The sequence below is a fragment of the Salmo salar genome, chromosome 16 (genome assembly GCF_965601325.2).
Source record: "Salmo salar chromosome 16, fSalSal1, whole genome shotgun sequence".
NCBI lineage: Eukaryota > Metazoa > Chordata > Actinopteri > Salmoniformes > Salmonidae > Salmo > Salmo salar.
Window position 1 is genome coordinate 31,480,633 of NC_138306.1, and position 256,238 is coordinate 31,736,870.

General features: G+C 42.6%; 2 protein-coding genes across 2 annotated transcripts; both read right to left on the bottom strand.

Moving 5' to 3' along the window:
- Window positions 1-37,992: 37,992 nt before the first annotated feature.
- LOC106573765 (synemin) lies at window positions 37,993-53,115 on the bottom strand. The gene is made up of 4 exons (XM_014149107.3): window positions 52,191-53,115; window positions 49,865-49,989; window positions 47,895-47,950; window positions 37,993-46,739 (listed from the first exon to the last, which is right to left on the bottom strand). The coding sequence occupies exons 1-4, from the start codon at window positions 52,980-52,982 to the stop codon at window positions 44,614-44,616; spliced, it is 3,099 nt and encodes a 1,032-aa protein (XP_014004582.1). The 5' UTR covers window positions 52,983-53,115; the 3' UTR covers window positions 37,993-44,613.
- Window positions 53,116-54,818: 1,703 nt separating this feature from the next.
- LOC106573762 (insulin-like growth factor 1 receptor) lies at window positions 54,819-227,556 on the bottom strand. The gene is made up of 21 exons (XM_014149105.3): window positions 226,513-227,556; window positions 207,541-208,104; window positions 105,027-105,333; window positions 101,181-101,317; window positions 100,560-100,704; window positions 97,545-97,753; window positions 94,387-94,513; window positions 93,792-94,027; window positions 91,955-92,122; window positions 91,091-91,298; window positions 85,771-86,042; window positions 85,453-85,595; window positions 85,053-85,218; window positions 84,812-84,914; window positions 84,516-84,586; window positions 84,167-84,396; window positions 83,397-83,501; window positions 82,994-83,153; window positions 82,613-82,742; window positions 72,500-72,634; window positions 54,819-62,999 (listed from the first exon to the last, which is right to left on the bottom strand). The coding sequence occupies exons 1-21, from the start codon at window positions 226,604-226,606 to the stop codon at window positions 62,465-62,467; spliced, it is 4,245 nt and encodes a 1,414-aa protein (XP_014004580.1). The 5' UTR covers window positions 226,607-227,556; the 3' UTR covers window positions 54,819-62,464.
- Window positions 227,557-256,238: the final 28,682 nt, after the last annotated feature.

Sequence of the window (256,238 nt, forward strand, 5' to 3'; positions counted from 1 at the left end):
GAATTGTTGACATGCATGAAGCTGGAAAGGGTTACAAAAGTATCTCTAAAAGCCTTGTGGTTCATCAGTCCACGGTAAGACAAAATGTCTATAAATGGAAAAAGTTCTGCACTGTTGCTACTGTCCCTAGGAGTGGCCGTTCTGCAAAGATGACTACAAGAGCACAGCGCAGAATGCTCAATGAGGTTAAGAAGAATCCTAGACTGTCAGCTAAGAACTTACAGAAATCTATGGAACATGCTAACATCTTTGTTGACGAGTCTACGATACACTAAATAAGAATGGTGTTAATGGTAGGACACCACTAAAGAAGCCACTGCTGTTAAAAAAAACATTGCTGCACGTCTGAAGTTCGCTAAAGAGCACCTGGATTTCCACAGCGCTTCTGGCAAAATACTCTGTGGACAGATTAAACTTAAGTTGAGTTGCTTGGAAGGAACACACAACACTACGTGTGGAGAAAAAAAGGCACAGCACAACAACGTCAAAACCTCATCCCAACTGCGAAGTATGGTGGAGGGAGCATCATGGTTTGGGCCTGCTTTGCTGCCTCAGGGCCTGGACAGCTTGCTATCATCAATGGAAAAATGAATTCCCCAAGTTTAGCCTTACATTCTCCTGCAAAATGTCTTTATCTGTCCGCCAATTTAAGCTCAACAGAAGTTGGGTGATGCAACAGAACAACGACGCAAAACACAGAAGTAAATCAACAGAATGGCTTCAACAGAAGAAAATACGCCTTCTAGAGTGGCCAAGTCAAAGACCTGACCTCAACCTGATTAAGATGCTGTGGCATGACCTCACGCGGTTCACACCAGACATCCCAAGAATATTGCTGAACTGAAACAGTTTGTAAAGAGGAATGGTCCAAAATTCCTCCTGACCGTTGTGCAGGTCTGATCCGCAACAACAGAAAACATTTGGTTGAGGTTATTGCTGCCAAAGAAGGGTCAACCAGTTATTAAATCTAAGGGTTCATATACTTTTTCCACCCTGCACTGTGAATGTTTACACAATGTGTTCAATAAAGACATGAAAATGTATAATTGTTTGTGTGTTATTAGTTTAAGCAGACTGTGTTTGTCTATTGTTGTTACTTAGATGAAGCTCAGATCAAATGTCATGACCAACTTATCCAGGTAATTCCAAAGGGTTCACATACCTTTTCTTGCCACTGTCTCGGGATGATACAACGGTCTGTCGACGTGTCAATTAGCCTCGGTGTTAGCTTCCATACAAATCAACACCTACATGGTTGTTGGCACTCGGACTTCTTCAGATTGTTGAGGGATATGGAACAAAATGTTTCTAACTTTGTTATGTGGGCTTGTGTGACAGCACCTTGTCTTGAATTTCTCCAAACAACTAAAACCTTAACAGAAAACCATACCACAGAATGGAGCATCCCTCACTAGGGGGATTTCCAGTATAGGAGACATGTCTCTTACAAGTGCTGATTAGGGTTTGTAACACACATGGCTTGGACAGCAGACAAACAAGGCCTGCTGTGTGAACATAAACTAGAGGACTGATGGATGGTCTGTGTGTCAGACTGTTGCTGTGTGATTCAGCTGAGGAGATTTCCCACTGTGTCCACACACACCCAGCTCTTCTCTCTTTCAGATCCCATCACACAGTTCTCTCCATGGTCAAACCCAGACACACCACAGATGGTCAGACATATGCATAATGGGACATTGTGGCTCATAGATATTGATGCATGATACAATATTGACAGAATTCAGCTTAAATTCTGGTGCAGTTCGGGGGTTACATGTATGGTTCGTACAGTGGATGTAAATGTAAAGTCTCAAGTCGCCTTAAGACTCCCTGGAGACTGGCTCACTTCTGGCAGTCCCAAAGACGGCCAGTCTACCTCACATCCAGTCTACTACACAGCCCCCTCCCATCCACTACACTCCAGACATCCACTAATGTGTCATTTGACGACGGGAGGGAGACAAAAGAGAATAAAGCAAACAGAACGAGCATCTTTCCAGGAAGGCCCTGAAGGGGTTCGGGTCCCTGAAAAACAAGTCTATTTTGAAGGTCGTTTAAAAAGCGTCAGACTGTGCTGCTCAGTGTGGGGGCTGTGAGTGCGCGCAGGGGGAGAGGCTGGGGCCGCACGGCGCTGAGGCGGGCATTCAGGAGCTCTCCCCGGTGCTCTTCATCAATCTCCCCATCCGCCGAGAGCCTCCTCTGACCCACATAGCAAGCAGCTGCAGGGGGGTGCCTTTACTCCATTATTGATACCACTGCGTTACACGATCACCACTTGCCTCAACCAACACAGCAGAGGAGTCACAAAGGTCAGAGGACCACAGGCAGACATTTAGCCTCTCACTGACATTCACAGAGTGTATTTTATTTGTGTATTTTAGTGTATTTTATTTTATTCCTCTTGTGTTACTATTTTTAAACTCTGCATTATTGGGAAAGGCTCGTAAGCAAGTATTTAACGATAAAGTCTACACCAGTTGTATTCGGAGCATGTGAGAAATAACATTTGATTTGATTTGATTTAACAAAACGCCCTCTGAGATCACTAGTACCGTTTGTGGTTTCAATACACACCAGGTACAGATATGGTTCTGTTGAAAACTTCATGGCTTAAATTTTTTACAAAAAAAGGTTTTACACAACTAATGATGGTGCAGATACATAGTTTAAGTAGTTAACACAAGGTCAAAACAACAGGAACTAAAAAATACAGTTGCTATTTGTGTTCAGTATCTTCAACAAAGTGAACTGATTGTGTATTGATGTACAAGAATACTTGTGAGTACTCAGAAGAGCCTCTATCTAAGCACAGCGGAAAGTCTTATTTCCTTGGCAACAATGCCTGCAGCCATGCAGCTTGTGAGAGATTGGAGGTCTATCATCTCAGATGTTGTTATATAAACTAAGTGAGGAGATAAACCTGCAAAAAAACTGGGGGATATTATAACATTTTGGAAGAAAAGAGTATTAGTTTTCACCTGGATAACTCCTACCCATTTGCACAACTCTGGTTAAACAAACAGGTGAAATGTGGCCGCAATATGATGTTTTGACACTGGACCTCTCAGTGGCATTAGCATAATAAACTGTGAATTCCTGCTCCCCCAGTGAGCGAACAAGCATCTCTCACATTTTCCTGTGGTTAACACCAGGATGACAGAGGGCTGTGGTTGTAGCAGGGTGTTCCAGGGACACAGCGGGATACTAGACCCCCTCTCTACCTGGAGCACTGACCTCTGCTAGACAGTTCAGGGGAGCCTCACCAAGCAGACAAATTCCTGAGCACACTCCTGGAGCAGCATGCTGTGCGTTTACTAAATAGACTGTGTCTGAGCAAAGTTAAGCCTGGGTACGCTACATAGCCATCGCTCACTGACAAAACTCTCCAGTACATGTATCTCCCTGTCACAACACTGCTAAAACTGCAATTACAAAGGAATTTACAAACTGTCAGCAAACAAAACATGCATGGTTATTGGTTTACTGCGCCATTGTCCAAACAAAGGCAGACAATATCACCTCCAAAGCTTTCTATAATCTTAGATTTTGACACTGAATAGGAGTGTGAGTGGAGGCTTTAGCTCTGAAACAATGGGATATTTGTTCTCGGCATACGCCTCAAATTTAGGCCAAGGTTTGAGAGGATAAACAGCAGTCTAAGCCATTCTAAGACTTGGCCATAGCATAGAACAATTCAAATGTTCCCAAATGCAGGCATGGAATGATGTCCTGCTGGATGGAAATACAGCTTATCTTATCATAACTGTATCATGCTATTGCTATGGACAGCCTCACTCCGATTCAAAACTAGGGACGCCTGACTTAAGGGGTTGGCTTTGTTTCTTCTTCTTAACTGCTGCATTTCTTGCACAAACACTTTGATTAAAATACTGGGACACATTACTCCCTCTGCACGTGAATAGTGGGCTTTATCTTAAGTGCAGCAGCTGTGAACACATTAGCATATGTTCTGTGAGTCAGAATAAGACACCTTTGTTAAAGTGTTAAACTACTTATGCAATTTTACAGCCAAGAATGTGCTCCAGCTTTTTCCGAAAAAGTAGTTTCAGTTCATTATAAATAATCATAAGATGGAGATAAACTCGGAGCAGAGCATTGTAAAAGCAATGAAATAGGACACAATATGAGAAAGTTGGAAATCTTTCCTTCTCTCTGGCAGACAGTACTATGTTGTTCCATTTGAACATTGTTTTACCTCAAGGTTAGGAAAACAGTTGGCTCCTTAGATGAGTTTTTACCTGGTAGTGAACTGTATTTCAAAGCCTTGGCTATCCAAGCAAAATGACAGTACAGTATCATGTAACAATACAAACACATAGTCTAAGCACTCAACACAAATACAACTTTAAATAATATGTTAAATGATATGTTAAACTATCCCTTTTCTTGGAAGGGTGACTTCAATGTTTAACACAGTACTCAAAGTTCTGTATTCTATTCAAAAAGCACATGTAAAGTTTCATGATTGGAGAAACCCTAGAGAATGTGGGTTGAACCATGCAGGGGATGAAGTGCTGAGGGGTGAATGTTTGTGGGTAAACTAACACAGGAAGCAGGGACATCTGTATGACTGAAAGTGAGGTGTTAGTTTGTGGCTCTGTCAAACAACCGTGACTTCCTTGTCAAACATGAGTATATGATAAGTCACTCATTGAAAATTATTAGACAAATTACTAAAATATGTAAATTAGTGAAATTGTAAGATCTTACTGTCATGCTGCTTTCCATTCCTTATGTTTTTACTTATAAACATAAGGGTTATGCTCATGCTTGCAGCGTTTAAAAATTACAAATGAATTTACAAACTCCATGCCACATGATGCCAGAATTGTGAAACAATTAAACAGAGATATCTGAGGTTAAATCAAAAACAAATTACCCTCCTTGATGAGATGTAAACGGGTTCAAATCTGTAAATGGTGCATGGCAATTGGATTAATTAAAAAATAAAACTCTTAATGGCGTGTAAGGTCTTTTCATCTTCGAGTCAGACCAATAAAGAGAATGTTGTTGTGGAAGCTGTCTCCATTACGTGACTCACACTGCTAGTCTACAGGGATTTCTGTGTGCTGTTAAGCACATACTGGGCACAGTGAGGTCATGTGGCTTGTCAGCTTGGTGTCTGTGTGGCAGAGAGCTCAGTGCACCACACCAGGTGGGGGGTGGCAAAGGGGCTGTTGAGAAGCAGAAAGAGTGGTTTGACAACATCACAAACACAGATGTGCTGCCTTATACCTACAGTGCAGCCCAGGGGAAATCACCAGCAGTCCATGTTCACTTCTTTATTCTCCACAAAGGTATAGCACAGGTTGGTTTAAGACACTAATAATCTCTTATTGAGTCACTCAATGAGCTACGTTTCCAAGAACTGAATGCTACATGATGATCACACTGCCTTCAAATGCAACATTAGAAAAATACTGTCTATCTGTGTGGTATTGCAACCTTTAATCACATGCTAGGAGTTTTCTGATTTCATTTGCAGCTGGGGGGTGTGCAAGTCAACAAGGTTGCCATGAGCCCCTTTAACTGTGAACCGGAAGAGTAAGTGCTTGCAGGAGATTGCAATGACAATGTCTAAAGGTGAGGATGAATTAATTACAAGCAGAGAAAAACTATGGAACTTACATAACTTTTCATATCAGCCTAATTGATCATTGACATACATGAAAACATTAATATTAAAAAAAACTCTAAAGGATTGGCCCCTTTTTTTCAATTTTCGCATAAAATGACATACCCAAATCTAACTGCCTGTAGCTCAGGACCTGAAGCAAGGATATGCATATTCTTGATACAATTTGAAAGGAAACACTTTGAAATGTGAAAGGAATGTAGGAGAATATAACACAATATATCTGGTAAAAGATAATACAAAGAAAAAAGCAACTGTTCATCTTTGAAATGCAAGAGAAATGATGCAGAAAAATTTATCCATGCTTTTGTCACTTCTAGGTTAGACTACTGCAATGCTCTACTTTCTGGCTAAAGCACTAAATAAACTTCAGTTAGTGCTAAATACAGCTGCTAGAATCCTGACAAGAACCAAAAATTCCTGTTAAGGCAAGGGCTGATTTCAAGGTTTTACTGCTAACCTACAAAACATTACAAGGGCTTGCTCCTACCTTTCTTTCCGATTTGGTCCTGCCGTACATACCTACACGTACGCTACAGTCACAAGACACATAACCTCCTAATTGTCCCTAGAATTTCTAAGCAAACAGCTGGAGGTAGAGCTTTCTCCTATAGAGCTACATTTTTATGGAATGGTCTGCCTACCCATGTGAGAGACGCAGACTTGGTCTCAACCTTTAAGTCTTTATTGAAGACTCATCTCTTCAGTAGGTCCTATGATTGAGTGTAGTCTGGCCCAGGAGTGTGAAGGTGAACGAAAAGGCACTGGAGCAACGAACCGCCCTTGCTGTCTCTGCCTGGCCAGTTCCCCTCTCTCCACTGGGATTCTCTGCCTCTAACCCTATTACAGGGGCTGAGTCACTGGCTTACTGGTGCTCTTCCATGCCGTCCCTAGGAGGGGTGCGTCACTTGAGTGGGTTGAGTCACTGACGTGGTCTTCCTGTCTGGGTTGGCGCCCCCCCTTGGGTTGTGATGATGCGGAGATCTTTGTGGGCTATACTCGGCCTTGTCTTAGGACGGTAAGTTGGTGGTTGGAGACATCCCTCTAGTGGTGTGGGGGCTGTGCTTTGGCAAAGTGGGTGGGGTTATATCCTGCCTGTTTGGCCCTGTCCGGGGGTATCATCGGATGGGGCCACAGTGTCTCCTGACCCCTCCTGTCTCAGCCTCCAGTATTTATGCTGCAGTAGTTTATGTGTCGGGGGGCTAGGGTCAGTCTGTTATATCTGGAGTATTTCTCCTGTCTTCTCCGGTGTCCTGTGTGAATTTAAGTATGCTCTCTCTAATTCTCTCTTTCTCTCTTTCTTTTTTTCTCTCTCTCGGAGGACCTGAGCCCTAGGACCATGCCTTAGGACTACCTGGCATGATGACTCCTTGCTGTCCCCAGTCCACATGGCCGTGCTGCTGCTCCAGTTTCAACTGTTCTGCCTGCGGCTATGGAACCCTGACCTGTTCACCGGACATGCTACCTGTCCCCGACCTGCTGTTTTGAACTCTCTAGAGAGAGCAGGAGCGGTAAAGATACTCTCAATGATCGGCTATGAAAAGCCAACTGAAATTTACTCCTGAGATGCTGACCTGTTGCACCCTCGACAACTACTGTGATTATTATTATTTGACCATGCTGGTCATTTATGAACATTTGAACATCTTGGCCATGTTCTGTTATAATCTCCACCCGGCACAGCCAGAAGAGGACTGGCCACCCCTCATAGCCTGGTTCCTCTCTAGGTTTCTTCCTAGGTTTTGGCCTTTCTAGTGAGTTTTTCCTAGCCACCGTGCTTCTACACCTACATTGCTGCTGTTTGGGGTTTTAGGCTGGGTTTCTGTACAGCACTTTGAGATATCAGCTGATGTAAGAAGGGCTATATAAATACATTTGATTTGATTTGAAGAGAAAGGCCATAATGTATTACTCCAGCCCAGGTGCAATTTAGATTTTGGCCACTAGATGGCAGTAGTGTATGTGCAAAGTTTTAGACTGATCCAATGAACCATTGTATTTTTGTTCAAAATTTGGACTGCCCAAATGTGCCTAATCTGTTTATTAATTACTTTTCATGTTCAAAACTGTGCACTCTCCTCAAACAATAGCATGGCATTATTTCACTGTAATAGCTACTGTAAATTGGACAGTGCAGTTAGATTAACAAGAATTTAAACTTTCTGACAATATCAGATACGTCTATGTCCTGGGAAACTTACTTACAACCTCATGCTAATTGCATTAGCCTACGTTTGCTCAACCGTCCCGCAGGGGACCCACCAATCCTGAAGAAGTTTTAAAATAATCAAACCGCAGTTCCCCTTTAGAATTCCCTATGATGCCCTGGAAAGACCCAGAGAGGCCAGAGACCGCCCAGCATCTTCACACAAGACCTTTTTATGAATACAGCCTGGAGGCCAAACTCATTTTAGACTCACTGTAACATTGGCACTCACTGTGAAGCTACTAACGGTGGGATTTGAAGGTAAAGGGGGGAGAGAGAGATCTGGAATGGTGTTTGGCTGGGGGAAGAAATTCAGAGCACACATACAGATGTAGAAGTCTGTGTCGTGGCTTCACTCCTCTGTCACTGGGTTCTGCTGTGAAAACAACGCCCCCCTCTGTCTCTCTTTCTCTCTCTCACTTCCCCTCTCTGTCTCCACTGGACACCAGCCTGACATACCAGACCTTGTTCGTTAGTGCTTATTTTGACCCGCCGTTGCTAAATTAGGAATCCAGAGAGAGCAAACGGAGGGTGTCTGCCAAGGCAGAAGAAAAAGGGTCTGCTCAGGCCTGGGTTTGCTGAGGGCCCGTGCCAGCCCTGCCAGGTTCATTAAGACTCACTTGGGTTTCAGAAATAGAAGGCCAACAGGGACCCAAGCCAAACAGGACCCAGGACACCCCGGCCAAATACTCACAGGATAAACAAACAAATAAACTGCTTTTCTTATGCATTGCCAGAGTCAACCGGCAGCAGCCACCCTAAGGAGCTATAATAAGTTATCTGCAAACAAGGTGAGCACTGCCGCAGGTTTAAACCTGGTGACAGAGCACACACTGCCTACCTGATAGAGAATTCATTAAAATACAGACTCTCTCTAGAGACCAATTTCTTAAAGCAGCCACAGAGACATAACTTCTTGTTAGTTTGGCATGGTTTAAGGCAGAAATGTTCAGATGGATATTTATGAAAGGAAATGTACATTTCCTTTAAGTACGGAATAGGACATGGATTTCTATTTAGAAACATATTTCTAAAACGCCACACTGGAGATCAGTATGCTGAAGCAGAATGCCAACTACAGGTTGACGTTTATTTTCATGAATCTTGCCCTGGAGGCTGAACTGAGATGTGCCAGCTGCAAAGTAATATTTGCTATATCATACAAATTAGCGTTTTGGTCTTAATTTAAGGTTAGAGTTAGACATTAGGGTTTGCAGTGTAGTTACTGTTAGGGTAAAGGTTCGTGTTAGTTATAAAATCAGATTTTATGACTTTGTGGCTGTGCCAGCTCTGCAGAACTGCCTCCAGGGCAAGATTCATGACAGTAGATTTTATTTAACCTTTATTTAAGCAGGGAGTCTTGCTGAGACCACAGTCTCTTTCTCAGATGAACCCTGCACGAACACATCAATAAACAGCAATTACACTATACATATACAGTGCCTTCAGAAAGTATTCACACCCCTTGACTTTTTCCACATTTTGTTGTGTTACAGCCTGCATTTAATATTCATTACATTTAGATGTTTTGTCACTGGCTTACACAATACACCATAATGTCAAAGTGGAATAATGTTTATCAATATTATTACACATTCATTAAAAATGAAAAGTTGAAATGTCTTGAGTCAATAAGTATTCAACCCGTTTGCTATGGCAAGCCTAAACAAGTGCAGGAGTAAATATTTGCTTAACAAGTCATATAATAAGTTTCATTCACTCACTCTGTGTGCCATAATAGTGTTTAACATGATTTGTTAATGACTACCACATATCTGTACCCCACACATACAATTATTTGTAAGGTCCCTCAGTCGAGCAGGGATTTTCAAACACAGATTCAACCACAAAGACCATGGAGAGTTTCCAACGCCTCGCAAGGGCACCTATTGGTAGATGGGTAAAAAAAAGCAGACATTGAATATCCCTTTGAGCATGGTGAAGTTATTAATTGCACTTTGGATGGTGTATCAATACACCCAGTCACTACAAAGATACAGGCGTCCTTCCTAACTCAGTTGCTGGAGAGGAAGGAAACAACTCAAGGATTTCACCATGAGGCCAAAGGTGACTTCAAACAGTTACAGAGTTGAATGGCAGTGATAGGAGACAACTGAGGAATACTTAATACTGCAAAACAATGTGGCAAAGCAATTAACCTTTTGTCCTGAATACAAAGTGTTATGTTTGGGGCAAATCCAATACCACTCTCCATTTTTTTAAACATAGTGATGGTTGCATCATGTTATGGGTATGCTTGTAAACATTAAGGACTGGGGACTTTTTCAGGATAAAAAAAGAAATGGAATGGAGCTAAGCACAGGCAAAATCCTAGAGGAAAGCCTCATTTAGTCTGCTTTCCCCCAGTTACTGGGAGATGAATTCACCTTTCAGCAGGACAATAACCTAAAACACAAAGCCAAATATACATTGAAGTTGCTTACCAAGAAGACAGTTAATGTTCCTGAGTGGCTGAGTTACAGTTTTGACTTAAATCTACTTGAAAATCTATGGCAAGACCTGAAAATGGTTGTCTAGTAATGATCAACATCCAATTTGACAGAGCTTGAAGAATTTTGAAAATAATAGAGACTTACCCAGAAAGACTCACAGCTGTAATCACTGCCAAAGGTGCTTCCACAAAGTATTGACTCAGGGGTGGGAACACTTATGTAAATTAGATATTTCTGTATTTCATTTTCAATAAATTTGCTATAATTTCTAAAAGCATGTTTTCACTTTGTCATGGGGTATTATGTGTCGATGGGTACATTTTTTAAATATTTAATCCATTTTGAATTCAGGCTGTAACACAACAAAATGTGGAATAAGTCAAGAGACCGCTGCTCCCGAAGGCACTGCATCTCTGTGCTAGAGGCATCACTACAGACCCTGGTTTGATTCCAGGCTGTATCACAACTGGCCATGATTAGGAGTCCCATAGGGCGGCGCACAATTGGCCCAGCGTCGTCCGGCTTTGGCCAGGGTAGGCCGTCATTGTAAATAAGAATTTGTTCTTAACTGACTTGCCTAGTTAAATAAAGGTTAAATATTTTGTTTTTACAAAAATTTATACTTTCTGAAGGCACTGTATATACACATTAATTACACATACATGAAAAGCAAACACAAAACACGAAAAGCAAAACACAATCATATGAGACAAACACATTCTTCAGTAAAAAGGCCTCTAACAGCTGCTTAAATTAGAGGCACCAACCTTCATGAACAGGACGTCTCAAGCCATTAACTGACCTGTCTGACCTGCAGGACATCACGCTCAGACAGAACTTGATACAGTTTACATCCGAGGGGCTTGTCCAGTACAGACATTTAATGAACATCCATAGATGTCAAATATTTTCTTCTTTAGTAACCTTTAATAAGATTTTAATTACTGATAGAAACAGAGTTGACTTAGGTAAAGCACTGACTCAATCCCCAAGATAAAATAAACGTTTCAATCCATAATCTATCAGTGTCTAAAGTCAGTAGGCTGTATCCCTTAAAAATATTGTTGAATTATCAGAACACACACCATATTCAAGGAGGCCACAGTGAAAATGGAAGTTATGTCTGGTACTTTACTGACATCTATTGGATCATTAGAGAACTTATCCAGCTCTCCAATACAGTCTATGGTCCAGAAGCCCCTATCATCAGGGAAGGAATAATGATAGCATGTGTAGATTATTACAGGAATTTGAGAAAGAGGATGGTCATTGATTTAATCTGTCTTGGTACAGTCAAACTCAGAATAAATTCAACACCTTGAGACTGTTGTGACAGCATGGACTAAAACACGGACAGCAGGTAGAGTGTTGGGCTAGTAACTGAAAGGTCGCAAGTTTGAATCCCCCAAGCCAACAGGTTGAAAAACCTGTTGATGAGCACTTAACCCGAATTGCTCCAGAGTCGCCGTTGATAGTGGCATGCCGTGATCCCATTCTCCGAGCCTGTCTCAGGGAAAGTGGGATATGCAAGAAAACACGTTTCCTATTAATACATGTGTAAAATAGGACAAATAAGCACCCACATTATTATTATAACACGTTATCAGAATGAAACTGTATACTGAAACACCTATCTGAAGTGCCCTTATTATAAGTAACTTCTATTGCAAAGCTGGCAATCCAAACTCTAGTAATGTTAAAGTTTTTGGGTGACCTGAACAAATTCACATAGAAACTTGAGTTATAGATCAGTCATTCTCATTGAAAGCAAGTCTAAGAAGTGGTAGATCTGTTCTATGTGCGCTATTTCTATGCTTCCCGTTTTTGCGTCATTTAATTTTGGTTTTGTACACCAGCCTAAAACAGCTGAAAATACAAGATTTTTGGTTATCGAAAATATATTTCAAATCAGTTTACACGGTACTGTCACGTCCTGACCAGTAAAGGGCTTATTTGTTATTGTAGTTTGGTCAGGACGTGGCAGGGGGTATTTGTTTAGAGTGTTTAGGGGTTTGTTATATTATGTGTTTATGTAGAAGGGGTATTTGTTTAGAGTGTTTCGGGGTTTTTTGGGCTATGTGTTGATGTAGAGGGGTGTTGGTTTAGAGTGTACCGGGGTTTTAGGTTTAGGTTCTAGGTTAGTGTATTCTATGTTAGTTCTAGGTTGTTTACGTCTATGTTCAGTTTATTGATTTGACCTTCAATTGGAGGTAGCTGTTTCTCGTTGCCTCTGATTGAAGGTCCTATGTATAGGGGTTGTTTTGTATGGGGTATTATGGGTAGTTATGGTTGCATAGCTTTGTGTTTAGCCTGCATCCTGTTCGTTTGTACGTTTTCTTGTTTTGGTGTTCAATAAAAGTGAAATATGAGCACTCAACCCGCTGCGCCTTGGTCCAATACCTACGAAAGACGTGACAGAACTACCCACCACAAACGGACCAAGCAGCGGAGGAAGGAGCAGCAGCAGAGCTTCATGGAATCATGGACATAGGAGGAAATTCTGGACGGGGCTGGACCATGGCACCAGGCTGGGGAATACCGTCGCCCACCGGAGGAGATAGAGGCAGCGAAGGCGGAGCGACGCCGGTATGAGGCTTTGTACGCGCCGATGGGGAAGCACGAGAGGCACCCCCAATATTTTTTTTTGGGGGGGGGCACACGCGTAGTTTGGCTGGGCCAAGGGTGAGTCCTAAGCCATCTCCCTGTGCTTATTATGGGAAGCATTTGGAGTGGAGAGCGCCGGAGTATGCGGTAGTGCGCACGATCTCGCCCATGTGCACACACAGTCCGGTGCGAGCGATCCCAGCCCCTCGCAAGTGCCATGCTAGAGTAGGCATCCAGCCTTTTAGGAGGATGCCTGCACAACGCATCTGGCCACCAGTGCGCCTCCTAGGCCCAGGCTACCCTACGCCTGCTCTACGCATGGCAACCATCAGGCCTCTGCACAGCCCAGTTCGCCCTGTACCAGCACGCTTCTCGTGCTAGCCCTGAGGTGCGTGTCCCTAGTCTGGCGTCTCCTAAGCCAGCACCACGCACTTGGCTTCCAGTGCATCAGCCCAGTCCAGTACGTCCTGTTCCTGCTCCTCGCACTAGCCCTGTGGTGCGTGAGCTTAGTCTGGCGCGCCCTAAGCCAGCCCCACACACCAGGCCTCCAGTGCGTCAGCCCAGTCCCGAGATTCCGGCAACAGTGCCTCGTCCAGAACTTCCGGCAACATTGCCTCGTCCAGAACTTCCGGCAAGAGTGCCTCGTCCAGAACTTCTGGCAAGAGTGCCTCGTCCAGAACTTCCGGCAACAGTGCCTCGTCCAGAGCCGCCGGCGACAGTTCCCCGTAGAGAGACGGCCCACTGTCCGGAACCAAGCATGACGGCCCACTGTCCGGAACCAAGAGAAACGGCCCACTGTCCGGAACCAAGAGAGTCGGCCCTACAGTCCGGAGGTCCCAGAGTCGGCCCTACAGTCCGGAGGTCCCAGAGTCGGCCCTACAGTCCGGAGGTCCCAGAGTCGGCCCTACAGTCCGGAGGTCCCAGAGTCGGCCCTACAGTCCGGAGGTCCCAGAGTCGGCCCTACAGTCCGGAGGTCCCAGAGTCCAGTCCAGGGTCTACAGTAACAGGCTTCAGGCCGAGGTATTCAGTGGGGGTGGACTGGTCAGGTAGGGGACTAAGGCCTAAGCCTAAGCCACCTCCACTGTAGGAGGTTTGGGGAGGGGGGTGTAGCACGGGAGCCGTCGATGACGGCAGCCACCCTCCCTTCCCTCCCTTTATTTTGGGGGTTTATTTTTTGTAGATATTTTTTGTTGGTTTTGTGAGGTGCATCCGGGGTCTGCACCTTTGGGTGGGGGGGGGGTACTGTCACGTCCTGACCAGTAAAGGGCTTATTTGTTATTGTAGTTTGGTCAGGACGTGGCAGGGGGTATTTGTTTAGAGTGTTTAGGGGTTTGTTATATTATGTGTTTATTTAGAAGGGGTATTTGTTTAGAGTGTTTCGGGGTTTTTTGGGCTATGTGTTTATGTAGAGGGGTTTTGGTTTAGAGTGTACCGGGGTTTTAGGTTTAGGTTCTAGGTTAGTGTATTCTATGTTAGTTCTAGGTTGTTTACGTCTATGTTCTGTTTATTGATTTGACCTTCAATTAGAGTCAGCTGTTTCTCGTTGCCTCTGATTGAAGGTCCTATGTATAGGGGTTGTTTTGTATGGGGTATTGTGGGTAGTTGTAGTTGCATAGCTTTGTATTTAGCCTGCATCCTGTTCGTTCATACGTTTTCTTGTTTTGGTGTTCAATAAAAGTGAAATATGAGCACTCAACCCGCTGCGCCTTGGTCCAATACCTACGAAAGACGTGACCGGTACAATGATTCACTACACTTGTTAGTTTTGTCACACTAATTGAAAATAGGCAAACTATTATAATTTTTGTAACCAAGAACTGGAGGAGTGATTTCTGCATAGTGCACCTTTAAAACCCTTATTAATATAGGCTTACTGATATTGTGGCACTATTTTGTGTATTGTTCACTGCTTTAAAAGCAACCCTAATAAAATAACATATTAGTTTGAATTCAGTCAAGTTGCCTTTCTTTACATCTTCAGACAGCAAAAGAAAGGGATTTGGCATAGCCCATGGAAACATTTACAAATACACAGACCCAAAGACACTGGGGAACGATAATGGATAGGGATTCTTCTAACTGGATTTCCACTTGGCTGGAGCAAGATTTTATTAAATGTCTCGATTGGAAAATGATTACCCCATCCCATGTGGGACCACAGCAAGGTGGTCTGTAAATCCTTACACTCCGGGACAATTGACTATAAACCCACAAAGATCAATCACATTAGAAATTGTTGGAGTAGTCAAAGGATCAATTTCCTCCTTCCCTAGTGTTCTTCAACGATCCTAACCAAAATAAGGATTTTTATGAATCAAACAATAGAAAGCATATTATTTATACGCTCCCAAGAGTGGTTTTGACAAACTGATGGAAAGTTTTGGATTGCTTTTTGTCTGGAAGCTCCCCCTCTTGGGAGCTTCTCCACCACGACAAGGTGGTGTCCACGGATAATATATTTTTTAAGTTGATTTGTCAGTGAGTGGACTGTGCCTGGCTGCCTTAGATTCCCCGAAGATCAAAGGTTGGGTCTAACCCGTCATTGGCTAAGCAACTTTCATGTCTGTATTTTGGCAGATTTTTAGGTTGACACTTAAAAGTCCTGAAACCCAGACCATTAGTCTTGCCAAAACCCAATATATTGTGGTTGTTTGGGGTATCTTGGAGTTGTTTAAAACAATGAGGGACAGTCACTTGGCACACATTTTACAATCAGCACACGGTCCACCTTTGGCTAATGGGTTATGGTCAAATAAGACCATAATGTTTTAGATATTTCTGAAATGTAATACATGAAAAAGTCCTTTGGAGCAAGGATGTTTGGTACATATTTGAAATGTGTATGTATTGTTGAGAAATAATTAATTGAATTTTGGCCTTACCCAGGATAATGTTTCATCCGTAAGTACTACAAAGCAAGAATTTGTGTAATATGACGCTTTACTACATGCTCTGTAATAAAAAAAATGTAACGTTGGTTTGGTGTTTGTGGTTTAAACGGATCAAGAGTGACGAATCCAAAATTTGCTTTTGAACTTTATGGAGTTCAAAAAGTATACATAGGCCTACTATCAAAAAGTATACTTTGACATAATCTATGTTGAAGCAGTGAAGGCCTACTGGTGAACAAAATTAACGCACCCAGCACAACAACAAAAATGTGCCCCAGCACATAGCCTCCTTCATCCAATTACAGAACACAGGCAATCAGCGCATTCCTAAATTCAGTCTGGATTTTGCGGTGTGTGCCGTTTGGAAATTAGTGGTGGGAAGTTTCAAGTAATGGTGACTGCATAATTAGAGTGTGTCTGAAAGTGATCGTTGTGAAACAAATGGGAGGACCAACACAAGAGGTTGTGTCAAAACCTAACAGTTAATTGGGCAGATTGGTTGCCACTCAATGCTGTTTTGTGTAGCTGCTTCCTGCTTTCTTGTAGAGCTTATTTCAAAGAGTGCTCTGTAAGCTATGCATGTTGGACTGGACATGTTTTCATATGGAGAAAAGCCTTAATGGGTCCACTATGGTTCTGTGTAGCCTAGTTACGCTAATATATTTGAGACCAGTGTATTTCAGTTTTTATAAACTTTCAGCCTGGTCTCATAGACTAGATGTAACATAGGAAATGTAAATCTGGGACACTGACATTAGTTTGGTATGTTACATTTAGTATGGTTACATAAGACAGAAGGTTACAAACCCAAAAGTTGCGTGTTCGAATCTCATCATGGAAAACTTTAGCATTTTAGCAACTTTTCAACTACTTACAAATGTTTTGCTACTTCGCTACTACTTAGCATGTTAGCTAACCCTTCCCCTAACCTTAACCTTAACCCTTTTAGCCAACCCTTTAACCTAACTCCAAAGCTTAACCCTAACCTTAACCTTAAGCTCTAGCCTAGCTAAAGTTAGCTAGCTGGCAAAAATTTGTGTTAGTCACAACAAATTTGAATTCGTAACATATCATACGTTTAGCAAATTTGTAACATATTGTATGTTATTACGATTTTGTAACATATTGTACATTTAGCAAATTCGTAACATATCATACGAATTGTAATTTGTAACATATCATGTGAAATGGATGATGGACAACCACAAATTAACACAAACATACAAAATGTAACATATCATACTAAATAGAGTGTCTTGGCTTTACGTACAAAATCATATGAAATGCTCTGAAACCAGGTTGCAGCTGTCTTTGACTTAATAAGTAAAATATATTTGAGTAAGTAGTAAGTCCCAAACAGTTTGCAATAGAGCATACCAGAGGGGGGCATCGTTTACTACCTAAATTATTGACATCATCAGGTTACCACCAGTGTTTGGAATACATTGAGTTTGTCGACAAAAAAGAACATGGGATGCCTTTTCACACAGAGATTTATTTGTCAAAGATCTGTGGTGGATCTGTGTAAACTATGTGATTATATCGGAGACAGGTTTATAGCAGTGAATGTCATCTATTATTATAGTATTTATAAGTAGCAGCCAGGGAAACTAAATGTTCTCACTTTGATAGAACATTCCTATTTTTCTGCCTGCTTGTGGCACTCTTTACCTGAATTGTTAGAATTTTCTTGTGATCACAAAAAAATATATATATATTTTGCTCAAATACTGATAGAAGGAAATTGTGTTTTCTTTGAAAAGATGGGCCTGGCTGAGAATAGAACATTCAGTTTTCTGCCTGAGTGTGACACTGTTTACCGCAATTTTCTAGATTATTTTGTGACCAAAACAAAACTACTTATTTTACTCAACTAGAGATTGAAATAAACGCAGTGGCATATATTCATGGATGCCAAGAGAAGCCAGGCTTCCCAAAACAATTGACCAAGAAAAAAAAAGGAGTCTTTCGTATGTGTTTCATAATTTTCTTTCAATTCAAAAGAGGCTGAATGTATCTCACCAGAGAAAGCATCCGAGCGAGCGTAACAGCACCCCTCTGTCTCTTTATGTGTAGACCATCTATCTGATGCTGTCTGTTAAAAAAATAATATTATATTGTTGCCTCCCGTAGCATTGAATGCAAGGGAAGCCAGCAAGCATTTGGCCTCCCTTGATACATTTTTTAATAAAATAATAACCAATCAACATTGAGCTAAACTGAGCGAGCTCAACTGTGAATGGTCCTGGCGCACCAAAAAAAAGTCTCAAGGGGAATTCAGTTTGTATTTGGCTTCAAACCAATCACAACACAACAAAAAACAAACGTCATTGACAAAAAAACTTGAATTGTTGCATCTTGTTGTGTTGCTCTCCTCCAGTGGCTAGCTAGCTAGCAAAAATGGTCTCTTTCCTAAATTAGCCGTGAATGGAGATAGAGATTTGGACTTGTGGTTTTACTTAATTCTCTGTACTGGCCAATGAATATAATTGTTCCCCTGGCCTGAGAGGATGGAAGTTCAATATGTAGCTAGACGTAGTAGGCTAATGTCAACTAGTTGGCTCATCATTGCCCATGAAAGGAAATTAGGCTAGCAGGGAAATATTTTAGCCAGGAAAACAAAAGCTAAAAGTGTGTACCCTACTCTATGAAAGACATAGACCATTTCGGCGACATGAAAGAGTGGAGGATGGCATTGGTGAGTCAAAATGTTTTTTCTACTTTCATGCACACACACACACACACACACACACACACACACACACACACACACACACACACACACACACACACACACACACACACACACACACACACACACACACACACACACACACACACACACACATAAATCAGTCCCATGGACTATATTGTTTTTGGTGTCTTTTAATTGTCACTGTATTAGACTAAGCATAGGTGATTTGATGATGTTGAAATGCTGAAGTTGAAATGGTACTGGAATGGCGGAGAAAGCTATTGTTTTCCTTGCGACTTGCAGTAACACTCCTTGGTTCTAAATCAGTAGTTGTTTACCCTGGGTCCAGGGTGTCTCAGATTGATGTGAGCCATGATCAGCTTTTCAAGGGTACAGATGTGAGTGCTACGGGGTGGCAGGTGGCCTAGCGGTTAGTGCGTTGGGCCAGTAACCGAAAGGTTGCTGGTTTGATTATCCGAGCGGACAAGGTGAAAAATCTTTCTGTATACCCTTGAGCAAAGCACTTAACCCTAATTTCCTGCAGTGGTGCCATACTACTATGGCTGACACAGTAAAACAACACATTTCACTGCACCTATCTGGTGTACAGTTGAAGTCGGAAGTTTACATAGACTTAGGTTGGAGTCATTAAAACTTGTATTTCAACCACTCCACAAATTTCTTGTTAGCAAACTATAGTTTTGGCAAGTCGGTTAGGACATCTACTTTGTGCGTGACACAAGTAATTTTTCCAACAATTGTTTACAGACAGATTATTTCACTTACAATGCACTGTATCACAATTCCACTGGGTCAGAAGTTTACATACACTAAGTTGACTGTGCCTTTAAACAGCTTGGAAAATTCCAAAAAATTATGTCATGGCTTTAGGCTAATTGACATAATTTGAGTCAATTAGAGGTTTACCTGTGGATGTATTTCAAGGCCTACCTTCAAACTCAGGTCCTCTTTGCTTGACATCATGGGAAAATCAAAAGAAATCAGCCAAGACCTCAGAAAAGAATTGTAGACCTCCACAAGTCTGGTTCGTCCCTGGGAGAATTTCCAAATGCCTGAAGAAATCACGCATATCTGTACAAACAATAGTACGTGAGTATGAACACCATGGGACCACGCAGCCGTCATACCGCTCAGGAAGGAGACGCGTTATGTCTCCTAGAGATGAACGTACATCGGTGCGAAAAGTGCAAATCAATCCCAGAACAACAGCAAAGGACCCTGTGAAGATGCTGGAGGAATCAGGTACAAAAGTATCTATATCCACAGTAAAACGAGTCCTATATCGCTCAGCAAGGAAGAAGCCACTGCTCTAAAACTGCCATAAAAAAGCCAGACTACGGTTTGCAACTGCACATGGGGACAAAGATCGTACTTTTTGGAGAAATGTCCTCTGGGCTGATGAAACAAAAATAGAACTGTTCGGCTATAATGACCATCCTTATGTTTGGAGGAAAAATGGGGAGCCTTGCAAGCCGAAGAACACCATCCCAACCGTGAGGCACGGGGGTGGCAGCATCATGTTGTGGGGGTGCTTTGCTGCAGGAAGGACTGGTGCACTTCACAAAATAGATGGCATCATGAGGCAGGAAAATTATGTGGATATTTTGAAGCAACATCTCAAGACATCAGTCAGGAAGTTAAAGCTTGGTCGCAAATGGGTCTTCCAAATGGACAATGACCCGAAGCATACTTCCAAAGTTGTGGGAAAATGGCTTAAGGACAACAAAGTCAAGGTATCGGAGTGACCATCACAAAGCCCTGACCTCAATCCTATAGAAAACTTGTGGGCAGAACTGAGTAAGCGTGTGCGAGCAAGGAGGCCTACACATCTGACTCAGTTACACCAGCTCTGTCAGGAGGAATGGGCCAAAATTTAGCCAACTTGTGGCAGCTTGTGGAAGGCTACCCGAACCGTTTGACCCAAGTTAAACAATTTAAAGGCAATGTACTAATTGAGTGTATGTAAACTTCTGACCCACTGGGAATGTGATGAAATAAATAAAAGCTGAAATAAATCATTCTCTCTACTATTATTCTGACATTTCACATTCTTAAAATAAAGTGGTGATCCTAACTTACCTAAGACAGGAACTTTTTACTAGGATTAAATGTCAGCAATTGTGAAAAACTGTTTAAATGTGTTTGGTAAGGTGTATGTAAACTTCTGACTTCAACTGTATGTGACAATTAAATTTTTTATTTATTGTATTTTTTGTCATTTCGACAGGTTACCTTGGCGTTCTTGGGCACAGGGACTATGGTGGTCTGCTTGAAACATGTAGGTATTACAGACTGGGTCAGGGAGAGGTTGAAAATGTCAGTGAAGACACTTTCCAGCTGGTCAGCGCATGCCCTGAGTGTGTGGTCAGGTAATACGTCTGACTCTGCGGCCTTATGCATGTTAACCTGGTCTTCCTATGGAGAGCGAAATCACACAGTGGTGCTCTCATGCATGGCTCAGTGTTCCTTGCCTCATTACTTTAAGACATGAAGATCAGTCAATATGGAACATTTCAAGAACTTTTAAAGATTCTTCAAGTGAAGTCGCAAAAACCATCAAGCGCTATGATGAAACTAGCTCTCATGAGGACTACCACAGGAATGGAAGACCCAGAGTTACCTCTGCTGCAGAGGATAAGTTTAGTAGAGTTACCAGCCTCAGAAATTGCAGCCCAAATTAATGATTTACAGAGTTCAAGTAACAGACACATCTCAACATCAACTGTTCAGAGGAGACTGTGTGAATCAGGCCTTCATGGTCAAATTGCTTCAAAAAGCTTCAATGAAACCACTACTAAGGACACCAATAAGAAGAAGAGACTTGCTTGGGCCAAGAAACACGAGCAATGGACATTAGACTGGTGGAAATCTGTCCATTGCTCTGATGAGTACAAATTTGTGATTTTTGGTTCTAACCGCCGTGTCTTTGTGAGACACAGAGTAGATGAAAGGATGATCTCCGCATGTGTGGTTCCCACCGTGAAGCATGGAGGAGGAGGTGTGATGGGGTGAGGGTGCTTTGCTGGTGACACTGTCTGTGATTTATTTAGAATTCAAGGCACACTTAACCAGCATGGCTACCACAGCATTCTGCAGTGATAGGCCATCCCATCTGGTTTGGGCTTAGTGGGACTATCATTTGTTTTTCAACAGGACGATGACCAGAACAATGACCCAACACACCTCCAGGGTTTATTTTTTTATACAGTTTGTATCTCTGTATTCCAGCAATTCAAATAAAGATGAGTGCAAATTGGAAGTGTGACTTCTTTCCCCAATGATTTCCTAAGGCTGAGGTATTTTGTCAGTCATCAGTTATTCCATACCAAGGCTAGATGGGGCAACACCACACACAACTGCAATGCAACTAATTAATTTCATTGGTACATGACTGTTCAGTCTATTGAATATTCCATCAATGAAAATATGGATTTTTTGGCTGAATAAAGGTTTTACTAAACCTTTGAAAATGGACACAAACCTACACAAAAAAAGGAAGTTTGTCAAATAAAGTCATTGACAGGAAAAGTACTTTACTTCATAAATTATAGTTATAGCCTCTCCCCTTAACTTCTTAAAGGGTAGGGGGCAGTATTTTGCTCTGTGCAGGCCAGTCAAGTTCTTCCACACCGATCTCGACAAACCATTTCTGTATGGACCTCGCTTTGTGCACGGGGGCATTGTCATGCTGAAACAGGAAAGGGCCTTCCCAAAACTGTTGCCACAAAGTTGGAAGCACAGAAGCATCTAGAATGTCATTGTATGCTGTAGCATTAAGATTTTCCTTCACTGGAACTAACGGGCCTAGCCCGAACCATGAAAAACAGCCTTAGACCATTATTCCTCCTCCACCAAACTTTACAGTTGGCACTATGCATTCGGGCAGGTAGCGTTCTCCTGGCATCCGTCAAACCCAGACTCATCTCTCCAGAGAACGCATTTCCACTGCTCCAGAGTCCAATGGCAACAAGCTTTACACCACTACAGCCAACGCTTGGCAATGCACATGATGATCTTAGGCTTTTGTGTGGCTGCTTGGCCATGGAAACCCATTTCATGATGCTCCCTACAAACAATTATTGTGCTGACGTTGCTTCCAGAGGGAGCTTGGAACTCGGTAGTGAGTGTTGCAACCGAGGACAGATGATTTTTACACGTTATGCACTTCAGCACTCCGGTGGTCCCATTCAGTGAGCTTGTGTGGCCTACCACACTGCGGCTGAGCCATTGTTGCTCTTAGATGTTTCCACTTCACAATAGCAGCACTTACAGTTGACCGGGGCAGCTCTAGCAGGGCAGAAATGTGACTAACTGACTTGTTAGTAAAGTGGCATCCTATTCAGTAAGGCCATTCTACTACTAATGTTTGTCTATGGAGATTGCATGGCGGTGTGCTCGATTTTATACACCTGTCAGCAACGGGTGTGGCTGAAATAGCCGAATCCACTAATTTGAAGGGTTGTCCACATACTTTTGAATATATAGTGTACTTTACACCGTTGTTAAATCCCTGGCATGAGAAAAAATGTGTTGGTGCTGTATATATTTCTTTTGGGACATAAAAGATTGTAAATCAGCTCCAAATCATTTTAACATAGGACATCTGTTACAAAGTATTCCGACACATAGTAGAGATATACAGCTCATTCAGAAAGTATTCAGACCCCTTGACTTTTTCCACATTTTGTTACGTTACAACCTTATTCTAAAATAGATTAAATAGTTATTTTTCCTCATCAATCCACACACAATACCCCATAATGACAAAGCAAAAACTGTTTTTTGGATGTATGGACATTCAGAGACTTGTCCCAAAGCCACTCCTGCGTTGTCATGGCTGTGTGCTTAGAGTCGTTGTCCTGTCGGAAGGTTGAATCTTCGCCTCAGTTGGAAGTCCTGAGCGCTCTGAAGAAGGTTTTCACCAAGGATATCTCTGTACTTTTTCTCTGTACTCAATCCCGACTTGTCTCTAAGTCCCTGTCACTGAAAAACATCCTAACAGCATGATGCTGCCACCACCATGCTTCACCGTAGGGATGGTGCCAAGTTTCCTCCAGAAGTGATGCTTGGCATTCAGGCCAACGAGTTCAATCTTGGTTTCACCAGACCAGGGAATCTTGTTTCATGATCTGAGAGTCCTTTAGGTGCCTTGAGGCAAACTCCCAGCTCTCCACCTGATTTATTAGTAAAAATAAAGAAAAACCCTGGAAGGAGTGGGTGTGTCCAAACGTTTGAGTGGTACTGTATATAATTCTGATTGATGTAGTGCTGCAGAGATGGTTGTCCTCTGGAAGGTTCTCCCATCTCCACAAAGGAACTCGGAGCTCTGTCGGCATGACCATCAGGTTCTTGGTCACCTCCCTGACCAAGGCCCTTCTCCCCAGATTGCTCAGTTTGGCCTTGCAGCCAGCTCTAGGAAGAGTCTAGGCGGTTCCAAACTTCTTTCATTTCAGAATGATGGAGGCCACTGGGTTCTTGGGGACCTTCAATGCTGCAGAATTTTTTTTGTACCCTTCCCCATATCTGTGCCTCGACACAATCCTGTCTCGGAGCTCTATGGACAATTCCTTTGACCTCATGGCTTGGTTTTTGCTCTGACAAGCACTGTCAACTGTGGGACCTTATATAGACAGATGTGTGCCTTTCTAAATCATGTCCAATCAACTGAATTTACCACAGGTGGACTCGCAGAAACATCTCAAGGATGATCAATGGAAACAGGATGCGCCTGAGGTCATTTTCAAGTCTCATAGCAAAGGGTCTGAATATTTATGTAAATAAGGTATTTCTGTTTTTTATCTTTAATACATTTGCAAAAAAAATTAAAAACCTGCTTTTGCTTTGCCATTATGGGGTATTGTGTGTAGATTGGCGAGGAAAAAAAACACATTTGATCAATTCCATAATAAGACTGTAGTGTAAATAAATTGGAAAACGGGAAGAGGTCTGAATACTTTAAGAATGCACAAATGATGTGATCGTATGGAAATGTAAGCAAGGTTTGAAATGATTATGTTTAAGAGAAATATTTTATCGGTTTGGGCTTCTTGCTCTCAATTTGCAGCCTACAAATTATTTCTAATTAAGTTCCGGCCCACAGCTGAATCTTGTTGATGATCCCTGAGATCAATTGTAATGGTTCAGTTAGCTCAGACAATATGGTCTTTTCTGCTCTAGTTTAGGCCTGTAGTGTCATGTAAAGTCTTCACATTAGAAGTGAATTTAGTACACTTAAAGTTGCAATTTTTTATGTCAACATCAAGCTTTCTCCCAGGCCTGTTGTCAAGTACAAAACTGGTGAGAGCGTGCGCAGCTGCAGGCCAGCTTTGGGTGGGGTTACTGCCCGTCCCACTCGTTCAGTGTCTGCTGGAGCAGTGGAGCAGGGGCATGGAGGACAACACATCCCCATACCCTGAATAAATGATTCATGATTCCCCTCAATGCTCTGGCTCGAAGAGCTAACCCTTGTGTACTGGGGATGCTTTTTGCACAAAACTGCACTGATCAGCCACTCCTAGAGGCTGGTGATTTTAATGCAGGAAAACTGAAATCTGTTTTACCTCATTTCTACCAGCACCTGTGCAACTAGAGGCAAAATAACTCAAGATCACCTTTAACCCACACACATACTGTACAAAGCTTTCATTCGCCCTCCATTTCGCAAATCTGACAATAACTCTATCCTCCAGATTCCTGCTTACAAGCAAAAATTCAAAAAGGAAGTACCAGTGATTCACTCAGTACAGAAGTGGTCAGACGAAGCAGATGCTAAGCTACAGGTCTGTTTCGCTAGTACAGACTGAAATATGTTCCGGGACTCATCTGATGGCATTGAGGAGTTTACCACATCAGTCACCGGCTTCATTTATAAGTGCATCGAAGTCGTCCCCACATTTACCTTACATACATATCCCAACCAGAAGCCATGGATTACAGGCAACATCCACATTGAGCTAAGGGATAGAGCTGCCGCTTTCAAGGAGCGTGACACTAACCCAGACACTTATAAGAAATCCCACCCTCTGACGAACCATCAAACAGGGAAGCGTCAATACAGGACTAAGATCAAATCCTACTACTCCGGATCTGACGCTCGTCAGATGTGGCAGGGCTTGCAAACTGCCACGGATTACAAAGGGTGCGTACTCAGAGCATGCACTGACCAACTGACAAGTGTCTACAATGACATTTTCAATCTCTCCCTGACAGTGTGTAATACCTACATGTTTCAAGCAGACCACCATCAGTCCCTGTGCCCAAGAATGCCAAGGTAACCTGACTAAATGACGAACGCCCCGTAGCACTCACATCTGTAACCATGAAATGCGTTGAAAGTCTGGTCATGGCTCACATCAACACCATCTCATACATCCTGGACCCACTCCAATTCACATACAGCCACAACAAGGCCACAGATGATACAATCTCCATTGCACTCCACACTGCCCTCCCCCACCTGGACAAGAGGAACAGCTACATGAGAATGCTGTTCATTGACTATAGTTCAGCGTTCAACACCGTAGTGCCCTCCAAGCTCATCACTAAGCTAAGGAACCTGGGACTGACTACCTCACTCTGCAACTGGATCCTGGACATCCTGACGGGATGCCCCCAGGTGGTGAGGGAAGGCAACAACACAACCGCCACGCTGACCCTGAACATGGGGCCCTTCAGGGGTGTGTGCTCCCCTCCTATACTCCCTGTTCACCCACGACTGCACAACTCCAACACCATCATTAAGTTTGGCGATGACACAACAGTGGTAGGCCTGATCACCGACAACAATGAGACAGCTTATAAGGAGGAGGTCAGAGACCTGGCAGTGTGGTGGCATGACAACAACCTCTCCCTCAACGTCAGCAAGACAAAGAGCTGACCGTGATCTACAGGAAATGGGTCTGAGCATGACCCCATTCACTTCAACAGAGCTCTAGTGGAGTGGGTAGAGAGCTTCAAGTTCCTCGGTGTCCACATCACTAGGATCTATCATGGTCCAAACACACAAACATAATCATGAAGAGGGCACTACAACACCTCTTCCCCAACAGTTGGCTAAAAAGATTTTGCATGGGTCCTCAGATCCTCAAAAAAGTTATACAGCTGCAGAGCACTGCTTGACATCCAACCACAAGGCGCTACAGGCAACATTGTTTTAGACACAATAGATTAATGCCTTCCCACCCTTCTACACTCAAGAAGATGTGTTGTTACAACCAGCATGGTATTGACAGGGTTTGGGAGCTCTCACAGGAGACATTGGCTCAGGGAAAGATAGAGGTTGAGGTTTGGATACCTTCAACACAAACACAAGCACTACATGAACATCTGATAGCCCTGTCTGGGAGTTGTATTGACTTCAATGTTATGGATTTGTCCAAACATACTTTGAGTAGTTAATGAATGCCTAACATTTGCTGTACAAGTCAATATTAATTACAAGACATGGCTGATGCAAATGTGGTACCAATATATAGAATTGAATATAATGATCATGGTAATTCTGAATATACACTCAGCTTGGAATAGTAGCATTAGTGTTTCAACTTGCAGGGAGCTGAGGTAGAAAGTGTTTGGGGGTGAGGTCATCCTTTTAAGGTTTTTATGACTGACAGTATGTTTACGCGATTTGTGAAATTGGAAAAATGTGCAGACTCTTGCTGGTGTAAGCTTGCTAAATCTCTTTTGTTGGATGATGACTCTGAACTTGGCCGGCTTCTATAGCATCATAGTCAATAGGACTGTAGTGTTGTGACCAGTGTGAATGTACCCACAAAAGCCTTGAACAATGAAACAAGCTTTTACACAGTTTTGGGTCCAGGTGGAGATTTTCTATTTAACTCATTGTAGAGGTACAAGGTGGGAGTGTGATGAGCACAATATTAAATACTGATCATAGTCACAGTATAATACCGTTTATTTTGCCACCTGTACCTTGACATTGGACGTTCACATCTGAGGCGGCGATTATGGTTCTCATCGCCCACTGACTGTTGCATTCCTATGGCTACATGTTATGTTTTGCTCTCATATCTAGGTGATGTAACAGTGAAAGAAAATGACAAAACGATTGTGTTATGTTCCAATGAGGCATCCTCAGCCTACCAAAGCACCATAGTCTAACAGAGCAGGTTTTCTGTATTCATTTTGCTGTATTTTCACCTGAATGGTTACTTTGCTGGCTTTGTGAACACTATAATTTTCCCTGTTTAAAGCGCAAGCCTTCATAGGACAATTTACGTCAGCATTGGTCTGGTAAACATGATTAAACAGAGGGCCGTGTGGGCTGCTTGGAAGGTCATGGCAAAATCTCTAATTACATTATTACTCCGCTCTGTGGACAGTGAATTCGATTTCAGCTGCAGATGACATACTGCCTCCTGCGCCAGGAAGCCTGTGAGGATGTCATCAGCTGCTAGATGAGGGGATACAGTGGCATTGTCCACAGGTCTGTATATGTGGGCAGGAAGGCATTACACTGGCCTGGGCAGTACACACACAAAGCTGCTCCTGCAGCCAACCATCCCAGCTGCCCTAAAAGGCTGTGCCGTTCTCTGGAATTTCTGCTGCACAGCAGATGGGTGGAAAAGTCCCACTCCCATGTAGTCCAGCTCCTATCAAGGCTTGTTTGAATAATCTGGCATGCATGGGAAAACTCAGAAAGAGATGGATTTAGTACTACCCTCTACCACATCTATTCTACTGCAGTAACTATACACACTGATATTTGATTTGTAGTAATTTATACCAGTATTTATGGGGTAAATAATAGACAATTACTGTCGACACCAGTTCCCTGCTTTACTGTGCAATGTCCATGTAGAGGGATTGATGAACAATGGGGAATTTTCCTGCTGCAGTGGCGGTAATGTAGCGTGGTATTGATACTGTACGTGTAAGATGCCTTCTGACGGCGGAGCTGAATTGAATTTAGACTCCATTAGAGCTTCTGAATCTTGTGGGGGAGTTGAGGCTGTTAGATTGCTAGATTGATGGAGTCTGACTATTGTCCTTGCTGAGGATGATGCAAGTCTCCTTTCTGCTTTAGCCCACCTGCTGGCATCCCCCACCTCACCCGTAGTATTGTGAGGGAGGGTGTAAGACTGGAGGCCTATTGTACAGAGATTTAGAGCTGGTATTGTGTGCTGGTACTGAATGGCATAATATTAACCACCTACAGTACATGCTGCTCATATCAACGACACATGTACATATTCTTGTATTTTTAACAATATTTTAGAATAGGGGAATTTTGACCGTTATCTTGATGTTTCATCATATTTCTGTTCACATCCACACAGCCTCTATAAGGGACTGTCTCTGGATTTGTTGCTGTTGCAGATGGATCACTGTGTTGCGACTACCAGGACAAACCTAATTTAGACATCCCGGTGTGGAGTTCTAGTGGAGTTCTAGTGGAGTGTGGTTGCTCAGCAAGGTGCTGGAGTTGTTTGGCAGTGTCTGTAAGTCTATTTATAAAGTGGCTCTGAGTGCATCACACTCCTCAGTCTGCCCAGAGGAGAGACCAATAGAGACCTTCAACTAGTGACAAAGTAAACAGTGCTTTGTATGCGAATTCCCTATTATAGTCTGCACTCACTGCATCAGACTTCAGAGGCACCAGTCCGCTAGACACAGCCAGACCTAGCTCGACATTCCTCTTTAGGCCCCACGCTTGGCCCAGCATCAGGCAGTAGCTCCGACTAATACACTGGGCCAAGCTCTCAACACTGCAACAGGCCTACAGAAAGGGCCAGGCTGCTAATGTTCTGCTTTACTCTTTCTCAGTGTGAGAGGTGTGAGGGACTGCTGGAGGGTTGGGAGAGGTCAGGCCTGCTCTGTCTATAAGGACATGGCTGCTATAGCACAGGCCCAAGGAAGGCTGGACAGAGCCATAGAGCACCTCCAAGGTAAGGGACATATGAAATCTGGACACAGGCTTAAGAGGGCACAAACAGCAACACACACAGCATTACTATATTAAAATTAATACAACAACCTCTCCCTCAATGTGAACCACACAAAAGTGTTGATTGTGGACTACAGGAAACGAGGGTCGAGCATGACCCCATTCACATAGACAGGGCTGTAGTGGAGCGGGTCGAGAGCTTCATGTTCCTTGGTGTCCACTTCACTAACAAACTATCATGGTCCAAACACACCAAGACAGTTGTGAAGAGGGCACGACAACACCTATTCCCCCTCAGCAGACAGAAAAGATGGGTCCTCAGATACTCAAAAAGTTCTACAGCGGCACCATTGAGAGTATCCTGACTGGTTGAATCACTGCCTGATATGGCAACTGCTTGGCATCTGACCACAAGGCACTACAGCGTATGGCCCAGTACATCACTGGGGCCAAGCTTCCTGCCATCCAGGATCTCTATACCAGGCTGTGTGAGAGGAATGCCCTAAAAATTGTCCAAGACTCCAGCCACCCTTGTCATAGACCATTCACTCTGCTACTGCACGGCAAGCGGTACCAGAGTGCCAAGTTTAGGTCCAAAAAGGCTCCTTAACAGCTTCTACCCCTGAGCCATAAGACTGCTAAACACTTAATCAAATGGCTACCCCAACTATTTGCATTGACCCCCTTTTTTACACTGCTGCTACTGTTCGTCTATGCAGACACTTTACCCCTACCTACATAAACTCAGCAAAAAAACAAAGGTCTCACTGTCAACTGCGTTTATTTTCAGCAAACTTAACATGTGTAAATATTTGTATGAACATAAGATTCAACAACTGAGACATAAACGGAACAAGTTCCACAGACATGTGACTAACAGAAATGGAATAATGTGTCCCTGAACAAAGGGGGGGGGGACAATTTAAAGGAACAGTCAGTATCTGGTGTGGCCACCAGCTGCATTAAGTACTGCAGTGCATCTCCTCCTCATGGACTGCACCAGATTTGCCAGTTCTTGCTGTGAGATGTTACCCCACTCTTCCACCAAGGCACCTGCAAGTTCCCGGACATTTCTGGGGTGAATGGCCCTAGCCCTTACCCTTCGATCCAACAGGTTCCAGACCTGCTCAATGGGATTGAGATCCGGGCTCTTCGCTGGCCATGGCAGAACACTGACATTCCTGTCTTGCAGGAAATCATGCACATAACAAGCAGTATGGCTGGTGGCATTGTCATGCTGGAGGGTCATGTCAGGATGAGCCTGCAGGAAGGGTACCACATGAGGGAGGAGGATGCGTTGAGATTGCCTGCAATGACATCAAGCTCTGTCCGATGATGCTGTGACACACTGCCCCAGATCCCGCTCCAGGGTACAGGCCTCGGTGTAAAGCTCATTCCTTCGACGATAAACGCGAATCCCGACAATCACCCCTGGTGAGACAAAACCGCGACCCGTCAGTGAAGAGCACTTTTTGCAAGTCCTGTCTGGTCCAGCGACGGCAGGTTTGTGACCATAGGCAACGTTGTTGCCGGTGATATCTGGTGAGGACCTGCCTTACAACAGGCCTACAAGCCCGCAGTCCAGCCTCTCTCAGCCTATTGCGGACAGTCTGAGCACTGATGGAGGGATTTTGCGTTTCTGGTGTAACTCGGGCAGTTGTTGTTGCCATTCTGTGTCTGTACCGCAGGTGTGATGTTCGGATGTACCGATCCTGTGCAGATGTTGTTACACGTGGTCTGCCACTGCGAGGACGATCAGCTGTCCGTCCTGTCTCCCTGTAGCGCTGTCTCATGCGTCTCACAGTAGAGACATTGCAATTTATTGCCCTGGCCACATCTGCAGTCCTCATGCCTCCTTGCAGCATGCCTAAGGCACGTTCACGCAGATGAGCAGAGACACTGGGCATCTTTCTTTTGGTGTTTTTCCAGTCAGTAGAAAGGCCTCTTTAGGGTCCTCAGTTTTCATAACTGTGACCTTAATTGCCTACTGTTTGTAAGCTGTTAGTGTCTTAATGACCGTTTCACAAGTGCATGTTCATTAATTGTTTGTGGTTCATTGAACAAGCATGGGAAACAGTGTTTAAACTCTTTATAAGGAAGATCTGTGAAGTTATTGGATTTTTATGAATTATCTATGAAAGACAGGGTCCTGAAAAAGGGCCGTTTCTTTTTTTGCTGAGTTTATTACTTTGTCTAAGCACATTGACTCTACTGGTACATAGCCTTATTATAGTGTTACTTTTTTTGTTACTTTATTTATGCAAATATTTTCTCACTTGAAAAAATAATTGCGGCCTCCCGAGTGGCGCAGTGGTCTAAGGCAGTGCTAGCTGTGCCACTAGAGATCCTGGTTCCAATCCAGTGGTCTAAAGCAGTGCTAGCTGTGCCACTAGCGATCCTGGTTCCAATCCAGTGGCCTAAGGCAGTGCTAGCTGTGCCACTAGAGATCCTGGTTCCAATCCAGTCGTCTAAGGCAGTGCTAGCTGTGCCACTAGATATCCTGGTTCCAATCCAGTGGTCTAGGTCAGTGCTAGCTGTGCCACTAGAGATCCTGGTTCCAATCCAGTGCTAGCTGTGCCACTAGAGATCCTGGTTCCAATCCAGTGGTCTAAGTCAGTGCTAGCTGTGCCACTAGAGATCCTGGTTCCAATCCAGTGGTCTAAGGCAGTGCTAGCTGTGCCACTAGAGATCCTGGTTCCAATCCAGTGCTAGCTGTGCCACTAGAGATCCTGGTTCCAATCCAGTGGTCTGAGTGCTAGCTGTGCCACTAGAGATCCTGGTTCCAATCCAATGGTCTAAGGCAGTGCTAGCTGTGCCACTAGCGATCCTGGTTCCAATCCAGTGGTCTGAGTGCTAGCTGTGCCACTAGCGATCCTGGTTCCAATCCAGTGGTCTGAGTGCTAGCTGTGCCACTAGAGATCCTGGATCCAATCCAGTGGTCTAAGGCAGTGCTAGCTGTGCCACTAGAGATCCTGGATCCAATCCAGTGGTCTAAGGCAGTGCTAACTGTGCCACTAGAGATCCTGGTTCCAATCCAATGGTCTAAGGCAGTGCTAGCTGTGCCACTAGAGATCCTGGTTCCAATCCAGTGCTTGCTGTGCCACTAGAGATCCTGGTTCCAATCTAGTGGTCTAAGGCAGTGCTAACTGTGCCGCTAAAGATCCTCGTTCCAATCCAGTGGTCTAAGGCAGTGCTTGCTGTGCCACTAGAGATCCTGGTTCCAATCCAGTGCTAGCTGTGCCACTATAGATTCTGGTTCCAATCCAGTCGTTTAAGGCAGTGCTAGCTGTGCCACTAGAGATCCTGGTTCCAATCCAGTGCTAGCTGTGCCACTAGAGATCCTGGTTCCAATCCAATGGTCTAAGGCAGTGCTAGCTGTGCCGCTAGAGATCCTGGTTCCAATCCAGTGGTCTAAGGCAGTGCTAGCTGTGCCACTAGAGATCCTGGTTCCAATCCAGTGCTTGCTGTGCCACTATAGATTCTGGTTCCAATCCAGTCGTCTAAGGCAGTGCTAGCTGTGCCACTAGAGATCCTGGTTCCAATCCAGTGGTCTAAGGCAGTGCTAGCTGTGCCACTAGAGATCCTGGTTCCAATCCAGTGCTTGCTGTGCCACTATAGATTCTGGTTCCAATCCAGTGGTCTAAGGCAGTGGTAGCTGTGCCACTAGAGATCCTGGTTCCAATCCAGTGGTCTAAGGCAGTGCTAGCTGTGCCACTAGAGATCCTGGTTCCAATCTAGTGCTAGCTGTGCCACTAGAGATCCTGGTTCCAATCCAGTGGTCTAAGGCAGTGCTAGCTGTGCCACTAGAGATCCTGGTTCCAATCCAGTGCTAGCTGTGCCACTATAGATTCTGGTTCCAATCCAGTCGTCTAAGGCAGTGCTAGCTGTGCCACTAGAGATCCTGGTTCCAATCCAGTGGTCTAAGGCAGTGCTAGCTGTGCCACTAGCGATCCTGGTTCCAATCCAAGTTCCGGCCGCCACAGGGAGACCCATGGGGCGGCGCACAATTGGCCCAGCTATGCCCGGGTTAGGGGAGGGTTTGGCTGGCCGGGATGTCCTTGTCCCATCGCGCTCTAGCAACTTCTGTGGCGGGCAATGCACACTGACACGGTTGCTAGGTGTACTGTATTTCCTCCGACACATTGGTGCGGCTGGCTTCTGGGTTAAGAGGTCATTGTATCAAGATGCAGTGCGGCTTGGCTGGGTCATGTTTCGGAGGACGCACGGCTCTCGACCTTCGCCTCTCCCGAGTCTGTACTGGAGTTGCAGCGATGGGACAAGACTAACTACCAATTGGATACCACGAAATTGATGAGAAAAAGGGATAAAAAATATATTTTTTATAATCTGCATTATTGGTTAAGGGCTTGTAAGTAAACATTTCACAGTAAGGTCTACACTTGTTGTATTCAGGGCATGTGACAAATACAATTATTTGATTATATGAGCAACAGTATATGAACAACCACTACCAGGAGTTATCAGAAATGGGCATGTAGTGGAGGGTTGGACAAACTACTTAACACAAGTGTATGCAGACCGAACCAACAAGCAAACAAACAATACACACAGTATGTTGGTTGAAGATCATAAGTGATTGTGATCCTCCATCTGTGAGTACATATAGAGCTCCCTGAGCCCACAGGATGCAGTCACTCAACGTTCAGGATGACTACCATCACTGACTCCTCCTCCTTACAGGGAAGCAAGAGGTCAGTCTCGCATACACACACACACACACACACACACACACACACACACACACACACACACACACACACACACACACACAAATAGACCCAACACCACTGGTCTAACCCCCTTAACAGCATGTGTTACATTCCCCAGCAAGAAAACCAAATCATCTTTCTCAAACAGAAGGGGAAACCAATAAAGTCACCAACAATCAAAACGAAACAGGTGGGTTTTTAGGAGAGGTTCTGAAAGACACTCATGGGGGTGTCCACTGAAAGTTGACTAGCAACAACAACTGGGACCTAAAAGACACCCACCATGAGACCCACTAAATTTGTGCAAGAAGATGCAAACAGAAAAACCAAAACCAAACTTAAAGACAGAAAGGAAACCAAAAGGTTAAGGCAAAACAAAAACAGGGAAGATCAGATAAAGGATTGTTTGTCTAGACATCACACTAGGGCACACCAACTAAAGGTGTTAACCCTACACATCTCTCAAGACAACTGGAGCACAGGGCCAGCCAATCTTAAATAGCACCTGTGCCAGCACAGGCGAAACAAATTCCCACTAATGAGACAGCAACCAGCACAGGTGTAACACATACTGACTAATGAGGTGACACCAATCGGCATGCCCTATGTGCTAATGAGCTTACATGCTAAAGTACAACCTCAAAACATAAATGGAAAAACCAAAACCTGTAACACATGTCTTCCAGGTGTTTACAGCCTCACAGACTCTGTTCTGCTGCTCTGAGAAGTTTGACGTTCTTAACTGGAATGTACTATGTTAGATGTGTGTAGAGATCCAGAGGGAGTCACTGCCCCCTGAGCAGAGAGACTTTTTGTGACCTGAGTCCTGAGGTGGCTGACACCCTGCAGCTGATTGGAGGGGTGAAGATGACACAGGTTAACACTGGCAACATACACCCCATTCACTTCTGTTGCCCAACACTGATTTAAGGTGGTTTGAGGATTTCTGGGCAATATTCTGTCAATTATGTAGTAGGGCAGGCACAGTTATATTTAATACTTTGCCATCAATTCTGTATTACTGTTCAGTTGGATAGACTATATTTTCCGCTTGGGAAAAATGTGTATGTTGTGTTTAAGTGGGGTTCTCTCTCTCTCTCTCTCACCCACGTATAGAATATTGACCTTTCTTATTGCCAAGCTATTTGAGAGGGCTCTGCTAAAGGTCAGGAGTCACAGGGAGTGGCACCCTAACATGAATACACCACTGAGAGTATGTTTATGAAGCTCACTTATTTATTTACACACACACAGAGTCCCTGTCATTGTGAGAGCAGCTATTTACACCAAGGTCTCTGAGGCTCAGTGCCCTGAGAGTAACATACGCTAATCCAGGCTCAGCCAGTCAATCTCTGGTGTAAAATGTCATACAGAAGGACATTGTGCTGCTTTTTCTTTGGACACAGCCAGACAGAGAGATGGGCCTGGTGAGGGTGGATGGAGAGTAGAACTTTTCTGACTGCTGTCAATTAAAGGACCACTGGCCCCAATTAGGATGGCAATCCATTACGTCCTTCTAAGCCAAAAGTGAAATTCCTAAATATGTCTCTGTATATGGATGGAATGTGAGAAGTACTGTATATGATGACATTCACTCAGTTAGCAAACAAGTGACAAAAAGTTGCATTACAAAGTTCCTTGTCAACACCATTGTTATTATATTCCAATTATGTTTGATTTATAAAAGACACAGTTAATGCTTATAGCAAATACCCATCATCAATATTTATATACAAAGTATGATGCACATACACATTGACACACTTTCTTCGTCCTGGCCTTGCGACCACAGTCTCTCCGTCCTCAGAAAGACACTGAAATAGCTTAGTTCAGGGGGATTTCAGAGTACTAGTAATAACATGGCTGTAAATTAAGGAGCCTCGTTGCTATGTTGCCTTGTTATTGCATCCAAGTGCGAAGGGGGTCCAAGTATCCCAGAGTGAATCAGAGCTCTCACACTCTGCTGCTCGTCGTAAGGACGGGACTTATAACCTTTCTGAATTACCCCTGACAGATAACATGCAGTGATATCATGTTCTTCCTCCAGTAAATCATGACAACAGCTGCTCTATGGAGCCATGATGTTCAATTTAGGATTCTGGATGGGATCAAAGATGATTTGACAGAGGGAAAAATACATGAAAGCTGACAGTGAGAGTTGTTCTTATCCTAAACCTTTTCCTCTATAGGGGCTACCAAGGAAACCTGACTCCAACATGACATGTTGATGAAAGGGGAAAGCAATGGCTTACACACACACACACTTGGAGTTTTCCTCCATGTTGTAGTTCTTCCATTAAATAATGCAGCAGGGACAACTGATAAAAACATTAATCAAGGCCATCTGTAAAACGTTCCCTGAGTCCATTACTCTGACTCTTCCATCGCTAGGTAGGAAACATTGAGCACTCACATTCCTTGCTTTCACAAAGTTCTGTTCACATCCTGTGATTTATGTTGATTGTGGAAACGATGAATAATCTTTGTTGTTGCTTCATCAAATGTATGTGTGTGACAACAACAACATAGTGTTTTGGGTACATGGCTACTGTACATTCAGCAAATATGCTCTGACAACATAAATAAACAAATAGACGTGGTCATGGCATTCTTATTTTAATTGATTGAAGGCAAGTAATTCTGGAATGGAAGATGCCCATCACTGCTACTTGTGTTAGCAGTGATGGGCCAGTAAACCAGTATAAACCAGAGCAGATGTCAGGGTTATTAATGTTTGGTTCTAGAAATACCCTGCAATGAGCCGGTCTGTGCTGGTCAGTGTCTACTCACTGGGCGGAGTGAGACAGACTAGTGTTAACTGAACCCTGTTTACAGGAGGAGTTATTTCTGGATGGGAAGAGCTCTCTACAGAACTGGACAGGAAGTGTTTTGTTACCCCTCAGCTGTCTGAGTGTAGCTCTAACTTTTCATATCGTTTGTTGACAAGAACAATCCATCAGCCTCCCTACTTTTTGTCATACATTTCACACAAAAGCACTGTATTCACTGAGTGCTTTGAACTTTAATGAACTTTAATCTCACATTGTGCCAAATTATTCAAAAGCATGTCTTATCTTCTATTGTAAACCACATCTTACCCCACAGTGAACCTAGCCCATCCTTGTTCTTGTTCCAGTGTCTGGACATTCATAGTGTCCTGTATGGTCCTCCGCATAAAACAAGAGCCGCGCAGAAGACAGTGGACACGCTGGCCCTGTAAGCAACTCATAGTGTCTTAGCGCGATGATAAAGTATATTCCCAACACTGTCTACTCTGTTAAATGCATTTTAGTCATATAATTGTTTACAGTACTGTATTTTTTTCCAGGGCACCCAAGGTTGCTGGGAGACGGAGGGAAGGCAACCTGAAAACAAGGTCTCCTATCTGTGCAGTCCTACCTTCCTATAGCAAGGCAGGAGGAAATGCCAAAATGTCTGACTCCTAACATGCCATCAGAGCTGAGCTGGATGAATGGGCTTGGGCCCACTAAGAAAATAGATACCCTCCCTTTGTCGCAAGTAGAAATTAGATACAATTGAAACAAGAAGACCCCTGACAATCATCTCTGTTTTCATTGTCCATTTTCTGAGAAATTGGTGTCAGGCTGTTGTTAAGACCACACAGACAGAACTCTTCAGAATGAAGTGGCAGAGGGTTCTATTGCTCAGAGAAGAGCTACAGCAGATCACTATCTGTCTCTTCCATTCCTCTTTGTGTATACAATGAAGAGATTCCATGTTATGTTTGCTGTACTTAACTGTACCAATGTTGTTGATTTTGTAAAATAAATGACCCGAGGCTTATTAATAAAGACTCAAACTCAGTAAAACACACTCGAGTAGTAATTTAATTGTTTTTGCATTATGAACTGGTGTTTAAACAATGGTTCAAAAGATTCTGACAATTCACCCATCTTCCATAAAAGAACAATGTAGGCTAATTCATGAAGCAATTACTTTCAATATGTGAATTACACCTATCAGTCTATGAGGGTAGCGCACCCCTTTATAAACATAAAACATGGAGGCATAAAAGGCTCTTGGGCACCGCAGTGTGTTTAAATCAAATCATATTATATTGGTCACATACACATGGTTAGCAGATGTTATTGCGAGTGTAACGAAATGCAACACGGCACATTGGATAGTTTGGAGATTTAATTTAACCTACAATGATTTGTATCAAAAAGATTGCCTTTTTGACAATGTTCTTAAGCCCAAAATTAACCTACAATATATGTGTATTGATCAAACAGTGTTTATGTTATATTCACACACTAAAGAGATTTTTAAGCACTGTGAAAGGCCACCTGTTTTCTAATGTATCTGGGCACTTAAGTGCAAGTGCAACCAGGGGCGTCATGCACCCCAAAAATCTGAAAGGGCACAAAGTATGTGAGGATGGCTTTATTTCTTCAGCTTCATCAAGAGCCATAATCATTATGCTTAATTCTATGTAAAATAATCGTATGCCTTGAGCTGTCTGTATCCTCCTGACTGATTATTTTTTTAAAGAAACTTAATATGCTTCTCTGAAAAAATCTGGGTAAAAGCTTGAAAGGAATGTGAGTCTTATTCAGTACATTTAGTTATTGTTTGATTTTCTAAAGTCTACCAACCTTGCCAGCAGGCATGCCAGCTAAGATAGTTAGACAAGCTAGCTACTCTAACTTGATTGATAGCCTGAAATGTCTTATTGGTAGCTAGTTAGGAGGTTGGAAACCTATCTGGGCTAGCTAAAGCCAACTTCCTAAAATTGTATTAATATTACAGAGAAAAAAACAAGGGGGCACGTGCCCCTGTGCCTCCTATGGGCATGATGCCTCTGAGTGCAACAAACTATTATCAGTTATAAATCGTTCAACTCTAAAATGCTCTACTTTACCTAATTTGCATTTAGCTTAGTCGCAATAGCATTTGTAAAGCAATGATATTGTAATTCCATGCTCTTTATAATCTGTTATAGCAAGACAGTGCCAAGGAAGCATAATGTGAATGACCTGTGTTCGGTGTTTCTGCACTGTTGCATAGGAGAACTCTAAAGCACATTACTGAGAAAAAAGAAAGGGGCTTGTGGGGTGAATCCATATTGGAGGTATTTTTATTTTGCACACGTAGTCACACACACACACACACACTCAAACTCTCACACACACACATGCAAACTCACACATACACAAAGGCAGTGATACTAAGCTGGTACTCTGTTCCTAAAATAGCCATAGTTGTGCATATACAAACATGCTGTCTAGACCGGACACGCGTGTGCGTCCGTGTGTGCCATCGCACACATGTTGATTTTGTACATCCACACCAGACGCGATCCAAGACACGCAGGATGAAATATAGAAACAAACTCTGAACCAAATATATTAATTTGGGGCAGGTCAAAAAAACATGAAACACTCATGGGCATTTAGCTAGCTAGCTTGCTGTTGCTAGCGAATTTGTCCTGGGATATAAACATTGGGTTGTTATTTCACCTGAAATGCACAAGGTCCTTGTTTTCTGGATCTGTATAGATTTTTGACTAATTTGAGTCACACAAAATGATGTGTTCTCTACTCCAACATTTAATCCACAGACAAAACGGGAAACCTAGTTAGTTTCTAGTAATCTCTCCTCCTTCAGTAGTAGTAGTAGTAGTAGTAGTAGTAGTAGTAGTAGTAGTAGTAGTAGTAGTAGTAGTAGCTAGTAGTAGTATTCTTCTTCTTCTGTATACTTTATTTGTCAATTGGCAACCAACTTTAAGGTGCATTACCACAACCAACTGGGCTGGAGTGTGGACCTCAGTTCATCTTTCAAACACCCAAGTGGGTTTATGCTCCTAAAAACCAATGAGGAGATGGGAGAGGTGGGATTTGCAGCGCGTCAAGCATAAAAAAATAGAACCAACTTCTATTTTAGCGCCTGGCTACGCCGACGCTCTTTGACGCGAGCAAGCAGTTTAGATGAAATGATTGAAAAACATGTTCCGTACCAGTCAAAAGTTTAGACACACCTACTCAATCAAGGGTTTTCATTTATTTTTACTTTTTTCTACATTGTAGAATAATAGTGAAGACATCAAAACTATGAAATAACGCATGGAATAATGTAGTAACCAAAAAAGTATTAAACAAATACAAATATAGTTCAGATTCTTCAAAGTAGCCATCCTTTGCCTTGATGACAGCTTTGCACACTCTTGGCGCTCTCAACCAGCTTCATGAGGTAATCACCTGGAATGCATTTCAATTAACAGTTGTGCCTTGTTAAAAGTTAATTTGTGGAATTTCTTCCCTTCTTAATGCGTTTCAGCCAATCAGTTGTGTTTTGACAAGGTAGGGTGGGTATACAGAAGATAGCCCTATTTGGTAAAAGACCAAGTCCATATTATGTCAAGAACAGCTCAAATAAGCAAAGAGAAACGACAGTACATCATTACTTTAAGACATGAAGATCATGCATGATGGAACATTTCAAGAACTTTTTAAGTTTCTTCAAGTGCAGTCGCAAAAACCATCAAGCGCTATGCTGAAACTGGCTCTCATGAGGACCACCACAGGAAAGGAAGACCCAGAGTTACCTCTGTTGCAGAGGATAAATTCATTAGAGTTAACTGCACCTCAAATTGCAGCCCAAATAAATGCTTCACAGAGTTCAAGTAACAGACTCATCTCAACATCAACTGTTCGGAGGAGACTGTGTGAATCAGGCCTTCATGGTTGAATTGCTGCAAAGAAACCACTATTAAAGGACACCAATAATAAGAAGACACTTGCTTGGGCCAAGAAACACGAGCAATGGACATTAGACCGGTGGAAATCTGTCCAAATTTGAGATTTTTGGTTCCAACCGCCATGTCTTTGTGATACGCAGAGTAGGTGAATGGATGATCTCCCCATGCGGGGTTCCCACCGTGAAGCATGGAGAAGGAGGTGTGAGGATGTGGGGGTGCTTTGCTGGTGACACTGTCTGTGATTTATTTTGAATTCAAGGCACAATGAACCAGCATGGCTACCACAGCATTCTGCAGCGATACGCCATCCGATCTGGCTTGCGCTTAGTGGGACTATCATTTATATGACAATGACCCAACACAGCTCCAGCCTGTGTAAGGTCTATTTAACCAAAAAGGAGAATGATGGAGTGCTGCATCAGATGACCTGGCCTCCACAATCACCCAACCTCAACCCAATTGAGATGGTTTGGACCGCAGAGTGAAGGAAAAGCAGCCAACAAGTGCTCAGCATATGTGGGAACTCCTTCAAGACTGTTGGAAAAGCATTCCTCATGAAGCTGGTTGAGAGAATGCCAAGAGTGTGCAAAGCTGTCATCAAGGCAAGGTTACTACATGATTCTATATGTGTTATTTCATAGTTTTGACGTCTTCACTATTATTTTACAATGTAGACAAAAGTAAATTTAAAGAAAAACCTTGAATGAGTAGGTGTGTCCAAACTTTTGACTGGTACTGTATGTGTACATTTATTTTGCAACGCTCGAGCACGCAACGCAAGCAGTGTGGTCAGCATGTACAGTAAGGTCAGATTCAATCAGATCAAGCATTAACCGATAGCAGACACTCTCACAAAGTGGATGTTTTGAAGGTGTTGGAAGTGGTGTTGGAGGTGGTACTGCATTGGAGTGGTAAAATCAGTGAGCAGCTGCTCTTGCAATCACTGTCTCGAAGCCACACCCCCACTCGTGTTAAGAAGTTCAGAATGAGAAAGTGTAGGCTATATAGAAATAATTGACAATGTCCGCTTTAGGTATAATGCCGGGAACCACTTGTGGATTTGACAGTTCTAATGCAGTTCCACTTCTGACACCTTCAAAACAACCGCTATGTGGATGTCGGCTAAAGCGGATCTGATTGACTAGAGCCCTGACTCACCTCTAAGCCAAGGTGAATCCTGACACTGGTCACCAACACAACATGGCTCAAGCCAAGGGAATTCATATGTACTGTGGTTTACTGAAATTACACTGAACAAAAATATAAACGCAACATGTAAAGTGTTTTATATTTTATGAGCTGAAATAAAAGCTCCCAGAAATGTTCCATACTCACAAAAAGCTTACTTCTCTCAAATATTGTGAACAAATTTGTTTACATCCCTGTTAGTGAGCATTTCTCCTTTGCCAAGACAATCCATCCACCTGACAGGTGTGGCATATCAGGAAGCTGATTAAACAGCATGATCATTACATAGGCGCACCTTGTGCTGGGGACAATAAAAGGCCACTCTAAAATGTGCAGTTTGGTCACACAATGCCACAAATGTCTCAAGTTTTGAGGAAGCTTGCAATTGGCATGCTGACTGCAGGAATATCCACCAGTGCTGTTGCCAGAGAATTGAATGTTAATTTCTCTACAATAAGCTGCCTCCAACATTGTTTTAGAAAATTTGACAATATTTCAAACCGTCCTCACAACCGCAGACCACGTGTAACCTCGCCTGCCCAGGACCTCCACATCCGGGTTCTTCACCTGTGGGATCGTCTGAGACCAGCCACTCGGACAGCTGATGAAACTGTGGGTTTGCATAACTGAAGAATTTCTGCACAAACTATCAGAAATCATCTCAGGGAACCTCATCTGTGTGCTCGTCGTACTCAACGGGGTCTTGACTTGACTGCAGTTCAGCATCGTAACTGACTTCAGTGGGCAAATGCTCACCTTTGATAGTCACTGGCACACTGGAGAAGTGTGCTCTTCACAGATGAATCCTAGTCTCAACTGTACCGCGCAGATGGCAGAGAGCGTGTATGGCGTCGTGCGGGCGAACGGTTTACTGATGTCCATGTTGTGAGGAGACTGCCCCATGGTGGCGGTGGGGTTACGGTATGGGCAGATAAAAGCTACGGACAACGAACACAATTGCATTTTATTGATGGTAATTTGAAAGCACAGATATACAGTGACGAGATCCTGCGGCCCATTGTCTTGCCATTCATCCGCCGCCATCACCTCAGTAGGTTTCAGCATGATAGTGCACGGCCCCATGTCGCAAAGATCTGTACACAATTTCTGGAAGCAGAAAATGGCCCAGTTCTTCCATGGACTGCATACTCACCAGACATGTCACCCATTGAGCATGTTTGGGATGCTCCGGATCGACGAGTACGACAGCGTGTTCCAGTTCCCGCCAATATCCAGCACCTTCGCACAGCCATTGAAGAGGAGTGGGACACCATTCAGAACATGTGTCGCGCTGATTGAGGCAAATGGTGGTCACACCAGATACTGACTGGTTTTCTGATCTACGCCCCTACCTTTTTTTAAGGTATATGTGACCAACAGATGCATATCTGTATTCCCAGTCATGTGAAATCCATAGATTAGGGCCTAATTCATTTATTTAATTTGACTGATTTCCTTATATAAACGGTAACTCAGTAAAATCTTTGAAATTGTTGCATGTTGCGTTTATATTTTGTTCAGTGTAAATGTACAGGTCTTATCTCAGACATTAACCATATGCTTATCTCCATATTCTCTCTAGTTGTCCGTCTCTCCTTTCCTTAAGTTCACTCCACCTTGTTTACAGTCTGTCTGTCTTGCTTCCAGTGCCCCTACAAGCAGAGAAAAACACCTCTCTTTGGAATTCAAGATGTTTGGATTTCTTTTTGCTCCCTCTAAAGCCATTTACAGGTTAAAAGATCATGGTGAGGGAACCGGAAGGATAACCTATAAAACACTTTTGAGGGAACAATATTGTACATTTTGAAACTTAATAGTAATGTCAAACATGCAGAAAATGTTTAGTGGTTTTACTAAGTGGTGATCAGAATCACTCGATTACACCCCATCTGATTTAGAATTGCATTTGATTTTTTTCTTTTTTTCTTTCCAATTCAAATTGTTAATAGCAAGTAGATTTCATTTGACAAGACATGATACACATACTTTTGTGCCCTATCATAAACACATTCAAATATAGCCATCATTAGCATTGTATTGGAGGATTTCCCTTATTAACCACAGGAACTCCCTCAGTAACAAACCACTAGCTTTAAATGTGGTTAAAAATAACATGGCATTACAGGAAACAATAGGTATAATGTTTTTTTTCTAGATACATACTGTAAATGTTGAACATATTTTAAGACTGCAGCATTAACCATAACAATGGAGGATATATTAGCATTGTTCCATATTTGGTTATAGTATCTCAGGCAAAAAGACAGCCCTATTCTGTGATACAGGTTAGTACAAAAATATAGCAGGAAATTAATATAACATATTCTTAAAAAGAAGCAGAGAGACATTTGAAAATGGGTAACAAATGCTATTAAAACTTTTTTATATATATGCAGTGGCTATAGTTTGTACTCTTATCACAATTGTAGGCATAGCAATTTATGAATCACATCGAATAACGTCACCTTACAGTTCGCTGCAACTGATTGACTGGTGTGTGACTTAATATGGGGAGTATTATAATAAAAATATCTAATTTGAATCAGAACTCATCTTCATTAGATTCAAGATAGACTGTGGCAACTCTTTTCTTATGAGTGACCTTCAGTGGGGGATCCTGTCCTTGGCCATTATTTACATCCATCTGGAAGGTGAATGACTTCTCTGATTGCCCCAGCTTGATGTTCTTCTCAGTGACATCAGCTGAGGACTCGCCTCCCTGTCCCTCACTGCTAGTCACCCAGCACATCTCCTTTGTGTCCAAGGTGTATCCTCCCTCTGCTCCAAGGTTGGGGTTGGAGGAGCGTAGAGCTGCCATGATCTGCTCCTCAGATACATCATCCCCCTGCTCCCCCAGCAGCCCAGAGTCCTCTAGAGTTGTTGAGCTCTTGAGCTCTGCCACAATGGTCGTGGTTCCGTTGTCAGAGGACTGGTGTAATTTTTTTATGTCCACAGATATGTTCTCAGGACTATCACTGCCGCCTCTTGTGAGGAGAGCCAGCTCTTCTTTCAGGCTCCCTGACACTGTTCCTTGGAGCTGCTCTAGGGCTCCCCTCAGCTGCTCTTTGGGGCGTAGAGTTTCCTCTCTCAGGTATCCGAGCATTGACTCCTGCACTGTGGGGGAGACACGGATGGTCTCCTCTTCAATGATGCACTCTGAGTAACTCTTTTGGGCCAAGGAGTGGTCATCTTTCATGTACCCGCTGTCCGATGCAGGTCTGTAACTATCGATTTCCTCAACAAAAAATCTGTTCTTTGAGACTTCCCCCTCCTGGTAATACCTTTCATCTGAAAAGTCGTCCACCATTCGTCCACCACTGGAGGGTCGTTCACCATGTCCATATGATGCTATACCACCACCCTCCTCAGGCTCTGACAGATTTCCATCAGGTGTGGAGACGAAATACTCTTGAGACTCTTGGTTGTGGCTGTAGTATGGAGATTCACTATCTCTGAAGTCTTCCTGGACCTTCACAGATCCACCACTACTGCCATAGTTTGCTGCTGTCATGGTGGTTTTCATTACTTCAGCACCACTCTCATGGTATTTGGTGCCGTGAGGGTCATTCTCTAGTTCTTCAATCTGAAAGAACATTGAAGAGGGCTGGGAGAACTTGGGTGTGGACTTCTCCTCAATCTCGTACTCCTCGTCACTGCAACCCTCCACTGGTTCCTCGAAGATTTCCACATTGACAGTCTTGTTTTCCATGTCCTCTCCTCCATGCAGCCCAAGGCTGAGCAGATTCTGAATCATGTTTCCTGTTGCAGTGCCCTTGATATCCTCCAGTGACACGTGTTTCACTCCCTTGCTGAGAAGTTCCTCCAGTGCAAAGTCCTCTGACATATCCAGCTCCTCCTGCACCTTGGACTCCAGGATAATCTGTGTCTTTGTTGACCCGTCCTCCTTCTCCGTTTTCTCCACATGGTAAGTGATCTTGGAGTCTGGAGATGAGCTGCAGACCTTTCGATCCAAACCAGCAGGTTTCATGACCTTCTCAATGAGTTCCTCCATAGACACAGAGTCTAGGACCATCTTATCACTTGTCGTGGTTGCTGTAATGCTGCCATCTTTGGCATGCATCTTGACATTCTGAAGACCAAATGCATCTCCTCTCACCTCTCTTTCAACTTGCCTCTCTGCTTTCTTTTTGCTGTCCTCCTCTGTGTTTCTGCTAAGACTCATCATTGGTGGTGACACTATTCTCACTGATTTGGGGTCAGCAGTGGGTGAGGAAATGGGACTGGACGTGTTTTCTGTGCCTCGAGAATGGTCAAGAGAATCCTTAGCTGAGTGTTGTGACCCCTCTTTGATTCTCACACTCCTCTCCTCCACAACTTTCTTCTGAGCATCTATATTTGTCTTGTCCGTACTCTGGGCCACAGGTTTAACGGTAGTGGAGGAAGAGCTTGAGGATGCAGACTGGGATTTAGTGAATGAGACCATGTCCCTTCTGGCGGAAGGACTCTGATTCATGTTGTAGCTGCTGCCTTTGACTGAGATAGGAATGACCCTGAAAGGACTGGTGCGACCATACTGAGATGGAACAGGTGATCTTCTCAAGCTTGAGGTTGGCTCCATGTATTTCACATCCAGATGTTTCCTTACATCCTGTCTGGTTGATGTGGAAACTCTTGGTTTGTACTGTTGTGGAGGCATCATCTTAATATCTGAGGTGGAGAGTGAAGGACCAAATGAATGTTGTTATAAATTGGGAAATGGCTATCACTGCATATACACTGAGTGTATAAAACATTATGGACACCTTCCTAATATTACGTTGCACCCCCCCTTTTGCCCTCAGAACAGCCTCAATTCATCAGGGCATGGACTCTACAAGGTGCCGAAAGTGTTCAACAGGGATGCTGGCCAATTGTGATGCCAATGCTTTCCACAGTTGTGTCAAATTGGCTGGATGTCCTTTGGGTGGTGGACCATTCTTGATACACACAGGAAAAAACAGTGAAAAGTGTGAAAAACCCAGCAGCATTGCAGTTCTTGAAACAAACCGGTGCACCTAGTTTCTACTATTATACCCCTTTCAAAGGCACTTAAATATTTTGTCTTGCCCATTCACCCTCTGAATGGCACACATACACAATCCATATCTAAATTGCTTCAAGGCTTTGAAATCTTTCTTTAACCTGTCTCCTCCTCTTAATCTACACTGATTGAAGTGGATTTAACAAGTGACATCAATAAGGGATCATAGCTTTCACCTGGATTCAGCTGGTCAGTCTATGTCATGGAAAGATAAGGTGTCCATAATGTTGTGTACACTCAGTGTATATACAGGTAACTGACAAAATCATGGAAATATGAGGAATACCAAGTATATTGAAAGCAAATGCTTCCACACAGATGTGGTTCCTCAGTTAATTAAGCAATTAACATCCTATCATGCTTAGGGTCATGTTTAAAAACTGCAGGGCAGGCCATTATTTTGGCTACCATAGCTATGCCCCTATAGGATGGCAATTCCCCCCATCCACAGGGCACGAGTGGTCACTGAATGGTTTGATAAGCATGAAAACTATATAAACCATATGCCATGGCCGTCTCAGTCCCCAGATATCAACCCAATTTAACACTGTTCTGGGTCGTGGCGGCCCAAAGTCCTATTAAGACACTTTATGTTGATGTTTCCTTTATTTTGGCAATTACCTGTATATACAGTAAGTTTGTAGAATTGAGTAAAACAAATAAATGCTACCAAAAGGATGTAAGCAATAGAAGAAATGTCTAAAGTAAATTTACTCTCAAATGTATAGTAACACAAACGTCCCGGCCGAAAGTATGACTTATTTGAAAGTTATGTACAATACCTATGACTCTTCCTCTTGACTGCAGATTTTGCTGATGCTCTCCTTCAATAAGTGCCCTATAGAGAAACAAAAACACAATGGCATTAAAACCAAGGTTACATACATGGCAATGAAATTATTTGATTTGTATTCTTAGGGCAATATTGCTTCTTCATAATTAAGCAATGGTTTGTTTTCACACAAATACAATCACCTCACAGGAGGATGTTGATCTTTCTGCCCTGCCATCTCAAACCTCAAATAAAACACACAGGTACCAAACGATGAACACAACCCATGGATCTGGCCATATACAAAAAAGAGCAGAGGTCAACATCAACACTTTACCACAACAGACCAAAAGACGTCTAACAACAAACCTACTGTACCAGTAAAGTTGAACAGCTCACCTACCTCGGAAAAGTAATGGCTCCACAAAATAAGAGTTGGAAAACAAAAGCTACCTTATGAGACTTTGCTGAAGCTATAACCCCTGTGAAAGTCGCCGGTGTCTCTCCCAAAAGGCTGACCTAAAAATAACAGCTACAACGTGCTGCTGTCTGCTCTCTACTATGGATTGTAATGTGTACACAGGCACGCACACTAAGAGACAGACCAGCTTTCCCGCTAACTCTTCAAGGAAGACATTTTTTCCAAATATTTTAAACAAAGTGCAGATGTACCAGTCTAAGTAGGCTTACAAGAGAGCTCGATAAAGAGCCTAGGGAGACCAGGGAATATTATGTAAATAATATCCTTTATATGGGCCACAGACCAGATGACACAAAGAGAGACCCTGGAAGAGACCAAAAAGAGACTAGTGTTTGTATTAGATTTCTGAATTAAGCAATAATTCATGAGAAGCCATGTGTTATGACATTTTTATCATGGCTATGATGTGATTGGGAGTCCAATAGGGAGGAGCACAATTGGCCCAGCGTCGCCCAAGTTTGGCCGGTGTAGGCAGTCATTGTAAATAAGAAGTTGTTCTTAACTGACTTAACTAGTTAAATAAAGGTTCAATTGAAAATAAATAAAATAAAATAAAGCAGGATAACAAGTGTGAAGCAAGTGAGTATTGACATGGCTATTTCATCTTAAATGCCATTGCTTGATATAACCATGTGCATGGATTTTACTAGTGTTGTGGGACTAAACTAGCCTCTGTTTTGATAATATTGAAGTGTTCTTGAAGTAATCCAATGTGAATTGTAGTGACATGGTATTAGTCTGGCATTGCCATATCAGGGCTCAACAAGACATCTCACAAATCACTTTAATACTTTTTTTCTAACAGAGATATAAATAGCAAATATTTCCTGTTCACCTAAGACCAAACTGTTTAGGTCTTGGCTGTTTACAAATGAGCAAAATATTCCTACAGATATCACACTGTGGATAACATTAGGAGTTAATATTAGAGAAGGCTGTGTGGAGGAATGCTAAGTGCCCCTGCCAAATGGGAGGGCAGCAGAGCAGTTGCTTTGCAGCTACAGTGAAGGGTGAAATCACTATAAATACATTTCAAGTCCAACAACACTGCAGCATTGAAGGGTCAGTGTTGGGCCTAACATGACAGAATCAAATCAAATCACATTTCTGGTTCGACAGGCAAAACCGATGTATTACTATACTGTAAAGGCTGCTTTGTAATTCTATGGTACTTTTAAGCTGCAATAATAAACTGACTGTATTTACAAAAGCACTACACCACAATTCTCTCAGCATTTCCTCAGAATCAGCATTTTCAGCCACCTCCACTGATTTCCAAAGATACTATAGTAAAAAGGAGCACTACACAAGGTCTAACCCATGAGGCAGAATAATGTAACATGACATTTTTAACTGTGCTTGGATCATGTGGGAAGTAAGGTTGTTAGCACTATGTCTTGGTAACTACTGTTGGTTGCATAACAGAAATCTCTGCTAAAAGTCTCTATAGTGGCCTCTATAGAACTCAGAAAGGACTAGCAGTACAGAAGAAGACCTACCTGTAGTAAGCCACCTCCATGCCCAGATCCATCTTGACCTGCAGGAGCTGCTGGTGGTCTCTGACCTTTTCCGCCATGGTGTTGGCCAACATTTCCCGCTCCCGCTCCAACTGATCAATAATCACCTGCAAAGAGACGATGGAATGTAATTGTGAGCATGTGCATTGTCTTCTATCCTGTCATACATTTTTCTCAAATACTGTTATGAGACTATAATTATAGGGTCGGTCTATATGGATTACATATCAATATATTTATTACATTTCTCATTACATATGGCAATATCAGATGTAGGGAATTCAGATGAGAGGTGGTACCCTGAATACGAATATAAACCCATCTTTCAGGCCACAATTTACTGTCCAGATTTGTCCCTCTAAGGTACCCATATGATCATTTATTGTACTACGTGTCAGTTTCAATAAGGTATTTTGGTTCACCATCTAACCCTCTTCGTTTCTCCCTCAGTAGGTAACCGATCCAATTGTATTGAGTGTGTACAGGTGAATGTGGCACTGCTGTTTGTGTTGTGCACCTGTTTTAAAGGCCCTTGAGACACCTTTCCTAGTCACCTATCATTTAAAGGAAAAGCAGGATGGACTGGCTGAATCATGGGTGATCCCTCAAACGCATCAGACTAAACAGCTAGGTAAACAACTGTCCCTTTAAGTCTAGTCTGATGTCGACATATGGCAGGGCTCCCCAACTGGCAGCCCGCAGGCAGAATTTGGCCCGTGGGTGGTTTTATTTGGTTTTCTGAGCTAAAAATAATAATACAAAAAAAACGTTTGTTGTTGGAAATGAAAAAACACCAGGAAATCCGCTCCAAGTGATGTTATTTTTGGGAATCTTTTCTCAAGTATTTACATGCATAATAAAGAGACGTTATCATATACAAATATAAGCAAGGTTTAAAATGATTATGTTTTAGTCAAATATTATATCTGTTTGGGCTTCTTGCAGTCAATTTGCAGTCTACAAATGATTCGTAATTATGTTCCGCCCCCCTGACCATCCGCTCAAAAGAAATCGTCCCCCGGCTGAATCTAGTTGATGACCCCTGACATATGGCATCCCACTGAATGAGGGTCAGGTTCAATTTTAAACCCATTTCCAGGAATTTGAAGATTATTTTGAACAATTAGACATCACTTAAGAGTTTATGACAACTTTATGCATAATGTACCTTGAAATTATTTTGGAAATGTGCATTGGAGTAAAATGATTGATCTGCTTGGTAGGGCTCCATCGTTAGTAGGATACTGAGGATTAGTCTCTGTGACAGCTAATTGGTTTAAGTGGCTGGTACAGCTAACAACCGTAATATGTTTGGCCAGTCAATCCTTTTAGTCTGGCCTGAAACATTGAACTGGTGCAGAATGCATTTTTCTCTGTAGTTATGAGGGAAGTTATGGGCCTTCCACCACCCTGGGGTTGCCATTTTAATGGCAAGGTCTATAAATCAAAGCTGCTGAGATTATTTTCAATATTTATTGGCTTCAGAACCATCGACCGAGTGTTGATATCATCTATAAGAGGCTGATCCCAGTGGATGGATGGTAGGCAGTGGGTGTGATACAGCCAAATGTCACTCCTCACTGTGGTCCCAACAGGCCTGTCAGGGAACAGGTGCTGGTTGAGAGTTTATATGGAGTAGTTGTGCTCATTTAGAATCGCAAAGTAGTACAAGGCCCCTCCAAGTAGGAAAGTGATACTTCACAAGGAGGTGTGGCTCATATATCAATTTCTCAGTTCCTGCAGTTACTTTGCTCCATTTTTAATTCCTGTGGGCCAATGTGATTGAAGTACATGCACAAATATATGCACATTTTGTGTCGTTTAAACATAACTTTGAAGCATACTGTGAACATTATCGTTGAAGAAATATCTGATCAATAAATTCAGTCATATAGTGACATTTCTTTAGCAGTATAATTTATTATAAGGAGGTAAAGGATCCATCTCACTCATCATAATAATTATGCATCATAGTATAAAATATGATAATGAGAAATAACCAAAAAAAACGAACTAAAAAACGATGTTCGAGTCTGCAGCAATTGAATTTAGTATGGAGTAACAATACAGCTCTTTCTCCTAAAATAGTGGGTGTGGCACCTAGAGGAGGCAGTCATCTCTAATGGAAAGGCTGTGCGATCTGTGCGCAGCACCAATCACGTTGTAGAAATGCATGCATTTCATGATCCATGAACAGAACCAAAAATAACACAAATTTCTGCATTGTTATGACTTTTGTATATATACTGTCAAAAGACAGACACACCGAATGGTGTCTAAACATGGGATGCAAACCCTATTTGCTGACCTGATACTGGGTGATGTCCCCGTGGAAGTTCTCCTGCATGTCTATGAGCTGTTCCTCCAGGTGTATTTGAATCTGACCTTGCTTTTCAGCCTCTTTACGTAATTTGTCAAACTCTGAGGCATACTTCATCTTTTCCCTTTGGAGATCCCCCAGCCTCGTCTGGTCCGCTTTGATCGATTCCTCCATATCTTCGACCTTCCTTCGATACATCTCTGAAGTGTCTGTCCATCCTTCGGACAGGCTGAGGGCATAATGTTGCATCTCTTCCATCGAGACCGCTGGAGGACCATGGTACGTTTGGGTAACAATAGGTCGTGAATGCACCTGGCTCCGGAGCTTGGTCATTTCTTGTCTGTGTGCATCCTCAATGAATTTGTACTCGTTCTCAAGCTGAAACAGACGTTCTTCAAGTTCCCCATTGGTCTGTTGAGCTTTATGAAGCTGCTTCTCGCAAACTTTTAGCTCTCCATCTATGTCTTTGCATACCACCTGCTCCTCACAACACATCAACTGTAACATCTGAAACTCTTGCCAAAGCTTCTCTCGTTCCGTCTCGGCTCGGGACTTCTCGAAAGATAGTTGCCCCACCATTCTCCGCAGGTCCCGTATGTCGACCATACATTGGTTGTCCCATTCCACTATCTTCTCTTGTCTTATCTTGTTTATTTCAGTTATGAGGATTGCATTGTCATGCTCCAACTGCATTGTTCTTGACAGGTACTGGCCCAGTCTGTTGTTGAGCTCCTGTAATTGATGTTTTTCTGCTTCAACGCTTCTCCTGAATTGTAACATCTTGTCATTTACAAATGTTACTCCTTCGCGTCTTTATATTTCAGTACAGAGAAAATGTTGTTCTGGTCTTATTTGCGAGTGCGTCTGGGAGCAGAGCTGTGATGCAACTCAGCATGAGGGCTTGGCTTGTTAAGTGCAGAAGGTGGGCGGAGGCTTAATCATGGCTTCCAGCGGCCCGTTATCCTGGCAGATGTTAGTGGGTTGAAAATCTTCTTTGCTTTTCCTATGGTGGGCTATAGCTCTACCAAGTGGAGAGAAATGTACGATGCAACCGCACACCCGTTCCAACAGAGACAGTTCACTACACCCTACAAATAAAATCAAATGAAAATGTAACAATTTTTTTAAAACAAACTATTCTTGATTACACTTCACAGATATACATGCTATTCATTGGTAGGGATTCTAATTTCTGCACGTACAGAATATGTCTGACTCATCTGCCTGCTTAAAATGGAGAGTATCAGTCGCGCGTAATGGACGCAGATGAAGTCTCCGTGGTATTAACTGGTCTGTGTTACCTTTAAAGTTTTATTTCGAAGTTATATTAGGCTATTGTATGTTTTATCGACAGCTAAGCAAATGTAGGCTTCTGCTATGTAGGCTATTGTTTGGCTACTGGAATGGAAAGCGCTGGTGTTCCCCTTTGTACAGTTCTGTTTTAATTTTGATCAGGGTTCGGGCCTTTCAGAGACTACTTGGTAAATCCTAGCTGGCAGGCAGCTCAGGTAATGTAACATGTTGGATATCTCAATTGAATGTGTACATTTAATTCAATACATTTCATTATTGTGCAAACATCATGTCCTGCATTTGCAATAGGGTTTGGAGAAGGTTGGACTGGGAGAGAACATTAATATCTACATTAAAGAGGTATCAGTGAGCTACTCAAATCACATCAGGTGATAGTTGGCATGTGGGAAACTGTTAACCCAAAGGTAAATATGCATACCATGATGGGAGGGGGGGTTGGGACAAGAGTGCAATCCCCTTCTAACAGTCAAATATCTAAAATATGTTTTGCTTCTTTACCTGTGTCTATACTGCTTTTCAGCCCCATTACTGTACAGTACTCACATGTAAAGGTTGACTTACTGACTTTTGTCTGTGATTCCCAGTTTGCCATACACCTTGGAATAGCCCCGGGCTCTAGAGGCATCTCTCTGGAGCAGACAGGCAAGAACCATGGTTACAGAGATAGAGATGTGTGTGCCTTTTGTCCTGTTAATCATTGCTGCATTGAGGGAGGACCAGATAGACTAGACTCAATCATAGACATGAGGTCCCTCTCCAAGGACCTGAAACAAATGGGTCTGGATGTCATCTACTCAAGGGACGCAGGAAGGTAGGGTTCCATATATCCCAGATATACTGTACATTAATAGTAAAGACAATGATTTGTAAGGCATTCCCTCTTATCCAGGTACCTGTGTGATTTTGTGTATTACTGCTCTCTGCACCATGGCCATGTGAGGGCAGCCTTCATCCATGTGCCAGCTTCAGGCAGCATGGCCACTCCTGACAGACTGGTGCCACTGCTGCAGACTGTCATTCAGGCCATGCTCAAACAGCTGGAGGCCCTACAAACAGCCAAAGACCACATGACAACTGTCTCCAAGACTCCCGAAGACCCAACCATGGCTACCTCAGGCATAGTACACACAGGAGATGATCCATGACCGGTTAGATCATGCCACTCGTATTGTTACTATTCATACTGTTTCAATGTGTTGTAAACAGTAAGTCATTCTGCTAAATATACAAGTATGGAATATAGTCAGGTATGTTGAGATGTGGATAATGTATAACTCATAAGCAATCAGTCATGACAGCAAGTCATCTTTCTCATTCACTTTTTTATTCAAATTTTAAGAAAAAAATACAAGAAATTCTCATAGATACACATTAAGAGAATGGCATGTCAAAAATACACCATCTCAACTATACGTGTGAAAAACCAGGAGGCCTCAGATACAGAACTTGCAAAAAGACAGAGTCTAGCCAAGCTGTTTAACCAAATATATTAGCCAATCATTGAAATGACAGAGACTCAGATTTTGTGAAAGTATAAGTAAATAAAAACGAAGTAAAATCTTCTCAGTAGATCAAGGCCCCTTTTTGAAGTTGTCGGAATGCAAAGCAGAACAACAGTGCCTGAAAAATTATACTGATAAACCTCAAGCTCATTATTGCGATTTGATTGCATGGATGCCTCTTCTATAAACCTGAGGTTTGCATATAGAACATTCTGAAGAAAATAGAATTACAATTATATTAATAATAATTGAAATGCAACCTTTTCAGTCAATCTTATCTCCATGTTTGCAAATTGGCAATGCAAAAAGAAACCATTTATCTACTGTAAACAACTCTTCTTAAAATTCTAGTCATGCTATTTACTCTCTGCCATGACTACCCGTAATCTACTGGACATGTCTGTCCTATTTATGTCCATGTATCTACTTGAGTTGTGGTTATAATAGGTATGTAACCTTATGGTAACTAAGGAACACAGCCAGCATTCCAAGAAAACAAATAATCACTTCGTAACAGGCCAACACTTTAACCAATTTTGATAACTGAAAAAAAGAAGAAATAAATATCACATATCTCTTATCTTTTATCATTACAGACACCAACACTTGAAACACTACATCTAAATGTGAAACACTCCCATCCATTATACTGTACTCAACAACAGAAGCACAGGGCCCTTGTTAAAACGGTGATCTGAATTATTTCTTAAAAATCTGGTAGTATATATATATATATATATATATATATATATATATAGCCATTTGTTTCTGCCAATGTGCCATTCATCCAACCAAGTCTCTTTTGCACCCCCCCCCCCCCATGGATTTACAGCCTACAAAAAGTATAACTTTAGAATATTGAACACGTAAGCCTTCCAGGTTTTGTTGAGCTGTGAACCAAAAACCTTTCTCCATTCCGCTCCATAAATCAGAATCATGTTTATATGCCCTCAACTCCACTTGTCTTTTGCTCTACATAATCTGAGCTTCACCTTTCTATGAACCTTAATGACAAAGACCTTTGATGAGAATTTGAGGTCTAAATCCAACCATGCCATCTCAACAACACTTCCATTGATATTGGCCCAGTCTTAGAGGATTTACACCCACAGATTGAGACACCCTTTTCTGAAGCGGCACCATTATCAGCAGCAGTAGAGTAGAGAAAGCAGGGGTGCAGTCTTAAGACTAATCACAATGAGGAGGATCATGAAGATTACAATGAAGGGACATTAACATCAACTACCTCAACATCTGAGTCTATTCAGAGGTTAAGTCTATTCCAAGCCAATTGGAACGGTTTAAAAAATCTTAACAGGGGACAAAAAAAAAATACTACAATATTTGAATGTGGGAGCTTTGTAGGTGCTATTTAGAAAAGTGAGTCATTAGGAGCAGGTGGATAGGATGGAGAGATTAGATGATGAAGGAGCACAGAGGAACCAACAGTGTCCTGTCTGACAGATGCATGGGGAGATGGAGCAGCAGCAGATGGCTGGAGATGTTCTCTCTACAGTTGGTCTGCTTTGAGACATCCCTCCCAGGACAGAGTATGTGGTGTCTTAACCTGCGTTCGCCTTCATGTACCACAATTACTCCATATTGACCTATTATCTCTCTAATGCCGGTTATTTCCACACTCAACTGCTCCCAGGAACATAAGGGACAAAGCTTATTTTCGTAGTTGTAGCACTGACTTTGAGAACTTGTGGGGCTATTGAGTGTAGGAGTAAGTGAGTATGGTTTATGTTGTCTTCACTAAGAGGGTTTCACAGAAATAAGTGCCGTCAGTTTTACTTTAGGGGAAATCAGTACTTTACATAGGATATTAGCAATGACCATTTTTACAAGAAGAAATGTGTAAGCTGAAACCAGAAGCCAGTGTTGGCAAACATTCTACAGGAGTTGTTTCAATGTCAGTAGTGCTTTAGTTATCCAGAATTCAGGCTAAAGCCAAACATCCTCTGATCTACCTTGTTTTCCAATATACAGTACATTACAATAGCAAAGGATTTCTGCCTTGCAAAATGTCTAGAATGATTAAAGATGATAAATGCAATGTTTCCCATTTTTTGTTTTATAAAAATTGCTTGACTCCAACATACTGATTTGTTTGAAATCTACCTAAATACATAGATACAATTGAAAATAAAGAAGTTATCGTTCAGCTTCACCCTTCTTGGCAGCTGTATGATCTGAGGATTTCTTGTTGTGAAATCCTTGTTTGCGGAGGAGGGGAGATGGGATTTCTGCAGGGTGTAGCTACATATGAGGACACCGAGGTCCAGACCTCAGTAATTATTTTGAATTAAAAAAAGGAATTCTCAACTTACTGTTGAGAGTTAGAATAATAGAATACATAAGGTGCAATTTTGAAACTTGGCTGTGCATTAGCAGTTTCTCTCTTGTTTATATGTCACTGACAGTCACTCAATCAGCCCATGTCAGAAAACATTGTAGATTGGTAAATTAGTCTAGTTAGCTATCTAAACTTGTAGTAATCATGGCCAAATTACTGACCGGGAACGCAGGGCACGTGCCCAGGGGCCCAGACCTCCAAGGGGCCTCCATTGATTTTGTTAGTTACTCTCACTCAGATATCATATTAACATGGCATAAGTCATGTGTAGAATTGCAGGAAATGAACTATAAAACTGCAAAGACAACAACAAAAGGTCTGTATAGCAAATGTATTTGTTCACCTTTTGTTAATAAAATACTTTATCTGCTAAACTCTGTACATTTTCAATTATAGTTTTTAATCTAATTGTATAACTAGTAGGCTATGTATTCGTAGATCGACTGAGGTGAATGAAGCTACAGCAACCAATATGACAATGGTTGTTTTTGCTGTTCTCCAAATAGCATTTTACAGTTTTTAAATTGTATAGAAATGCAGTAAATGAGATTCAACTTTATTAAAATGTCTTGGCTACGGCCCTGGATGTCTGAGGTGGCTGTGTCCTTCTCTACCAATACATACTGTACTGTGACTTTGTGTAGCCTACTGTAAACACTTCCTATCACAATAGTCATTTGATGTTATTGTAAGTTAGCATTATTAGGTTACCAGGTTAGCATGTTAGCGCTCAAACCATGAGAGTCGGACTTAAGCCATTTCCTGAGAAATACAGGCCAGACAATGTCTTTTATTAAATCAAACCCGTAACATAATCTGTACCACATACATTAAAAATCCTCATACTTTCAGTTAACTACCAACATACTTTATTTTCTATTTAAAATCTTTGGACCAGCAGAAAATTGAGTTGATACAGAAATCGTTAAGCATATGGGACTAAATAGAATTAGAACCACCCTAGCTACATCCCATCTCCACTCCAACCTAGGTGTGTGTGTGGTGTGTATTGATAACGAGGTCTACCCGGATCCAGAGGACTGTGAGGTTACCTTATACGGGACTAATGAGAAAAGGTGAGATGTACTTTTGTTTTTCATACACATACATATATTTTAAAAGAGTGAGGTAGATATATACTTGAAGGGAAAAAAAGAAAAACATCCCCAGTCATGACACCAAAGAAAATACATAAAAAAATCCAACTTTATACTGAATCATGGGGCCTTTATACAGTGATTTAAACTGATATCACAAAAGGAAAATAAAAAAATAAATAACAATCCTACAGAGAGAACCTTCAAAGAAGGAAAAAATAATCACCAAGCAACACTTTTTCAAAAGGAGAAGTGCTTCAAAAACATTTTTCATACCGACACCCCCACTAAGACCTATTCCATTCATGACATTGAAATGTGACCACTTCCCTGGACTTTAACCCATCCTTATTTGGTTTACAGATGCCATGTTTAAGGAGAATAACAACAGAAACTGTTTTCACTTTCATCATAAGAGAATGAGTATGACAACAGAAATGAATCGAATGATAAAGGAGAATAAGCAGTAATGCTGCGTTTGAAATCTAAGACACAAAAAGAGAACCATGATTATGGATGAGTCTTCTTTGAGGGGATGGTGAGTGGTTGGGATAATTAAGGCAAACAAGACAACCCAATTAGCCCTATTAATTGAGAGGCAGGAAAATGGATGGGTTAAAACACCAGATGCAGTAGAAAAAAATAAAATCCTGTGTAACTGATCCTGACTTCAAAAGGAGGCACTGGGGGAGGCAGGTATACTGTACATTTCAGTGTGGGGCTGGAGGGGAGGGGAGAGGGCACTATTGGACTCGACAGAGAGGTGAAACAAGCAGAGGACAGTAATGAGAATGTATGGAGAAAGCAAAACCTTTACTTCGACCTGAGATTGAGTTGCACCTAGGGGGGAATAACTAGGCGCAGTGCTAGACAACTGGTACAAGAAGGGTGACAAACGTACACGCTCACACATGGAGCTAAGGTGTCCATTCAAACTAATAATAATAATAACAATAATAATATAGAAATCTACAAAAAAAGAATGCAAAGGAAAACATGTTCATAAAAAAGTTAAAGGCAATGGAGAATATGTGGTGATACAGACAACTTTCTGGGGTAAAGAAGAGAGAAAAGTCATTTTATATCTAAATGATCATTTTCTTTGCTTGGAGAAGTATGACGCATAAGAAATGGACTGTAGTGGAGATCATAAACTATTAAACCTGAAGGATTTCTTTATATATATGTGTATATGTGTATATACATATATGTGTATATACATATACATATATGTGTATATACATATATATATATAACATCTAAAAAAGAAAAATAATAAAATAGCAGCTTCATTCTGTACAGGTGAACATCTGAACAGTACAAAAGTTATAAAAGTGACAAACCAATGATGTGTGTGAAAATGATCCTAAGGTCTAACATACAACTGTAAGACCTTTATATAAATGTTTGAATTGTACAGAGAGACTAATGACGAGTCTAAAAAAGATCTGCTGCGTACAATGCCTCGCATGCTTTTAGCAGACGTATGTAGAGTCACAAGGTGGACTTCTGTTGAGTCCTTTAGTTCTCCTTGTATCAGAACTGATCCAATACCTTCCACTTCAGGTTTGTTTCTGTATGTGTTGCATTTTTGGCGCAAAGTCCTTTTTGCTCAATGTCTCTGTTGGTGATGTTGGTATTTTCATCTCTCAGATGACACATACAATAGAAGAGGAATCCAATAAGGGCTCTGATGTAACTCGGGAAAAAACAAGAGAAAACAGGCAAATTCCTTTTACATTTTGATTGTAATTGTGAAGTAGAAAACAAAATAAACAGCAATTTGGGTTTTTTAGGATGCTTGACTATGTTTCTCTCCATGTCAAATCAAAAGGACAAATGAAGAGCAAGAAGGAGAAAACTACTAACTTTGATTTGGCAAAAAATGTGTCCGATTCACAATTGCCCTCCCTCTATCATATCTACCCACTCCTGAAATCATTCCAGGAATATTTACAGGAAAACCAATTATCCTAGTCCAGAACACAATGTCTGAAATGTGGGAGAAGTATACTGATGAAAATAAGTTTGTAAGAGGAGCTATATTTTGCTGTCGAGAGAATCATGTGTTGGTATAGAAATACAGTGCATTTGGAATGAGTTCTGACCCTTTGGATTTTTCCACATTTTGTTGTTACAGCCTGATTCTAAAATGGATTAAAAAAAATCCTCATCAATCTACACACAATACCTCATAATAACAAAGCAAAAACAGGTTTTTAGACATTTTAGCAAATCTATTAAAAATATATATTTTTAATTACATTTACATAAGTATTCAGATCCTTTACTCAGTACTTTGTTGAAGTACCTTTGGCAGTAATTACAGCCTCAATTCTTCTTGGGTATGACGCTAAAAGCTTGGCACAAATGTATTTGAGGAGTTTCTCCCATTCTTCTCTGCAGATCCTCTCAAGCTCTGTCAGGTTGGATGGGGAGCGTCGCTGCACAGGTATTTTCAGAGATGTTCGATCGGGTTCAAGTCCGGGCTCTGGCTGGGCCACTCAAGGACATTCGGAGACTTGTTCCGAAGCCACTCCTGAGTTGTCTTGGCTGCGTGCTTAGACTTGTCCCGAGCAGGTTTTCATCAAGGATCTCTCTGTGCTTTCCTCTGTTCATCTTTGCCTTGACCCTGACTAGTCTTCCTGCCGCTGAAAAACATCCCCACAGCATGATGCTGCCACCACCATGCTTCACCGCAGGGATGGTACCAGGTTTCCTCCAGACGTGACCCTTGGCATTCAGGCCAAAGAGTTCAATCTTGGTTCATCAGACCAGAGAATCTTGATTATCATGGTCTGAGAGTTCTTTAGGTGCCTTTTGGCAAACTCCAGGCGAGCTGTCATGTGCCTTTTACTAAGGAGTGGCTTCCGTCTGGCCACTCAACCATAAATGTCTGATGGAGTGCTGCAGAGATGATTGTCTCCCTTCTTCACAGAGGAACTTTGGAGCTCTGTCAGAGTGACCATCCGGTTCTTGGTCACCTCCATGACCAAGACCCTTCTCCTCCGATTTCTCAGTTTGGCCGAGCGGCCAGCTCTAGGAAGAGTCTTGGTGGTGCCAAACTTCATCCATTTAAGAATGATGGAGGCCACTGTGTTCTTGGGGACCTTCAATGCTGCAGAATTTTTTTGGTACCCTTTCCTCAGATCTGTGCCTCGACACAACCCTGTCATGGAACTCTACGGACAATTCCTTCGATCTCATGGCTTGGTTTTTGCTCTGATGTGCACTGTCAACTGGGACCTTATATAGACAGGTGTGTGCCTTTCCAAATCACGTCCAATCAATTGAATTTACCACTCATGGACTCCAATCAAGTTGTAGAAACATCTCAAGGATGATCAATGGAAACATTATGCACCGGAGCTCAATTTCGAGTCTCATAACAAAGGGCAGGAATACTTGCAAAATCTATTTTTGCTTTGTCATTATAGGGTAAAAAATATCTTAGAATAAGGCTGTAACCTAACAAAATGTGGAAAAAGTTAAGGGGTCTGAATCCTTCCCGAAGGCAGTATAAACACACTCAGATATACACATTATTCTCTCGGAAATGATCTAAATGGGCTCGTCTGTTGGATTTTCTAGCAGATATGCTTCAAATTCTTTTTTTAAGTTATTGTCTCTCACTTACAATACCTGTCAGTCAGGGAATATTGATGATGTTCTTCTTTAATGATGTTTTTAAAGTAACAAATACTAAACAAGAAGTAAACACTAGAGCTTCCCAGTGTTGTTGTTCGTTTTGAGCCACCATACTCCAAACGCTTTAGCAGGTTTCTGTGCTGTTTCTCAGTCTTGGTATTCAATAATAAATCTTGATAATATTATTTAAAAATGAAAGACTCCTACTGCAGTAGAGTAGTATAATGTGTCAGTTATTCACTCATCCATCACCCCATTATAACTAAAGCAGGGGAGAAGTTTATGTTACCCTGTGTGAGAAGAGGAGGAGTGGGGTGATCTGGCTGAGGGGGGAGGAGGGGATCAGCAGGCTGAAGACTGGGGCAGTGGCAGCGCCCGCTCATTCTTGCGCCCCCCGTTCATGTGAGCGTAGTTCTGTGTGTCCTCAAAGTTGGGCCGCAGCACCACCACTGGCCCGTTGGCCGATATCTGTCCTGAGTGCTTGTCCAAGGCCAGGCCTGGGGAGGCCGAGACAGAGGCAGCCGGGACTGAGGTGGAGGGAGAGCCAGGTCCCTTCAGGGTATTAGAAGGGCATTGCATTGGGGATAACTGCTGGGGAGGAGGGGGCGCTGAGCCCCCTGTGGCCCCCATGGGTCCCTGGGAGGGCAGAGGAACAGCAGTGGGGGGTCTGCTGGGTGCAGGGTCCAGTGGCACGTTCTCCATGTTCTCCACCTCCATGTCCAGCTCCTCAGTGTCTGGGGGCTTGTTCTCCTCGCTGAAGAAGAAGCTCATCTCACTGAACGGAGGCTCCAGCTCCTCCTTGAGGCTGTTGATGATCTCCAGGAAGGAGGGACGCATCTTGGGGTTGTACTGCCAGCACATCCGCATCAGCTCAAACCTAAGGGCACAAACACATGATCTCATTTATTATACATAATATGAAGGATTCAACTAAAATATGATCCAATACAGTGAGGGAAAAAAGTATTTGATCCCCTGCTGATTTTGTACGTTTGCCCACTGACAAAGAAATGATCAGTCTATAATTTTAATGGTAGGTTTATTTGAACAGTGAGAGACAGAATAACAACAACAAAAAATCCAGAAAAACGCATGTCAAAAATGTTATAAATTGATTTGTATTTTAATGAGGGAAATAAGTGTTTGACCCCCTCTCAATCAGAAAGATTTCTGGCTCCCAGGTGTCTTTTATACAGGTAACGAACTGAGATTAGGAGCACACTCTTAAAGGGAGTGCTCCTAATCTCAGCTTGTTACCAGTATAAAAGACACCTGTCCACAAAAGCAATCAATCAGATTCCAAACTCTCCACCATGGCCAAGACCAAAGAGCGCTCCAAGGATGTCAGGAACAAGATTGTAGACCTACACAAGGCTGGAATGGGCTACAAGACCATCGCCAAGCAGCTTGGTGAGAAGATGACAACAGTTGGTGCGATTATTCGCAAATGGAAGAAACACAAAAGAACTGTCAATCTCCCTCGGCCTGGGGCTCCATGCAAGATCTCACCTCGTGGAGTTGCAACGATCATGAGAACGGTGAGGAATCAGACCAGAACTACACGGGAGGATCTTGTCAATGATCTCAAGGCAGCTGGGACCATAGTCACCAAGAAAACAATTGGTAACACACTACGCCGTGAAGGACTGAAATCCTGCAGCGCCCGCAAGATCCCCCTGCTCAAGAAAGGACATATACATGCCCATCTGAAGCTTGCCAATGAACATCTGAATGATTCAGAGGACAACTGGGTGAAAGTGTTGTGGTCAGATGAGACCAAAATGGAGCTCTTTGGCATCAACTCAACTCGCCGTGTTTGGAGGAGGAGGAATGCTGCCTATGACCCCAAGAACGCCAAACATTATGCTTTGGGGGTGTTTTTCTGCTAAGGGGGCAGGACAACTTCACCGCATCAAAGGGACGATGGACGGGGGGCCATGTACCGTCAAATCTTGGGTGAGAACCTCCTTCCCTCAGCCAGGGCATGGAAAATGGGTCGTGGATGCGTATTCCAGCATGACAATGACCCACAACACACGGCCAAGGTAACAAAAGTGTGGCTCAAGAAGAAGCACATTAAGGTCCTGGAGTGGCCTAGCCAGTCTCCAGACCTTAATCCCATAGAAAATCTGTGGAGGGAGCTGAAGGTTCGAGTTGCCAAACGTCAGCCTCGAAACCTTAATGACTTGGAGAAGATTTGCAAAGAGGAGTGGGACAAAATCCCTCCTGAGATGTGTGCAAACCTGGTGGCCAACTACAAGAAACGTCTGACCTCTGTGATTGCCAACAAGGGTTTTGCAACCAAGTACTAAGTCATGTTTGCAGAGGGGTCAAATACTTATTTCCCTCATTAAAATGCTAATCAATTTATAACATTTTTGACATGCGTTTTTCTGGATTGTTTTGTTGTTATTCTGTCTCTCAATGTTCAAATAAACCTACCATTAAAATTATAGACTGATCATTTCTTTGTCAGTGGGCAAACGTACAAAATCAGCAGGGGATCAAATACTTTTTTCCCTCACTGTACATCTATCATTGCATCTTCTCACCATAAGGTGGCAGAGTGCACCAAGCTAGAGCCAATGAAAATGTTTCTGATACTCACTGAAACAAACAACTTCCAGAGGTTTCTATACAAACAGCTACTGCCAACTATGAATAGAATGTCAGTAAGAATCTACCATCATATACCATACTACAGCATGTGTACAACTAGACAGTAAATCATACATGAGCAAACTGTGCTAGGCTAGCGACAGAACACAGAAAACATCAAAATAACACCATAAAAAAAGAATCATTACAGTTTGGTGTGGTGCTCGACCACACACCACATATTACATTATACACAAACAAGCTAAGAATACCTTCTACAGCCTACTGACATAAACCACTTAGTCATCTCCCTCTCTCCCAGCAGCCACCTCTCTATGTCCGATCCCACAACAGCCTGTACAGCTGGGTATCTCAGCCTCTGCGCACCAAAGCTTTCTGGGTAGTTCTCTCTGAAGCAGACACTTAACTTCAAACTAAGTTTCAGCCAGCGGGAGGGAGGGTTGGTCATGGCTTGTTCTTTAGCCTCTCAGTGAGTTAGTCTCTTAAAGTTGACTTTCAGATGGCTAAACTAAACCCCGGCTCCAAGACCTCCGATGAAAATGGCTGTAATGCTTGGAGCTTGGCCCACGCACCAGAGTAACCTGTCTGCTTGACGTTGGCATGCTGAAAATTCTTCCTGGACAATCTGTCGCTGTGTATAACTTTCGCTGATGTGAAATGAGAAAATACGCTACAATAAATCATGTCTGCATGTCAGCACCCAGCTCCTCATCACACACAAACACATTCCAGCACATTTTACTTTTCACATCATTTCACTCACATCACGATATGTAAATCTCGCATCGTTCACAACATTATAAATACCCATACCAATGCAAGCCTCTACCGGAGTAGAGATAGAGAGAGCTACATAAGAGAGCAACCTATGCTATGACAGACCATTAATAAACAGGAATCTGCAGCTGCAGGCCTGACCGTCAACATGTTCCACAATATCACCACTCAGAAAATCAGTTCTTCTCATGCAGCTTTCTAACATTGGACCAAATGTCTAGTCATATTTCACCATAGAACAGTATCTTAGATATTGCCATAATTCTATCTATACTGAACTACAATATGAACCCAACATGCAACAATTTCAAAGATTATACTGAGTTACAGTTCATATATAGAAATCAGTCATTTTAAATCAATTCATTAGGCCCAAATCTATGTATTTCACATGACTGTGATTTCACATGTATTTCACGTTGGTCAAATATACCTTAAAGAAAAGCTAGGGGCATGGATCAGAAAACAAGTCAGTATCTGCTGTGACCACCATTTGCCTCATGCAGTATGATACATCTCCTTCGCATAAAGTTGATCAGGCTGTTGATTGTGGCCTGTGGAATGTTGTTCCAGCCCTTTTCAATGGCTGTGCGAAGTTGCTGGACATTGGCGGGAAGTGGAACATTCTGTCGTACACATTGATCCAGAGAATCCCAAACATGCTCAATGGGTGACATGTCTGGTGAATATCCAGGCCATGGAAGAACTGGGACATTTTCAGGTTCCAGGATATGTGTACAGATCCTTGCGACATGGGGCTGTGCATTATCATGCTGAAACATGAGGCGATGGCAGCGGATGAATGGCATTCAAATTGCCATAGATAAAATGCAATTGTCTTCTTTGTCCGTAGCTTATGTCTGCCCATACAATAACCCCACCGCCACCATGGGCACTCTGTTCACAAAGTTGACATCAGCAAACCGCTCGCTAACACGACACCATACACGCTGTCTGCCATCTGCTCGGTAGAGTGGAAAGCGGTATTCATCCGTGAAGAGCACACTTCTCCAGCATGCCAGCGGCCATTGAAGGTGAGCATTTGCCCACTTAAGTCGGTTACGACATCGAACTGCAGTCAGGTCAAAACCCTGGTGAGGATGACAAGCACGCAGATGAGCTTCCCTGAGAAGGTTTCTGACAATTCTTTGGTTGTGCAAACCCACAATTTCATCAGCTCTCCGGGTGACTGGTCTAAGGTAAAGAAGCCAGATGTGGAGGTCCTGAGCTGGCATGGTTACATGTGGTCTGCGGTTGTAAGGCCGGTTGGAAGTACTGCAAAATTCTTTAAAACGATGTTGGAGGCAGCTTATGGTAGAGAAATTAGCATTCAATTCTCTGGCAACATCTCTGGTGGACATTCCTGCAGTCAGCATGCCAATTACACGCTCCCTCAAAACTTGAGACATCTTTGGCATTGGGTTGTATGACAAAACACATTTTAGAGTGGGCTTTTATTGACCCCAGAACAAGGTGCACCTGTGTAATGATCATGCCTTTGAATCAGCTTCTTGATATGCCACACCTGTCAGGTGGAATAATTATCTTTGCTAAGGAGAAATGATCACCAACATGGATTGTAAACAAATTAGTGCACAAAATTGGAGAGAAATAAGCTTTTTGTGTGTATGGAAAGTTTCGGGGATCTTTGATTTCAGCTCATGAAACATGGGACCAACAGTTTTGTTCAGTGTAGTATAGCCTATGTGTATTTAAAGTTTCACTCATCCCCATAATAATTCAGATTTTACGCTGCTGTTACACGCTGTTTATTATCTATGCACAGTCACTTTACCCCTACCTACATGTACATATTACCTCAATTACCTCGAATAACCTGTATCCCCGCACATTGATGCAGTGCCGGTACCCCCTGTATATAGCCTCGTTATTGTTATTATATTGTTGCTCATTTATTGTATTAACTTTAGTTTATCTAGTAAATATATTTTTTAACTCTTATCTTTCTTTTCCATTGCTGGTTAAGTGCTTGTAACGAAGCATTTCACTGTAAGTTTTTTTTTATTTGACTGATTTGAAACCCATACAGTTGAAGTCAGAAGTTTACATACACCTTAGCCAAATACATTTAAACTCAGTTTTTCACAATTCCTGACATTTAATCCTAGTAAAAATTCCCTGTCTTATGTCAGTTCGGATCACCACTTTATTTTAAGAATGTGAAATGTCAGAATAATAGTAGAGAGAATGATTTATTTCAGCTTTTAATTCTTTCATCACATTCCCAGTGGGTCAGAAGTTTACATACACTCAGTATTTGGTAGAATTAACTTTAAATTGTGTAACTTGGGTCAAATGTTTCGGGTAGCCTTCCACAAGCTTCCCACAATAAGTTGGGTGACTTTTGGCCCATTCCTCCTGACAGAGCTGGAGTAACTGAGTCAGGTTTGTAGGCCTCCTTGCTCGCACACGCATTTTCAGTTCTGCCCACACATTTTCTGTAGGATTGAGGTCAGGGCTTTGTGATAGCCACTCCAATACCTTGACTTTGTTGTCCTTAAGCCATTTTGCCACAACTTTGGAAGTATGCTTGAGGTCATTGTCCATTTGGAAGACCCATTTGTGACCAAGCTTGAACTTCCTGACTGATGTCTTGAGATGTTGCTTCAATATATCCACAGAATTTTCCTCCCTCATGATGCAATCTATTTTGTGAAGTGCACCAGTCCCTCCTGCAGCAAAGCACCCCCACAACATGATGCTGCCACCCCCGTGCTTCATGGTTGGGATGGTGTTCTTTGGCTTGCAAGCCTCCCCATTTTTCCTTATGGCCAAACAGTTCTATTTTTGTTTCATCAGACCAGAGGACATTTCTCCAAAAAGCACAATCTTTGTCCCCATGTGCAGTTGCAAACCGTAGTCTGGCTTTTTTATGGCGGTTTTGGAGCAGTGGCTTCTTCCTTGCTGAGCAGCCTTTCAGGTTATGACGATATAGGACTCGTTTTACTGTGGATATAGATACTTTTGTACCTGTTTCCTCCAGCATCTTCACAAGGTCCTTTGCTGATGTTCTGGGATTGAGTTGCACTTCTCGCACCAAAGTACGTTCATCTCTAGGAGACAGAACGCATCTCCTTCCTGAGAGGTATGACGGCTGCGTGGTCCCATGGTGTTTTTACTTGCGTACTATTGTTTGTACAGATGAACGTGGTACCTTCAGGCGTTTGGAAATTGCTCCCAACGATGAACCAGACTTGTGGAGGTCTACAATTATTTTTCTGAGGCCTTGGCTGATTTCTTTTGATTTTCCCATGATGTCAAGCAAAGAGGCACTGAGTTTGAAGGTAGGCCTTGAAATACATCCACAGGTACACCTCCAATTAACTCAAATGATGTCAATTAGCCTATCAGAAGCTTCTAAAGCCATGAGATAATTTTCAGGAATTTTCCAAGCTGTTTAAAGGCACAGTCAACTTAGTGTATGTAAACTTCTGACCCACTGGAATTGTGATACAGTGAATTATAAGTGAAATAATCTGTCTGTAAACAATTGTTGGAAAAATTACTTGTCATACACAAAGTAGAAAAACTATAGTTTGTTAACAAGAAATTTGTGGAGTGGTTGAAAAACGAGTTGTAATGACTCCAACCTAAGTGTATGTAAACGTCCAACTTCAACTGTATATGGTAAAGATGGGAAAACCTTTCAGATATGACTCATACTTTTTTTATTATGTTATCGTTGTCTTCTTCTCTCTCTTCTCTTCTCTTCTCTCTCGTTGTCTTCTTCTCTCTCATTCCCCCTCTTTCTTCAGACTGACTACAGCATTGTTCTGCAGCCCTTGCTGACTCCTGGCTCTGCAGGTCTCCGTACTGTAACTCTCCACTAACTCACTACAGGAGAGGCTACCAGCAGCGGCAACCTTTCCAGTACAAACCCTCCCCCACCCCACACTCTCCCTCCCCTGCGTAACACAATTCACACTCTCTTGCAATCAGGACACCACTGTGAGGCTGCCATAGAAACCCAAGGTTTGTGTCTGCATAACACCCACCCCTCTCTCCCCTCTCTGTAAGGTGAGAGAAAGAGGGAATGCCTTCGCATTGAGATCAGAGGCAGAGAGGAGAAATGCATGTACGCAGCAGAGCTGCCTGACAGCTAGGGAGGCTGTTCCATTCCACTTTCCCAGAAAGACCAGACCAAGACCAAGACCCAGACAGACCGACAGATAGACAGACAGACAGTCTCTCTCTCTCTCTCTCTCTCTAAGAACAGACATAGCCCTTGGTTTACCCCAGACTTGACTACCCTTGGCCAGCACAAAAACATCCTGTGGCGTTCAGCATTAGCATTGAATAGCCCCGGCGATATGCAACTTTTCATACAGAAATTTGCATCCTGTAGCACTAACTCCAAAAAGTTTTGGGACACTGTAAAGTCCATGGAAAATAAGAGCACCTCCTCCTAGCTGCCCACTGCACTGAGGATAGGAAACACTGTCACCACCGATAAATCTACGATAATTGATCATTTCAATAAGCATTTTTCTTTTCTATGGCTGGCCATGCTTTCCACCTGGCTACCCCTACCCCGGCCAACATCTCAGCACCCCCTGCAGCACCCCTCCCCCACCCCACACACACTTCTCCTTCACCCAAATCCAGACAGCTGATGTTCTGAAAGAGCTGCAACATCTGGATCCCTACAAATCAGCTGGGCTAGACAATCTGGACCCTCTCTTTCTAAAACTATCCACAGAAATTGTTGCAACCCCTATTACTAGCCTATTCAACCTCTCTTTCGTATCGTCTGAGATCCCCAAAGATTGGAAAGCTGCCGTGGTCATCCCCACTCTAGACCCAAACTGTTATAGACCTATATCCATCCTGCCCTGCCTTTCTAAAATCTTCGAAAGCCAAGATAACAAACAGATCACCGACCATTTGGAATCCCACCGTACCTTCTCCACTATGCAATCTGGTTTCCGAGCTGGTCATGGGTGCACCTCAGCCACGCTCAAGTTCCTAAACGATATCATAACCGCCATCAATAAAAGACAGTACTGTGCAGCCGTCTTCATTGACCTGGCCAAGGCTTTCGACTCTGTCAATCACCGCATTCTTATCGGCAGACTCAATAGCCTTGGCTTCTCAAATGACTGCCTCGCCTGGTTCACCAACTACTTCTCAGATAGAGTTCAGTGTGTCAAATCAGAGGGCCGGACCTCTGGCAGTCTCTATGGGGGTGCCACAGGGTTCAATTCTTGGGCCGACTCTCTTCTCTGTATACATCAATGATGTCGCTCTTGCTGCTGGTGATTCTCTGATCCACCTCTACACAGACGACACCATTCTGTATACATCTGGCCCTTCTTTGGACACTGTGCTAACAAACCTCCAAACGAGCTTCAATGCCATACAACACTCCTACCGTGACCTCCAACTGCTTATAAATGCTAGTAAAACTAAGTGCATGCTCTTCAACCGATTGCTGCCTGCACCCTCCCGCCCGACCAGCATCACTACTCTGGACGGTTCTGACTTAGAATATGTGGGCAACTACAAATACCTAGGTGTCTGGTTAGACTGTAAACTCTCCTTCCAGACTCACATTAAGCATCTCCAATCTAAAATTACATCTAGAATCGGTTTCCTATTTTGCAACAAAGCCTCCTTCACTCATACTGCCAAACATACCCTTGTAAAACTGACCATCCTACCAATCCTTTACAAAATAGCCTCCAACACTCCACTCAGCAAACTGGATGTAGTCTATCACAGTGCCATCCGTTTTGTCACCAAAGCCCCATATACCACCCACCACTGCGACCTGTATGCTCTCGTTGGCTGGCCCTCACTACATATTCGTCGCCAAACCCACTGGCTCCAAGTCATCTATGTCTTTGCTAGGTAAAGCCCCGCCTTATCTCAGCTCACTGGTCACCATAGCAACACCCACCCGTAGCACACGCTCCAGCAGGTATATTTCACTGGTCATCCCCAAAGCGAACCCTCCCTTTGGCCGCCTTTCCTTCCAGTTCTCTGCTGCCAATGACAGGAACGAACTGCAAAAATCACTGAAGCTGGAGTCATATCTCCCTCACTAGCTTTAAGCACCAGCTGTCAGAGCAGCTCACAGGTCACTGCACCTGTACACAGCCCATCTGTAACAGCCCATCCAACTACCTCATCCCCATATTGTTATTTATCTTCTTGCTCTTTTGCCCCCCAGTATCTCTACTTGTACATCATCATCTGCACATCTATCACTCCAGTGTTAATGCTAAATTGTAATTATTTAGCCTCTATGGCCTATTTATTGCCTTACCTATCTACTCTTCTACATTTTCACACACTGTTTATAGATTTTTCTATTGTGTTATTGTCTGTACGTTTGTTTATGTGTAACTCTGTGTTGTTGTTTTGGTCGCACTGCTTTGCTTTATCTTGGCCAGGTCGCAGTTGTAAATGAGAACTTGTTCTCAACTGGCCTACCTGGTTAAATAAAGGTGAAAAAAATATATATAAAAAAATGTACAGAACCCTCACTAATCGGGAATGAGCGGCATCTTTCACACACGGGCCGCGGCATCCCTTCTATGGGCCTCGGCTTACTGCTGAGGAGGGAGCTCCCGTAACACCAGCTGAGCATGTGGGCCATGATGTCACTGTGCTCCATTTAACCTGTGATGTAAATGTCACCAGTCAGGCCTTCGCTTGGCTCCCCACTGGCATATGGCTCTCATGATATAGTACGCACATTTTGCCCCTCAACTCTAAATAGTATCTGCAAGAGAACCTTTATTTAATTGAACCTTCATTTAACAATGACAGTGAGATGGTACTAGAGGACAATATCTTCAGAAAATGCACCTAAGGAATAAGCCTAACAGTGGAACAGACAACAGGAAAAACACCACATATTGAAAGGTGTGGCTAATACTGTCATTGAGAAATTCTCCTGCGTCTGACTCAGTCCCAGAGCAAGAGTGACATTGAAAGAAAGAGCAGGGGACTCACAGCATGTCAGGACAGTTGTCAGGCTTGTCCAGGAGTCCTCCCTCCATGACGAAACGCAGCACCTGCTCGTTGGACATGCCCTGATACGGCTGCTCAGACAAGGTAGAAATCTCCCACAGCACCACCCCAAATGACCTGCAGGGGGAGACAGAGAGGAGACAGGTATGTTAGAAACAACACACATTTTAAATTTCAAGTTTTATTAGTCGTATATATAGGATAGACATGGTATACACCGTCCAGTGAAATGCTTACTTGCAGGCTCCTTCTCGACAATACAACAACAATAAGAAATAATACAAGATAAGAATACGAACATAAAGTAAATGGCTCAGTAGAATATATACATATATATATTATATATATATATATATATATATATATACACTGCTCAAAAAAATAAAGGGAACACTTAAACAACACAATGTAACTCCAAGTCAATCACACTTCTGTGAAATCAAACTGTCCACTTAGGAAGCAACACTGATTGACAATACATTTCACATGCTGTTGTGCAAATGGAATAGACAACAGGTGGAAATTATAGGCAATTAGCAAGACACCCCCAATAAAGGAGTGGTTCTGCAGGTGGTAACCACAGACCACTTCTCAGTTCTTATGCTTCCTGGCTGATGTTTTGGTCACTTTTGAATGCTGGCGGTGCTTTCACTCTAGTGGTAGCATGAGACGGAGTCTACAACCCACACAAGTGGCTCAGGTAGTGCAGCTCATCCAGGATGGTACATCAATGCGAGCTGTGGCAAGAAGGTTTGCTGTGTCTGTCAGCGTAGTGTCCAGAGCATGGAGGCGCTACCAGGAGATAGGCCAGTACATCAGGAGACGTGGAGGAGGCCGTAGGAGGGCAACAACCCAGCAGCAGGACAGCTACCTCCGCCTTTGTGCAAGGAGGAGCAGGAGAAGCACTGCCAGAGCCCTGCAAAATGACCTCCAGCAGGCCACAAATGTGCATGTGTCTGCTCAAACGGTCAGAAACAGACTCCATGAGGGTGGTATGAGGGCCCGACGTCCACAGGTGGGTGTTGTGCTTACAGCCCAACACCGTGCAGGACGTTTGGCATTTGCCAGAGAACACCAAGATTGCCAAATTCGCCACTGGCGCCCTGTGCTCTTCACAGATGAAAGCAGGTTCACACTGAGCACATGACAGACGTGACAGAGTCTGGAGACACCGTGGAGAACGTTCTGCTGCCTGCAACATCCTCCAGCATGACCGGTTTGGCGTTGGGTCAGTCATGGTGTGGGTGGCATTTCTTTGGGGGGCCGCACAGACCTCCATGTGCTCGCCAGAGGTAGCCTGACTGCCATTAGGTACCGAGATGAGATCCTCAGACCCCTTGTGAGACCATATGCTGGTGCGGTTGGCCCTGGGTTCCTCCTAATGCAAGACAATGCTAGACCTCATGTGGCTGGAGTGTGTCAGCAGTTCCTGCAAGAGGAAGGCATTGATGCTATGGACTGGCCCGCCCATTCCCCAGACCTGAATCCAATTGAGAACATCTGGGACATCATGTCTCGCTCCATCCACCAACGCCACATTACACCACAGACTGTCCAGGAGTTGGCGGATGCTTTAGTCCAAGTCTGGGAGGAGATCCCTCAGGAGACCATCCGCCACCTCATCAGGAGCATGCCCAGGCGTTGTAGGGAGGTCATACAGGCACGTGGAGGCCACACACACTACTGAGCCTCATTTTGACTTGTTTTAAGGACATTACATCAAAGTTGGATCAGCCTGTAGTGTGGTTTTCCACTTTAATTTTGAGTGTGACTCCAAATCCAGACCTCCATGGGTTGATAAATTGGATTTCCATTGATTATTTTTGTGTGATTTTATTGTCAGCACATTCAACTATGTAAAGAAAAAAGTCTTTAATAAGATAATTTCTTTCATTCAGATCTAGGATGTGTTGTTTAAGTGTTCCCTTTATTTTTTTGAGCAGTATATATATATATATATTTGTATAAGTATAATACAGGAAAGCACAATTTATTGTCCAATATTTACCCGTTTTGGGGATGGGGGGATTGGGGGGCAAGTGTTCAAATTGTGCAGTATTTAGCAATAATAATAAGAGTCTGGTAGCAGCAGATGTGATGTGATGTGACGTGCGTGTGTACATGCATGTGTGTCTGCGTGGGAGTTTGCATGAGTGAGTGCATGTGAGCTAAGCTAAGGTGCGGAGAGTCAGTGCAGGTGGTCAGTCCAGTTCAAGTGTAGCTGGGGTGTGTGGGGTCCTTGATGATGCTGCGGGCCTTCCTCGGGCACAGCTTCAGGTAGATGTCCTGGATGGGTGGGAGCATGGTCCCAGTGATGTACTGGGCCATCTTCACCACCCGCTGGAGGGCCTTGCGGTCATAGACTGAGCAATTCCCATACCAGGCCGTGATGCAACCGGTCAGGACGCTCTCGATTGTGCAGCGGTAGTATTTGGAGAGGACCCGGACTAGCATGCTGAATTTCTTTAGCTGCCCTTAGGAAGTAGGCACGCTGTTTTTATTTTAATTGTTTTATTTAAACTTTAGTTAGCTGTTGCACCCTCTTGACAAAAGTGGTGGTGTTATTGGTCCATCTCAAGTCCTTGGTGATGTGGACGCCGAGGAACTTAAAACTGCTGACTCTCTCTACTGCAGTCCAATTGATTCCCTCTGCTTCCTGAAGTCAACAATCAACATCCTTTGTTTTGCTGATGTTGAGGTAGAAGTTGTTGTCCTGGCAGCACAATGCTAGTTCACTTACCTCCTCCCTATAGGCTGACTCGTCGTTGTTGGTTATCAGGCCTACAACTCTGGTGTCATCAGCAAACTTGATGAAGGAGTTGGAGTCGTGCAAAGCCATGCAGTCGTGGGTGAACAGGGACTACAGCAGAGGGCTGAGTACAAACCCCTGGGGGTCCCCTGTGTTAAGAGCTCAGTGTGGATGAGGTGTTGTTTCCAAACCACACAGCCCGTGCAGAACACCGTCAGGAAGTCCAGGGTCCAGTTGCAGACAGTGGTTTCCAGTCCCAGGGCTCTGAGCTTGGTGTCGACCTTGGAGGGTAACAATATTGTTGAATGCTGAACACTAGTCAATGCACAGCATTTTCACATACTGTAGGTGTTCCTCTTGTCCAGGCCTAGTGAAAAGCGATGGAAACGGCATCTTCCATCATCAGCAGTAGGACCATGCATGGTAATACAGGCAAAAACATCCATACACAGGGCCCAGCAGGGCATGTAAATAGTCTCTGGCAGCGCTTTACAAGGATGGTGCTGCACTGTGTAATGTTGAGTAAGACTGTTCTCTAACAGTGGGAAGCAGATTGTGCAAAGAACAGAAGAAACGTTTATTCATAAATTCATGCTACATATATTAATTAAGGACAAATGTAAATGTTTGTGTAATTTTGCCTTATCCATATTTTATGCATACAATGAGCCTGTATACTACCCAGAGACTAAGGAACTGCAACAGAAAACAAAACTAAAACCTAAGCTTGACACAAAATAACTACGAGTTCATCGTTGCCAATGATTATTTGTTAGCTCTCTTAAGCCATATTTCCCCCGCTGTTGTGGGATCTAAAGGCGGCTAAAAGCTCCACTCTGTTGATCTACGTGCGTGCATGCACGTGGGTGGAGTCGTTTTTTGGGAAGCAGCAGACTGTTTTCGTTGCGTTTCACCCAGAGAGGAAGTCCACCTTGTGTAGTGTAAATCCATTAGGGTCTTGGGAAGCCAGAGTAGCTTACCAAGCAAGAGGGGCCGAGGCACTCTTTTTGACTAGCTAGCGACGACGTTTGAACTTCCGGATCCGGTCTTATGTGCCTGTTTACAAATGCTAGCTACTTGTCAGGCTAGTCTGGTGTTCTATGCTTTATGACACCATTTTTTTGCCACAGAACCAAACATGTCTCTTTGTAACAAGTGCACTGAGAGTCGGGAAGCAAGTACAGGGAGTGAGTGTTTTAATAAATAAACAAAACAATAAACACGAAACACAAACAACACACTGACATGAAACAGAGTCAATAACACCTGAGGAAAGAGCCAAGGGGAGTGACCGATGTAGGGAAGATAATCAAGGAGATGATGGAGTCCTGGTGAGTGTCATGAGGCGCTGGTGCGCTTGACGATGGTGACAGGTGAGGCCGGAGAGGGAGTATACGTGACACTCTTTTTTAATTGAAATTGCTAGAGTTTGAACTGCTACTACTACTAAGGAGGTAAAGAACAAAAAGACGGAGAAAATGTGTCCACTGAACACTATAAGAGGGGACGATGGAGAATGCACGTCTCTTGTCCAACATTGACGAGGAAAGACATTTTCAATACTTTCGGATGTCGGTTGCCAGATTTTACGACTTGCTTCAGCGGCTTGCCCCTCATATCTCGCACGAGAGAACTCACAGCTTGCCCGTAAGTGCTGCAGAAAGGCTGTCTGTGACCCTTTGGTTTTTGGCGAGTGGCAGCACACAGCAAAGGGGACACCAGCTTCCTGGACCCAAGAAACATGTCGGCAGACAGGGCAACCAGAGTGGCTATAGACGTGTTCAACAACCTCAAGGACTACTTCCTCACACCAGCAGGTCAAGTGTCTTTCCAAGATGCTGCTATTACATATGGCACCCTACAGTAAATGTTGGTGTGGTTTGGAAAACATAAGCACACATACATTCTCTTCTTCTGGTTGATGACTGTTTGTTTCATGTTGTGAACTACACAATTTGGTTTTGCTGTTTGGATTTAGGTGTTTTTCTTAGTCACACTTTATAAATCACAATAAAGAGTACTATCACGTCGTCCTTGTTTTCGTTTTACCTAACCTTGTGTTATGTGAAGTGGCCTTTCAATGACAACTTTCCTGCTATGGTAAATGGGTGAGAACGGCCATCCAGCTGGAGATAAAAAGTCTAGGCCTTCCAGACATTAACCTCATCTACATAACACAGGTTTGTACATGGTCATGTGTAGTGGCCTTTCAATGGAGACCTTCCTGCTTTGGTACATGGGTGTGTCCAAATGTGGACAATAAGGACAGACCCCCGCCCCCCAAGACATTAACCTCATCTACATAGCTCATGTACAAAGCAGTGCAAGTTTACTGAGTGACTGATTCAAAACCGTAATATTTTCTGCCACAAGTACAAAGAACCAGACAAATACATTTGCAAGCCTTTTAGATATGCATTTACTATCACAAGAGGAAAATAGTGCAATGTAAAACAATGCAATATACAGGTGAAAAGTGTGATGAAAGGGGAAATAAGACAAAAAAACAAAGTAAACACCTGTAACATGTGAATGAGGAAATACAGTGCATTCAGAATGTATTCAGACCCCATTCCTTATTCCACATTTTGTTACGTTAAACCCTTATTCTAAAATTGATTACATTTCATTTTTTCCTCATCAATCTACACACAATACCCCATAATGACAAAGCAAAAACAGGTTTTTACACATTATTGCAAATGTATTAAAAATAAAAACAGAAATACCTTATTTACATAAGTACTCAGAACCTTTGCTATGAGACTCAAAATTGAGCTCAGGTGCATCCTGTTTCCATTGATCATCCTTGAGATGTTTCTTTAACTTAATTGGTGTCCACCTGTGGTAAATTCAATTGATTGGACATGATTTGGAAAGGCATACACCTGTCTATATAAGGTTCCACAGTTGACAGTGCATGTCAGAGCAAAAACCAAGCCATGAGGTCAAAGGAATTGTCCGTAGTGCCGAGACAGGATTGTGTCAAGGCAGAGATCTGGGGAAGGGTAACAAAACATTTCTGCAGCATTGAAGGTCCCCATGAACACAGTGGCCTTCATCATTCTTAAATGGACGAAGTTTGGAACCACCAAGACTCTTCCTATAGCTGGCCGCCCGGCTAAACTGAGCAATTGGGGGAGACGGGCCTTGGTCAGGGAGGTGATCAAGAACCCGATTGTCACTCTGACAGAGCTCCAGAGTTCCTCTGTGGAGATAGGAGAACTTTCCAGAAGGACCACCATCTATGCAGCACTCCACCAATCAGGCCTTTACGGTGGAATGGCCAGACGGAAGCCACTCCTCAGTAAAAAGGCACATGACAGCTCACTTGGAGTTTACCATAAGGCACCTAAAGGACTCTCAGACCATGAGAAACAAGATTATCTGGTCTGATGAAACCAAGATTGAACTCTTTGAATGCCAAGCATCACATCTGGAAGAAACCTGGCACCATTCCTATGGTGAAGCATGCGGGTGGCGCTTCACGGCGCAAAGTACAGAGAAATCCTTGATGAAAACCTGCTCCAGAGCACTCAGGACCTTAGACTGGGGCGAAGGTTCACCTTCCAACAGGACAACAACCCTAAGCACACAGCCAAGACAATGTAGGAGTGGCTTCGGGACAAGTCTCTGAGTGTCCTTGAGTGGCCCAGCCAGAGGCCAGACTTGAACCCGATCTAACATCTCTGGAGAGACCTGAAAATAGCTGTGCAGCGACACTGCCCATCCAACCTGACAGAGCTGGAGAGGATCTGCAGAGAAGAACGGGAGAATCTTCCCACATACATGTGTGCAAAGCTTGTAGCGTCATACGCAAGAAGAATCAAGGCTGTAATCACTGCCAAAGATGCTTAAACAAAGTACTGAGTAAAGGGTCTGAATACTTATGTAAATGTGATATCATTATTTTTAACAAACTTGCTAAAATGTATAAAAACCTGTTTTTGCTTTGTCATTATGAGGTATTGTGTGTAGATTGATGAGGAGGGAAAAATGATGTAATACATTTTAGAATAAGGCTGTAACATAACAAAATGTGGAAAAAGCCAAGGGGTCTGAACACTTTCCGAAAGCAAGAAACATGCACCAAAAAAATCTAGGAAATGACCTACGACCTTAACATATGAATAAGAAAAAAAAGCCCACAACAACATATTTTTGGGGGTGAGACAAACGGGAGACTGATCAGCAGGAATAGACACCATCCATGGTACCATGACGTTGTAGACAGCCTTTGCTGAACACTGCTGCTGTTTCTGTAACTCCTGCTGCCATTTCTTTAAGTCATCCACCCGCTGCATAATGTCAGTGTCCAAAGGATCCTCAGTTGTCTTCCTCTTCCGGCCACTGGATCTGGGTCGGGGAGATGAGGTAGAGGTTGATGGAGTTACAGGGAAGAGAAAAGGTTGCGCCAGGACGGTGGGTTGGGCGTTGGGGAGAGAGGTCGGAGAGGGGTTGAATGAAGGCATGGTGAACCACCTGTAGATGGGTCCTCAGGGCTCAGCTCCGTCTCTGAACTGTCCAAAACACCACTCCCTCCAACACCAACAAGGAGATGGCCAATGTATTAGAATACAATGTAAGCAATCTTAAAACATCTCCATGGGCTCCTTTGAGTTAAAATGTTTACCCCAAATAACTGATTTCATCAACATCTCAATCTACTTATCACAACACACTGTCTGTTTTCTGATGTTTGAACTAGGCTGCTAAACATTATGATAACACAGGCACTGAATATTTCCCACACGCAATTTCTCCATCCAGAAAATAACTGATTTCACATGTTCTAACTATGTCTGCTAAACATAAGGTCACAAACACACACACTGACTATACAAAAGGACTCGGCTGTATGACGAGTACATACCGTTTCTGGCATATTTGTGTCTGTGTCTGTCTGAAGATGTTTCACGTGAACACGAAGCCAATCCAGTTGTCTGAAAATCGGTGGGGGACACACCAGAGGCAGCCCCAGTCCTCGTCTCCTTCACGCTTTTCGGATTGTGAACATACCGGTCCCAAATCTTTCTCCATGAAAGAGTGCAAAACTCACCTCATACTACCCCTCAGTCTTTGCAAGGAATGATACGTCGGGTCTCAATTTCCAGGTAGGAAAAAACTGTGTTGAATGCTGGAGCGCATTACAAGAGCCGCCCCTTTTGTGATGAAAAACAACATTTCTCCATCTGCCCTGTTTGTGTATTGTGTGTAGACAGCATCATCATGACTTTGTCAGTCAGCTTGTTCTCAATAAATCAAAATCATTGTTAAGTGTTCCTGTATCAATATGGACTTTTAAAAACCCACACATAATTCCGCCTAGTCATTTGATGAATAGGACATTTATTTGAATCTAGGTTTCACTGGAGATGTAATAACAAGTTATCCTTACCAACAGAGGTTAGAGGGGGACCTGTAACAGAGATTTTGACCAGACAGACAGATCATCTGCAGAGATATAGCTCCCCATGTACTAAGTTTGTACTTTTCTATATGACTGTGCACAAAAAGAGAATTACCTTCTTTTTTTGCATATAAAACTCATATAAATACTTGATAGAACTGCAATACAGAACTCAGATACACTCTGAATCTACAGAGAAAAGTCTTTATTTGAATCCAGGATACTCTGGAGACATAATATTAAGTTCTACATATCATCAGAGGGTGAAGGGTGACCTGTATTAGTGATTTTGACCAGATAAACATATCACCTGCAGAGATGGATCACCTTATATACTCACCTATGGTTATTACTGTTTATAATTAGGTATGACTGTGTACAGAATCACAATGACCTTACATATATACATAGTTGCAGTCAAAACATCTCATAAAAAGTCTGTCAGTGGTATGAATACTTGATAGAACTAGAGTAAAGAAATCACCTACCCTCCGAATGTACACATAGTGCTGTATTAGTGTGTATTCTCCGAATAATAGTTATTCTCCAGGAAATGTTACATAAATAGCAGAAATCCTATACTATATGCTATATGTGCAACTTCTGATGGTATTTTGGTTGCTATAACATTTGGTTTAACGTGACATTGAGGATTTGGGCATGCTTTTTGAAGCATCCTGCCATAGGCCTTACCACTGCCTTACCACTCCCATTGTTTCACTAGCAGCGATACTAATGCTATCTGTGAGGTAAATAAATAAAGAAAACTATGCCATATTTTTGTTCATTGTCTCTCAGGATCAATAGATGAATCACTTTTTGTGAATAAAATGTAGAATACTTCAAATTTTGGTGTACCACACCTTTAAATGGCAGTCGATTTTTTACCATATATGACAAAATCAGAATTTACTTCAAAATTCTAAGAACTAAATGATACTACAACCAAATTATGGCAAATCAGCTTTTTAGTACTAATGTGGATTGTACTTCAAAAAAAAGAGCTGCATATCATTTAAGGGAAAATATATATATTGTTGTTTTACAGAATATTAAAATGAACTGTAATTTTGCTAGAATAACAATCTGTTTTGTCAATAAAAAACAAAAAAATCAGATACACATTTACATGCCTGATAATGTTTTAATAAGAAATATGTTGATAGTTTGCTATGATTGTTGCTTTTTCCAATAGTTTCTTCTTAGGGTGAAAATGACCCCAGTTGGTAATCCATGTATGTAAAAGATGTTAGTAGTATGAGGGTTAAAAAAGCCTTTTATAACATTGACTTGTATCTAATTGGCTGAAACAGGAGTGTGTTGAAAGACAAAACCACATTAAGAGACTTTTTTTAGATAAACAAGAAAATACACCTACTGGTAATATCATAGGAGCCCAGAATAAGTTCCCACAATGCTTGTTTTCATCTGCGTGACTTCAAAGAGGAAGATAGGGAGCGGGACGTGGAGGTGAATTTCTGTTGGCACTCTAAACCATCATTTGAAAACATCTGGAGGAGTTTAAGTGTGCTTGTAGGGACAGACCCGTGGGACACTTTCGATTGGGAAACAAAAACTAAGGAGCTAGGAAACAGCTATATTTCTCTAAAGCAACCCATTCCAGAGAGAGAACTGGAAGGAGCCTTGATCTGCTGTTCTAAACTCACTCTATGTTCCTGAAAGCACAGAGGAACTTGACTAAACAGGAACTACTTTTCACTGCCAAAATGTACTGTACCTACTAACTATAATAGCATCCAGATGAATTCCTAACTTCCTTAGGACATGGACTGTGTGTGTGAAGTGATAGGCCTGTTTTCCCCATGCTAGTCCCGGAGAGAGCATGCAATATTCTAGCACACATACAGCTAGTGTACTGCGCAGGTCTGTGTATGCGCGTGTGTATGAGTCAGAGAGGACGGCGAGGAGCTCTTACCAGACATCAGAGTTTGTGGTGAACACTCCGTCTTTCAGCGACTCTGGGGACATCCAGCGGACTGGAAGAAGGCCCTTCCCTCCTTTCCGATAGTAATCCGTCTCGTAGATGTCTCGCGTCATGCCAAAGTCTGAGAAGAAGAGAAGAGAATTTTGAGTGGCCACTAAATATCCCACTAATGTGAGGGAGTGGATGCTCATGAGGCCTAATCCATTCCTCACCTCTCCTTCTCTTCTGTCCATTTACATCTGCAAGCTATTCCTCCCCTTCAAGCACTCAGTGATCTCAAAATACTTACTTTGGAGTACAGCAGAGCAGAGGGAGTTTAGCATTAAACAAACAGGGGGAAGTAGAAGTAATACAGTATTTTAAGGCACTCACCTCCGATCTTGACGGTGAAGTCCTCCGCCACCATGCAGTTCCTGGCAGCCAGGTCTCTGTGGACGAACTTGTTGGCGTTGAGGTATGCCATGCCGTCCGCAATCTCCCCTGCCATCTGGATCATCTTCTTCAGCGGGGGCAGAACCTGGCTGGACGTGTTCTGTGGCAAAGAGGCAAAGAGGCAGAGACGTGAGCACAAGCAGGCCATTCAGTCTCTCCCTCCAACCTCCTTCTCCCTGCTGTCTGCAGCACTGAACCATGGCCAGGCCACACCACACAATGTGAGAGACCAACTGACGGAGGTGTGTGAGTGCCGTATTAATACATGATTAATGCACTGACACATAGACTTGAGTTCTGTGTGAGACTATGTTAGAAAGAGCAGGAGGGGTAATGTACATACCTCTTTACGGAGCGAGCGCAGGTGACTCTTCAGGTCTCCACGGGTCATCAGCTCCATTATCACCAAGGTGGGCTGTCCCTGAGAGACCACGCCCAGCAGACGCACCTACAGCAGACGCACCAATCAGAACACAGCACAGAGAGGGTGTCAGGGTAAATGAGCACAAACAATTCTCGTTGGCGTAGTATTCCTTCTGAAACTTTTGGGCAAGAAACAGATTTCTAAGTGCTAATATTCACTAAGTGACTGAAGTGATGTGAAATGTTCTTGCTTTTGAAACTACTCTGGCTCCTCTTAACTAAAACTACTGTGGAGCTTTGAGCTTTGAAAAAAACTCCTCCTTGCCTCTAAATTATTCAAATTGAGCTTAATAATTAACTGTTTGGCTTTTAATCACCCAGACATGCTAAAAGGTTGTAACAGAGTTTTTCCAAGGGGTAAATCCTTAACATTTCCGTTTAGCTGAATTAATGAGGATTCAGCTGTGATAGAGCACAGAGGTCTCAGATCACACAGTTACAGCTGGCCTCAGGTTATACTGGAATTATACTGCAGCTCCCTGTGCCCTGGGTCGTCTGCTCTGGCTTTGACCTCTGACCTCATCAGCCAGCCAGGTGTCTCCGACCCTATGCAGCGGTCTCTGCCTGGGGCCCTTTGTTTCTAACCTTGAAGTTGTGAACCTTGTGAAATTGAAGCAATAATCTCATCACTCAAAGCTAGTGTTTCTGAGCCAATGTCCCTGATGTTAACTGGTGTTTTGTCTCTCTCACCACGTGGTGACAGTTGAACTCCTTCATGACGGAAGCCTCGTTGAGGAACTCTATCCTCTCCCTCATGCTGGCTGACTCGTTGACCGTCTTGATGGCCACACGCGTCTCTGGGTCGTCTTTAACCACGCCCTTAGCGAGGCCCTCGTACACCATGCCGAAGGAACCCTGGCCCAACTCCTTGTGCATGGTGATCTTTTCCCTGGCCACCTCCCACTCATCTGGAACATACACTGAACACAGGAGGAGAGGACAGTCAGAGACAGACACAAAACACCATCACCCGAGGAGACCTTGACAGTCGGACATTTTGCATTTAAAATGACACTGTAGGTGTTCAGATGGTTCTTACTCTCAGCAGCACTGAAGTACTCAGGGTTGACAGAAGCATAGAGGACACCATTCCCCAGCCTGTCACTGTTCCTGTGGACACAAACACATCTGTGTGAGCCAGTGGAGGCAGCGTCGGCAACAGATAAATGGGATCGTTCATTCAGCAGAAAAGCCGACAATCTTATGAACTGCCTAAGGCAGGAAAATTATCACAATAGCACTATTATATTATTAAACTGATTAATATCGCACTAGTCAAACATTTTGTTACAGAGACACAGTTGTTTGTTATAGTGATCATTCTGCTCCTCTTACCTTTTTTTGTTGATAAAAAAGAGTGCAGTGATGAGGCTGGCGATAAGGATTATCACTATGATGGGGATGATGATGACCAGATAGAACGTGATGTCGTAGTCCCCTGCAACAAGATGATAACAGAACAACTATTCAAATCTGACCAATGAGAAAAGGAGGAATTAACAGAAATATCATTTCTGGGCATGAAAATCATCCATAAAAAGGCATTTTAATGAGGAAATGCACGTGTTCTCCATACGTGCGCGTGGGGTCACGTAGAAGGACACTGGCTCAGTCCAGGACCCGTTTCCTGCCAGGGAGGTGGCACGCACGCGGGCAGAGTAATTCCCAGAGCCCAGGTTGGTCAGACGAGCTCCTTTGTGCACTCTGTAGTGCTGGCGTGACACACACTCATGTTTCTCAGCCTGGAAAACACACACACACACACACACACACACACACACACACACACACACACACACACACACACACACACACACACACACACACACACACACACACACACACACACACACACACACCACACACACACACACAGACAGACAGACAAAGTGTCAACCTGATGTCTGAGGGCCACAGTGGGTTGAGGGGTTGAGGCCCTGCAGAAATCCCAGGGGCCCTGGCCCATACAGACTCACCTCGGTGCCTTGGCGAAACTTAATCTCATACATCAGGATGAGACCGTTGGGGTTGACAGGCTCCGGCCACCTCAGCAGCACCGACCCCTCCACCTTCTCATCCCTCTCCTGGATCACGCTGCCTGGCATGTCATCCGCTTTGTCTGATGGGCAGAGACACAAACACTAAATATCAGATGGCTTCTTACACATAAGCCATTTCCAAAAAGGCACAGTTAGCCTAGAACAATAACGCTATGCAGATGGCCATGGTCAAGCTGTTGTTGTTGAAGCCTTTGTGTCTAACGTTGTCTGTGTCTGTGTGTGTGACTGCCTCACCTGCAGGTTTGGTCCTGGAAAACACGAAGGCTCCAGCACTGCAGCGGTGGACCTCCTGGTTACAGGCGTGGATGTCGATGCGGTAGACAGTGAAGGGCTGTAGGTTGGGGATCTCTATAAACTCTGTCTTGCTCCGGTCCTCCATGAAGGGGAACTCCCTCTCGGGGGATTCTCCGTCCGTCCCATTAACCTCCAGGCCTGTGGTGTTGCCACCCCGCGCCAAGGTGCTGTTAGCCACCCCAAATAGATCCCTACGCCGCCGGTCTGGGGGCCTGAAGGACAAAGGGGGTAGCATAAAGAAATGCTAGAGAGAGAGACCCACTGACTCACTGTAGCAGAAAAGGCATGTGTGGCAAAGAAAGACAAAGGATAAGAGACAAATGTTGAGGAGAAGAAGGAGTGGAGAAGATGTGTGGGCTTTCAGCTTCTCTGGAAGGGAGCGGAGGCACAGTTAAAGAGGAGAGAGGAGAATATCAAGTCAGCTAGCCATACAGTAATATAGTGGGTCTCAACTGGTTTTGCCTCGGGACCCAAATTGAACGAGGTTGTCTCCGTCGCAACCTAATATCCATATTGCGAAAAATACAAAATGGAAAACTATTTTTAATGCTATATTGATAGTAAATGTAGCAATTATATGACAAGGGAACAACATTCCCACCTCTTTCATTGTCAATAATGAAATCATTCCCATGTTCTTGATGAAGAATGTTAATAAACTCATTGGTTTGAGAGCACAAAATCAACCAAAATAGTGCTGCTAATAGCTCTATATTGAAAATTCTGTGATAGAATTGAAAAAATCTGAGATTAAATTATTAAAAATGTAAGTTCATTATCATTTCAACACACTTCTTGCTGTTTTAAAAAAAAAACTCTGCGACCCAATCAAAACCTCCCGGTCGCAACCCACCAGTTGAGAATCGCTGCAGTAATATACTCAGGAACACCATACTGTACATACAGTATACTGTAGCCTTCATACACAACCCACATGATGTCATTGACACGAGTCACACTGAGCAAAAGCATCCCCTTCAACCTCACTGGACAGGGCGGGGTCCTCTACAGGAATATAATATGGGAATAAGAAGTAGTAATAACTACTATCAAGCAGTAAAATGACCATTTCCAGTGGGATACAACTGAACTGAGAGTAGAGTACAGTATGTTGAAGTGGCCTGGTTGTATTTGTTGTTGCAGTGTGTCTGTCCAGCTGCAGTGGTCGGATCCCTGTGGAGCTGTGTGGTGTGATGAGGTCAGAGAGGTGGGACAGAGGTGCAGAGAGAGCACACATCCACACACTGTCAGCACCCTGCCTGTCCATACAGACCCCTACTGACGCTGTTAGCCTGTCCTCATTCACAGGACAAATGCACTTTTCAAGGGAAAGTTATGGGAGAATAATGACCACCTGTTTGATGCATAGAGAGGCGTTTTTTTTGCATGATACTAAAAAAAGGCAAATAAAGCAATAAACACGAAATCAAATGGTACATTCCGTCATAAAGAGCAAACAAGAGAACCTGCAACAGGACTGCAGCCCTCTTTCATGGAGTGATGGAGATGGTTGTAAACACAATGATGAGGATGATGAGGAGAAGATGGGGAGAGCCACAGAAGCTGGAGAGCCGGCCGGCTGTAAGTGGACCCTGGCTGGAGCCACTGACAACATGCAGGCAGCGGTAGCAGTAGCAGATCACCAGACACTACTAGGCGGGGCCACTGGGACTCCACAACACACGGGCGCTGTGCCGATACCGAGAGGAGCAGACCTTACCTAGAGTCACCTTTAGGAGACGTGTAACGACTGGCTCTCTCTGGGTCTCTGAAAGAATTCAACAGTCAGCCACAGGCGGCTGGTGGCACCTTAATTAGGGAGGACGAGATCATAGTAATGGCTGAAACAGAATAAATGGAATGGTATCGAACTAATCAAACACATGGTTCACATGTCTTTGAAACCACTCCGATCTGTCCATTCCAGCCATTATTATGAGCCATCCTCCCCTCAGCAGCCTCTTGTGCAGTCAGCCCACAGTGCAGTCAACTGAGGTAAGGAGAATACAGGACTGTCTGACAGTGGTGGGATGTGCTGTGTATATGTTGGCTTAAACAACAATGAATCCAGAACATATTTAGATTCATAGGGTGTTTACAGTACACATGAACAAGATAAAGTAAATATGTAAAGAGTCTTTAAGGAGAGATAAATTCATTAGTGAATGAAAGTGACTGTGATGGATGAGTGTGTCTGAAATGACTGTGATCTCCTGAGTATCTCTCTCTAACTCCACCTAACAGTACAGGCCAGCAGGGTTCACTCAGGAATACAAGAGAATGTGGTTTCTGATTTATTTTACATTCCAACATCTAGACCTTCAGAAATACTGTACAAAGCCAATGTTCTCTCAGAACTATTCTTCTAAAAAATTACAAATATGAGCGGGTGACAAAAGACCTTGAGACTGACTGGCACCCACGGGGAAAAAGTATTTACGGTGAGTGGAAAAGCACAGACAGGCACACAGATATGTGGGAAGAAAACAGTAGCCATCGCACACCTCTGTTAACATTCCATCCTGAAAGTTTTAACTGCTCCAGCAAAGTCCACGTTGCACAGCGCTCCAAAACGATCAGTTACTATTAACAATACACAACAGCACTGAGGACTGGCAGAGCTTTAATGAACATCTTGTATAAGAGACAAGTGCATGGAAGGGAGCACGAGACAGCCTGCCATTGAAGACTGGGTCGCCCCAAGATGAATGAGAGGGGTGATGGGTAGACGCCCCCATGTGCCAATTTGCCCAGGAGAGGGGACAGATGGCTGGGTTGCCAGAGAGCTACAAGGCAGAGCAGAGCAGAGCAAAGCAGACCTGTCCTCAAATGAACTTTAGACAGAGGACTGATACTGAAGCGTGACCTTCTAACCAGGCGCTGCTGACTGCAGCTGGTGTACTCCCTCCCCAGCTCCCCTCCTAAAAAAATACCTCCCTCTTTCTCACCTTTACGCTGTATGAGGGATCCTAAGAGAGACATGACTGCACCCTCTGTCTGGAGCCAGAACAGCATGATTTAGCGGTACTCTTTTACCACAGCAGCTGAACATAGCAGCCTCTCATGCCAGTGAAAAGAGAGGCCAGAGAAAGGACACTTTTTTCTACTTCATGATCATATACAATATGAAAGCACAGCTGTGATGGCGAGTGCTCTCTGAAGGACATACAGGGTGATAACCAGATGGTAAGGGCAGTGCCAACAACAGGAAAAACACAGGGACCTTCGCTGTACTTCTCAATGTCCTTCTGTGTGTCCTTGTACTTCTCAATGTCCTTGTCCATCATGAGTTAGGTGATGTCATGGTTGCAACAACCCAATCAGCTGATGTCCACTCAGTGAATCTGAAAGGTTGTCACCCGTCCCTGTCCCCTGACTACTCTCGTCTACTTCTCCAGCCAGTCAGTCTGTCTTGCTGAATGGTGTTCACTGGTCTGGCCAGCTTTAAGGGGATCTTCCCTTTCTCTTCTCATTCATTTGAATTCCAGATGGCTTCTCTGTACATTTCCTGGCAGCCGGTCACTCCGAACCATGCCGCGGACAAAGAGAGCATGTGAGGGAAGGAGGAGGGAGAGCAGCGAGGAGGGCGACAGAATGGAAAACATTTCCTCTTCTCCCTGTTTCTGTTTCCCCCTCCCTTTCCCCTTCTCTGTTAACCCTGGACTTTTGAGGGGAAAAAATGCACTCATTCAGAGGCACTTCCCTAGAGTGTTTTGTGATAATGCTGGCTCTGTTGTGGTGGAGTACCTGTGCATACACAAGCACAGTCCTTAGCGGCAGGCCAGAGACCTGGCACTCCTCGGTTTCCTAGACAACTATAACAAATCAACAAGAGAGTGAAAGAAAACAATTAGTAACAGTACTGCCCTACCAAGCAAAAAAGGCAGTAACTGCTCACTTGGACGAAAATGAGTTAGTCATTTTTTTTTACATTAAATATATGCTTAATCATGAGGACAAGTATCCTGCCTCTATTGTATTGTGTTTTGGAGAAAATGTCGGTCATGTTAGCAGTAACTGCACTCGGTTACTGTGAAACCAAGGTAAATAAAAGCAATTTTTCTCAGTTCCACGCTATGAGCAGTTACTGCCTTTTTGCTTGATAGGGCAGAATAGTGGTCTTATTTAATTGTTTGTTTTAATACTGTGAAAGAGAGCATCACAGAGGCGAAGGAAAGGGCATCATAACATTACATAAATGCATGAGCATAGCCTAGCAGGTGATGAAGAGCATACTGTACTAAGCAGGCTGGCGTCAGGGCAAGATATAAACACTGGAATGTATCAAGCACCAGAGAAGTCTATGGAGGTTAACAAGTGCATTAGAATTTGTTTTCCATTCAATTTGTTTTGCGATGAAATTGTACTAATTCAGTGAATACTCAAACCTGTACCCTGAATACACTGAGTACACAAACGCAGTATCACTCATGCACTCATTCACCTCACACACACAGACACACACAGGGCCTGATCTGCCATCTGGTATGGAGAAACAAGTGGCCTGAGTTTACCCTGAAAAATGATCAATTTCAAAACACAATGAGTACATCTGTGTGTGTGTGTGTGTGTGTGTGTCTGTGTGTGTGTGTATGACATAGAGTGAGTGTGTGTGTGTGGAAAGGGGTTGAAACTGTAAAGCATCCGTAGCCATGAGAAGGTAAAATTATAACACAACACAGATGTCGTACCCCATTCTGGCAAACAAAAGGCTAACGGGCTGAAAGGGTGCAGCCAGCCCAGCGAGCAGTGCGCAGCGCAGGCCCTTCAGACTCATTAACCAGATCCCTCTCCCTGGGTTTGTTTGTGCTGCCTAAATTACAGCCTGCTAGGCCTTAATATCCGCTGCCGCCGTCGTCATGGCGATGGAAAAGCCACAAGTGCCGTAAGCAGGCATTGAATTCCTGCTCCCCATGTTTCTCCCTGTCAGGCATGGTCCTCTGACACAGCTACAGCCCAGCAGCCCTACACCCTCCCTCCCTCCAAACCCTCATGATGTTTAGATCTTGTCAGTCCCAGTCTCAGGGCTGGGTAATTACAGTCCCACTGCCTCCTGATCCTGGATATCTCTCTGGGCTATTAAAGCAAACAGGACCCAGACTGTGAGCTCAGCTCTTTGATAATAATCAACAAAGTCTCAAAGAAGGGTTTGGTCAAAAATGCTGTAATCAAATGGGGGAGGTTATAGCCAGCGCTTTACTATCACACTGTTGAATGATCTCTCACCATAGAGAAAGACTGCCTGCTGCCTGGCACATACCTGGGGGTGAAGATGGAGTTGTGTAGGAAGTTCTCAAAGACTTTGCGGTAGGATGCGTCGTCTATCTCTGCCTTCAGGTCCTCCTTGGTCTTGGGGCAGGGGCAGCAGGGGCCCTTGTCCCCCCCAGACAGGTCAGGCTTGGTGGGCTTGGTGTCCTCCTCCATGTCTGCCAACCCCGTGGCTGAAATTCTAATGGGGATCTTCAGCTCTTTTGTTGAGAGTTGGAGGGGAACAGGACTCGTTAGCAAATGACAGCATTCACCAAAAAAAGCAAAAATGAAAAGGGATTAGGTGGTGTTGTGAGGGAAATCTAATGTTTGTGTATCAAATCAATGCTACTTTTCCAATAACTAATTAGCTGGGTTCATGCAGGTAACTGACTGATCGTGTATGGAGGAATTCTCACTATCACTGATAAGCAACTTGGCAGTACACCCAGAATATTGCTATGGGAACAACCAAGGTATCTCAGTTTTAAGGTCTCAACTTGGAGAGCGAAAGCCTCGTGAGGTATTGGTCAGTCACATGTGCGAGCCACCAGTAATGATGAATTAATAATGCTAAATCATGCAAATATAACTTGTCTGTGTATAGCGGTATATAAGACAACTGCTGGGAATGATCCAGCGGAGTTTCTGATAGACCTGTACGGTGTGCAGAGTTTGTTGTAACTTCTCCAACTTGCTGATAATAAAGAGTGATTCATTTAAGATTGACTTCAGGTGTCGCTGGTGTTGAATTTCCACCAGAGTGTGTACAGAGCATTATAATACTAGGGGAGGAGAGATGCCTACAGTTTGGACTCCATAATGCACAAAGATGAAAAGTAGACAAGGGAAGAGAAAGAGGAGTTGGAATGCTGACCTTTGGAGCAGTAGTTGTGTTGGTACAGCTCCCTGTCTTCAGCTTGCTGCTGCCAGCGGACCAGGTAAAAAGTGAGATTGCCGTTAGGGTTGAGGGGAGGCGACCATTTAACCACCAGCTTGGAGGACGAGTTGGAATACGCCCGGGTATCCATTGGCATAGACGGCTCTGTGACAAAAACACACAAATGTTGAAATGCTGTGAGTGGTGTTTACTACACTGAACCAAAATATAAACACAACATGCAACAATTACAAAGATTTTACTGAGTTACAGTTCATATAAGGAAATCAGTCAATTGAAATGAAATCATTAGGCCCTAATCTATGGATTTCACATGACTGGGCACACAGATATGTATCTGTTGGTCACCTTAAAAAAAGGTATGGGTGTGGCTCAGAAAACCAGTCAGTATCTGGTGTGACCACCATTTGCATCATGCAGTGCATCTCCTTCACATAAAGTTGATCAGGCTGTTGATTGTGGCCTGTGGAATGTTGTCCCACTCCTCTTCAATGGCTGTGCGAAGTTTCTGGATATTGGCAGGAACTGGAACACGCTGTCGTACACATTGATCCAGAGCATCCCAAACATGCTCAATGGGTGACATGTCTGGTGAGTATCCAGGCCATGGAAGAACTGGGAGATTTTCAGCTTGCAGCATTATCATGCTGAAACATGAGGTGATGGCGGCGGATGAATGGCATGACAATGGGCCTCAGGATCTGGTAACGGTTTCTCTGTGCATTCAAATTGCCATCGATAAAATGCAATTGTGTTTGTTGTTCATAGCTTATTCCTGCCAATACCATAACACAACTCCACCACCACCATGGGCCACTCTGTTCACAACATTGAAATCAGCAAACCGGTCACCCACACGACGCCATACACGCTGTCTGCCATCTGCCCAGTACAGTGGAAACAGGGATTCATTGGTGAAGGGCACACTTCTCCAGCGTGCCAGTGACTATCAAAGATGAGAATTTGCCCATTGAAGTCAGTTACGATGCTGAACTGCAGTCAAGTCAAGACAATCTGCACGCAGATGAGCTTCCCGGAGATGGTTTCTGACAGTTTGTGCAGAAATTCTTTGGCTGTGCAAACCCACAGTTTCATCAGCTGTCTGGGTAGCTGGTCTCAGACGGTCCCGCAGGTGAAGAAGCCGGATGTGGAGGTCCTGGGCTGGCGTGGTTACACGTGGTCTGTGGTTGTGAGGTCGGTTGGACGCACTGGCAAATTCTCAAAAACGACGTTGGAGGTGGCTTATGGTAGTGAAATGAACATTAAATTCTCTGGCAACAGCTCTGGTGGACATTCCTGCACTCAGCATGCCAATTGCGCGCTCCCTCAAAACTTGCGACATCTGTGACATTGTGTTGTGTGAGAAAACTGCACATTTTAGTGTCCTTTTATTGTCCACAGCACAAGGTGCACCTGTGTAATTATCACGCTGTTTAATCAGCTTCTTGATATTCCACACCTGTCAGTTGGATGGATTATCTTGGCAAAGAAGAAATGTTCACAAACAGGGATATAAACAAAATTGTGCACAACATTTGAAAGAAATAAGCTTTTTGTGCATATAGAACATTTCTGGGATATTTTATTTTACATGTTGTGTTTATATATATTTTTGGTCAGTGTATAAAGTTTTAAATGTGTTGTTTTCATGAAGCTTAAAATAAGAGTGATACATTTCCTTATTGAAAGTTCTGATAAGAAGTGTTTCAGTTTATCTTGGGTGAAAACATGTCCATGGCTGAGGCGACCTGCTGCTGTGTACAGTAGCTGTACTGTAGTTTAGTCTGTGTACTGCAGCTGTACAGTGTCTTACCTGAGGGGCTGGTGCGTATATAGACCACGTCACTCTTGGCTCCTGGGATGTGTTTGTCCTCCACCACCAGGGTGATGGCCTTGACAAAGATGGCGTACTGGGTCCAGGGCTTCAGTGGGGAGAGCAGCACACCAGGGTCTATCTCTTTGTCTTGCGGTAGGTCCACGTCAACCATGTTCCAACTGTTGGAGCCACACCCGTCCTGGCCATCAAACTCTGTGATATTCTGGTGCGGTCTGGATTGCATGGTTAAGACACCTTATGTCAATTTAGTACAGCAACTCTGAATCCACAAATACAGCAGATAATGTCCTGTCTACAAGTATAAGTATTTGGGCCAGTAACCGAAAGGTTGCTAGATTGAATCCCCGAGCTGACAAGGTAAAAATCTGACAAGGTAAAAATCTGTCCCTGAACAAGGCAGTTAACCCACTGTTCCTAGGCTGTCATTGCGAATAAGAATTTGTTCTTAACTGACTTGCCTAGTTAAATAAAGGTTAAATAAAACATTTAAAAAATAAAGGCAGTACAATAGGGAATGCAGTACATTTATGCAGTACAATAGGGAATGGTATATCTCCATGAGAATACTTACGCTTCCTTGTAGTAGACGATGAAGCTGATGAGGTCTCTGTAGTCTGGTGGTCGGTAGCGCTCCCAAGTCAGCTTGATCCGGTTACTCATCGTGCTGTTGGACTTGAACTTCAGGATATGACTCTCACCTACAAACACAAACCACACCTTAGATCAGTAGTTCCCAAACTGTTGTGTGCCCCTGCCAAAAAGGAATTCAGTCCGGCTTTCAACTTACTCTTGAAAGTTGTAGCTAATAGTAGAATACGTAAAATGCAATTCCAAAAATGGGTATTGCATTATCATCATCTTCATCTCAGAGAGCTATTTATAACTTGTCAGAAATGTCCAGATCAACGAGAACATGTCAGCTAACTTTTTTGGGATAGGTTTTTCAGCCCACAGATTTTGTAGTAATGTTCGAGTCACTCAAATATCACATGAATACACATTAGACATGGCAAATTGTGTAGCATTTCAAGAAAATTTGCTTCAAAATTGCAACACTTTCTCTGCACCTCATGACAAAATGTGAATAATAATTTTTAAACCTGCAAAATGTTCTCTCCGCCAACAACAGGAGGTGAACAGTTTGTGTCATGAACAGTGCTTGTGGCCATAGAAATAGACATGGCATGGGATAATCCCCAATGCTGGAAGGGGACTGAGTGAAAAAGTTTGGGGGCCCCTGTCTTTTTTAATTTGTATTATTAAAAAGTATATATTAGGGGTAGATCAGGTTTAATGTTGCAGATAGATTGTAGCTTCCAAAAACACAATTGTCTGCATCATTTCCAATCCCCCATATATATTGTTTGTAAATATACAGTACCAGTCAAACGTTTGGACACACCTACTCATTCAAGGGTTTTCCGTTACATCAAAACTATGAATTAACACATATGGAATCATGTAGTAACCAAAAAAGTGTTAAACAAATCAAAATATATTTTATTTTTGAGAATCTTCAAAGTAGCCACCCTTTGCATTGATGACAGCTTTGCACAATCTTGGCATTCTCTCAACCAGCTTCATGAGGTAGTCACCTGGAATGCATTTCAATTAACAGGTGTGCCTTGTTAAAAGTTAATTTGTGGAATTTCTTTCCTTAATGGGTTTGAGCCAATCAGTTGTGTTGTGACAAGGTAGGGGTGGTATACAGAAGAAGCCATATTTGGTAAAATACCAAGTCGATATTATGGCAAGAATAGCTCAAATAAGCAAAGCGAAACAACAGTCCATCATTACTTTAAGATATGAAGGTCAGTCAATACGGAAAATGTCAGTGCTGTCGCAAAATCCATCAAGCACTGTGATGAAACTGGATCTCATGAGGACCGCCACAGGAAAGGAAGACCCAGAGATTATTTCACTTATAATTCACTGTATCACAATTCCAGTGGGTCAGAAGTTTACATACACTAAGTTGACTGTGCCTTTAGACAGCTTGGAAAATTCCAGAAAATGATATCATGGCTTTAGAAGCTTCTGATAGGCTAATTGACATCAGTTGAGTCAATTGGAGGTGTACCTGTGGATGTATTTCAAGGCCTACCTTCAAACTCTGTGCCTCTTTGCTTGACATAATGGGAAAATCAAAAGAAATCAACCAAGACCTCAGAAAATAAAATTATAGACCTCCACAAGTCTGGTTTATCCTTGGGAGCAATTTCCAAATGCCTGAATGTACCACGTTCATCTGTACAAACAATAGTACGCAAGTATAAACACCATGGGACCACGCAACTGTCATACCGCTCAGGAAGGAGACGCGTTCTGTCTCCTAGAGATGAACGTACTTTCGTTCAAAAAGTGCAAATCAATCCAAGAATGACAGCAAAGGACCTTGTGAAGATGCTGGAGGAAACAGGTACAAAAGTATCTATATCCACAGTAAAACGAGTCCTATATCGCTCAGCAAGGAAGAAGCCACTGCTCTAAAACTGCCATAAAAAAGCCAGACTACGGTTTGCAACTGCACATGGGGACAAAGATCGTACTTTTTGGAGAAATGTCCTCTGGGCTGATGAAACAAAAATATAACTGTTTAGCCATAATGACCATCGTTATGTTTGGAGGAAAAAGGGGGAGGCTTGCAAGCTGAAGAACACCATCCCAACCGTGAAGCACAGGGGTGGCAACATCATGTTGTGGGGGTGCTTTGCTGCAAGAGGGACTGGTGCACTTCACAAAGTAGATGGCATCATGAGGAGGAAAATGATGTGGATATATTGAAGCAACATCTCAAGACATCAGTCAGGAAGTTAAAGCTTGATCGCAAATGGGTCTTCAAATGGACAATGACCCCAAGCATACTTCCAAAGTTGAGGCAAAATGGCTTAAGGACAACAAAGTCAAGGTATTGGAGTGGCCATCACAAAGCCCTGACCTCAATCCTATAGAAAATGTGTGGGCAGAACTGAAAAAGCGTGTGCGAGCAAGGAGGGTTACAAACCTGACTCAGTTACACCAGCTCTGTCAGGAGGAATGGGCCAAAATTCACCCAACTTATTGTGGGAAGCTTGTGGAAGGCAACCCGAAACATTTGACCCAAGTTAAACACTTTAAAGGCAATGCTACCAAATACTGAGGGTATGTAAACTTCTGACCCACTGGGAATGTGATGAAAGAAATAAAAGCTGAAATAAATCATTCTTTCAACTATTATTCTGGCATTTCATATTCTTAAAATAAAGTGGTGATCCTAATTTTCCATAGGATTTAATGTCAGGAATTGTGAAAAACACAGTTTAAATGTATTTGGCTAAGGCGTATGTTAACTTCCAACTTCAACTGTTTATATATATATATATAAAATTGTCCAATTAATCAGTATCTGCTTTTTTTTGGTCCCACAATAATCGGTATCGGCGTTGAAAAATCATAATCGGTCGACCTCTAATACACACTATATATATTTACAGACATAATCTATTTTACAATAGTTATATGTTGTTTGTTTTTAGTCCTGTCCTTCCTCTACACTCAACCTCTCCCATCGATTTCTGATGTCCATTCAGTTTGATTTCTATTTGCCATATATTTTTAACTGTGCTGTTTCACAAAAGTTCTGAACCCCTGTCTTAGATAACCTCCTCACAACACATACAGAAAACTTAGTTGTGATAACAGTGTTGCATTAGATTAAGGCTTCTTATTAAATCACATTGGTGTACTCACAGCTTGCTCTGTCTCCATTGTTGCGGAAATCGCCCTCCTCAAACTTCTCAGTGATGTCCGTCTTCTCCCACATATTGTGGATCTCAGACATGCAGAGTTTGGGGTTGAAGCGGAAGGATAGCCTCCCAGCTCTGATGGTCAGGTTGTGTTGGGTCCAGTCCCACAGGTACTGCAGGCGCTGGTTGTCAATGGCAGAAAAAGCATACATCCTGAGGGGAGACAACAGACAGGTGTTAACTTACTAACACACCTAGCAGCTGTGCTGGCATAGATGGGACCAAACCACTTTTTAATCAGTCAGTTTATTTACTTTAAGCACACAATAGAGCACTGAGGATAAAGTCGTCAAAATGTTGTGGAGTGGTTGGCCTAGTTTTCCATCTGGTGGATATGTAAAGTGTTAAGAGGAGAAGACGTCAGAGCGGATTGTGTTTCAATGTGCGTGGGTGTGTCTGTCTAACACTGAACTGTGCACACAGAGAGGGCCAGAGATGAAACAGAGCGACTCAGAGCCTCTCAGCTACATGGAATACCTTGGGAACGAGCGGAATGCCAGCCCTTCTCTAGAGCATTCCTTGTTCTGTAACTCTAGCCTGGGAGGGATGACAACAAGAGACCTGAGAGGCTTTCCCACGACCCTCCTGGTCATCTCCAGAAACACTCTCCCTATCTCTGACAGGGGATAGGACCCTGGTGATGTCATGCTACAGCCAGATTAAGCTGGGACACCTGGGTTTCCATTCAGATAGAGCCCTCAGGGCACAAACTGGTTGAATCAACGTTGTTTCAACGTAATTTGTCAGCGTATTGTGACGTGGAATCTACGTGGAAAATAATGCACATTGAATTTTTTTTAAGTAATCAATTGCTGTGTTTAGGGTGAAATTTAAACCACAGGATTATGCCATCGTGGTAACCAAATTTCAACATAGACGATGTCAGACCTTCATTGTTATATGCACTGCAGATTAATAATTGATATGTTGGATTCATATCTCCATTTCATCCAAAAATATAAGTTAAGGAATAAGACTAAATAAAATAAAATGTTATTTAAAGTGCATTTGAACTTTTATTTTATTTTATTTAGTCTTTTATTTAACTGAGAAGACGTGAATCTAACATATCTATTACTAATTTATCGACAACTGGAATTAAAGGAGAAGTTTGCTTTTTAATAACAAAATCTCTATTTTTGATGTAAATGGCATGTTATAGAAGGGTCCAAACACTTGTTTTGCATCTTTTACTTGTTTTTGAGAAACTTACCCCAACCAGCAATTCACTTCCTCATCCTCGTTGTGCATTGCTCTGAAAAAACATGAACAAATGCTCCAAAAAGACCCAAATACATCCTTTTAGAAATGGAAATGCTCTAGTTATAGTGATGCGGGACTTTAGATGAAATTGTGTCATTCCGAACTTTATCTTCAACATTATATTACATTTTGTGCGACTCAAGCTGTTTTCCTTATCCAGCTGTTCCAGTCTCTGTGTAGGCTGCTGCTAGAATGGACAGAGGTATCGCTCGAGTCGCAACAAAATGGAATATAACATTGCGGATAAAGTTTGGAATGACGCAATTTCATGTGTACAACATTTAAAGACCTGCATCACTATACTGAGAGCCTTTCCGTCTGTTCATGTTTTTTCAGAGCCCCCGTACTGCACAATGAGGATGAGGTAATGAATCACTGGTTGGGCTAAGTTTCTCAGAAACAAGTCAAATAGCGGGGAGAAAATGTCTGAAATCTTCTATAACATCACATTTACATAGAAAATTAAATTCCAAATTTAAATTCTAAATTCTCCTTTAAAGCTAGACTAAATCAGTGGCACAGATGGAACTATCCAAGCAGAAGATAGATCTCCTTCTAATGTTGATATCTTATTGCGTTGACAACCAAACACAATTCAATATCACTTTTTATATAGAATATATAGCCTATTAACTTGCTGAAAATTATATGTATGAGTCTCCAACTCAACCAAAAATAACAGTTAAATAATAGGATTAAGCCAGTGGCTCAGCTGGAACTATCCAAGCAGTAGATATGCCCCTTTTAAACGTTGATATTTGGTTGTGTTGTCAACAGTAAATAGCCTAAAGTTAAGGCTATCTTAAAAACGAATGTAACATTCAACCTTGAAATGAGTAACACATCAATGGCCACATTTTGAAGTTACTGTAATTACACCTTTCTTATGTAATCATATAAAGTGACCGCGTGCATGTTCAAGATAGCATGCACAATCGCTGTCATATTCTGCGCAGAATCGTGAATAGCATTGATCACTTGCACCATGTGCTTTTAATGTAACTTCAACTGCAATCCAGTTCTTTTGATTCTGCTATTAGATGAAGCACAGTGATATTAATCTGTTGTATAAATAAACAAAATATCTGTCATTGTATTCCCATTGGAACTTTTCTGTGGTTTAAAATGGTTGGAAGCACAGTGATAGACATTTGGGTGACAACTGAATCAAAACTCAGGCTTTGTTTTTCGATTGGAATTTGGTTGTGTTTTTAGATGGTTGAAAGCATAGTGATAACACATTGGAAATTCAACAAACTTTTGGCAGCCTTTTTGAGTGAATATACTGTAGGTTGTAATCTCATTGATCAACATCTCAACCAAATAATACCCAATTATCCACATTGAAATAACATGGTGTGCCCAGTGGGATAGTTCATCCACTTTTTCACTATATAACTTGGAGAGGTGCCTTGTTATGGTGGTTGTGTGAATTCCTTTGTACTGTAAATGTTATGGCTGGTAGCCTCTACTCATAAATAAATAATGAATGAGGCATTCAAAACCTGCTGGGATACATTTGACATGAGATGGATTCCAAAAATCAATTTAAATCATCCATGTGTCATTTTTCCTGGTCGAAAATATGGCTGGACCACGCTGATATTGGAGTGAGAACATCTTTCCTCTCTAGGCTGTGGTTCAAGGCTGACACGTCCCCAAACACATCTCAGACTCAGAGAGCAGCCTGCCGTACCCTTCCATGAGCTCCTCCCCATTGATGTAGCGCAGGCTCTTGAGGAAGGAGAGTGAGCCTAGCGTGTGGGAGTGGCGGATCCTCACATAGCCTGTCACTGTCTGGATCAGCCCCATGAAGCTCTCCAGCTCTGAGGCGATGTTATCTGGGGAGAGGAGAGAGTCAGCAAACACTAGTCAGACACAACAGCCAGTGTGTGAGAACCACAGCTCTGAACACATCAAATCCCACAGGCAACTGTACTGCTATACTGTATGACTATACTATACTATATGACTATACTGTATGACTATACTATACTATATGACTATACTGTATGACTATACTGTATGACTATACTCAATGCTCTAGAGGAGAATTACCCTGGCTCCAGCAAATCCAGAGTTGTACAAACATTTTCATATCTAAAGATAAGCTGTAAGTCACTCTGTCAACTGAGCAAATAAATAGCATAATAGCATAATGTGATAATTGGTTTGGGGCACAGAGCAGGCAGCTGATGTAATGTTGACTCTGTGGCCCACACTAGCTCTCCCAGTGGCCCCGTGCTCTGTGTTCCCCTCCCGGTCTCTGGGGAGACAGACAGACTGAGTGGTCCTGGTTACTGGTACTGGTACTCACTGCCACGGCGGATGTTGATTTGCAGGTTGCCTTTGATGACTGTGCAGCCCATTAGAGACTGAGCAGCATCCACTGAGTCGATGGTCTTGGAGTCACAGATCTTATCACACAAGCCATCACAGGCACTGCAGAACATACTGTGATTGAGGAAGAGAAAGGAGGGGGAGAGAAGAGGGAAATCAGTCAAGGAATGACCTTAACTAAATAAAACTACAAAAAAAGACAATTTCCAAGAAACATAATTAAGACGCCTCACCCCAACTCACCTTAAAAATCTCAAACTTCCAGAAGTAAAAATGTATCTAATTTTAGCTTTCTAAAATACAAGGGCACTTTCTTTGTGAACAATGTATTTTTTATGAGTCCTCATATGAAGCCATGGTTTCATGAGAAAATGACTCACTAAACAGTCCTAAAGACAAAACAAGACTGATATGGTAAAAAAATATAGGAGGTTGTCGTTTTTCGTCATGAATCTTGTTCTGTAGGCAGCTCTGCAGTGGTCACTAGCTGGCACAGCCACAATGTCATAAAATCTTATATAAACCTAACACTAACCTTAACTTTAAACACACTGTTAACCATAATGCCTAACCCTAACCTTAAATTATGACCAAAAAACACATTTTTGTTTTCATGGATTTTTACAATATAGCCAATTTTGATTTTGCAGCTGGCCTATCTAAGGGGAAATCGCTCAGTGCTGCCTCCAGGTCAAGACTCATGACTAGGCCTGTGGCGGTCACGAAATTTCGTCAGCTGGTGATTGTCAAGCAAATAACTGTTGGTCTCACGGTAAGGTAATTGACAGTGAATTAACATAAACACATTTAGCATCTCCTGGCTTCCACAAATAGCCTAGAAGCCACTGATGCAGACTTTTAGAACATCAACATTTTAAAAAGTCTAATAAATCCATGTAATATAGCCTACACCTTCACAATAAATACATTATTTATTTTAGACAGGTCTAAAGAAGTATGATATGAAAAAAATTTAGTCTATTTCAGGAGAAAAGAATAGCATACTCTGAGTTGTCCTGATGTGGCTATGCCAAATGGTTGTGGGCTACACTCGTTTATTTAGCAGACAAAATTTGCTTATAATTCCGTGGCATTATTTTATATTATCTTATGGTATGAAGAATACAATTGAACAAAGCTGAATAAAATATAAATATTTGTGTGCACATTCTATTCTAACCGCTCTGTGTTGAGCGGTTAACAAAGAAATAGGTGCTCTCATTCACAATTTGACAAGCACTTGATAATGCCTCGAAATTTCATGGCGGCATCCCCTTTGTGGCCATTATACACCCTAAAAAAATCCATGCCTTTTGCGGCCCGGAGTGCTGCGTAGTGCCCTTCTCCCTGAGTGCTGCGCAATCCGAAGCGCCTCTCACTCACATGGCTCTCGTCACGTGATCGGTGCTTTCTCATAGGCTACAAGTGAAGACAGACACATTGGGGACGGAACTGTGTGCATCCTTATCCAATTCCCAGGTGCATATTGAAGATATTGGAAGAACTGTCCACATTTACTTTTCGTCAGGCAACAAGATAAGTAGGCCTAACGAACAGCAAAATTACTAGCCTATGTCAATCTTCTATCCCCCATAGTACAAAAGTCAACCTTTTTCATTCTGTGCGAGAAATAAATATTCCAAACATAGTCTGGGACAGTTAATACAACCACTAGCTTAATAAACATATATATTTCACGCAATGTGGCTGACGCAACAGAACAGAACGTTTAGCTTAAAATGTTGATAAACTATTAGGCTATTTCTTCACATTATAAGAGCAGCAATACGCACATGGCAGTAGGCCATTAGCGCAAATGTTCCATTAGTGGGAAAACACCATTATCAAAAGTTACCGCAAATGCAATTATGCATGTAATGCTTTTATTATAAAGGTGCATTTTATGGTGAAAATGATCTTCTCCAAACTTGAAACTCACGCACTGCTTATGTGTGCCAGTAAGGCTCTAAACGCTTTGTAAAGCAGATTAAGGTGATTAATTTTGTCCACTTTAGTTGTGATACAATCCTTATCGAAACATATAGGCCTATGGGCTAGGCTACATGAGGTGTGCGACTATGATTCGAAAAAGTCGCAAAAAAAGGCAGTTTCTTATGCTGGGCATCATTCACAAGTGATAATATTTAATTCACAAGTGACATGCTAATATTGTCACTCATCAGACTATTCGTGATTTAATCTTGTCTTTACATATACAAAATAATATATGTGTGAAATTTCTTTTGATTTGGATTGGACCATTATCATGCACCTGTCTCAAAACGGGCAGAGGGAAAAAATACATACACTTAAATAGCGAATGGAGGACGTTTTTCCTGTGGTTTATTTTCATGTCAGCCAGGTAGGCTATACTCCTGTTGTAAAGATAAACAATGTGATTAATATTAGGAAAGTTGAGAAATAAATATAGTAGGCCTAGTCTATAGAAACCTGATAAGATCCTCCTCTTTTTAGTAGAGGCCATCAATCTGTTTTCTCGCACAATTGTATAGCTATAGAAATGTTGCGCAACGTGAGCTCTCATGAAGTGTTTGATTAGATTTTCGATTACCTTTGCATTGATGTCAGAGTGATTAGAGGGACAATAGAGTGCTGAGTACCAGGCAGTTAGCAAGTTTGGTAGGCTACTAATGACCATCAGCAGCATCAGAGCCTGGAGAAACTAATTACCGGGACTGAACAGTCAGGTGGAAATTGACTGTCTTCATGACTCGTGACCGCCAGTGTGGCGGTAATAACGTCACCGCAACAGCCCTACTCAATATGATGAAACCTGCAACAAAGACTCAACATGGAAAGTTTGGAGAATGAAAAATCTAAATACGGAGATAAGTTACCATGAGACATGAACAAAGACATTCTCTTAATCAAACTTATTAATGTCAAACGGGGAAATGTCAAACAGGGGAAATGTTCTGAGTTACAGCGCTGCTATGATAAATCCCTCCTGAACGCATTCAAGTAATGTTCAGAAAGTCCCTTTTGTATCTGATGTTTACATTTATGCTTGCTACAGTATGACCACACCCTACGGGCCCGGCCGTAATTTACAGAAATTCACCAATGGATGAGTCTTGTGTACTGGGTACTGAGTTGAGCATCTTCCTCTGATTCGGAATTACCTGTAAAGTCCACAGGCTTCAATCAATCATGACGGAACAATACATTCTGCCCGAAGCATGTTTAGCTCTGAAGCTTCTCCTTGGAGAGGTAGCCTAGCGGTTAGAGCAGGGGTGTCAAACTCATTCCACGGAGGGCCGAGTGTCTGCAGGTTTTTGTTTTTTCCTTTCAATTAAAACCTAGACAATCAGGTGAGGGGAGTTCCTTACTAATTAGTTACCTTAATTCATCAATCAAGTACAAGGGTGGAGTGAAAAGCTGGATACACTCAGCCCTCTGTGGAATGAGTTTGACATGTGGGTTAAAGCCTTGGGCCAGTAATTGAAAGGTTTCTGGTTTGAATACCCGAGCCAACACATTTCACTGCACCTATCTGGTGTATGTGACAATAAAACACTTTTTTTTGTTTTTAAGAATGTTATCTTGTAAAGGACCAGGCGGAGGAGGTGTTGAGATAGAGGTGAATTATTCAGAAGACATCTGCATGCAGATTCGTAATGTAACAAAACACACATGGCCAGAAAGTCACCCCACAATCAATATGTCAGAGGACTGTTTACAGTAACAATGACTGGAGTGAACTCATGGTAGTACTTAATATAATACTGTAGACAACCCATAACCAGGACCATGCCTGATACTGGGGAGACCTTGAGGTGAAGTGTGATCTCTACTCTCTTACTTATTGCTCTCATTGCGTGTGAAGCCTGATGGACACTCAGGCATGCACTCCCCTCCGTGGATGACAAAGTGAAAGTCACCGGCCAGGTGCACACGGTCACACAGGTCCATGGTAATGCAGCGCCAGCCCTCAAACTTGTAAGTGTCTGGGGGGCAGTCCTGCATGCAGCGGCCCTCGTGGTAGTAGTGCAGGCAGGCTGCGCAGGCCATGTCGTCGTCCGGCTCCGTACAGCTTCCCAGGCATTGGGCATGGCAACACTCACCACCGTCCGTACATGCCCGCCGCTCACACTTCTTCTCTGGGCACACTGGGCAAAACAGACAGAGAGAAACAGGTTAGTGGGTCAGAGTAAACAGTCTCTATATTACTGTAGGTCTGGATGATAGGGTCTGAGTAAACAGTCACCATATTACTGTAGGTCTGGATGACAGGGTCAGAGTAAACAGTCACCATATTACTGTAGGTCTGGATGACAGGGTCTGAGTAAACAGTCACCATATTACTGTAGGTCAGGATGACAGGGTCAGAGTAAACAGTCACCATATTACTGTAGGTCTGGTTGCCCAGGTCAGAGTAAACAGTCACCATATTACTGTAGGTCTGGACGACAGGGCCAGAGTAAACAGTCACCATATTACTGTAGGTCTGGACGACAGGGTCAGAGTAAACAGTCACCATATTACTGTAGGTCTGGACGACAGGGTCAGAGTAAACAGTCACCATATTACTGTAGGTCTGGATGACAGGGTCAGAGTAAACAGTCACCATATTACTGTAGGTCTGGATGACAGGGTCAGAGTAAACAGTCACCATATTACTGTAGGTCTGGATGACAGGGTCAGAGTAAACAGTCACCATATTACTGTAGGTCTGGACGACAGGGTCAGAGTAAACAGTCACCATATTACTGTAGGTATGGATGACATGGTCAGAGTAAACAGTCACCATAGTCTGAGTAAACAGTCACCATAGTCTGAGTAAACAGTCACCATATTACTGTAGGTCTGGATGACAAGGTCAGAGTAAACAGTCACCATATTACTGTAAGTATGGATGACAGGGTCAGAGTAAACAGTCACCATAGTCTGAGTAAACAGTCACCATATTACTGTAGGTCTGGATGACAGGGTCAGAGTAAACAGTCACCATATTACTGTAGGTCTGGACGACAGGGCCAGAGTAAACAGTCACCATATTACTGTAGGTCTGGACGACAGGGTCAGAGTAAACAGTCACCATATTACTGTAGGTCTGGACGACAGGGTCAGAGTAAACAGTCACCATATTACTGTAGGTCTGGATGACAGGGTCAGAGTAAACAGTCACCATATTACTGTAGGTCAGGATGACAGGGTCAGAGTAAACAGTCACCATATTACTGTAGGTCTGGTTGCCCAGGTCTGAGTAAACAGTCACTATATTACTGTAGGTCTGGATGACAGGGTCAGAGTAAACAGTCACCATATTACTGTAGGTCTGGACGACAGGGTCAGAGTAAACAGTCACCATATTACTGTAGGTATGGATGACATGGTCAGAGTAAACAGTCACCATAGTCTGAGTAAACAGTCACCATGGTCTGAGTAAACAGTCACCATTTTACTGTAGGTCTGGATGACAGGGTCAGAGTAAACAGTCACCATAGTCTGAGTAAACAGTCACCATAGTCTGAGTAAACAGTCACCATATTACTGTAGGTCTGGATGACAGGGTCAGAGTAAACAGTCACCATATTACTGTAGGTATGGATGACATGGTCAGAGTAAACAGTCACCATAGTCTGAGTAAACAGTCACCATAGTCTGAGTAAACAGTCACCATACTGTAGGCGGTGCGGTCGAGCGCCCTCGGTGGATGACAGGGTCAGAGTAAACAGTCACCATAGTCTGAGTAAACAGTCACCATATTACTGTAGGCGGTGCGGGTCGGACGCCCACGAGGCGGCGCAGGGCCAGGTAAACAGTCACCATATTACTGTAGGTCTGGACGACAGGGTCAGAGTAAACAGTCACCATATTAATGTAGGTCTGGACGACAGGGTCAGAGTAAACAGTCACCATATTACTGTAGGTCTGGATGACAGGGTCAGAGTAAACAGTCACCATATTACTGTAGGTCTGGATGACAGGGCCAGAGTAAACAGTCACCATATTACTGTAGGTCAGGATGACAGGGTCAGAGTAAACAGTCACCATATTACTGTAGGTCTGGTTGCCCAGGTCTGAGTAAACAGTCACCATATTACTATAGGTCTGGTTGCCCAGGTCTGAGTAAACAGTCACTATATTACTGTAGGTCTGCATGACAGGGTCAGAGTAAACAGTAACCATATTACTGTAGGTCTGGACGACAGGGTCAGAGTAAACAGTCACCATATTACTGTAGGTATGGATGACATGGTCAGAGTAAACAGTCACCATAGTCTGAGTAAACAGTCACCATGGTCTGAGTAAACAGTCACCATTTTACTGTAGGTCTGGATGACAGGGTCAGAGTAAACAGTCACCATAGTCTGAGTAAACAGTCACCATAGTCTGAGTAAACAGTCACCATATTACTGTAGGTCTGGATGACAGGGTCAGAGTAAACAGTCACCATATTACTGTAGGTCTGGATGACAGGGCCAGAGTAAACAGTCACCATATTACTGTAGGTCTGGATGACAGGGTCAGAGTAAACAGTCACCATATTACTGTAAGTCTGGACGACAGGGTCAGAGTAAACAGTCACCATATTACTGTAGGTCTGGATGACAGGGTCAGAGTAAACAGTCACCATATTATTGTAGGTCTGGATGATAGGGTCTGAGTAAACAGTCACCATATTACTGTAGCTCTGGACGACAGGGTCAGAGTAAACAGTCACCATATTACTGTAGGTCTGGATGACAGGGTCAGAGTAAACAGTCACCATATTACTGTAGGTCTGGACGACAGGGTCAGAGTAAACAGTCACCATATTCCTGTAGGTCTGGATGATAGGGTCTGAGTAAACAGTCACGATATTACTGTAGGTCTGGACGACAGGGTCAGAGTAAACAGTCACCATATTACTGTAGGTCTGGATGACAGGGTCAGAGTAAACAGTCACCATATTACTGTAGGTTTGGATGACAGGGTCAGAGTAAACAGTCACCATATTACTGTAGGTCTGGATGATAGGGTCTGAGTAAACAGTCACCATATTACTGTAGGTCTGGATGACAGGGTCAGAGTAAACAGTCACCATATTACTGTAGGTCTGGATGACAGGGTCAGAGTAAACAGTCACCATATTACTGTAGGTTTGGATGACAGGGTCAGAGTAAACAGTCACCATATTACTGTAGGTCTGGATGACAGGGTCAGAGTAAACAGTCACCATATTACTATAGGTCTGGATGACAGGGTCAGAGAGGAAAGACACTAATGGAGCTAACAGATAAAGCACAGATCACTCTAATTAGCTTATATACAGTGTCAAATTACAATAAATTCAACGGTTTTTAAACTGGAATACATTTATGAGCTTCTTTCCCTGGAGAGGAAAAAGGGTTAAATGGGTTAACTATTATTAGACCTATATCAAGTTCTGAGGACAGGAGTGAGGATGGGTGGCATGATGAGACTCTGATTAAGCTGGATGGTGTGTGTGTGTGTGCATGCCTAGCCTGTACTGTGCTCGTTGGAGGTGGAGGAGAGGCAGGCTTTAGGATTAGTGGGCTGTAAAATGGTAATCGCTGAGCAGAGCTGGGGAGCTGGAGAACGTTCTCAGAGAGGAAGTGGTGTGCCATCAGGGCGTCGAATGTTTGCGCAGGGCCCCACTCTGCTCTATGCCAGCCTTGTTAGTAAACTGCAGAGCTGGCCCCACTACAGATAAATATTATTGCTGTTTGGGACTATTAAGGGAATTCTGGGGAGGGGAAAGAGAGAGGGGGGAGAAATAAAGCAGTTGTATCGCCAGTAGATGGATTGCCGTTGACTCCAGGAGCAGAGGAGGGCTCCAATCAGACTGAGCTTCTCTGATACTACATCTTCATGGCAGTGGGGGAGCAGACCTGAACCAGGTCCCACTGACAAGAACCTACTGATGGACAGCGCACCCTTACCAGATTACAGTGCATCCCTTTATTCAAGTATAGATTTTATTAAAGCAGCTACCACCCAAGACAAGACCAAAAAACTGCAGCAAAGAAAACCCCTCAGCTAATAGATCATTTGCAGTCAATTTCTTGAGAAACAACATTTCATTGGTTTACCAATTCTGTGCCAGAAACGGGACAAAAGTGACGCCACTTACAGAAATCAGAACTCCTAGAGTAGCTTCCAAGACATATGAACTTCCTTCAAGACCGTGAGAAAATCAACAGTAAAACAATTATGTGGAGAACACTGGCATGTTTCAAATTAAGATTTTAGCTTCACGAATAACAATTGTCAGTGTTTACTGAGAATAGCAAAGGGACTAAACCACACAGAAATGTGGTATCAATAACACCAGCATTACCTCTGGTTGAGAAATACACTGACTTTGGTTACAATGGTGGGAAAGACAGGCTTCAAACAGTTCATTTGGAGTTGTTGCCCAATGAACTCTATAAGCGCAATACTATACATTTAATCTGCCTGTAATCAGCTCTGACTATCCGCCCAGGTATTAGGCCTATGCTGTTAGATGTTTAGACCATAGTTATTATGTGTATTATAATCCTTATGTATTATTTGGTGATGTTGTTCCCGGAGGGGAAGAGGAGGTGAGGTGATTCTGTCTAGTGAGGAAACTCAGTAGTTATTTATAATGTATCAAGGGCCACCTGAGTTTGGACAGGAAAGGGGAAAATACTTTATCAGGGGCCCCAGGTATGCATGAGGGAAGGTGAGGCAGCATGTGCCCATGGTAACTGAATGACAGGAGCTCTAATCTGGAGGCCAAGGGAAGTCTACTACACAGAGACAGGCCTGGGTGTGGGCCCAAGTGAGTGGATGTGGAGGAGCTCTTGGTGACCTAGTGCTTTTTACAAATGATTACCCCTGTCTGAAGAGGATCTAACTCCAACTGAGAAGGCCACCGAGCGACACGGTGACACTCCTGGTTCCTAGGCAACGGCCTCTTGGTGCCGAGCCCTGCAGGCTGGTGGGGGGGGGGGGGGGCACAACCAAACACACACGACACGTCTTCATCATTCTGTCTGTTCATTAGCCTCCGCACTAATAAGGAAATCAAAGGTTTTTAAACTGTGTGTTTATTGGGGTAATTCATCTGCATACTGACATATAGAATGATTATTGTATTAAGTCAGAGGAGGCTGGTGGGAGGAGCTATGGGAGGACGGGCTCATTGTAATGGCTGGAATGGAATAAATGGAATGGTATCAAACGGATCAAACATATGGAAACCACATTTGACTCCATTCCATGGATTCCATTCAGCCATTACAATGAGCCCGTCCTCCTATAGCTCCTCCCACCAGCCTCCTCCATATTAGGTGTATACTGGGTGTGGTGCAGAGATAGAACTAGAAAAAGAAAGAGAGAGAGAGTGTGTGTATAGTAGGAGTGTTTCCTTCGAGACGTGTGTTTGGTTGTGTAAGATGTGTCTAGTGTCAGAAGATCAGCGGTGCTTTATGAACCAGGGGAGAGAGGGAGTGGGGCTGCTAAACTAATCTAAACATGAATATTTCATGCTGCTTTAGCAAACATCTGTGTAAGTGAAGAAGAATGTGACAATGCACTACAGCAATGTTGCAAAGCAAACACATCATACTCCCACAGTACCAACTAGCCTAGTGCTTCTCTTTTTCACAAGGGAGGAGACTCATCATTCCCACTCTTAACCATTTCTCAAATAGTTGAGATTCTTTCTCACATTTGGTCAAATCACAAGCTGAACATACAAGAGGTGAAATTAGTCATCAAACATTCCATTAGAGTTTTGTAACCAACAGAAAGATGCAAGTTTTTTCAATAGAAAAAAATTAAATAGAAATCAGCTATTTGGTCAAAAGAACACAGACATGATCCTTCTTATTTCTGCTGATATCTTTAGCCAAGACTTAGGCTAATCACTCTATTTATTGCCATCCATTATGTAATAATTGGTTTATTACTAATCCGCTCATCACCTTTAACACACAGGATTGATTGAAAACCTTTTCTAAACCATAACACAGGATTGGTGGGTTGGAATGAGTATGGGTGGTAAATGAGAACTGCACTTCCTTAAATAGCCATATGGCCCTTTTATAAGCTATATATAGATGGACAGTTACTTGTTCCAATTCCAACTCTCTAACCAGGCTCTAGCTCAATGCTCCATAAATACCTAGCCATTCTGGACCTAGCCCATGAAGACAAAAGCATTATTTTAAGTAACCTATCCAATACCAACACATACTAGGCACTGATCTAGAAGTTGAATCCCATGATGGAGGTGAGCAAAGAGAGAGAAAAGCAGAGAGAGGGAGAAAAAAACTGGAAGCCATTCATTTTTTGGAATTCCACCAAAAGGGGGCAGCCCAGACAAGCTCAAAGGGGCCTCGTTAGGAGAGGTTCCGCATCATTTGAACAGATCCCTCAATGAAGAGAAATTCCAAACATGTACACCTTTCGCTGGGAAGAAGAGGGGGTAGCTGCTGCCTCACAATCCATATAAGTCAAGCCAATTTCCCTGTGTGACCAAACAAAATGTGGTATCAAGAATACAATCCTATATTTATAAATGCTCCAAGTGCAGCCAGCCTATTTCCACACTGCTCTGCTCTACACACAGCTATGCGTGGCATCGTGGGTTTCCACTGCTTCAGAGGAAAGGGACCACTAGAATACCTAACAAGAAATGCACGACTGATCAGAGAGTATGTCTCATCAGTTTAGTTAGTTAGGCCCAATAGTCCTTATCAGGAAGTAATGGTCTATATTGCACAGTATTGTATCTATAGGCAATGTATGTATTTCAATGAATTGAGGATAACATGTAAATAGATACAGTGTAAATAGTGCACTTACAGTTATCTTTAAATGAGTAACTCAAGGGTTGATTATGATACTGGAATAATCAATGCCAAACACTGGGCTCCGATAAGATTGTATGGCCCCATTAAGAAAGCTAAGATAGCGGTATGTTGTGGTTGTGCCCAGTCATGTGTGACTGTCAGTAGAGGAGAGAGGCTTCGTACAGCTGACAACACACTCCTGCTGCAGAGATCCAGAGGGTTGGGGAGTGGGTGTAGGGGTTATGTACCACACTCTCATTTCTGCACAATCTCTCCCTCCTAGAGAAAACTGACAGGTCAGACGCCATAGACACTGCAGCTGCCCAGCCTGCCATGCTGCACGCAGCAAAATTACTGCAATGTAAGGAGCGGCACGGTCCATCTCCTCTGTAGTAAACAACACAATGAACACAGAGAGAGCGACAGAGTGGGCTCCCCACAGAGACTTCCACACATTCCTGTACCCTCAATAAACAGAGAATGAACGAAGAGCTACAGTCACAACAGTGCTGTAACAGACTGGAAAACCTACATGCTGTTTAAAAGCCCATTGACCCACTTGGATGTTTTTCCTGTGACATGTTGTTTGCCTGTGGTCTGAAGTCAGTGGAGTATACAAAGAATATCTATCAGCTCAGTAGTCAAGGAGTAGAATGTAAATCCCTTTGTCCTCTTCACCAACATACAATAACACATTTCAGGAGACTAAGAAGAAATATGAAAGCTTGTTATGACTTGACTCAAATACTGTATATCATCAATCCTGGATATGTTGTAGTGGGCTATGGATGTAGCAGAAGGATTAGAATGCTTGTTTTGCTGCAGGAATGTGACTGCAGGGCCAGGATGCCGATAAGTGATCTGAGACAAACGGAGGTTTGCTGACACGCAGCATCTGCATCAGAGAGAGAGCGTCAGATCCCTGCATCGAGAGGGCTCGCCTTGCTTGGCTGGCGGGGGACATGCGATTGGGAGCTGTTGCGAATCGGCGATCTTGGGTTTAGTAGCCTATGGGAACATCATGTGTCCGCCCGCCCGACGCCCCCCTGCCCTCTCTCTCTGTCTGTCTGTCTGTCTGTCTGTCTGTCTGTCTGTCTGTCTGTCTGTCTGCCTGCCTGCCTGCCTGCCTGCCTGCCTGCCTGCCTGCCTGCCTGCCTGCCTGCCTGCCTGCCTGCCTGCCTGCCTGCCTGCCTGCCTGTCTGTCTGTCTGTCTGTCTGTCTGTCACAATATGCTCTGCTTCGTTCTGATCTGATAAGGAGACAGTGAGGTTTCAATTGATGCCTGTTTTTCTCCCACATGACGCTTCGTTGATCGGGAGAACCACATTTCTCCGTTTGACATTTATAATCCTAATATTTTATCACAGAATTTCAGTTTTTCTTAAAAGACTGATCCTTGCAGAGAGCATTATGCACCAATCCTCCTCTGGGTTATTTGAATGCGTGGCATGTCGCTCTAGCCAAGGTGCTTGCGTCGGCTACTACAGTGTTTACATCTGGGGAGACTAGTGACGCATTTGCAGCCCGCACGCAACGATGCTGCAGTGGAATAGTAGCCTATTCTATGTGCATACCTCTACTGCTGTATTTGCTATCTCACAAAGTCATAAGGTGAAGGTAAAATAATCGAACTGGATACAGATTCAAAGGAATGTAATTTAAAGCCATGAAGATGACAAAATGTGAGGTGATCATATATCTTTTCGATTTCTATTTCAATTGATCTATGCTTTTCAAGGCCAATTTAGATGACCTCTAGAAACAGAAATACATTTATTTTTTAAATATATATATATATATATATATATATATATATATATATATATATATACTCTAGTAATAATAAAAATAACTGTTATTATTATACACATTGGATTATTATTAGTATTAGTATACGTATTATTTTCCATATTTTTCTAATCATAAATATCCAATTTGCCAGTGTCATGAATAGGATGTAGGACAGACTGTTTGGAAATCATTCATTATTAACGGGGGAGGAATTTGAGGGGTGTAACTAGGAGAGATTTCTTGTGGACCAATAGCAGGCTTGCAGGGGCGGTTCTGGATGATTGACATGTTATTGAGTCTGGAGTAGAGATGGTAAACAAGTCCTCTCTGGTGAGGGGAGTGGGAGGGGGAGCTGTAACCATGGTGATTAAACATGCCCTTTTCAGCATGCAGTGTCTTTATACCTTCAGGAAAAGCCTGAAAATATGTTGTTTGATACGATACAATACAATATTACTCTCCTAAACCCAATAGGCCAGTCCCCTTTGTTGTAGAGGATGTTGTTTTGCTTTCGCTGGAACAAAACCAAGATCTTCGTATTTCATCTGACCTGGAAACAAACCCTACATCTGTGGCAAATCAAATGTACCATATGTTCGATCAGATTGGTTATCTCCTTCCTTGCACTATTAACATAGATTCATTAATGGTTCAAGTAATCTGCACAAGCATCCATTTATTGCATTTTCCAGCCTGCACACCAAGGCCATCTATGAAGGTTGAAAATAGTGAGCTCAATGCTGGCCCCAGCAGTCAGGTACGGTAGCCCCTCATTTTGTATACAGTCAAAGCTCTGCGTCTCAGATTACCAGCAGAGGCAGGAGCAGCAGTCTGCATCCGTCTGGCTGTGTAGCTCCCCCCGACCCCCAGCTCCCTGGGCTCCATCAGGCCACATCCTCATCCGGCAACCCGATTCTCCCCTGGAGCCCCCATCGGTTCACTCTAGACACTTGTTTAAACCACATCAGCACAGAGAGCCAGGGAGAGGATGCTTCCTACACTAGCACAGCCGAAAGACAAACCGCACCACCAATCCAATACTACTGTTGCTATTATTTTATTTGATTTATTTAACCTTTATTTAACCTATTACAGCAAAGAGTTTAAGGACTATTTTAAATGGGACAATTTAATCAGATGTTTTGTACACTTAGAGACACAACATCCCCTGCACGTTTATGGAGTTACTGTACATGTTTTGCTTTAAACAGTCTTTTTCATGGTCAAACTCTGTAGAATCTACAATCATTCCAGATCTATTTTTCTCATGCAGACAGCTGCCTTAGGTAAGCCTGAAAAATGTATCTTCAGTGTTTTGCACAAATAGGTGTATGTGAACTCATTCCTCCCAGCCCAGTGTGTTTGGGTCTCTTCCACTCCCATGCACACTAAAGACCAGCACTGTGTTTTTCACTGAGGTATGTGCTGGTCTGTGTGTTCAGGCATGCATGGCATTTCCCATCACCCGCGTTCAGACACAACAACACACACCCTTCCTTCCACCCTCAGGCCTCAACCCACTGCAGCTGCTGTTGTTATTGATGTTGTTGTTGTGTTGTTCATATGTACTTACACATATGCACTACATTATTATATAGAAATCTGTTTTCCAATCAGAGATGAGTGTGAGACCATTTAGTGGAGATCATTTTGAGGCCTATTCTCTAGCAGCTACAGTAAGGAACCACAAACACGGTCTTCTATTATAAACATTTGGAAATATTGTTATTGTACTTTTTTTCAGGATGTCTGTAATATCAAAATGTTTTTAGGAATCAGGGAGTGGACACACATCTCATATTTATCAACTATCAGTACTGAGTGTTACACAAGTACAGTATATACAGGGAGTCTTTCTGGTCATAATCAATAGATAGTGAAAAAATCGAATATCTTTGACCCGGAACCTTCCTGGATCTTAAATGTGTTGTCTAATTATAGCGGTTGTGTGAGGTCGTGGGCTTCACAGATGAAACAGCCCAGTCTCCCAGCTCAGTCTCCCAGCCCAGTCTCTCATCCCAGTCTCCCTGCCCAATCTCCCAGCCCAGTCTCCCAGCCCAGTCTCCCAGCTCAGTCTCCCAGCCCAGTCTCCCAGCTCAGTCTCCCAGCTCAGTCTCCCAGCCCAGTCTCTCAGCTCATCCCCAGATACACACAGACACACAGAGTCTCCCAGCCCAGTCTCCCAGTCTCCCAGCCCTGTCTTGAATTGGCGCATCTGGATCTTATTTTAGGCCAAACAGTGGCTTCAGCAGTCTCCCTTGTTAATTCAGAAAACTCTCCAAGTTCATCTAGGGAGTCCTCACGGTGGTTCTGGCTGTCTTGAATTGGCGTGTTTGTGAAAAACTGTTTGTGTTCGCTGGCATGGAACACTCTTCTTTTGGTCTTGTTTTCTCGTCTGTCATCTCCCAGTGTGACTAACCTGCCCACTATGACATTGCTAAAATTCACAACAGTACAACATTTGATCTCCACTCTGCTCCACTGTAGACCACTTTTAAATCAAGGGGTTTTATTGAGATGCCTGTTTTGTGAACTTCCTTACTAGACAGCCAGCAAAGTGTATCATGAAATAAACTATGGGAATATAGTGCATACTGCATTTCTGTGGTAAACCCATTCACAAAAGAATGTAAAGCCATGTAAAGACTGTCAGCAAGAGCAAATCAAATTACTGTCCATTTTTTTTCTGGTCAGGCATGATGATGATGACATTATTGGTAGAACACAAACATGGGAAGCATTCCGGCACTCAAGGTTTTATCTGGCAGGGCCAAAGCAGCCATGCCTTCTCCATGGCTTAAACCCACATTAGTATGGGAAAAGGCAAACTCGGAGAGAAACCAGGCTTTTTTTCACAGATTCAGAGGTGTTTCCTCTCACTGTAAGTGGCTTCTAAAAATACCTGAGTTCCCAGATCTGCTTCATTAAATGCACTGTGTTTCCTGGCAGCACTGAGTTGGCTGGCTGACTGGCTGGCTAGTTGGCTGGCTGGCTGGCTTACTAGCTGGCTGGCTGGCTAGTTAGCTGGCTAGTTAGCTGGCTGACTGACTGGCAGATTGGCTAGCTGACTGGTTGGGGGTAGAACCACCAGCCACAGCCTCCCTCCAGATATGCCAGCAGTGAAGAGTCCAACCATCACACCTCTAAGCGCTACAGCCACACACTATGTACTTGTACTATTTCCCCATTTCCAAAAGTGAAAAAAAAACTAAGCCCATGATTTCTGGCCACGGGTGTGCATGTTCACCTAAGACATGCCCCATTCTTCTACTCGGCACATTCTATAGCATATCCCATATTTTATTCAGTTGTATAAGACTCCAGTCACAACAATATCACTACACATGGCCTTTGTCCCCTACTACATGACTTGTTTTGACTGAAGGAGGGATGAGTGGCTCTGCACCTCCCTGAGTGTGGCTCTGCACCTCCCTATCCCCAGACTGCAGGAGTCAGAGACTAGGAGCATTATAGGGGAACATTACATCACAACAAAAGCTAATACTAAAACAGGCCAACACCTTGGCTGCAAACCGGTCCTTTTTTCATTAACTGGATTATTACACTGCCTGTAAGTACGCTGTCTGCACGGAACAGAGACTGAGAGTCCACAAGCACAGAGCCAATCAGAGCCTCTGGATTGTGGTGGTTCTGATGCTGCCAAGCCCTATTTTTGTGGATAGCCATCTGCAGATTTGCGGCAGGCTTCAGTACGATTGGCACACAGCACACACACTTCATCCTGGCACTGCGGCCTGCACACACTCTCTCTGCTGGCACAACATCTGGATTTAAAACGACACATCTGTATTTTACATTTAATTCAAGGATGCCCTAATCCTGATTAAGCATACAAACATTTACCCTCATTTAAAAAGTGTATGAAGCTGTGTTCATATTAGGGCTGTCCCCGACTAAAACAAATCTTGGTCCCTCTAGTCATTTGTGTCTTATTTTTTTCATCAAACAGTGCGCTTAAAGCATCAGACAAGCTCAGTGCATATACTGTAGTTGATTTGATTATAACACATAGGATGTGTTTATATATGGAAAAATAGACATTTAAAAAATGTTTATCAATCGATTAGTTGAAAGAATAGACAAGTCTTGGTCCCAAAAAAATGTAAACGTGTATTTTTCCATATATAGACACATCCTATGTTTTAATCAAATCAACTACAGTGTATGCACTGAGCTTGTCTGATGCTTTAAGTGCACTGTTTGATGAAAAAAATAAGACACACAAATGACTAGAGGGAGTCTGACTGCAACTGATGTGATTGTGCTGGGCTCTCCTCCCTGCTGCAGTGATCACCACAGAAGATCAACAGTTTATCACGCTGTACGCGTTGTTGAAGCTGCAATGTAATTATAGCCATTTCTTTTTATTTTTTACCCCTTTTTTCTCCCCAATTTCATGGTATCCACTAGAGGTCGACCGATTATGATTTTTCAACGCCGATACCGATACTGATTATTGGAGGACCAAAAAAAGCCGCTGCCGATTAATCGGCCGATTTTTTTCATTTATTTGTAATAATGACAATTACAACAATACTGAATGAACACTTATTTTAACTTAATATAATACATCAATAAAATCAATTTAGCCTCAAATAAATAATGAAACATGTTCAATTTGGTTTAAATAATGCAAAAACAAAGTGTTGGAGAAGAAAGTAAAAGTGCCATGTAAGAAAGCTAACGTTTAAGTGCCTTGCTCAGAACATGGGAACATATGAAAGCTGGTGGTTCCTTTTAACATGAGTCTTCAATATTCCCAGGTAAGAAGTTTTAGGTTGTAGTTATTATAGGAATTATAGGACTATTTCTCTCTATATGATTTGTATTCCATATACTTTTGACTATTGGATGTTCTTATAGGCACTTTAGTATTGCCAGTGTAACAGTATAGCTTCTGTCCCTCTCCTCGCTCCTACCTGGGCTCGAACCAGGAACACATCGACAACAGCCACCCTCGAAGCAGCGTTACCCATGCAGAGCAAGGGGAACAACCACTCCCAAGTCTCAGAGCGAGTGACGTTTGAAACGCTATTAGCGTGCACCCGCTAACTAGCTAGCCATTTCACATCGGTTATACCAGCCTAATCTTGGGAGTTGACAGGCTTGAAGTCATAAACAGCGCAATGCATTGCGAAGAGCTGCTGGCAAAACGCACGAGAGTGCTGTATGAATGAATGCTTACGAGCCTGCTGGTGCCTACCACCGCTCAGTCAGACTGCTCTTTCAAATCATAGACTTAATTATAAAATAATAAACACACAGAAATACGAGCCTTAGTTTCCGGATTCGACCATATTAATGACCTATCATCTCGAAAACAAAAGTTTTTTTCTTTCAGTGAAATACGGAACCGGTCCGTATTTTATCTAAAGGGTGGCATCCCCAAGTCTAAATATTCCTGTTACATTGCACAACCTTCAATGGTATGTCATAATTACGTAAAATTCTGGAAAATTTGTTCGCAACGAGCCAGGCAATGAACGCAAGAGCAGTGACACAATTTCATGTTAGCAGGCAATATTAACTAAATATGCAGTTTTAAAAATATATACTTGTGTATTGATTTTAAAGTAAGGCATTGATGTTTATGGTTAGGTACATTGGTGCAACGACTGTGCTTTTTTCGCAAATGCGCTTGTTAAATCATCGTTTGTTGAAGTAGGCTGTGATTCGATGAGAAATTAACAGGCACCGCATCGATTATATGCAACGCAGGACACGTTAGATAAACTAGTAATATCATCAACCATGTGTAGTTAACTAGTGATTATGTTAAGATTGATAGTTTTTTATAAGATAAGTTCAATGCTACCTAGCAACTTACCTTGGCTTCTTGCTGCCCTCGTGTAACAGGTAGTCAGCCTGCCATGCAGTTAGACCGTTGGACTAGTAACCAGAAGGTTGCAAAAACGAATCCCCGAATCCCCCCTGAACAAGGCAGTTAACCCCCGTTCCTAGGCCGTCATTGAAAATAAGAATGTGTTCTTAATCTGACTTGCCTAGTTAAATAAAGGTGCAAAAAAATATATTAAAAAAAGGTAAAAAATGTAAATAAAACAATCGGCAAATCGGTGACCAAAAATACCGATTACCGATTGTTATGAAAACTTGAAATCGGCCCTAATTAATCGGCCATTCCGATTAATCGGTCGACCTCTAGTATACACACAGCAACACATGGGACAGCAAATTGGATGTCGAAACGGGGGAATGTTTACTGGTTGCTCAGGAGGTAAATGGGAAGTCAGATGTATGGGATAAATTTGACAAGTTGTGGAAAATACTGGAGATCAAGAAAAATAAGATAAGGAGCAAGAGCTGCGTGCATATGTGTGCCAAACATGTGCTGTTAGATTACAATATCATTTTTCAGACCGTTTGGAATAATGTAAACAACACTAAATAAATGAAGCATACCAGAAAGTCTGTTGTAACGTTTTTGTTTTTTTGTAAAGCCTACATTATAGCAAAGACTAAAAACACAAAACATTTAACAATTTATTTGTTGTTTACACTAATTATTCAAGTTTCACTTTGTTATTTTATTTTAAAACTAAAATCCTTGATAGCATTTAAAATCATGAATGACTCGTATGCTGTGCGATGACTTAAACAAATTGAATTATTTATTTATACAGTAGCCTATATAAGTATTGAAATATAGGCCTAAGTAAGTTACGGTATTAAGACTAAACAGGATGCACTCTTTTTTGGACAATTTGGAACAGTTTGTGAATGTTGTGGTTGCATGAGGTTTGGTGCTCAAGGAATCAGTAAGCTATTAAAAACACTCAAACAGGCAACAGAAGCAGGATCTGTCTTATTTCTGTAGATATATATGGATGATTTATAAAGCCAGGCACATTTAACAGTTAGGATATTGATTATAGACATAATTAAGTTGGGGTGTTCTCTCTCCTCCGTCGCATTGCTGGTTAACTTTGCTATTACGCACATGGTCAAGGACAAGGTGCTAATTCAACAGTGCACTGATGTGTTTCAGAACCGTGGACAGCAACCGCTATCTGATGCGGGAGAAAGCGCATTTGTTATCAAATAATATCATTTTTCATTTGTATATGGTTAAATTACTGTAATATAGCCATATACAATTTCAGTAGCACATGTCTTAGAGTGATGGACTGTGCCATCCCCACAGCCTCCACAATGGATCAGTCCACTCAGACAGGTGTGACTCAGACAGGTGTGACTCAGACAGGTGTAACTCAGACAGGTGTGACTCAGACAGGTGTGACTCAGACAGGTGTAACTCAGACAGGTGTAACTCAGACAGGTGTGACTCAGACAGGTGTGACTCAGACAGGTGTGACTCAGACAGGTGTAACTCAGACAGGTGTGACTCAGACAGGTGTGACTCAGACAGGTGTAACTCAGACAGGTGTGACTCAGACAGGTGTGACTCAGACAGGTGTAACTCAGACAGGTGTGACTCAGACAGGTGTAACTCAGACAGGTGTGACTCAGACAGGTGTAACTCAGACAGGTGTGACTCAGACAGGTGTGACTCAGACAGGTGTGACTCAGACAGGTGTAACTCAGACAGGTGTGACTCAGACAGGTGTGACTCAGACAGGTCTTCAACACCATGACATTTTTTTTCTTTTTTTTGCTACTACTCAACTAAAGAAATCTCAGTCGACTAACAGCCTATCGACCAAACAATCGACCAGTCGACTAAATGGGGTCAGCTCTAGCTCATATTCACTCTGGGCTTCCTCATTTGGATAAAATGGGAGTGCGTTACCAAAACTGATAAGGTCATTAGTGAATTGCTAATCAGACAGCTGATGGATATAAAATCCCAAAATTGTGTCTACTGGTTTTCCTACTTCACCAGGATGCCGGTGTCCTAACAATTCATCCGAATGTCCTGACAAGGTAGGAAAACAAAAACTTTTTTCATGTCCAAATTTGTTCAAATGCTATTTTAAGCTTAAGGGTTAGGTTTAGGGTTTGGGGGTTAAGGTTAGGGTTAGGTTAAAGGTAGGGATATGTTTAGAAAAAATATCATTTTTAATGGTCAAACATTTTTACTCCCCAAAAAGTACAGAAATTTCATGAAAATAAAGCTGCGTGTGTGTTATAACTCAGATGACAGTAATGTTGTCTTGAGCCACTCTTTAACAGAGGTTGTCAGGGGCGATACATCTAACTGCACAGTCTAGGTTGCACAGTACCTCAGACTCTCTGCACTCTTCTCTTTCCTCTCTCTCCCTCTCTCTCTTCTCTCCCTCCCACTTTCTATTTACTCCCTCTTTCTCGTACGAGCGTGGCCAGGCAGCTGGCACACCCAGACCAGCCTGTGGCGAGAGACATTTTGTTTTGCTGCCCATTTCACTGGCTTTCTCGGTTTCATTTTGTTATGGGGATGCCAGCATGCATCTGCCACCTCTCCGGCTGGCATTCCGATCTTCAAGAGAACGCTGGTGGCCACTTAAGATCTGACATCTGGCAGGGAGCCCTGTTTTCCCAGTGTCATTTCATGTTCATATTGTGTTTCTCAGGGACTTATATAGGGGAGGTGTGTGGCTGTTTTCCTTTTAATAAGGACAAGCCCAGGGTCAACAAGTGCAGTTGTGCCTGGTCTTGACATCTGTTCAGATCGGGCAGAAAGACTATTCCAGCAGTCTGCCCAACTTCACTGAGGACTTTGTTTGGGTTTTAGGCCTTAAGTGTAATGGCCTGCTAAGGTTCTACGCAGCCTGACTGTATCAATAGGTAGGACATGATAACATAGACCAAGTATCCAACACAAAGTACCATTAGCTTCATTTCACATGAAAGAGATGGTCTTTCACATCACAGGAATATCAAGGGTTCAATGCTTGTTTTGCTCATTTCATACCTGCCTATCTATATTAAACCCCAGGGCTCCCTGGTCATTCATGGACACTTGAACACACATACAGAGCAGAAAAAGGTCTTTAATACTCCATTTTTGCCATGTTTACACACTGATAACATTATAGAGGTGTAATCATATTAGAAGATATACTCTTTTGTATAGGTTACACAGGAAATGTTTATGAGTATTATAGCCTCCCCTGTTTTCAATTTGATCATGTTGTATCAAAGGGGCACATCAGAATACAAACTGTACAGACGAGATATTAGCACTCTTCTTTATGCTCCTTTGTTAAAGAGGACAATAAAAACAGCCGGTATGGGTTACGGTGAGCATTAAAAGGCTTTGATTACACTAAGAAGCTATTACACTGCCGTAAACAATGAACTCATAATTGCTTGTCCTCATTAAGCATTGGGTAACAACAGCACCAAATAAGGCTCTACAGTTACACATATGCAGTAGAGTATAAAAAATGTCACTGTTTACAGTCTCTGAACAAATTGGGTTACGTCACCTAAGTTTCTCTCCCAGACTGAGTAAACACAGTCGTAGCTTTGCAGTAGAACTGAAGTTATCTAAAGTATTATACCACACCTTTTGCACTACTGGCTTCAGATATAAGGTTGAAGGAACAATATAAAGAGCTAAAAGGAAAAAAAGGATAGGCTGTGTGTAGCCTCTGCTCCTATCTAGTTCATGGAGAGGGTTGCTGGGAAAAACCCAAGTCCTGTTGTTAGTCAGTAAGAGGGGCAAACTGTGAGGTCCCCTGGCTGGCACACGTAGTCTGACACAGGGATCACGGGACTGAGGATAAGGGCCAGGGGCCAGGGCCAGAGAAAGCCTGGCCTAGTCAGCCCTCCAACAGTACAAGCAGGCAGCTGATGTGGATGGAGCAGGACAGCTGACAGCCCTTAAACAGTCTGCAGCCCACACTTCCTATTGGCTGCCAGTGACATCATCATTTTACCTCCTCTTTTCAGTGGGAGGGGATTTTTGCTCTTCCTCTCTCTCTCCACCTCTCTTTTTTTAGTCTCTCCCCCCTTTCAGGGACCTCAGCAGCTCATATGGCCAACCTAGTGCGAGAGGAGAAATAAGAACAAGGGAAAGAACAAGAGAGAAAAAGGAGAGAACGAGAAGTTGTAGGCACTGGTATGAGCATCAGAACTACAAAAGCCCATAATGTAGAAAGGCTTAACTAAACCGTTTTCTCTCTCCGTGCTTCCCCTTGTTTTGATACTGTGCCTCTTGGTGGAGCTGGCTGGTGGTTGAGCTGTGCGAGGCCAGCATTCGTGCGTTGGTGTGGAAAGTGCACGCTGTGTGTGTGTGACACTCACAGGATGTGGCATGTGCGCAGGGCTACAGAGCCCACCCCCAGTGATCACCCTCTGCCACATCACACTCAGTTAACATTAATGTCCATAGTCAGTGTGGGCTCCCAAGAGTCAGTGTGTGGTCAGCTTGGACAGGGCAGGAGTGCGCACGCGCACGCACCCAAACACAGCGCTCCTCAATCTAACAACTAGCCAGTACTCCCCAGCTGAAAGTAGATGTGCTATGGTGTGTTAACTTGCGTCAACACCAGCTGAGTTTCACAAAAATATAGTTAACCCAAGAATGAGACAGAGAAAAAGAGACACAGAGAGACAGACAGAGAGACTGTGCGACATAACAGTGGGGTTTAGGTGTCTCTGAATCACAAGGATTGATCTCTGTACTAGACAGGTGTCTCTTGTCTGGCAGGGCAGGGAGGGAGAGACAAATATGGAGGGATGGATAGGGGGAAGGGGAGGAGTGACTCAGCCAGTCTACTAGGCAGCTCTGCTCTGTTCTGTTCTGATCTGAGGCCTGGCCCAACAACCCACATCCCCCCGTGACAGATTAGCCCTTAGTCGGATTAAGGAGGAGTCAACTTTAGCTCCACGTAGGAGAGGTGAAATGTCGTCAGAGCACTGCAGGAGAAGTCAAAGGGGCTGCACTGCAGTGAGGAGTGCAGCACAGCGGGGGGCTCAGGGAGTAGGCCGCTGGGCCAGGGGCAGACAGCCAAAGTTCTGCTCCCACTCCACAGGCACACCACGGCACGACACAGGCAACAGTCAGTCAGTTAGTCAGTCAGTCCCTACAAACCTCTACTGAGAGAGGAGGAGGAGCAGGGGGCAAAAACAAGAGTCCGAGCCACAGGAAGTGCTTAGCCCCCACCACGTCAAACATTAAGACTTCCAGAAATGATTGAAACGGAATACCCACGCTCTCCCCCCCAAACAAACAATGGAGCCATTGTGGAATGTTGTGGCACACTCACAGCCAGGGGAGACATAAAGACACAGTTTGAAAAAGGCTCTCCCCTCTCCAAACCCTCTCCCTCTCAGATGGGACATTGATGAGGCCAGGCAATGCCCCAGCCCACTCCGGGGCCCCTGCTCTGAAAAATATGCCCTTTGTCTTCTTGTCGCCAGAGACCTCACACAGCTCAACAGCCATGCAGGCCCAGGTTCAGCAGCACTACCGCTGGCAGCCAATGGGGGGCTATGGGGTTGGACTACACCAGATTAGACTTGAGGAGAAAAACAAGCTGCTGCTGCCACTTTGTACTGTTTTACGACAGCGGAATGAGAAGCAGATTAATGTTACCCACATGATTACATGTGAACAACCCAAACAAAAATGTAGGAAGCAACTGTTTCCTAATCATGGGGATTATTACCAATACCAGAGCCCTAGTTCCAGCCCCCAATATTATAATAAAGATTCATGGTGTTTTTAGTTACAGCATATTTGTATATGGTCCCTAGAGTATTTCATCTTAATCTGTTGATGAAAATAAAACAAAATATTTGTTTTCCATACATGATCCCAAAGTGAAAAATGACTCCCAGGTTCTCCAGTCACACTCAAGGTGAGTCACTACCAGCCAATCACGTTACACGATCAGACACAATAACAAACTAACAATTCCTCATTGAGTCAACTTAATGGGCTTGTCTAAGATGGAACAATTGTTGGCCACATCAGACTTCTTCTCATTCAAAGAATACAGTCTATGGCTTAGCTCATTCTGCCTGGGGGCTTTCCCTAACACATTGCTATACTTCTATTTTCCCTTCAATCAAAAGGAAGATATTTTGTTCCACTCAAATGCCAGTGTGAACCTGAAAAAGGAGGCTCCTGCACCTGACCTGGCCTTTCAGCACAAGTCCCAAACCTAGCCTACCACAACCAAGTAACTAATACCCTTTACAGACAGATTTTACGGTATGTTGCCTGTTTTTTTTAACCCAATTCCTACAGTCCCATTTTTACCACATTCTTGCTGGGATAAGCCTTTTATATCTCCAGTGCACATGGCGGCAAGTTTAGGAGTGTAAGTCGACGTGGGCCGATGTGGGTGGACTTCTATTTTAATAAATCCATTGAATATGCACCATCACAAAGAAATCTATTATTCATTTGTTTTAGGCAGGTTCTAAGAAACATTATAAGACTAATAAAATGTATTTTCAAAGGAATAGAATGGCATATTTTGGGTTTAATGATCTGTGCAGCCTATAGGCTACATGGCTGTGGTATGCACAGGACATCAACAGTTATTTTGTTCATTAAACAGACAAGACACACTTAGGGTACCCTGATCACAGTCAACACACATATAGTTAATAGTAGGGTAAGAATACAACGTAAACAAATATATCATAAATAAAAAATAATTCAATACCACACAACTTGCGCCACCACAACGTTTGGAACCGCTGTCATATAAAAAATAGATATGTTGAAACAGAGGCCAAGGCAAGCCCACGCTGGTCTTTATCCATGTTTCATCTCTTTCCTACCCTCACTCCACTTTGTTAGGGAGCAGGCATAGGGTCTTACATTGACAGTATCTTTATCATGATACCCATAGAAAATAGGCCAAGTAGCAATCTATATTTTCAAAAGCATGTGAGTCTCATATTCATATTTGACAACCTCCACAGGCTTTTGGAGTTGGGAGTAAAATAATAGGCCTGCACTTGATTCAGGTTACATTACTGCATGCTAAATGTTTCTGATCAGTGATAGATGAGACAACGAATAGATGAGCTTTACCCCCTCAACTTATTTGCCCAACCAGAGAATTAACCAAATATACAGGCGGAGATTCAATTAAACAAAATCACATTGATTAGTGAAACAAAACCACAATAATTGATTAAGACAAGTCACAGGCTTTTTGTCGGGAGTAGGCCTAAGCTACTAAGCGACTGCGAGTGAAGAGCAACATAATCCACTTGTTAAGCTACATAACATGCTGACTAAATGTTCTGATCAGAGCAAATAAATGAGCCAACCAGACAAGATGATCATGAGCAGCACTCACCTCAACTTAGCTAACATTTCCCCAGCCTAATTGTAGCCCAAGCAATATCCAAAGGGAAAATCAATGAAAAGAAAAATCTGATATTTATATTTTAGTCATTTAGCAGACACTCTTATCCAGAGCAACTTACAGTAGTGAAAACATACATTTCATGCATTTTTTTTTTGTTGTACTGGCCCCCCGTGGGAATCAAACCCACAACCCTGGTGTTGCAAACACCATGCTCTACCAACTGAGCCACAGGGAAGCCTATTAACTGATTTATCAAGGTGAGTCTCAAAGCAGCGTGAAACGGTGCTGATATAGTTGACCACGCGGGCGGGCTATTGTTTCAAATGTATTATAACAATTGGATGACTTTGGGAGTTTCAGTAAGCAACAATTTGATGCCGTCAATTGCACTAGCCTACTTTATTCCAATATTTTCGTCATTCTGTGATATTTATTCCCAAGGTTATTCTTAATGGATCCATCCAGTTGTGGTTAAGAAAACAGTGCATGTGGTGGGCTATAAGAAAAGATTGGTAAAGTGACGTGGCTCGCAAAGTTTAGAACTGCCAGGAGGATTGTAGTAACGGGCGCTGCCTAGCAACCATCAAGAGCTTAAGAGTGTAGTGTGCAGTGCTTGACTTGGGCAGGAGCTCAAGTTGATTCATCAAAAGTCATTTTCTCTCACATGTCAGTTGAGACAGATTTTGTACCAAGTGATATTTCCCCAATGTGTTAAACATTGCCCTGGTTTTGCATTGCTGCTAGTCACATATTATAAATATATTACTGTGTAACAATGGTATAACAGTGTAGAGACTGGGTGAGATGTCAAATCCCACCTGCTAGATCAATTAGTTAGGTCCTCTAACTAACATGTCTCCTCCTAACCTAACAGGCTGTGAGTGCTGGCTGGCTGAGCTGGGTTGCAGACAGGGAGCAGATAGCTGCCTGGCTCAGAGAGGAAGTGGGAGCACGCTGCTCAATCAATGATCCATCAATCACACAGAGAGGGAGAGAAGAGACTGAGAGAGAAGAGACTGAGAGAGAAGGAGAGAAGAGATGGAGAGAGAGGGAGAGAAGAGATGGAGAGGGAGAGAAGAGATGGAGAGAGAGGGAGAGAAGAGACAGAGAGAGGGAGAGAAGAGACTGAGAGAGAGGGAGAGAAGAGATGGAGAGAGAGGGAGAGAAGAGATGGAGAGAGAGGGAGCAAAAACAGGAAACTAGAGACCATATCCTTTAACTAGCACTCAAAAGAAACCCTTCAAAGAGCTGGCTAGGACTTCAGACTTTACCGGCCAAATTTCCAAGCATTGGTTTCACTTGTGGTGATTTGATTAGAACCACTGGTGCTGTGACCCCTCAGAGAAGAGTTCCCTCTGTCCTGCAGCCTGATGTGGTACCTGCTTCTAGGCTATATCCAGCTACTGCCCAGCCCACCACTACACTGTACTGGGCTTCCAGACAAGTAGGGGTTTGCAGCACTTTGTTTTCAGGAAAGTATGGGTTTGGGGAAAGGTTGGGAAGGGGAGGGGTGGGATTGGGATTGATTGTCTGTGTATTCTACAGTGTGGGAGAGAGAGGGGGAACAGGAACACAACCCAGCTGAAGGTTAGGTTAGCACCAGACAGCCTGCAGATCAAAGGCACATTCCAACCTCCCTCTGATGCTCCGGCCCTATTCTGCCTGCAGGAGGACATTCTTACTGACTACATGCAATACAAGGCACATTTTATTACCCGCCCGCCTACCTTCTCTGGAGGGAACTTAGACAGACCAAATAAAACCTTACAACCTGTAAGCTCACACACCTCAGCAGTTGGTGTTTTGATTAATATGGCTTTAACTTTGAATGAGACAATCTCTAAAACAGTGTGCAGAGCATGGTAATGGCGCCAGGGTCTGTTGTTTGTCTCCATGGCCTCAGTGTAAGGTCAGGCTAAAGAGAGGAAGGGCAGCCTCTGTTGAGTAAGTGCAGATGGTGAGTAGAAAACAACACTGGGGACGTCCTACTCATGTCCTGGGCCAGCCGACAACATGTCCTCCTATCTACTGTGCCACTCCGTGTCAGCTCTGATTACTGGCCATTACTGTGTAATGGCACCTGCACTGTCTTTGGGGGGGGGGGGGGGGGGCAGGGATCACCACGACAACTCACAGGCCCTGGAAAAACACAACCTCGTTCACCTCTGAGTTACCAGCTTTCATGGGAAGCTTGCCAAGTCTCAGGTAAATCTAACTCCAGTTCAAATATCCTCCAGTTCATCCACAGTGTATCAAGCATTAGCCTACCCTTCCATGTTTACACTATACCTTCTCATTTCTTAATGAGCTAGGTCATTGCCTTTTTACAGGGTGTGATTTTACGTAAGGAAAAAACAAATGCTAAAATGTTCAGAGACGGAACAAAAGGGAGATAAATACAAATGTGTGTCAGGAGGGGACAGGCTAAATGAAAAAGACTCCCCCAGATGTCTCTTTGCCTGAACAAAATGGCCTTCTGCCTTCATAAAAGCCCTTGTCTGCGTATTTAACAGCAGGCCTGAGTTATCTGGAAATAAAAATAGGGAGTAGTGGTGGGGGGGTGAATGTTGACCCATTTCCCCTGATGTGGGCCCCTGGTCCCATCATGCATCAAACAAAGCTGCACGCCTCTCAGACTTCTCGGGACGGAGTGGTGGCCATGTTAGCAGTGTTGGCGGTTTAAGGATGGATGCAGGTCAACTAGTAATGGGAGCATGGATCGATAACTCTTTGCGATCTGAACACCACGTCAGAGGAAGCCAGGCTTCCCCAAATATCAGACCAATAAAAATATATTAGTTTGTGTTTTCGTAATTTTCCTTCAATTCGCTGAATCTATCGCACTGGAAAAATGATCAGATTGAGGGGAACAGCGCCCATCTGTCTCAATATGTATAGACCATGTATCTGATGCTGTCTGGATCAAAAGAGTATGACATGTTGCCGCCATAGCATTTGATTGATTGATGCCAGCAAGCATTTGGCCTCCCTTGATAAAAAAAGAGAATAATTAGCCAATCAGCATTGAGCTGAGCTCAACAGTGGATCGTCCTGGCGCAGCAAAACAACCCCCTGAGAGAGGCCAGTTTGGATTTGGCTTCACACCAATCAAATCACATCAAAAGCAAAATATCATTGTCAGAAAAATGTGTCTGTTTCTGGTCTGCTTGTGTTTTTGTCCAGCTGTAGCTAGCTAGCTAAATCTGCCCTTTCATAAGTCATGGATAGAGATGGGGATTTTGACTTTTTTTTTTATTCTCCGTACAGGCCAATGATTACAACAGACATTCTGATCGAACCATACATTCATATATTGTGCCACTGGCCTGAGACGATTGAAGTTCAATATGTAGCCTAGATTATACACATGGGAAACTGTTGAGAGTGAAAAACACAGCAGCGTTGCAGTTCTTGACACACTCAAACCAGTGTACCTGGCACATACTACCATGCCCCGTTCAAGGGCACTTAAATATTTTGTCTTGCCCATTCACCCTCTGAATGGCACACATACACAATCCATGTCTCAATTGTCTCAAGGCTTAAAAATCCTTCCTCAACCTGTCTCCTCCCCTTCATTTACACTGATTGAAAGGGATTTAACAGGATCATAACTTTCACCTGGATTCACCTGGTCAGTGATGTCATGGATGTTTTGTACACTCAGTGAATATAGCCTAGTTGATTTAATGATGTTGAAATGGTGATGGAATAGCGGAAACAGTGCTCCTGTTTTCTTTGTGCTGACTTGCGGTAACTCTCAGTGGATTTAAATCTGTGGTTGTTTAGTAAACTGTTGGAAACATTAACTTGCTTGACCATGTTGTAGGTCATGTAACTGTTTGTTAGGTGTAATATTTGCTTTGTGGACTTGGACGGACAGACATTGCTCCCCGGTTTTGTGATGAAACAAACGTATGTGTAGTTGACTTTATTCTGCTACTGTTGTCTCAGTCTTATTGTATATCACGCTGGTGTATGAATTAATGGGATATAGAGCAAACGATGCAATTATCACAACATAGGTTGTAATATGGCTTTTTTACTGGCTTGGCTTCTTCAGTGATCTTACCCACACACTGCGTAATATAAGTTTATTTACCTTTATTTAACTAGGCAAGTCAGTTAAGAACAAATTCTTATTTACAATGACGCCCTACTCCGGACAAACCCGGGCGATGCCGGGCCAATTGTGCGACGCCCTATGGGACTCCAATCTCAGCGTAGATTCGAACCAGGTACTACAGTGACGCCGAGATGCAGTGCCTTAGACTGCCGCGCCACTCAGGAGCCCCTCAGGAGCTCCCATATACTGCCTCCACAAAGGAGAACAGAGGGTTCACCTCGCTGTGACGTTACACTGACAATGTATAAGAAAAATGTGACTAACAATGTTCCCTCAGATTGGGACAAAGAGAGCACTTCCAGTGTTCACAGTTTTTATCGTTCCTTCTATGCCTTCAGGAGACACACTGATATTGATGTCATTCTACTGGGAAAACTGTTGAAAAGAAGCAGGCACCAATCAATTGTAATAGTACATGCAGCTTTTTACTCTCCTTGTGGGTAAACTGAAGATACTGGAGATGCATATGCAAAAAGAGAAACGAATCTTCAGATGGTGATGTATGGGGGACATGATAGGAGAGAAAGGGCTTTGAACAGGCTGAGCCAGACCGTCAACACCTCACACACAAACATGCACAAACAAATACATAAAACCATTCCTGCAAGTCATTGAGGTGTTCACAATGTGAATTAGAGAATGGAAAACGGAGAGCGCTGGAGTGGGCCATTCTTCCTTCAACACCTCAGACGGAGGCAGCTCGGGGCGGAAGGGAAGCTCAGTCCAAACTAGGCCTTTTGTTACACTGCGCTGTGCCTCGGAAAAGGCAGGAACAAAACACAAACGCATAAAGCCTGCGGAGAGGAGAAGCAGAGTGTGTGGGCCGACCCCAGACTCCTCCTCAGCCAGTGAATATACACAAACACACACAACTTCCCCACTAGCGTCTCGCTGAGCCGCGTCAGGCACACCACCTGACCAACTCCACCTCCCTCTCTCTTTTCCTACCTCCTTCCCACCCTCATTCATAAAATGGCCGCTTCACAACTCCAGCTGCTGGCATGGGATGTATGGATGAAGGGTCATCAGCAGTGGCGGAACGGGAGGGAGGAAGTGGTGTTTGTATTTTTCTTCGCTCTGTCGGTCTGTATGTTTGATTCCACACATGCTTTTTTCATTACGCACGATGTAAAGATTTCTCCCACCAGTAGTCAGTTTCTTCTCTATGCGTATGCCAGTCCTAGCCCCCTTCCCTTCCCCACCAAAACAAACCTGATACCCCAAAGGCCTGGGAGGGAAACTGAAGCTCTGTCTCCAGCAAGGAGAGAGGGAGCAGTAGAAGGGGTAAGAGCGGGGACAGGAGTGGGGGTAGGAGTGGGTGGCTCCTCCTCAGAGGCCAGCGAGAGGGGGCAGGGACATTCTCACGTTCCAGCTCAGGAACACAACATTCATGTGTCTGCCATTTTACTACATCACACACTGAGCCTTGAGGCAAGGAAACATAGAACCTACTGTTACTGTATGATGCTCTGCTGTTTCTCTCTACAGAAACACTTTGTTTTTTACTTTTTATTTTATAAACAAACTCAATATATTTTAAAATGACTAAAACCAAATCAAAACTGTGTAGAAATGATAATGGACCTACAGTTATTCTGTTTCTTGATTCTATGGAGAGCCGCACTGAAAATTCCTGCAAAAATTGATAGAGGACTATTTTCTGCACATTTTGACGGCAAGGAAATATAGCCAATTTTCAGTGCGGCCCTCCATACATCCTTGAAGACCAAATGCGGCACCAGAGGCAAAATTTGTTTGACACCCCTGATCTAGATCCAGTGAGAGATTGCATCTGAAAAGAGAAAACAGACAAGGCAAGGAGCACCAATGGACTGTGTCCCTGAGCAGCTCATTCGCTACTGCCACACACCCTTTTGAATTGATCAATCAGAGGGAGAGGGAGTGGGACGGTACCAGGGTTGAGTTCCAGGGGAGATGACTAAGACAGCAGCACCAAAACCATTCAGACAAAGCCACAGGGCGCAGGCAGGCATCCTGCATCAGCCAGTGTGTGTATAGGCGTGTGCGTGTGTATATGAGGTGAATGAGTGCATGAGCAGTACTGCGTCTCCTCCTCCTTTCCACCACACTGCAGTGTCTTCTGCTGTAAGCAGATAAAAATTAAAACTCGCTCAAGCAAGAGGCTTGGCTATACCCCCCTCCCCCACCACCACCCTACCCTCCACTCCCCTTCTCCTCCCTCCTGCTGCTGCAGCCCCCTTGTCAGACAGGGGCAGTGGAGGGGGGGGGGGGGGGGCTCTATGGCAGGACAGGACACAACATGTGCCACACAAAGGGGTATGTGTTTACGGAACATAAGGGGACACACACAGAGCTAGTGACTGACAAGGGCCAGTCTCAAGATGCATGAGGACAAAAACAAACCCTGCTGCCACCTGCTGTCACCCCTCATATCATCACTACTCTCTAATGAGCAAATATGGATATCAACCCCTGTATGACCCATTACTTCATAATGGAATTGAGTCTCCTTTTGAACAGGATAATATACAGTTGAATTCGGAAGTTTACATACACCTTAGCCAAATACATTTAAACTCTGTTATTCACAATTCCTGACATTTAATCCTAGGGAAAATTCCCTGTCTTAGGTCAGTTAGGATCACCACTTTATTTCAAGAATGTGAAATGTCAGAAAAATAGTAGAGAGAATGATGTATTTCAGCTTTTATTTCTTTCATCACATTCCCAGTGGGTAAGAAGTTTACATACACTCAATTAGAATTTGGTAGCATTGCCTTTAAATTGTTTAACTTGGGTCAAATGCTTCGGGTAGCCTTCCACAAGCTTCCCACAATAAGTTGGGTGAATTTTGGCCCATTCCTCCTGACAGAGCTGGTGTAACTGATTCAGGTTTGTAGCCCTCCTTGCTCGCACACGCCTTTTCAGTTCTGCCCACAAATTTTCTATAGGATTGAGGTCAGGGCTTTGTGATGGCCACTCCAATACCTTGACTTTGTTGTCCTTAAGCCATTTTGCCACAACTTTGGAAGTAAGCTTGGGGTCATTGTCCATTTTGAAGACACAAATTGCGACCAAAATGTAACTTTCTGACTGATGTCTTGAGATGTTGCTTCAATATATCCACATAATTTTCCTACCTCATGATGCCATCTATTTTGTGAAGTACACCAGTCCCTCCTGCAGCAAAGCACCCCCATAACATGATGCTGCCACCCCCGTGCTTCACGGTTGGGATGGTGTTCTTCGGCTTGCAAGCGTCCCCCTTTTCCCTCCAAACATAACGATGGTCATTATGGTCATTATGGCCATCTATTTTTGTTTCATCAGACCAGAGGTACGATCTTTGTCCCCATGTGCATTTGCAAACTGTAGTCTGGATTTTTTATGGCGGTTTTAGAGCAGTGGCTTCTTCATTGCTGAGCGGCCTTTCAGGTTATGTCGATATAGGACTCGTTTTGCTGTGGATATAGATACTTTTGTACCTGTTCCCTCCAGCATCTTCACAAGGTCCTTTGCTGTTGTTCTGGGATTGATTTGCACTTCTCGGACCAATGTACATTCATCTCTAGGAGACAGAATGCGTCTCCTTCCTGAGCGGTATGACGGCAGCGTCGTCCCATGGTGTTTATACTTGCGTACTATTGTTTGTACAGATGAACGTGGTACCTTCAGGCGTTTGGAAATTGCTCCCAAGGATGAACCAGACTTGTGGAGGTCTACAATTTTTTTTCTGAGATCTTGGCTGATTTCGTTTGATTTTCCCATGATGTCAAGCAAAGAGACACTGAGTTTAAAGGTAGGTCTTGAAATACATCCACAAGTACACGTTCAATTGACTCAAATGATGTCAATTAGCCTATCAGAAGCTTCTTAAGCCATGACATAATTTTCAGGAATTTTACAAGCTGTTTAAAGGCACAGTCAACTTCTTCTGACCCACTGGAATTGTGATACAGTGAATTATAACTGAAATAATCTGTCTGTAAACAATTGTTGGAAAAATTACTTGTGTCATGCACAAAGTAGATGTCCTAACCGACTTGCCAAAACTAACTATAACAAGACATTTGTGGAGTGGTTGAAAAATGAGTTTTAATGACTCCAACCTACGTGTATGTAAACTTCAGACTTCAACTGTACATCTATAAAGAGTGTCGTTGTGCACATACAGTGCCTTCAGAAAGTATTCATACCCCTCGACTTCCACAGCCTGAATTCAAAATGGATTAAATAGATGTTTTTCAGCACCCATCTACACACAATACCCCATAACGACAAAGTGAAAACATGTTTTTTAAATAAAATAAAAAGTTATTATATAAATATTCACACCCCTGGGTCAATACTTGGGTTTGTCTGTATCTTGGGTTTGTCTGTATCAGCTTTGCACATCTGGACTTGGAGATTTTCTCCCATTTTTCCTTGCAGATCTTCTCAAGCTCTGTTAAATTAGATGGGGAGCAGAGGTTAACAGTAATCTTGAAGTTTTTCCACAGATTTTCAATGGGAATCAAGTCTGGGCTTTGGCTGTGCAACATTCTTGTTCTGAAGCCATTCCAACGTTGCTTTGGCTGTATGCTTGGGGTCCTCCTCCTGTTGGAATGTAAATCTTCGCCCCAGGTTCTCATCAAAGATTTGACTGTATTTAGCTCCATTCATTGTTCCTTCCTTCCCTCAATCCTTACCAGTCTCCCAGTTCCTGCCGCTGAAAAGCATCCCCATAGCATAATGCTGCCACCACCATGCTCACGGAAGGGATGGTGTTAGACGGGTGATGAGCTGTGCCTGGTTTTCTCCAAACAGCACTTTGCATTCAGGCAAAATAGTTATATTTTTGTCTCACGGCACAGAATATTTTGCCTTATGCTCTCAGTCTTTCACATGCCTTTTTGCAAACTTCAGGCTTGCTGTCATGTGCCTTTTTCTCAGGAGTGTCTTCCATCTGGCTACTCTCCCATTAATCCCAGATTGGTGAAGTGCTGTAGAGACTGTTTTCCTTCTGGCAGGTCCTCCCATCTCAGCCAAGGAACTCTGTTGTTCTGTCAGAGTGGTCATTGGGTTCTTGGTCACTTCCCTGATCAAGGTGCTTCTTGCCCGGTTGCTCAGTTTGGACGGACAGCCAGCACTAGGCAGTCTGGGAAGTTCCATTTTTTATATATTTCCCTATGATGGAGACCACTGCTATTGGAAACATTTAAAACTTTAGAAATAGTTTAATACCCTTCCCCAGATACTGTATATACCTCATCACAATTATATCTGAGATGTACAGACAGTTCCTTGGACTTCATGGTATAGTTTCTGCTTAGCCATGCACTGTCAACTGTGGGTTCTTATATAGACAGGTGTGTTTCTTTCTAAATCATGTCCAAACAATTTAATTCGCCACAGGTGGACTCCAATCAAGTTGTAGTGACATCTCAATGATGATCAAAGGAAATTGGATGCACCTGAGCTCAATTTGGAGTGTCATAGCGAAGAGGTGTGAATACGTACAGTACCAGTCAAAAGTTTGGACACACCTCCTCATTCAAGGGTTTTTCTTTATTTTTAATATTTTCTAAATTGTTGAATAATAGTGAAGACATCACAACTATGAAATAACACATATGGCCACAAATAGTAACCAAAGAATTGTTAAACATATCAAAACATTTTATATTTGAGAATCTTCAAAGTAGCCACCCTTTGCTTCGATGACATCTTTGCACAATCTTGGCATTCTCTCAACCAGTTTAATGAGGTAGTCACCTGGAATGCATTTCAAGTAACAGGTTTGCCTTCTTTAAAGTTAATTTGTGGGATTTATTTTAAGCCAATCAGTCGTGTTGTGACAAGGTAGGGGTGGTATACAGAAGATAGCCCTATTTGGTAAAAGACCAAGTCCATATTATGGCAAGAACTGCTCAAATAAGCAAAGAGAAACGACAGTCCATCATTACTTTAAGACATGAAGGCCAGTCAATGCGGGAAATTGTAGCTCAAATAAATGCTTCACAGAGTTATAGTAACAGACACATCTCAACATCAACTGTACGGAGGAGACTGCGTGAATCTGGCCTTCATGGTCGAACTGCTGCAAAGAAACCACTACTAAAGGACACCAATAAGAAGAAGAGACTTGCTTGGGCCAAGAATCACCAACAATGGACATTAGACCGCTGGAAATATGTATTCTGGTCTCAAGATTTTTGGTTCCAACCGCCGTGTCTTTGTGACACGCAGAGTACAGTGGTTCCTCCTTCAAAAAGTTGCGAGCTTACGCCGCGGGTAATTTGTAGTTTAGTACGGTACCCTGCGTCACCACTTCAATGCCCCAGACCAGCGCAAGGGGGAGTTAGAGCACTGATTATGCTTTTGGGTCCTACTGTGTCTCTAACTGACAATGAATGGGCAACATAAACCTAAATAGAAACAGATAATTGTGCATGACTTCAGTATTACTTACTAAAACTGTTGTTACACTAAGGTTTTTATTATTTTATTTTGTTAGGATTATTTTACTCTTGAGATGACTGTAGGTTTTCGGTTTTTCTCCCTCTAAAAACAGAAATAAAAAATTCTAAATAACAAACTGGCTTTATTTTGAAATTAGTAACAATGTCTCACCCATGTTCAAGAATGGCCTTTTCCTCGCTCATACTACGTTATTTGAAAATGAAATAATCTCCAAAATATTTAAGGGGCATTGTACTAATAATGGCGCTGACTAGGGAAACGTTTCCGCTGTTCTGTTCTTAGCGCCAGTCTGCATTTTCAAACTAAAACAATGTAACTAATAATGTCATCTTTATGCTTTCAATAATAAAATAATGAGAAAAATAATCTTTCAAAATACCAATGTTAATTTAGTTATGGATCCATAACGAATTACTATGGGAATAAATATCACTGAATTACAGAAACATCCTCCAATCCTCTATATGTATAATTGGCCCCCATATTATTACTTACCCTCATGCTCTTTTTTACCCCAGTATCTCTAATTGCACATCATCATCTGCACATCCATCACTCCAGTGTTAATGCTAAATTGTAATTATTTCACCTCTATGGCCTATTTATTGCCTACCTCCCTACATTTGTACACACTGTAGACTGATTTTTTTCTATTGTGTTATTTACTGTATGTTTGTTTATGTGTATCTCTGTGTTATTTGATTTTGTTGCACAGCTTTGCTTTATCTTGGCCAGGTCGCAGTTGTAAATGAGAACTTGTTAAATAAAGGTGAAATAAAATAAAAAACATGTCAAGCAGTCATTTGAAAGAATAACAACATTTCAGCGAGACAACTCAAAGGCAAAATCCATTAAAGCAGAGATAATGGAATTCATTGCCCTTGACAATCAATCGTTCTCTGTCGTGGGTGATGTTGGCTTTCGCCGACTGGTCGAGCACCGGTTAACAAGTGCGCTATTTTTCCGATGTTGCCCTCCCGGGTGTTACACAGTAATAGCGTCACTGCTATTATCTTCACGACATACATACTATGTAACGCCGTTTGGGTCTTTGAGTGTCAAAAAAGATACAGTAGCATTGTAAAAGCTGCACTAAAAAAGTCTGCAAACAAGCAAACACCGGTCACGAACGATGTGTTTACAATACCGGTAATAAAGCATAATTTGTTCGACCGCAACTTCTGGAGTAGCTAGCTTTAGCTTGGTACCTAGCTAGCATCAATACAACCAGCCTGAAAACAATGACTGCAGTCATTTTCCTTATTCTTAGCAATGATTTAGAAATCGTTATTAGTAAGTATTAGCTAGGTTGCAACTTGTTGTTCGCCTATTGAACTAAAATAAATCGCTAGCCAGCTACTTAACCCTGTTGCCCAAAGCTAACGTTATAAGCAGCCAGCTAGCTTCATCTGGCTAGTGAGGCTTGACCTGACCGGGTTATGTGTTGTGAAGCTAGCCACAATAAGGATTAGGCACAATAATGGAATTTGCGGTTTGCCTTCAAACTAAAAGTATGTCATTGAAAGTGATGCAAATGAATACATATAGCAGAATCATGCCATACTTTTATTTTGAAGGCTAACCGCAAAGTCCACTATTGTGGTTAATCCTTATTGTAGCTAGCTTCACATAGATGGATCCGACCACCATTAATCAAATTAGAACTGTCTTATCAATTAGGGTTATTTTAGATGATGACCCCCAGCTATATAGTTAGCTAGCTAACTATAGCTACTGAAACAGATGTTGTGTTATTTGACACATCAAATAGTGTTTTTGACACGCAAAGACCCAAACGGCGTTCCATAGAAATCATGGTTGAGATTGAAACGACTGAACAAATGAACAACGAAACAGCACAGCAAGTAAGTGAAAGAAATAGGTTTTGATGTCACGCCCTGACCATAGAGAGCCCTTGGTTCTCTATGGTGTAGTAGGTCAAGGCGTGACTAGGGGGTGATCGAGTGTGTCTATTTCTATGTTGGCGCTAATATGGTTCCCAATTAGAGGCACCTGTTTATCGTTGCCTCTGATTGGGGTTCATATTTAGGTAGCTATTTTCCCACCTGTGTGTTGGTGGGATATTGATTGATTGTTAGTGTGTTTGGGCACTACGTCCACAGTCTTCGTAAGTTGTGTTATTTTGTTTTGTTAGTTTCACTTAAATAAATATGTGGAACTATACTCATGCTGCGCCTTGGTTCGCTCATTTTCAAGAACGTGACATTTTATTATGTTTTACTGGTAATGAGGACATGCGTAAATGCTAACAAAAGAACCTTTTGGTCAGTTTGGTGTGTGTGTGTAACCTTTATTTAACCAGGTAGGCCAGTTGAGAAAAGGTTCTCATTTACAACTGCGACCTGGCCAAGATAAAGCAAAGCAGTGCGACACAAACAACACAGAGTTACACATGGGACAAACAAACGTCCAGTCAATAACACAATAGGAAAATATATATACAGTGTGTGCAAATGTAGTAAGATTAGGGAGGTAAGGCAATTAATAGGCCATAGTGGTGAAATAATTACAATTTAGCAATTAAACACTGGAGTGATAGATGTGCAGAAGATGAATGTGCAAGTAGAGATACTGGGGTGCAAATGAGAAAACAAAAAACAAAAGAAATATGGGGATGAGGTAGTTGGGTGGGCTATTTACAGATGGGCTATGTACAGGTGCAATGATCGGTCAGCTGCTCTGACAGCTGATGCTTAAAGTTAGTGAGGGAGATATAAGACTCAAGCTTCAGTGACTTCTGCAATTTGTTCCATTCATTAGCAGCAGAGAACTGGAAGGAAAGGCGGCCAAAAGAGGAGTTGGCTTTGGGGATGACCAGTGAAATATACCCGCTGGAGCGCGTGCTATGAGTGGGTGCTGCTATGGTGACCAGTGAGCTGAGATAGGCAGGGCTTTACCTAGCAAAGACTTATAGATGACCTGGAGCCAGTGGGATCAGCTATCTGGATTTGGGTGAAGGAGAAATGGGGGAGGCTTGGGCAAGTTGCTGTGGAGGGTGCAGAGCTGTTGACCGGGTTAGGGGTAGCATGGCCAACCGTAGAAAAATGCTTATTGAAACATATATGTGTTTACTGAATATAAGCAAGTGATGTCTGCTAAATAATCAAGTTCGTTTTCTCCAGAAATAAATAATTCTAAATAACAAACTGGCTGTATTTACAAATTAGTGAGAATGTCTCACCCCATGTTCAATAATTGTCTTTTTCTCACTCACTCTAGGTTAAATGAAAACGAAATCTCCAAAATAACATTACTTTTTAAACAAAGTGATAATTATTATTAATTAATTTAGAAGTATATAAAAGTCCCCTAGATATTCTCACAGATCCTAACGGAAAATGCCCCTTAGATATTAATTTTGAATCCTCCAATCCGCTAAATGTAATTATTGGCGGAGAGTCACGTCATTGAAAAAAATATTTGTAGATATACTGCAGGCCTACCATAGGTGAAATGAGTATTAGTTACACTACAATTAGGGTGTGGAAATGTTATGCCCCTTAGATATTCATTTTGAATCCTCCAATCCTCTTAAGCTGTAGCCTACTCCCGACCATCATGTTATACTGCGTTTCGTTTAGTTTTTCTCGGAATAGAAACACCACAATATTAATCAAATTAATTAAGCCAACATTTTTAAAATCAATCCCATTACTATGTTATTACGAAAAAGTGTTTAAATTCTCTAATAATGCCAATATGGGAGACTGTCAAATGCTTCTCAAAGTTGCCCTCTGGTGATCAAACTAGCACTAACTTGCATTAAGATAAAAAAATGGCTGACAATTAATTAACGTGCCATAGAATGCTGCAGCAGCCAGCAAGGTGTGCTGCAGTATGACGCAACTTTTAAAGGAGGAACCACTGTAGGTGAACGGATGATCTCTGCGTGTGTGGTTTCCACACACCTCCAGGGTATGTAAGGGCTATCTGACCAAGAAGGATAATGGAGTGCTGCATCAGATGACCTGACCGCCACAATTACCCGACTACAACCCAATTGAGATGGTTTGGGATTAGTTGGGCCACAGAGTGAAGGAAAAGCACCCAACAAGTGCTTAGCATATGTGGGAACTCCTTTAAGACTATTGGAAAAGCATTCCAGGAGAAGCTGGTTGAGAGAATGCCAAGAGCGTACAAAGCTGTCATCAAGGCAAAGGGTGGCTACTTTGAAGAATCTCAAACATAAAATATATTTTGATTTGTTTAACACTTTTTTGGTTACTACATGATCCATGTGTTATTTCATAGCTGTGATATCTTCACTATTACTCTACAATGTATAACATAGTACAAATAAATAAAAACCCTTGAATGAGAAGGTGTGTCCAAACTTTTGACTGGTACTGTATGTAAATTAGATATTTCTGTATTTCATTCTCAATAAATTAGCAACATTTCTAAAAACATGTTTTCTCTTCATCATTATGGAGTATTGTGTTTAGATGGGTTTAGCTTTTTGGGGGGCTCTCAAGTGGCGCAGCGGTCTAAGGCACTGCATCTCAGTGCTAGAGGCATCACTACAGATCCTGGTTCGATCCTGAGTTCTATCACCACCGACCGTGATCGTGAGACCCATAGGGTGGTGCACAATTGGCGCTGCGTTGTCCTGGTTAGGGGAGGGTTTGGCTGGGGTAGGCCATCATTGTAAAATAAGAATTTGTTCTTAACTGACTTGCATAGTTAAATACATTTTGAATTCACGCTGTAACATAACAAAATGTGGAATAATTCAAGGGGTGTGAATACTTTCTGAAGGCACTGTATGTACTGTACTGTCTAACACTGTTAAAAAGCCTGTATTTTTAGTTTTTGAGTTATTGAGCTACAACCAGGATATTAAATTTCCCTTCCTCAACCCACTACCCACGCAGGATACCGGCAGCCCACCCACCCACCGCCTGCCTGTCTCTCAGCCCTGGCCCAGCTCCACTCAAACTTTCCACAGTTGGGCAAGGGCTCTGTGGCGGTCGGTGCACGCAGCCTGCGTCAGCCACACCACAGCCTGGGGACCAGAGGCTGCCACAGGGGCGGAGCTAGGAGACAACAGCCTGACTCCAGGGGGCGGGCTAAGGCATCAGCATGGCGACGTCACACATATCTGAGGGGCCGACATGGGAGAAGGGCCGGTCTAACACACAGGCCCTGCTGCATAGTGTGGTTACTGCAGCCAGGCTATTTATATGTGTCTCTTCTTCAGAGAAGGAAGCTGGACCTATTGAATCCAGATGTGAGAGGACAGACAGAAGGCACAAGACAGAACAAGAGCTGGAGGAGACAGACTGGGCCAGAGTGGCAGCCTACTGTGTCTGAACAGGGAACACTCAGTCACAAAAAAACAGGTAGGAGATAATACTAAGTTAGAGAGGCCAGAGGAGATCAATGTCACTCTCACACACTCTCACATTCATATATGGGACAAGTACAGATGAACACACTTAAGACAGGAAATATGAACATTCAAACAGTTCACAAGCACATACATTCCTATAACGTTACTGGACAGTACCGTGTGATGTGTAGGGCGGGACAGTGCACATACCAACATCCTAAACATATTTGTTCAAAACATCACCCATCATCAGTCACACACACACATACACTACCGTTCAAAAGTTTGGGGTCACTTAGACATTTCCTTGTTTTGAAGAAAGAAAATGTTATAGCCACTATGCGCTGTTCTGTGAATGGAGTAGTACACAGTGTTGTACGAGATCTTCAGTTTCTTGACAATGTCTCACATGGAATAGCTTTCATTTCTCAGAACAAGAATAGACTGACAAGTTTCAGAAGAAAGTTATTTGTTTCTGGCCATTTTGAGCCTGTAATTGAACCCACAAATGCTGATGCTCCAGATACTCAACTAGTCGAAAGGCCAGTTTTATTGCTTCTTTAATCATAACAACAGTTTTCAGCTGTGCTAACATAATTGCAAGAGGGTTTTCCAATGATCAATTAGCCTTTTAAAATGATAAACTTGGATTAGCTAACATAACGTGCCATTGGAACACAGGAGTGATGGTTGCTGATAATGGTCCTCTGTACGCCTATGTAGATATTCCATAAAAAAATCTGCCGTTTCCAGCTACAACAGACATTTACAACATTAACAATGTCTACACTGTATTTCTGATCAATTTGATGTTATTTTAATGGACAAAAAAGTAGCTTTTCTTTCAAAAACAAGGATATTTCTAAATGACCCCAAACTTTTGAACAGTAGACTACATACAGTACACAAAGAGGAGCGATGTGAAAGTAGGTAATCTAAAAGGGCCACGGTGTCTGAATCGATGTCCAGATTTTTCCATGAACTTTAAAGGAAAAATCCACCCAAAACCACTCATTCCTGTAATTTACAGTGTTAAATTACACTAGTAATTTACAGTGTTAAATTACACTAGTAATTTACAGTGTTAAATTACACTAGTAATTTACAGTGTTAAATTACACTAGTAATTTACAGTGTTAAATTACACTAGTATGTGAGAACAATATTTTTTGTGAACAAATGTTTCATTTTGGCTTCATAATAACGTTGCTAGCAACATGGAAAATTGTTGTGGAAATCTGTTGCGGCTCAAGTCGCCTACAAAATCCACAATGCAATGCTCTCTCTATGGGCTGGCTGGCTAGCTAGCAAATGTAGCTACAAACAAAATAATACCAAAGACAATATCCGCATGTAACGTAGCTAGTTAGCTGTAAAATCCATGTTCAACCTGCAGATTGATGTGCCTCACAGAGTGGAGTCTAACATTCAACATGGCAGATATAGTTTTGAGGAGACTGGAGACATCGCGATGCATTCTGGGTTATTCTGGGACAAGAGCACTCTCCTTCAAGGAGTGAATGGCAGTCGATTGGGCGCTAGCTCAAAAACCTAACATTAGCACGAATTTCATCAACAAGAAGTACAACATTACAAATCTTTTCCGATATGTGAGATAATTAACTTGCTATCTGTAGTATCGTATAGCTTTGGAACATTACATTTTGACATTACTTACTTTAGAGGAAAATAGGCACGTTTTTCGACATATACACTGACTTGACAACGTGAACACGATTGATCGACAGTTATACGTGGGGGGCGTTATACATTCCTTCATTCATTGGATTTCTACCTCCTTTCTATAATATCTATGGCAACTGCACCATGCAATGCACCCTGGACGAAAGAGCCAGACAAATAGGAAAAATATGCTAGACCCTCTGTTAAATTACACATTTCTCGAGGTAGGAATATCACAAAAATATGATCAATGGCTTAATCGAGAGAAGACATCCTCCCGATTTATGAAATCGACCAGTATTGAAATCTGAAATGTATGATAGATGTTTTCGTGATCTAAAAGTCATATTCCTATTAACTTCCAGTTATTGAGAGAGACTATCACAGTGCTGCGTCATACCGGACGATTTCTGCCTACTTGAACGCCAATAACTCAGATACACATCAAAACATTAAATTACCCAGGGAATCGATAGAACATCACTCAGAGATGTACAAAAACAATAAAACATTCAAAATGGGTAAACCTTTCTTTAATATTTAATTGGCCCTGGTCAAGCTGTATTGGACATTTTAAGAAATAGTCAGGGTAAAGTGTGTGCTCATCTGAAGAGCTTAGCCCAGCGTAGTTCTCCCCGCCCCTGCAGGACCACAACATTTGAATGACAATGAGTGCTTGTGAGACCTGGCTAAATGTGTTGTGACCCCTCATGATGAATTGCCAGTGGCCAACCTACCAATGACACATCATCAATCCCTGGACACAGCTCGCAGGGGGTTGGAAGGGCCACATAGGCCAGGAGGTCTTCACTCTGACACTCACTCCTCCTGCAGTGGCCTCTGATGAGAGATGAACCCTACTAAAGTCTCTCTCTCGACCTCGACTGTCATAGACTTACAGGACATGTGATGTCCAGTCAAGAGAGCGGTTTTCAGACTGTAGACAATGGAGAATCTGGTCAACCAGTAATCCAGTCACCTCTGGCTCTATAATCATAGTACAGTACTCCCATGCATTTTCAGACGTGGACAGAAAAGTATTCAGTATAAGTATACTCAGCTCAGTATTCTCAGAAATTACATACTGAACTTTTGATCCAGTGTTGCATCAGATTTGCACCAGCCTGCATTGTGAAAGCAGACGCAAGCACGCACACACAAACATGTGTGGTTGTGGTATCTCAGTCAGTATGAGGTCTGAACAGGAGCCATTGTGGATTGAGATCCCAGCCACACTGCAGCCCACTCTCTCCTCTGATATACCCAGAGATGAACAACGACGTCAGCCCGCAAGCAGCCTGTGTGACGTCAACAGATGTGTGCTTTGACCAGAAGCCTGAAGGACTTGGTTTCAACAGGAGGGAAAAAACTGTCTGGATGTCATGTTGAAAATGTGGCCCACCATAAGAGAGAGTGAGATCAGCTTTGATTAGAGTAGCAAAATAAAACAGCAGTATTTCAATGCAAGCATCACTGTCTGTGTAATGGAATAATTATGTGTCTGCTCTCCTCTCCAATAACGCTGAAGTATTACTGGTGTCCACAGCATGGCCAGAGTTCATAGAAACACTTGCGTCTAGTTGACCTGTGGGTGCTGACTTATATTTACAGAGAAGAGATAAGGATGGCAGAGTGTATAGTAATAAACACAATTCTTTTTAAACAGGGGAAGATACAATGTACATCAAAGTCAAGTCCAATTGGATAAACAGGTCTCTCAAATGAAATCATGTAACTGACTTCTTTAAGTCAACATTCCATGTACTCCAGCTCTGTCCAGTGAGGGATAACAGAATGACAGGGTTGATATTGTATTACGTTAACTAATAAATGGCATCCTGTTGCCGCTCAACTGAGTTGTCTAGATATGACTGGATGAATGAAACAAAGGGGAGTAGCTCTGGGTTGGGAGAAGGGGGTTAGCGAAAGAGAGAGAAAAAAAACACATAAACATACACCTCGGAGTGCATTCCATCCCTCCCTCTGCAGCCTCCCTGTGCCTCAGTCTGGGACTCCTCCCCTAGGGCCACCCGGCATGAGGCATGAGCAGGGTCTGACATTCCACAGGGATACTTGCAACACCACACAACAGCTTACCCAGCTAACAATTCTAGGTAGAGAGAACGTTTTTGTAATGTTACAAAAGTGTCCAGTTTTCCATTAGTTAGGGGAACATTTTATGTTAGCAAAAACTTTCTGAGAACCTTTTTAGCATGTTTTGGCATTAGAGTTCCCTTAATGTGAAACAGAACATAGCCAGAACGTGGTTACCATCAGAACATACAATATGAATTTTCTTGACACTTTTCATGGGAACGTTGCAAGAACATTTATGTGTATCAGTTGTCAGGACGTTGCATGATGGAACCAAAGAAATGTTCTCTACCCCAAAATATTTTATTACACTTCACACCTTGTGACTACAAGGCCCTGATTGGTGAACCACTGATCCATTTATAGCTCTTCGTCTGTTGGCAAGGTCAGGGATACTGAATCACTATGATCAATAAATGTTTTTCTTGAGTACTTTTAACAGAGATGAGATTTACTTCAAAGTGCATTCACCCTATTGCTTACAGCCTTACACCTATTAAGTTGTTTCAAATCTATACAAGTGCCTATGGAGGAGGGGGTCGATTTTCTTCTGTACAGGACAGGGCCTAACTATTCTGGCCCAGTAAGCACATGTACTAGATATATCCCTTATTGGGACAGTGGTTAGGTTGTTCCTCATTGGTGCTGGTGGCCTGGGCTCGAGACCTGCTAAGGGAATCACCCTACTCTAAAATCCTTACCAAAATATGTTACTGACATTATTTGACAACAGTTGCAACACACCTATCTGATCAAATTAAAATGTGTTTTTCATTGAAAGATGGGGATATGTAGGATTTCGAGACTTTGGGAATATACATTTCTATCTGACATTTTGGTAAAAAATGAGATATTCACATAGAGTTGCTCTTTAGGTCCCTCACGTGAGATGTGTCAGATTTGTGAAAAAGTCCATTTACAATGAAAAAAAATGAATAATTAAAGTTCTATCAGCACAAACACCTTTGAACTTGGTTCTATCTGCAATCCAATCACACAATGCTGGGTTGTGAATAATTCTGTGTAATGTGATGTACTTTTTGAGTCATGAAAGAGGAAGACAAAAAAAAAAACAGTTCTGAGATCTGGGACTTGATAAATACTCATTATCCCAAAACCATACATTTAGCAGATAGAACCTTATAGTCCCAAGTCCTTGATTATTCATATCATAGGTTATTGTCCTCTTTTGCAATTACTTTGATTTGTTTCACCACTTTTTCAGAAGAATGGCCATCACTTAAGCTCTTTATGGTAAAAACAAATAAATACAGGTCCCTTAGAGCATGTTTAAGGCCCATTGGGGAGGCATTGCTGATTTTGTCTTGTTCTACAGTATATCAGAGACGGGCAACTCCAGTCCGTGGTGGCCGGAGTGGTGTTACACTTTTTCCCCATCCCTAGCAAACACAGCTGATTAAACTAATTGCATTCTAAACTGAAGATCATGATTAGTTGATTATTGGAGTCCGGTGTGTTAGCTGGGTCTGGGGAAAAAGTGTGACACCACTCCGGCCACCACGGACTGGAGTTGCCCATCCCTGTTCTATATCAATATGAAAACATCCATGGAAGGAGTATTTCACAAAAAATGAAATTGTATTGATAAGAAGTAAGTAGTTTACTGACTTTGAGTGTCAGAGACCAGATTTATCAGTTTGCTCATCCAGAGCTAAGCTTTAGCAATGTTGCTAGTTTTCCATAGAATATTGTGTACTTGTAATTTTAGTGAACTATCGCTTTAACAAATGTGTTATGAACATGAATTAATATATTTAATGATGTAATTAGAAAGAAGCAAGGGTATTCTCTTCATTTAATAATTGAATGTCTGTACTTTTCTATTGAAATGTAAATAATTATAACATTCTGTGCCAGATAGAACCTTATGGCTGAACCCAGATGGACATTTCAGAACCATAATCCTCTATCTGCATTTGCACAACCCTAAAACAGATTATTTACAAATGTTTAAGGATTTTGATAGTCTGCAATTTAGGTACCTTTAAGGTGAGGACCTTAATAATGGTTGATAAAAAAAATATTCACTACAAAACAGTTCTGAGATCTAGGCTGTGAAAACTTTGATGCTCAATATCTCAGAACTATGGTTTGCGCAGATTGAACCATACAGTCCCAAGGTCACAATTTCCCTTTTAGCATGAATTATGACCAAATTTCCACTTTCAACATGAATTCAGTATTTATTAATTCTACACATCTGAACATCTCAAATATAACTCTATCATATTTTTGAAATCTACACCCCATATACCACGTAGGAAAAAAAGTACACTACATGACCAAAAGTATGTGGACACCAGATAGTCGAACATCTCATTCCAAAATCATGGGCATTAATATGGAGTTGGTCCCCCCTTTGCTGCTATAACAGCCTCCACTCTTCTGGGAAGGCTTTCCACTAGATGTTGGAACATTGTTGCGGGGACTTGCTTCCATTCAGCCACAAGAGCATTAGTGAGATCAGGCACTGATGTTGGGCGATTAGGCCTGGCTTGCAGTCGACGTTCCAATTCACCCCAAAGGTGTTCGATGGGGTTGAGGTCAGGGCTCTGTGCAAACCAGTCAAGTTCTTCCACACTAATCTCAACAAACCATTTATGTATGGACTTCCTTTTGTGCACGGGGGCATTGTCATGCTGAAATAGGAAAGGGCCTTCACTAAACTGTTAATACAAAGTTGGAAGCACAGAATCGTCTAGAATGTCATTGCATGCGCTAGCGTTAAGATTTCCCTTCACTGGAACTAAGGGGCCTTAGTCCGAACCATGAAAAACAGCCCCAGACCATTATTCCTCCTCCACCAAACTTTACAGTTGGCACTATGCATTTGGGGAGGTAGCGTTCTCCTGGCATCCGCCAAACCCAGATTCGTCCGTCGAACTGCCAGGTGGTGAAACGTGATTCATCACTCCAGAGAACACATTTCCACTGCTCCAGAGTCAGCAAGCTTTACACCACTCCAGCCGACACTTGGCATTGTGTATGGTGATTTTAGGCTTGTGTGCAGCTGCTCAGCCATTGAAACCCATTTCATGAAGCTCCTGACAAACAGTTATTGTGTTGACATTGCTTCGAGGCAGTTTGGAACTCAGTAGTGATTGTTGCAACTAAGGACAGACCATTTTTATGCAATACAAGTCCCATTCTGTGAACTTTTGTGGCCTACCACTTTGAAGCTGAGCAGTTGTTGCTCCTAGACATTTCCACTTCACAATAACAGCACTTACAGTTGACCAGGGCAGCTCTAGCAGGGAAGAGATTTTACATTTGAGTCATTTAGCAGACGACTTACAGTAGTGAATGCATACATTTCATAAATTTTTTCCCCCTGTACTGGTCCCCCGTGGGAATCGAACCCACAACCCTGGCGTTGCAAACACCATGCTCTACCAACTGAGCCACACAGGATTTTACTAACTGACTTTTTAGAAAGTTGGCATCCTATGATGCTGTTACGTTGAAAGTCACTGAGCTCTTCCGTAAGGCCATTCTACTGCCAATGTTTGTGGCTGAAATAGCCGAATCCACTAATTTGAAGGGGTGTCCACATACACTATATATACAAAAGTATCATTGACAAACTCCTTTTAATTAGATCAGATATGTGTGTTGTAACTATTGCCAAATAATGACATTAAGATACAACAGAGTAGTGGAATTTATATTCCTTATAGTGGATATCAAACCCAAACCACCAACACCAATGTCAAGCACCCTAACCACTGTGCTAATAAGGAATATCAATAAGCATGTGCTTATTGGGTCAGTATAGTTAGGACCTGTCCAGAAGAAACCCTAACCCCTCCTCTCTAGGCACTAATGTACACTGAACAAAAATATAAACACAGCATGTAAAGTGTTGGTCCCATGTTTACACTCAAGATAAACATTTACTGATCATAGTGAATCAGGAATATCATTAAAAAAGGTTGATATGCCCCACCAACATTAGACAACTATACAGAAAGCCTTTAAATTGTAGAAATAAGTCAATCAAATCAATGAGAATAGTCAGATTAACTGTCACCTGACGAAGACAAGGAAAGGAAAGAAGCGGGAAGATTGGACTACTGTGAACCAAGAGATTGGTGAGTTCAAAACCCAGGAGAGGACATGTTGAATAATAATTACTGTATGAAAGAACAAGGACAATGTAATTGTCAAATATGTAAGTCAAAAATACTGATTGGCTTGGCAACAGTAAGAGGGCATGATAGGTAATGAAACACTTTTTGAGGAGGGAGAATGTTCCCATGAAACGTGTCTAGATCATTAATATCTTATGTTTCGAGAACATGGCAACCATGTTCTGTTTAAGTTCTAATTGACATTAAGGGAATGGTCTCTTGCACATCACGGGAACATTCCTGTGAAAATGTTAATGACCTAATGAGACTCATAAGGGAACGTTCTCTAAAGTTGTGGTAACGTTTGTTTTTAGCTGGGCAGACACAATGGCAGGAATGGGGCAGTCCCAGCACAACCAATAACACTCAATCACAACAGGATGCATGGCCTCAATACAAAGACCTTCCCACAAACAATGCCATGTCATAATATAGCTTAAAAAAAAAAAAATTTGAAGCCTTTCCCAAATGTTTTGATTTGTGATATCTGTTATGTTCCTGTGCTGGTGAGCTGGTGAGGCTCCATATGGTCAAGGTTACAGACCTCCCCGCCCATCATCCAGACCACGTTACCATCAAAACATGGGAGCAGCGTTTGAACTGAGCCTTGTGACCAATGGGGAGCGGCGGAGGCCTAATGGGTTTAAGTGAGTGTCCAGACTGCCCACTGCTCTCCTAAACCCTGTTTGACCAGCTGTCTGTTGTCTAAAGACGGCTAGAGAGCGCCTCACTCACGCACTGACTTAAGGGAGTGCTCTGACAGGCTAAACACACTCCCGTGCAGCGGCCACTCCTCCCATTTACGCCACCAACCGCCAACCTCTCCTCCATCAGAACAAAAGGCAATATTAACTTCCTTCGTTATGGACTTTCAGGATCAGCCGCCATCTTTACCGCCCACAGCCTCCTGTGGAGGGTGGGTGGGTGTGTAGCAGACGGTGACTGATGTACAGATCGGACTGCAGCTACACACACGTCTGTCTCTCTCTCAGTGTATTACACAAACATGTACTTCGCAGCTCTGCAGTAGCCATGTCTTTAGTCTCCTGCTGTTCAAACTGTCATTTATGGCATTGCTATGGTGTAAGAGACATAATCTACCAGAGGAAAGTGAGTGTGTGACACACAGAGCAGCCATTTCCCTCCACACCAGCTTATAACAGCTACAGAGCTACTGTGGTCCAAACAATGTGGAGGGGAGGAGGAAAACAACAACAGTGTGATGGAGCCTGTTTGTCAGCTGTACAGCACAGTACTCTCTATCTCTGCCCTCTCTCCCTTTGCTGTTAACCAGATATCAGCCTGAGAGGAATGACTGCATGAATTACTTGTGATAGCTAGGGGATCGTGTGTGTGTGTGTGTGTGTGTGTGTGTGTGTGTGTGTGTGTGTGTGTGTGTGTGTGTGTGTGTGTGTGTGTGTGTGTGTGTGTGTGTGTGTGTGTGTGTGTGTGTGTGTGTGTGTGTGTGTGTGTGTGTGTGTGTGTGTGTGTGTGTGTCAGGGCTTCAGTTAGGAAAATGTGGTGCCGGACATTTGACCAGCAGCATTTTAATTTACCGGACATTTGACAAATGTACCAGACCCATATCCATTGGGTGAGTAACCTGATTAGGGTGTCCACCCACAGCGTTCAAAATGACAGAAATCACATGTAGACCATGGTAACTCAAATTAACAGAACAAGTCGAGAATGCAACGATGTGCCGCCCTTCTTACTGAATTCTGATGCGCACTTTGAAGATATTAGAATACAGTGGGCGCCAAAAGTATTGGGACATATTTTTTGTTGTTTGGCTCTGTACTCCAGCACTTTGTATTTGAAATTAAAGTTGAAGTCGGAAGTTTACATACACTTAGGTTGGAGTCATTAAAACTCATTTTTTAACCACTCTGCAAATTTCTTGCTAACAAACTATAGTTTTGGCAAGTCGGTTAGGACATCTACTTTGTGCATGACACAAGTCATTTTTCCAACAATTGTTTACAGACAGATTATTTCACTTATAATTCACTGTATCACAATTCCAGTGGGTCAGAAGTTTACATACACTAAGTTGACTGTGCCTTTAAACAGCTTGGAAAATTCCTGAAAATTATGTCATGGCTTTAGAAGCTTCTGATAGGCTAATTGACATCATTTGAGTTAATTGGAGGTGTACCTGTGGATGTATTTCAAGGCCTACCTTCAAACTCAGTGCCTCTTTGCTTGACATCATGGCAAAATCACTACCCTATGTCAATCTACTATCCCATAGTAGAAAAGTTTACCTATTCTATTGGTCAGCTTGTCGAGAAATAAATAGCCTATTCCAAACAGACTCTGGGACAGTTGTGGGAAGCTAGATCCCAAATTCCAAATCAAATCAAATGTTATTTGTCACATGCATCGAATACAACAGTGAAATGCTTACTTACAAGCCTTTAACCAACAATGCAGTTTTAAGAAAAATAAGTGTTAAGTTAAAAATAGATAAGTAAAAAATAACAAATAACAAATCATTAAAGAGCAGCAGTAAAATAACAATAGTGAGGCTATATACAGGGGGTACCTGTACAGAGTCAATGTGCGGGTGAAACGGTTAGTCGAGGTAATTGAGGTAATATGTACATGTAGGTAGAGTTAAAGTGACTATGCATAGATAATAAACAGAGAGTATCAGCAGCGTAAAAGAGAGGGATGGGGGGGCAATGCAAATAGTCTGGGTAGCCATTTGATTAGCTGTTCAGGAGTCTTATGGCTTGTGGGTAGAAGCTGTTAAGAAGCCTTTTGGACCTAGACTTGGACCTCCGGTACCGCTTGCCATGCGATAGGAGAGAGAAAAGTCTATGACTAGGGTGGCTGGAGTCTTTGACCATTTTTAGGGGCTTCCTCTGACACCTAGTGATGTACTGGGCCGTACGCACTACCCTCTGTAGTGCCTTGCGGTCGGAGGTCGAGCAGTTGCATACCAGGCAGTGATGCAATCAGTTAGGACGCTCTCGATGGTGCAGCTGTAGAACTTTTTGAGGTTCTGAGGACCCATGCCAAATCTTTTCAGTCTCCTGAGGGGGAATAGGCTTTGTCGTGCCCTCTTCACAAAGGTCTTGGTGTGTTTGGACCATGATGATGATGGTGATGTGGACACCAAGGAACTTGAAGCTCTCAACCTGCTCCACTACAGCCCCGTCGATGAGAATGTGGGCGTACTCGGTCCTCCTTTTCCTGTAGGCCACAATCATCTCCTTTATCTTGATCACGTTGAGGCACCACATGGCCAGGTCTCTGACCTCGTCCCTATAGGCTATCTCATTATTGTCGGTGATCAGGCCTACCACTGTTGTGTCCTTGGCAAACTTAATGATGGTGTTGGAGTCGTGCCTGGCCATGCAGTCATGAGTGAACAGGGAGTATAGGAGGGGACTGAGCACGCACCCCTGAGGGGCCCCCGTGTAAAGGATCAGCATTGGCGGATGTTTTGTTACCTACCCTGGCCTACCCAGAAGGCTAGGCAACAAAAAAACTGTTAAAAAGCAATGAGTCTGGTGCAACAGATCAGAACATTTATCTTAAAATGTTGATAAACTATTATTGATATTTCAATGCTCACAAGGCAGTAGGCTACACACAAATGTTCGTTCCATAATGCCATTTGCTGGAAAACACCGCTGTCAAACGCACACTGCACATGCGAGTGGTTTCATGTGACAGAGATGAAAATATCCGTTAGACATTTAGAAAGAGGGGAGATCTAATATGCAACAATTAGCATGGGTTGCTAATATGACTAGGATTGTGCCTTTGGCTACAGGACAATGAAAGAAAGTTGATATAAAATAATTGCCTCCACGGATATGGTCTGATTTTGACTAGGCTACTTTGAAGATTGGTTAGATATGCCTCATAATATGTAGTAAAACGTTCAGGTTTCAATCAATTAAGTATATTTTTTCAAAATGCATATTGCCTCCAGCTCATTGCAAAGTGGTTTGTGACGCGCTGATGAAGCCTGCCTTCCGTTGTCTTTGCATTTGCTGTTTGAGATGCTGTAGCAGCAGATTTTCCACTCAAAGGCTCTGTATCTGTATGCTGTACAAGTGAAATAAATAAGATACATAACGAATATACTGTACACACGCGCCAATTTAATTCCACTAAATTATGCAAATTTGCCTATAGACCGATAAGTCAAATGTATTTACATCAATTGCTATTTCATCAATGAATAGGCTAAAAAGCATTATTTCGCAATGGGATTTTTTCTTCTTCTCCCGGACAATTGGCCAGGCGCCAATTGTATTTATCGACCATTAAATAGAAATTGCGCCCAAAAGCCGGCTTTTGCCGGCTAACTGAAACACTGGTGTGTGTGTGTGTGTGTGTGTGTGTGTGTGTGTGTGTGTGTGTGTGCACATTAATTCCAGGCATTACTCAAACCATTCAGTTACACCCAGTCCTGATGGGAAAAATTCCCTGTGCTCCCTCAGTCTCCTCCTCGAAATGCAACTCATAATAGAACATGGCAGGGTGGCACTTAACCCCACTTTGTAAGAGGGACACATGGCTCTCTCTCTCTCTCTCTCTCTCTCTCTCTCTCTCTCCTCTCTCTCTCTCTCTCTCTCTCTCTCTCTCTCTCTCTCTCTCTCTCTCTCTCTCTCTCTCTCTATGCCTCATTCTCTGTCCCTCCTCAGCTCAATGCTGTTTCTGTAAGGTGTGTCCCTACACCCCTCCTCCAGGTCGCCTGACTCCTGGAGTTCTCAGATCGCTGCAGCCGTCAGGGAGGCCCAGAAGAGTGAGTGTTCTGTTTACCAAGCTCACATAGGGGGCAGAGCAGAGAGCTTCCATCATACATTCCCTCAACTGCCAGCCTGCCTGCCAGGCTGCCTCCACAGGGGGCAGGTTAAGAAGTGGTTATGAGAGGAAATTAACTGGTAACCTGTCTGCTTGGCAGGCTCTCTAGACAGGTGTCCAGCTGAGTTCCTCTGTCACTAGGCTCTAGGCTCTCTACCCATACATCTACATATACAGGTATGTGATTTTTATTTAGTTCTCAATTGCAACTGCGACCTGGCCAAGATAAAGCATAGCAATTTGACACATACAACAACACAGAGTTACACATGGAATAAACAAAACATACAGTCAATAATACAGTAGAACAAAATAAAACAAAAAGTCTATATACAGTGAGTGCAAATGAGGTAAGTTAAGGCAATAAATAGGCCATGGTGGCGAAGTAATTACAATATAGCAATTAAACACTGGAATGGTAGATGTGCAGAAGATGAATGTGAAAGTAGAGATACTGGGGTGCAAAGGAGCAAGATAAATAAATAAATACAATATGGGGATGAGGTAGGTAGATAGATGGGCTGTTTACAGATGGGCTATGTACTGGTGCAGTGATCTATGAGCTGCTCTGACAGCTGGTGCTTAAAGCTAGTGAGGGAGATATGAGTCTCCAGCTTCAGAGAATTTTTCAGTTCGTTCCAGTCATTGGCAGCAGAGAATTGGAAGGAAAGACAACCAAAGGAGGAATTGGCTTTGGGGGTGACCAGTGAGATATACCTGCTGGAGCACATGCTACGAGTGGGTGCTGCTATGGTGACCAGTGAGCTGAGATAAGGCGGAGCTTTACCTAGCAGAGACTTGTAGATAACCTGTAGCCAGTGGGTTTGGCGACGAGTATGAAGCGAGGGCCAACCAACGAGAGCGTACAGGTCGCAATGGTGGGTAGTGTATGGGGCTTTGGTGACAAAACGGATGGCACTGTGATAGACTGCATCCAGTTTGTTGAGTAGAGTGTTGGAGGCTATTTTATAGATGACATCACCGAAGTCGAGGATCGGTAGGATGGTCAGTTTTACGAGGGTATGTTTGGCAGCACGAGTGAAGGATGCTTTGTTGCGATATAGGAAGCCGATTCTAGATTTAATTTTGGATTGGAGATGCTTAATGTGAGTGGAAGGAGAGTTTACAGTTTAACCAGACACCCAGGTATTTGTAGTTGTCCACGTATTCTAAGTCAGAGCCGTCCAGAGTAGTGATGCTGGACGGGCGAGCAGGTGCGGGCAGTGATCGATTGAATAGCATGCATTTAGTTTTACTTGCGTTTAAGAGCAGTTGGAGGCCACGGAAGGAGAGTTGTATGGCATTGAAGCTCGTCTGGAGGTTAGTTAACCTGTTATGGCTAGGGAGCAGTATTTTCACGGCTGGATAAAAAACGTACCCGATTTAATCTGATTATTAGTCCTGCCCAGAAACTAGAATATGCATATAATTATTAGCTTTGGATAGAAAACACTCCAAAGTTTCTAAAACTGTTTGAATGGTGTCTGTGAGTATAACACAACTCATTTGGCAGGCCAAAACGTGAGAAGATTCTGTTCAGGAAGTACCCTGTCTGACCATTTCTTGAACTTCTTTGCCATCTCTATCCATTACAAAGGATCTCTGCTCTAACGTGACACTTCCTACGGCTCACATGGTCTCTCAGAGCCCGGGAAAAAGCTGAATGACGTAATTCAAAGCCCTGGCTGAAACACACGAGCGCTTTTGCTAAGTGGTCTATCAGAGGACAAAGGGCTTAGGCTCGTGCACTGGCCGCCCCCGTCTTTCTGTTTTTCCCTCTATTTCCCGAAACGCAGATTCCCGGTCGGAATATTATCGCTTTTTAACGAGAAAAATGGCATAAAAATTGATTTTAAACAGCGGTTGACATGCTTCGAAGTACGGTAATGAAATATTTCGGAAAGTCTCTGGAACGCACGGACAAAACGCCGCCATGCGCGATATAACGACCGCTTATTTTGGACCAAACCAACATTTCGGTATTGAAGTAGCAGTCCTGGGAGTGCATTCTGACGACGAACAGGAAACGTCATCGAACTATTCTGATAGTAAATCTGATTTTGGTGAGTGCTAAACTTGGTCGGTGTCTAAATAGCTAGCCCTGTGATGCCGGGCTATCTACTGAGAATATTGTAAAATGTGCTTTCACCGAAAAGCTATTTTAAAATCGGACATATCGAGTGCATAGAGGAGTTCTGTATCTATAATTCTTAAAATAATTGTTATGTTTTTTGTGAACGTTTATCGTGAGTAATTTAGTAAATTCACCGGAGGTTTGCGGGGGGTATGCTAGTTCTGAACGTCACATGCTAATGTAAAAAAGCTGGTTTTTGATATAAATATGAACTTGATTGAACAAAACATGCATGCATTGTATAACATAATGTCCTAGGGTGGTCATCTGATGAAGATCATCAAAGGTTAGTGCTGCATTTAGCTGTTAGTGCTGCATTTAGCGTTTTTTGTGACATTATATGCTAGCTTGAAAAATGGGTAGTCTGATTATTTCTGGCTGGGTACTCTGCTGACATAATCTAATGTTTTGCTTTCGCTGTAAAGCCTTTTTGAAATCGGACAGTGTGGTTAGATTAACGAGAGTCTTGTCTTTAAAATGCTGTAAAATAGTCATATGTTTGAAAAATGGAAGTTTTCGGATTTTAGAGGAATTTGTATTTCGCGCCACGCCCATCATTGGATATTGGAGCAGGTGTTCCGCTAGCGGAATGTCTAGATGTAAGAGGTTAACACAGTGTCCAAAGAGGGGCCAGAAGTATACAGAATGTTGTCGTCTGCGTAGAGGTGGATCAGAGAAACACCAGCAGCAAGAGCAACATCATTGATGTATACAGAGAAGAGAGTCGGCCCGAGAATTGAACCCTGTGGCACACCCATAGAGACTGCCAGAGGTCCGGACAACAGGCCCTCCGATTTGACACACTGAACTCTATCAGAGAAGTAGTTGGTAAACCAGGCGAGGCAATCATTGGAGAAACCAAGGCTGTTGAGTCTGCCAATGTGGTGATTGACAGAGTCGAAAGCCTTGGCCAGGTCGATGAATATGGCTGCACAGTAATGTCTCTTATCGATGGCGGTTATGATGTCGTTTAGGACCTTGAGCGTGGCTGAGGTGCACCCATGACCAGCTCTGAAACCAGATTGCATACGGTGGGATTCAAAATGATTAATAGCCATGAGAGCGCTGAGACTTGGGCTATTGTGGGAATACCTCCATGTTCTGTTGTAAAATATCGTTATGGCACCTTTCTCCAGAGGGTACCTCTAATCCATTTAGTGAATTAAACAGGGGTAATGGTTCCAAGGCATCCATCCCACTTATCCTCCAATCACAAGGAGAACAGGAAAAAAAGGTAGACTCGAGAGGGACTTCAAAAGGTTCCACCAGTCTAGGGTTGGCCGGTATCCAGATGTTCATACCGTTCCTGTACCAAACCCGGGTATACAGTATTACCGGCAGTGCACACAAAGGGCGCTATTTAAAAAAGTTTGTATTTATTTTTACGCACAAAACGAATTTAAGCAGCAAGGGCCTCATTTATCAACCATGCATAACATTTCTCACAAAATTCTGGCGTATGTGAAGATTCTAGGATTTGCATGCGCAACATATTATTGGGATTTATCAAACTGTCGCACACAACAAACATCCACATGTTTTCACTGATAAATCAGAGCCATACTATATTCTGCGCTTGTGAATGAGCGTACAACCCTGCCCTCCATTCACATTTTATGAAAGGAAAAAGGCCCTCATTTGCTGTATGATTGAGATTTTGGAACTGGGCCATGACAGTTTCTAAAGCGCAATGACAAATGTTATGACATTTCTGTAGAGGTGTGGACAGAATGTTTTAATCTTTTGCAGTGACTTTTTTAAATAAAAAATGCATGCCGCCTATAGCGAGTGCCAAACATTGGCCACACATTCTGCAAGACTGATTGTCTATTGAACAATTTAGAAATAAATGCAGCATACAGCCCACACTTTAAAAAAAGAACTTTTAAGAAAAATTGTTCAATATTTTGTTTATCAATACATTATTGTCATTACAATATCCTGCCTTGGTATAGGCTCTGAGATTAAATAGGATATTATGCTGCGCTCCTATCGCACAACAATACTGTAGCCTACCCATACTGCCATAGGCTACCAGTCTATTTACTTTCAAGCATGTTTGGCATTTGAATGAGTGATGGATAAATGGTAGCATAATATTTGTTGTGTAGCAGGAATAAACCAGTCATATCAAAAAAGGAGAGACATGCCCTGCAATATGCTTATAATTTAGGCCTATATAATGAAAGGGAAAAAAATATTTTAGGAGAAATGCTGCTTGTCACGTTCTGACCAGTAAAGGGCTTATCTGTTATTGTAGTTTGGTCAGGACGTGGCAGGGGGGTATTTGTTTTATATGGTTCGGGGTGTGTGTTTATGTAGAGGGGTGTTTGATTTATGTATTCCGGGGTTTTGGTCTATGTTCTATGTTAGTGTATTTCTATGTTCCGTCTAGTCATTCTATTTCTATGTTTAGGTAATTGGAATTGGGGCCTTCAATTGGAGGCAGCTGTTTATCGTTGCCTCTGATTGAAGGTCCTATAATTAGGAGTGTGTTTGTTATGGGAATTGTGGGATGTTTTTTATTTTTATTTTTTAAATATATTTGCATAGCTGTGTGTTGCCTGCAAGACTGTTTGTCGTCCGTTAGTTTTTTCTTGTTTTGTTTAATCAGTGTTCTAATAAAGTTAAAATGAGCGCTCAACCCGCTGCGCCTTGGTCCACTTCCTACGATGGCCGTTACACTGCTATGCAATCCTCTTATCAACAGCAAATGTATCTGTTTTATCATTATTATAATTCCTGTGCACATCAAACACCTCCATTTCCCAAAAAATAACAATATTTGCTTGCAATAGTTGATCAACCACTAGAAGTTGTGCGTACGCATGATCTGAGATTTGCGTGGAGATACTCATACTTTCACGTCGAGTTCAAAATTGATTAAAACCAACCTTTGTGGAAAAACTGGCGCACGCAAGGTTTAGAGCCTTTGATAAATGACGCTAAAGGGATCTTGATCAAGCAGGGGATTGATTGTCTTGTAAACAAGAAGCTTGATCTTGCAATCTAGCCACTTACCTAGCAAGTTGGCAAACCAAATGCATAGCTGGAGACCTGAGCTGGAGATAATTTAGGGGGCACCCAACCCCCTCCCCCTAAAAAAAAGCTCTAAATACCCTGGTATACGGTATACCGCCAAAGCCTACGACAGTCTAAACATTTGTCAATATTTTTGGAATTCAATTGCAACCGTTCCATGAGTGCATTCCAAGCCATTACTCCAAACCTCTGAAAAAACAGACACCGCCGAGCAGCAGGATAGATGGGACCGAGGGTTGTTGAGGAGGTGGATAAATCTATATTTAATTTGATTTACAATAAAGGGTGTAGAGAGGGTCTTGTGAGATAGGGAACGGTTGTAATATGGCACTGAGACAATGGGAGAGTGAGGAGTAGCAGGCCATGTAGCCAGCTCTTCTTTCTCCCGGGTTAGAACGACACACAGGTGGTGGGCAGGCTATGAGTAACAGCACCAGCACACCAATGCCCCTCCACACCAGATCAGCTTCCTTAAAACAGCATAAACTTGCCAAGTCATGACACCACCTGCATGACAGCCTAGTATAGCCCTTAACTCTTCACCCTGATTCCCATCACCTCCAATGCTTGGAGAGAAACAATGGAAATCCCAAATACCATTCGGTATCCGCTAATCGCGATTAACAGTTTTAAAAATCGTAAGAAGAGCGGAATTTGCTACAAATACCTTGATTGTTGGGGCCTAAGAGGCTAAGTGAGGCATGATGGAGTAGCTGTGTTCTGACGCCCTGGCGTGAGCTGAATAGGGAGTGACGTTTTGGGAGGCTAATTTCCCATCATACATTCTTTACTTGAGCCGTGTTCCCGTGACTGTTTAAACTAATCTAACGCACGTCATGCTACGGCATCGTCATGGTGAGAGGACAGAACCAGAACTAGGCCCTCTGGTTCTTCAACAACACACTGCTAGCCAATTAGAAACTCCACATCCCCAATGCTCTCTTTTATTTAGCGACTACAAAGAAAATTCAAGATGATACCCTCTCAGAACTCCTCCAAATTTTCCATTTGCACTCTCTGGACAAAATGACACAAGGAAAAACAATGAGTCATAGCTTAAATGTGCCGGCTTACATTGTTTAATTGTACTTATCCAGTGAAATGAGGGTAGGAAAAGATGGGTAGAGGAGTGCCAGCTGTCTGTCTGGATTGAGGGTGGATTGAGGAACTGGGTCTTGGGAGGACAGAGGTTGTGTCCTCATTTTTCCTATGTAATTACATAAAGCGCCACATACACACACTCACACACACTCACTCACACACAAACACACTGTGCCCTCTGTAACAATAGAAGAGTAACAACAACAGCAGCAGCCATGACGTGAGAGAGACAAAGTATCCTTTACGTAATCCTGTCCAGATCAAGGCTTTTTATCCTGGGTAAGCAGGCCAGCAGTGCCCACAGGGTGAGGAGAGTTCTCCCTGCTCTGCTCTGCAGCTGTTCTACTAAAGATGAGCAGACCAGGGGGAGCAGGAGGAAGAGAATGAGGAGGAGGTGGAGACTAAATAAAGAATAAATAGGGTAGGTGAAGAGAGAGGCTATCAGCTTGTGGACCAAATGGAGCTGGTCCAGAGTTCATCAGACAAGTAATGAGAAAACAATAGACATTCCTGGAATCATTCTCTCTCTGAGAGAATTATTATTATTACATGTTTTACTTTTCTATTATTTCTCTATTTTCTTTCTCTCTGAATTGTTGGGAAGGGCCAGTAAATAAGAATTTTACTGTGAGTCTACACCTGTTGTTTACGAACATGTGACGAATAACATTTGATTTGAGTTGAAGCCAATGAAATGAGCGCCCACAGCAGTGGCCTACAAAAGCAATAACAGTGAGGAGCTAGCCGTCTCCTATTGTGCTGTTATGTAAGCTGTAACTAAGTCGTACCGTACGCTGCTTTGAAAAAATAACAAGAAACAAACTGCCATAAGCTAGACATGACATCACCCGGCGATGAATAACGACAAAGCTATGACAATCAAGTAGGGGCACTCTGAGAGCCTGGGTCAATACCAACCAACACCACATACCCATCCTAACTAAGAATCTGACTTTTGTTTGACTTTGGTTTGAAGAGCCTCATCCCTCATCGCTTTGTCTCTCTCGGATCCAGACACCATTGTCTGTCTCGTCTCCTTATCTCTGGCCCAGACAGAGGAATCCCCAGAATGCAGCAGGAATGCCCACACTTTAGGCCAGCCCTGGGACAACTGACCCCTCAGGTGAGTCTCTCTCTCTGAGGAAGATCAAGGATCCTCCAACAGGGGATAGATAGCAGGTTAGAAAAGAATAACCCACCCAAGCTCATATCCCATTCTCCATGCCAGTATTCTTTCCAAGAAACATATACTGTTGGGTTTCACAGTAACCTTTATGAGTGTCTGTTTGATCATGGTCAGTCGCCAGAAATAGTGTCTATCATAAGTATTCCCCCCTGTTGGAATTCTTTAAAAAAAAAGTGTTACAAAGTGGGATTAAAATCTATTTAATTGTCATTTTTTGTCAACATTCTAGACAAAACACTCTTATGTCAAACTAAAGATTAGTGACAAATATAACCAAAATGTTTTTTTATTGTTTTTACCTTTATTTAACTAGAACAAGTCAGAACAGTGGGTTAACTGCCTTGTTCAGGGGCAGAACGACCGATTTTTACCTTGTCAGCTCAGGGATTCAATCGTGCAACCTTTCGGTTACAAGTCCAACGCTCTAACCACTAGGCTACCAGCCGCCCCAATATACCTTGATTTGATAAGTATTCACCTCCATGAGTCAATACATGTTAGAAACACCTTTACAGCTGTGAGTCGTCTTGGGTAAGTCTCTAAGAGCTTTACACACATGGATTGCGCAATATTTGCCCATTATTCTTTTCAAAATTCTTCAAGCTCTGTCAAGGTGTTGGGGATCATGGCTAGAAAGCAATCTTTAAGTCTTGACATTGATTTTCAAGCAGATTTATATCAAAACTGTAACTTGGCAACTCCAGTGTAGATTTGGCCTGTTGTTGTAGGCTTAAAGGTAAATGCTTAAAGGTAAATTCCTCTCTCAGTGTCTGGTGTAAAGCAGACTGAAACAGGTTTTCTTCTAGGATTTTGCCTGTGCTTAGCTCCTTCCCGTTTCTTTTTATCCTGAAAAACTCCCAAGTCTTTGCCGATGTCAAGCATACGCATACCATGATGTAGCCACCACCATGATTTGCCTCAAACATAAGGCTTTGCATTTAGGCCAAAAGGTGTATTCATTTGCTGTGTTTTTTTCTTCTCAGTACTACTTTAGTGCCTTGTTGCATACAGGATGCATGTTTTAGAATATTTTTTATTTGTATTCTTCTTTTCACTCTTTCATTCAGGTCCTCATTGTGGAGTCACTACAATGTTGTTGATCCATCCTCAGTTTTCTCCCATCACAGCCATTGAACGCTGTAGATGACAGAGCATTATTACCTAGAGTTTATACAAGGCATTGTGTACTCCCCTCCCAGAGGACAAAATGCCAGGAGAGCCAGGGCAAAATTAAATCATGGGAGAGGCTTTTCTTTTCAATAACGTCTGTGAGCTCGCTTGTTTATTCCTGGTTGAGACATTTGCTTCTATGGGTTTAACAGAGCGGCACACTCTCGAAAACTCAATTAACAGATTTATAGCCCTTCAGCCTCAAGTCACACATGGCCTGGGAGAGAGAGAGGGCAACCGGGCTGCCCAGATGGACACGGACTAGCCTTGGATTATACAACAATAGGCTCATTTACATTTTGGAACCAATTCAACAATGATAGCAGCGGTGAAATATTCAATATTCAGATTTAATAAAAAGGCAATGGTGCTACTTTGCCAAATGTCAACCAACGTAACAACAAGACTACAAAATAATTACTTCTCCATTCCAATGTACATTTCAAGAAACCAATGTGAGGTCATCTGGGGCCTTTTGTCTGGGCCTCCAATGGGAGAGCCAAGTGTCAAACTGCGTGGAGCAGAATAAGTCCAGAATAAGTGCATTCTTCCCGTGTTGACTCCAAACTAAACAAACAGCTCATTAATCCCCAGTTGTAAGAGTCCATTAGCACAGAGAGCTGCTTCATTTCTCTTGAGTAACATAGCCTAGCTTTAGCTTACAACACTCACAATCAGGATGAGTCCTCAAGACTGAGGCCACACTTCAAATATGTTAGAGTTGATCAAAGAGGAGAGGACAGGAAGAAGGGAAGATTAGGCAGGGTAAACTAAAGGAGAGAAAGAAAGGCTCAAGCAGAGGGGATTGAAGTGACGATGTGTCTTCCCTCTGAGGGGGTAGTCCAGTCATCATTCCATCCCTCTTTCTGCTGCTTATACCAGTGAGGTGACACCATCATTCTCAGGACTTTAATCCGAATGAGAATGCCTTTGCTCTCAAAGGATGCCCGCAGCCCAAGAGGGAGATGGATGCCAAGCAATTAAATGGAAACTCACTGGTTCAACAGTCACGGTCTGGAACCGTTTTAATAAGCTGGAAACTATTTCTAAAATGGTTGACGGTTCTGATGCCGACCCGAGACAAAGGGCTTCATTGTAAAGGCAGAGTGTGTATTTTTCTTCACGGATCAAGTTCACTGCCAAGAGGCTAGGAACAGGCGACAGACCCCAGAGCTGTCGTCTGTTGTTTTTTCATAACCCCTGCCCCCACCACCTAAAAGGAGACCGACAAGACCTCCTCCATCGAGTGCTGCCAGAGAATACCACACTATAAGCATCCCTACCATGGCCTATTGCCAATATTTGAATCAATCTATGATAACCCTAATCTTCCCCCAGTCAAAGGGGATGTAATTAGATGGGAAAGTTCAACTCAGTAAAACCACCAGATTCCTGTAATGGGTGTGTCCGTTTACACACAAAAAAATAACAAAGAGAGAAAATGTCAAAGACGGATGCACTTCTTCTCAGCACAATGCCCTCGCTACAATTACAGATGGCAAACGGTGAGGAGACAGAGTTGCTTTTCTTTTACTCTTCTCTCCCACAGCATCAAGGCTATGCCTCAGCTATAATCCCCAATGGGCTGAGGTACTCACTCACCCTTACTAAAGACATTACATCAGCAACGGTCATCAAAATAGTTAAAAGGTTAAACATTTGAATTTGAATACAAATTTGAATAAATGGACGAGGATACTACAAACATTTAGAATTTAAAAAATGTATCAGATACTGACTGAATTATAGCACATAAAACATTGTACTGACACAGACAAAAAACGAATGCAGTTCAGGCATTTTGGTGGGAATCCAGATGTTTCATTTATTGTAAAATTTCAAAATGTTTCTTATATGCACTGAAATATAAAATGCCTTAGTATGTCAGGTATTTTTTTAATACTTTGTGATAAAATAAAGACAATTATATGTGCTTCATTTGTATTTACACTGGGTGTATTTGCATACATGACTAAATTAATATAAAGGGGTGGAACAGTGCTGCAACCAACAAAAACTTGCTCTGTCTAGGGCTAGGGTTAGGGCTAGGGCCAGGGCTAGGGTTAGGGTTAGGGCTATGGTTAGGGCTAGGGCCAGGGCTAGGGTTAGGGCTAGGGTTAGGGCCAGGGCTAGGGTTAGGGCTAGGGTTAGGGCTAGGGTTAGGGCCAGGGCTAGGGCCAGGGCTAGGGTTAGGGCTAGGGTTAGGGCCAGGGTTAGGGCTAGGGTTAGGGCCAGGGATAGGGCCAGGGCTAGGGCCAGGGTCTAGGGCCAGGGCTAGGGCCAGGGTTAGGGCCAGGGCTAGGGCTAGGGCCAGGGCCAGGGCTAGGCCAACTTATAGCACCTGCACTGTCTAAACTGCCTCATTCATGAGTCATTACTGTTGTTGTCACTTTCACTTTCATAATTCAACAAGTGTGTCAAGAGAAAGAAACCCACGCAATTTAAAATCAAAACACTTCGCTCTAGATTATACCTATCTATACATACTTTACATTGTTTGCGAGATAAGACACAATATCACTATATTCCGAGTGTTCCTTTTCATTTCAGCATATCTAATTTGTAAACATTTCAACTGTATTAAATCATTACTTTTTTCAAATGCACAAAAGAACAACAACCACCAAAATAAAGTTATCTTTCTTCTCTTTTTTGTGATGTTGGTATAGAGACGGTGTGTTAGTGTTAGTGTTTTTATAGATGCAACAGAAAGCCATTAGCTATTTTTCCATTAGGCCTAACAAACTTGTCCAGTGATTTTTTTTGTCAACATTTAAAAAGTTTGCAAAGAAAATAGATGTGTCAGTTACCTGCTATGGTGCGTTTCCATTGAACTGTCATGGAATTAAAACACCTGGACATAATCACACCCCCAAAAATGTATCAATTGGTGACAGCCTGTATGCCCTTCCACCTTCTGTGTCACGCCCTGATCTGTTTCACCTGTCGTTGTGATTGTCTCCACCCACCTCCAGGTGTCACCTGTTTTCCCCATTATTCCCAGGGTATGTATTCCTGTGTTCTCTGTTTGTCTGTTGCCAGTTTGTCATGTCAAGTCAACCAGCGGGTTTTTCTGTGCACCTGCTTTTTCCTTGTCTCTGTTTTTCTAGTCCTCCTGGTTTTGACCTTTTGCCTGCCCTGCCTAACCATTCAGCCTGCCCTGACCTTGAGCCTGCCTGCCTCCCTGTACCGTTTGGAACACTGACCTGGTTAATTAACTTTTGCCTGTCCTCGACCTGCCTCTTGGGTGCCCCTTGTTGTTTAATAAATATCAGAGACTTGAACCATCTGCATCTGGATCTCGCCCTGTGTCGTTATAGTATGAACTGGCCATGACTGACTCAGCAGACTTGGACCAGCTCCTCCCTGCAGGGAGCCACCGTTAAAAAACATGACGAGCTACTTCAGAACCTTATGGAAGGGTTCCGATCTCTGGCGGAACGCCACGACCAGGGGTTCAAGGCATTAATGAAGCAGTTCCGTGAATTATCTCACAGGCAGCATGCCACGTCTGAGACCTCCCAGTCACTCAGTAACCCCCCTACCAGTGGTGGCTTTGTTCAGCCTACCCCGGTTCCCCAAGAACCCTGCTTACCACCTCCGGAGCAATATGCTGGGGATCCTGGAACCTGCCGGGCGTTTCTTTCCCAGTGCTCCCTTATTTTTGAGCTACAGCCATCTTTGTTCCCTTTGGATTGGTCGACGATAGCGTATCTTATTACGCTAATGTCTGGAAGGGCGCTCTCCTGGGCTACAGCTGTTTGGAAGCAACAATCCGCCGTTTGCTCTCATCTGGAAGATTTTATGGCGGAGGTGAAGGTGTTCGATTTTCCGGTGCCCGGGAGAGAGGCGGCTCAAAAACGACTGAAATTACATCAGAACTCCCGTAGTGTGACAGATTACGTGGTAGATTTTCGCACATTGGCCGCCGAGAGTGCCTGGAATCCAGAGGCCCTGTTCGATACCTTCCTTCACAGACTATCAGAGGAGATAAAAGACGAGCTAGCAGCCCGGGAGTTACCTTTGAACCTCGATTCCCTCATCACTCTTACCATTAGGATTGATGGGTGTCTACGGGAATGCAGGAATGAGAGGAGGTCAGGTCTCGGTAACGCTCGCTCATCTGCTGCTGCTTGCTCACCTCCGAAGGAACCCGGAAGTCCCGACAGCTGCATTTCCGAGAAGATCCGAAGTCACCCAAGTTCCCTTTAATCATCGGCGACGGGTGAGTCGGATACACTGGAACCTATGCAACTGGGCAGAGCTAGATTATCGCCTAGGGAACGTTCACGTAGGCTAAGCTCCAACAGATGTCTGTATTGTGGTGCTACGGGGCACTACATTGCCACCTGCCCAGTGAAGAGATCTGACTCATTAGTAGGTACAAGTACACTGGTGAGCCAGACTGGGAATTCTCTAATTCCCATTACCCAAACTCCTTTTTTGTGGTCCTGCTGTGGGGAGACCAGTCTAAGTCTCTCCGGGTGCTCACTGACTATGGGGCGATTGAGAGTTTTATGGATGCTACCCTGGTATCGGAACTAGGTATCCCCTCTCAACTGCTCTCCGTTCCCATGGACGCCATGGCACTGGACGACCGCTCCATTGAAGAGTCACGCACAGTTCCCATTAATCTGCGGGTATCTGGAAATCACTGAGTCAATACAGCTTCTCCTCATTGAGTCTCCCCACGTCCCTGTTTTGGGATTTTCTTGGCTCCAGAAGCACACCGCCGATATTAACTGGACCACGGGTTCAATCCTGGGTTGGAGCCCGTTCTGTCATTCACATTGCCTGAAGGTGGCGCAGCCTCCCCCGGAAAGTCCGCCTCCAGTGTTAAGTGTGGCCTCGGATTTCTCTGCCGTTCCCGCAGAGTACCATGACCTCCTGGAGGTTTTCAGCAAGGCTCGCGCTACCTCTCTTCCTCCATATTGTCCTTACGATTGTGCAATTGACCTCCTCCCGGGCACCTCACCGCCTCGAGGCCGGCTATATTCCCTGTCTGGCCCTGAGACCAAGGCCATGGAGGAGTACATTGAGGACTCTCTGGCTGCTGGGAGCATTCACCCTTCTGCCTCTTTTTTGTGGGGAAGAAGGACAAGACCCTTGAATACCGGGGCCTCAATGATATCACGATCAAGAATCGTTACCCTCTACCACTGCACTCCTCGGCTTTCAAACGTCTCCAGGGGGCTACCATCTTTTTCAAACTGGACCTTCGGAATGCCTACCACCTTGTCTGGATACGCGAAGGAGACGAGTGGAAGACGGCCTTCAACACTGCCAGTGCACACTATGAGTACCTGGTCATGCTGTTTGGACTCAACAATGCTCCCGCTGTCTTCCAGGCCCTGGTCAACGATGTGCTCCGGGACATGTTGAATTGTTTTGTATTCGTCTACCTCGAGGACATCCTGGTTTTCTCTCATTCTGCACAAGAACACGCTCGACAAGTCCTTCAGCGCCTCCTGGAGATACAGTTGTTTATAAAAGCTGAGAAGTGCGAGTTCCACCGCTCCACTATGTCCTTTCTAGGATACGTCATCGCTGAAGGGAATGTCCAGATGGATCCGGAAATGGTGAAAGTGGTGGTGGATTGGCCCCAACCCACGTCCAGGGTGCAGCTACAACGGTTTCTGGGGTTTGCTAATTTCTACCGCAGTTTCATTCGGGGCTACAGCACCCTGGCGGCTCCCCTCTCTGCACTCACCTCTCCAAAGGTACCATTCACATGGTCCCCAGCAGTGGACAGGGCTTTAGTGGATCCTCATCCATCCGGACCTGACCCGTCAGTTTGTGGTAGAGGTTGACGCTTCCGACGTAGGGGCCATCCTTTCCCAGCGACCCGTCCAGAACAAAAAGCTTCATCCCTGTGCCTTCATGTCCCATCGTCTCAACTATGCTGAAAGGAAATATGACGTTGTGAACCGGGAACTCCTGGTGGTTAAGATGGCTCTGGAGGAGTGGAGGCACTGGCTGGAAGGGGCGGAACATCCATTTTTGGTGTAGACTGACCTTAAGAATTTAGAATACCTCCGCACTGCCAAGCGCCTTAACTCAAGGCAAGCCCGTTGGGCCCTGTTATTCACCAGGTTCAAATTCACCAGGTTCAATTTCACCATCTCCTACCGCCCCAGGGTCCAAAAATGTGAAGCAGGAATGCCCTCTCTCGCCTGTACAGTTCTCCTGCCACCCCCTCGGAATCTGAGACCATCCTCCCTGCCTCATGTCTGGCGGCTTCGGTTGTCTGGGGTATTGAAGCTCTGGTCCGGCAGGCACAACGGTCCCAGATGTTCGTCCCTGATTCAGCCCGGCCTCAGTTCCTGGAATGGCTTACCTGTCATCCTGGTGCCCGTCGTACCCTGGCTTTCCTCCGACAATGCTTCTGGTGGCCCACCACGCCTCCTGATGTCTCGGCCTTCGTCACCACATGCATGGTGTGTGCTCAAAATAAGACTCTGCGGCAAGCTCCATCTGGCCTCCTTCAGCCACTCCCTGTTCCTCATTGCCCCTGGTCCCAGCTTTCCCTGGATTTTGTCATTAGGCTTCCCCAGTCAGATGGCAACACCACCATCCTGACGGTGGTGGACAGGTTCTCTAAAGCCACCCATTTCACCCCTCTCTCCAAGTTACCGTCAGCCAAGGAGACGGCCCAGCTCATGGTGCAGCACGTCTTCTGAATCCATGGACTCCCGGTCGACATTGTCTCTGATTGGGGTCCTCAGTTCTCGTCCCGATTCTGGATGGCGTTCTGCACCCTTATCGGGTCATTGGCCAGCCTGTCCTCCGGGTTTCATCCCCAATCCAATGGCCAGTTGGAGCGAGCCAATCAAGACATGGAAACGACACTTCTGTGTCTCGTTTCTAGTAGCCCCACCACCTGGAGCCAGCAACTGGTCTGGGTGGAGTATGCTAGGAACACTCTTCCCTGCTCAGCCATTGGACTCACCCCATGGAGCACTCAAAGGGGGAGTCAGCCCACGCTCTTCCCGGAGCAAGAAGTAGAGGTCAACATACCCTCAGCCCAAATGTTCGTCCGCCGCTGTTGTACCTGGAAAAGAGCTCGGTCAGCTCTTCTCAAGATCACATCCGGGTACCGTCAACAAGCGGACCGCCACCGGACTCCGGCTCCCCGCTATCATCTCAGGCAGAGGGTATGGCTGTCTACACAGCACATGCCTCTCCAGGTGGAATCCCGCAAACTTTCCCACCGTTTCATTGGTCCTTTCCCCATCTCTAGAGTCCTTAGTCCCACTGCTGTTCGCCTGCTGTTACCCCGTACCCTCCGTATACACCCTACTTTTCATGTGTCCAGGATTAAGCCCTTGTCTCACAGCCCTTTGTCTTCTGTTTCTAGACCCATCCCTCCCCCCGTGTCATCGATGGCCAGCCACCATACACTGTGATGCCTCCTGAGGGTTTGACCACGGGGCAGGAGTTTCCAGTACCTGGTTGACTGGGAGGGTTATGGCCCGGAGGAGAGGTGCTGGGTTCCCGCTAAAGACATCCTGGACCCGGCCCTCAACGCTGACTTTCACCGCCGGCACCCCGGTCAACCAGGTATGCGCCCAGGTAGGACGCTAGGTGGCATCACTAGGGGGGGGTACTGTCACGCCCTGATCTGTTTCACCTGTCTTTGTGATTGTCTCCACCCACCTCCAGCTGTCACCCATTTTCCCCATTATTCCCAGGATATTTATTCATGTGTTCTCTGTCTGTTGCCAGTTCGTCTTCTCAAGTCAACCAGCTTGTTTTTCCGTGTTCCTGCTTTTTACTTGTCTCTGTTTTTCTAGACCTCCTAGTTTTTACCTTTTGCCTGCCCTGACTCTAAGCCCGCCTGCCCTGACCTTGAGCCTGCCTGCCTCCCTGTACCGTTTGGAACTCTGACCTGGTCAATGAACTTTTGCCTGTCCTCAACCTGCCCCTTGTTGTTTAATAAATATCAGAGACTCAAACCATCTGCCTCCTGGGTCTGCATCTGGGTCTCACTCTGTGTCGTTATAAAGTTTCATTTCTCAGATAGCTCACAAAATCCACCATGGATAGAATGCAAGAATTGACAAATATTTGCCATATTCTAATAATTCTCATGTACCAACGTATCACCACAGTCCGTGCCATGAGGAAACTTGCACTCCTGTAGATCTGAAATTTGTGAAAGTCGGGACAATTTTTGTCCTGCAGAAACATTATTTTAGAGTTGAATTTTTTTTTAAGCAATAGGCATTTAGAATTGCATGTGGAGTGGAGCTTTATAGTTAGCCTCTATATCTTAATTTATTTGAAAAACACTGTTTCCATAATTTGTTGCAATAAAGTTTGAGAAAAGAAATCTAACCCTGTTGAACAGATATTTCAAAAAATCTTTAGAACATTTTTCCTTTAGCTGCCGTTTCCATTACACATGTCGCAATGTCGCGACATTGCTTTTGTTGAATAAACCTGGGTCAATGGAAACCTGCCTAGTGTATTCAATTGAGCCCATTTCAGCCATTACTGGAGTGTGTTTGACAGGTCATTACAAATGTTTCCACAGTCGTTACGTTAAAGGGAAAAAACAAAATGGCACAAGCAAGAGTGGGAAAGAGTCACCAGAATAGAATGAAAGCAATCAATCTAGCAAGATTTAAGTGGCTGAAAAGGAAAGATCCTCAGGTGGGCGGGCATGCGCGTTGCTAATTACATGTAAGCCTACTTTGAAATAAAATTATTTTATCAAACAGAAGTGTTTTGGGCCTTCTGATATTCAGTTCCATCTCCTGTGAGGTTCTCAGCAGCCTTAGTTGGTGATTAGTAAAGGCCCATATGCAGTATCAACCCTGAGAACCAGCTTGTGTGTGGCCCAGGCCAGAAACCTCTGAGCCCAGTAGAGAGATAGTCTGTCTCTCTCTCTCTTTCTCTACTTTCTCTCACCCTCTCTCTCTTTCTCTACTTTCTCACCCTCTCTGTCTCTCTCTCTCTCTCTACTTTCTCTCTCTTTCCCTTCCTCCATCCAAAGTTTTGCCTGTCCATCCGCCTCCCCAGTAGCAGAACTCTCCGGCAGGACGTGACCTGCCCAGCTCCCACTCACTCCATAAATCACAGGCCGCGTCTCCACTGTGCAGTTGAAAAAAGAGGCCGCAGCGCTGCCTTTCTTTGCTGTACTCCAAGAGACCGCTTCCTCCCACTGCGCTGGCCTGTGAGGAGCCAAGATTTAAAACACATACTTGTGTGCAGCACTTTTCGTCACCTGCAGGCACAAAGTGACGTACAGCGCACAGAGGTGTCTGTCTCCATGGCAGTGTGGGGAGTGCGTTCTCCGAAGCACGTACTTACACGCTAAGAAATAGCAAACGCCTTTGATATTTACATACACTTCAATGCAAAATCACAATGGGCTAGTGTGTTCTGCTGTGCAGCTTGAAGAGAAACAACCAAGAGGAGATCACTTAAAGCACTTTTAATGTATCAAGCTTGGTAGAGGGAGGTTGTACTCCCCCACAGCCTAGGAGCAGTTCACTCACACCGTATGGAGCATGACTCTTTACACTATTAATAAAAATCTACTCCAAAATAAACAAAAGACCCTAATACAAATCTTAAAACTACCAAGCACTTAAGCGGAGAACATTAATAAAGAACAATTGCCTAGCTTGAAGTGAAACCAACTAGAAAAACTGAATTCCAGGAGAGCTCAAAATCAAGTCTTACTGTAATCCTTGATTTAAGTGGCAAAGGAAGCACTGAGTGGAAAAAGGTCAAGAGTCAAAAGCATCCCTGGTGGTCTGAAATACTTACACAACTACACCAACACTTATTGCTTTCAGTTAATTAAAACATTGGCCGGTGTATCACTTCAAGAGCATTCCATGTCACTCCGATACCATAACCAGTTGGGCAAGGGAGCGGCTAAGTCTTTTTATTACCATGAGGCCTTCCTGAGGGATTACGGGCTAAAATAATACACTGTTAAAATAGAAAGACTCAAAACATCATTATTGTGTAGTAAAACCATGAAAAGTAATGCACCTAAGCTGAGATGTTTAGTGTTTGGAGGGTGTTTGAATGTAAACCCAATGTAAGTGCTATGATACACTGAATGGATTTCTAAAACAGAATGGAAGTATTCTGAGCCACCCAAAGTGGTTCTTCATTCTGAATCATTGTGTTTTTAAGAGTGTTGTGAAAACACTTTTTGGTGTTTCAGTGCATGTAAAAGGTAGCACAAATGTTTTGGCAGACTGTCTCTCATATAAACATAACATAAATATTGATTGATTATAAATATTGATTGAATTCTCAGTCAATATTTGAATTAACATTTTAAAGAAGACACTGGGAAAGTAATACTTTTCCTAGGGTAGACTTTGGCACTAGTTATAGGCTACAGTTGCCAGGCAACTTTGTGAGATTCTAAATAATGTTATTTAGGGCTATGTAAGTTATAGCAGAGGTGACACGTATAAAGTGAGCCTTTATCACTGGTATGCATGGATGTGAGAAGGTGGATGTGAACCCAGGTCTCTTGCTTGTCAAAACACTGCCTTTGGGCGTCTGCATGCTTCCAAGCCGAAACAGTTAGGTAGAGTTTGTGCATATATTCTGAGGACATTTTGTAACGTTTTTGTGCGTTTTTTAGTGTGTTTTTTTCCCAGCTGTTCAGGGCATACAACATTTTTTCTGGATGCAATCTGAAGTTCGGAGCTGAAGTCTACGGTTCTTCGCCGGTGAGTGGTCAACAGTAGGGATTATTCAATAAAGTCTTTATTGTCATTGAACAAGAGACGAGTCATTTTCATGCACATTTTTTCATTGAAAAATACTGCACCAAACATCTTAGTTTGATGTAAAATAGCGCAATTAAGATCTCCTCCGTAAAAATGTCAAAATTTATGAGAGATTTATTGAGTTATCTTAGATTCATTCTAAGATTATTGCACTTGTTTCTAGTTTTTAAAGTCTTTTAAGGGAGTATGCAAGCACACTCGTTTGGTTCGCTTAGCCAACTTCAGCTAGCCACCAGCCGAATTGAAGCATTCTAGCGCCTTTAGTCCACTCAGCCAGTCTTCAGGAGTAAACTGTTGTGCTGAACAACCCTTGTTACACTGATCACATAGGGCCTGATTCAGACTTGACATAAGTAGACTTAACATGGACTGAAGAAAAATGGACTACAGTCATAATTAGTCCACGTTAAATCAAATTATCTCAAGTCTGAATAGGGCCTACGGAGAATGTTTTTTTTTGCGTAAAATTCTACCTTTATTTTTTCATACCTTCATATCAGAAGACAGATGTTTAGTTTAAAGACAACATGTGAACTTCAAACATGTGCTTTTGTACTGTTCAGAATTCCCCCAGTCTGAGGCATAGAGGTGGAGGGAATACATTCGTGCCATTTAGCAAACTTTATGGTCAAGTATAAAAACAGGCAAGTTTGCGAGCAAGTCCACTGTATTCAGGTTCTTCACGAACTCAGACACCTGACAGCACACCAAACGCTCAGATGAAACTCTCCAAAACAATCCAAGAAATTATGCGTCAATGAGTACACAATGTTATTATATTGAAGGAAACAGAAAAGGAATTCACTCTATAAGAACATTTGTTTTGTGTAGCATTTCAGACATTTTGATTCATTGATCCGTTTTCTTGATGCTACATGTTGTTAATCGACATGTAATTTTTTGCACTTGTTTTATATACAAATTAAGGCCTGCTTTTGAGTTAATACTACTTCATATTAATATGGTATTTGATAATCTAATTATGTATTCATGTACTATCATTATTGCTTGTTATTATTTGCTATTTCTGTCTCCCTGCAGAAAAACATACATGTTACCCACCGACTGGCAAACCCTACCCAAAGTCAATTAAGACCAGGATCAGACTACAGTCAACTGAACTGTCAACTGTCGATCATATCATCTAACTCAACTGTACTGTGATTCAATTCATCGGAGCAATTTTTTAATTTTTTTTATTTTACCTTTATTTATCAAGGCAAGTCAATAAAGAACAATTTCTTATTTACAATGATGGCCTACCGGGGAACACTGCCTTGTTCAGGAATTAGCGTAATGGATGACAGGTAGATAGCATTGAGCCTTGGGCTGAAGTGTTTTTGTTTCAGGTTTTGTATGAGTGCTACTTCTGACATTAGCAGTCATTGTCTATTTTTTTCCATGAATGTGAAATATGCCACACGCTGATTTTGAAGGATATGATAAATACCTTGCAGATTTTTGAACTGTCTTTATCAATATAAAAATTTGTAAGACCTTTTAATGTTTTGTCATGTGATAATTTGTTACTAAAAGATAAAGCACTTAAAGCTCCAATCGTGTCTTGAAAATGTAATTTTGTACTCATTAATTACTATCCTGGACAAACGTATTCATTTCTATTTTAACAAAAAAAAAATTGTGTGTCTTTTGAGCATAACACTGTCCATTTGACCTTTTAGAATTACTGAGGCATTTATAAACACCTTATAATAGCAGGGAATATATAATAACGGAGAGACTCCCATTTACAGTATTTGAAAACTCCAGAAGAGATCTAATTCTGCACTACACAGAACTCGAAACAACATAAGTGTGTACAACCTTTTCTGGGTTAGGGCTCCCAGTCTCTGGCAAGGTGTTGCACAACTTTTGATTATGTGGTGTTACAACACACCATGTCATGTTTCAGAAGACCTCAGGGTAAATGTTTAAGTACACCTTAAATCTGTCCCAATGCCTTCACAACCATGTGTTTTCAATACTCCAGCAAAATTAAGGTTTTGTCTCCTTTAAGGTGATGGCAGCTCAGTTGCAACTAGTTTTAGTGTTACAAAGCACTTCATTTTTAGTGTACCAATGGTAACACTGACTAACTCAGGGAGCAGGACAGAGTCCAGCATGTCTGACTATGTGCCAGTCATGCAAACATAGTGCCTCACCATCTGACTTCTCCTGGCTGACTGAACCTTCTCCTTCCTACAGTAGCCTATCTGACATACTAGGAATCCAATATGGATTACAATGTTCAAGAATATTTATGCAATCCAAGATGGTTCAAGAAAACTGTTAAACATTTATTTCGGAAGGGGGGACACACGATGTCCTAGTGCAGTATGTATCTTTCCATCTTAGCTGTGCTCTCTGGAGTGTAGATGAACTCTCACACAAAGACACTCAGGCTGCGTTTACACAGGCAGCCCAATTGTGATCTTTTGCCCAATTTTTGCCAAAAGAGCTGATATGATTGGTCATTACACCCATTAGTGGAAAAAAGATCAGAATTGGACTGCCTGTGTAATCGCAGCCTCAGACACTCACACAAGCCACATGAGCAGATTATAGTGAGTTCAGGGTCAGTGCTAGAGCAGACCCCCAGTGAGTGGGCTTGTGCGGCATACAGACACAGACGACCCTGAACATGGCCTTTTCTCTGTCAGACTGAAGTAGAGATGTCACAATCAACCCTGATCAATACAATAAGACTGTTAATTAAGTGATAATGCCCGAGAAGCCGGCGTTTGGAGGATATATTGGCACGTGTGTTGTTAGGCCCGAGACGAAGTCGAGTAATGATTTACATATTCAAATAATGATTTACATATTTTTGTAAAAAAATGTATTTTGATGAATTTATTCCTACTATTTCATCCTTCCACAAGATATAGTCCCGACAAAAATCTATACTGGCTGGCAACGTTCTTATCCCTTGCTTGCTAGCTAGCCAACTACAGATAACTTACAGTCACTTCAAAAAGTGCAGCCAGAATAACAGCAAAGTAGCTGCATTTGCATTTGTTTAAGCTGTTTTCTAGGGATTTTTTTTTGGACACATCCATAACAATGAGCTACTGAGGCGCGATTTCTGGTTGCATAGAAAATGCACTCACTCGTCAGGACACAGTTCTTCAGAGGAGCTAGCCAACAACACAGCTAAAACAATCACTTCAAACTGAAGATGGAAAGACTACAAACTAGATGCTCTTTGTTTCGTCTGACCTTTTTTTCAATTGACATTTCTTTGTATACATCCATAAAAATGATACTGATTCATGATTTCGACAGATTGAGAAATGCTGCCTGCCTGTCTGTCTCGTCCCGACTCCAGACACGCTCATTACTATGGGACAGATGGAGATCGAATTTGAATATTGAAACAATGTTGCAAATGTCGGAGAGACAGACAGCAAGGTTTATACAAATCTCTGCTGTTGAAAACTAAATGTTAATCTAAAAGAAATGTGAGATAATGTCTAGATGCTTTTTGTAGTGGAGATCAAGTTTATAAATTGCTTGGCTGGGCTGATGAGACAGTGGATTGCGCAGTCAGATGGAACAGAGTAAATAGGCATTTTAACGTCATAGATTTAGCCAGTGGTAACTTGTCGAAAAGACACCGGCTGGAATGTGGTTTTAACCAATCAGCATTCAGTATAAATGGCTAACAACTACTGCTCTTCCTCTCCCACAGACTATCCACATGGACTCTTTGCCCATCCACAGGTCTCTGCCCACTCAGACACAACCTACACTGCTGCTAAAATGATTATTGATTAGATGTATTACTCCATTACACTGCTGTCCATTGATTTTAAAAAAACATATAGATGGTTAAGAAGCTAAGATTTAAAGTTGGCTTTTTCTACAGAAACAGATCGTGCCTTTCTTTAAGCAGTAGGAAGCAGATTATTCAGTCAACCTTTTTATCTGTTATTGATTATGGTTATATTATTTATAAAAGTGCAGCTGCTACTACTCTTAAACCGTTGGATGCCATCTACCATAGTGTCCTTTATTTTGTTACTGGCAACAGTTTTGACACTCATCGGTGTATCCTGTATCAAAAGGTTGGCTGCACTTTGCTAAAGACCCGTAGATCTCTACGTTACCCCCTTTTTGTTTGCAAGCCTCTACTTCATAAACTTCCATCTTATCTAAATTTGCTGTTGAAGTATAGACACCTAATTTTCCTAACCCGTTCACAGGGTTGGTTAACTCTTGAGGTTCCTAGGGTCTACACCGAGTTAGGTAAATCTGCTTTTAGTTTTAAAGCACCGTATTGCTGGAACAAAATGTAAAATACATTCCCGTCTGGGCAATTTAAAATATTGATTGGGGAGTTATTTGTGGATAATATAACAGTTTTTCTGGGTAATTTGTGGTGTTTTATTTGTGCTTACCATGATTTTGTGTTATATTTGTGTATATATATTTGTTTTCTTTTTTTGTGTGTTTAATATGTATTTTATGTTGTATTATACAGGGTGCATTTGGAAAAGAGACTTAGGTCTTAATATGTCTTCTCTGTCAAAATAAAGGTTCAATAAATACAATTATTGATTGACATTACCATTAGTATTTATCTATTATCCTGCTACTGGTCACGGGTACTCCTATTTACATGTATATATTACCATTAGTATATTACCATACGTATTTATATATTCCTGCTACCAGTCACTTTTAGTGTTTACATGTACAGTGCCTTCAGAATGTATTCATACCCCTTGACTTATTTCAAATGTTGTTGTGTTACAGCTTGAATTCAAAATGGATTAATGACACAGTAAAAACATGTTTTTAGAAATGTTGGCAAATTTATTGATAATGAAATATTGAAATATCTAATTTACATGCGTATTCACACCTCAGCCATTTTCAAGTCTTGCCATAGATTTTCAAGCCGATTTAGGTATAAACTGTAACTTGGCCTCTCAGGAACATTCAATGTCGTCTTGGTAAGCAACTTCAGTGTATATTTGGCCTTGTGTTTTAGGTTATTGTCCTGCTGTAAGGTGAATTTGTGTCCCAGTGTCTGTTAGAAAGCAGACAGACCCAGGTTTTTCTCTAGGATTTAGCTTGTGCTTAGCTCTATTCTGTTTCTTTTTATTTAAAAAAACTCCCTAGTCCTTGCCCATGACAAGCATTCCCATAACATGATGCAGTCACCACCATGCTTGAAAATATGAAAATATGAATTTGTATTCAGGACATAAAGTACATTTATTTGCCACATTGTTTGCAGTTTTAATTTAGTACCTTATTGCAAACAGGATGCATGTTTTGGGAAATAAATATTTGTACAGGCTTACTTAGTTTCACTCTGTCATTTAAGTTAGTACTATGGAGTAACAACAATGTTGTTGATCCATCCTCAGCATTCTCATATCACTGGTTAAGTACATTTTTACTCCTGAACTTATCTATACGTGCCAGAACAAAGGGGTTGAATACAAACTGACTCAAGACATTTCATCTTAAAATATTCTACTAATTTCTAAGCATTTCTAAAAACATAATTCCACTTTGACATCATGGGACATTGTGTGTAGGCCAGTGACACAACATCACAATTTAATCCATTTGAAATTCAGGCTGTAACACAACAACATTTGGAAAATGTCAAGGGGTGTGAATACTAAAGGCACTGTATATCCTACTACTAGTCACTTTTTATGTATAAACCCACCACAACCACTCCAGTACCCCTGCACATTTATTTATTATTTATTTTTGTACCTTTATTTAACTAGGCAAGTCAGTTAAGAACAAATTCTTATTTTCAATGATGGCCTAGGAACAGTGGGTTAACTGCCTTGTTCAGGGGCAGAATGACAGATTTTTACCTTGCGAGGTCAGGGACTCGATCTTGCAACCTTTCAGTTGCAAGATCGTCCAACGCTCTAACCACTAGGCTACTTGCCACCCCATTGAGGGACGTACTGGCACTTACCTCTATATACTTGCATTCTCGTGTCTCTAACTCACATCGTAGTTCTTGTGTGGTTTATATTTATATTTTTGATTATATTTTATTTTATTATCTATATTATTAGTATTATTATCATTGCATTGTTGAGAAAGAGCTCTCAAGGTAAGAACTTCACTGTACTGTTTTACACCTGTTTTACAGCTGTTTTATCCTGTACACCACAGGAGGCTGTTGAGGGGAGGACGGCTCATAACAATGAACGGAATGGCATCAAACACCTGGAAACCATGTGTTTGATGTATTTGATACCATGCCAATTATCCCGCTCCAGTCATTACCACAAGCCTGTTCTCCATAATTAAGTTGCCACCAACCTCCTGTGCTGTGCAACTTTGTAAAACTTTAAAAGCCTCTACATACTCCCCCTTTCAACCCATATCACTGCTTGGGTTCAAGCCTGAACTATCCATGCTACTCTGTACTGAGGATAACCAACACCAACTCAGCTGGCTGAGGACAACATCAAAAACACAGACAAAAAGCATTCCAGACTCTAACTAACCCCAATTCCTAGCTTCTCTGTTGGTTAGAGGAGGGGGAGGAGAGAGACAGGGAGTGATATGCAGCAGACAATACATTAACACCAATAGGGGCCTCAGTCATCAGCCCTGGCTGGGAAACCTGTGAACTTTAGCACTCGCTGCACCTGCCGCTCTTCCACCCGGTCAGCAGGTGCTGTGCTGAGGAATCCTGTGATACGGCACTAATGTCAGCACTGTCTTCCACGGCGACGGCAGAGTGGAGGGTAAATGTCAGGTAGCGAGATGTCCTCTCTCCTCAGTTCAGCCCCTAGCGAGGCTCCAGCCAGCCCGTTTGTCTGGCTGTAACCAGATCATGTCACATCAACATTCACTGTGCTGCACAACAGATAAAGCCAAGGACCACCAGGATCTACAGAACACATTGCTATACAAGGTCAGCAATACAGATACAGTACCAGTCAAAAGTTTGGACACACCTACTCCTTCTTTTCTTTATTTTTACTATTTTCTACATTGTAGAATAATACTGAAGTCATCAAAAATACACATATGAAATCATGTAGTAACCAAAAAAGTGTTCAACAAATCAAAATATGTTTTATATTTGAGATTCTTCAAAGTAGCCAACCTTTGCCTTGATGACAGCTTTGAACACTCTTGGCATTCTCTCATCCAGCTTCATGAGAAATGCATTTCAATTAACAGGTGTGCCTTGTTAAAAGTTAATTTGTGGAATTTCTTTCCCTCATAATGTGTTTGAGCCAAACGGTTGTGTCGTGACAAGGTAGGGAGGGTATACAGAAGATAGCACTATTTGGTAAAAGACCAAGTCCATATTTTGGCAAGAACAGCTCAAATAAGCAAAGAGAAATGACAGTCCATCATTACTTTAAGACATGAAGATCAGTCAATGCGGAAAACTTTAAGAACTTTGAAAGTTTCTTCAAGTGCAGTCGCAAAAACCATTAAGCGCTATGATGAAACTGGCTCTCATGAGGACCGCCACAGGAAAGGAAGACCCAGAGTTACCTCTGCTGCAGAGGATAAGTTCATTAGAGTTACCAGCCTCAGAAATTGCAGCCCAAATAAATGCTTCATGGAGTTCAAATAACAGACACATCTCAACATCAACTGTTCAGCGGAGACTGTGTGAATCAGGCCTTCATGGTTAAATTGCTGCAAATAAACCACTACTAAAGGACACCAATAAGAAGAAGAGACTTGCTCGGTTCAATAAACACGAGCAATGGACATTAGACTGGTGGAAATCTGTCCTTTGGTCTGATGAGTCCAAATTTGAGATTTTTGGTTCCAACTGCCGTGTCTTTGTGAGACACGGAGTAGGTGAACGGATGATCTCCGCATGTGTGGTTCCCACCGTGAAGAATGGAGGAGGAGGTGTGATGGTGTGGGGGTGCTTTGCTGGTGGCACTGTCAGTGATTTATTTAGAATTCAAGGCACACTTAACCAGCATGGCTACCACAGCATTCTGCAGGGATACGCCATCCCATCTGGTTTGTGCTTAGTGGGACTATCATTTGTTTTTCAACAGGACAATAACCCAACACACCTCCTGGCTGTGTAAGGGCTATTTGACCAAGAAGGAGAGTGATGGAGCATCAGCATCAGATAACCTGGCCTCCACAATCACCCGACCTCAACCCAGTTGGGGTGGTTTGGGATGAGTTGGACCGCAGAGTGAAGGAAAAGCAGCCAACAAGTGCTTAGCATATGTGGGAACTCCTTCAAGACTGTTGCAAAAGCATTCCAGGTGAAGCTGGTTGAGAGAATGCCAAGCGTGTGCAAAGCTGTCATCAAGGCAAAGGGTGGCTACTTTGAAGAATCTAAAATCGAAAATATATTTTGATTTGTTTAACACTTTTTTGGTTACTACATGATTCCATATGTGTCATTTCATAGTGTTGATGTCTTTACTTATTCTACAATGTAGAACATAGCAAAAATAAAGAAAAACCCTTGAATGACTAGGTGTGTCCAAACCTTTGACTGGTACTATACGTAATATAATCCTCTCACTGCCAGCCAATGAAACTCAATGTCCTCTCATATCAGTTTTATTTGATCAAGCGTCTTGTCAGCCAGTGGTAATCAAACAAAGGAAAGCGGAGGTCTTGGACTGAGAGACAGCCTGGTTTATGGTTTATTTCAGTTCCATCTATGCTGCATGCTGCTGTTCTCTCACACAGCCCAGTGATATTCACAGTCCCTGTGGGACAGCCCACAGTTAAAAACATATTGGATTCCATTTTCTGCCCATGTATAAAACACAGAGCAGAGCAATGGAAGCAGAGAGTGAATGAATCCACAGTTAACGAGAACAGATGAAAACACATTGGAAAGGGGGGTCAACTAAGTGCTTAATCTAATAATCAACATCGACTACAATTGGCCATTTGTGTGGCACAATGCAGACGCTCTTCGGTGCTGGGGACACGATTCACCCTTAATGACTCTGATATAAACAAAATTAGCCAGTCTTTTGAAAAATTTGCGAATGAGAAAAATGGAGCGAAAGAGAAAATAACTCCACACGCATAAATATGACCTAGAGGAAACAGCATTCCATGGTGCGGATGAATGACTTTGTATGCAGAGTGAAAAGCATCAGAGTAGCAATGCTGCAATCCCCTTGAACAAAAGCCACTTTGTGTTCCTGCATGCTACAGGCATGCTACACACACACACACACACACACACACACACACACACACACACACACACACACACACACACACACACACACACACACACACACACACACACACACACACACACACACTTCCTATCACACCACGCCTCCAAACCCTGGAGGACACACATCTGGAGCTGGGCTTTGGGCTTTGACGTTTAAGGGCGTATTTGTCTAAACACATGCATCCAGTATGTAGGCCTAGAGTTATTCGCAGACAGCCACACTCAAGCTGGTAACAGACGAAAGGTCTGTCAGCTCTCAACTGCACCAGGCCGGAGAGAACACAATGTGGTTCCGAACAAAATAATTGTGTAAAGCAACTAGTGATGCACCGATATGACATTTTTGGCCGATACCGATATACAGTATTTTCCTTGCCAAAAAAAGCCCAATACCGATATTTAACATTTTTGCGGCCTTTTAAGTATTCTAGTACAGTTAAATAGTTAACACACACACACACACACATGAACGCAGCGGTCTAAAGCACTGCATCTCAGTGCAAGAGGCGTAACAACAGTCCCTGGTTCGAATCCAGGCTGTATCACATCCGGCCGTGATTGGGAGTCCCATAGGGCGGCGCACAATTGGCCCAGCGTCGTCCGGGCCGTCATTGCAAATAAGAATTTGTTCTTAACTGACTTGCCTAGTTAAACAAAGGTTACAGACACACACACACACACACACACAGACCAAAAAGTTATTTTGTTGGCATTTACGTATGTTCCCATTACCAGTAAAACATAATCAAAACCTATTTCTTTCACTTTCAAGCTGTGCTATTTCGTTGCTCATTTGTTCAGTCGTTTCATTCTCAACCAAGATGTCTACGGAACGCCGTTTGGGTCTTTGCGTGCCAAAAAAAAATATACACTATTTGACGTGTCAAATAAGCTTGTTGACCAATCAGGACCTGAATATGACTGCACGTCACATAATAATTTAATGTGTTCATACATTTTTACACATTGATTACACTATCTCTTGTATTTCATGTCACAACAATTCATCGATACGTATGCTATGATGCTGGTAAAGTTGTCTCGCGCACCTACAGTGCTGGTCATAAAAAAAAGCTAGCTAGCTGATGGATGCAAGCAATGTTCTTCCCCAAAAACAAAGCAAAAAGACATAATCTGTTTCAGGATAGCTAGGTGTCATCATCTAAAATAACCCTAATTTATAAGACAGTTCTTATTTGATGAAGCTAGCTGGCTGCTTATAACGTTAGCTTTGGGCAACAGCGTTAAGTAGGTAGCTAGCTATTTATTTTCATGAACTGAAGTTCAATTTCAATAGGTGGCAACAAGTGGCTACCTAGCTAATACTTACTCACAAGGATTCCTAAATCATTGCTAAGAATAATGAAAATGACTGCAGTTTCTACTGGTCATTGTTTTTAGGCTGGTTGTATTGGTGCGAGCTAGGTACCAAGCTAAGCTAGCTACCCCAGAAGTTGCGGTCAAACAAATTATGCTTTATTACCAACGCGGTACTGTAAACACATCGTTCGTGTCCAGGGTTTTGTTGTTTGCAGACTTTTTTAGTGCAGCTTTTACAATGCTACTGTATCTTTTTTGACACTCAAAGACCCAAACGGCGTTCCATAGTATGTATGTCTTGAAGCTAATAGCAGTGACGCTATTACTGTGTAACTCCGGTAGGAGAAAAATAGCCCACTTGGTAGTGTGTACCAGTGATCGACCAGTTGGCAAAAGCCAACATCACCCACGACAGAGAACGGTTGATTGTCAAGAGCGATGAATTCCATTATATTGGCTTTAATGAATTTCGCCTTTGAGTTGTCTCGCTGAAATGTTCTTTCAAATGACTGCTCGACTTGTTGACTGCTCGATCCACACACAAACATTGTGTGGGCTAGGTTAGAAATGCTGTGTTGCACGTGTAGCGCAAAACTTTACGTGGCGTCATTATGTCGTGTACCTACGTTAAATAGGTTTGCACAGTAGCTTTGACATCGGTTTTTAACATCGGCATTAAACTAGATTCCGATATGTTCACCAATATACTATGCGTCCCTATAGCAACCTTATGTAACATATGTTTTCATAATTGTTTTTAAATTCTTCAGAAACATCTTAACCACCCTCAGTGCCAGTATCAACAGCAGATACAGTACATGGACAGATAAAGCAGTAGTTTGGTTCGGTAGACAGACAGACAGAGCAGTTACATAACTGTAACAGCTAAAACCACCAGCCTGAGATTCCAGGGGCTTTCCTCAACCAGAGCATCAGTATTATTACCACATGTAGATGGAGGGAAAAACTAAACAAAACAGCAAGATAAACCATATATCACCTAGTGAAGAGGGTGGAATGTAAAAACAAGCCTTTTAACACGTTAGTACATGCCTGGCCAAGAAACAGCGCTAACTGCAGTACATGGGAAAAACTCATGACTGGAGAGATGGGAGATGGGACCACACAGCAGAGGAGATATGATGCCATGTATCGTGACGGAAAAGACCATTCTAACTCATGTATCCACAAGAATTCACGTTTGTGCAGTCAATGTTACAATTATATCCAAAGGACCCAAGCAAGTATAACAAAAACCCTCCAAAAACATTGTTTAGCAACAAGAGGCAGCCTTGTGTAAATGAGTGTAAGTAATGTGGCCTAATAAAACATGAATGAGAATCAGAGGTGTTTACATGAACGCTGTGGGCTAGCGCTGTCATGTTTATCAGAAGACCAGAGAGAGGTGGACCCTAAAACACACTCAAGTGCAAACAAGCCTGGCTCGGTTGGTCATGTCTCAGTAATTGATGCACTAATGGGAGGGATGGGGGTTGGGGATGGTTGGGGAGAGAGTAAAGGAGGCTGGGACTTCAAAGGCCTGTTGGACACTTATCAACAAACGTGCTCTCATCAGACACAAGAGGACGGCCAGATGAAAGGAAGACTAATGCACCTTCGCTCCCACAGCTCCACTCTACTATGCTCTTTCAGCACTGGGCCTGGGGATGGGAGCCAGATAACGACATGAAATAGGGAAACAGCCCAGACAGTGTGGGGGGTTCGGTAGGACATATACCCAATAAACAAATACCCAATAAACAACTCCATCTTGGAATGGTAGAGAGATGGCCACACATGGCATGAACAGTGTCCATCTCCATGATGTCACTTACAAATAGGCTGTTTTCCAACTATTTACCTGTAGTGATACCAGGGGTGACCTTCGGATACTTTGTGGGAATATGGAAAACGTATCAGGGAAAAGAGAGACTATCCCCTGGTGTCACCTTATATTAACCCTTACCCCCTCTTTAACCCTAAACTACAGCCTTAAAATGACAATAAGGACCACTAAATTAGTGTATAGCCGGCTGGATGAATGAGGATAGTGAGGTTCCCTAGGTGACGTGGCCTCTCCCTCGCCTCCTAACAGGCTGAGATAGAGCTGCTGTTGTTGCTGCTCCAGAGATGGTCTATATTTAACTGACACAGTAACGGCCCACAGTCCGTCCTTCCGTCTGCTGATGAAACTGGAGTGCAGCTGTGCTGAACCTCCTCAGCCCCCCGACCTTACTACAGTAATACAGCCAGGGGTGAGGACTGGGGTGAGGACAGGGCTGTGGACAGGGGTGAGGACTGGGGTGAGGACAGGGCTGTGGACAGGGGTGAGGACTGGGGTGAGGACAGGGCTGTGGACAGGGGTGAGGACTGGGGTGAGGACTGGGGTGAGGACAGGGGTGAGGACAGGGCTGTGGACAGGGGTGAGGACTGGGGTGAGGACAGGGCTGTGGACAGGGGTGAGGACTGGGGTGAGGACAGGGCTGTGGACAGGGGTGAGGACTGGGGTGTGGACATGGGTGAGGACAGGGCTGTGGACAGGGGTGAGGACTGGGGTGAGGACAGGGGTGAGGGTATGGCACATAAATACACCCCAGATATAAACATATATCAAATAACATAACATCCTACAAGAATGAAGAGCATTTCCACCTCCAACAAGATCAGCCTGAAATTATATTGAAACAAACTGCAGCACTGTCTAACTCCTCTTTAAGGAGTTAGCATGCTTCAGTTCGGCTGGCAGCTACCCAAAGTTGGCTTGGTGAACCGAACGAGTGTACTTGCATGCTCCCTTAAAAGACCTTCGCATGAAAAATGAGAAAAAAACGACAATACTACTGTTTGTCCATTTTGAGATGCCGTAGTCAGTATACACTTCCTCAAAATAATCAGAATTAATCAAAGATACCTCAAGAAATCTGTCATAAATGTTTATGTTTTTGCTAAGGAGATCTTAGTCCCGCAATTTTGGTGCATTATTTCTCAATGAAAAAATGTACATGAAAACGAGTCGTCTCTCGTTGAATGACAACAAAGACTTTACTGACGAATCCCTACTGTTGACCAATCACCCACGAAGGGGCGTAGACTTCAGCTACCAACTTCGGCTTGCCTCAAGAAAAAAAATTGTGTGCCCAAAGACACTTCTCTGAACAGGAGCAACTCAGCGCATTGAAGATCACATATTTCATCCTTGGCCACCCTGGTGCTAGCAAAGCGCCAACTGGTTATAGGCGTGTTGGTCTGTTGGAGTAGCCCTTTGGGGCGTCTGGCCAAGAGGCAGCGGGCCTGCCAGGACCAGGAGAGACAGACAGGCCAAGACTGAGGGCCAGCAGCAGCAGCAGACCACAGGAGCCCCAGACACCTGAGCATATTACCCAGGGTGCTGACAACTGCTCGGGGATTACACTCAAACAGAACGAGGGACAGAGGAAAAGGAAGCACTCTCATTCTCCTCCCAGATGGTGTCAAGATCATCCTTCGAACACCGACAATCGCAGACAGAGCACACATGAATTACAATGCTAAGATACACAGAAGCTAGATTTGATTTGAAGCTAGAACCTAAAGGACTCTGGAAGCTAGCTACCTATAAACGTTGAGTGAGCCCTATCTATATCAACAAGGCATTCTGTTCTCTCTTCACATTGAAGACTGAAAAAGCTCAGTAAAGGGTTAAAGGGGAAGTGTGGCTGTCAGGCATTTCAATGAGCTGAGTAACTCCATAAGATTTCCTTAGTAATTTTATGACACCGTTTCATCTCCTCAGTGTGTACAAGCTAGCATAAGAACAAACGTTGGTGCTGCTGTCACGTTGCAGCCTGTTCACACACACACACACACACACACATTATTATTTTGCCCCACACACTTTGCCCACACTTAAATTGCCCCACACTCCTAAAGTGTCCGTTTACTGCTCGTTTACCATATTGCGTCATGATATAAACTCATGATGGCATTGACCAGTGATTTCTTTTACCCATATCACATACTAGCTGTAAAGAGTAACAAAAACCCTAGCTAAAATAATAAGCAAAATTATAAAAGACATTAGAAAGGATAGACATTGGACAACAATGTTCTGGAACTGAGACATCATTGGGGTCTCAACCTTCGTCTACCTACCAGCTGATATCTCCTCGCTACCCAAAGGGACTGGGTCAGGGCACAGATCCATGTAGCTCCACTGGGCATCTCAGGATGGACCCACGTGCTTTTCAGTTATCACACGTTCCACATCCACACACTGTCCCTTCAGTGCGTCTGTCATAAGCTTCTGCCTTCACATTTATGCAATGTGAGGGGCCTCATACATGAACAGAAAAGATACACATAAACAAACACACACACCATAAAGGGAGCAGGGGAAGATGCCAGCAGAGAGACGTATCTGATCCTGTTTCCCCTGAAACTAGCTATTCAACCATGGCAGAAAAATATTCTTTCTCTGCGGTATGTCAAATACAATGCCTTGCAAAAGTATTTCTACACATTTTATTGTGTTACAAAGTGGGACAAATGTATTTAATTGCCATTTTTTTCCACACTCTACACAAAATACTCTGTAATGTCAAAGTGGAAGAAACATTCTATAAATTTTTTTTAGATGATTAGAAATTAATAACAAAAATATAGTCGTTGCGTAAGTATTCAGCTCCCTGAGTCAATACATGTTATTAACAACTTGGGCATTGATTAGAGCTGTGAGTCGTCTTGGGTAAGTCTCTTAGAGCTTTGCACACCTGGATTGTGCAATATTCTTCAATATTCTTCAATTCTTCAAACTCTGTCAAGATGTTGGGGATCATCTAGACCGCAATTTTCTAATATTGCCAAAGTTTTTCAAGCAAATTTAAGTCAAAACTGGCCACTCAGGAACATTCAATGTCTTTTTGATAAGCAACTCCTGTGTAGATTTGGCCTTGTGTCGTTGGTTATTGTCCTTCTGCAAGGTGAATTCCTCTTCCAATCTCTGGGCTAAAGCAGACTGAAGCAGGTTTTCCTCTAGGATTTTGCCTGTGTATCCCATTTCTTTCTATCCTGAAAAACTCCCCAGTATATTTTCTGATGTCAAGCATACCCATAACAGGATGCAGCCACCAGCATGCTTGAAAATAAAGAGGCAGGTACTCAGTGATGTGTTGTGTTGGATTTGCAGCCAAACATAAGGCCTTGCATTTAGGCCAAAAAGTGTATTCATTTGCTGCGTTTTATGCAGTATTACTTTAGTGCCTTTTTGCTTACAAGATGCAAGTTTTGTATTCTGTATATTTGTATTCTTCTTTTCACTGTCATTTAGGTCATTATTGTGGAGTCACTACAATATTGTTGATCCATCCTCAGTTTTCTACCATCGCAGACATTGAACTCTGTAGCTGTTTTAAATTCACCAATTTGGTAACATTACTGAGCAGATTATTTTGTCTCCTACAGTTCAGTTCAGAAGGACCTTTGTACCTTTGATGTGTCTGAGTGGTTTAATATATAATCCATAGCATAATAATTAAATTGACCATGATTAAAGAGATATTCAATGTTTGATTTGTTATTGTTACCCATCTACCAATCACTGCCCTTCTTTATGAGGCTTTCAAAAATCTTCCTGGTCTTTGTAGTTAAATCTGTGCTTAAAATTCAATACTTGACTGTAGGACCTTAAAGATGAGGGATAGAGGAAGGGTTTGTCATTCAAAAATCATGTCAACCCCTATTATTTTACACAGAGTGAGTTCATGTAACTTATTATGTGATTTACTCCTGAACTAATTTAGGCTTGCCTAAACAAAGGGGGTGACTACTTATGCAACGACTATATTCCCCCCCCAAAAAGAATATTCCACTTTGACATTACATAGTATTTTGTGTAGATTATTCACCAAAAATTACAATTAAATAAATTTGAATCCCACTTTGTAACACAAAATGTGAAGAAATCCAAGGGGTCTGAATACTTTTGCAAGGCACCAACATTGCACACACCCTCAATTCTGCAGGAGAGATTTGTCGGCATGAGATATTATTTTTCAAACTGTGGAATTAACTTGGGCTTTAAGAGTTTACTTGCGGGCATGACGCATTCAGTCCCAGCAGCGTGGAGAGGAACAGAGCAGGGTGGCATGGCATGGCTACTCCTTTCACCTCCGTATGGAGCAGCTAGCGAGTAGCAGTGCTAACAGGCGGAGACGAGATAGGCCTCATCCTTCCTGCCATTACAATGGGATTGAGCGGAATCTACCACGGAGCGGAGGCCCCATGGCGCTGAGAGAGGAAGTTATAGTATTCACACAGATTTATGAAAGAGTGTTGAGAGCGCCGGATGAGTCACAGCTGCCGCGCAGAGCGGCCAGAAGGCAGCAGGCAGCCCATCAGCACAGGCACTGAGTGGCTCGCACACACACTGTGTGTGTGTGTGTGTGTGTGTGTGTGGTGTGTGTGTGTGTGTGTGTGTGTGTGTGTGTGTGTGTGTGTGTGTGTGTGTGTGGTGTGTGTCCGGAGTGGCAGCATAAGCTACACTGTCCAGCCTTTTAATGTCTTTAGAAGGGCATTGAGGACAGTATTTTGATAAAAAGTATTCACATTTTACAAATAAACAACAGATAAACAAAACATTTAAAATGACAACTTGAAAGACATTACTGTTCAAAATGCTTTGTAGTAAACTTGTTGTTGACAGAACCATGGCAGGCATGTAAGTGGTTGGGACTTACTAGTAGGGACTTCACGATTGTCCCAATACTTTGGTGCTGATACAATATGTATTGCGATTCTCACCATTCTATATCTATTGCGATTCGATACTGTGATTTTATTTGCGATCCAATGGTCCAAACAGTATGTCTGCTGCAGAGGGACGAGAGAGCCATGAGAAAACAAGTTTTGATCAGTCATGGAAATAAAAGTGCTGAAAAGAAATTGGCTCCCTATTTAAAAAGGAAATGAAGAACAATCTATGAAGGAAGAATACTGAAGTTCTGGTGCAGGTACAGGTACAGCCAACTAGCGCAAACATAATATTGCGATATTGTCAAAACGATACATCATCAAAAATAATAACCTGATATGTTACTATACTGATTTTTTCCCTCATCACTACAAACAGTGAATGCAGTGAAACAGTATATAATATGTAAAAAAATGCTTTTGGGGAGAGCTAAAAACATACTAAACAGTGAGGGAAAAGAATTCCTGTCCGACCAATAACACTCGCCACTCAACCTCTATGGCTAGAAAAAGTCCAAAGGAAACCTATAAAACCAATTGTGAAGAAAAACTATTTGTAACCAAATAGATTTTTTCCTTGCTTTCCGAGGGCTCAGGTTCTTGGGGCCGACTGAAGAGCGGCTCTGTAACAGCTAAACATATTAAGATCTCCTGCTCACATTTCTCAAGAATGACATTTATGAATGTGACCTAGATGAGAGAAAATGTGTCAGAGGCCAGAAGAGGGGCAAGGGGTGAGAGGGAGGGAAGAGCTGCATGGAATGTACTCCACACACACACACACACACACACACACACACACACACACACACACACACACACACACACACACACACACACACACACACACACACACACACACACACACACACACACACACACACACACACACACACACACTCTAGGGCAACAAAACCTTGTATTGTGCTTACACAAGTCTTAAACATTAATAAGCACTCTATAACATATTTGTGTTCATACAGATACAAGTTGTAGTGTCTCACTGTCGTCAAGTTGACGGTGTTGATTTTATTGTCTACAGGGGGCAGTAGTGATGGGAGAGAGGAGAGCCTCTGTCCACTGATAAAGCAGCTCTCTATGCTACCATATAACCCTATTTACAGCCTGTTGTCAGTTTGCTTGCCCCCGACCTCTCTTTAAAAAGACAGTCTGAGAAAACAAATAGAGGGAGGGGCTTGTATACCTTCTCTATGTATTTATTTTCAATGGCACCATGGAGTAGCAACAGGAATCAACAGTGCTCAGTCCTCTGGGGAAATAATAAAGACAAGGGCGCAGCGGCAGACACAGCAGTAGTAGACTCAGGGTTAACTGAACAGGAGGACTGTGTCTCACGTGTTGATTAATACCCCCCTTCTCGCACCTATCGGGGATAGATTCCACATGGGGAACCTTTCCTGTAATGCTTTGTTGTACTGCTCTCAGATAAACTGGTGGGTAGGGCCTTGAGGCACAACACAAACATGGCGGTTAGGCTAGCTAGCTAATGTGTGTAGTGCAGACCCAGTTTCCCATGGCTTTTCCCTCTTTCACTGTCGTGACCCATTGAGAATGCTTCAGGGCTGAGGGCAGTGGAGAAGAAGATGATGAATTTGATTATGCCGTCTTTACTGTGGGGGAGGAGGGAGTAGAGAGAGAGGGAGTGCTCATGGTGTGAGGTTGATCAACAGAGTGGCATGGCTCTGTCTTCACTGTGGCACACTGCCTGAGCAGAGCCAGGCAGGCCTGGCACAGGGAGATGGATCCAGGCAGTGAGTCACCAGCAGCAATACCGTACCCCCAGGAAAGCACAGGCCTCTCGGAGGCCAGGGCAGGCGAGGCTGCTGGAACTGGAGCCTTTCCTGCTTTCTGTCCCTCACTACGGCCCTTTGATAAGCTTCAGAGACGCCATTAAAAATTGAAAAGCCTTCCCTGCATGTCGAGGCAAAGGTCTGGGATTACGTTGGTTAAACAAAAACAAGACAACCGATCGCATAACACAGTCCACCTAACGCTGTGCACACACACAAACACATTCCCAGCGCCTGTCTCTGCCACCCCCATCATCATCCGTACTTCCATTCATTGATCTCTTGGTTTTTCACAAACATTCTTCCCCCCCATACCACATGGCCTCTGTACATACAGGCTGTTCTGTGTGTTTCCCCTCTTTATCCTCTCAGAGCTGCAATGACATACCCAGCAGGAATTCCTACCTTATATACTTACTTAAAGAGACAGTCACAAGCCCCTTTCCCAACTCCTGTCCAGTACACACTCTAGGTCTGCTGTAGAGGTAGGTTAAATGTATCAGATCCCACAAACTAAACATTTCATTTAAAATCCTTAACCACAATGACACCCACAGTCTGTCCTCTGTACCATAGGCCTAGTTCAGGTCAGAGCACACAGAGCAGTGATATCAAGTGTGTCTCTGGCATCCAGGGAGTAAACAGATTAAGTCTCCCAGAGCAGGAGAGAGCAGAGAGCAATGGTGCCAACTGCCAAGGCTCCTAATGATGTTCCTCTGCTGGCCGGCTGGGTTCTGTAGGGGTTCAGGGCTGGGACATGCTGTGATCAGCCCTGTATGACCAGTCACTCCCAGTGTTGGGGGTAACCTGTTACAAAAGTGACACGTAATGTAATCGGGTGTTTTTTATGAGTAACTAGTAATTTATTGCGTTAGTTTTGAAAACTGGGTAATATAATTATAGTTACTTTGTTAAGTAACGCGTGTGTTACTTTCAGAATCATATCTCTACCGGGTGCATGTTTCCAGGATCCAATCTCGACTTGCTTCCTCATTTAGTTCTCAAGCGAGAGGAGAAAGAGTGTTTGGAGAAATGTCATGACAGCTGCTGTCCATAAAAATGTATAGAGGGCGCACATCTGATCTTTGCCATTGATCGCTTCTTTGATAGCAAAGCCCGCATAGAGGGCTTTCCCATCTAGTGGCAAGTATGCCTATACATCTTTATGGGTCCGTGTACGTGCGGTCTAACCGGACCTGGAGATTTTGAATGATATATATATGTATATATATAAAAAACACATATGGAATCACGTAGTAACCAAAAAAACTGTTAAACAAATCAAAAAATATTTTATATTTGAGATTCTTCAAAGTAGCCAACCTTTGCATTGATGACAGCTTTGCACACTCTTGGCATTCTCTCAACCAGCTTCATGACGTAGTCACCTGGAATGCCTTTCAATTAACAGGTGTGCCTTGTTAAAAGTTAATTTGTGGAATTTCTTTCCCTCTTAATGCATTTGAGCCAATCAGTTGTGTTGTGACAAGGTAGGGCGGGTATACAGAAGATAGCACTATTTGGTAAAACACCAAGTCCATATTATGGCAAGAACAGCTCAAATAAGCAAAGAGAAACGACAGTCCATCTTTACTTTAAGACATGAAGGTCAGTCATGATGAAACTGGCTCTCATGAGGACCGCCACAGGAAAGGAAGACCTAGAGTTACCTCTGCTGCAGAGGATAAGTTCATTAGAGTTACAAGCCTCAGATTGCAGCCCAAATAAATGCTTCACAGGCCTTCATGGTCAAATTGCTACAAATAAACCACCACTAAAGGACACCAATAAGAAGAAGAGACTTGATTGGGCCAAGAAAAACTAGCAATGGAGCATTAGACCGTTGGAAAACTGCTTTTGTCTGATGAGTCCAAATTAGAGATTTTTGGTTCCAACTGCCGTGTCTTTGTGAGATGCAGAGTAGGTGAACGGATGATCTCCGCATGTGTGGTTCCCACCATGAAGCATGGAGGAGGAGGTGTGATAGTGCCTTGTTGGTGACACTGTAAGTGATTTATTTAGAATTCAAGGTACACTTAACCAGCATGGCTACCACAGCATTCTGCAGTGATACGCCATCCCATCTGGTTTGTGCTTAGTGGGACTATCATTTGTTTTTCAACAGGACAATGACCCAAAACACACCTCCAGGCTGTGTAAGGGCTATTTGACCAAGAAGGAAAGTGATGGAGTGCTGCATCAGATGACCTGGCCTCCACAATCACCCGACCTCAACCCAATTGAGATGGTTTGGGATGAGTTGGACTGCAGAGCGAAGGAAAAGCAGCCAACAAATACTCAGCATATGTGGGAACTCCTTCAAGACTGTTGGAGAAGCATTCCTCATGAAGATGGTTGAGAGAATGCCAAGAGTGTGCAAAGCTGTCATCAAGGCAAAGGGTGGCTACTTTGAAGAATCAAAAATATAATATATTTTGATTTGTTTAACACTTTTTTGGTTAATACGTTTGACTGGTACAGTATGGCTAATTAAGCAGCCCATATGATTGTGCAGCACTTCTTGACTAGCACAGGAAAGCAGCACCACAGATGGAAGGAGAAGCTAGTGATCAAAACTGAGTTATTAAGTAGCCTATCGTTGATAGTGTGTGCTGCACGCCTCACTCCCTCAGACAGTCAAAAAGGTGAGGTTTGAGATTTATTTCATGAATGTAATGCAAAGTAATATAACAAGTAATATAAGGCATTCCTTTCCATACAAAGTGATATTGTAAATTAACGCATTACTTTGGTTAAATGTGTAATATATACATTTTTCAACACTAGTCACTAGGGGAGGCAGGTAGCCTGGTGGGTAGGAGCGTTGGGCCAGTAAACTAAAGGTTTTTGGATCACATCCCTGAGCTAACAAGATAAAAATATTTAGTTCTGCCCCTGAGCAAGGCAGTTAACCAACTGTTCCCCGGGCGCCGCTGACATGGATGTTGATTAAGGCAACCCCCACACCTCTCTGATTCAGAGATGCGGAAGACATTTCAGTTGAATGCATTCAGTTGTACAATTGACTAGGTATTTCCCTTTCCAACCTTGACCCTAACACTGACACAACACTAGTTGAGTTAATACCACAATGACTCTTACAGACCCACCCTCATATCAACTCACACAAAGACCCTTTATTAACACAAGTGCCAAAAAGCTGACACCGTTTTTTATTTTACTACAATGTAGACTGAGAAAAACACAAAACCAGTCTTGCAAGGTGCTGACTAACGGGGCATAGTAGAAACGTGTAGACACACATGCAGAGATGATTTATCACAAATCACAAACCAGCTGCCTTGGACAGTTGACACATTTGGAGCAAAGTAAAAGATACAAACCAACAGGGTGTTATCAGGTGTTATATGTAAGTCAAGGGCCAGATGTAAGAAACCAGACACCGGAGTTTCATTGAAGCTTAGCATATTGTACGTAAATATTCAAACACGTTCAAGGGAAAAGTTAGCTATGTGAGGTCAGACGAGGATGAGTGTCTGTTACTCTGTTAAGGAGTATTTATACCCTATGGAGACGGAAGTATTGGGGCGTAGCGCAGTGTAGCAATCTCGTTTTTCGTCACAAAAGGGGTGGCTACTTGTAGTACGTGCAAACATTCTATGTACTCTTGTGTGCCATTAAATTTGGAACGCACCGTATAATTGTTTGCGTAGCCGTGGAGGCAGTTGTTGTGTAGGCAATGACGCTGTATTTTACCACCAACTCGCTTGGTTCCCTGAGCTGATCTATATAGGCTATGCATCAAAGTAGCCTATTTTTTCATTGATAACCAAATATAATCTCAGTGACTGTTCAAACAATAAACCAAAAAAACATTGTAGCCTCATTAGAATCCCCCCAAAAGGTATTTAGTTTAAAAGTGATAACTTGTGATTCTAGGCTATTTTGAAACTGTAAAATCAGCTGCCATCTGATTTTTTTCTCTGTGACCAGTCATTCCAACCTTGGCCCTAACACTGACACAACAACACTAGTTGAGTTAATACCACAGTTACTCCTAAAGACCCACCCTCATATCAACTCACACAAAGACCCTTTATTAACCTTCTCATCAAACGAGGAAAGGCAAGTGCCTAGTTTTACTACTACGTAGACTGAGGAAAACACACAACCAGTCTTGCAAGATGCAGACTAACGGGGCATAGTAGAAACGTGTAGACACACAGATGATTTATCACAAATCACAAACCAGCTGCCTTGGACAGTTGACACATTTGGAAAAAAGTGAATAAGAGCGTCTGCTAAATGACTAAAATGTAAATGTAAATGTGTTATAACCTGGGTAGTTTGCGCCCTGAATGCTGATTGGCTGACAGCCTTGGTATATGAGACCGTATATCACGGGTATGACAAAACATGTATTTTTACAGCTCTAATTACGTAGGAAACCAATTTATAATAGCAACAAGGCACCTCGAGGGTTTGTGGTATATTGTCAATATACCACGGCTAAGGGCTGTGTCCAGGCACTCCACGTTGCGTCGTGCTAATGAATAGTCCTTAGCCATGGTATATTGGCCATATACCACACCTCCTCGGGCATTATTGCTTAATAATATGTAAGTCAAGGGCAGTGTGGTTAAGAAACCAGACAACAGAGTTTCATTGGAGCTGAGCAATTTTTAAGTAATTATTCAAACACAAATATGCTAGATATGTGAGGTCAGACGAGGAGTGTCTGTTACTGTTACTCAGTAGTTTTCTCCAGAGCTGTGTGGTGTGACCTGCCCTTATAGAACAAGGCTGGTTGGGACTAAATAACTGTCGGTCTCACGGTAAATGACAGTTCATTAACATAAACACATTTAGCATCTCCTGGCTTCCACTGATGCAGACCTTTGGAACATTTACATTTTTAAAAGTATAATAAATCCATGTACACCTTCACCTTCACAATAAATCCATTATTTATTTTAGACAGGTCTAAAGAAGCATGATATGAAGAAAATGTATTATATTTCTATGAAGAAAATGTATTTTATTTCAGAAGAAAAGAATAGCATACTCTGGAGTTAGGTCCTGATGTGGCTATGCTAAATGGCTGTGGACTACACTAGTTTATTTAGCAGACAAGATTTTCTTATAATTCTGTGGCATTATTTAATTTTATAGCATGAAGAATACAATATGTTTTGATTTTTAATACATTCTAAGGCTGCATGATGAGACTCTAATGATGATTTGAAAAACGTTGCTTGAAAGGTATGAGCTCTGCTTTGTTTTTTGTGCAGGCTTCCCCTTTGTGGCCGTAATGCACCCTCAAAAAATCCATGTCTTTTGCGGCCCGGAATGCTGCGTTGTGCCCTTCTCCCCGAGTGCTGCGCAATCCGAAGCGCCTCTCACTCACATGGCTCTCGTCACGTGATCGGTGCTTTCTCACAGGCTACAAGTGAAGACAGACACATCGAGGATGAAACTGTGCGTGTCCTTATCCAATTCCCAGGTGCATATTGAAGATATTGGAAGAACTGTTCACATTTACTTTTCGTCAGCCAACAAGATGAGTAGGCCTAATGAACAGCAAAAGTACTAGCCTATGTTAATCTACTATCCCCCATAGTACAAAAGTCAACCTATTTGATCCTGTGTGCAAAATAAATATCCCAAACATCGTCTGGGGCAGTTGTGGGGTGCAATAAATCCAAAATAAATACAACCACTGGCATAAAAAAAACATGTTTTATGCAATGTGGCAAACGCAAATGTTGATAAACTATTTGGCTATTTTTTTCACATTATAAGCACAGCTATCCACACATGGCAGTAGGCTATACTGCCCTACCAAGCAAAAAGGCAGTAACTGCTCATAGCGTGGAACTGAGAAATATGGCTTTTATTTACCTTGGTTTCACAGTAACTTTATGCAGTTACTGCTAACATGACCCCCATTTTCTCCAAAACACAATAGAGGCAGGATACTTGTCCACATGATTAAGCATGTATTTAATGTAGCAAAAATGACATTAACTCATTATTCGACCAAATTAGCAGTTACTGCCTTTTTGCTTGTTAGGGCAGTATAACCGCGAAAGTTCCATGAGTGGGACAACACCAATATCAAAAGTGACAGCAAATGTGATTAAGCGTGTAATGCTTTTATTATAAAGGTGCATTTTATGGTGAAAATTATCTTCCTCAAACTTGAAACTCACACGCTGCTTATATATGCCAGTTAGGCTCTACACCCCTTGTAAAGCGGATTAACGTGCTTAATTTTAAGAAGTTATTTGGCCACTTTAGTTGTGGTACAAACCTTATCAAAACATATAGGCCTATGGGCTAGGCTACATGAGGTGTGTGACTATGATTTGAAAAAGTCGCAAAAAATGTTTTGTTTCTTATGCTGGGCATCATTCACAAGTGACAATATATAAGTATATATATATATATATATATATATATATATATATATATATATATATATAAGTGATAGGCTAATATTGTCATCCATCAGACTATTCTAGATTTAATCTTTTCTTTACATATACTAAATAATATATGTGTGAAATTTGTTATGTGTTTGAATGGACCATTATCATGCACCTCTCAAAAAATGCACTTAAATAGCAAATGAAAGATGCTTTTCCTGTTGTTCATTTTCATGCCAACCAGGTAGGCTATTATCCTGTTGTAAAGATAAACAATGTGCTTAATATTAGGAAAGTTTAGAAATAAATATAGTAGGCCTAGTCTATAGAAAGCTGATGGGAACCTCCTCCTTTTAGCAGAGGCCATCACTCTGTTTTCTCGCGCAATTGCATAGCCTACAGAAATGTTGCGTAACATGAACTCATGGGCTCTCATGAAGTGTTTTATTATATTTCCGATTACATTTGCATTGTTGTCAGAGTGATTAGAGGGACAATAGAGTGCTGAGTACCAAGCAGTTAGCAAGTTTGATAGGCTACTAATGACCATCAGCAGCATCAGAGTTTGGAGAAGCCTAATTACTGTGATTAAACGGTCACGTAGAATTTGACTGCATTCATGACTCGTGACCGCCGGTGTGGCGGTAATACGGTCACCGCAACAGCTCTAGTTGGGACAGCCTGCCTGCCTGCCTGCCTGCCTGCCTGCCTGCCTGCCTGCCTGCCTGCCTGCCTGCCTGCCTGCCTGCCTGCCTGCCTGCCTGCCTGCCTGCCTGTATGCTGCCTATCAACCAGCCTCTCTCTCTCCCGTTGGCCGGCTTTGCTCCCTTCTCCTCTGGGGGAGGAAGACATGCCTGTCTGGAACAGAGCGACCTGAGGGGACCATTTGAAGCAGGCCAGAGAGCATGCTCAGTCACAAGACCCAAAAACACACACCGACAACACGCAATGTCACAGGGCCATGGCCAGCCAAACCACTCAACTTCACTGCATGGCGGCTGGGGTGTGTAAACGGTCAAGAGATATCGCACAGTCAAAGCTGTTAACAGCCTCTGATAAGGCTGGTGGAAGAGAGAAGAGAAATTACTGGTAAAACTATCAAGAAGGGCAATAAAAGAAGACGTCCGGACCAAACTTGATGAAAGGAAGGAGAAAGGGAAGGAGGGAGGGAAGGAGGGAAAGGGGGAACATTGGAGAAGGAGGGAGCTGGGCTGTGTTATGCCTCCTCCGGGGTGTTAGTGAGAGCCTGCCATTGTGCTTGTGCACTTGACATTTCTGTGACATTTTTCCCTCAACCCCCTCCTCATATAAGCCCTCCGTTAGCGCCTCGCCACACACCGCAGCCTGCTACTAAAGAGAACTCAGTAATCTCCACGGCCCGGCTCTGCCTTATCCCAGACAAAGAGCCAAATACCAGCCAGGTAACCCTATCCTGTCCTACCCACGCCCAGCCATAGAGCCAGGAATTAACCTGTCATGTGTTGCTATTTTCATGCGCATCTCTGAGGCTATCTGTTCCTTTTAATCTAACATTATGCAGGTTGGTGTTTAAATCTGTACACAGTGTGTATATACAAGCAGGCAAGGCAAGTATAGAGTAAAGGCCTGTTTGACCTGACAAACAATAGTGCTCCAAAAAACATCCGCCGGAGGCTAAACTAGTCCTACTAGCAAAAAGCATCTCCTAGTCACGTACTGTAATTAAAGAGAGGCATTCAGAGTAGAGGACTGGTCTGGATTGACTAGGAAACCACTGCACTGCATGCCCTTGAAGAAACATCTGTACTGGAGAAAAACAAGGCAATTATGCAGAGGGGTGGAGACAAGTGGAATATCCGCCCTTCAGTGAGAGCCAGAGAAAGTCTCATCTCTACTAGACTCAGAGTCTTGACCATTGTATGGGTGAGACTTGAGCCTACAAATCTAGCAGTACTACCACTAAACTACAATCACACACCCTCTAAATGAGCCATTCTATCGTGATATCACAACGCAGTCTATCTCTGATAGCCTTTATCTTCAGAGTTGAGACCTCAAAGCTCAGAGGATTTATCCTACTTTAAGGTGGGAGAGCGGATCTGTGGGAGCTGATCAAAAATGCCCTTTGTCTACTTTCTGTTACAAATCTTATGAAAAACAAAGATGTTGGCCCCTAACATTGGTTCCAACCAACATCAGATAAAGAACAAGCAAATCTTTGTACATCAGGGAAGTTCGTTCCGCATAGCCCACCGGGCAAAAACTGGTTGCATCAACGTTGTTTCCATGTTATTTCAACCCAAAATTAAATCTGATGATGCTGAATCAATGTGTAAAACTGATTGGATTTGGAAAAAGTAATCAACGTAAGGGAATTTTGTATTTTCTGTTGACATCTCCAGCAAACATAAATCAAAGCTAGATGTTGAAATGATGTCTGTGCCCAGTGGAAGGTCACTTAAGTACAGTTGAAGTCGGAAGTTTACATACGCCTTAGCCAAATACATTTAAACTCAGTTTTTCACAATTCCTGACATTTAATCCTAGTAACAATTCCCTGTCTTAGGTCAGCGTTTATTTATTTCATCACATTCCCAGTGGGTCAGAAGTTTACATACACTCAATTAGTATTTGGTAGCATTGCCTTTAACTTCACTAGCATACCGGTTATTGTTCGGAATTTTGGATGACTGACGTGCCAAAAGTAAACTGCCTGTTACTCAGGCCCAAAAGCTAGGATATGCATATACTTGGTAGCATTGGATAGAAAACACTCTGAAGTTTCTAAAACTGTTAAAATAATGTCTGTGAGTATAACAGAACTGATATGGCAGGTGAAACCCGAGGAAAATCCATCTGGAAATGTTCTTTTTGAGGTCACAGGACATTTCAATGTTAGCCTATGGGAAATACAAATAGATAGGACCCAGATTGCAGTTCCTATGGCTTCCACTTGTTTTTTTTTAAATTAGCAAGCATTTGTAGATTTTTCAAGGTGTCTCTCATTAGAAAAGTAGTCTTGTTGGTGAGTGAATGAGGTGCGCGCTCTTCGTTATTTATCTTCCCTGCTGAACATACTATTCTCCGTCTTAAATATTATAGTTTATTTCGATATTAGAGTACCTGAGGATTAATTAGAAACATCGTTTGACTTGTTTGGACGAACTTTACCGATAACTTTTTGGATTCGTTTGTATGCATGTTGAACGAGTGGATTACTGAGATCATTGGCGCCAACTAAACATACTTTTTTGGATATAAAGAAGGACTTTATCAAACAAAATTACTATTAATTTTGTAGCTGGGACCCTTGGGATTGCAAACAGAGGAAGATCTTCCAAAGGTAAGTGATTTATGTAATCACTATTTGTGATTTTCTAACGCCTGTGCTGGTTGAAAAATAATTTTGATGTGGGGCGTTGTCCTCAGATAATTCGATGGTATGCTTTCGCCGTAAAGCCTTTTTGAAATCTGACAATGCGGTTGGATTAACAAGAAGTTAAGCTTTTAAATGATTTATTACACTTGTATTTTCATGAAAGCTTAATATTATGATTTTTGTATTTTGAATTTCGCGCTCTGCAATTTCACCGGATGTTGTCGTAGGTGTCCCGCTAGCGGTTCATGCGACCAAACAGGTTTTAAATTGTTTAACTTTGGTCAAACGTTTCGGGTAGCCTTCCAAAAGCTTCCCACAATAAGTTGGGTGAACTTTGGCCCATTCCTCCTGACAGAGCTGGTGTAACTGAGTCAGGTTTGTAGGCTTCCTTGCTCGCACACGCTTTCTCAGTTCTGCCCAAAAATGTTCTATGGGATTGAGGTCAGGGCGTTGTGATGGCCACTCCAATACCTTGACTTTGTTGTCCTTAAGCCATTTTGCCACAACTTTGGAAGTATGCTTGGGGTCATTGTCCATTTAGAAGACCCATTTGTGACCAAGCTTGAACTTCCTGACTGATGTCTTGAGATGTTGCTTCAATATATCCACATAATTTTCCTACCTCATGATGCCATCTATTTTGTGAAGTGCACCAGTCCCTCCTGCAGCAAAGCACCCCCCACAACATGATGCTGCCACGGTTGGGATGGTGTTCTTTGGCTTGCAAGCCTCCCTTTTTTCCTCCAAACATAACGATGGTCATTATGGCCAAACAGTTCTATTTTTGTTTCATCAGACCAGAGGACATTTCTCCAAAAAGTATGATCTTTGTCCCCATGTGCAGTTGCAAACCGTAGTCTGGCTTTTTTATGGCAGTTTTGGAGCAGTGACTTCTTCCTTGCTGAGTGGCCTTTCAGGTTATGCCGATATAGGACTAATTTTACTGTGGATATAGATAGTTTTGTACCGGCATCTTCACAAGGTCGTTTGCTGTTGTTCTGGGATTGATTTGCACTTTTCGCACCAAAGTACATTCATCTCTAGGAGACAGAACGCGTCTCCTTCCTGAGCGGTATGATGGCTGCGTGGTCCCATGGTGTTTATACTTGCTCACAATTGTTTGTACAGATGAACATGGTACCTTCAGGTGTTTGGAAATTAATCCCAAGGATGAACCAGACTTGTGGAGGTCTACGATTCTTTTCTGAGGTCTTGGCTGATTTCTTTTGATTTTCCCATGATGTCAAGGCAAGAGGACCTGAATTTGAAGGTAGGCCTTGAAATACATCCACCGGTAAACCTCCAATTGACTCAAATTATGTCAATTAGCCTATCAGAAGCTTCTAAAGCCATGACATAATTTTATGGAATTTTCCAAGCTGTTTAAAAGCTTAAAGGCACAGTCAACTTAGTTTATGTAAACTTCTGACCCACTGGAATTGTGATACAGTGAATTATAAGTGAAATAATCTGTCTGTAAACAATTGTTGGAAAAATGACTTGTGTCATGCACAAAGTAGATGTCCTAACTGACTTGCCAAAACTAGTTTATTAACAAGACATTTGTGGAGTGGTTGAAAAATGAGTTTTAATGACTCCAACCTAAGTGTATGTAAACTTCCGACTTCAACTGTATGTCCATCACGGCCAGTCCAGACTGTCTATAATGCAACATACAGTTAGCTACACCAGAGGCCCTACAAATACCTTCAACATCCTGATTAATTTAATTCTGCATTCAAAGAACAATAATCACAACAATAAAGACAATTCCTTGTTTATAGAAACATAAATGGTCACTAAGGAAGTCGCTAGAGGTTGATTTCCTCTATTTGTTTTCTGGGTCTGAAGGGAAGGGGAGATGTTTAGAACTACCAGTTATCCATGGGAGCTGTAGACAGGTCTTCAAAAGGCCAGGGCTGGGAGGACATTTTACCACCATTATTCCATGTTGATGAGTGAAAAGGGGAGCAGACAGGCAGGCAGGAGGAGTAGGAGCTTAGAAGCCCTGTTTTCATCCCAACCTTTTTGGAGTCAAGGTCGACCTCATCTCCTTCACCTGTCAAATTTATGTGAACCCCTTTGATTTGGACCTGGGAGATTCGGCAGAAACTGTCCACACAGAGAGACACTCTAAACAGGCTTTAAACAGGCACCGTCTCACTCAAGCTCTCACTAATAGTCTAGACAAAACAAATAAATACGTTATGGTGGGAGTCTGGTTGGTCAATGCTGTCACCCTCTCAACCACACATCAACATCAACAACAACACCCACTATGCGTAGGGAAGACAACAAAACTACTTTTTACACTATGCCTTTCCCTTAAAGATGGAATCCGCATTAGGGGGAACAGCACCACTGTTCGCCCAGTGTCTTTGTTATTGTTTTTGTTTTGTTGATGAAAAGAAAGAAGAGCATTGCAGTGCATATTTTGCTGTCCTATCATGTGTGCAATGATGAGAAAAAACTGTGTTTGTTGTTTGCAGAAACATCTTTCTTGTTGCAATATCCCAAACAGGTGTGTCAGTTTCACCAATTAAGGAGTCCAGTCCTAAATAAGTAAATTGTTAGCTGTTAAAGTCTTACAACCAGACATTAATTGCATTTATTTACTTAATTAAAATGTTATATCTGTGAGTAACAGACAGATATACATCTTAATAATATTTTTTTTTAATTTAAAAAAACTTTATTTAACCAGGTAGGCAAGTTGAGAACAAGTTCTCATTTACAACTGAGACCTGGCCAAGATAAAGCAAAGCAGTTCGACACATACAACAACACAGTTGTTACACATGGAGTAAACAAACATACAGCCAATAATACAGTAGAAAAACTAGTCTGTATACAATGTGTGCAAATGAGGCGAGATAAGGGAGGTAAGGCAAAAAATAGGCCATGGTGGCGAAGTAAATACAATATAGCAATTAAACACTGGAATGGTAGATGTGCAAAGTAGAAATACTGGGCTACCTGAAACATATCCTTCATTTTTCATAGCCTATAAATACTTGTGCTGTAGTGTGGTGTGTCATAACTTATTCATCACATCAGGTAAGATATAGTAAATATTGACCTGATATGGTCCAGACAGGAAGAGCAAAAGTAACCTCAACTGAGCATGTATTTAATACCAAGAGCTGTATAATGCACCCATCCTTAGTTCTGTCAGCAACTAGGTTGATCTAAAGAAAAGGCCTCCATAATAAATAGAAAGGAAAGGTTTTAACTGGACAAGGGACAATCCTCCTACCTGCTGAATATGAAGGGAAAACACTGCATAGATTCATGGGATTTGTTCACTGGGGAAGAAATGCACAATTTGAGAATGTTTGCGAGACTGGAACCCACCTACCTATATCAGAGACCTATGCAAAAGGCTTGCATCACAAGTGGGATAGACAAACACTGCCAAATACCCTAGGTATTTGGGAAATAATCTACCTTAAAACCTTTTAAAAAAATTTAAAAAATATCTCCTTTTCTGCAGGTGTAAACAAAGATCGTAAAAAAAAAATTAGCTAGAAATAAACAGGAGCTCTGTGGACAGGCTGTCCTCTGTGACCCTGACTGGGTCTCTGCTGCCCACACTGTAAAGAGAAAAGCTCAGAGCTCCTTACCTTTCTGGCAGTGGTTGGATGTCCAGCAGCGAGAGTTAAAGTTGCCGTTAAAGCTGGTCTTGATACACTGAGCGTTGTCCTCCGTGATGCCTGGACACACATCACCACACTCCTTGGATTGCTTGTTCCCCGCGATAAAGTTGTTGAACTCTGCGTCCATGATGAGAGACCAGTCCACAGAGTCCAGGTAGCAGAGCTCCGGGTTCTTCTCGATCCGGATGGCCCCTCGCGTGATGTTCCTCAGGTTGTACAGGCCGATGTCCTTCAGACTGGTCATCTCAAAGATCACCAGGGCGTAGTTGTAGAAGAGGTTGCGTCCGTGGATGACGTTGAGGTTGGGGAAGAGCGTGCTGAGGCTGTCCAGGCCGGACACACGGAACAGGAGCAGGTAGTCGGTGATGACGGTCAGCTTGGGGAAGCTGAGGGAGCGGAAGAGCTCCTGGTTGAGGTTGTTGGTCTTGTCTCCGATGAGGAGGATCTGCAGGAAGCCCTCCACCACCGTGCAGTTCTCCAGACGCTTGAACTCACTGATGTCATTACGTATGTCAATACTTGGACCACAGACTGGAGGAGAGAGAAAGGGAAAGAAAAATCACACATTACATAATTATTACACATCTTACTTTATCATTTTAAAACACAGTATTTGTTTTTCCTTTATTCAATGTACCTAAATAAAATGTACCCTTTAATTTGATTTTAGAATTTATTTATCAATTTGTCTGCATACCTATTCACTGTGTTAATCTCTTTACCATGCCTATGATGTAAATCCAATTTCAAGTATTTTCAGGTAGTGACCTGGCTTAAAGGTTCACTGTAGCCAGTCCCAGACATACTGTAAGATGACAGCACCAAAATAACAAGCACAGCAGCCATTAATAGGATGTAATCTAATCTTCTTGAGATCATCTCTGAAAATATCTGGACTTGATAGTGCTTAAAACAGGATGTCTTATGTTATGTTGTTCTCTTCATGTACAAAAGTGTATTTTTGCTTTTGTTTTATGGATATAACTATTCATTTTACTGTGACAAAAGAGAGAGACAAACAGACAGGGTCATCTGAGGTGAGTGTGCTCTTCATTCTGAGCAGGCGTAGGAAGTTCTCTCTCAATGACAAGGGTCAATATTTTGAGATTCTCTTGCTATATATTTTGGTAAGATCTGGGATCCTAGGTTCCTCTCCTTTACCGGGATAACCCGTGTTTAAAAAGATCCCATCCATCTTAGCTCAGCACACAGAAAGCAACACACGAAACCAAAGTGCCCGAAGTTGACTATCTCTCCCATACACACACACTCATACGCACAGACACCTTGATCAATTATTCATTAATGACAATCATCTCTGCTTTTAATTGTGTCTGTCAATTACTCAAAGTGGGAATGGATACAAGCATACATAATGGGATATCACCACTGAAAGACTGCTATGATAATAAACCATATAAAACCCAGTCCCTGTTTATCTAAGTGTTTCATGGATAACACTAAATGTACTGTCAGAATGTAAACACAAATATATGTCCCACATCTACCTGTATTGGCTGTTGCTTGGCCCCTGTCTCCCTATAAACCCAAGCTAATCCTTTCACTGTAACACTTGGAGCAAGCCATCTCCTCTGGGTCTATTGACACGTACAGTATGTAATGATGTAATAATGATTTCTTCTAACAGTCCATTCACACCAGGGAAGCAGAGCTACATTGTAGCCATGACATACCATGGAATGTGTTAAAATTCTCAGGACTGTAGTACAAAGGCAAAACAAAACAAGCAGTATTAACATATGCCCTTTCACAATAGGAGGGAGACCTGCTACACTCATTACCAACTCCCTGTCCAAGGCAGGTATTGGTCAAGGCAGGTATTGGTCAAGGCAGTAATGTGTGATATAAAAAAAATATATATATATATATATATATATATTTTTTTTTTTTTTGTAATTTTTTTTTTAAACACTACAAAAAAAAACATAGAAAACCCAACAGATCTACAAGAGGTTTGAAATGCTACTTGGAAGGTGAAGTAATCAGTAGAAGAAATGTCTTGACATATGAGCTCCTTTGGCTAAACCTGTAATGTTCTTACAGAGGCTTAGGACACCCTCTCAATGAGTGACAGCGTCACAGGGCCTGTGCAGTGACAAATAGTCCTGTTTTAAACCGCCCGGCCCTGATCCATGTCAACACACTATTTAATTGACGCTATGTTTTCTGCTAATTTCCGCAAAGTTGAACAATGAGCTAAACTGTATCTAACTTCACAACAATGACCATAACAAAAGCTTCTCAGTTGAATCATGTTGATCTACTGCTACTTAGATTTGAATTTTATTGAAATTGAATGGAAGCCAAAAGATGCCATCTCTACTTCCATATGAATGACATCCATAGAACACATACTGCACCATCGGCCAAACATTTACTCAAATTATTTCTAGCAGTAGGCTAGCCTAAAAGAGATTCAACTTCAGTAATAACAAAATATCCTGCTTGAAGTTCCTTTTTCAATCTATCCTGCCAAAAATAGTGAGCACATTGTTTATCAGGATGAATGGACTTTATTTTCTCCTGTCAGTGTGGTAGACTTTTTTCAAATTTAGAACGGAAATGATTACTCTCGTTGAAAATAGTATTTGCTTTCTCCTATCGACACTAAAGCTCTGGGGATCCACTTCTGAGCCATCAAGTTGCATGTCCTCTTTGTTTCATTGAGAATTTTTCTGCTCCTCGACCAGCCAGAGAGAGGGGAGGAGGGGTGGAGCAACTCAAACACAAAGACTAATTTGTTTGTTAAGTAAAGAGAAACTCTTGGCCTCACTTCCTGTTGGAGGCATTAATAGAATCAGGGGGAGTCTGTTGGGGAAGAGACAGGAGCAGGGGCAGTGGTGGATATTGTGGCAACGGAGGAGATAGGGTTTCTGCCAGGCAAGACTATCTGAGGCCTTGCTATTGGTGTAAAACCCGTCGGTGATAAAAGGAGAAGGTGAATTAAATTAGAAGTATTTAGTAACGCTATTGTTGCAAGTACATTTCCATTGCTTGCTCTTTGGGGTATTAAGCTCAGTTTCTGTATAAGCACTTTGTGAAAACTGCTGATGTAAAAATGGCTTTATAAATACATTTGATTGATTGATGATTGATTGATTGATTGATTGATTGATTGATTGATTGATTGATTGACAAAAGACCACACTAGCAGAATGTCTAATAGTACTAGTAAACCTGTGACACTCCTCCACCTGAACATGTCGCGACATCTCTGTTCTCAAACCAACAAAACACCACATCCTCTTCTCCCACATAATGCCAACAAAGGGGGAAAGAGAGAGCAGGAGAAAGAGACTCCTACCTCCCTCCTTTCTCACCCACTTGTTATAGTCATTAACTGTGTTAAGCACCAGGAATTCCAATAATTTCCTTGGAAAAGGCTTGAGTAGATCTGCCTCAAAGGTAAGCCATCGGAGATCTGTGCATCCTGCTAAGCCTGATCCATATGTTGTGATGGGCTATCACTTAATAAGCAATAAAGGTGAATTATGGTGCATTACACTGACATCCCTTTTGACTGTATTTTATATCTAAAACAATCTTCATATTTGTCCAAATTCATTTGAACAGAGAGTATGGGGGAAATGAATAAAATGCCAACCATGACAGGTGTAATTTCCTATTGTTGTGTAACAGCTGTGTCTGGCCACTGTCCTCACAGTGGGATAAGCACACATAGAATAAAGTGCTTCTTCCTGTCCCTTTGCGCTGTTCACACTGCTGAGTAAACACACATATCTCCAGCGTGTAATGGAATCCAGCGGCTCATGGTTATGATTGATAACCTTGCCCTGACCTTCCACACATAGTCATACACACACAAACAAACACACACACAGGTGACCCTGTGAAAGAGTGAAATCAAGACATGGCCATTGCGCAGCATATTGCTATCCTCAAACAAAGTAAAAATCCAAGGGTAGTAAACCACTTGACTATCACAATATATCAGCCACAATCTTTTAACAGATAAAAAAATGCACATTCTGCGTTAACTGAACTTTCACGGTTAAGCTGCGTCCCATAACAGGAGAGGAAGTCAGTCCCAACTCAAGATCAGTATCTGTTTATCAGAGGTTACTGAAACCATTTAAAAGACCAGTATGATACCATTTTTGGAATGGGATTAATTGTATATTTTCCCACTGTAAACTCCAGAAAAGTTGTTATGAGGAGGAAGTATTTTCTTGGTTCTGAAATGTAATGTAATGTGATGGGGGAAAAAACACTGGGGCTGGACCTTGTTGAATTTACTCACCCACAAGTTCCTGTCCATCAGAACACATTATGCTATCCTGTACACTTTTCAGTTCTAGTCTATTTTTCACAGTTTGTTTTTCTCAGATATGCAGACTAGAGGTCGACCGATTAATTGGAATGGCCGATTAATTCGGGCCGATTTCAAGTTTTCATAACAATCGGTAATCAGCATTTTTGGGCACCGATTATGGCCGATTACATTGCACTACACGAGGAGACTGCGTGGCAGGCTGACTACCTGTTATGCGAGTGCAGCAAGGAGCCAAGGTAAGGTGCTAGCTAGCATTAAACGTATATTATAAAAAACAATCAATCTTAACATAATCACTAGTTAACTACACATGGTTGATGATATTACTAGTTTATCTAGCTTGTCCTGCGTTGCAAATAATCGATGCGGTGCCTGTTAATTTATCATTGAATCACAGCCTACTTCGACAAACGGGTGATGATTTAACAAGCGCATTTGCGAAAAAAGCACTGTCATTGCACCAACGTGTACCTAACCATAAACATCAATACCTTTATTAAAATCAATACACAAGTATATATTTTTAAACCTGCATATTTAGTTAATATTGCCTGCTAACATGAATTTCTTTTAACTAGGGAAATTGTCACTTCTCTTGCGTTCTGTGCAAGCAGAGTCAGGGTATATGCAGCAGTTTGGGCCGCCTGGCTCATTGCGAACTGTCTGAAGACCATTTCTTCCTAACAAAGACCGGAATTAATTTGCCAGAATTATATATAATTATGACATAACATTGAAGGTTGTGCAATGTAACAGCAATATTTAGACTTAGGGATGCCACCCGTTAGATGAAATACGGAACGGTTCCGTATTTCACTGAAAGAATAAACGCTTTGTTTTCGAAATGATCGTTTCCGGATTTGACCATATTAATGATCTAAGGCTCGTATTTCTGTGTGTTATTATATTATAATTAAGTATATGATTTGATAGAGCAGTCTGACTGAGCTGTGGTAGGCAGCAGCAGGCTCGTAAGCATTCATTCAAACAGCACTTTCCTGCATTTGCCAGCAGCTCTTCGCTATGCTTCAAGCATTGCGCTGTTTATGACTTCAAGCCTATCAACTCCCGAGATTAGGCTGGCAATACTATAGTGCCTATAAGAACATCCAATAGTCAAAGGTATATGAAATACAAATGGTATAGAGAGAAATAGTCCTATAATTCCTATAATAATTACAACCTAAAACTTCTTACCTGGGAATATTGAAGACTCATGTTAAAAGGTACCGCCAGCTTTCATATGTTCTCATGTTCTGAGCAAGGAACTTAAACGTTAGCTTTTTTACATGGCAAATATTGCACATTTACTTTCTTCTCCAACACTTTGTTTTTGCATTATTTAAACCAAATTGAACATGTTTCATTATTTATTTGAGACTAAATAGATTTTATTGATGTATTATATTAAGTTAAAATAAAAGTGTTCTTTCAGTATTGTTGTAATTGTCATTATTACAAATATATATATAAAAATCATCCGATTAATCGGTATCTGCATGTTTTGGTCCTCCAATAATCGGTATCGGCGTTGAAAAATCATAATCGGTCGACCTCTAATGCAGACAAATGTGAGAGCCTGATGAGCAGTTGCAAATGCAGTGGACCAGGTCGCTCCATCCCGCTGAGTTTAATGTAAGATGGCAGCGCTGAGGAGGGCACGAGTCTTCCCAGGTCCTGCTCAACCTTGGTTTGTTTTTTTATACTGTGCTCAAATGTTTATTCTATTCTGAGCCATGTACTTTATGTTCGTATTCTTATCTTTTCTTATTTCTTATTGCTGTTGCATTGCCGAGAAGGAACCTGCAAGTAACGATTTAATTGGACGGTGTATACCAGGTGTATCCTGTACATACGACTAATAAAACTTGAAACTTGTCCCTTACACCTGACACCTCAACTCGACTTAATCCTCCACATGCTGGAAGTCATCTGACCAGTGGTCTGGTGGGCCACTTCCCCTGCATGGTCCTCACTTCAAAAGCACAGGTTCAGATATCAGGCCCAGACCAGTAACACAACACTGTCACCCCCTTACACACACTCCAAACCCTCTCCTCGGCCCGACTGCAGCATGGCAGAGAAGGGGTAAACACACGCATACCTGCCGTCTTTTAAATATAGTTTATAGTCACATTTAATGGGTTTGCACAATCAGGTCACATTCCAATACCACTTAAGTTTAGCAGTTGAGCTACTAAGGCTGAAACATTACCTCCCCAGCCATTTGAAACGACATCCACAGTATGTTGCAGCTTATTTATATGGTTTGTCCATATCAAGTGTTACAAATCAAAGAGCTGCACATTACCAAAGAGAGGATCTTCCCTCAGAACAATCATAAAAATGATGAAAGTCACTGTTTCAATATGGATCTGGCCACAGTCTCTTGATCTGCAGCCTGTCACTGTGCAATCTATTAGAAGAGATAACATTTGCAATCATACTGCAAATTGTACAATACTCCATGGGCTATTAAACCCGTGGGCCACAGTACATGACCATGTATGCGTCTGGCCAGAGATTGCATATGAGCAAATACTCTTGACAGCCCACTTTAAATAAGTGTTTAATTAAGCATTGTAAACCTCAGCTGGCGGTCTAGAGAGGCCATAGGACAGGATTTGACTGCACTCTCATAAACTAGCACAGTGACACACTTTCCCATCCCTGCCTGCACAGTCCCTGTCAGGCTGCCTGCCACGCTGTGTGGACTGCAGTGAGAGAGCAGAGCCAAGCACAAGGCGCACACACACACACACACACACACACACACACACACACACACACACACACACACACACACACACACAGGCATGCACACGGCGCTGACTCCCTCGCTGGGGGTGAGACACGATATGCCGGCATCACTGCCCCCTTAGCGGAACCAGGGCTAAGGGATGGGCAGAGGCACAGTGGGAAAGACAGCACTTCCAGTCACGAGACAGAGTGGGAGTCTTATAGGAATGTGCATCTCTCCTTTCATGAATGATTTGATACGCATCTAGATACATGGGCTCTGATACGATACAGGAACAATACGTTTTAGTCTGAAACGATTCAGTGTACGATTCGGTTTGATTAGGGGAACGAATTGATGCGATTCGGTTCAATTCGATACAATTCGATGCACACAATTCTTTTGAATGACACATTACTTTCCATTTTAAATGAATATCTGCTGCTGATGGGAGCTCAGGAATTGGGCCTCTCTGAGCTGGATCGTTCTGAGATTACTTTTCTAAGCTCGTGTGTGTGTGTGTGTGTGTGTGTGTGTGTGTGTGTGTGTGTGTGTGTGTGTGTGTGTGTGTGTGTGTGTGTGTGTGTGTGTGTGTGTGTGTGTGTGTGTGTGTGTGTGTCATTGTCAATGGTGTGTGTAGGCACCTGAGCTGAGCCATAGGTCAGACTCAGCATCTACCATCCCACTTTCATCTAAAATCATCTTCACACAATGATTAACTTGTCATGTTTGCAGATCATATTTTTTTTTGAGATAGTACTATATCAACATTTACAATTACACCATACCCAAACCGGCCGCGAGCGTGCGCCATCTTGCACAAATTGATTTTGTCCCCCCACATCAAACCCGATCATGACACGCAGGTTTAAATATCAAAACAAACTCTGAACCAATTATATTAATTTGGGGACAGGTCGAAAAGCATTAAACATTTATGGCAATTTAGCTAGCTAACTTGTCCTATTTAGCTAGCTTGCTGTTGATAGCTAATTTCTCCTAGGATATAAACCGTGAGTTGTTATTTTATCTCAAATGCACAAGGTCCTCTACTCTGACAATTAATCCACAGATAAAAGGGTAAACCAAATATTTTCTAGTCATCTCTCCTCCTTCCAGGCTTTTTCTTCTTTGGACTTATATGGCGATTGGCATCTAACTTTCATAGTTACCACGACTACCGACCGAACTCAGTTCATCTTTCAATCACCCACGTGGGAATAACCAATGAGGAGATGGCACGTGGGTATCTGCTTCTATAAACCAATGAGGAGATGGAAGAGGCAGGACTTGCATCGCGTTCAGCTTCACAAATAGAACTGACTTCTATTTTAGTGCTTGGCAAATCAGACGCTCGTTGGTGCGCACGAGCAGTGTGCGTGCAAAAATTGGATAACATGTACGTTTAAACTTATTTTGCAACGCGATCGGTGTGGTCAGCATGTTAGAAATTAAAAGGACAGGACAATCGCGTGTGGTATATATTGTTTTTGGGGGAGGGGATTTATTCATCCTAAAAATAAATATCAGGTTTTATAACACAATTCTACCCATTTTGGGCTCCAGAGTGGCGCAGTGGTCTAAGGCACTGCATCTCAGCGCTAGAGGCGTCACTACAGACTCTGGTTTGATTCCAGGCTGGAATCGAACCAGGCTTTATCACAACCGGCCGTGATTGGGAGTCCCATAGGGCAGCACACAAATTCTTAAATACAATGATGGCCAACCCCAGCTAAACCCTAACCCAGATGACGCCTGGCCAATTGTGTGCTGCCTTATGGGACATAGTGAAGACATCAAAACCATGAAATAACACATATGTAATCATGTAATGACCAAAAAAGTGTTAAACAATTTAAAAATAGCCCAAAGTAGAGAATGTCAAGCGTGTGCAAAGCTGTCATCAAGACAAAGGGTGGCTACTTGAAGAATCTACAATATTAAATATATTTTGATTTGTTTAACACTTTCTTGCTTACTACATGATTCCATATGTGTTATTTCATCGTTTTGATGTCTTCACTGTTATTCTACAATGTAGAAAATAGTAAAAATAAAGAAAAACCCTTGAATGAGTAGGTGTATCCAAACTTTTGACTGGTACTGTATATCAAATTACTCTTGAATGTTGTAATAGTAGAACGCACAAGGTGACATTTTTAAATTGGGTAGTGCATCATCAGTATTCCTCTTGTCATGTTAGTCATTGTATACCTTAGAGAGCTATTTATAACTAGTCAGAAATGTCCAGATCAACTAGCTCATGTCAGCTAACATTTTTTAGCTAGGCTTTTTATCCCGTAGATTTTGTAGTAATGTTCGAGTTACTCAAATATCACATGAATACACATTTAACATGGCAAAATACATAGAATTTCAAGAAAATGTGTTTTAAACCTGCAACATTTTCTCTGTACCCTATGACAACATGTGCATGACTGCAGGAAATAAGCTTTAAATCTGCAACATTTTCTTTCCGGCAACAAGAGGTGAACAATTTATGTCATGAACAGAGCTTGCGCCCATATGGCACGAGCTCGTGCAGCGGGGGCGTGGGACGTTCCCCAATGCTGGAAAGGGGGCGTGAGGGAAAAGTTTGGAACCCCTGGGCTACAGAACGGAAGGAGAAGACGCATCAATTCAGTCACAAAATTGATTTATTTTCAGAATAAAACAATAGGAGTAAAAAAACATGAATAAACCGATGATTCGTAACGTTTGAATCGGTTTTCTTTCCGATGCATGCTTATTTTGGATCAGTTTGGGCTCCCGCAAACCGATGCATTAGCATCTTAAACATTTGAACCGGGGACTGATGCGTATTGGTTAATCGTTACATCCCTAGAGTCTTACTGTCTCACCCATGAGAGAGAGAGAGGATGCATTCATGTCTGAGTCACTAGCCCAAGCCCCAGTCACGAGGACCCCTGCATCACAGTCCTCTGTACCACTCAGCCAAAGGTAGAGAGGGAGCGTGGATGTCAAGTGCAGAGGAACATCTAACCCCAATTCTGCGTAACTTTGGTGACAGCTAATGCCATTCTGCTTTCCAGGAGGAATGGGTCCTGTCGTAACTATGCAATAGCAATGCCAGTGCGTATGTGTTAAACAAGAGCCAGCAGTCACAGGACATGAACAAACAGTGGAAGCTGAGTCTAACAATACACACAAACAGTGAGATCTGTCTTCATTCAAGACCCTCCAGGTGAGGATAGCATCATTACTCTAAATTGTGATTTTAGCCCTGAATCCCACACTTCACTTAAACCTTTACTTGAGCTCCAACAAGGAGGCAGCTGAGTAAAATGATGAGTCATGCTAGCCAAAAGGAATACCTCAAATAGTGTGTGTGTCAGAGTGTGGCTGGAGCTGGGGTTCGATAGGAGCATCTGTCTGCTGCCAGGCCAGGCTGTCCAGAGACCGCTCGTGTGAACAGCAAAGACCAATAAAACAGTTCACAAACTCTCTACTCTTTCAATCAACAAAACCATGTCTGTTTCCCTAGTGGGAGTATTTTTGCACATTCTATTTCCAAACACCAACTTTCTCCTCTCTCTAACTCTTTCTCACACCTTTTCTCCCTCTCTCTCTCTCTCCCCCTCCCTCCCTCTCAATGTATCATTGAGCCTTGTTTGCTGTATACTTGGAAGCAATGGCATGGAAAGTTTACTGTGGTGAGAGTTAAAAGCGAGCTTAATTACATTTTATTAGCGTTGGACAGATTATTAAAATACATAGGGTTGAAAGTATACAAGACCTGATGGAGCATGACCATTAATTTGCTATGCCCAGAATAATTGTATATTCTATTGTCACGTCCTGGCCAGTAAAAGGGTTAATTGTTATTGTAGTTTGGTCAGGATGTGGCAGAGGGTATTTGTTTTATGTGGTTCAGGGTGGTGTGTTAGTTAGGAGGGCGTTTGATTTATTATTTCCGGGTTTTGAGTTATGGTCTATGTTTATGTATTTCTATGTGTAGTCTAGTGAGTGTGTTTCTATGTTGAGTTAATTGGGGTGGACTTCCAATTGAAGGCAGCTGTTTGGTGTTGCCTTTGATTGGAAGTCCTATATTAGTTGGGTGTGTTTTGTCTTGTATTTGTGGGAGATTGTTCTGTGTTTAGCCTTGTGCCTTGCCAAACTGTCTGTGGATCGTTCGTTCTCTTGTTTGTTGTTTTTGGTGTTCATTTTGATTTAATAAATGTTCAAAATGAACAAACACAGTCCTGCTGCATTTTGGTCCTCCTTCACCGACGATAAACGTGACAGAATCTCCCACCAACTAAGGACCAAGCAGCAGAAGAAAAGGGATTTCGAGTTGGACTGGCGGGAGAAATGGACCTGGGAGGAAGTTCTGGATGGGGCTGGACCTTGGCACCAGGCTGGGGAGTACCGTCGCCCACGGGAGGAAATTGAGGCAGCCAAGGCAGAGAGGCGGAGGTACGAGGCCTTGGAAGCGCTGAGGGAGAAGCACGAGAGGCACCCCCAAGAAATATTTTGGGGGGGGCACACGGGTAGTTTGGCTAGGCCTAGGAAGAGCCGGAAGCCAGCTACCCGTGGTTATATGGAGGAGCGTATGAGGTGGAGAGCGCCATGTTTCGCTGAGGAGCGCACTATCTCACCCATACGCACGCACAGTCCGGTGCGCGTTATTCCAGCCCCTCGCAGGTGCCGTGCTAGAGCGGCATCCAGCCTGGTAGGAGGATGCCTGCGCAGCGCATCTGGTCGCCGGTACGCCTCCGAGGACCAGGCTACCCAACTCCCGTTCTACGCACGTCTACCATCAGGCCCCTGCACAGCCCAGTCTGCCCTGCTCAAGCACCCCGCTCGTACAGGGCTACTAGTTCCATCCAGCCAAGACGGGTTGTGCAGGAGGTAAGATCAAGACCGACTGTGCGCCTCCATAGCCCTGGGTTTACAGCTCCTGTCTCTCGTGCGGACCCGGAAGTGCGTCAACCCAGTCCGACTCGTCCTGTTCCCGCTCCCCGCACTAGCCTGGAGGTGCGTGTTCCCAATCTGGTACGCCCAGTACCAGCACCACGCACCAGGCTTCAAGTGCGTAAACCCGCCAGTCAACAGTCACCAGAGCTGCCCGCCAGTCAACAGTCACCAGAGCTGCCCGCCAGTCAACAGTCACCAGAGCTGCCCGCCAGTCAACAGTCGCCAGAGCTGCCCGCCAGTCAACAGTCGCCAGAGCCGCCCGCCAGTGAGGAATCGCCAGAGCCGCCCGTCAGTGAGGAGTCGCCAGAGCCACCCACTAGTCAGGAGCTGCCAGAGTGGCCAGACTGCCTCGAGCTGCCAGAGTGGCCAGACTGCCCCGAGCTGCCGGAGTGGCCAGACTGCCCCGAGCTGCCGGAGTGGCCAGACTGCCCCGAGCTGCCGGAGTGGCCAGACTGCCCCGAGCTGCCGGAGTGGCCAGACTGCCCCGAGCTGCCGGAGTGGCCAGACTGCCCCGAGCCGCCGGACTGCCCAGACTGATTTTTTTAAACCTTTGGGAAATGGGCAATATCATAGTAATATACATGTATATTCTGTACCGTGTATATTGTAAAAACAGATTGACCGGCATCAACACTAATTTAGGGTAAAAAAAACTTTTACCACGAAATGAAAGCGACCAAGGTTTGTTGCTCTAAGTGAAATGGTAAACATGTACTTATTTACCATTATCTTGGCTGTATTGGTCTGACACCTGAAAGTTCTGAACTTGTCTCCAGTCCTCCTACTTATGATGGTGAGCTATATGTTGAGAAACTCCACCCATGGCTTGAGGGACTGAGGTCCAATGGAATTCCAAAGTTCAAGAGTAAAAAATGTTCATGCCCCTAGAGGCGGTGGAACTCTGCCGTGCTCAGCAGGATGCTGAGAAATGCCCCACTCTGTGATTCACAGTGGTGAGGACACTGGCCTGACCACACTGGTCAATAGCTCTCAATTGCTTGAGTCCTCCTCCTTTTTTAATGCTAATTGAGGTCGTTCCGTTTCCTTTCCATGTCAAAATCATCTCCAATATCCCACATCCCCTTCCTTTCCTCATAGTACAAAACACAGCCGTTCTCATGAATTACATCCACAGGGCTACACAAACACACTAGCTAGTAACTATACAAAATCAACCAGACATCACATAGATAAACAACCAACCCTCCTAAAGAAGCCAAGTGTCAGTTTAATTTCTGATAGATACCCATACTCACTTATAACGTAAATGCAACCACCAAAGTACTACAGATGTAGGCCTCTATCTAAAATAAACAGCCCACAACCAATAAATAGCAACTAACAGACAGTAGCAATAAAGACTGTATGTGAGTATAATCTGTGAGTTGTAATGTCATTGTTTAACTAATAAACAAATGGCACCCCTTTATTGAGTAATTCTGAACATTCGCTTCTGAAGGGCCTTAATGTATTGATTTTAGGGGTGTAACGGTTCACCAAACCCACAGTTCGGTAGGTAATGTGGTTTTGAGGTCACGGTTCAGTTCGGTTCCAGTACAGGGGGGAAATGAAATGCCAACAGTTACTGTAGTTTTAGTTGTTTGTTTTTGTTGTTGATGGGCGTTCGCTGTTAAGTAGCTCTCCGTAGACCTGGGGGTCCATCCATCTGTAGTATGCGCAACACAAGATGCATTGGCCAATTCATTGACAACTTCGGCTTTAACCTGCTTATATAGAGCAGGTACTACATGCTTGCTAAAATGGGTCCGAGGACAATGTCCGTAAGGTGGCTCGAGCACTTTCACGAGGTGCTGAAACCCCTTATTCTTCTCAACCACCGAGAATGGGCGCATATCCATGGCTATAAACATACCTATCGCTCTGGTAAGTTCTTTGTCCCGGTCAGAATCAGCTGCGAAGGGCTGCTTGAGTGCAGAGGGGAGACGTAGTTGTGTTGTTTTTTTTGCGTTTCCGTCTTGCTCCGCAGGTAGGAATATTGGGGTGATGTCGGTGTAAATGCATCAACATGTTTGAGGTGTTGGCAGATGTATAGGTTATTCACGTTGAGCAGTGGCGACGTACTCTCTGTCCAACGCTATTTAATCTACTGGGAAGACAAAATGTTCCCAAACTGGAGATTTAAACAATGATGGAAAATCCTCCTGGTTCATCGACCCCACCCCTCACCATCGTACAGAACTAGTTCCCGGCTCCGCCTCACAAAAGGACAGTACGAAATGCACCAATTAAGATTTGAATTTTGATTACAACGTGCGCATAGGCTCCAGTTGTTTTAACGGAATAGCCTGAATTTTTTACAGCTCAGATTTACTCAAGAGGCATACAACACAGCATAAGCATAGCCTATAGGCCTAGTGTTTTTAGTTTTTATATGAACAAAAATATAAACACAACATGTAGTGTTGGTGCCATGTTTCATGAGCGGAAATAAAAGATCCCAGACATGGTGTGCACAAATGTTTTTACATCCCTGTTGGTGAACCTTTCTCCTTTTCCAAGATAATCCATCCACCTGACAGGTGTGGCATATCAAGAAGCTGAATAAACAGCATGATCATTACACGGGTGCACCTTGTGCTGGGGACAATAAAAGGCCACTCTTTTGTCACACAACACAATGCCACAGATGTTTCAAGTTTTGAGCGAGTGTGCAATTGGCATGCTTACTGCAGGAATGTCCACCAGAGCTGTTGCCAGATAATTTCATGTAAATTTCTCTACCATAAGCCTCCTCAATGTCATTTTAGAGAATTTGTCAGTACGTCCAACCGGCCTCACAACCGCAGACCACGTGTATGGTATTGTGTGGGCTGAGCGGTTTGCTGATGTCAACATCGTGAACAGAGTGCCCCATGGTGGCGGTGGGATTATGGTATAGGCAGGCAAAAGTTACGGAAAATGAACACAATTACATTTTATCAATGGCAATTTGAATGCACCAAAATACAGTGACGAGATCCTGAAGCCAATTGTCATGCTATTCATCCACCGCCATCACCTCATATTTGAGCATGACAATGCACGGCCCAATGTCGCAAGGATCTGTACACAATTCCCACAAGCTGAAAATGTCCCAGTTCTTCCAAGGACTGCATACTCACCAGACATGTCACCCATTGAGCATGTTTGGGGTGCTCTGGATCGACAGCGTGTCCAGTTTCCTCCCATAACCAGCCATTGAAGAGGAGTGGGACAACATTCTACAGGCCACAATCAACAGCCTGATCAACTCTATGCGAAAGAGATGTGTTGCGCTCCCTGAGGCAAATGGTGGTCACAGCAGATACTGACTGGTTTTATGATCCACACCCCTACTTTTTTTTTTAAGGTATCTGTGACCAACAGATGCATATTTGTGTTTCCAGTCATGTGAAATCTATAGATTAGGGAGTAATACATTTTTTTCAATTGACTGATTTCCTTATATGAACTGTAACTAAGTAAAATCTTTGAAACTGTTGCATGTTGCATTTATATTTTTGTTCAGTATATTTTTTATGCATTCATTCAGGTTCACAGTGCGGACTGAACTGACTCCCGTGTTCGGTGCGAATATGTGTACCTTTACACCCCTAATCGATTTTGCAGGAGACATGATTCCATCACTGTTGGGTCACTTTGCTCCACCACATGGTGTTTAGCCTTAGAGATTCCACTAAGTTGCTTAACAGCAGTCAAACTCAAACATGATCGAAGTGAGCTGTTACAGTAGCCTAAATGTTATTAATGGTCACAAACTGGGCATATGCTCAATTCAGAGGGACACAATCTTCAGAAATGCATTGAGCCTCATTAGACTTTTCCCATTCCGATAATAAATGACTGGATTAAACATTTGTTCTATTTTCTATTTAGTTAGACACCTCCACCTGTCTTTACTGGTGTAAATGAATGAGACAAGAAAATTGGATACTGCACAAACCTTGCTCCGAAACCTTATTACATTTGACCCCTTTATTCACTCTCCAAAAACACCTGCCCCTTCTTGAAGGCTGGCTGGAAACTCGGCTCCAAATAGTGATGTCAGAAGCTATAGCAAAGCCCAGTTGTCTTCTCCACTAACTAATAAGCCATTGCCTTTTCATAGCCTTCTCAAAACATGATGAAGCACACTATTAACATAAATCAGCACAATTGGAAGATGCTATGACATGTTGCAGGAACCAGGTGCCCAGGTTCCCTGAGCTGTTGAGGGTAACCACTAGAGCAAGCAATAGCTAATGGCTGTCAGGTAGCCTAGCGCTTAATAGCGTTGGGCCAGTAACCGAAAGGTTGCTGGTTTGAATCCACGAGCCGACTAGGTGAACAATCTGTCAATGTGCCCTTGCGCAAGGCACTTAACCCTAATTGCTCCTGTAAGTTGCTCTGGATAAGAGTGTCTGCTAAATGACTAAAATGTAAAATAATTGCAAGACAGATGAGGTACAGGAAATGTAAAGAATAACGCTGATCTGACAACAGCAACAGTCCTCAAAACATTGAGTGATGCACTGTTTTATGCTATGGGAAATAATCCACATCTTTACAAGCTGCTCATTCCTTCAAAGTCATTGTGGTGCACTTGTGTGAGCTAGATATAAATTCTTTAAAGAAAATTGTTGAGAACTGTTTATTTCCTTGACATAGAACATGCATGTGGATAAGACTGGAGGCACTGTCAATAGAAATAGGACTGAGTAGCAGCTCAGTTGTAAATTTAATTTGGCAGAGAAGGTCTTCTGCATTTCATATGCATTCCACCACTTGTTTGCCCACTCATGGCATATAAACAATAATTTTGGATACTTGGGTATCCAATGACTTTGTCCTTGTTTCTGAATAGGCCTAGTGAACCACTTTTAAGAGGTTGCATACACTGCAAAAAAAATATATATAGTAGTTTCAACTAATTATTATTAAGTAACTGGTTCCACAGCCTGTTTCAGTTTACTTTTCGGTCAAAGTGTTACCTGAACGTAACATTTTTAGGCCCAAACTTTGCACCAACTTGAGAAAACTTGGGCAAAAATTCTGTCAACTTAAAATTACGTGTTTGCTGAACTTGTCTCATATGTTCATTCAACTTGAAAAATATTATTTGGCCATTTTCACACAAAAAAAGTCTGTGTAGTAACACACACACACACAGTGCTTTTGACATACAATATTTTCAACTTACATATTTGACACACATGATTACATTGTGCATGTTCATCTATTCAGTAATTATTATTCAACGTGTTTGCGATTTGAACTCACTACCTTTTGGTTCACAGCATTCCGATCTTTTTCCTACGCCACCATGTCTGTGCCAATTAGCAGTTAATCTGACTGATCATTGATTTGATTGACTTATTTATGAAATTTGTTTTTTTCCCCTGTATAGTTGTCTAATGTTGGTGGGGAATATTACTTTGTTTTAATGTTAGTCTTTAATAATACTTTTACTTGAGTGTACTTTTAACAGAGCTGAGATTTACTTTGAAGTGTAAAGTATAGCAATACAGATTAAATCAGTCATTGACGCAGAATTGGTGGCGTAGGAGGAAGATCGGTGTGCCGTGAACCAAGAGATTATGAGTTAAAATCCCAGGTGAGGAGATGTTGAATAATAATTACTGTATAAATGAACATGCACAATGTCATCATGTATGTCAAAGTGTGTCAAATATGTATGGTGAAAACATTGTATGCCAAAAGCACTGTGTGTGTAACTTGTTCCACAGCATTTTTTAGTGAAGATGCCCAAATAATAATTTCTAGTTGAGTAAACATATGAGACAAGTTGAACAAACACATAACTTTAAATCGACAACATTTTCTCAAGTTGGATTTAAATTTGGGCCAACAAAAAAATGTTACGTTCAGGTAAGACTGATCGAAAAGTTGAGTAAACTAAAAAACAACTGTGGAACCAGTTTGGGTTCTACACGGAACCAAAAGGGGTTATTCAAAGGATTATTCTATTGGGCCAGCCAAAGAACCCTTTTTGGTTCTAGATAGCACCTTTTATTCTAAGACTGTACCTTTATTTGAATGCACTGAAGTGGATAAAGAGACACACTATTCCATTGTATAGGCTATTGTAAACTGGTGAAAAACTAGGCTTATTTCATTTAACACAGTCCACCAGGATGTGACATCAGGTCCTAAATGCATTTTTTGTCGCTAAAATAAAAGGCCAAAAGCTAAGCTAAACCAATAGGACAGTATTTACCTATACTATGCGCGTGCATGTGCATACACATAATGACATTGGTGGGACTCGGAAACCGCGCGCTACCACCACCGCTACGAATGCAAAATGGCCACATGGTCGAAGTAGTAGGCTATCCTTCATCCATGGATTCATCCTCGTTCGTTTGCGGGAAAGCATCATTATAAAGGCTCACATTTTTACGGGTGTAGGTCTAATTCATTGCTAAAATATATGAGCCTATAAGATTGAAACAAAATCAAAAACATATAGGATAATATGTTTGTGGGCTACTGTGGAAAAATCAACAATCCCAAAGCCTAATATGATATATGTTTACATTATGCAATGTGACCATATTTTAAGATATTTCCATAGCTAAGACAAGCTAGATACGGCATTATTTAAAAAATCATCAATTTGCTTTTGCTATTCAGCCTAGTCCCAAATTAATTAATCTCTGAACTGACGTGAGCCTGGCGATGAAGCCTACAATAACATGTAGCCTAGCATGTAGGCCTATGTATCTCTTTACAGTAGTCATGTGGACCAAAACAAGATACTGATACTGTAGTCAGACCAACAATACAGCTGTAACTAAATAATAATAACATAAAATAGCTACAATGTTAAACCATTGGCGGCAAAACATTGTTGCATTGTAACGGCCCGCATGAATGAGGATAAACCCGAAGAAACCTGACAAGGTATACCGTATTATTTTGAGTAGGACATCACAATGGCACTTACTTTCTCCATTTGCGGTCCATAGGCAGATAGTGGAGACAGATAGCGTCAGACCCCAAAACAAGGTCAAATTATTCCTCTCTGTCCCAGATCTCATTCCTGATCAATTAGTTATTCACCTCTCTAAAAAGCAAATCACTTAATTCCAAAATAGTGGAAAAGGGAGATGATGCCACCGAGTTCACAAAAAGTAAAAAGGAAAAAAAACGTGGTCCAGCAAATAGGCTACACTGTTTGACAGGTCGATACAAATTCGTGTTCAGAGTATAGTCTACTATATTTCCAAGTTTTGTGTTTTGGTGGAATTATATATAGCATATGCCTATATATTTAAAAAAAATGTAAGATTAAATAAATTAAAACAATTCGTTATTCTTGCCAACGACACAATGATTTAAGGATTGCTGGCAAGACATTCGTGCCACTGATTTCACTCGACAGATGATGGTAATCCGCATCCTCAGTCTCCATTTCTTGAAACCCCAGTAATTGTGCACAGGAGTTTTTATGACTCGCAATCGAACAACGTTCACTTGTAGTAGACCAAATGGAATTCCAATCTTCTATCATTCATTTCAGTCTGAGTGATGAAAATTAGAAGGAGAATCTACGGCCAGTTCCACAGGGTGGTGGCTGAGATGGGAAATGAATGAGAACGTAACTCCGTTCAATGAGCCTTTCCAACAGGGCGCAATCCAAAATATCCTCCACAACAGAAATTGTTTCACCAATCTCACCCCCCTTTTCTCCCGCCCCCTGCAGTGTCTGTTTTCGCCGTTAACGCAGTCAATCGTCTCCTTTGCGGCTGAAAAAAGACTTATGCCACGCAACAGTAGACTATCAAGTTTAAGAGCTTCGGTTGGGGTGTAGTATGGTATACTTGCACCAAACTCAAGATTCCGTTATGTCCTGTGAGCCATTTATGGGTGATGAAATGTATTTTTTTGTTTTCCCGTATAGCTCCAGTAAGCAGCAATCCTATCACTTGCCCTAGTTGTCGGTCTCCAGTCCGTAGAATCACTGCTGTAAACAAGAGTAAGCTCCGCTCACACAGAAACACATAGCACTAAGCATACGGCAAGTCACGGAGAAAAGCTGGAATGGAGCAGGCAGCCAATGACATGGATAACCAATGTTAAGGTAATTTTAAATGTAATTTAGCCTATTAAAAAAGACGCAGCCCTGCAAAAAAAAGTGTAACAAAAGGTTATACATCGTTTGTAAACGGTTAATTATAGCTCCCGTTGTATAGGCTACATTTGTAAATCTGTAATAAACATTTGTGAGATTGTTATTTCTAAGTATCTTTATATATGACCAGGCTACTGTTATTCATTATTAGGCTACGTTTATTATTTCCCGTGCAGTCATGGGCAAGCACCATAACAAACACACAGTTTCAAACAATGTGTTATAGCTGTTTATTACATTTACATTTATAATATCTTAACTAATAATTAAGAGTTTATAATCTACATACAGCTAAACCTTTTATAACCGTTATGCCATGTAGCCAACGGTGTTGCCTTAAATTAAGCTATTTGGTTTGATTGATGGTCATTAGGTTATAACGTTCCATATTCGTCTATAGGGTAATAAAAGCAAAGTAAATATACATTATTCTGCCTACAGGCTATATCTACTTTCCATATATTATTTTGTGTAGTAGCCTAATAAGTGCGATATCTGGAAGAAGAGCTCATTTATTTGTTATTCCCTGGGAGTAGTGAATTATTTAACAGTTGCCTGAACGTTATTTGAAATGTAAAAACACTTTAGAATCCAGCTCCCTCTGAATTCAAAATATCCTGTGTCCGGGATAAACATTTAGCAAGCAAATAATTACAATCACAGTAGGCTACAACATTTTATTATTGGATGCATTGTGCTTACAATGCAAAACAATTTGTTATATTAGATTATTGGTAGGCCTATAAATTTACACAGAACATATAAATAGCCTAGCCAATGCTAGTCTGTTTTCCGCAGTGCCTGTTTGATTCTTTCGGGATATGTTGGTTGTACATGGATGGAAATGTAGGTTTATATAGCCTACCTTTATGTTTGGAATTAAATGTATATGATTATTGATTCTAGTCTTATAATAGACTGCCGTATGTGTTGTATAGCCTATATTGAACATTTTCAAATTGATAATCTTACCCAGTTCCACATTTTTGATGTGCACCTACAGTACTTTGCCTGACACACGATAGCCCAAAGCGAGTAGTAAAATCCGCCCTGGAGTTTCATTCAAATACACGGATTGGACTCAATATTAGCGTTCATTCATCTGTGTTCTCTCTCTAGCTTGTTTTGTATAGATAGCGCGCAATGGGCAGGGCTGAAATAATCAATGTTAATTCTGCAAAAGTAACATTATAATTTGAATAGGATACACCACAGCCGGCGCAGTCAGCCAGGTCACAAATTCTTATTTTTAATTTGTGGTGTTAGCTTATAGATACGTCATGACATGCTTGTTGTTTCAAAATTCAAAAGGCACTTGCACTTCTGAGCCATCTTTGTTGCAGGTGCATGCTTTTTGTTTCACAAAGTTTCAATTGTTTGCATTTGTTTCATAACGTATTTAATTTTGCAGCATATTTTGTTACTTACGAAATATTAATAAATATTTTTTATAGCATATTTGTCCAGCAATAATACATAAATAATGTGGAGAATCAGGGCCGGACTAACAACCTCCAGGTTGTTGAAAAAGGTGCCGTTTTATCATGTTATTCTAAACATTTTGTCATGAAGCTATGAGAAAACGTTGCCGTTTTAAAGCAAATTTCCTGCAATTCTACATTTTTTGCCATGATGCTGAGAGAGAATGTTGCAGTTTTAAAGCTAATTTCCTGCAATTCATCACATTTTGCTATCTGGGTGGCCCCAAACCTCCAATAATGTTTTGATATGTAATCAATTAGTGTTGCTACTCATTTATTTTTATGAAGGCATTCTCATTAGAATGTGTGTCTGTCAGAATACATTCGAACAGACAGCATGTATTTAATGTTTATAAATTCATATCTCATAAACAATTACTTAATTACACCTAAGCAGTATATATATACACAGTGACCATCAGTGCCTTCTCAAAAATTGTTGGTGCATGATGCCACTGCTCAGGTGTAATTCAGTAATTGTTTAGGAAATATGAATTTAAAAATTGTATAAACATAAAATACATACTGTCTGTTCAAATGTATTGTGACAGACATATACAGTTGAAGTCGGAAGTTCAACCACTCCACAAATGTCTTGTTAACAAACTACAGTTTTGGCCAGTCGGTTAGGACATCTACTTTGTGCATGACAAGTAATTTTTCCAACAATTGTTTACAGATGTAATGGTTTCTATTGACAAGTAGAGGAGTCAGGCGCAGGACACAGGAATAAGTGTAAACAAAACGTGTTTACTCAAATTTATCAATAAACTTCTCACAGAAAATAACATGGTTTAAAAACCACCAACAACCACAAAACAGGAAACAATCACGGACAAGACAAACAGGAAAGGCAGAGGGTTAAATAATGAACATAATTAGGGAAATCAAAAACAGGTGTACACAATAAAGACAAAACCAAACGAACAGTGAAACATCGATCGGTGGTAACTAGTAAACCGGTGACGTCGACCGCTGAACGCCACCCAAACAAGGAGAGGGGCCGACTTCGGCGGGAGTCGTGACAACAGACAGATTATTTCACTTATAATTCAGTGGGTCAGAAGTTTACATACACTTAATTGACAATGCCTTTAAACAGCTTAGAAAATTCCAGAAAATGATGTCATAGATTTAGAAGCTTCTGATCGGCTAATTGAAGGCTACCCGAAACGTTTGACCCAAGTTAAACAATTTAAAGGCAATGCTACCAAATACTAATTGAGTGTATGTAAACTTCTGACCCACTGGGAATGTGATGAAAGAAATAAAAGCTGAAATAAATCATTCTCTCTACTATTATTCTGACATTTCACATTCTTAAAATAAAGTGGTGATCCTAACTGACCTAAGACAGGGAATTTTATACTAGGATTAAATGTCAGGAATTGTGAAAAACAGAGATTTAATGTATTTGGCTAAGGTGTATGTAAACTTCCGACTTCAACTGTATATATACACTGCTCATAAAAATAAAGGGAACACTTAAACAACACATCCTAGATCTGAATGAAAGAAATAATCTTATTAAATACTTTTTTCTTTACATAGTTGAATGTGCTGACAACAAAATCACACAAAAATAGTCAATGGAAATCCAATTTATCAACCCATGGAGGTCTGGATTTGGAGTCACACTCAAAATCAAAGTGGAAAACCACACTACAGGCTGATCCAACTTTGATGTAATGTCCTTAAAACAAGTCAAAATTAGGCTCAGTAGTGTGTGTGGCCTCCACGTGCCTGTATGACCTCCCTACAACGCCTGGGCATGCTCCTGATGAGGTGGCGGATGGTCTCCTGAGGGATCTCCTCCCAGATCTGGACTAAAGCATCCGCCAACTCCTGGACAGTCTGTGGTGCAACGTGGCGTTGGTGGATGGAGCGAGACATGATGTCCCAGATGTGCTCAATTGGATTCAGGTCTGGGGAACGGGCAGGCCAGTCCATAGCATCAATGCCTTCCTCTTGCAGGAACTGCTGACACACTCCAGCCACATGAGGTCTAGCATTGTCTTGCATTGGGAGGAACCCAGGGACAACCACACCAGCAATATGGTCTCACAAGGGGTCTGAGGATCTCATCTCGGTACCTAATGGCAATCAGGCTACCTCTGGCGAGCACCATGACTGACCCACCGCCAAACCGGTCATGCTGGAGGATGTTGCAGGCAGCAGAACGTTCTCCACGGCGTCTCCAGACTCTGTCACGTCTGTCACGTGCTCAGTGTGAACCTGCTTTCATCTGTGAAGAGCACAGGACGCAAGTGGCGAATTTGCCAATCTTGGTGTTCTCTGGCAAATGCCAAACGTCCTGCACGGTGTTGGGCTGTAAGCACAACCCCCACCTGTGGACGTCAGGCCCTCATACCACCCTCATGGAGTCTGTTTCTGACCGTTTGAGCAGACATATGCACATTTGTGGCCTGCTGGAGGTCATTTTGCAGGGCTCTGGCAGTGCTTCTCCTGCTCCTCCTTGCACAAAGGCGGAGGTAGCGGTCCTGCTGCTGGGTTGTTGCCCTCCTACGGCCTCCTCCACGTCTCCTGATGTACTGGCCTGTCTCCTGGTAGCGCCTCCATGCTCTGGACACTATGCTGACAGACACAGCAAACCTTCTTGCCACAGCTTGCATTGATGTGCCATCCTGGATGAGCTGCACTACCTGAGCCACTTGTGTGGGTTGTAGACTCCGTCTCATGCTACCACTAGAGTGAAAGCACCGCCAGCATTCAAAAGTGACCAAAACATCAGCCAGGAAGCATAGGAACTGAGAAGTGGTCTGTGGTCTCCACCTGCAGAACCACTCCTTTATTGGGGGTGTCTTGCTTATTGCCTATAATTTCCAACTGTTGTCTATTCCATTTGCACAACAGCATGTGAAATTTATTGTCAATCAGTGTTGCTTCCTAAGTGGACAGTTTGATTTCACAGAAGTGTGATTGACTTGGAGTTACATTGTGTTGTTTAAGTGTTCCCTTTATTTTTGTTGAGCAGTATATTTAAAGATGCCTCTGAACCCAAGGCAAAAGAATAACACAGCAAATGAGACACAGAATAGAAGCAATTTTACTGGCACTCTTGTGCCCCTATTATACCACCACTACTGATGTTACTATCAACTACTGCTCCTATAAACATTTGCAAACCATTCATTTCAGCATTGTTTTGCCATATGTCTAGATCACTTCTATGCCATGCAATCAAGGAGCTATATCATGCACAATTTCTATAACTGGCGCCCTCTGTTGCTACAAAGATAGTATTGATGCACTACTGAGGACAATTCACCTTGATGCTAGGGTATTTGAAACTGTGTTGGGTATATGACTGTGTTGCTCTGTCAAAGCTTTTTCAGAGTCTGTTCTGTCTGAAACCCTGTTGTATTGCAAGTATTATTGCAAGCCAATAGACCAAATGGTCAATCAGTTATAAATCTAGACTACTCTCGCTTTGTTCTTTTGATCCTAACTAGAACCAGTGAAAAGGTGTATCAAAGCTTTGTAGTGTGGCCCAAACACTTCGATTTGGAGGATTTTTGAGGCTGCAATAATCCTCACAAATAGGTAGAAGTAGTTTTTGAAGGAAAATATTCCAAGGTCATATTAGTTAATTAATGGTTAAATAGTAGTTCTGGTTGTAATGACTGACAACATAAATACTTTATTTTATGTTGGTAACTTTTATGTTGGTAACTTGTTTGCGTGTCAGGAGAACCTTTTTGTATCAGAAAATAAAACTGTATCAATGAGATAAAGCCTTCCACTGAGAAATATTACAAAAAACAAGCAGAGGATATCTGGCCACCCAGACTGCAGATATGATGAGTCATCCCTGCATAATTATCCCCGGTCTCCAGTGATTGACCTGCCTGTCCACTTGCATTTGTTAAATCCTTGTAAACAGTTTCTCATAAAGAGTGGCGGAATGGCCTACCTACCTTGACCACCACTTGTTTGATTTCATTCTGCCCTAGCACTCAAGTGGAAATAAGTGTTTACCACCAGTGGGTCATATATGCTAATGAGTGGCTGTTTGTTCTTCACAGCACTCATGCAGTAGAAAATACATTTTAGGAAGTTATGATTGGGAGAGAAAATAAATTACAGTTCTGAAATCCTAATCCCCCAAAAAATCTGGAGCATGTTAATGGATAATTGTCACTGAATCCATACTTGCCAACAGTAACTTAAACACTATGCCTAACTACATTATGTACCTTTAGTATTCTGAGTGCATATTTAAAGTAATTTAGGCCAATTTGATTTAAGCACTTCTCAGTAGTTGGTATTCAGACCCGTATGCAGCAGCGGCGGTCGGTAACATTTAAGATGGGGAGGACGATTATTTTGTTTATGAGCATGGCCATATTTCTATTAAGCCATATTGGATGTCAGTCATTCATATTCCATTCACCCAGCTCATTGTAACATTGATAGGTTTAGGCTCCGTGATACCCGGATTTTCCCTATACAAATCATGAGGTTGCTACAACCTAGCCTATGAATGAAAGTTTACAACGTAGGTGCACAGGTCAAGAGAAAAATTTGAGTAATCAAGGTGACAGACAGTGACACATTCAATACCAACTTGCACACTCTTGCCTGCATCTAACTGATCTAGAGTGTAGTCATTAGTCCACCAGTTGCAAACAGGAATTTCTATTGGACAAATTCAGGTATGTTTATCCCCATTTTGTTCCGTTTGCTTACGTTTAAGAAACGTTTTTCAACAGAATCGGCGGCATGAATACACCACTGATCACACGCAAACACAGTTCACTTTCATAGCAGCCTCATACAAACAGTATGATCATTTTGCTTGCTGTATAATTCCTTCTCACATCTACGCACTCTCCTCCTGTCACCTTTTCCCTTTGCTTGTGGACTTCAGTGAACAACACATCAGCTGTCTGTGACTTGGCGAAAAAACCTTTCTAAGCCAAACTTTCATATCATAACCGCTAACCGCTATACACATCATTGTCACCATATTAGCTAACGTCACAGTCAACATACCTATTAGAACTAACACATTAGTAAACCCGCTACAATCACGGTACAGTGTACAGTCAGCAAGCAGTTTAGCAGTTACACTGGTGGGCCCCGGTGGCAATTAATTTATAAAACCAAAAGCTTACCTTGACTTGGAAGAGTTCCAGTGTTGGATAGCCATAGCCAGATAACTAACAAAGCATCCCTTTCTGCTTGAGCTGGGTGTTTGAGTAGGCTAAACTAGCTAGCTGCATTCAGTGAAAGTCAAAGTGAAAAAAATAGAATGAAATATAGCTAGCTCTCTCTCTTGCTCTCTCTCTCTCTCTCTCTCGCGTCTCCTTAATTTTTAAATAAATACATTTGTTCTAAACTGTTCAACTATTGTCTTTTTCACTCTTTGAGTCAACTACATTTTATGCACTGCAGTGCTAGCCAGCTGTAGCTTATGCTTTCAGTACTAGATTCATTCTCTAATCTTTTGATTGGGTGGACAACATGCCAGTTCACGCTGCAAGAGCTCTGATAGGTTGGAGGACGTCCTCCGGAAGTTGTCATAATTACTGTGTAAGTCTAAATGTGAATCAATTCTCAATTGCAGTGGTACAGTTCTAGAAACATAAATCCCTCTACTTTAATATCACATCAAAATCATTTCAGAAATTCAAAATACACACTTAATGTACATTTTTTAAACCAGTGTTAACATAGTTGCAGTCGACAATTTTTCAGTGACAACAATTTTGTGGCATCCGTCTTCCGTTTACACACAGGTGTTAAGGTGACGCAGATAGCTAAGTAGAACAGGTAGTCCACTCTGTCTTCCATCTGTTCTGTTTTCCGTAAGCAACCGCTGTAACATGGAATAATGGCCATTTGGGAAACCTTAACCCTCTAAAGGTATAAATGTCACATTTTTTTATTATTATTATTTCTTGCCGATATGAAAGATAAGGTCCTTATGCTTCCAAAACTGTACCGCAAGCGATCTGTGTTAATGTTCCAACCAAGCGTCGCGGCTCTATTTGCTTTTCGATTAACAAAATCAGATTAAAGCTGCAATATTTAACTATTCACATAGAAATGTGTGTTATAGAGCTGTCATTCTCATTGAAGTCTAAGAAGCAGTAGATTGGTTTTATGTGCGCTATTTCTATGCTTCCCTTTCTTAAGTTTAGTTTTTGCATCTTTTACTTTTGGTTTTCTAAGATAATGGTTCATAAAAAACACTGGGGGGGTGAGTATTAAATATAAAATCTGCGATTTGTTCCCCCTGCGCAGCACCCAAAATGATATTTAATATTTTCCCGAATTCTGTTTTTCACTCTCAAAATTACAATTGTTCATAGAGAAACAACAAAATTGGAAGTTCTGAGTCCATGCCAATGCTTAAATCACATCAGAAGAAAAAATTATTTTAAGTCTGGAAGAAAACTAACACATTTAAATTTTTTGTGTAATTCCCCTTTAATTGTGCACGTGACCCTTCAATTGCGCATCTAGCAAGTGAGGAATTGCAGTCTAATGTTCTGACCTAGCCATGGTTCTGTACTGCTGCTGCTCATTTCATGGCAAAGTTTGCAAATAACAAATAATAAATACAAATGATATACAGTGCATTCGGAAAGTATTCAGACCCCTTTACTTTCTCCACATTTTGTTACGTTACAGCCATATTCTAAAATGTATAAAATATTTTTTCCCTCACCAATCTACACAAAATACCCCATAATGACAAAGCGAAAACAGGTTGAACATTTTCTTTGCAATTTTTGGTTTGTTTGTTAAACAGAAATACCTTATTTACATAAGTATTCAGACCCTTTGCTATGAGACTCGAAGTTGAGGTGCATCCTACTCATGCTCAGGTGCATCCTGTTTCCATTGATCATCCTTGAGATGTTTCTACAACTTGATTGGAGTCCACCTGTGGTAAATTCAATTGATTGTTCATTATTTTGAAAAGGCACACACCTGTCTAGATAAGGTCACAGTTGACAGTGCATGTCAGAGCAAAAACCAAGCCATGGGATCGAAGGAATTGTCTGCAGAGCTCCGAGACAGGATTGTGTTGAGGCACAGATCTGGGGAAGGGTAGCAAAAATGTTCTGCAACATTGAAGGTCCCCAAGAACACAGGGGCCTCTAGTTTGGAACCACCAAGACTCTTCCTAGAACCGGCCCGCCTGGCCAAACTGAGTAATTGGGGGAGAAGGGCCTTGGTCAGGGTGGTGACCAAGAACCCAATGGTCACTCTGACAGAGCTCCAGAGTTCCTCAGTGGAGATGGGAGAACCATCTCTGCAGCACTACACCATTCAGGCCTTTATGGTAGAATGGCAAGACAGAAGCCACTCCTCAGTAAAAGGCGCATGGCAGCCTGCTTTGAGTTTGCCAAAAGGCACCTAAAAGACTCTCAGACCATGAGGAACTAAATTCTCTGGCATGATGAAACCAATATTTAACTTTTTGGCCTAAAAGCCAAATGTCACATCTAGAGGAAACCTGGCACCATCCCTACGTTGAAGCATGGTTGTGGCATCATCATGCTGTGGGGATGTTTTTCAGCGGCAGGGACTGGGAGACTAGTCAGGATCAAGGGAAAATGAATGGAGCAAAGTACAGAGAGATCCTTGATGAAAACCTGGTCCAGAACGCTCAGGACCTCAGATTGGGGTGAAGGTTCACCTTCCAACAGGACAACGACCCTAAGCACACAGCCAAGACAACATAGGAGTGGCTTCGGGACAAGTCTCTGATTGTCCTTGAGTGGCCCAGCCAGAGCCCGGACTTGAACCCGATTGAACATCTCTGGAGAGACCTGAAAATAGCTCTGCAGCGATGTTCCCCATCCAACCTAACAGACCTTAAGAGGATCTGCAGAGAAGAATGGGAGAATCTCCCGAAATAGTTCACAGGAGGTTGGTGGGACCTTCATTTGGGAGGACGGGCTCAATGTGACAACTTTTTCCTCTTCTAGGAAATTCATTTGATATCAGCGTTGCTGGCTTCATTAAAAACTATTAATATGATGGATTTTGGATGTCCTTGGTCTTATTTATTTGTTCAGGGCCTATACATGAGGAAAACTTTACCATATTATCCTGGAGCCATACTTACACACACAGTCTCATTGTACAGTCCCTTACTTTGCGTGAATGATATCTCTCAACCTTAAACAATGTAAAATTCGAATACAAAATCATTTGAAATAGCAAACATAACATGATGACATTTGTTGATGTCATCTTTGTAGCTCCCTGATGAAACAGTAACATCCATTACAAGACAAAATAACAAAAGGAAAGACTGTCATTTAATGTGAGGTGCGCAGCGATGTTAGGATTTTGAGTCATGTAGTGTTGACTAGATTCCACAATGTGTGCATCTGTATGCACGCTGAAATCTACATCCACTGTGACATATACAGTGGCTTGCGAAAGTATTCACCCCATTGGGATGTTTCCTATTTTGTTGCCTTACAACCTGGAATTAAAATTGATTTTTTTTGGGGGGGGGGGTTGTGTCATTTGATTTACACAACATGCCTACCACCTTGAAGATGCTAAATACTTTTTACCGTGAAACAAACAAGAAATAAGACAAAAAAAAGAAACTTGAGTGTGCATAACTATTCACCCCCCCAAAGTTAATACTTTGTAGAGTCACATTTTGCAGCAATTACAGCTGCAAGTCTCTTGGGGTATGTCTCTATAAGCTTGGCACATATAGCCACTGGGATTTTTGCCCATTCTTCAAGGCAAAACTGCTCCAGCTCCTACAAGTTGGATGGGTTACGCTGAATTACAGCAATCTTTAAGTCATACCACAGAATCTCAATTGGATTGAGGTCTGGGCTTTGACTAGGCCATTCCAAGACATGTAAAATGTTTCCCCTTAAACCACTTGAGTGTTGCTTTAGCAGTATGCTTAGTGTCATTGTCCTGCTGGAAGGTGAACCTCCGTCCCAGTCTCAGATCTCTGGAAGACTGAAACATTAGCGCCTGTATTTAGCGCCATCCATCAGTCCTTCAATTCTGACCAGTTTTCCAGTCTCTGCCGATGAAAAACATCCCCACAGCATGATGCTGCCACCACCATGCTTCACTGTGGGGATAGAGTTCTCAAGGTGATGAGAGGTGTTGGGTTTGTGCCAGACATAGCATTTTCCATGATGGCCAAAAAGCTCAATTGTAGTCTCATCTGACCAGAGTACCTTCTTCCATATGTTTGGGGAGTCTCCCACATGCCTTTTGGCGAACACCAAACGTGTTTGCTTATTTTTTTCTTCAAGCAATGGCTTTTTTTCTGGCTACTCTTCTGTAAAGCCCAGCTCTGTGGAGTGTACAGCTTAAAGTGATCCTATGGACAGATACTCCAATCATGGATTTAATGGTGCTCCGTGGGATGTTCAAAGTTTCAGATATGTTTTTATAACCCAACCATGATCTGTACTTCTCCACAACTTTGTCCTTGACCTGTTTGGAGAGCTCCTTGGTCTTCATGTTGTGGCTTGCTTGGTGGTGCCCCTTGCTTAGTGGTGTTGCAGACTCTGGGGCCTTTCAGAACAGGTGCATATATACTGAGATCATGTGACAGATCATGTGACACTTAAATAAAGTCCACCTGTGTGCAATCTAACTAATTATGTGACTTCTGAAGGTAATTGGTTGCACCAGATCTTATTTAGGGGCTTCATAGCAAAGGGGGTGAATACATATGTACGCACCACTTTTCCGGGTTTTTTTTGTTGAAGTTTTTGAAACAAGTAATTTTTTTCATTTTTCATTTCACTTCACCAATTTAGACTATTTTGTGTATGCCCATTACATGAAATCCAAATAAAAATCAATTTAAATTACAGGTTGTAATGCAACAAAATATGAAAAACGCCAAGGGGGATGAATACTTTTGTAAGGCACTGTAGCATCGCCCATCGGGTTAAATGGCTTGAAAAGAGTGTCCCAGATTTATACTTGTTGACCTGTCCCTCCCTAATTAGGGTCCTAAGAGAAACACTGACAAAAATTAAGGATCCTACCCAAGTCTGTCCTCTCTCCTCCGTCCTCTCTCCTCCGTGACTCAGAAACGATAAGTGGTCAATTGGTCGAGGAGTGTGTCAATTCTTTAGTAGGCAAACAGAAGATGGTCCTCCCCTCCTCAATAGCCTCCTTTTAGTGGGGAAGCACAAGTGTATCCTACCTCAAAATAGTTTGATATTTTACACACCCCCTTTGAATCAGATGTTGTATTTTTGGAGGAGAAAAGTATGCACACATGAAAAACTATATGGGACTTATCCTTTTATCTACAATATAAATTGTCTTTCACAACTAACTTATTCATTTTTATCACTTTAAACATTTATTTTGGGATACACCCCTGTTAACGTAATTGGCTTGATGACACACAAGTGGAGGAGCTTCTCATTTCATACAAGCGCATTTTCTTCCATGTTCTTCCATTTTCTTCCTCTCCTCTCTCCTCACTGCCTCTCAACGATTACCTTTGACCTTTTTCAAAAGGAGGCGATAGAGGACAGAGAACACACGAGTTGAGCAAATCTAATTGAGAAAAGGCCCCTGCACTGTCACATAATGAAAGTTGCGTAACGTTTTGTTAAGTTCAGATAGAAATATATGTAGAACAAACATGCCTCTTTGACATGTACAATAATTACATTTACATTACATTTAAGTCATTTAGCAGACAATAATCACGTCGGCTCATTTCTGAATGCAACTTTCTGAAACGTTTTCTTAATGAACATGGTCCTGATACAGATCTGATAGCGCTCTACAAATGCAGAAGTAGAGTTTTACATTGCAGGACCACAATCAGTATGATAACGATCTGGGCCCGGTTTCCTGATAGCAATGGAACTTAAACTTATAAGTATTTTAACAATATATCGTTCCTATTGTGATATATAACAGCCAAACAACTTACATGTGTTTCCCAAAACACCATGTAGGGAGAACTTTCAATCATGCATCATTGCAGCATGTGTTGATAGGCCTACTGATAGGCCTACTGATAGAATCTCTAATCTCAGACCTGCTTTCTCCATTCAAATCTTACCCTAACATTAGAATTATTCCACAACACTGATGATGGAGCAGCTCCTAGAGTGATATTATCACCTATATGGTTACAAATATTGCAGCTTTTCTAGCCTACCCAATAATAATGCGCCAAATCACTGATTTGGCACATCATTGCGCACATGTTACACATTATGGAATATATTGAGGGAAAAAAATACAGATAGTAAAATACACTCAGTGGTGCTACTGAGTTCGTATGCTAGCTCGGTAGCTAGCTCAAGTACCTCGTCTGTTCTCCTTTTTCTTTTGTCAATTCTTTTTTGCATGTTACCGTAGTGGGGTTATATTTTATATAGAGCATGTCAACATCATACTTTCAAAATCTTAGCTATCAAGCTAGAAAGGCAGTCATCACCATGCATCAAGTCGGCAATCTACTGGCAATCCTTTTCAATTCTTGTCATATGAAGAGAAATTATGGATAAAACGTATCGTTGCTCATCGGCCATTGGACATAAACATTACACAACAAGTTGAAAATTTCAAATTCAACAATGAGTGCAAAGGCTGTGTCACAGCTGGCTGTGACCGGGAGAACCATGAGCTGGTGCACCATTGGCCCAGCATCGTCCGGGTTAGGGGAGGACTTGGCCGGCTGGGATGTCCTTGTCTCATCGTTCTCTAGCAACTCCTTGTGGCGAGCCGGGTGCCTGCAAGCTAACTTCGGTCATCAGTTTGACAGTGTGTCAAGAAGCAGTGAGGCTTGGCTGTCGACCTTCGCCGAGTCTGTAGGGGAGTTGCAGTGATGAGACAAGATCATACTTTGCCTTGCAAAAGTATTCATCCTCCTTGCCATTTTTCCTATTTTGTTGCATTACAACCTGTAATTTAAATGGATTTTTATTTGGAGTTCATGTAATGGACATACACAAATAGTCCAAATTGGTGAAGTGAAATGAAAAATGAAAAAAATAACTTGTTTCAAAAACTTCTAAAAAAGAAAAAACGGAAAAGTGATGCGTACATATGTATTCACCCCCTTTGCTATGAAGCACCTAAATCATTTAAATATCTTGGACTGGCCCAGTCAAAGCCCAGACCTCAATCCAATTGAGAATCTGTGGTATGACTTAAAGATTCCTGTACACCAGCGGAACCCATCCAACTTGAAGGAGCTGGAGCAGTTTTGCCTTAAGGAATGGGCAAAAATCCCAGTGGCTAGATGTGCCAAGCTTACAGCGACATACCCCAAGAGACTTGCAGCTGTAATTGCTGCAAAAGGTGGCTCTACAAAGTATTGACTTTGGGGGGGGTGAATAGTTATGCACACTCAAGTTTTCAGTTTTTTTGTCTTATTTCTTGTTTGTTTCACAGTAAAAAATATTCTATATCTACAAAGTGGTAGGCATGTTGTGTAAATCAAATGATAAAAACCCCCCCAAAAAATCTATTTTAATTCCAGGTTGTAAGGCAACAAAATAGGAAAAATGCCAAGGGGGGTGAATACCTTCGCAAGCCACTGTAACTACTAATTGGATAATATCATGAAAAAGGAGGGGGTAACACCATGGGCCAGAAAAGTTTGAATACGTTGGCCATGCTGTCAATCGCGTTCAAACCAACTGGAAAATCGGAACTGGGAAATCTCAGACTTCAGTGAGTTCAAGACAACTGGGAACTTGGATAAAACTAGTTCTGACTGGGAAAATATGGAAAATAATTTTGAAAGGTCATCCAACTCGGAATTCCAAGTCGGGATTTCGGGCCTCTTTCTAGAGCCCACATGAAGGACTGCTGCGCCACCTTCCTGTTCATGTGAGCACAGCACAACAAGGTGAGTCCAAAAATGTCTTGTATGCTGCTGTATAAATGATGTAATATGCCAGGGAGATATGTATACTGTAGCCAGAAAAGTAATACTAAGTGTATGTTGTATAGTAAGCTGTTAGTAGCCCATGTGCCTCACCCTAATAATTTGGTGCCTTTCCTCCGTCATAACTTAGCCTACTGTTCTGACTTGATGGTGCACATGTAGCCTATATCCTGTTTTAGAGAAATGTAATCAGCAAATATTGTAAGAGCTTTCATTGTCTGCTTATATGCCCCCTTTATTTATCCTACGGTTCTGACTTGGTGTACAGTGTCACGTCCTGACCAGTAAAAGGGTTATTTGTTATTTGAGTTTGGTCAGGACGTGGCAGGGGGTATTTGTTTTATATGGTTCGGGGTGGTTGTGTATGTAGAGGGGTGTTAGATTTATGTATTCCGGGGGTTTTGGTTATTGTTCTATGTTCTGTCTAGTCGTTTGTATTTCTATGTTTTGCTAATTGGTGTTGGGGCCTTCAGTTGGAGGCAGCTGTCTATGGTTGCCTCTGATTGAAGGTCCTATAATTAGGACTATGTTTGTTTTGGGGTTTGTGGGAGATTGTTTCTTGTATTGCTGTGTGTTGCCAACAAGACTGTTTTGTCGTCCGTTTTTAATGTTTTGTTTTGGATGAATAAAAATGAGCATTCACGTACCCGTGAATGCTCTATTACGACGGCCATGACATACAGGGAGAATACTGTAAGAAAGGGCCATGTTCTGAATTCTGTCGCTGTACATTTCAAAAGTGCTGAACTAATAGTTATATTGACTACGTCCGTTATATTGACTACGTTTAAATGACTTAATCTAAATTACGGACTGCCTCTTATCCGCTTGTCGTTCCCTTATCCCATAGTTTGTACATCTCAATTGTCAGTAGACACCACATTTGTTTATGCAAGTCAGACATCTCAGCTATGTTTTTTTAAAAAGACAGTAAATGAGGCTGAATGAACTGTTTTGCTGGGAGACAAGGCTCCGCTGATAGTCAGGTGTAGCCGTGGTAAGGATTCACTCCATAGTGCTGAAAAGAAAGCTTTGCTGTTGGGACAGTTTGTGGGCACCGTTTTTCACGTTATAGTGCAATGAATGTATTGTACAGCGTTGGTTGTGTTGTGTTGTGGCTTTGCTGGCATGCATCATTTTCTTTTGAAAAAATGTTACATGCTTAAATCACCACTGGATACATACAACATACTGTAGCTATGTATATGCGCTACACATTACTGTTGGGGAGGTGCCAATGTGAAACATGGCCTTTAAACCTTGAACACTGTTCTGTCATACTGAACGCAGCCCAGGCAAATGCAATCGAGCAAAGCACTATGGCACTGATCAACCAATTTTGGGGTATATTATTAGGATCCCCAATAGCTGTTGCTAAAGCAGCAGCGACTCTTCCTCAAGACATGAAATATGACATAATACGGAACATTAACAGACAAGAACAGCTCAAGGATAGAACTACATACATTTTAAAATGGCACACAACGTCTATATATCAATACATACACACAATATCTAGGTCAAATAGGGGAGAGGCATTGTGTCGTGAGGTGTTGCTTTATCTATTTTTTTTAACCAGGTTTTCTGTTCATTTGAGCAATATGATATGGAAGAGAGTTCCATGCAATTATGGCTCTATATATACAGTAATACTGGACAAGTTCTGGCCTGGTTTAGGTCTTATTTGTCGGAAAGATATCAGTTTGTCTCTGTGAATGGTTTGTCCTCTGACAAATCAACTGTAAATTTCGGTGTTCCTCAAGGTTCCGTTTTAGGACCACTATTGTTTTCACTATATATTTTACCTCTTGGGGATGTCACTCGAAAACATAATGTTACATTTCACTGCTATGCGGATGACACACAGCTGTACATTTCAATGAAACATGGTGAAGCCCCAAAATTGCCCTCGCTAGAAGCCTGTGTCTCAGACATAAGGAAGTGGATGGCTGCAAACTTTCTACTCTTAAACTCGGACAAAACAGAGATGCTTGTTCTAGGTCCCAAGAAACAAAGAGATCTTCTGTTGAATCTGACAATTAATCTGGATGGTTGTACAGTCGTCTCAAATAAAACGGTGAAGGACCTCGGCATTACTCTGGACCCTGATCTCTCTTTTGAAGAACATATCAAGACTGTTTCAAGGACAGCTTTTTTCCATCTACGTAACATTGCAAAAATCAGAAACTTTCTGTCCAAAAATGACGCAGAAAAATGAATCCATGCCTTTGTTACTTCTAGGTTGGACTACTGCAATGCTCTACTTTCCGGCTACCCGGATAAAGCACTAAATAAACTTCAGTTAGTGCTAAATACGGCTGCTAGAATCCTGACTAGAACCAAAAAATTTGATCATATTACTCCAGTGCTAGCCTCCCTACACTGGCTTCCTGTTAAGGCAAGGGCTGATTTCAAGGTTTTACTGCTAACCTACAAATCATTACATGGGCTTGCTCCTACCTATTTTTCCGATTTGGTCCTGCCGTACATACCTACACGTACGCTACGGTCACAAGACGTGGGCCTCCTAATTGTTCCTAGAATTTCTAAGCAAACAGCTGGAGGCAGGGCTTTCTCCTATAGAGCTCAATTTTTATGGAATAGTCTGCCTACCCATGTGAGAGACGCAGATTCAGTCTCAACCTTTAAGTCTTTACTGAAGACACATCTCTTCAGTAGGTCCTATGATTAAGTGTAGTCTGGCCCAGGGGTGTGAAGGTGAACGGAAAGGCTGGAGCAACGAACCACCCCCTGGCCGGTTTCCCCTCTTTCCACTGGGATTCTCTGCCTCTATCCCTATTATGGGGGCTGAGTCACTGGCTTACTGGTGTTCTTCCATGCCGTCCCTGGGAGGGGTGCGTCACTTGAGTGGGTTGAGTCACTGACGTGGTCTTCCTGTCTGGGTTGGTGCCCCCCCTTGGGCTGTGCCATGGCGGAGATCTTTGTGGGCTATACTCGGCCTTGTCCCGGGATGGTATGTTGGTGGTTGGAGATATCCCTCCAGTGGTGCGGAGGCTGTGCTTTGGCAAAGTGGGTGGGGTTATATCCTACCTGTTTGGCCCTGTCCGGGGGTTACATCGGATGGGGCCACAGTGTCTCCTGACCCCTCCTGTCTCAGCCTCCAGTATTTATGCTGCAGTAGTTTATTTGTAGGGGGGCTAGGGTCAGTCTGTCACATCTGGAGTATTTCTCTTGTCTTTTCCGGTGTCCTGTGTGAATTTAAATATGCTCTCTCTAATTCTCTCTTTCTCTTTCTTTCTTTCTCTCTCTCGGAGGACCTGAGCCCTAGGACCATGCCTCAGGACTACCTGGCTTGATGACTCCTTGCTGTCCCCAGTTCACCTGGCCGTGCTGCTGCTCCAGTTCCAACTGTTCTGCCTGCAGCTATGGAACCCTGACCTGTTCACCGGACGTGCTACCTGTCCCAGACCTGTTTTCCCAGACTTGCTGGAACCCTGACCTATTCACCGGACGTGCTACCTGTCCCAGACCTGCTGTTTTCAACTCTCTAGAGACAGCAGGAGCGGTAGAGATACTCTCAAAGATCGGCTATAATAAAGCCAACTGACACTTACTCTTGTGTTGCTGACTTGTTGCACCCTCGACAACTACTATGATTATTATTATTTGACAATGCTGGTCATTTATGAACATTTGAACATCTAGGCCATGTGCTGTTATAATCTCCACCCGGCACAGCCAGAAGAGGACTGGCCACCCCTCATAGCCTGGTTCCTCTCTAGGTTTCTTCCTAGGTTTTGGCCTTTCTAGGGAGTTTTTCCTAGCCACCGTGCTTCTACACCTGCATTGCTTGCTGTTTGGGGTTTTAGGCTGGGTTTCTGTACAGCACTTTGAGATATCAGCTGATGTAAGAAGGGCTATATAAATAAATTTGATTTGATTTGAAACTGTATGCTTTCTTGAATTTGTTCTGGATTTGGGGACTGTGAAAAGACCCCTGGTTGCATGTCTGGTGGGTAAGTGTGTGTGTCAGAGCTGTGTGTAAATTGACTATGCAAAGAATTGGAATTGGGATATGCTTAACACCCCTGTCGTCCTACAATCTAAACTAGATACTGTCGATCTCACACAAATTATCAAGGAATTTATAGTCCTTGGTTTACTCCAGACATGACTGCCCTTGACCTGCACAAAAACATCCTGTGGCATTCTGCACTAGCATCGAATTGTCTCCGCAATATGTAACTTTTCAGGGAAGTCAGGAAGCAATATACATAGTCAGTTAGGAAAGCAAAGGCTAGCTTTTTCAAACAGAAATTTGCATCCCGCAGCACTAATTCCAAAAAGTTTTGGGACACTGTAAAGTCCATGGAGAATAAGAGCACCTCCTCCCAGCTGCCCACAGGCTTGGAAACACTGTCACCACCGATAAATCCACGATAATCGAGAATTTCAATAAGCATTTCTCTACGGCTGGCCATGCTTTCCACCTGGCTACCACAACCCCGGCCAACAGCTCTGTACCCCTCGCAGTAACTGGCCCAAGCCCCCCCCCGCAAATCCAGACAGCTGATGTTCTGATAGAGCTGCAAAATCTGGATCCCTACAAATCAGCTGGGCTAGACAATTTGGACCCTCTCTTCCTAAAATTATCCGCCGCCATTGTTACTAGTCTGTTCAACCTCTCTTTCGTATCATCTGAGATTCCTAAAGATTGAACCTATATCCATCCTCCCCTGCCTTTCTAAAGTCTTCGAAAGCCATGTGAACAAACAGATCACCGACCATTTCAAATCCCACCGTACCTAATCCGCTATGCAATCTGGTTTCCGAGCTGGTCACGGGTGCACCTCAGCCACGCTCAAGGTCCTAAACGATATCATAACCGCCATCGATAAAAGATAGTACTGTGCAGCCGTCTTCATCGACCTGGCTAAGGCTTTTGACTCTGTCAATCACCGTATTCTTATCGGCAGACTCAATAGCCTTGGTTTCTCTAATGACTACCTCGCCTGGTTCACTAACTACTTCTCAGATAGAGTTCAGTGTGTCAAATCGGAGGGCCTGTTGTCCGTACCTCTGGCAGTCTCTATGGGGGTGCCACAGGGTTCAATTCTCGGGCCGACTCTTTTCTCTGTATATATCAATGATGTCGCTCTTGATTCTTTGATCCACCTCTACGCAGATGACACCATTCTGTATACATCTGGCCCTTCTTTGGTCACTGTGTTAACCAACCTCCAAAAGAGCTTCAATGTCATACAACACTCCTTCCGTGGCCTCCAAGCTGCTCTTAAATGCGAGTAAAATGAAATGCATGCTCTTCAACCGATTGCTGCACGCACCCGCCAGCCCGACTAGCATCACTACTCTGGACGGTTCTGACTTAGAATATGTGGACAACTATAAATACCTAGGTGTCTGGCTAGACTGTAAACTCTCCTTCCAGACTCATATTAAGCATCTCCAATCCAAAATTAAATCTAGAATCGGCTTCATATTTTGCAACAAAGCCTCCTTCATTCATGCTGCCAAACATACCCTTGTAAAACTGACCATCCTACCGATCCTTGACTTCGGCAATGTCATTTGCAAAATAGCCTCCAACACTCTACTCAGCAAACTGGATGCAGTCTATCATAGTGCCATCCATTTTATCACCAAAGCCTCATATACTACCCACCACTGCGACCTGTACGCTCTCGTTGGCTGGCCCTCGCTACATATTCCCACTGGCTCCAGCTCATCTATAAGTCTTTTCTAGGTAAAGCTCCGCCTTGTCTCAGCTCACTGGTCACCATAGCAACGCCCACCTGTAGCATGCGTTCCAGCGGGTATATTTCACTGGACATCCCCAAAGCCAACACCTCTTTGACCGCCTGTCCTAGCAGTTCTATGCTGCCAATGACTGGAACGAATTGCAAAAATCACTGAAGTGGGAGACTTATATCTCCCTAACTAACTTTAAGCATCAGCTGTCAGAGCAGCTCACTGATCGCTGCAGCTGTACACAGCCCATCTGTAAATAGCCCATCTAACCAACTACCTACTTCATCCCATATTAGTTTTTTCTTTTTCTGCTCTTTTGCACACCAGTATTTCTACTTGCACATCCTCATCAGCACATCTATCTATCACTCCAGTGTTAATTGCTAAATTGTAATTACTTCGCCACTATGGCCTATTTATTGCCTTACCTCCTTACTTCATTTGCACACACCGTATACAGATTTTTCTATTGTGTTATTGACTGTATGTTTGTTTATTCCATGTGTAACTCTGTGTTGTTTTTGTCGCACTGCTTTGCTTTATCTTGGCCAGGTTGCAGTTGTAAATGAGAACTTGTTCTCAACTGGCCTACCTGGTTAAATAAAGGTGAAATAAATAAATAAAATAAAATAAAAATAAGTAATGCATTAATTGTGTGTAACCAATGGTGTGCTAGATACTGCCCACATGAGTTTGCTTGAAACCCCCTCATTTTAATATTGGAGGAAGAAATACAGAAATACAGTACCAGTCAAAAGTTTGGACACACCTACTCATTCAAGGGTTTTTATTTATTTTTCCTATTTTCTACATTCTAGTAGAATTCATCAAAACTATGAAATAACACATATGGAATCATTTAGTAACCAAAAAAGTGTTAAACAAATCAAAATATATTTTAGATTTTAGATTCTTCAAAGTAGCCACATTTTGCATTGATGACAGCTTTGCGCACTTTTGCCATTCTCTCAACCAGCTTCAACTGGAATGCTTTTCTAATAGTCTTGAAAGCGTTCCCACATATGCTGAGCACATGTTGGCAGCTTTTCCTTCACTCTGCGGTCCAACTCATCCCAAACCATCTCAATAGTTTCTGATGCAGCACTCCAACACTCTCCTTCTTGGTCAAATAGTCCTTACACAGCCTGTAGGTATGTTGGGTCATTGTCCTGTTGAAAAACAAATGATAGTCCCACTAAGCGCAAACCAGATGAGATGGCGTATCCGCTGCAGAATGCTGTGGTAGCCATGCTGGTTAAGTGTGCCTTGAATTCTAAATAAATCACAGACAGTGTCACCAGCAAAGCACCCCCACACCATCACAACTCCTCCTCCATGCTTCACAGTGGGAACTACACATGCAGAGGTCATCCGTTCACCTACTTTGCGTCTCACAAAGACACAGCGGTTGGAACCAAAAATCTCAAATTTGGACTCATCAGACCAAATGACAGATTTCCACCGGTCTAATGTCCATTGCTCGTGTTTCATGGCCCAAGCAAGTCTCTTCTTCTTATTGGTGCCCTTTAGTAGTGGATTCTTTTGCAGCAGTTCAACCATGAATGCCTGATTCACGCAGTCTCTTCTGAACAGTTGATGTTGAGATGTATCTGTTACTTGAACTCTGTGAAGCATTTATTTAAACTGCAATTTCTGAGGCTGGTAACTCTAATGAACTTATCCTCTGCAGCAGAGGTAACTCTGGGTCTTCCTTTTCTGTGGTGGTCACTGCACTTGAAGAAACGTTCAAAGTTCTTGACATTTTCCGTATTGACCTTCATGTCTTAAAATAGTGATGGACTGTCGTTTCCCTTTGCTTATTTGAGCTGTTCTTACCATAATGATATTTTACCAAATAGGGTGATCTTCTGTATACCACTCCTACCTTGTCACAACACAACTGGTTGGCTCAAACGCATTAAGAAGGAAAGAAATTCCACAAATTAACTTTTAACAAGGCACACCAGGTGCATTCCAGGTTGAGAGAGCTGGTTGAGAGAATGCCAAGAGTGTGCAAAGCTGTCATCAAGGCAAAGGGTGGCTACTTTGAAGAATCTCAAATCTAAAATATATTTTGATTTGTTTCACACTTTTTTGGTTACTACATGATTCCATATGTGTTATTTCATAGTTTTGATATCTTCACCTTTATTCTACAAAGTAGAAAATGTAAAAAAAATACAGAAAAAACCCTTGAATGAGTAGTTGTATCTAAACCTTTTACTGGTACTGTAAATAGAGGAAGAAATAATATAAATGAATAAAATGAAATAAAATGTGATTAAATAATTAAATAATTATTTATCTAATGTGTGCATTATTTATTTATTTTTCTATGAGTCCATGTATTTATTCATTTATTTTTAACTATGGCAGGTTTGGTCCAGCATAACCTTAAGATGCTTTTGGGAGACCAGGCCCTGATAATTTGCCCAATCCATCTGCAAAGTAGACAGATTGGAAGGCACTCATTGTGTATTGCTGTCTACTGAAGTGCTTCTAAAAAACAAGGTTTTAATGTATGTTTTCTCTGTCACCAAAAGGTGGTAGTGTTGCATAACTTTTGTCATCCAGTTGACAGTTTTCAAAATGGAATCCAACCAGACATTCCAAACACAAAACACAGGTAAAAGAGAGTAATGTGAGCACATAATGTGACATGTTAGCATGACAATTGGTTATAATGTTCAGTAGCCGATATATGATACATTTTTTATCCTCTTAAGAGATCGCTGACAGTTGAGCAAGTTACACAGTTGTAATCCAAGCGTTTTGCAAAAGTTCAGAGTTCAAATCAAATCAAATTGTATTTGTCACATGTGCCAAATACAACAGGTGTATTTTACCTTATCGTGAAATGCTTACTTACAAGCCCTTAACCAACAATGCAGTTCCAAAAATATAGAAAATAAGAAAATATTTACTAAACAAAGTAAAAATATAAAATCCAAAACTAACACGAAAATTACATAACAATAACGAGGACATATACAGGGTCAATGTGCGAGGGTACAGGTTAGTCGAGGTCATTTGTAAAATGACTATGCGTAGATAATGGGGGGGGGGGGGGGGGGGGTCAATGTAAATAGTCCGGGTGGCCATCTGATTAATTGTGAATTGTTCAACAGTCTTATGGCTTGGGGGTAGAAGCTGTTAAGGAGCCTTTTGGTCCTAGACTTGATGGTCTGGTACCGCTTGCCTTGTGGTAGCAAAGATAACAGTATGACTTGGGTGACTGGAGTCTTTGACAATTCTTTGGGCCTTCCTCTGACACCGCCTAGTATATAGGTCCTGGATGGCAGGAAGCTTGGCCCCAGTGATGTACTGAGCCGAACACACTACACTCTGTAGCGCCTTACGGTCAAATGCCGAGCAGTTGCCATACCAGGCGGTGATGCAACCGGTCAGGATGCTCTCGAAGGTGCAGCTGTAGATTTTTTTGAGGATCTGGGGACCCATGACAAATCTTTTCAGTCTCCTGAGGGGGAAAAGGTGTTGTCATGCTCTCTTCACAACTGTCTTAGTGTGTTTGAACCATGATAGTTCGTTGGTGATGTGGACACCAAGGAACTTGAAACTCTCGACCCGCTCAACTTCAGCCCCGTTGATGTTAATGTGGGCCTGTTCGGCCCTCCTTTTGCTATTGTCCATGATCAGCTCTTTTGTCTTGTTCACATCAAGGGAGAGGTTGTTGTCCTGGCAACACACTGCCAGGTCTCTGACCTACTCCCTATAGGCTGTCTCATCACTGTCGGTGATCAGGCCTACCGCTGTTGTGTCATCAGGAAACTTAATGAATGTGTTGGAGTTGTGCTTGGCCACGCAGTCGTGGGTGAACAGGGAGTACAGGAGGGTACTAAGCACGCACCCCTGAGGGGTCCCAGTGTTGAGGATCAGCATGGCAGATGTGTTGTTGCCTACCCTTACCACCTGGGTGCAGCCAGTCAGGAAGTCCATGATCCAGTTGCAGAGGGAGGTGTTTAGTCCCAGGGTCCTTAGGTTAGTGATGAGCCTTGTGGGCACAATGGTGTTGAACGCTAAGCTGTAGTCAATGAACAGCATTCTCACATAGCTATTCCTTTTGTCCAGTTGGGAAATGGCAGTATGGAGTGCGATTGAGATTTCATCATCTGTGAATCTGCTAGGGCATTATGCGAATTGGTATGGGTCTAGGGTTTCCGGCATGATGGTGTTGATGGTGTTGATGTGACCAGCCTTTAACAAAGCACTTCATAGCTACCCACGTGAGTGCTATGGGATGGTAATCATTTAGGCAGGTTACCTTCGCTTTCTTCGGCACAGGGACTATGGTGGTCTGTTTGAAACATGTAGGGATTACAGACTCAGTTAGGGAGAGGTTGAAAATGTCAGTGAAGACACTTGCCAGTTGGTATGCGCATGCTTTGAGTACACGTCCTGGTAATCCGTCTGACCCCGCGGCTTTGTGAATGTGTACCTGTTTAAAGGTCTTGTTCACATTGGCTATGGAGAGCGTGATCCCTCAGTCGTCCGGAACAGCTGGTGCTCTCATGCATGCTTGAGTGTTGCTTGCCTCGAAGCAAGCATAAAAGGCATTTAGCTAATCTGGTAAACTCAAGTCACTGGGCAGCTCGCAGCTGGGTGTCCCTTTGTAGTCCGTAATATTTTTCAAGCCCTGCCACATCCGACAAGCATCAGAGCCGGTGTAGCAGGATTTAACCTTAGTCCTGTATTGATGCTTTGCCTGATTGATGGTTCATCTCAGGGCATAGTGGAATTTCTTATAATCATCCGGATTAGTGTCCCACTACTTGAAAGCAGTAGCTCTAGCCTTTAGCTCGATGTGGATGTTGCCTGTAATCCATGGCTTCTGGTTGGGAATTATACGTACGGTCATTGTGAGGACAACGTCGTCGATGCACTTATTGATGAATCCGGTGACTGAGGTTGTATACTCCTCAGTGCCATTGGATGAATCCCGGAACATATTCCAGTCTGTGCTAGCAAAACAGTCATATAGCATCCAAATCGTCTGACCCCTTCCATATTGCGTGAATCACTGGTACTTCCTGCTTTGGTTTTTGCTTGTAAGTAGGAATCAGGAGGATAGAATTATGGTCAGATTTGCCAAATAGAGAGCGAGGGTGATCTTTGTATGCATCGCTGTGTGTGAAGTAAAGGTGGTCTAGTTTTTTTCCTTCTGTTTGCACATGTGACATGCTGGTAAAATTGAGGTAAAAACTGATTTAAGTTTGCCTGCATTAAAGTCCCGGCCATTAGGAGCGCTGCTTCTGGATGAGCATTTTCTTGTTTGCTTATGGCCTTATACAGCTTGTTGACTGCGGTCTTAATGCCACCATCGGTTTGTGGTGGTAAATAGACATCTACGAATAATGTAGATGAGAACTCTCTTGGTAGATAGTGTGGTCTACAGCTTATAATGCAGTATTCTACTTCATTAATATTAGAAATTACGCACGAGCAGTTATTGACAAATAACTCTGCTCTGTCCTGCCGATGTATGGAGAAGCCAGACAGCTCTATATTATCCGTGTCGTCATTCAACCATGTCTCGGTGAAATATAAGATATTACAGTTTTTAATGTCCCGTTGGTAGGATATTCTTAATTGCAGATCGTCCAGTTTGTTTTCCAATGATTGCACGTTGGCCAATAATACAGAGGGTAGTGGTGGTTTACCTACTCGTTGGCGAATTCTTACGCTGATGATGGGGATTTGGGCCTTGTCTTGACAAAACAGTATATCCTTTGCGTTGGACTGTCACGGTTGTCGAAAGGAGAAGAGGACCAAAGTGCAGCGTGTGTGTCGTTCCACATTTTATTTATACTGTGAAACTATGCAATACATAAATACACTGAATGAAAAAACAACAAACCGTGACGCAGAGATGAACACATACACAACTCAAAATGAATCACCCACAAAACCCAGGTGGAAAAAACCCTACTTAAGTATGATCTCCAATTAAAGACAACGAGGACCAGCTGCCTCTAATTGGAGATCATCCCAAACAAAACCCCAACATAGAAATACAAAACTAGAACCTAAACATAGAAATAGAAAACATAGAGAGAGAAAAAACCCTGTCACGCCCTGACCTACTCTACCATAGAAAACCTCTTTCTATGGTCAGGACGTGACACGGACTCATTAAAGAAAAAATCTTTGTCCAGTTGGAGGTGAGTAATCGTTGTTCTGATGTCCAGAAGCTCTTTTCGGTCATAAGAGATGGTAGCAGCAACATTATGTACAAAATGAGTTACAAACAAATCGTAAAAACAAATTAAATAGAACTGTTGGTTAGGAGCCCATAAAACGGCAGCCATCCCCTCCGGTGCCATTATTAAATAGGTGATAGCCCATGTGCAAGCAGCGATAGACGTCAGATAAAGTTTCAAGTTACTTTTAGTGTAGACTAATGTTACTTTTGCCTAAGGATAAATCTAGGAAATATATCCCATTGACCCCCCAGATCTAGATCACAAGACCTTGAATTCAACCTCTGAGAACATATTGTTATCCCTGGAGTCAAAAACCTATCAAGGAGAGCATTGGTTTATATCCTCAAATGGCTCCAAGGTATTCAATTATACGAGTTTCTGGCTCCAAGGTATTCAATTATACGAGTTTCTGGTTACACTCACTCCAAATAAATCATCATGCTGCTGTAGGCTAGAGTTGAGCATCTATCTAAAGTGACAACCATCCAATGTTTGTGACAGATCTATCACCTGCCAAATGTAACCCCTGCACATAGAACCCCTGCTTCCCTCCATCAGGTGGTGGTGACACACGACAATGAGGGCAAACTCCTGCTGTTCGGTGATCATGATCCACCTTGTACTGTGCTGGCTCTGCACATGCCTGCAGCTGAAACTCAATGTTGATACCCTACAGAGAAACTTTCAGATCCGCTTAGTTTGGTTGATGTTATATAGGCTACAGTATAATGTTACAGAAAATGTAATATGTTTTCACAGTGGTGGCCCTGAACCTGCCTGGAAACTGGTGGTCTTTAAATGATGTTCAAGACATCCAGCAAATACAGATCTGGTCTTGTATGTTATTTTCATTTGCGCTTATGTCCTCTATGGTAAGTAATTGGCAATGGTGTCACTAAATATAGGACTTCCCATTACCTTCATGTTTAGATGGGATAGGTGCACATATATTAAATATAATACCGTAAATGCTATGTTTTTACATGGTTATTACATCTAAAGGGTGTATTATTACATGTAGTAACATGCAAAGGCCCCTTCATACCCACAAATACATCAAATTAGGTTTTAAACCACTGAATGGGGTTTTTGTCTATGTGTTTAGGATATGGCTTAGATGTGTAGGTCATTCACAGGGGAAGTCTGTTACAGAAAGATATACTGTTCCTGCTTAGATTATTTGGGGAGTTTTGGAGAGGTTGGGGAAGAGATTTACTTCTGAGGGAATTTGGCAAAATTCTATGGCACAATGGAGAGGCAGTTGGATTCTACACCATCAAAAAGAAAGGTAAGGCAGTCTCACATTGTGTTTGATTCCAATTTGCTGCCAGTTCACAAAACAAGCAGCCCAATTTGGATATTTTTTCAATAATTGGTCTTTTGATCAATCAGATCAGATCTGAAAAAGATCTGATGTGAAAATATCTGATGTGATTGGTCAAAAAACCAATTAGTGAGAAAAACAATCTGAATTGGGCTGCCTGTGTAAACGCAGTCAAAGGGCCTGTTTCACAGCTAATGCGAGGTGACGCAACAACTAATGGGTGAGTGTTACGTCATCGACTGTGTACTCGATTGACAAATTGCTATTACATATGGTTAGCTGATACTTAAAATACCAATCCAGGCGTTGCTAGATTTGTCAGGCATCAGCAAATTCTAAGCATAGGAAAATGCCCATCGTCTCTCATCGCAATTTCTATTTAGAACAGGGAGTGTTGCTATGTCAACACATGTTATGTGGTTACATGATATTGAAAATAGTAAAGCTGCACAGGCAGTTGTGAAAATCAAAACCATTACCTTATGCTCTGTGCTTGGTTTACACAAAAGGCTCTGTATTGTACATGTTGAATTTGGGTGAGACAGAATTAGGGGAAAGTGTCAGATTCAATCATCCCATTCCTGTTTTCAAGTCAATAATTTAAAAAGCTAAACAGTATAGGGAGGAATACATTTTTCTGTTGCATATGTTTTTAATCATTTGGTCAAAGCAACATCATGTATAATTGGCTCTTTCAGGAAGTCTGTGTGACGGATGCACAAATCAAAGCTATCAGCTTCCTGTTCTTGGCACTGTGTGTGAGGACTCAGTGGAGGAGGAAAGGTATGGCACTGCAGATCCTTACAGACGTATACATCCTTCCCCAATGAGGAAGTGATAGGAATCAGCTGTACCATATCCCCAAGCATGATTAA

Excerpts from the sequence above, each read along its gene's own strand:
- LOC106573765 (XM_014149107.3), bottom strand. The coding sequence starts at position 52,982 with ATGTTACAATTCAGGAGAAGCGTTGAAGCAGAAAAACATCAATTACAG. Across the intron at positions 49,990-52,190 it reads GGGACATCACCCAGTATCAG|GTGATTATTGATCAGTTGGA; the intron begins GTCAGCAAATAG and ends GTCTCTTTGCAG. Across the intron at positions 47,951-49,864 it reads ATGGAGGTGGCTTACTACAG|GGCACTTATTGAAGGAGAGC; the intron begins GTAGGTCTTCTT and ends GTTTCTCTATAG.
- LOC106573762 (XM_014149105.3), bottom strand. The coding sequence starts at position 226,606 with ATGAGATCTGGGACAGAGAGGAATAATTTGACCTTGTTTTGGGGTCTG. Across the intron at positions 92,123-93,791 it reads TATACGCACCAGCCCCTCAG|AGCCGTCTATGCCAATGGAT; the intron begins GTAAGACACTGT and ends TTTTTGTCACAG. Across the intron at positions 86,043-91,090 it reads AACTCCATCTTCACCCCCAG|GCCCCCAGACCGGCGGCGTA; the intron begins GTATGTGCCAGG and ends TTTGTCCTTCAG.